Source organism: Melanotaenia boesemani, chromosome 15 (assembly GCF_017639745.1).
Source record: "Melanotaenia boesemani isolate fMelBoe1 chromosome 15, fMelBoe1.pri, whole genome shotgun sequence".
Taxonomy (NCBI): Eukaryota; Metazoa; Chordata; class Actinopteri; order Atheriniformes; family Melanotaeniidae; genus Melanotaenia; species Melanotaenia boesemani.
In genome coordinates, this window is record NC_055696.1 from 14,141,387 (window position 1) to 14,391,134 (window position 249,748).

Here is a 249,748-nt window from a genome sequence, read left to right on the forward strand (position 1 = left end):
ACAGAGGAAAACAAAAAACAGATTTGTATGTGTGATAAACAAGTGTGAGGTAAATACTGTCTTCATTGGAATGGATTTTCTAAACAGAAGGTGTTTGATAGCTGAAGTAAAATCAAAATAATGTTCTTTTTTTTATCAAACAGTGGCTGAAATGTTTTTTTTTTATGTTCTGTGTGTGCAGGTGTTTACAAGATGCAACAGTGGATCACTTTTATCACATTAGCTATGTATAGAACTAATTTATTTCTTATTTATTGGAATAATCTGTCATCTGAAGCTACATGTTTCACTGCAACTTTTGAATAAATGATTACATTTTCCAGAACCTTGAATGTTCACAGAGGTGGATTGAATGGAGACCAGGTTTCTTTGTGTCTGAATTTTTTCTATTTTGTTTTTTAGTGATCGCTGGTTCAGCATGTTAGCAAAAGAACTCAAGTACTTCCCTGACAGGTCTCTGTAATTTTAGACACATGCAATGCTGATTAAAAACTTTTCTCCTCTTTCTCTTCAAATGGATTTGTCTTAACATTCCTAAAAGCTAGGGTCGAGAGAGCTACATCCTTATTTTTAAAAATTAAGTAATCTGATTAATTATATGGGAAGATTCAAGGGACTGAAAATTAATGCAATGGCTTGTGTCAGAGCTTTGCATAACCAAATCAGAAAATAATTTAAAAAGTTTAAAACATTGGCAGCTGTTCCCAGCATGAATGGGCAATAATCCATTTTACAATATACTTCAAAAGAAGCAATATTGCCCTTACAAACCCTTTCTGTGGAATATTCCGTTTTTGTGATAATAACCTTTTAAGACCCGATCCATGAAAAAAATGGTAAGAAAAGTCTCATTTCTTTTAAAACGAGGCCTTTATTTGGCCCTTTAACAAAATGTAACAAAAAAATTAACATTTTCTGAGGGGGATATCTACCATTTATTTCCATGTGATATTTTAAAAATATTCTAATGTGGTTTTCTGCTTCTGGGTATCTATTAGGGAGCAGAAGACAAGTATCAGATTGTGTTCAACAGGATTTTGAGCAACGTTTATACCACAAATTGAAGCAAAATGTCTCAGAAACTGTATGTAACAAATATGTCACGTCGGGCTCTTATGGGTTAATACCTCATGTGGCTGTAACTGTGTATACACATTGATATAATTTATGTCTCAGAGGCTTGTATAAACATTTACAGTACTACTGAAGTGTACCTCAGGCTCTGCAACAATACAATACAATCTATGCTACTCTGCAACATAACTGTGGTACTTGCTATACTATATGGCAAATGATACACTATATTTATTTATCTACTTATTTGATTTTTCCTCTCAAACTTAGAAACTAGCTGGAAATAAATTAATTAACATTTACAAATAGTGAAATTAATCCGTGGTAAACTGATAACAGTAACTATTGCATCTTTATGGCAATCTGATCATTTGATTATTAATGGATTTTTGTCTATGTAAAAAGCATTTTATTGTTGCTGGAAGTTTATGGTAATACATCAGGGGCTACTTTATAATCTAGCAGGGCCCACCTTTTCTAAAGGAATCAATTATTTTGCATACAAATACTCACTTTTTCATATTAACAAAAGAAGTAGACCAGCATAGGTTAATGGGAATAAGATGTTTTTCTAAATTAAATGGAAGTAAATTAAACAGTTAGTAAATGAACGTGCGTGCCACCGCTGACTAGCGCCACTAATGAGCAATTATCTCGCGGGTTTTTAGGGATTTCATCTTGTCTGGAATGACGGAACCTCTGCTGAGAACAGCACCGGCATTAGGACCCAGCGAAGTCGTGGCTGATGAAGAAGCCACCGCCGAGTCAAACTGTAAACTGTAGCGGTCACTGTGACTGTGACTCACTTGGCCGCTCAGATAACCGCGGCGCCCGTGGGGAACACGCTTCACTTCTTAGTTACTTTTTAAATGAAACGACAAAGGGATTACAACTGGAAACAATTAGGAAGATAAAGACGTTTTCAGGTGACATGGACTCCAAACGCCAGAGCGGTAAGTAACAGTCTTTCAACAAGCAGCCTTTTCATATGTTGAGAACTTTATTTCAAAACGTCCGTAGAGAGCAACAGTGAATGTCTAAAAGGGTTAAAGGATATATGATTAAATAGCTTATTATTAACACTGAATATATGTGGTAAAAGGATAATTAAAACAAAAGAATAAAATATGTGTTTATTGAATATAAGTTCACGCTAAAAATATATATATATAAATATATATATATATATATTTATATATATATATATAAATCAACGGACCGTTACGGTAGTGTCCTCTTATTAAACAAACCGAATGCGCCTCGCGCCCTGTTCCACTGTTGGAGTACGCTGGCGTGATGTCATACAGCCACACGCCGATTGGTGCGCTGTATGTGTGTGAATGGAGGAGGAATCCTCAGGTATAGTGATGCAACCTGATGCCAACAGAGAAGTGCCCTGTTGGAAGCTGCGCTGCTGGAGAGGAGGCAGCAGCAGCTGAATGGCTGCTCTGTTTAAAGCCCTTCAGGCCACAAGGCTGCGAACAGGAAGCTGCGTTATATGACACCAGGTGATGATGAAGTCTAATCTGAAAATCTGGTAAATCTGAAGTAAAATCAATGCCCACCTTCAAAGCCAACCCCCATCATGTTGTTTAATTAGTTCATCTGATCAGCGAGCAGTTAGTGAATTAACATGCACAATTTATTAGGTTATACAAAACTGGAATAAATCCATTTATTATTGCAGTTAAATTGCTTAATTAAATTCAGGCTTTATTCACCATTCCAGTATGATTTGCTGAAATTAAGAGGTGTTGAAATTAAGCACCCTTTTTGTTATTTTACTTTATTTTATCTGGTATGAACTTGACACTATTGAAACAAATCCTATTAGGGCAGAATGCATCCCCAATTTCACTAATTTAATTTATATCGTATCAGTCATGTGATTATAGTCAGTGATGGACATCATAAATCTACTTTGTTTCAAATAATTTGCTATGGTTTCTCAGAGCACTTATTATATGTGTCATTAATCACTTCTGTCACGCCACATGATATCTGGCAATGGGCTTACTTGTTTTTACTAAAACTGATTACCCATAAAAGTACGATTTCAGCATTAACCTCTGTTCTGTTATTTTTTTTACATGTCTCAGAATAATAGTGTAAAACTAAACTCCATGCACAATGCTGGGGCCCGGAAACTAGGGCTGGGCAATAAATAGAGATTTTCAAATGTATTGAGACTTTATCAGACGCAATATAGAAGGAGGGAATATCGTTTATATCGAGATAGCTTGTTTTGAGTTAGAAGCATCTTCTCTTTTGCATTTTGCACACCTGTATTTTTATTATGGTCACTGAAAAGTATTTTTAATTTATTTTGTTTTAGATGTATTTAATTTATTATAAAGGTACTTTATTTTTCAGTCAGCTGTTTTAATGCACATGTGCTGCTGATCCTCAATAAAAGTGTTTTTAGCACTGAAGGCTGTAAATTAGAGCTGTCTCTTTGGTTACTTGACATATATATATATATATATATATATATATATATATATATATATATATTGAGATATATATCGTATATAGTGATTCAGGTAAAAAAAATCGAGATATAAGATTTGGTTCCTATCGCCCAGCCCTACCGGAAACATCACAGAAAATTGTGCTTTTCCTGCTGTGGCATGCTAAAATATTACAGTAAGATGAAAGTGACATCCAAAAATACGTACTTAAGCCTATTTATGACAAAATTATGTGTGCAGCTGTAAGTGGAACAAAACAGAATAATTAATTCATGTAAAACAGGAGGAATTTTAATTAAGTCTGGACAAACAAAAAAGATAAAAAAGCAACATTTTCATACAATCTTTAATTTGGGTTTTTAAAAATATATCTTTTCTTATCATACACATTTTTCTGTTCTTTTAGGCCAGGTTGATAAAACAAAATAATGTTAATTGCATTTGAAACACTTTTCACACAACCATATTATTTCTTTCTGTTTAAAAAGTCTTAAAGACCTTGACCTCAAACATGGTTGCCTTACAGTTCCTCTTATGATTTAAATTTCAGTAAAATATTGAGTTGTTTTAGACAGAAACTAAGCCGATGTGATGAGAGCATCCCTTTATTAAAGAAGAAAATCACTGGATCATATTACTTACAGTTGAAAACTGTCAATTGTCTGATTTGGCAGTTTTGTTTGCACAGCTGATAAATCAGAAGAATCATGTTTAATTCCATTTAATTTTATGTATGTGACAGGCTTGAACTACTGATTTCACAATATATGCTCTGGGAAGAGTTTTGCTGGTGACAATTTCATAAATCATGGGATTTCTGTCAGTAATTATATATTCTTTGTGCTTTGAGTGAAGTTATTTCCACTTCACTGCACACACTATTTATCTTTTATTGTTATACCAACATGCCACCTGTCCCATGTGTCAGTGTTTCTGCAAAAATCATTTCATTATTTACATCTGTCTGTTTTTACATTATGTGGATAAATTAGAAATATGCACAGATACAACTGGGTGGATACAGCTTTAGTGAATCAATGACAATAATCAGAAATCACGTGACTTATGAGTGCACTTCAGTCTGGTATCAGAAATCTTCTAAGAACACATAGTTGTCATGTTGGGTTAATAAGTCCCAATTTTCATTGTCCACTGTGTTCTCCGAAATCAGGTTTTCTACCAAATGTTTTCCTCGAGATTTGACTGGCATTGTACATCATAATGTTGTACCTTTTCGTTCTGCAGCTTTCTCTGAAGAATCTTGTCTGGTTGATGGGCCGTCCCTTAATAGTCACATAACAAAAATGGATGGGAAAGTGCAAAAATTTGCATATTGTGTTGCAGATTTTCTGAAAATACATACAAATAAAAACTGTGTTACTTAGAGGAGCATAACCAATGGCTTTTACCTGATAAAATCGAAGTTCTACAAAAGTCTGGGGTTTCATTTAAGCCAAATCAGTGCCACATCATCTGGTCTTGTAGCTCTTCACCATTTATTATCTGCAGAAAATGATAAGATACTAAAAGAATGTGGAAAAGAGAATTCCTCCTCTGTTTTCCCACAGCTGTTCCATTTTACAGATCTTGCCAGATTGGTTGTGGACTTTTTAAAGTGTCTGACTGAAGGCTAACCCCAGGCAAGCAGTGACACCATGTACTGTTGTCATGAAAATATGAATTACGGGATGCTGATTCTCTGAAGCAGACTTTTGTCTCGGCCATAGCTGCCGGGGCAGCCAGGCCTTGAACTTTGACCTCCCTCTGAAGAGGATGGGTGTCTGGAGAAGAGACAGGAGTTAGATGAGGGTAAGAAGTTAAAAGGAAAGGATCTGAGAGTGAGAAACTGGGGGGAAGAAATAAGTGGAGGAGAAGGTATGGGATTCAGAGAGACCACTTGGAGCCTCTGAGAGTTTGGGGGAGGAAGGAGGAGGAGCAAAACAACTGTTTCATGCACTTTTAAGGCTTAAATTTATCTTTACTTGAAGTATATAGCCCCCCTAATTGCATGCCTGAGGCAACTAAATTTATGGAAACAACAAGCAAGTCATTTCATTGCATCAATACTGCACTTCTGCTTGAAGTCTTGACAATCTTCTAACCAGGAGGGATATTTTGGATGGCGAATGCAAGTCAAGGAGGTGCTTATCCTTGGATTTGTGTTAATTTATGGGTTAAACGTGTAATGGATGGGAATAAAAGCCTCAGGTTAGGAGGACAGACATTCTCTTTTCTCTGTCCGCCTGCTGCCCATAAGCACTACTTTGGTGAGATAAACAGCAGTAGCAGTAGTTGTTTTGTTTCGAGCTGCAACCAAACACGCTAAATCAGTCCAAATGATAGTCGCATGGCCCAGGTCTCATGACTGGCCACTGTCAGGAAGTCAGTCAGGAAACACACAAAAATGTATGTAACAGCACACACACAAACCTATTCTCCTTAGTACTCTTGTGACTGTATGGTTGCTTGATTAGTAAGTAAAAGAGACACTCTTGTGTGTGTGTGTGTGTGTGTGTGTACCATTTTGATTAATTTAATGACTGATAAGTAAAAAAAGAATTTGAAGAAGAAACATGTGGCATTTGTGTTTTATGTGTGTGTGTGTGTGTAACAAGGGGGGGTAACAAAGATCCCTCTGTGGGTGAGACCAACCACAAGCTTCCAGAACAGCTGATTCTCAGCCTGTAAAGCCTCCGGTCCCCTAAGAAAAAATGGCCTTGACTACTGAAACAAAAAATAGACCGAATGCTCAGTTTTAAACTCTATCAGCCGACTTGTGGCTCCATTTCCTTTGTGACTGATAACACTTGTTGTTTTAGTGACTGGACACTGATATAACAGACCTGCCACCTCTCAGATTGGAAGCTTTGCATTAAGTTCATATGGATGTTGAGGATAGGGACTAACAAATGAGGATGAGAAAGAGAATGTAAAGAGCAGATGGAAGGAAAGTTTGCAGAGACAGAAGTTGAAAAAAGAAGAAAGTGGGAGGAAAAGACAGAGAAGGTGAGGCGACGCTCACAGCGGGATAACAGAGAGAGTTGAGGTCAGGAAGGAGTGGAGAGAAGCCTATGTCGACAGCTTAGACAGGAAGCTACAGCTGCACACACACACACACACTTACAGACAGCTGCTGGAGCTCTATCCTTTAACCCTGAATGCCCATGGCTCGAGACGACGCAGCTGTGTTGGACCACGCCTCTCCTCTGTGTGTGACTGTGTTAGTTCCTGTTTTGTTTTTGTTGGAGTTTCTGACTCTGACAATACAATTGTTTGCTCTGGTCTTGCCGAGCATTGTGGTCATCTAATTTTGGCCCTTGCAGAGACAATAGTGTATTGTTGGAAAGATGGGGGGTGCGGAAGAGGCTTAAGGGAGAGTGAGAGCCTTTCACTGTATCTTCGTATCCACTTTGTGTGAAAGAAAAAGGGATTATTTTGATTTTAGTTCAGCTTAACACATTTCCACTGTTCTTTCCTTACAAGTGCATATTTTTAAAATTTATTTATTTATTATTTTTTGCTTGCTGCACTTCATGTTTCGGCATTTACATTTTTTTTTACCAGAAATCTGCAAGCCTAGAGCTTTTGTAGTTTGCTTATTGAAGTAATTCTTTCCAAAAGAGCCATAAAAAATAGCCATATTTTCATTATCATGCTTCCAATTCTACAGGACAGGTGGTCTATGGGTCAGCTTTTCACAACATTTGTCGAGAAAATTTATGGTGGAGCCTTGTTGGTTTTCCAGCCTCTTCCCAAAAGTGTTCTTAAAGTTTTTGTTTCGTATTTTGGGTGAAATGGCATTGTAAATTCTACTTTTTCAATATCAAATAATAAAATATTTCCAGACAAAACAGTAACAAGGACATGTTTATGCATGATTTCTGTAACTGTAAATACAACCCTGGTTAAAAAAAGTTGTGCCAAAAGTAAATAACAACAGAATTCAAGGAACTGTAATGACAGATTTTTTTAAATGAAATCTGTCATTACAGTTCCTTGAATTCTGTTGTCCTAATAAAGCATAAAAAAGACATGTTGAGCATTTGAGTATTTCATGAAAAACATCAGCACATGTTGATTTTAATGGCATCTCAAAACAAGCTGGGATAGGGTGTTTACCATTGTGTTACATCCATTCTTCTTTTAACAAAAGTCTGTAAACTTCTGGGAACTGAGGCGACCAGCTGTTGGACTTTTGATGTTGCCCTGATCTTGTCTGATAAAAGATTCTAGCTGCTCAACAGTTGCCATAGATTGGATTATATGTGGCTCTAAAGCCTGTATGTACCTTTTAACATTGATTGTGCCATTTCAAATGTGCCAGTTCCAAAGATCCTGGCACATCATAGAGTACCCCTTTGTCCTAAGAGAAGCAGACTTTTAAGTTTAGCAAGCCAGATGGTTCCTTTCTCCTTTAGTCTACAGGATGCCGTGTCCATAGTTTCCAAAAAGGAATGTCAGTTTTATTTATTTATTTATTTTTCATCACAGAACAGTTTTCCAATTTGCCTTAGTCAATTTTTAATTATATTTTTCCCAGGGAGAACAATGGCATTTCTTGATTGTGTTCATATGTGGCTTTTTCTTTGCATATTGAACTTTAACCTCCATTTTTAAATAGAACAGCGAACTACTTTCACAGACAGTGATTTTTTTTTTAAAGTGTTCCTGAACTCATGCAGTGATTTCCATCACAGAATCCTACCTGTTTTTAATGCAGTGCGGCCTGAAAGCTTGAAGATCACAGACATCTATTATTGATTTTCAGCCATGTCCCTTATGTGCAGATTTTTTTAGTACCACTTACCTTTCCATATGTTGCTGTCATCACATTCATCCATCCATCTATGTTCTATATCCACTTTTTTCACATTTTTATACTTGTCCTGTCCAGCCTGATACCAAAATGATGGTCTGGCTGCTGTGGTGTCCTGAACAAATTTACTTTATGGATATAAGGCTCCTCTTGATACGTGTTTTTTTTTTGTCTTTTACTAAATTTACATGCTGGACCTGACAGAGAGGATAAAAGTAAGGAAAGTAAGCAGAAGAGTAAAGAAGAGTAAAAAGTAGAAAGAGTTGGCAAAGAAACATAAACATAATTAAACATAATTAATCACCATTTGCAACTATGCTTAAAATTTGCCTGTTTTTACTGCATTCTATCAACAGAAAGAGCCGATGCTACAAATACTTAGTGTTAACTGACCTTCCCTTGGGTAAACATCAGATGTCCAATGGTCAGTAAGTGCAGCATGTAATGACTTCTATATATTATTCTAAATCATCTCTACCATGTTCTAGATCATAATTCAGAATTCATATATCATCATCTCACCAACTGTCTCCATGTTTAAAATTTCTGACATAAAACCACCAGATGTGATGACTGAAGTTAAACAGCCAACATTGATGAAGAAACTGGTAAAACTGATGATCTGGATAAAACCACATTTTCCCTTTTATCATTGAATTGTAAGTGTTTGTGCAGCAGCGATAAAAGTCCTACAGCAGCATCACCCAAAGTAAACAACTGTTGATGAAACAGATCATTGGCTGTTTGTTTTACTAGTTTTTTTTTCACTTTTTTATATCACATGTTTGGGGCTTGTCATGCCGCACATGTGTTAATTGAGTTGAAAATATTAAGGAAATTCATTTAATAAATGTGTGTGTGTGTGTGACTGCATGTGTGTGTGTGAATGCATGTGTGTGTGTGTGTGTGTGTGACACCAGCAGCCACCACAGAGCACAATGCAAAGCTCTGGTGGACAATCCAAGAAAGTTGAGTTCTTAGAAAACTTGTCTACAATTTTCTTGTTAGGCAATGACTTTCAAAAGTTGTATTAAAGGCTAGATGATTCAAGTTTTAAAGCTTTGTAAATTTTTTTCAAACTGGTTCCAACATACTTAATTTAATCCCACAGAAGGATGTGAAGAACTTAACAAAGAGCAGTAATTAAGAAACAACACCTAAGATGAGCAGTGGAGGTCAAGTTGAGGTCTGGAGATCAAGAAAACCTTCAGAGAAAATGGCTTGTAGAATTTCTAGAAAAGAAAAAAATGCAAAAGAAAGGCCTTGAAAAAGATGAGTGGGAGTGATGTTGCACTATTCTACTGTGCAAGGACACATGCACATGTACAACCCTCATAAAGAAGTTGATAGAATGAAAAACTGTGAAAATTCGATGTTGTACATTATCCTCAAACAAATGTTCTAGGGGCACCTTAAGTAAAAATAGAACTGTTTGGGCCTAATTAGACAGTTCTGTTAACACAGAATAAATGGTGCAGAATTCATGATCAGAACAGATATTTCCAAATGTTGAAACTAGGTAGATAGATCAAGCACTGACCTTGTGTTGAAAATGCATTAGCATGAGGAGCATTTCACCGGTAAACCAAAAACATTTACTTGAGTTCTAATAAAGTCTGCAATTATCACACTATTTGCGGAAAAACTGAAGACAGATTATTTTTGCTGCAAAATAATGATCCTAAACCCAATTTAAAATCCACAAAAGACTATATCAAGAGGCACAAGCGTCTGATAAGCCTAACAAGGTAAATTTCTGGTAAGCTTAGCAATACTGAAAATTGGTGAGTACAACTCAACTCAAAAAGAGAAGCACTTCTACAGAAAATGTTTATGAAGTGTGATACTAAACAGTAGAAGTGCTGACCATATTATAAGCACAGGTTTAGGTTTAAGAGCATGTCATTATCTGGGAATAAAATTGAAACTCAAAAGTATCATGAAACTCTTTCAGAATCAAAATCTTTTAAATTAATCTCTCCAGTGGTAAAATTAAAAGGTATTTAATCAAAAGCCATATCAGGAAAACATTGCCAGCATGTGGTTTAAGATTTTCCTTACAAACTTCAAGTGAATGAACGAACAAGGTGGTACATGTAATTTAGAAACTGTGTTCTGTCTTGTCTCTAGTCCAGCAAAAGTTCTTCATCTTTACTTTGGCTCCATTTCCTTCAGGGAAGGAAGCTTCCTGCCCTCTCCACCTAACCTTCTTTTCTCCCCGACTCTTCCCTCCTCTTTTCCTCTTTGTCGGCTCTAAGCAAGCAGGATGTGTGAGTGTGTCACGGCATTTGGAACAATGTCAAGGCCAACAAAACACACAAACAGATGCACAAATTCACATACACACAAATTCACACAGGATGTCAGAGTTGAACACAAAAGAGTTCATTTTTAAAGAAAACAAAATATATTCCATCCTGTCCATGAGTAGGGTGATTTGGGGGGCTGTTGAATATCTTATCTGTCAGCTGTTGCAACAGGCTTTCCAAATGGACTTCATGCCCCTTGTCAAGTGCCAGTTCTGCTTGTACTGGCCTGAAGGGCCTCGCATGCATGTGTTAAATTGATATTTGATGCACTTGGTGTAACAGCATAAGAATTTTAGCTATGCTAAGGGGCTGCGATAGGGGTATATTTAATGATGAGCTGAAGGTGACTTATGCCAAAGAGAATGCTTTTGCTGCAATTCTAAATAAATCAATGGTTTTGTGGTTGCTAGTGGTGATGGAGCGCCTTGTGAATGAGCTCAGCTCACTGCTGAAGATGCTGGACCATGAGACGGTCAGTCCTGCTACTGCTGACAAGATGGCCTCCATACGAAACATTCTGGACTCACTGCAACTGTCAGGTATGGATCACTTAACTGAAAGGTGTTTTCTTAATTGTTAAAAGGAAAAGTATTATAGAATCAACAAATTAATTTATCAGTTATTGTGTTGGGCAGTTGCTGTTGGCAGAGATTGCCACCTGTTCTGTTATGAAGGAGACGCTAATTGAACACACTTTTGCATAATATACACAAATAACATCTATTTCTCTACTTAATTATTCCATAAAATGCAAAAAATGTAACTCTTTAAACTGAATGAATAACTGCTCTTCAGCTGACACATTTGCTTTTATAACTGGCATAACATAGCAAAACCATTATGTCAGCAAAAACTCAAAAAGCATTAATTTCAATTCTTCAATTTGCCCACAGATAAAGACTCCTGACTAGCATAGTACTTATAACTTACTTTCCAATAGTATTCATACAGAGCAAAGAATATTCTTGCATTTGTTTCTATAGTGAAATGCATTGGATTCAGAAGCATAAATCTGCTTTTGTAAAGCTGTTTCTAAATTGTAATTTCACTCTGCCTAAATGGGGGTTTACTCACATGATTAGGATTCAAGCAGCAGCTCATTTTGTTTCACACAGAGAGCAGTCAATGTGTCTTTTACCAAGAACAAAACAACCATCAAACATGATATTACAAAGGGAAATATAGTGTTAGACGATTTCACACATACACACCCATAAAAGAAAAAAGAATATAGCTGAGTAATGTGCGTAGGGTCTATTTAATTACAGAATTAAATTTTACAGTATTTTGTTTTTCACATTCTTTAGCAATTGGTTGGCTTTTTTGACACGACTAGAACTGATCAATACATCATTCCAGTAACTGCTGCTTGGAAACAAAATGCAGCATTTGTATCATCAAAGCTTCCTGAGGCCTTTACAGCCAAGCCTTGTTTATCTGGAAGTGTGCAGGAAGCCAGAAAGGATAAAGGGATTGATGTAAGAGGATAATGAAATGCAAAGTTTACAGGGGATAATGAGGCAAGGTCAAAAGGAGGGACACACAAAATGACCTGATTGTTGACAAGAGTAATAATGAGCTCAGGCTGCCCTGAACAAACTCATTGAGAATCTAGAAGGTGTCAGACTTTGACTTTTTATGACTTCACTCATTTTCACTCTTTTAGTGCAAATATTTACAAGTTCCAGCCTGCATTCATTTGTTACCTTACGCAGGTCTCTATAAAGTTAGTCTAAAATGGACATAGCTTAGCACTGATGCTTTTATTGTGACTTCATCACAAGCTTAAATCAATAACCCTAACTCTGATTTTTTTTTTTTTTAAACTCTTAATTTGTGTTTTCTACAGTCAATGGATCAGATGTCTACATGAACAGTTGTCTGTATGGAAACGGCACTAGCTTCGTAGAGTCTCTGTTTGAGGATTTTGGTTAGTAGACCTTCCATATACCAACAAACCAGTCCAGTTTCTAATTATTTCTGCTGATTTTTATATATTTTCAGTCAAAGTACCACAGCCTCTATAAAATAATAAGATAATAATAATGAATAATGAATAATTAATAATAATATTCAACCTATCATCTGTTATTTTACCAGACTGTGACTTGAACATGCTCAGTGCATCTCCAGTAGAGCAGAAAGAGCACAAAGATGAAGAGGAGAAAACTCATCCCAATAAATCTGTAAGTCATTAACTCTGCACCATGTATCCACCACAGTATTTGCCTCTCATGTGCTTTCATCCACAATTCTGGTTTACCCTCATCAGACACCAACTGACACACCTCCTCCCCTGCCAACTACACCTCTTCCTGATGACTACTATGAAGAGGCTGTTCCTCTAGATCCTGGATCCAGTCCACAGTACTTCACAACCAGTATGATCCATCAGTTATGTTCACATATACCCTCACTGATCTGATTAACTATAACCAATCAGCCTTTCTCTCTTTTCTCTCACAAATGTTCCCTTCCTTAGCTTCGAGGAACTCTATTGAGGAGGATGCTTACTATGAAGATGCTGACAATAACTACCCCACCACCAGGATTAATGGTCCTCCTAAAAACTCTTGTGAGCCTGCCCAGTCTTGCTTTGTTTTACAATAGTTACTGAGGCATATGACTCAGAATTTGTCAGGGGAGGATTTGTAAATTAATCCGTTGTGGTATTTTGATGTCCAGACAATGATTCAGATGCTCTGAGTAGCTCCTATGAGTCTTATGAAGAAGAGGAAGAAGAAGCCAAGGGGCGCGACTCATCTCAGAGATGGACGGCTGAGGAAAACCCAGATGGACCAGTCAGAGACTGCCGCGTCTGTGCCTTCCTTTTGAGAAAGAAACGCTTTGGCCAGTGGGCTAAACAGCTAGTAGTTGTCAGAGACAATAAACTCCAGGTGAAACTATGCAACAATTAATGGTGTTAATTTAAATATTCATATAAAAGGAGCCTCATACCCATAAAGTTCCTCTTGGCAAAGCAAATTTGTTCGGCACAACACAGCAGTCAGACTATCATTCTGTTTGCTACAATGCTGGACAGGACAAGTAAAATATATAATATATATATATATATATATATACTACCGTTCAAAAGTTTGGGGTCACTTTGCCATGGGATTCAATAGGGAAGTGACCCCAAACTTTTAAACGGTAGTGTATATATATATATACAGTATATATATATATATATATATATATATATATATATATATATAAATATTTTTTTTTTTTTTTTTTTTTTTCTTCTTTATAGGTGACTGTAGCTTGTAGTTTCCTTCTGCATTTATATCTGAATCTTGCTCTCTTTCTGTTATAGTGTTACAAGAGCATCAAGGAGACCACTCCCCACACAGAACTCCCCCTGAATCTTTGCAATGTCATCTATGTTCCGAAGGAAGGCCGGAAAAAGAGGCACGAGTTGCGCTTCTCATTGCCTGGAGGCGAAGCTCTTGTTCTAGCAGTTCAGAGTAAAGAACAAGCACAGCGATGGCTAAAGGTACATTTATCAGAGGGCTAGCGTTGAGACAGACAAAAGCAGAAGAAGACACAGGAAAATATGGTGAACGGAAAGAACTCAATGTTGCTTCTGGAAGTGAAAGTATTTTATTCCTGGGTCCAGGTGGTTCATGATGTTTGCAGCCAGTGTAACAACACTGAAGGACTGAATGGATCTACTTCTCCCATTATACAGAGGAAGCTGGAACTTGACAAGGTGTGTGTTTGTGTGTGAGTTACAACTTATTTAATGACAGTATATTTTTAGTGTTTTTGCATGTGCTTATCCCAAGATTTGCTCAGTCTTAACTTTTAAAACCCTTTATCTAATTGAGTAATCCCAATTAAGATTTAATTTAGTTTATTAGGGTTAGTTTATTTTCAGTCTGACTCAATGTAAATTAAGCAGAATGTTGTAATTATGTCACTTTTGAGTCTCAGTCTGCATATCACACAACTATTTGTCAAGTTGAGCTAGTTCAATTTTCCAAAACTTTTAATGTGTTTTTATACAGCACACCAGTTACACCCAACATTAGAATAATAGTTTACACTCAGTACACCCAGTAAAATATAGCTCCAGTGATGTTTTGTTGAAATGATTTGCCCATTAAAAATGTTTTTTTTTAAATCATTCATTCATTCATTCATTCATTCATTCATTCATTCATTACCAGATGCTGCAGTCTGACAGACAGGCATCCGACTCAGACAGCATGCCAACAGCAGACAGTCAGTCTACTGCACAAGGACCAGGCCGAGATACCACTGACTCACTAAGTAGGTATAATCTCACAAGCAGTTATTAACATGTAATGACTCAGTGAGATTTAACATTCAGTTTCTTTTTTATGTGTGTGATTTTCCCATATGGTCTAAAATATCATTGCAGGGACACTGGAGGACTTGTCAGTTGCTTCACAAATGTCAACTTCTTTTAAAGTGTTTTGTAAGAGAGACTTCTTAGTCTATGTAGCATATCTCAGAGTGAAACAGATTATGTTAGTGGAGTGTTAAGGTTTATTTATTTAAATTTACTTTTGTAAATTTAGCGAGATGCTGAGTGGGTGGACTCGTAATACATATCTCTCAATATTGTTACATTTGGAAGAGAAGAGGAAGGCTGAAATGAAGGATCTGCACTTAAACCCAGAACATCGATGTTGCCAATTCATGACTTATAGTAGTTTTTTGCCCCAGTCACATTTAAATGATGGAGATACTGCTTTAGAATTATTTCTCAGCATGCAGAGTAGTGTGTTGGGGGATGTGGCTTCATAAATACTGAGAGTTAAATCCAATTTTACTATGATAATTTCTTGTTTGAATGTTCATTTCTTTTTTCTGAAACAGGTTTCTTCATTTTCTGACTTGCCTTATGGGCTAGACTTTTTATAGTAGCGCCACCAGAAGTGAACATCTGGCTACGTTAAAGTGGTTTCCGTTCCACATGTTGAGAGGTTTTCTACTGATATTTATGGAGTCACGTTTTACTTTTAAAAATTACACTCACAGTATACCCTTTGCATTAAATTGTGACAGTAAAGGGTTCTGAAACAAATTCAGAGTGATCACAGCTTCCTTCATTAAAATGCTATATATTTTTTCTGGAATGGTGTGACACGTCTCACACCTGCGAACATGCTGCCTACTCAAGCTATTTGCTGGAATACTTCATTTTTCTAATATTTTCCTCATTTATGTAACTAAAATAAATATTTTCAGTGATACAGTTACAATTAATATAGAACTATGATTTAATTTGTCATTAATTTTTCACTTCAGTTTATTAATAATCATAAATTAAAAACTTTAATTATTAATGCTTAATTTTTTGGTGTTTTTTTTTTTTTTTTTTTTTGGATGGATGTTCACAGTTTAATTTATTTATTATGTTCTTGCTGGTCTTTGTGTTATTTTTACCCAGTTTGGACAAATACAATATTGTATACTTCTTAGTGTCATTATGAAAAGCCCACAATAATCAAAACACATTATTATTGGTTAACATTAATATTATTCTTCACATCCCAGTTCCTTACTTAACTTTGATCTCTAACAAAGACTTATCACTTAGATGGTCCATAAAGGAAATCAAACTTACTGACCTCACTCTCTGAAACTGTCCTCACTCCCATGATTTACCAAAACTACAAGAGTCCACACACATAAATAAACCCCTTTCAAGAGCCTTGTTAAAACACAAACATCTTTCTTGTTATTTAGCTCTACAAAATTAGGAAGGATAAACCCAGGAAATCTATGATGTAAGTTCTAAAATAGTTTAAACAAAGTCATGTTGTGTCAGTGTTCTTACAAGCTGTTTACTGACCAGGCAGTTCTGAGCCTTAACAGACATGAGAGAGAGGAAGAGACAGGAAGCGAGACACAAGCAGATACAACATCCTTCCTGTCCTTTTCCTACAATTGTCCCCCACTGACATCATAGGAAGTTGGGTGAACACAATCCTGCTGCAGCTAGTACACATGGAATTGAATTAGCAAATGCCTTTAATACCTTGGTTGAATATATAAAAGACATCTGTAAAGTTGCACAATATTGTTATTTATCTAGGTAGTTACTGCATATGAATTTTAGCCTTAATTTCATGGAATTTAACACTTTTCAGGTTAAAAGTATTGAGAATGCTGATGTAACACAAAAACAGCGATGAGGCAACATCATGTTAATCTGGAGTATGTTTGGCTTCAGACAGGGGGAAACGCGGTGCGTTTTCTGAGCTGACGGGGTCGATGAGCCGAGCAGCAGGGAAGAAAATCAATAGGATCATCACCTTCTCTAAAAAGAAGCCCCCTTTACCAGGAGAGCCTCCCTCATCTTCCAGCCACCATGATAATCCCCGCAGTGGTGAGGACACTACTGATTGGCTGGCTGATTAATGGTGGATCATTAGTAAAAAATGTTTAGATTGCATGAAGTACTTTTAGTTTTTGCAGTAATTTTTAAGGTTATGTTAACGACTTAATGTAAAGAATATTAATAAACACAGAGACAAGGAGCATTTCCGCACTTAGCTTAACTCTTCTACTCAACAGAAGTTAGAAAGATTTGTCCAGCTCTTTGGCTCAACCAAGTACTGAATAAGCTGTGTGCACTTATGCCCGAGTTGATTTGATGAAATCGTGATGTTGTATTTAAACAAAATAACTTACAAAAAAACTAAAAAAAAATATATATATATATATATGTACTGCCTCTAGTACTACATGACAGCACCTGGGTCCAACTGGACTCAAAGCAGTCTGACAATCACTTAATTATGATGCCCCATCCTGTTTGAATTCTTGCTTGTGTTGTTCTTACTCTCAAATGTAAGTTGCTTTGGATAAAAGCGTCTGCTAAAGGATTGTAGAATAGAATAGAATAGACACGAGTTGTACATTCAGGAAAATATTTTTTATCCTATAGAGCTTAGGTGAACAGGCAGGAAAAATGAGTGTAGCAGACATTTGACAAGGCTGTAATCTCTTCTACATTTTACCTAACCCTCTGTACAGGTTATCTCAGTGTGTGTCTTAGCGGTTCTTGGAAGGACCGTTGGTGTGTGCTGCGAGCTGGAAGTCTGTACCTGCAGAAGGACCCCGGGGACCAACGGCCCCCAATCATTGTGGTGCCTCTCAAGGGGGCAGAAGTGGTCCCAGGCGGCCTCGGGCCTAAACATCCCTTCTCCTTCCGCATCATGCAAGGAGGCAACGAACTTGTGGCTTTAGAGGTGCAATGCTTAGAATAATTATATTTATTTCAATCATTTTTCTCACACTGTCCCTGGACTTTTATGCGTTTTGCTGTTTTTGAAGGAGATTAGCTTTCTTCTATTTTTTTTTTTTTTTTTTTTTCTGTTCAATCATATCTACCAGATGTTTGGCAAGCCCAACACACAAGAGAGACAATATATTTAAAGAGGCATGGCCATTTGGATATATCAAATAATCATTACAGATAGAAAGACTGTAATTGTGAATGTTTGAAATGTGTTAAACATAATCCACTCTTATCATTTCAAGTTAAATGTTGAAATTTATTGGTATAATGGTTGTAAATTAGCTGCCAACTAATTGTATGCTGTCTCTAATTTAAAGGAAATAGTACAGAATAAAACAAGACCTTGAACATCTTTACCTAGCAGAGGTTTATTGCAAGTGAGACTAATTTTTTTCCACATAAGATCTTGATAATGTTCATGGAGATGCCACCCCTTAATCTTTCTGGAAATCAAATTATTGTGTCCGTGTCTTTGTGTCCATCAGACCATCTGCTCTGAAGATCTTGGTCGCTGGCTGGGTGTTTTATTTGCCGAGACTGGCAGTGCCACCCTCCCTGAAGAGTTGCACTACGACTACATCGACGTGGACACTCTCACTGACATACGGCATGCTGCCAGACACTCCTTCTTGTGAGTTACTTCCAACACTTTCCAACCAGAGTTTTTGTTCCACTTTCCCTGCCTTTTGTACAGGGAGACGCTAAGGAATGAAGCAGTGTAAAGTTATAGTTTTAATTCTGACATACACAAACCTCCTTTTTGATACTGTTTTTTCTTTACTTTGGTAGGTGGGCCACATCCTCCAGCAGTGCTTCAGTAGACTTCAGAACTTATGACGAGGTCTATGAAAGTATAGCGGTAAGAAACATCCTTTGACGGACTTTTGAAAGTAAAACATGCAGTCATTAGGAAATCTGAAGCTTTCCAATTCTTAGTCTGCTTTTTTAGCACTGATTGTCCTTCATGATCTTCTCCACACTCTTAAACATTTAGCACAGACTTACAGCATCTGAATAGACTAAAATATTTTTTAACACCTCATCTTTAAAGTATAGCAACTCTTGTTGCTCACTTAACAGTTTTACTAGCAACTATGTTAATCCTTAGTGCTCAGAAGGAAATTTTTTGTAATAGAGAATTAATTTGATTTACACAATAAACATTTAAAACTAAATAATTTATGACCAGTGCAGAAATAAGAACATCCCACCCCCATTTTTTTATATTTTGTATTATTCATTGTCAGCTAAAACACGAAAAACTAATTCAGTAAATTTAGTTAATTTATTCAGTTTTTTTCCATATCTGGTAGGACGAGGAGGTGGAGAGCAAGGCAGGTCAGGTGAGACGTCATGCCTCCTTCTCCAGCAGGGACTCTGAAAAAACAGAACAACAGGCCGCCATTAAGAGACACGCCTCCAGTGAGTCTCCTTCCATTTCATAATTCATTAGACCCGCTTTATAAAAATTGCATGGGAGAAATGTGGCCACAGCTGGCTGACTCCTGCAGATTATGATGTGAAGCTAAATGATTGATTTCCCTTCTTATCATGTAGCAGCACCAACACTGTTGTATGTAAATGCTGCTTTGTTTTCTTGTAGATGTAAATCAGTACAGGCGGTATGGGAAGACGCGCGCAGAGGAAGATGCCAGGCAGTACCTGAGTCAGAAAGAGGATCTGGAAAAGCAAAAGGAGGAGCTCAGAAATACACTGATCTCCCTCCGCATGGAGAAGAAAGAGGTGAAGGAGGAGATGAAGAGTGGCACAGGTCAGAGAGAAATCACTCACACAGCACTGTTTACACTGAATGGGGCCTAATTAGGAGTCTGCGTGCATGCATGTGTATGTGTGTGCAGGTCATGGTGTGGAGAAACGGTTAGCTGAGCTGGAGACACTATGTAAACAGAAAGAGGAGGAGAGGGTGGAACTGGAACTCAGACTGTCAGAAGTAAAAGAAAACCTGAAGAAATCACTGGCTAGAGGAGCGCTGGGTCCTCCTACTGACACAAACATCAGTGTCAAGGTAATATTTTAAAAAATTTGAATTGTGAACTACTAATGAGAAGTTTTATAAATATTTTCAGTTTATTGTGACAGTTCCATAACCAAATCCAATAAATCTAAAAAATTTTCCTTTTTTATTTTTAAATAGATGACACACACTACAAATGTCCATAAACAAAACATTGACAAAACATTTTATAAAATATATTATGGATTTTCACATAATTACTTTAGAAAGCTGTGAGGAAAAAACACATCTTTGTCTCCATGCTTGTTGGTGACCCTCCCTGTAGTCTGCACTGGTTGCCTGGCAACTTCCACAGCTGTGATTTCAGGAAGTTGCTGCTTCTTACTGAAAATAGTCCAAAAAGCTGAAAAAGCATTTAATAAATGGTTGAATTATTTTAAATCTAACATTTTCTTATGGTTTTTGTTTGTGTTTGTACAGGCGCAGAGAAAAAAGGTTGAAAAAGGTAACCATGATATTGTTCCTATCAACTCTGCATCTGAGCTTCGTAAACGACCACCATCTCTCTACGCTTCCTCCAGGGGGAATGTTATGCAAAAGGCAAAGGTAGAGTATTTGTGTCATTACCATATGTTTGGAAAGATACTGGTAAATTGGGATGTTCCTCTTCATTTAGAAAAAACAATATGATCAAATACCTGCTATGTGCTTTGTTTTTACTGTATATCCTCATGGGGACTTTTTGAGGGTTACAGTATTTAGGGCTGGAAACAGAACTGGGTTATTTTGGGGAATGTTCGTGGTTAAGAGAATGTGTTTGGTAGATGAACATTATAAAAATAAAGAAAATAGACAAAGCAAGCCAATGTTAGAGATGAAAGCAAGGGAATACCTTAATGAACAGTTCCATGGATATTTCCTGGAGGCTGGCTAGCAAAAAGCTGCTCCAACAGACTCATTCAGATTGCATCATACTTGGTCATGAAAGTCAATCACTTTGTTCCACATTCCATTTATGTCTGTAGTTATAATCTATTATTATCAGTGTGTGTATTCGGTACTTTTAAAAAGTATTTCATTCTAAACCAGATTGAAATAAAGATATTAATCTGGTTTAAAGTTTCACTTACTAGCTTCACACTTTTGTCCAAACATGGTCACTTATAGCACTTGAAAGAACAATAGGACTGCAGCCAAATGCTGAATTCCAGGCTTCATAAAGGCCGTTTATGGCTATTGCTTAACTGGGCCATTTAGTTTGGTCTGCTGTCTTTGTTACAGCATACAGGCATATCTGTATATGCATTAAATTGCAATATTGCCTCTTTTAGCTTATTTGTATAGTATGTCTTCAGGTTGACATATATTACAAACCAGACAAATTAAGATCTAGTTGATTTCACAGCAAATTAGAGCTGTTGTAAGGGAGCCATTAAAATTAACCTATTTTGTACCTGCTACACACCTTTTGTACTAATAAAAAACATACTATCCTTGTGATTACCCTACTTCTTCCTCTTGTTCTGTGTACCAGCTTCTTGTGTCAGGGTCAAATTTCAGGACAGAAACAGTGGAAAATGCTCCTAAGCTAGTTTAAATCCAAATTAAAAAACACTTGTAAAATAATTTTTACTCCAATCACATTAACTGGTTGTGCTAGTCCAGTTTTGTGGAATGTTCTATTAATGCTCGTTTTGCAAGCTTGTACATGAGTGTATGTGTGTATACATGTAAGGACAGAGATACTGTATTAATGTTTTCTTTATTCTGTTCTGTCTCATGGTTTCCAGGAGTGGGAGTCAAAGAAGGCGACCTAGACTGAACATAAACAGATCGGCAGAAGGATTCTTGGAAAGGAAAAAATGAGCTTTGGCATAAGGATGTGAAAATGAGAATATAAGAAGCATAAACTAGCTGGCACTGAAGAAAAGAAAAAGAGGAGTAAGTTGGACTACATACTCCCATCCTTTTAGATAAAGAAAGAGCACAGAGAACAAAATGCAGCATCAACCACTGTTAATATGACAGACTTGATATACCAGTTCAGTATTACTCTGTTACAGTTTGTTCTGTTATATGTGTGTTTACATTTGCACAGGGCTGCAGAAAGAGAACATGTAAGTACTGCATGGAAATGCATAGCAAAGGGAGAGTGTGATTAGAAACACTGAGTTTGGAGTTACAGGCAACGTCTCCTACAAATGCCCACTGGTTTTATTGCTTTTTTGTTGTTGTTTTATACAAAACTTGGAACTAAAATGAAAAAAGATTAAGTGAAATGTTATTGTTATGACTATAAATTATCATTATTGGTGAGAAACGTATCTCATATCTTGTCCTTTTTCGAAAAAAAAAAGAAACAGTATGACTTGGATATTAAAATAAAGTTTTACTGTTGCAATGTGAAATCACTGGTTTCAACCATTGCAGTATTTCTTTCATATTTGACTTTGCACTTTATCTTGTTGTCTTTTGTGATTTTATAAATGTTTTGGAAATTACCGTTAATGCCCCCTGCAGCCAAATCTTTAAAGATAAATGCCTGTCTATGTTTTATCTTCTCTTTGCAGCAATGTGAACAAAAACACACATGTTGGAGTAAATGATTAATGCGTCAAAAAACAAAAACATTGTGAAATGTGTTTTATTTATTTCTCTGCTTTTCCACGTCTTTCCTGCTTAGAACCTGCAGTTTGAGCACCTAATATAACAGAAAACAAGTTTGAATGCATTGATCTGTTTACAAAAAGGGCCAGTTTACAAAACTGCTATCATTGCAATGCTGAAAAGATAAAGTACTCTCCTTTCTTCAATCATAGTCTCCTCCAAATGCAACAGGTTCAGGAGAGCTACCCAGACACCGCTCTCTCCAGCAACTTTCTCCAGCTCTTCCATGGGAATCCTGAGGCTGGAAGGGATATGTGTATAATCCCTTCAGTGATCTGAATCTGCCCCAAGACATGGTCCAACGCCATTGGTCCAGGCCTGATACAAGTAGAACGTGTCTGGAAAACCTCCAAGGGAAGTAAATCAGGAGGCCTCCTAATCAGATACCCAAATCACCTCAGCTCGCTCCTTTTGATACAGAAGAGCAGTGACTCTACACCAAACTCCCTGCAGAGCTCCTTACCCAGTCTCTGAGGCTGAGCCCGACTACTTTCCAAAGGAGGCTCAGTTCAGCTGCTTGTATCCTTGATTTCATTGTTGTGGTCACATATCTAGGTAAGGGTTGGTGCGGAGATAGACTTAAAGTGCTCTCTTCACCACCATCTTATTACTGCTGACAATGGCCCACTCTGTCCATCTTTCATTCCACCCTACCATCACTTCTGAACAAGATCCTGATTCTACTCTGCTTGATGCAGTAAGTCATTCCAACCCGGAGTGGGAATTAAGAGGGGCTGACTTTCATCCCAACTGCTTTACACTCACCACCACTTGAACATCTTTGCTGAAGAAACAAAGCAGATTCACATTTTCTGCAAAGGGCAGAGATGGAATCCAGATGTCCAAAACCAGACCCTCCTTTACCTGATTGTAATTACTACAGACAGAACTGGTGAGAAAGGGTAGTCTTGGCGAAGTTCAACAAGCACTGTCACCAAGTTAGAGTTTATGATGAGCAAACACAGCTCTTGCTTCAACTGGATTGTCCCATGACCCTTTGCGGGAGATGATGTCCTAGACCTAAATGCAACACTGAATAGACGTTTGAACATACCAATTAAGAAAAGCATGAAAATATGTCTGTAGAACACAAAACTAACCGACTTGACATCAGCCACATGCACATAAAACCAGACAAAAGACTCAATCAACTTCTTTACAAAGAGTTTATTTAGTGCATTTCTAGTTTGTCCACAGCAGGAACCAAAATATGAAGTTAATCTGTGCTCCCATTGGTTCACCAAAGTTATGGTCCAATATCATTGGTCCACTCATGTTCTGGTGCAATACTATTGGTCCAGTATTGTTCTAACACTCACATTGGTTCACTAGTGTTCTGGTATCACACTATTGGCTCACTAGTGTTCTCTTGTGGTCAGGAACACAAAAGGAAAAAGAAAAGAAAGAAAAAGGACCTTCAGCATGCTGCTACTGAGCAGAGGTCCACAAGCTCCCATGCAACAACAAACAAACAAACAAACAGCTAGAGACGACAACAACAAACATAAAGGTAAACAACAGCATTGCTTGTAAGAAGTAAGCATGGAAGCATATACAGTAAACCTTAGATTAACCTGCTAAAGCCCTCAGGAGGTTTGTCTGATATACAACAGATCTTAAAAAGGTAAAATCCCACCCACACCCCCCAGACGCATGCATGCGCAATCTCACACACACACACACACTAACTGCAAGGACAGGATGAACCCAACCTCTCTCTCACACGCACAGGCGCACCTGCATGCAAACAAATGAAAAGTCCTCATAAGCGTACAAGGAATACTTTCATTTTTGAAAATATGACTTAACCCCATGAGCTCTGTGTAAACATAGCGTACGATAGGATAGATAAAGACTTTCTTCCTCCCTTTGTAACTCCCTGTAACTTTCTAGCCTCTTGCCATTTCATAGCAATAACCTAGTTAATACTTGGACTCTTTGGTTCTCTGTAACAGTCTGTTTATCTTACGTTGTGACTGACTGCCTGACTTTTCTCTGCCCTTTCTTCATTCTCTCCCTCCTATGTTCTGTCTGGTTACACTACAGCAGGGAGAGTAGAAGAGGAAAGAGATTCACAGGCCCACTCCCTCCACACACCAGGGCAGCAGAGCCAGACGGATTGATTGTCCTTGATTTATTTACATCACAGTCAGTCACAGTGGGCTTCGTGAAGTGGAAGAACACACCCCCATTCTCCCTTTTTTTCTCCCCAACTCATCCTACCCCTCACAAGCCTGATGTGTGAGCTGTCAGCCTGAGATCTGCGTATGTCTGTGTGTTTGTCTGATGAAGTGTGTGTTTGTGTTCGTGAGAGGGGGTCGAGAGGCTAGGATAAGTCGTTGTTGCTGGGTGTCTTCCCTCCGCCGTTAAGAAGGGCTGAAGCGCTGCGACTTTTGGTCGGTGTGCCGCTGCCTGAACGTGAGAGTTCTGTCAGGTCGTGGAGGGAGGGCTCCCTGTACATGGCCACTACAAAAACACACACAAGAGTCATTAATTCACTAACTGAACTCATGTTTGATATGATAAATAGATTGCTTCTACACAGCACTTTTCAGGTGTCATTGACCACTCCAAGCACTTCACACTTTTCCAAGCCACATTCACATATGTCCAACATTTTTCAGTGAGTTAAGTGCAGCTAATCCTGAGGGTAAATGAGAGATGTTCTCTCACTTAATAGAGCTTTAATATATCCTTTCATACATTTGATTGCAGTTATTTCTCATCTCTTGTCATTAATTGGCATGACCTAGACAATAAACAAAGAAAGCATAATGTAATCAAAGAATGAATTGGCAAACATTCGCCAAGGTGGCACATTAGAAGCAGCATGAACATTTGTTTGGAGTCGTGTTGGGAAAGTAAGTCCAATATCCACTCTCCTCTTTGCTTTGTTTTGCTCTCCACTAACTCCTGAGGGAAATATCTGACTCTTGACCTATCTTAGTGTGTTCGATCCAAGTCGAGTGGGTTTATGGAGCTTTTTTTAGTAGAAACTGTTGCCTGCTGAGTGTAGAAGTGTGAAAGCAAATCAGCCTAGTTGTAAGTCAGACAGCCAAAGCCATAAAGCGAAAAGATGCTAAACTTGGACAAGGCGATAATTCTGATCCATTACTACCAACAGCACTTTCCCATTAAATAGTGATGTTATCTGTTGTTAACACACCAATATTGATTATTTTCCCTCTCTTCCTGCTTTTACCTTTTTTCTTTGAGCAATATAATGTTCAGTGAGAATGATGAGCCACACCCATGCCTGTAATATAATCCTACAAGTTATATTTTCCACAGATTTCCTGACAGTTTTTTTTTACATTTTGATGACCAAAAGTCTATTTTTCTCTCAAATTGCTAGAATCAATACACAAATAAAGACCTTATAATTCATTTTACTGCTTTTACGTTAATGACAAGAAGCCAGAATACGAGTGTATGTAGCTTGTATCTGTACTGACAGCCTGAAATTTACATCATACTCTTAAAAATTCCAGATTTCATGTCGCCTGAGGTCATATCTGTAGCCATGTTTGAAACTGAGAACAAAAGAAGAACAAACAATCCAGTCTAACTTTGCCTTTTAATATTTTTAGGAGGCTGTATAATTTTAGATTTTCTCCTTCCCTGGGTTGTGTTATAAAGCTTTGTGTATGTAAAAGGTCTTCAGGTTCTCTCTCCAGCTCAAGACTGCTCCTAAACTGCCTGAAGCAACTTGCTGGTTTTCGTTTCACAGTTATCTAACTACCTGTAAATACACACAAAGGTATTTTGTGAAGACTCTTCTTTGCATTTGCTCTTACTGTCCACATGAAAATGCAGTTCTTGGGCACTGAAACCAAATATTTAACTAATTCTGACAAGTTTATGTGTGAGCTGGAACTCACAGTTTGTGAGTTGTGATGTCAGATTGTGTGCAACCATCTCTTTGGTTTGAGGTGACAAATATGTTCCTTTTTATTGCATAGCAACAGCAGACTTAGTCAAGATAACACTGATGCTAGTCTTGCTAACAGGCTTTTTTTTTATACATTTGGACAGAAATGTAGTTACAAGTCAGCTATGTTAAGTAACAGTGGTGCCAGAACATGTTAGGGCGAACACTCCTACACAAAACAGGACTCCAATGATACAGAATTGGACGGCAACATTGCTGGTTTTAGACCAGACCTGATAGGACCTGGAACAACTCTAAGAACAAGATGGGTTTTAATGAAGAAAAGCAGGAGAATGTCAGTATATCCAGGACTTTGCTACATTGAAGGGCAGGAAAGACTTATGAGATCATTTGTCAGTTCTGTCAAAAAGCTGCATGCTTGCTGTGTTTTTGCATTTTTATGTGGATGGACATTTTGTTTGGGAAATGATGCTGTGTGGACATGATTCTTTTTTGGGGAGAATGGAGGAGAGATTTTTTTTTTTATACCTGTGTTTGTGTGTATTTTGGGTTAATGGGCAGCTGCCTCTTATTACACCATGTTTAACTGACCAGCTAGCCAATTAGAGAGCTCTGCCAGATTGGAGGCTTTAAAGAGAGAGCTAAAACAATGTTTCAAGGAGAGGACAAGAAGTTCTGTATGCCATAACATAACTTTTATAAGCATTTATACTTATACTAGCATAGCTCTTCAAGTCAGAGAGTGCAGGTCTCCTTTATTAGTCTTACCTTTGAGTGGTTTCGGTATGAAATGTGCAGCAGCCTTGTTCTTCTTGACATGGTTCCCCTTCATGATCCCGCCCTCCTTGTTGAGGCCCAGGTACCAGGCCCGGCCTGAGGCCTGCTGCCGGTACAGCATGGAGGAGTAGGTGACGTAGTAGTTCTCAAACACTGATTCCTTGAACTTACACTCTGGGGTAAAATGTTCCTGAGTGGAAAACATGACAGATATTAGAACAAATTGTTGAAGAAATGAGACGAGGAGGTGATTAAGTAGATATGAAGAGGTGATGTGTTCGCTGCAAGAAGAGTGGAGTCACTGAGGGGATGAGTTTATAATAGCAGATCCATTAAAAAAGTGTTAAATCAATTCTCCATTTCATCTGTCAGCTGGTCTGCCCTTTGAATCATTATCTCGGTCAGGCTGTAGTCTCATAGAACAAACTGCACCAACTTAGGACAGCTGACATTTGCATTTCCTTATTCCTGTGTCTCCATAGCAACTGGCTACTCCCTTGAATACCAACCAGCCCACTGGGAAAGATGTTGCCCAGGCTGCCGGGGGAAACAGAAAGATACAGAAAACTGCTGCACTTTTACTTTTTATCTCTTAATGTTTACCTTTTAGGTGTTTTGGGTGTATTTCTGTGGCATTTGTATTTGTGCTTTTTATGCACCTATGTGATACTGTGTTGGAGGAGCAACTTGGTGGACAATAAAGATCTATTATAAGGGTGCTCTTTCTTTCTGACATCCATTAATCTGGTTTGATTTCTGATTTTGTATGAAAACATAAATAAGTGTACCTTGTGTGTGCTGCATTGTATTTTGTGTGTTTGTATTCTGGTTTTAATATCAGGTCAGAAGATGAAAAGGTGATATTAGTGTTATGAGTAAGGCTAGCACGCTCAGAAAGAACAACAGAGAGCGTCTAAGGCTGGACATGACAGACCAGATATTGTGCTGGTATACGTGTTTGCACAGCCGTAGGGGCAGGTTGTTATTACACTAAGGTGTGTACCATTTTTCTATTTCCTCTTTGTTAGTTTTCATCATTCGGTCTTGTAACTTGTTTATATTGCTGGAAGTGTGTGGTATTTTTGTTGATTTTTCTCATTATTGCTTCTACACCACCTACCATCTAAGCTGAAGAGCTAAAATGAGGTGCTTAAAGCACAGTGCTGCAGCCAACCCTGCCTTCTGGCCTGTTAGATAAAATAAATGCACAGTGCTGTTGCATGTGTGTATCAAGTTGGAAACAACATGAAAAGAAATTTCAGGAGAAATCTTTCTATCAAAAATGACTGGAGGGAGATAAACAAAAGGAGGCTGACGGACCTGAAATCAATCCTGAGAAGCCACAATATCATGGAAACAGATAAGTGAGGCGTGGACACTAGATTATAACACCCTGTGGCAGCTGAATCACAAGGCAACACTGTAGCTAAAGTGTTGAAGTGATAATATAACGATAATGAGTCTGCTCTCACTAGAAGCTTCTGCTTCATGACTCAACCTCAGAAAACCTCTCATCTGGTGACTATGATAATAATGATGGTCATGATGGTGGATTTTCGTGGTGACCTACAGAGGTGTAGAGAAAGCCTTCGTTGTTCATTGCCAGGTAGAGTTTGGTCTGGACACCCTGGATGGCCACCACACGAAGCCCCACAGGGATCAGGTTGAACACAGCTACACACAAAGCCACACAAATATACACACACAGCAAACAAATGGACATTCATACAGAGAACAGAGAACAACACTCATTAATATCAATGACACTGTGACATCTTCATTTTGTCCACAGAAAAGCTATTTAAGAAGTTCAGCCAGACGGTGAGGCTTCTGAACTTTACGGAAAATGTAACTTCCGGCATATCGCATGCAATGAAAAGGGTAAAGATATTCAAAAGACATGCAACACAGCAAGGTTTGTTATATAGCTGGTAGTGCAAGAGCACGGTTCAACAGAAAAACCTCTGAGTTTACATCTATTTCCTCTGTCATGCAAATAAAAAACAAGTATCAGGATTTGTTTATATTTTCATCATTAAAATTTTTTAAAATTCAAAATGTGCTTATCACAATTTCCCAATAAGGAAATCATATCTTTAGATATTTTTCTCTTGATTTATTTAACAGTCCAAAACATCAACAAATTCACATTTTAAATTGCATGAACTTGAGAAAACCTGCTAATCTTAAAGTTTAGAAACAGTAGAGAGTTTTTCTGGTACGTGACTCAAACAGCAATCAAACTGAACATATTTTAAAATAAATGACTCCTCCTTCTATTTTACCTCAACACAACAGGATCTAAGATGCTATGGCTGCTCTTAAATGTTTAACCAATGGGACTTTATTAAAGGACATTTCCAGTCAAGCAGGAAGTGCTAATAAAGTAAGTAAACCTGAATAAAAAATGTTCTACTTGTGGACTTGTTTTCTGTCTTTTAAAGTTTAAACTGTTAACGATAGATAACTATTTTAAATCCATCCAGTTTTCCCATGACAGCTGTATTGATGGTCTGATTTTACCGCTGACAGATTGTCACTAAAAGTAAATACCGTAATTAGCTGCCTACCATGGCCATTTTGCTTTCTGCAATATCTCCATCCACAGAAACTAACCTGCTGACTTAATTACTGGGAAATCCATCATACAAAATTTTTCATCTCATGCTGGTTTATTTACAGGCTCAGTCTGACTTTCTAGAAGCTCAGCAGTTACTACATGCAATGTTCGATGATCCAGTGGACCATTATGAGAATGAATAATCAGTCACTTCAGTTTGATGATCAGCTGCAACTGTTGGAGGAGGAGTTAAGAAAAAAATAAAAAAAAGGGATGTAAAAATGAAGAGAAATGAGGTAGAGCCAGACAGGCACCAGCCTGAAATACCACACAGCTCTGAAACCCCTGAGGAGGTCAATGCTGCTGTGCTGAGGGGGAAACTTGGCTGCAAAGACTTGAACCTGTTGATGTCAGACTTGGAAAATCTCCATACAACCATGAATCTGAGTCATTTTTTAGGCATCAAATCTGCATACTTGATAAGCATTGTTGCGCCAAAGATGATGTTTCATCTCTACAAAATCAATTGGCAGAAAAGACCAAGACTGACAGCACTGGCATTTCAACACGAAAGTCAATAAAACGGCTTTATGTTTAGTTTGTCATCTTATTCTTGGAAAGTTGCCGATGTCAAGCCTTTTATCTTGTTTGCTGCTACTGCACTGTATGATCTACGGAAAGCTGTGCACCTCTACACACCTAAATGAACTGGTGGTGAGTCATCCAGCAAATATTGTGGATGGAAATAATACTGTATTGCAAACGGCAGTGCTGGTGGCTAATTTTCTTTCTCTTTGTCACAAAAATGTGTCAAAATATATTCATTTTAATCTTTCTGTTCTTGGCTGTAGCTCTTTTTTTCTCAATTTTGAACTGCTCCCAAGTTTTCCATTTAAAGTACACAATGCACAGTTATTTATATTTTTCTACAATAGACTATAAGAAGCTTTAATAAAGACAAATCTATTCCTTTGTTTAATTACAGTCATTCAGCCAACCATGTTGTTTTTAATGTCTGTGGTTGTATGGAGACGTGGATTACAGGGATTATCCATCCAAACCCAGTCACGGGTGACTGATTTCATGCGGGTAGGCGTTTACATGATGTACACTGCATGTAATCATTTAATTAAAGAACGCACTGCCCTGTCTTTCTCTTTGTGCACAACAGCTGGTGGCCTGAGAAGTAGGAGAGATTAATGTGAAATGCTGGCAACACCAAATGAGCACAAGAGGGAGAATGATGATCTCAAACTCGACAACAGAGGTAAAATAGCCATATTAACCACACACTGTAGCCTGCATGTGCGAAAAAAAAATCAATTTTTTACACTTTCAACTCTGAATTTTATTATTTCTGCAATTGGAAAATGTAATTGTGTTGTGTTATTTAATCAGTTAATTTAACAAGGATGCATTTTCCACAGATAGACTGCAAAGATGCCACTGGACATTTAGAGAAAACACGTGCTAGCTTATTAATTTAATGTGCACTTTACATGTTGTTGAGTTACTGCCTAAATTAAAATCTCCAGTTCAAACATGTTTCCATTGGGCAAAGTTAATCATTAAATTGGATTTAACCGGTGTCAGATGCTAACCCCAAAGTGACAATAAATAGTAAATTAAATCACCTCTTGGTTGATATTAAACTGTTGTTGTAATTCAATATTCCACTGCAGCGCAAAGTAAACTTACACTATGAGTGTAAGAAAACATGGTGTCAGTTGCTGTTGAACAGTAATGTGTTCATTATCTTTCATATTTCTTAATAAGTTATAAAGATGATACAAAAATGAGTGCAAGTACTACAGCTTGTTGGAATGATGCAGCCAAAACATTGTTCTCTTTTAGTATCTAAACAATGCAAAAGATTCCCAGTTGCATAATAGGTAAGAGTGTCTTACCATAGGTGCTGTCTTCATCCTTGGTTCCATCAATGGTTCCATCAGGCTGCAACTGCAGCTGGAAACCCTGGCGACTGGAAAGCCTGGTCACAATACCCTTTAGCTGGGGCTCTGAGAAGAGAAGGTGGGAGAAGTTACCTGCATTTGTTCCTTTTTACTGTTGTGTGACCACATGTATTAAACTCAGCCTTCTCCAGGAAACTGAGACTGTAAGAGGAGGAAAGCCTGTTTACATTTCCAGTCACTGAGATTTGAGGGTCCAGTGTTAATCCCTGACCACTGAAAACTGTTGCTATCTTAAATAAATAAATAAATCAGATCAAGTCTTTTTGTTGTTACTTGACAGGATGATCAAAGCTCTGCCAAAATCAGCATGCATGTTTACTGAGATCTGGTTCAGGTTTTTGATATGTCTAAATGGTAAGTTATTGCCTTTTTTTTTTAAATAAATCCTCACACTTTACTGCACGCTGCTGGCTCTGAGTCAGAAATGGTAAATTCTCTTCATGTAAGAACATGTGAAGAACAAAATCAAGCTTTAACTAACAGACGAGCTACAGTATCTGGATGACAAATGATGAAGTGGTGGCGAGCCTGCCTCAGTGATGAGGGGAAAATGGTGTTGGATGGTGGTGATAGTGTTGGTGGTGATGGGGATGATGGCTGGCGTAAGGTGCCCTATGGCTTTTTGGGTACCCCCACCCCACTTAAGACTCACATACACACACACTAACACACACTCAGACCTGGTGGTCGCCTTCTCTTCCGTTTCTTCCTCGATCCAAACAATTTAACACGCGAGAATACATTCAGCTTGCTCGGCTTCTCGTTTGCGCCTTTGCTGTTGCTCGGGCTGCTGCTGCCGCGGCAAGCATTCGCCTTCTCTCGTTCCCTCGCCTGCCGCTTCTGGCGGATTAAGGAGCTGGCGATAGCCGCTGCACGGGACATGCTCCCCCGACTGAGTGAAACAAGACAGTGCGTCCCGGTTGGAGGGGGCTGTTGGCGGACAAGGCGGTGTGTGGGGGTGCGGGAAGGGGGTCTACGCCACCCACGACTCAGTTCGCATCACACACCGGCCGCTGCAGACTCGCAGTTTTCCGCGGTTGTAAGAAGCGTCCAAAATTCTCCATCGGTGCGTCCGGGCGCCTCATGGAACTCGTTAAACAAATCCATTAATGTGCCAGTAACTGAGCTTTAACAACGCCGCCTCCTATCCCCCCTCCCCCCCATGGGGGTCTGAGTGGCAAAACCTGTCTGACTCCCCCTCAGGTGATTTTTCCTGGTTGTCCCGCGAGAGCGTAGATGAAAAACAGATGTGCGTAAAGATCCAGTCCGGGTTCAAGTGGCGAATCAACAGCTTATAAGCTGGTGCGAACGACACCAGGTGTTGATGAAGACCACTGCAGCTGCTGCTTTCTCTCCTCCTGCTGCTCTGCACCGCTCTCCCGGTGATGCTCCGCTTCTTGACGCTGTCCGTGACAGAAATGCAGCAGCCGGAATGTTTGTCAATGAAACGGCTCCGAGCTCGATCAGTAGGAAAGGGATCATGATGCAGCCGTACCGTTCATAAAATTACTGCAGCCCTGCCCGCCCAGAGGAAGAGGAGCGAGGAAAGGGGGTGGAAGGGGTGTAGGCTTGTGCGCGTGTGGAGAAGCGGGCGGGCGGGGGACGCAGAGACTGAGACGAGGTTGAGAGGTTTGGGGGCAGCTCCTTCATCATATAGGGCGCCTGTAGCCCTTTATCCCACGTGGCACGATATTTACATGTTTCTCTGAACACTGATAGGTGATGATTAGGGCCAGTGAGGTAGGGTTTTGTGTGTGTGTGTGTGTGTGTGTGTGTGTGTGTGTGTGTGTGTGTGTGTGTGTGTTTTGGGGGGGGGCATATGAGGAGGGTATTATACAGTCAAATAAAAGGAAGAGAGCAGAGAGCAAATAATAAAGGAGGAGGGGTGAGAGAAGAAAATTAGATATCCAGTGTTTATGAGTGAGAGAGGACAGAAGCTTGTAGAAAAAAAACTACTCATGGATTGTCAAGGAGAATGATGAATGAAAGAGAAGAGCATAAACAGAGAAAGAGGTACAGTGTGGAGTCTGTCAGTGGAGAATGAAAGGAGAAATACCATTCATATGGCAGCACAGGGGAAAAATGTGAGAAATGATGAATGAGTAATAATAAGAAAAAAAAACAGAAAGACCTGGGGAGTGTGTATAAGGGAAAAATATTAAAATATAGGAAGGAGAAAAGGAGGGGCTCTCATCTTATGTTGGTGCAGAACTTCAGTGCTGAAAGGCTGCAGCTTACGAGAAGGAAGTGAATAACAGAGAGAGCACTTCAGTCTGAGCGAGGTGTGTCGTTTTCCAGACGTTTCCTTTGCATTAGCACCAGAGCAGAGGCAAGTGTAGAGCAGTAATCAGCCACTTCATGCATGGCTAGAGGCAGCCCCCACAGAAAAGCAGATGCACAGCTGTCAGAGTCAGATAGCTGCGATGGTGCATGACAAACGCAACACAGAAGAAGATGAGGAGGCAGTGGACAAAAAGCCAGCAGAGTCAGAGCGGAGGTTGACCTGCATGAGGCACCTGGCACCTGGTGCCGAACAGCAGGCAGAGCCAGTGCATGCTGCTCTCCAGAGGAAACATGCTGAAGAATCAATGAGTGGAGCACAAAGAGGATGTGGGGAAGAGTAAATGACATAACTGTAAAGGGAGCTAACTCAAGAATCCATAGGATGAACTGGAAGACAGAGAAAGTGATGGACTAATAGAAACTGAGATCAGGACTGGATCAGTGAATATGGAGCCTTTGACTTGTTACTTACTGAGGACACTGAAGTTAGACCTGGACCTCTGTTTAGGTAAGACTCTTATAAATGTCCAGAGAAATCTGGTTTTACAGTGTAACTGTATAGTGCACATTTCCTGAGACAACCCTCACAAGACTGATTATCCTGAAATATGACAAGTAAAGAATTGACAAAGACTGTCTCATTATTTTTATTTTCTGAGACTTGATTTAATTTTGACCCCCCCCCCCCTCCCCACCACACACACACACACACACACACACACACACACACACACACACACACACACACACACACACACACACACACACACACACACACACACACCACCCCCACCCCAAGCAACAGCCATACAAAATACCAGCAGAGAGACATTAGGTATGAGATGACTCTGAAGAACATATTAACACAACCAATCATGCCTTTCAGTTGCCACAATAACAACAAATAAATAAAAAAAATCAATAAGTTAATAAATGGACAAGCAGCAAAAAGATTTTGCACCAAGGTACTAAAAAATCCTATTTTAATTGGTTAACCAAAACCACCTTGTAAAAAGTTTCATAATAATTGATTACTTTCAAATATTTAAATACTCTTTAGAATATATGAACATATTTGCAGTGTTACATGATTTACTGTGTGTAATAAGTGAATAGTTTAACTTTTGATTGGAGCACTGCAGCGCCTCCTGTGGGGGAGTTCACAATTTAACTGCTTTGACAAAAGACGTAGAGTTCATTTGTGAGGAAATTACACCATAATATTTAGAGTTACATATGAAAACCATTTAGAGCAGGTCTGTGATCAGTCTCACTCTGCAGAAACCCAGCAGCATATTGCAAAAATCCTAACAGCACGTTGCAAATAACCACAGTGGCCTTTTGCAAAGAACACTAAAAGTCCCTAAAAGTCACAGAAAAAAAAATCAAGTTTTGCTTGAATTATCTTTAGAATCATTTAGAAGCAAAGTCACTTTCATCAATCTTATCTGAGATAAATACAAGAAACCGCCATGGAGGCCAACATGGCTAAAGGACTGAGTCATTTAAAAAAAAGCGGTGTTAAATTACTTTCTCTGTTGCTAACAAGATGAAGTCAAGATGTCGTTTGCAGTTAAGTTGTATAGACAGTTTACAGTTTTCTGACACATCTGTCCATGAAATTTAGGATCGCAAATCATAAAATGCATTAAAAATTATTAGTGAAGGCTGTAATAAATTCTAAAGCCAATAATACACGATAATTTAAAAGAATGTTTTTGTCTGGGCTTTTAAGGCATTTGATCATCATTGCGGCCAGAAGCGTATGGGTGCGTCTAGTCACGTTTTCAGCACCATGGACAGCGCTTAAAGTTTGCGCTTGTGTTGAAAACACACGTATTTGTCCCAAAACAAAAAGATAAACGAGAATTTAAAAACAAATTCGTTGAATGAAAAGTTATATACTTTAAACGTCCAATATGCATGAATATTTTCATTATTTATTCATAAAACCAAGGAATAATATCAAAACGTTGAGTCCTCCGTTCGCACTTAAAACAAATGGCAATGCTACAAAGTCCTGCTGTAATTCGCACAGCTTCATTTTTTCCCCAAATTTCTAATGAAATAATTAAACCTGGCTGTATTAACACTCTTTCTTCTGGCCTACCTGAGGTCGATCGACGGAGAGGGAAAGTCATGCTGCTGCGCCCGTGGAGCTCCACAGCTTTGTTCTCATGACTTTTCGTACTTCCTGTCCTGTGCTTCTCGACAAAAAGACGCCAAATTACCGAAGTTCAAACCACAGAACTCTCCACGGCTTTGGATCCATTAAGGCCGCACACGTGGTGTTGACGGCGGATCATTACAGAACATTAGAGGCCATTAAGCCCTTGGAACCAGTCATCAATGATTCATCTCGAGGCCCCGCTGATCTGGCACAGTAAGTGAAGGATGGAGCCAGCAGGCCTTTCTCAAATAAAAGGAGCTATCGACAAGACAGTGTCTTTGTTTGTTGAAGTATTTTTGAGCCAAATCAAAGTGAGGCTGGGACTTGATTGGGGTACAAATACACATAAACATATATTTGTGCGCCTGTAAAGACTATCGACAAACCAGTGACCTCTGCAAACACTCAGTGCGCAAACTCACGAAAAACAAAAACATAGTTATGCATTTCGGAGTTTTGTCACCGTTTATGCTTTATTCATTGAACAAGTTTACATTTTTGCGTCTGAAAACTCAGTTTAAAAGTGCAGAAATACGACTATTTCCATCTTGACACAACTATAGTCTTATTTAAATGATATACCTCTGAGTGATAATGTCCAAAACCTTATAATCAATACTATGCTTTCAGTTATAAGAAACTGGAGCTCCCTACATGAATTGAGGCATAAGGCACAGAAAACTGCTGAAAGTGGCATACTGTTTGCCAAAAAACAATATATTTGTATTAAGAGACTCATAAATAACACATCTCCCAACATCTCTCCCAGGTGAATATTTTTCCTTACTTGCTTATCAAAATGAAAAACTACCAAGGCTGTTTAATAATATATTATTGTTTATGTATAATATAATATGTATAATATTTCACCCATAAAAAAATATGAAATACTGAGTCTGAATCGCCAAACCTGGAGATAATGGAAATTTATTACACTGTCAAAGAACTGAAGCATTTAGTAAGACATAAAGCATCACAACTGCATTATAAGTTAAACAAATACAGCGACACCAGTCAAATATCCTTGTCACTGACACAAACACACATGAATGCACACTACTAATGCTTTTGCACTTAGTGTTTTAGTCTACAGGTTCGCCTAATGCTTGCCATCACAGCAATATTGCCCACAATTACACACAGAATACACACAACCACCTTGAATGCATGTTATGAGCCTATTACACAGTGGTCCTGTTACAGCGTTTATGAAGCAGCCTGTTAATCCAGAAAAATCCTGAAGTGCACTTCAAACATGGTAAAATGTCACTTCAGATCCTTTAAAGCAGCATGTATATTCTCAAAATGTTACAGATGGCATTACAGATTGCAGAGTGTCTGTTGTTCAGCTGCGCATAGAAGAAGAAAAAAGTAATACAGGCAGTGAAACACGGAAGTGGCCAGAGAATGAGCTAACTCAGCAACGTTAACGGTATCATCATAAAGAGAAGCATCTCTTCATGATGGTTTTCTATATTCAAGTCAACAATTACAAATTAATTAAATTAAAAATATTTTCAGAGCAGTAATGTTACAAATATGCTGTGATGTCATATAACCAAGATTAACTGTAATCCATTACTGTATAACATAGTTGGAGAGGGTCGGCCATGCTTGCATGGCTTCTTTTCTTTTTTTTTTTTTTTTGTCTTTCTACCAATATTTGTCCAACCAGAACGTATGTGAACAAACATATGATTCCAACTTCAACATCTGCAAACCTTTAACTTGAAATAGTAAACTGTAATGATGCCAGTTTGTACAAATACAGAACTTTAGTCTAACAGGTCAACACACTAGTCCAATAGTCCACCCTGTCTGAAAAAAAAAAAAACTTCTTCTATATCACTTTTCAGAGAAACTGGCATTGTCATAGCTATCGTTTATTCATATGATCAACCACTAGATGGCACCATTGTAACAGAGAATATTATAGAAAAGGAAGGGAAGGTTGTAGGACTTCTTTGAACCCATGAGGGCATGAAGGTCTGGAACAAATTTCATGGCCATCCATCCAATTTATGTCTAACCTCTTTAGGAACAAAATGTTAATGAGTTCCTGTTCTTCCAAAACCTTAATCTTAAATTGAATTGTAATGTAAAGAACAGTACAAGGTGACATACAGCAAAGCCCTGAATGCCTTTTCACCCCTGAGACAGTCTGTACTTTAGATATTTAAATTGAAAAGTTTTACAAACTTCTCAGATTATAGTAATTTAAAGAGTACTGTGTTTGTATGTTCACAGTTGTTGTAATGAATATGTTTGTCACACAATCTGCCCTTACTTTGCCTTTGTAATTACGTAGTTTTGTGATAAAGACTTTATGATGTCTTTACGTCCATCAATCAAACTGGTACTGGCACAGTGTGATTAAAAGAATAAAAACATCTGGATGGACTGTTGTTTATATGCTCTAACTTGAAATTACTTTTTTATTGGTGGTAATGGTCGGGGCTTTGTTCAGTTGTAGTAGGCTGCAGAAGAATGAAAGCTGTAGAAAAGTACAAAGTCAGCCGTATAGGACAGCTAACATTACAGTGTACAGGGATTTGTCAGAGGACCTATTATGTAGATTCACCCTCTCCTATTTATTGGTTTGGTTTTATTACCTTTTCAGTGCATCAATATTAGCTTTGAGTGCTTTTAGAAAAAACAACCGCCACCTAGTGGTTAATGCTAGCAGTCCCTGATACAAAAAGAGAGCTGAGGTTTAAATCACTTTTGACTGTGGGGTGGCAGTGTGCAGACAGATTTCTGTAAAGCACTTGTTGCTTCAAATAATCATACAGAGAAGGGGATATCTCTCGAGTGCACAGGATTACTATTGGCATGCCACTCACTGCATTCCTAATTGCACTAATTGGTGTCAAAAGAGCTTGTGCTTGTGTTGAAGGCATGCATTTCCATGACTACCCAAACTGAAGTTATTGGATTTTTACTACGAATTCTACAAAGTTCATAATTTTTATTTAGTTCAGACTCAGAGGTAATAGAAATATTCCACTAACTTCAAGAGGGGGATGTTCATAGGGCTCCCTTTAGGAGCGTTGTTAACAACACCATCTCCCCTCATTATTAAAGACACTGACATTTTATGTAGCATGGAAGATTTCGATCAAGTATACAGTAAGATGCTTTTTAACCTGCATTAGAAAGTCTCTTATATTCATACCCCCCCCCCTACACACACACACACACACACACACACACACACACACACACACATACACCCATCTCTCTCTCTCTCTCTCTCTCTCTCTCTCTCTCTCTCTCTCTCTCTCACACACACACACACACACACACACACACATTAGCACAGGACTCCACAGATCCACTACATAAATTTACCCCATGGCTCTCGGGTGTAGATATAGGACAGTGTTGTGCAGGAGGATTTATTTAAAAAAAACTGATGCTTGGAGTCATAGTTGCCCTAAACAACAGGCCCAACTAAGGATGCCGCAGATCGTGCGATGCTCTTTGCTCTGTGCAGTATTGTTATGTTGTGTTCTGTGCAGTATTGCCTACTTGGTGATGGGAGTCCAGGGGGTCGGTCTGCGGAGAAGAATTTCCCCTCTGGGACAATAAAGTCTGAAATCTAAAGTCCTACAAAGGTGAAACTGAATTTTATTGGAAATGTTTTAAAATATCTGTTCCAGTTTAACAAGAGATCAGACTATAAAGATAAAGACAAGTCTCACCTTAACTAGGTGCAAAGCTGTCCAGATTGCACTCCATGAAGCAGGTTTTTCTTTTTTTCTACAGGCACATGATGCACACATGCGAGGCTATGAGGCTCAGTGTCTTGCTCAAGGACACTTGGACAGATGGACAGCATGTCCAAGTTGGGGATTGGCAATTGATGTAAAAGTATTTATTTATTAATTCAGAGTCAATGACATCTGACAAAAAATCTACAAACTACTACTTTTTAGAAAACATGCTTTAAGTATGGCTAATTAAGTTTCTTCTTATGAGCCTAAATATTTTCTTTATTTTGCTGTGCGTAAACTTCTAAGACACTATAACAATAATCTGCAATTTAACAGCTGTTGTCTACTTTCATTTCAATGATCAAATGAGTATAGGAAATTTTACTTACCCAGACAAAGAATTATTTTTTCATCATATTAAGAAATAATATGGACAATTCAACTAACTTTTGAATTGTCTTCATTATTGTTTTGTTGTCTGACATGTTTGGTTCTGCACAGCAATACCAATTACTGTGAATTTGGCTGAATTAAGTTTTAAAGCTGAAAACCTCTCAGTGGTTAAATTTAGGTTATGAGAAAAAATTTTTCACATTCTTTTAAAACTTTTCTACTGTATAATGGCACCAATCATTGCAGAAAATAAATTTTAAAATGCCATATTTAGTTTGTAATAAATGTTTTGAAACTGTTGCTTATGCGTTTATTTAAAAAACACACACACAAAAAAGTGGTAAGTCGGTGTCAATAAAACTCCATCCATCCATCCATCCATCCATCCATCCATTCATGGAGCCTTAACTTCTCCTTTAACAACAACAACAACAACAATAATAATGTTAATAATAATAATAATAATAATAATTATTATTATTATTATTATTTATACAAACTCAGATTTTTCTTTATTTCCCTCATTTATTTATTTATGTATTTATTATTCTCGTTATTATTTTAACGCATTTTAATCTCACTTTAATGCAAATCCGACTAATTTGAAATCACTGATAATTATTCATGATGGAGCTCAGCTTGCGGGCAACTCCCTTTTTGTTTCCATGGCAATGGTAGTTTCCCAGTTTCCATTGCGGTGCATCCCGCGCTGGCATTCTTGTTGTTCCAGGGTTTCCCCAATTGGTTTTAGATTTGCATCTGACATTAAATCCTAACATTATTTAATTTTATTTAATTTAAGTGTTTTGCCGATTTCACATAGTCGACACTAGAGGAATTGTTTATATAAATATGCGAGGTTTTAATCTCATTTGCATTTGGCAAAACCCAAAACTGCCCAAATTAGTGTTGGACAGAAGAAGAACATGTAAGAAATTAGAAATTTTCTTTTAAAATAAGTAGGCTAGAGTGAACAAATACAACTTTAAAGAGCGTCTTTTCCCAGTATCAAGAGATCCTATCACCCTCTATCCTCGATCTTAAAGGGACAATGGCCCACGTGCTGACCTAAGCTCCATCACAACGCCTTTTCCTATATTCCCCTTTTCTGTTTCGGTGGGGAAAAAAACAACGTTACTTCATCCTTCCGTATCCACCCCGCTTTATCACTCACCTTTGGCGGCGTGGTCATCTTTGCCTTTTGTTTTCCCGCTCATGGAGCTCTACTGCTTCTGCTTCTTGCTGAATAAAACTTCTGGTGAAAGATCCAGAAAAAATGGATTTACTTTTTCATCTTCTTCTGGGTTGTCCCTCTCCACGCAGCGGTCCAAGTCCCGTCCTTCTCTTTCTCTGTCCCTCTCTGCTTCTGTCCGCACAGCCTCCAATCTGACAGCTTCTAGATGTCACCATGTAACGGCAGGAGCGCTCCCCCCACCAAAACCCGCACGTGCTACTCGCATGCGCGCTCAGAGAAACAAAAGAGGAAAGGTACAAATAGGACAAATGTGCAAGCACAAAGATCCGTTCAACAGCGGACGCAATGTTCAGATACAAGCAATTAAAAGTATAATATAAGCTTTAATTAATGGCCTCAATAAGCACGTTCTTCAATACTTAATAGACCATTTATTCATGTTAAACTAAAGGTGACTCAGTGCCAAAAGCATATTAAAGTGAATGTTTAATGTGGATTAATTAAAATTTGCAAATAAAACTGATGAAATAGTCCAAGTGAGACAGCTTGAACTCTGTATATGTGTTTAATTAAATTTGTCTTTGTTACCAGGCATGAAGCTTTAGAAGAAATACTTGGTGAAAGAAGAAAAAGTGTATCAACATCAGCAGATACATTCTTTTCTTTTTGATGCAGAATCCAGTGCGTTTTAGCTCCACGGACACTGTGCACATTGCTGTCTCCTGTTCAATAAATGTCTGTCCACCTGCAAACTCAGCAGTGCAGTGCTATGCAAATGAATCAGTTCATTGGTCATTTGATCAATTTATTTTCTTTTCCTTTAAAGAGCCAAAATGAAGACATATTTACATTTTATCCCACAATGTGCTTCCTGCATGTCATGTTTGCTTTTGATAAGTATTTCTTAAAGGGAAAAAAAACAATGTTATGCATTGTTTTCACTTTATAGAACAAACACTGCAAAGTTCTCTTCAATGTCCTTGTCCTAGACTTTAAAAATAATGAACCAATAACCATAAGTTCCACATATCATGCAGGAACAACATTTAAGTCACACCACTCTGTTTCTGTGATAAATTTAATGACAATAAAATGTCAAGTAACATTTCTCACCCTGAAGCACCATTTACTTCACACAATCAAGGTTTCAGTTTGTTAGTGAGAAGTTGTTCAGAGTGAAGATGTTGGGTCAGTACTAAATTTAGTTGCTTCTGTTTACCTACATCAAGTGGACATGTTACATGTAAGTATCTGATGTGAGAACATTTCCTGAATGCTTAAATTTACATGACAAGTCCTTCTGAATCCTCTTGTTTAAGTCATCCATTTTCCTTATAAAGTAGTATGTAATAATCCTTTTTCAAATTTTATTTATTTTGTGCTTCAAAGTTTTATTATACAGTACATCATATTTTATAGTGCACCCATAAATCTTAAAACATATGAAGTTTAATTCATGTGAGCAAAAGTAACAAGAGTACAAGTAATTTGTTGCATCAAACAATCTGCAGTCTCACTGAGTTACTGTCAGAACCTAATCTCATCTCATTCGGCTGCAGCATTATGTGCACATACAATCCAATCCAGTTTGGTAAAAAAAAATAAAAAACAACAAAAAAAAACCCATCAGGTTTCAACAGTTGACTAATTGACAACATGTTATATAAATGGATTTAAATAGACAAATTACATTAAATATGAATTTATACTTATTCTGGCATTTCTTAGAATTACAAAGACAGACTACTGTAATTATATTATTATATTATATTGTATATAATATATATATACATTATATTAATATTATTATATTATCTTATTCTCAAATGTAAGTTGCTTTGGATAAAAGCGTCTGCTAAATGACTGTAGAATAGATCGGTGAGCCTTATTGTAGCATGTTCATATTGTTAGTAAGTCTGACATGGTGTCATGGGATGAGTTTCTCTGACTTTTGTATAACGGGATCATGAAATCAAGTCATTGGGGCTCTTTGACTGTTAGCTATGAAATGGGCTAACACAGCAGAGCACAGCTGGTCCTCTGCCAGAGATTCCTCCCATGGATTACAGATCTGGGACCAACTGCTCAATTACAGTATAAGAGAGAGAGAGAGAGAGAGAGAGAGAGAGAAATAAATAATAAAGTGGTACATAGGTCTGTTCCTGTTGCCACTGGCAGAATCCACTCAGATAAAATGTTCACAGAAAGGGAGAATTCATATGTACCTGCTTGGGTTTTCTCTGGATCATCAGGCATGATTTTAATGTTCACTGGTGAATCAAAGTAAAAGTGTGAGTCTGAGAATTGTCTGCCTCTGTAATTGACTAGTGCCCCCCACTGACATCACCAACACTATTTGTCCAGTTGCAGCTACAAGCTGGAGACCGTTTGCTGTTTGTTATTGTTTATTGTTTTATGTTTTTGTATAACTGCAGGTTATAAATAAACTTTCATACCAGAGATAATAAATATACCTTGAACCTGGAACCTTGAACCACCCCACCCCTCAATCCACCACACCCATGACCTTGAGCATGATAAAGCAGACAGAAGTAGAGTTACTGCTTTTGCACATGCATGTAAAACTGTTGAACCTGGGTTTTTTCACGTATGGAAGTCAGTTTTTTCTCTGTTGTTCAGCAGTCATGACATTTTTCTGCTCAGTGGCTTGATGATAATCTGAGTTCAGCTGTGCACCACTATGTGTACTTAAAGGAACAGTAATGGCGGACACTGACCTTATGAGTCATGCACGTACCGATTAAAGGAAAAGGTCTCTGACCTTCATCTCAAGCCTATAGCCAAGGCCTGGAGTCTTCATCACTACCATGTCAATTTATTTACACTAAACTGTGGCACAGGAGGTAGATGAGCAAAGGAAGCAGTACAAGTTCAAAAACAAACTCATTAAATTCCCTGCAAGCATTTTCTCATTTTTCTAATGCATTTTCATCGTTCATAAGTTTCAGCTTGCAAATAAAAGGAAACGAGATAACTGTGGGCTAGTTTTCCAGTTAGTGTTTTTTTTTCTTCTGGTTTAAACCCATTATTTTCCTTCCTATGCTTGTGCATTTGCATCTGAAAGAATGCCAGTAGTCCACTCATCCACCATTGAAAAACAGATATTTTACTGCACAGCAGTAAAAGATCTGGTCCCAGGACAGTAATCAGTGGGAATGGTTTAATCATAATTGCAACCAAATGAGCAGTTTCCAACTTGCAAGGCTGAAGGAGTGATCTATAAGTTGCAATAAAATGAGGGATACAACCCTCCATCCAATTTAAAGTCATCTATAGTCAATAAATCAAGACAAAGCCTCTGTTGCTAAGGAGCTGCTGGCTCAATGGCAGCTGACCTGCAGAGAGAGACAGTGATTTGTCCACAGCCACACCCCATGTAACTCACACTCTAATCCAACAGCCGTCAATACTCATAATCAAACCCTGAGATCAGCTGCGCTTCACTTTAGATTGGAAACAGCAGGACTAGTTGAGGCGTTTACCATTTAATTCCTCCTTGGTGTATCTAAAAGGCTTTAAGCTGATTTCCTCACTTAGATTTAGAGTCACATTTGGCCGCTCCAGTTGTGATACAGTTTAAATCTGCATGCATTAGCGATGCATCTGTTTGTGTGTGTGCACGCTCTTGTATAGTATCTGCTTGTACTAGGTGCGTTACACACACATACCAGAGAAGGAGGAATTTTATCCCATTCTTCTGCACAAAATTACTTTAATTCTATGACGTTGGTGGGTTTCACATAAACTGATCTTTCTTCTTTAACAATTGTTTGGTGAATCAGCCCATGTGTTTGAGCATGTTATCTTGCAGCATGACTCACTGTCTAATCCGACTCAGTTTACTGTGAGATATTCTGAAATCTTTCTATACAATTTGGTGCAGTAATTCAGAATTCGGTTGCTTTTTGACATCTATGATAGGCTTCAGGCCCCAGTAACCCATAATTCTTTTCTTTTTTTATAACTTATATGAATGATGTGATGGTGTGATGGCTTGTGAGGGACTTGCACTTTATTTAAGCTCTATCTATTTCAAAACTTTACCCAGTCATTCTATTTCCTAACCATAACCATGTAATTGATTTACCAGATCTTACCAAGTGACTTTGGTACAAAATAAGTAAATAGATATGTCAATAAATAACAATGAAAAGAAAATTGTGACTTTAAAAGTGAGTGAAACAAAGAAGTATTGTTTCCTGCAGGTCATGAACTTAGTTCTCTAAAGTGGCAGTCAGTGTGTTAGAGCCATCCATATTACGCTGGTTTATGGGTTTAACTGAAAAGCTGGTCGGGCATGTGTCCAAAAAGATTTAAAAAAAGAAAAAAGCTATCTAGGTAAATACAGCAGGTAGACATTCTGCACATGTGATTCAACAAGCAAGCAAAAAAAAAAACTAAAACAGCTACACAAGAAATTAAAATATTGCACATAATTGTTGCTTCTAGATGAATAAAATAGCAACATATGATCTCAGTCAGACTAGATGGACAGATTCTGCAATTATTATTTCATTAAAAATAGCAAATCTCCCTGCTGCCAAAAAAATAAATAAATAAATAAAAAATAGGCCCAAACCATTATACTACCACCATAGTGGTTTACAGATGGGATGAAGATCTTAGATTATGCAGGAATAGATTTTTGTTTTAGTTTCTTTCTTCAACACTTCATCCATAAAACATAAAAGCCTTCTGGCTTCTTCGAGCAGATGGTGTAGAGCTGTTTATTTTAGGAGAGGAGTGGTTTTCTTCTTGCTGCCTTGTCATTACCAGTGATGTTGTTCAGTGTTGACTTAATGATGGAGTCATGAACAATAACAGCAGCCAGTCTGTGAGATGATCCTTTTGTTGGTTATTGGACTGTTCTTTGTTAGTTGACCCATCATGAGGATGTTACAATGATCTTAAATTTCCTTCGTGAATGCGGATTGGTGGAAACTTGATTGTCATCCCAATAATAACCTTCAAATGAAACTGAAATGAAAGTAGCCATAGAGGATCACATGTGTCATTCGCAGCCATGTAATCTTGGATCTTTTTCAACATGTATTTATGTAGAAATAAAGAATATTATTAGGGCTAACAAATTTTTAAGTACCATTGCATCATGATGATGAAGTCATAAGTAGAGCAACAAACCTATGGAGGTGGTTTTCTGTGTGTGTGCTCATGCATGTGTACCCCATTAGAAGCCCTCACATAAGCTGTGTAGCAAAAGCTGCTTATCGGACAAGACTCATCACGACAAACAACATGACTGACAGCTGGTAATTTCAGTGCACACGCACACACCCACACACACAGCAAACTGTCCTGTCTCATCAGCTGTCAATATTTGATGTTACTCAATGTAAATCATGACTGAAAAAACCTCCAGTTTTGAAAAATGTACTGCTTTATGATTCTCTTTCTATTGTATCCATATATTATTTTGTCTTAATACAGTTGTTTTTACCTGTTTTTCAGCTCTTTTTCTTCTTCTCCTCTCTCTCTCTCTCTCTCTCTCTCTCTCTCTCTCTCTCTCTCTCTCTCTCTCTCTCTCACATACACACACACACACACACACACAAACATACACAAACATACACACACACATAGACAAATAAACACACTCCGGGCACACAGGTGAGTAAACAGTGTGTTGCTGTACTTTGGAGTGGTGCATTTGTCATTGCTGGACTGCTCTGGTTTATATGTCAAATCAGACAGACAACTGACAACAACAAAATGACCCGAGTTTGTTTACTGGTTTTCAGTGCTGGTTTATGGCTGGAGATGTTTGGGCTGGGTGCTGAGATCCCAGAGAAAAACATGGGTAAGTAATAGCTGAACAGGTATTGACTGAGGATTGAAGGAGGCCGTCAAAGTTCAGAGCAAAATAGGACGAGTTGTGCAGTTGGGCCATTGATCAATAGGTCTTTTTGCAAAGGGCCTGTTACAGACTTCGAGTCTTAAACTTATATTTACATAAAGATCTGTTTATTCTTAAAAAAGTAACTTTTGAATATTTTATTTATTATTGCTGTTGGTTAACGTAAAAGCACGCAAGTACAAATTATTTAAATTATATTTTCATATTAGTTGGTTATGCTGTGAATCTACTTGTTAAAGATATTCCAAATAGGTTGTTTCTTCAGAAAATGGCTTATATTCCTTCCATCAGAGCATCACAGAACCAAGTGTAGTGTTACAAAAGTTTTACATTCATCCAGGCTTAGAATGATGTATGTATGCTAGGCAAGGCCAAGGAAAATATTGCCTATTTGCATGACAGTTCGAGCTGTGTAGAGCAGAATGATGGATGCACCTCTGAGTAAGGCCATAATCTTCAGATAAAAGTGCCTATCAAGCCAGTTAAACCAGTCAGTGTATTTTAGTCTAAGCTGATACAGCATGGACATCAAGCTGCAAAGTATCTGCCAGGCTCTTTACAAGCGGATTAAATACAAGCGAGGTCAGAGCGAGAGAATAGAATCATGTGTCGGAGTACTCAGAACATTTACAATGGTGACACAACATGATCCCCAGAGCTAACACCAGTCAACAGACCTCCAGGGCTGAAAATTGAAGTCAGTGTTAAAAGCTGCATTTCCTCAAATGGCCACTTAAGGTCATCTCTACAAGAGAGTCAATCTTTCAAGTTATACTGCTCTATTAAGAGGGTGGAAAATGGCCTTTTTTCACCTTATTAAGTCCCTTGTTATGACAAATAACTACTTACATAAATTAATTAATTGCTCATTTTAAATGTACTTACATGCTTTCTGACCTTTTTAGGAGCTGTATTTGTGTCCCAGCAGACAGCACACACGGTGCTGCGTCGCCAGCGCAGGTTCAACACCGGCATTGAAGAAATCGTTAAAAAAGATAACCTGGAGCGAGAATGTATTGAGGAAATCTGCTCAATGGAGGAGGCCAGGGAGGTGTTTGAGAATGATGAAAGAACTGTAGGTTACAGTGCACAAACACATAAATGATAAATTACCCAAAGTTTGTTTAGTAGCAAAACTAGGAATTTTTTTTATCTTTCAGATGGAATTCTGGGTCAGCTACGCTGGTGAGATAAAAGAAAATAAGTTCCTAATTTAGGATATAAAGCGTTTACTCAGTTCTTATCATGGGGATGTGTCCATGCTTGTGTGTAGATGGCGACCAATGTAAACCATCACCCTGCCAAAATGGAGGTGACTGTGAAGACGGGATGAGTTCTTATGTTTGCTGGTGTAAACCAAACTTCAGCGGCAAGAACTGTGAGATAGGTGAGCGTGACACATTGAATATGAGAAAATCTAATAAGAATATTTACTTTAGTCTTGCTGATGCACTTACCGGTGCTAATGTGATAAATATGTTTTCTTGCTTTTTGCAGAACTGACCAAGCAGTGCTCAGTCAACAACGGTAGATGCTCACACATCTGTGTGATGCGTGGACAGCAAGCTGTGTGTCTTTGTGCTGATGGTTATAGACTTGGAGCAGACAAGAAGAGCTGTGAACCAACAGGTAGAAAACAAAAAAAAGCTTTACTGTTTGGTCTAGTTTCCTAATTTTCTGTACAAAGGGAACAGTGCTAAACCCTACATTTACAATCTTAAGCCATTTCAGAGGCAAATCTAATAACTTTCATGAGCATTTCAAACCTTGATACCTTGATCCCTGATTTAGTTGTTGTTTCTGCTGCACGTGAATCCCCTCTCTTAAAGGTACTCACATAAACGGAGGTTTAAAAATAGACTAATATTCTTACCTCAGTCCCAAAGAGATTCACAATCCCTCATAACATTTTTCTTCATATAAGGATCATTATAGTAATTTGGAAGAAATTACTGTCCAGAGAAGCACAAGACCATATCTACTTGTCTGACTCAGCCTGTAAAAGCTTCATCTTAAATTCAGGTTAACTTTCTTAAGTATGATTGAACAGAACAAGGATGATGTGTTTCCCCCCCATCTGTTACCATGGAGACGATATCTTGCCAGTGAATGAATTTATAGCAAGCAAAACCTTATTTGGTATATGTATGAGTATTGATACGTTTATGTGACAGCTGTAGTTGGCACAAATTATAAAAAATATCAAATTAAATCAAATTTTATTTATAAAGTGCTTTTACATAATAAATCACAAGTGCTTCACATAATAAATCACAAGCATTAACACACCTGAGTTTATAAGCATCTGAATAAAAGTGTAAAACACACACCTGAGCCTACTCTCTCTCTCTCACTCACCCCAAAAATCATAAACTTTAATTCTTAGTTTCTGTCTCTTTAACTGATTACAATGGTAAAAATGTAAGTGAAAATAAACATCTGGCTTGATGCTGCTGTGAGAAAATAATATCCACACCATGTGTGGAGAATTAGAGTTCGAAAAGTTAAAAGTTTGGTGAATGTTTTATCTCCACTGGCAGTTTGTTCCACTTGTTTGCAGCATAACAGCTAAATGCTGCTTCTCCATGTTTGGTCTGGACTCTGGTCTGGACTAGTTGACTAGAGTCTTTTGGAAGAGCTCTGCTAGGTTTATATTCTCTGAACATTTCTCAGATAAATTCTGGGCCTAAATGATTTTGGGATTTGTAAGCGATCAGAAGGGTTTTAAAATCTGTCCTACATCTGACTGGAAGTCAGTGTAAAGCTTTCAAAACTGGTGTGATGTGTTCAAATCTCTTAGTCCTGGTTAGAACTCTAGCAGCATCTGAATGAACTGCAGATGTTTACAACAAAGATAAAATAAACCTTACTACAATACGAGCAAATGAAAGCAATAGGTATGCAAGTACACATAAAGGAGTTGTAGGGTGAAACAAAACAATAAAAAAAGTGTAGAGGAACTACTTAATAGGTAGTTTTTAAAATCAATAAATAAGTGCATAATAAGTAAAAAATAATCTAAAAACAATAATAAAATACATAGGAACAAAAACAAAAACAAAATAGAATAAAACAAAAACTATTTTGTTCTAAGTAAAAGAACATAAAGCCTCGGAGGAACGTGTATTTCTTTGGATCAGATGTTCATTGTGGTCTCTTCCTATTCATGCTCTTCTTTTGTGCCATCTTGACTCCTCCAGCCTACCTGTGACTCAGAAATTATTATCATTCCCATCTCTGAAATCCCGGTGAAATCAGATTTAATGTTTAAAATGTTTGTTCTTGATGTTTTGCATTATGTCACATTTTGATGGTATTTTAGAGTTTGTAATTTGTTGGAAAAGGATTAAAAATTTATCCCAAGTACTCTTTCATCCAAGGATGTGTATGTAAAAAAGCATTGTCTTAATTATGACTTCAAGTGAATAGACTAACTTATAACCAACAGGAGGATTTTGACTGTATTTCACATGACGACATGACTCTTTCTTTCATCCTGACCTTGCACCTCCTCTGTGGTGTCAGTTTGTCTCATCATCATTGAAAACCTACATTTGTAGTTTCTTTTCAGTAATATTGATGTTTGAAGTCTACTGTTGTGGTCATTACTTTTTGCTGTATCAGGTTAATTTTTGTAACAATACCCAAGCTGTCAAGGCCTTTACTTCTTCCATTAATGCAAGTTGCAGGCTGGTAGAGATATGCAGGTATTCAGACAAGCTGGACAACAGTGAGCCCTCATTTAGGGAGATTAAAAGTGGCCTCTTAAACAGTACGAAGACAGAGAACTGGATCTGTCAAATTACACCTCTCATCTATCCAGCTAGTATCCATTAAGGTGTCTCAGACTCCTGCTGCAGTTTAGAGCTGTCAGAGGAAGTCCATTATTAATGATTATTGTTGACAATGTGAACATCCTGAGAGCCAAACTGAAAACTAGCCAATAAACATTTGATACTCACACTGCCACTCTATTCTAAGTAGGTGAAGCTAACCTCAAAGTACACTCCCCCTGACCACAAAAATACATATACTTTTATATATATATATGGTTAATATGCTCATTTACAAAATAAAAATAAATAAATAAAATGAAGACTTTTAGCTTAAAAGATGACACCTAAAAGACTAAACTTGATTTTGTTTGTTTTTGTAATCCCCCTCAGTGCAGTTCAGCTGTGGTGTTGTGAGCGGGCCCTCCAGCTTCACCCCAGGGAGGTCCATCTTAACACCAAGATCATCAAACACAGCAAGCTCCTCTTCATCAACACAAAACGTCACCCAGCTGGATGACTACTATGATGACAACATAACACTGTCGTATGATTATTACGATCTTTCCATGAATGTGACGGACCTGCCTGACATCTCTCTGGATTCGGCAGTAGATGCAGATTCAGTGAAACTGGAGTTAGCTCCCTCTGTGAGTCCAACTGAGGCTGAGGCTGAGGCAAGCCCTACCACAGGGAAGAGAAAACTGCTCTCATGGGCTTTCCCTACACTGCCCACCGTCACAGCTGAGAAGAACAGCGACAAGAGGGTTGTGGGAGGAGATGAAGCCCTTGCTGGAGAGATACCGTGGCAGGTAAGGAATGCATGAATGGAGAGACGGGGCATGAATAAAATCAAAATGATCATTGACATTTTTTTATGAGATTAGGGGATTGTGGGGACATCCTCTTATTGCTCACCCACCATCAGTAAAAGTTATGTAATTTAGATAGTTGGGTTTCTTCAGGTCTGTCAACAATGAAGTGTGGATGTGAGCATTCACTTAACAGTGGTACCAGACCCCTCAGGTCATCTGGCTCCAGTTTCTTATCAGTTCCCAGAGTCAGAACCACACATGGAAAAGCTGCATTCAGCTTCTATGCCTCACATATCTGGAACAAACTCCCAGAAAGCCTCAAGTCAGCTGAAACACTCAGTTTATTAAATCCAGGTTAAAGACCCACCTGTTCTCTGCTGCATTTCAATAGTTTCAATTTAGTCATGTTTATATCCAGTGTTCTTTTTTTCTCCTTTCTTCTGTTATACTGTTAAATTATGCTTCTTGTATTCTGTAAAGCACTTTGAATCATCCTGTCATTGAATTGTGCAATACAAATAAACTTGCCTGGCCTTTCCATATCTAGAAACCGTGGATACAGATAACCTTAATGTCACTCACACTAACATTTTATATTTTCAGAAACTGGTCTTATAGTGCACAAGTGTGAGTTTTAAGAACCAGAAATGAGTATTGAAAGGTTAATGGGGTGGCTGAGGTATGACTTAAAAGACCACTGTTTGGTAAACATATTCATTTCTACATAGGATCATTATTGTCACCTAAGATTCTGCATCTTGTCTCTTGTGATATAACTGTTTCTTTTTATTTCATTTATAACTTTCTACTGTCTCTTTAGTTTTTTCTAACAATTGAAACTATAAATACTTGTAAAAAAGTCCCAGTTTTGGGTAAAATACAAGTTTTAAATTTCTGAAATTTGGATTTGGTGATCCTGAAAAACAGGATTCTGGATCAGGGTGATCCAATCCTATTTTACTTTGAACAACCGGGATAAAAGTAAACTAGATTATGTGATCCGCCATCCCTAAAAATAGGATTCCCAAATCCAGATAGTTTTTATCCGGATTAAATTTTTTGAACAACCAGCTCCATGTGATGATGAGGTGGACAAAAGAATCACTGACATTATATGGTGTGTATCTTTGACTGAAATATGTTGACATGACATATTATTTTAAGAAATCACTCTCTTGTAAGTCCCCGATCAACTGCAAACATCCCAAACAGCTTCATGCACAATTGAAGTTGAGGTGATTTGGCTGCTGTTACCTTAGCTTGAATCTGCTTGTGCTTTTGTTTGCAGGTGTTACTGTTGTATCATTCAGCCACTGTTACGAAAGGGCAACCGTTCTGTGGAGGCTCTCTGGTCAGTGAATTATGGGTTGTCACCGCAGCCCATTGTGTGGAGCATGCCAGAATCAATAAAAAAACTTTCTTCACCAGAGTAGGTAGGAAAAAACACTGCAAATGCACATTTCAGCACAAGATCTTTCTCGTACCTAAATATACAAAAAGATTACACTGAAGTGTTGGTGAGATTTAGTACATTTCATATAGCCATAGTGCCTTATAAACAGCTTTGTTGAATGTATGTTTAATTTTAAACAGGTTAACAAGTACATCTTTATCAACGCTTTCAGGTGAACATGATGTGAATGTAGATGAGGGTCCAGAGAGAGACCATGAGGTGGCAGAAAAGCATCTCTACCCCTTATATGCTTTTGAACAGTCACCGTATAACCATGATATTGCACTACTGAAACTATCCAGTCCTGTGGAACTTTCCAACCAGAGGCGTCCCATCTGCCTGGGCCCAAAAGACTTTATACAGAACCTTCTGAGGGAGTCCACAAGCTCCATGGTGAGTGGCTGGGGGAGGCTAAAGTTCCAGGGCCCCCAGGCCTCCAAGCTTCAAAAACTGGCAATCCCCCGTGTGGACCGTACACTGTGTAAACAGAGCAGCCAGGACCACATCACACGTTTTATGTTCTGTGCTGGATACAGCAATGAACAGAGGGATTCATGCCAGGGGGATAGTGGTGGGCCGCATGCAACTAATTACAAAGGCACTTGGTTTCTGACAGGCATCATCAGCTGGGGGGAAGGCTGCGCTATGGAGGGAAAGTATGGCATTTACACTCGGATCTCGCGGTACTACCCATGGATCAGTCAGAAAACAGGGATTGGACTGAGCAACTGATAAATGTGGTGATGACACAACTGCATTCGCAACAGGCGGCAGAATCTGTTGTGTTTGCTGCTGAGTTTGACAGCCGAGGAGGATTTTAATTCTTTAATAAAACATTTATAGTAAAAAAATTAAGAGTGCTGTGTTCAACTTTTATCATAAATTCTCCATAATGATTCTTTCCTTCATCACATCAATGTAGCATCCTTCCTGTTCTGCTTGTTGTGTAATTTCATCAGTTTTGAAAATAATAAGATTTAGTTAATGTTTTATTCAGTCAAATTTTCTTGATATTTCTAGGTCCCACAATTTCACAGCAACAAGGCAGTTACACACAGATTTTCTTTCTTTTGGGATGACCTCCTTTTTGAGAGCACAGCAGCCTTAACGTCCTTTCTGGGACAATTCTACTTGCATGTTTTTTTTAAACATCTGAGATTTTGGCCTGTCTGTCTTCTATAGGATGTTCTCTTTCAGACAGACTTTCTTCTTCTTCTTCTTCATATTATTATTATTATTATTATGGACAAATCTATGTGTGACATGCACAGTTATTATCATTATTGCCCTTGTGAATAAATAACCACTTGGGAAATTTATAAAGTTATATCTACTGGTTTATATTCCAACTATTGGCTTATAAATGAAATCTCACATGTTCTGTTCGTGCATGTGTGGGTTCTCTCCATGTATGCAAACTCCCTCCCACAGTCTAACAAATTGCATATCAGGTTGATTGGTGTTTCTAAATTCTCCCCAGGAGTGAGTATGAGCACGAGTTTTTGTTTGTCTCCAAGTGTTGGTTTTGTTATGAACTGGCAACCTATCCAGTGTGTACCTTTGCTTCTTGTCTGACAGCATCAGGCTCCAGCACCCCACACCTCTGCACTGGAATAAGCGGGTATAGCCAATAGATAGATGGATATGGCATCTCGAATTGCATATATTTTTAAAGGCCATTTTTCTTATATTCTAAGCCACTGTTTTTAACAGCAGGGTTATTCACCTCCAGTCCTCGAGAGCCGCTGACCTTCAGGTTTTAGTTGTTTACCTGTTTCAACACACCGGTTTCAAATCAAGCAGATCTCCTCAACACCTGGTTCTGTGGTTCTGTACAAGCGTGTTAATGAGCCATTGATTTGGGCCAGGTTAGTCGCTCCAGGAAACCAGTTGAAAGCTTCGAGGCAGTGGCCCTCAAGGACTGGGACTGAAGAACCCTGTTCTATTGCAATAGCGTAAAGCAAACGTTGTTCATTTATTGAATTTTTTCCTACCTGAAGCTTTATTAAAGTTTCCATATGTCATTGGAGCCTAATTTATATTAAGACTTTAAAGCCAAAATGTGGAAGTTATGCTTCAGCTGTAATTTGTTCTGATCTTTATGGAGTGAAGAGAAATCTACAAATTCACTCTAATAAAAACATTTACATGTCAAAATGGCTCCATCGATTTCTTAAAAAAGAAACTAATCAAAAACTGAACTGACTAGCTTAAAATAACAGCCCTTGTATTTGTGAGCGGACATTGTTACAACACATGCTTGTGACATTTCATGCTAGTGATGTCACAACTCCCACCACACTCAAAGGGTGCTTTGAGTTGCCATACATTCAGCTGCTTTCTACAACTTATAAATCCTGCATCCAACATTTGATTCTTACAGAGTCACAGGAGACCCTGAAGTGGATGCACTCCATTATATTTTAACAGTGGGCACAACTTTACCTCACACTTTGAGAATCCATGATCCAGACAAGTGACATGGTTAATTGACCCAACATTTTTCAACCAGCATGTGTGAATTAAGTATTCAACGCATCTTGCAGGGTTACACAAGCAAACCATCCACTAACATATGGTCGGTCCAGTTGTTCCCCGGCAGTGCTGAAAAAAACTCAGGTTAGGTCATTTTCAAACTTGTGGGTTTTATGTTTTAGGATGAGCAAATAAAAAGGATGTGATCTAACAGATGCAGCATAGCAAGTGTTTTTGTGTCAGAAGCGAGCTAAGAGGAGCTTAAATCTAGCAAAATAGTGAAAACATCTGTGTGGCGTAAGATTTTATGGAGCTCAGTAACCCTGCTGTGACAAATACCAATCGGAAATAGGGAAATAAATCACATCAGTCCAGCTGAATCAAATCAACCATGTGCTTATATTTTTTAAAATAATCATATACATTATGCATTATAATACAGGCTTGTTTATGGCTGAAAATATCCAAAAAGTGCAAAATGAGCAAAAGCAGCAAACACCAGTTAAGGTACTTTGGAAAAGACAGTGAAGCCTGAATGAACATTTCCATATATATATATATATATATATATATATATATATATATAATTGTAAATTATCTTATCATGTCAGTGGTATAGCCGGTGCTGGAAGAGCCTCATTTTTTAGTTAGCCTAACACTCAGTATCAAGTGACTGTAATGATCCCACTGTGGATGCTAAGTACTGTGAAACTATGAAACTAAGTAGTTATTTAGAGTTAAGGTTCATTTTAATACGTTTAGTCAGACTAAAGTTAATTAGTCTACATATATGCTAAAAACTGCAGGATTCTATTTAAATTTTGTCACTTGATAGCTGAGTATCAAAGCACATTCAAGGCAGTGTTCTTTTTAAGACAACTACTCTGTTAAACATCTAAAATTTACGGTTTCATCATTTACATATTCACAGTTTACTATTGCTGTTTTCAAAAGCTATTAACAACCTAATTACACACAACTGTCCACGACGATAAAAGCACAGCTTGTTTTGGCGATGAAGTGGCAGTGTTTCAATGACACTTTTTTCACATTTAGTTTGAGTCTATTAACAAACTCCATATTGCTATTAATTTGTTGCCTTATTAGCTCAGTTCCTTCACAATTTAAGTGGTATTATTCATGAAGTAATCCACATTGTGACTGTTTAAATTTTTGCATCTTTGTACAGTTTTTACGCAAAGAACATAGTTTACATGTAGGTGTAACACAGGGGTGCAAGCAGAAATAAAGCAGCTATCATGTGCAATTGCTATTAGACCATGCAAAGCCATAAACAAAAACTTGGCTCATCTCCGTGGTAACAGCAATCTTAACTGCTGTGCCAGAGCAAGCCAAGAAATGTTTGATGAACAAGGTGCAGAATCATAAGCAGCAAGTAAAAACCAAAAGCAATAATGCATTATTAGCATAAATAGCAGCAAGAAGTAGCAAGAATACATTCGACATTAAAAAAACATTTAAATAATACAACATAGTACCAAACCAACAGCCTGAGTATTTTTTTTGTCCAGATTCTTTCCTGATTTATGCTGCGCATAAACCACTAAAACAGTAAAGTACTTATACCATGCACTGCACCTTTTTTGTAAGTAAAATCAAGATGTTTCTAACTCTGATATCCATCTTTGTATGTCACAATGCACAAAATCTAAAATATAATTTGGTCGTTGAAGTGGCCCTGAGGGGTTTTGTGTAAACAAATAAAAAGGATTACTCTCCAGAAAGCACTGTTTCCTTGAGTTCAGTTGAATGTAAATGAGTTCCCATTCTCACGGAATATCTGCAAATACATAGCATTATATGCACGCATGACTATAAGCCACAGCGCTTCCTCATTCCTTACTTTTGTTAGAACATGAGCAATATCATCTGTGGAATAGTGTAGAACCATTGGTGGGACTGCATACTTTTACATGGATTTGTATATTTTACATTTGCACCGACACATTTCACATCAGTATGAAGACCCAGTCCTTGAAAAGCTGCTTGGTGGCACAACTAGAAAAAAACATCTAGAAGTTACCTTTAGTAATGTAGTAATCCTGCACCTTTCTCACTGTAACATGTTTTGGCAGCTATTGGAAAAAAGAGATAAAGATCTAAAGAGGGTATGCACTGATCTTTTTACAAGCAACCACCCAGACTATTACCATTTATGTAGCTAAACAATTATTTAATTGCTACTAAGCGGAAACCTTCAAGAACTATCCTGACCCAAAACAATCTTTTTTTTTTCTTTGCTTTCTTTGTATCATGTACTGTAATACGCAGCTGGAAGACAATCAATGTCCACTTTTGTTACTAAGAAGTGAGTAACCATGGCGATTTCTGCATAGATCAGATGCACATCCCCTAACAATGAAGCTGACTGATGAAGCAACAACGAGGCTTCACTGAAAACAGACACCAAATGATAAAAGATATTTTTTGTAACTCACAAGAAGAAGCTGCAGCTGTTTGGCACATGAATGATATGTCAGGAAGGATATAGATGTTTTCTGTTATACTTCATAAGAAAATAGAAATGATACAACTTCTTAAACAAAAAGTCCACTCTGTATGAATGAGAACCATTGTTCAACCCCTTCAGTCCAAATTCTTCACTGCATCACTGCTGGAAAAGACGGATACAAAAAACAAATGTTTGTGCTTTCCACTGTTGCGGTCTTCTGAGGTCCACTCTGTGGTCTACAGCCATCTGAAGGGAAACTCACAGTATGGCTGTGCTTCGGTCTGAGTCTGCTGAGGCAGATGCCCACATCTGTGAGCAAGTCGATGGAATATGAGAGTCTGTGGGCGTGGTGGGGTATTCAGGCAAAGAGTTGGCCAAAAAATCAACAACAAATGAAGAAAAATGTACCCTCATCATGAACACTGCATCATCTTTCCTCTGCTCTGATGGACTCTCAGCAAGTCTCTCCCAGAATCCTGTGCAAGTCCTCAGGTAAAACATGACCTTCTTCACCACGACTGATATTCTTTACCATCCTGTAATCACAAAAAACAGAACAAAACCAGGAAGATTTCTTCTTCAGTCTTTTTTTTTTCATTTTTAATCTTTGTATATGAATTTTAAATTGGAAGAAATAAAGACTTATTGAATAAATAACATATTTACCACATTCCTGATGAATCCTCATAAAGCAGTTGGATGACATCACCACAATTAAAGATGATGTCATCAGTGCTAGCCATGCTGCTCTCTACCATGACTCTGTACCTGCCCGCCACCTGGGGGGGAAAAAATCAATTAAAAGTCATTGCAAAAGTGCATCAGGGATTTAGAACTGTCATGCATGTGTAAAAATCTACTGCACAAATATAAGAACACAGTTTTAGTTGTCCAAGTTTCTTAAAGTCAACCTTTGAAACCTGGGCCAAGTCACATAGTTTTCAAATCATTTCAGTGTTTGTTTTTATCTATAACCTCCCTGGATTATGACCTTATCATGCAATAAATGCTATGTAACTTTTTTAGTATGTTAAATGGTTGAATGTTACAATAGCTGAAAGCACAAGAAAACACTAGATTGTCAAAATAGGTAAAGATTTTGTGACTATTGTATCTGGTTTAATCAAGCACCTACATGTCCTATGATAGTTACAAAATCTCACCAGTGGGGCAGGCTGATCCTCCTCCTCTGAATCTGACAAGGCGGAGAGGTCTGTAGCACCCCAGTCCTCCAGGCCCTCACAGATGGCCACGGAGTGAGCAGGGACGGGCCAACCTGCAGATTACAGACAACTGAGAGAGCTGGAAACTGTCCTGCTGTAATCTTTACTGACATCTTATAAAATTAAAAGTAACAAGAAACATACTTCTGCTAGTAAATTAACTTTAAGCTGTTATTATTAGCTGATGTTCTCGACATTTATAACTCCATTAAAGTCAACTCAGTTATTCTTTAGATGTGGCCAAATACAATTTAAAGACATCTAGACTTCTGCTGAATATCAGGTAATGATAAAAAACTGGAAACGATTGTTGACCAGTGTGTGGGAAACTCACTGCGTCGAGGTGAATGAACCACAGGGTCTGAATGGGCGGAGCTACTGTGGATTGATTCCTCCCCTCTGTACACGTGGGAGTGGCTTGTTGCCGATGAGCTGTGAGGAACAGGGAGACACGCTGAGCAGCCTCCCACCGACGCACCGCCCCACGACACACACATCTCTGATGCACTAAACATTATCACAATAGAAACAAAGATACGAGCACGACAAACAAAAACGAACAACAACAACATCCACTGTGTCACAAACGAGCTCATCCACATTCAGTAGGTTAATACAGCATTCCAGTTAGCTCACTATCACATATATTTCAGCATCTGACTTCATACTGAACACAAATATGGATCATCAGATTGCTGAAATATAAAATACTATTTTATCTAAATAATATTCTTCACAAAAAAACAAGAATTGATTAAGAAGTATTTGCAAATAAATCACTGTGAGGTTTTATTTGCTTTAGATACACTGCCTGGCCAAAAATAAAATTACCACCCAAAAAAAGATCACTCACGTATATTTCATTGGACCACCTTTAACTTTGATTATGGCACACATTCGCTGTGGTATTATTTCAATAGGCTTCTGCAATGTCAAAAGATTTATTTATATCCAGCGTTGCATTCGTTTTTCACACGGAGCTTGTATTGATGATGGGCGAGTGGGACTGCTACGCAAAGTCTTCTCCAGCACATCCCAAACATTCTCAGTGGGTTCGGGTCTGGACTCTGTGGTGGCCAACACATGTGTGCAAATTATGTCTGATGCTCCCTGAGCCACTCTTTCACAAATTGAGCCAGAATCCTGCAATCCTTGGGATATCCCCATGCCATCAGAGAAGAAAAAATCCATTGATGGAATAACTTGCTCATTCAGCATATTTGGGTATCAGCTGACCTCATTCTTTGGACATAATGTTGCTGAACCTAGACCTGACCAACTGCTGCAACCCCAGATCAAAGACTGCCCCCACAGGCGTGTACAGTGGGCACTAGGCATGATGGCTTCATCACCTCATCTGCCTCTCTTCTTACCCTGATGTGCCCATCACTCTGGAACAGGGTAAATCTGGACACATTCGATCACATGGCCTTCTTCCATTGCTCCAGAGTCCAATCTTTATGCTCCCTAGCAAATTGAAGCTTTCTCCTCCAGTTAGCCTCACTGAATAGTGGTTTTCTTATGACTACACAGCGGTTCAGTCCCAAACCCCTTGACGCTGTCTGTGTGGAAGCTCTTACTTTCACTATTAAACACAGCCCTGAGTTCTACTGTTGTTTTTTTTTCCGACATAATTTCTTCCTTGAAGACAATGGTTCTACACTATTCCTTCCAGTTTTTATAATGTGTTGAACAGCTCTTAACACAATTTTAGTAGTTACTGCAATCTCCTTTGATATTTTCTTTGTTTTATGCCAGTGATATGACCTTTCTTAAACAGAAGCCTTTTTCTCCAGTTAGCCTCACTGATTAGTGGTTTTAACATCTTTTCCACGACCACTGGGTGTGTCTTTCCACGTGGTTCTTTAAGAAATGAGAAGGTACGGTTAAAAAACTTGTTGCCAGCTGAACGATAGTCGCCCATGCAGTAATTATCTAATAGGAGGCTCCCACCTATTTGCCTGGTTAAATCCAGGCGGAGACTTTATTTTGGCCAGGTAGAATTTGTTCACTATATAGAAAGAAAATTACTACAATGAAACATTAAAAAACTCATTCAATTTTACCCATCTGCAAAGTAAAGCAGAAACACTTAAATTACTTGCAAATACTATGTGAACAAATCATTGAAAGAGTGAAAATCATCACAGTGTCTCATCATTCGTGTCTTAGTGAGAATCAAAATGTTTTACACCACAAAGTAAGGTTATGGTTATCCTATGTGCAGATACTTCAAAAACTTAACTGTGGGTCTATATAAACACAGAAGGATGGTATTGTTAAATATTCTCCAATGATGAGAAAAAAAACCAACAACCCCTTCATTTATTCTTTACTCTTTTCATCCTTTGTGACTGGTGATTCCCACCTTATTAGTGATCATGTCAGTGTACAGCCTTTTTTTATGTTCTGTGTTGACCCAGCAAGTTTTCATTGACCTGAATATAATTTTTTTCTTCATATTGATTTCAGTGTATGGACTTTCTTATACTTGTGCGGTTTTACCAGTGTCCTACTTCTTCTACTGCTGGGCAGTTTACTCTCTCTTTAAGTTTTTGAAAAATATAATTTTTTAGCTAATCTGTGTTTAACAGTGTCCTGCATTTGGATCTTCCATCCTGCACACAACTGACAATGATTAGTCTTTAATTGGGGAACACTAATTTATGAAAATTGGCCATGAATAAGGCATTCACTGTGACTCCATTCAAGATAGCCACTGCCCATGATCCTTGCAATACAAAAAATCGAAGTATTGCTTACTAACTTGCCTGTAACAGGTTTTGGAGAATTTCAATCCCTTTTATACTGCAACAAGCCATATCAGCTACAGGTACAACATTGTTGGTTTTGATTTCATCATGAAATCTGTTGACAAAAGGATGAATAAATAAAAAAAATAAAATGCAACTAATTTCCTGCATAATGAATGAACAATATGGTTTGTGTTGTGAAGCTCACAAGAGTCAGACATTCACAAACTTCATATCATGCAGGCATGCAACCAGAAGGCTCTGTCACCTACAACAATAACTCTGCAAGCACATACATACAAACACACCCTGCAAAGCAGCGTAACATCCTGGTTAAACAATATTTTTAACTTAAAGCATCAGAGTAAAAAGTGTAAAATATTAGAAATTTCACTGATTTACATAGAAAGTTTTTGTTTTGTTTGTTTGTGTTTTAGTGGAATCAACTAAGGTCCTGTACACACAAATATGGACCCTTTGAAAACTACTGATTTATCTTTGCCTTTTTTGTTTATCTGTGGACTGGAAAACTGGAGGTTTTGGCTTGTGATACCAAACTGTTTGCTATTTAGCTTAATGTCAGATTATGCACTTTTCTGCCTTGTTTACATGGTAATATTGGTCCTAACCAAGATAGCGTTGAAGAAGAAAAGTTTTTAAATATATGTGCTCATGTGTGCATGTACTTCATGTTCACCTATGATCAGTTATATTACTGTTGCACACTATTTAGGCAGCATGAAAAAATTTTTCCAAGTGGTGGCCAGTCCGGTTCAGTGGCAATTTAAAGCATCTAATCAGGTGGGGGGGGATTTAGTGCATGAGTTGACCTGTTCTTACCACACATTGACCAAAAGAGGTCATTAACAGATTCTGAAGCAACATAACACCATGAAAGCCATCATTCACACACTGCGCTAGTGATGGACTTTTAACACAAATCCTGCATAAATAAAATAGTAGAAAAAGAATAACTGCACAGACTCAATTTTTGAAAACAAAAAACAGGTTTTCTTGATCAATTAGAAATTGAAAATATGATTTAGTTTTTTGCTGAATGGATTTCTTTTGCACAGCCAGGCAGAGAAAATCACCTGTCAGAGTGAAGGCTGTCTGAAAGAGGAAGAGAGGGAACCTCATCTAGGACAAGAGGAGACAACATAGAAAAATTTGAGAAAAAAAGGAAATCTACCAGAAAACACGAGCAGTAAAGTAAATGAAATATTAACAATACTAGGAAGTAATTAATAGAACTACAGTTCTGCAGACACCTTAACAACACAAATTTAACTAAAATCAACACTTTCATAAAAAAAAATATGAAAGACATTTTAGCTGAAGCACATGGGATAAAAACCTTGATGTAGTTTCTGCTGATTGGTAAGAATTTTTCGAATCTCTGTCAGCCAGGCAGTTTTGACCTCCACTGTGGGAGCCTGGACAGACAAGCAAACACACCAAGTACAGCACACAGTACAACACTCAAAATCTGGTCAACTTGACAAAAATCAGAAAGCAGAGGATCAAATACCTGAACTATGTACACCACTTCCCTGCCACTGTACCAGATTTCAAATTTCTTCACATCTCCTTTTACAGTTTCTGTGATTCCCACTGCACTCATCTATAGAGAGAGAAGCTGTCTTATTTCAGTGTAACTTGTCATTGAACTAAATCTGCTTTCAGTCCAGACTGCAACAAAAAGTTATCCGCAGTAGTAACAAGTAAGCAAAAAGAAATTATTTACAAATCTGAATCCTTAATGTAAGCTTTACACAGGGAAAATGAACAGATTGTTGTAACTGACTGGACGCAGCTCTACGTGTCTTGTGAGTGTATTTTGACTTGTTACTCTGAGGCAGGATTTGAAGCTGTAGAATGGCGTCCTGTCATGGTTGTCATCATCCCTACGCTTGCAGAAGAGAACGGCATGTTCGTAGAGAAAGAGATGACGCTGCATAGGCTTGAATCTAGCCAGCTCTTTCATTCGAACTGCGGCACGTTTATGGCTGATCCACACGCAGAAGCCCCCCTGCATCACAACACGGCCCAGCTGGCCCAGATCACCCTGAACCAAACACAGTTAGTTAGACTAAATGAGCTGTGCTTACCATTAAACAGAAAAAAAATACCTAAGAATTAATTAAGTACAACAGAAAATACAAAACAGATCTAATTAAAAAAATTCAGCTCATCTTGAATTTGATGGCAGCAACAAAAGATATATATAAAAAAAATGCCAGGGACAGGTTTACCACCGTGTAGCATCACCTCTTCTTTTAACAACAGATGACATCAGGATGGGTGCACATGTTGCTCTAAAATCTGTATATACCATTCAACAGAGATGGTGCTTTTAAACATGTGCAAGTTGCAACTTGTGTGGTGAGTAACATAATAAAATGAAAGAAGTTTTAACCAAATAAACAGAATTAAACATATTAATACTGAGTCTTGTTTTAAACAGATGTTTATGTATAAAAGCTGTACTCAAATAAAAAGCAAAAACACAAAGAACCTGGCATAGTTGGTTTCTGCTGACCACTGAGCAAAGATGAAGCTAACATTGTTAAATCAAATGAAACAAGTATGGCTAATTCATGACTGTTGAAATTATATGAAACAGTGGCTAATGGTGTGAACTCATCCAATTTGTCACAGTCTGACTGGAGTCTTCTCAATTTTTACGCTAAGGAACATATTTTTAAAATTCAGCCACAATCTGTAGGCACAGTTTTTGGGACATTACTGAACCTCTTTCAACCTTTATTTCTGAAGGATTCTGCCTCTCTAAGGTGCTGCTTTCATATACAGTCATGTTATTGCAATTAATCTCAGCAGTTACATGTTCAAGCAGCTGATTTTTAAGACCTTTATAAGATTTCTTTGAGAAATGTTGCTACCATCAAATTGAACTGAATTGAATTGAAATCATCCACTTTAACTTTTTCTGTTATATTGTAAAGAAAATATTAATTCATCCATATTTTCTAAAGATTTTACACAGTGTCTGTTTTTTTCTAACTGAGGTTGTCTTCTGCACAGAAAACTTACATGAACTACGTTAATCAATATTAGCAAGAAGTGCAATGGGAAATAATAAATCCGGTAACCACTGACATGATTGTCCGCTCTAATTCGCTGATTGGATTTGCTGGTACCTGATATCCGGTGATGGCTATCTGATGCATTGAGTCATTGACAGACTTCAGCAGCTCCAGCATACAGTCCAGAGCATCCTGGAGCTCACAGCGGTATCGTTCCTCCACACAGTGCTTCAAAAGCTCCTGAGCAAAAACAGGCACACAGGATGACATGTCAGCAGTTCCTACTTTGTCTAATCTAAGAAACTGAAATCACTACTGGTGCATCTGTCAGTTTGTGTGCAATTCTGCTAATTAAATAAATGTAATCTAGTTTTCAGCTTGTCTGTAGGTCTGTTTAGAACCATCTGCATGTGGATGTTGGCTTTTTGAACTTCCATCTCTTTGTCCACACACTTTAAGCAAAATCAATTACTGTATGTTGATGTGTCCATATTGAGCAAAGTAAAGAATCACAGCCAATCAGAGCTCTGCCAATACAAAAGACAGAAGTCAAGAGAAGCAGGTGAATGATTTCACTGTTCTCTATTTATTTGCGTTGTGGTAACTGCATTTTTGCAGAAATCTCATTGTACAAAACCTTGAGTAGCAGCTGGTACTTGGTGAGACGCTGGATTGGTTTCAGGAGGTAAGAGTCAAGACCCAACTTATGGTCCAGCTTCTTCTGGCATTCCTGCAGAAAGCACAACAAGAAACAGACATGAATGCACAAAGCATTACTTACATATACCAGCCAAGTGTGGATCATGCTATTTATGTGTGATTACCTGAAAAAACTGGGAATCAGAGCATTGTCTCCATAGCAACTCGGAGCGAGGCTTGTTTTGGCAGTAACGCTCATACACCTGAAACTTCTGTTTCTGTTCACACACACATGAACATACATGTATGCTTGCAAAGAGTTATGTAATATCAGATTGAAAAAGGTCCTCTTGTGCTCATCACTTTTTCTCACCCGTTGTAGGAAACAAGCCCCCACCCTCTCTGGTGACTCTAGGCAACCCTGCAGATCTTGGAGGAAGATCCTAAATTAAGAACCCAAGAGGAAAATGAAAGGAAATTGTATTAGTGCAAAGAGACAGGAAAACAAGGACAACTCAGTGACAGCTTGTAAGCTCGGTGTGCATGTGTGTGTGTGCCCAAATGTGAGCGCGACTTGCCTGCTGTGGAACTGGTAAATCTCTGGCATGTTGCCGAACAGAACATCTTTTTGGCTGCGTAGAGCTGAGGGAAGGAGATTAGACATGGATGGGTCCTCCATTTCTGCCCTGTAGCCCTGATAAGCAAAGAGACAAGATGAGGGGAAGGGAGACGAGACAAAGTGAGGCAAGAAATTAAAAATTAGAAAACTAAAACCTTTCTTACAACCTGTTTCCCATTTTGTCTTATATGTTGCTGTATGTTAAAAAAAAGCAAACTCACTAGAAGGACAGAGAGTAGTTCATCCACATAGATCCTCTCTGTGGCTATCAATTCCTTTATAATGTGGCTAGAAATACAGAAAATTACATTTAAATTGGGCCACACATGTAGTGGCAGTTTTATTACTAGGTTATATTCAAGTTTTAGGTCTGACAGGGTGAAAATTGCATACCGTGTGACCTGCTCTGGATTGTCCTCTGCCTCAGAATCTGTTTCAGGGTTGGGGCCGTACAAACAGCTCTGGTTGCCATGGTAATCATGCATCACCTCAATCTGACAACACACACTTGAGTTAAGTTTGCCAGCTTTGATGCATATTTGAAAGCAGACATTCCTTTCCAAAAAATTCCAAAAGGATGTGTGGAAAGCAGAAGCAAATTATACAGAATATTATGATTAAATTAATTCTCAGATTTTCTTATGTCCTAAATGGGCCAGAGGACTATATCAATCTAAAGGTTAAGAACAAAATTTTGTCTACCAGGTAGCCAGTATGAATATCAGGTAGTATATTTATGCACACACCTTTCGTTGGCTGTTGCTCCTCCTTGCGGCTCTTTTGCCAGGAAGCAAGTCAAATGAGAATTTAGAGTTCAGGACATTGAAGTCTACACCTGCAGGGAGTACCACACAGATACATGAATATGGATGGTAACAGATCAAAGAGGAAATAATGGCAAAGAAAAAAAAACACAACATGAATGTAAAAGTGGAGTATACCATGTTTAGGAGAGAAGAGAGGCGACTTGGTACGCAATAAGCTCTGATCAGGTTCGGGCCGCGGAGCCACAAGCTGTATTGGTCGAACCTGTACATCTGCCAGCTTCCTCAGACACTGCTCTCTGTTTCTGATCATAGACTGCATGGAGTTCAGCTTCTCTGTCACCATGGTAATCTGGGACTGCATAGGAACATAGTATTACCTGAGATGAGCTGTAAGTTTTGCGGTAGTCTATATCAACAGCAGTCAGATACCTGCAGCTGTGGGGTCAGTATGGCCTCAAACTCCAGGCTCAGAGTGTCCTGGCTGTTTCTCAGTGTAAATGGAGCCCTCTCCTGGTGATAGCTCAGGTACTGCAGCGCCTCCTGAGCTCCCTCTCTAGTCTGGAACTTGTCCACCATCTGACTTGCCAGCAGATAAGCACCCTCATCGCACCAACGAAGGGCCTGCTCACAAAAAAACACAATACAACTAAACAACCCACCAAAGGATTGTTATCCAGTACATTAGAAGCTCTTGTCTAACCAAACCTGACATTATCATTCTGAGTATGAATATGTACATCGTGAGCACATGTTTATGAGTCAGTGAGCGCTACCTCTTCAAGACGCAGCAGCAGGTCTCGCATCCGAGTGAGCGAGGCCCTCTTAGTGCGTATGGCAATGGTAATGACGTCGCAGTGATGTCGCAGCTCATTGCAGCGCTGGACGATGAGTGCGAGAGCATAGTGGTGATTGGTAGCCAATTGGTGCCCGTGCAGGATTAACACCTGGGCACGAGCCATCTCCTCCTGATTTCCACAGAAAAAAAAACAAAAAACAAAACATGAAGCTGTTGTTCCAGTATGAGTTTGCAAATATTTATTGCACTTTAACTCACACTTGAAGTTAACAAGTGTTAAAGAGATTTGTGTGCATTTGTTTCCTACTTTAGGAAATTATCAAAGACTATTTCTTTTTTTAAATGCAACATTAAGAAAACATGCAAGCATACAACCTGAACATCAGCCCAAAACAGACGTTACATAATACACTCTATGTCTTGCTGTGTGAGATTATAATTTGATTGAAACTGTGTTTCTCCACACATTCAATTAAATTTACTTACATTCATGTAAAACCTGCTTGTTTCTGTATTTAGGTTTAATTTGTGCTAGATTTATGCATACTATTTGTACAACAGATCTGAGGTAAAGATTCAAAAAAGCCAAGGGTCTTTTTCATCTAAATCATTTCATGTGTTGTGAGAGTGATCGAGAAATATTTGCCTTTCTGGACATGTTAATAAAGTAGCACTAAGATTATTTACCAATCTTGTCAGAGATTTGTGATGAGTTTGAAACCATTAGAATTATTCCACAATAGTGATAATAAAAACTTTTTTCTTGTTTTTTTTTAAGAATTTGCAAATGTAACTGGAACAAGTAAACCTGCTACATGCCATCAGTGTGGGGCACTGTAAGATGAAATCTGTTGTGCATGTTATTATGTTTTATTATGGTAATGCATAAAACAGGTAATTTGTATACATTCTCACATATATCATTAATGAGCACTACCAGTTTACAGAGGTCTAAATTCCTACATATTATGAAATCTAGAGGGAAAGTTGCTCTTGAGTGACTATTTTCAGAGTTTTCAGCAATTATAGAAGGTCATACCAGATCCCTAACTTAAATTATTGCTTCACTGCTTGACTGTATATAAAAGATTAAATCAGACTGAAGTCTGAAAGCACAAAAGGAAAGGAAGCCAGTTACATTGACATGCTTTTTTTTTAATGGCCAGCAGGGAGCGACCCCTCTGGTTGTAAAACTAGTGCAAAAGTATAGAAATTCGTACCAAAAATAACCTGCATTCTCAGTTTGTTACCCTAATAAACATTTTCTGATGAGTGTGGTATTTATATTGTATATCATGGTCCCATTTGATTAGAATGGACACTAAGCGCCAGCGCTACCCTTGGTTTTAAAGGGTTAAAAAGCAGCTGTTCTGTGGGTGTACAATGTGTTTTTCATGTCTTAATCCACTTTCATTACATCTGACTTTAAAGTAACACCACATAACTTTGTTATCTCAAAACCCTGTGCTTAATGAACGGTTTTGATGCCACACTAATAGCAATTATGTACATTTCTGGAGCTGCTATTGCCCTGCAGCATCCCAAGGCTGGCACAGCTATTTTTTCCTGCCTGGGACATCATGTTACAGCTGTATTTCACTTTATGGCACCTTGTCAAACACTGGCACATGGAAATAAACATAATGGCCATTTTGTTTGTTTGTTTTATTTTTTTTCATCGTGTAATCATTTAATTAAACCCTAAAAACTAACCGTAAATTCATTGCCCATCTTCACTACACAGCTCACATTGGCCATTTTGAATATGCACCATGGCTGATTCAGCAAAGGAACACAAGAGGGCATTATCACAGGAAGTGAAGAAAAGAAAGAGAGAAAGTAACAGAGAAAAAGACAAGAGTCTTAATAAAAAAAGATTTGACTTTTTTTTCGGCTTCCAAAATCTGCCGCACTTCAGTAATGGGGCTTTTGGTTTTCATACTTTGGAGCCCCTTAATGATGGTTAATTTGACATCTGTCTTGCCTCCTGTGTCTTCTCATAGCTCTTTCCAGTCAGTAAAAGCCAGCTTGGTATTGATGTTTCTCTCACCTCTTTCTGTCACTTTCTCCCTTTCTTTTCTTTGCTTCCTGTGACAATAATAATGATAGTATCCTCTTGAAAACAGCTCTGGTGCATGTTCTATATGGCCAGTGTGTTTTGATGGCCAGATTTGATGGCCGCCAAGGCAGCCACACACACTGAACCTGGTCTAATAACCTTTTTCCTTATTTCAGTTAATTAAATAGATATTTTATTTATCATACTTAGCATTTGTTTAATATTTTCACATTTTCATTAACAGGCTTGGCTGGGGTAGTTAACAGATTGGGTGCGCACATTCAGTTGACTCATTCTTGTCATCTTGTTAATTTGGTTTACTTTCAGTTAATATGTGTTTTCATTGAGTTGCCAGTTCCTGGGGAAGTTGCTGCGTGTGGGAAGCCCAAGAGGAAAAGAGTCCCAGCTGATGTGGATCTCCCTTGGTGAGGCTGCAACTTAACTGGACTCTTCCATTGCACAAGAGAATGGTGGGAGAGAGGTTTAGGTTTTCTATTGTTATATAACACTTTATTTGTTATTCTTTGTGTAGAATTATTATTATTTAGATTTCGGTTTTCCTAATGAGCTATAGTCCAAATTGTTTAATTAAGTTATGTTATGAATTAATTAAGTTTATTGGAGATAGTTAATTTATGTTGCCCTCATGTGTCAAAAGGTTAGACCAGCCATCATAAATCAGTGTTAGTTATGTTTCCAATTATTTTTTAACTTTCTCATAAAATCTCTCCTAGATTTCTCTTTTCTCTCACACCAGTGAAGTTTTTTGATGTGTTTGACCTGTGCATGTTTGTCCAGCGTGTCCAGGTCTTTAAGCAGCAGCTCTGTCTGAACCACTGTGGTTCCTACTGAGGCAATCTCCTTCTCCTGGGCAGAGACTCGCTCCAGCACCTCGTCCATCTACACAGAGACACACAAACACATACAGAAGTGTTAATCGGGAGGCTGGGCTGAAGTGATTTATGGGAAGGCACACACAGACACCAATTATCACACCTGCTGGAAGCTGAGTTCATAGTGCAGCAGCTGGAGGTACTGCTGCAGCTTCAGGTGGTGTTTTTCAAAAAACCCATCAAATGCCTCCTCCATGTCTCTGAGCTGGGCCAGGAGCCTGAAATACACAGGATGCAAATTCTTCCAAATAAATTTAAAATAAGGACTTTCTCTGAAAGAGATTTTAATTATTTTCTTAGCAATCTTTCTTGCACTTGCACTGCACCTCCGAACAGTGTCCATGTCAGCTTGTATTTCCCTCTCTTCCTCCATGTCTTTCTTAGCAGCTTTGACTGTTTCTAAGTTGGATAACAGCAGACGTCCTTCTTTCAGCACACCCCGGATATCATCCTGATAAAGTAATGAATTACATCCCATAAAGTCAGTGCAAATAAAAAAGAATCTGGAGAGATTGAGCGCAGAAGCTGGCAGGCAAATCAGAAATCAGAAAGGAAAAAAAGGAAAGACAGATAAAAAGAAGTAGACAACCTTCATCTGTCGGTATCGGTGGGTGTGGGAGTGCAGCAAGAATTCAATGGCATTAGCTTCATCTGGAAGTTCCGTCTCAGACAGCTCCGATCCAAAGCTCTGCAGCAGCTGGGCGATCTCCTTCACCGTCACTGCAAACGTCTCAATGGACTACAGACACAAAAATATGCATTTTCATCCAAACATACAGGCAACATGTATCAAACCAAAAAAGCCTAGCCAGAGTTATTTATTTAATTTTTGCTTCAGCCTCAGAAGTGCATACCGAGCGGAGGACAAGCCAGTCACTGTGGCAATACTCCACTTTGGCAGTGAAGTCTGATGCCAGGTGGTTTTCATCTATATAGCGCAGCAGGTCACCGACTGAACGCAGCATTACCACCTAGAAAACACAGAGAAACAAATGATTGACAGACACTTGCCAATTTTTGTGCAGTATCTGAAATTTTAACATGTGACAATATGAAATCTTGGTAAGTTCTTGTTCCTGGATTTAGGATTGTAATAAAAATGGAATTTTTCTGTGCTATGTCCTTAAATCTGTGCACTTTTTGTCTTGTCATCAGGTGTATCTGTACTATGATGAGACTGTGGAAGATATAATTCCTTTGTCAGAGTTCTTCTCACATTCAGTCTGTTAAACTGGATCAAATGATGTGATTCTCCATTTCCCTGTGTATTAATAATGCTCTGCAGGAGAATTGTGGGTGTATCCTTGTGTAGACAATTTATGGCTCTCTGACCTCCTTGTGAGGAATAAAACTTATTAATTGCAACTATTATTCAATGCTACAGATCTTTTTATTTAACAGAATTAGCACATGATGTATTGCTGTATGTGTCCTTAACCTGTACTGAACTGGGAAAAAGGGCACTTATAATATATTGGTCCCTTTGAGTGAAATTAGCTCTTAAAGTCATTTAAATAAAAGAAAAAGAAAAAAAGGTGCATTTTCTGATATCTGATGAGTTGTGATGTTCATGATTTATATTTTATGCATTTTTTCCACATTTAATCCTATGGAAATTTTACATCCACATGCATTTGGCAAGTCTGTGCAGTATGTTTAACTGTTTTGGCCAGGATCCTTTTGCAAAACAGTGAGTTTTATAATTATCTTCTCAGTTAGAATACACAGTATGTCAGCAGTAATTTTGCAAATCAGAGATAAAAACAACAAAAATTTCCTTCTTTCCAATAATATTCAGTTTTTAAGCTTCTCTCACCGGCATCTTCAACAGGAAGTCATCCTGGCTAAAGCGAAAGCCCAGATCAGTGCTTGAGGATGGACTGGGGGTGGAGCTTAACAAGCCAGTGGGGCGGAGCACCAAGACCAAATGCAGATTGCCTGGAAACGAGGTCTGAATGAGGATAAGAGAAATCATTTTATAAACCTTTTTTTAGATTACAGCTGTTACCTTGGCCTCTAAATCTTTACAAGTCAAACATTAAAGAGTTGCAATCGCATAAAGCAAGCTGGAATTCATAGTAATGAGCAGTTAGTTAGTTGATTTTGACTAAATAGTCCAAACCTTTTCTTTGAAGCCCTAAATTAAGATTTGGTATTTGCCATTACTTTTAAAAATCCTACAATTAATATATTTAAGTCCAATCAAAGCATTGCATGAACTTAGCATATGTGCACCTGTTGTGAAGCCCAAGAGACTGCAACACTACTAAACAAGCAGCACAATGAAGACTAAGGAGCTCTGAAAACAGACCAGGGACAAAATTATGAAGATGTACATTTCATGGTTGGGGCTATTAAAACATCATAAAATTTCTATCCCACAAAGTAAAATTAAATCCATTATTTGGAAAAGGAAAGAACAGCAAACCTGCCAAGAAAGAGCAGACCCACAAAACTTACTGACAAGGCAAAGACTGCATTGATCAAAGAGGTGACAGGTCAAAGGTAACTCTGAAGAAGCTGCAGATCTCTAGAGGAGAAATTGCAGTTTCACTTCACAAAGATGGACTTTACGGAAGAATGATGAAAAGAAAACGATTGCATAAAGAAATAAACAATGGGAAGTACATTTGAAATTTGTCTGGCTCTACAAAGTGTTTATGGTAAACACCTCTTCATACTTAAGTCTCAAATATCTTATTTGTTTCACAGTAAAAACTAAAAAAATATATAAAAAGAGAGAGAGACAGAGAGAAATGGAAAAAGTACAACTAAAGTGAAAGGCATGTTATGTTGATCATACTACACAAATCTGCCCCCAAATCCCCAAATTGGTAGTTTTCTTAAGTATTTTGTAATTATTCATGCTAATAATATGATGAACTGAGTTTATGTACTGAGTTTGAGGATTACTCTTCCACTTCTTGGCTGCATTATGTCAGAAGAAAACAGACTCAATTGGAATTAGAGGGCTGGATTGTCAGTCAGGACAGTTGACAGCTGAATGCTGTTCTCTGTGCAATCCAGCAAAGCTCAATACAGCATCGGCATCCTTCACTGTCAATCTGGCAAATGTTTTGGCTTCTGTAGCACTTCAGCAGCTCTCACAGTCAGCCCCCTTTTACCCTCACCGCCATTTTTCTCTTTCATTATCAGCTGTCAAACCCCCCACATGCCTTCACACCCTCTTTCTCGTATTACAGGTTGTATATTACAGTTTATGCTCTATAGAAATACAGAGTTGTCATATTGTCTGTCAACAGTAAATTTCCCAATATGTTACAGAGCAGATTCTAAAATGAGTTTTTGGCTCGTCTGCCGACATCTGCTATGGAGTATCATCATTAGTTTAATTTCATTGGAAAAACTGCATCAATGTTAACATTTTATACTTTGATTCATATTTGGTCCATTTTAATTTTCTTCCTATGACACAAGAGATGTGGTTAATAATTGTTAACCTTTCTACATCTGGTCACCTAAGGACCATAATGGTACAAATTAGTTCCAGCTTGTAAAGGTGTAAACAAAACTGTTCATAGTTCATAATCATAGTGATCAGAAATCAGTGTTCGTGACTCTTTTCTGTGTCTGCTTAGCATTATTTCCTGTTTTCCCTGTTTGTCATCCTCACTTCTTGTTTCCTCCTAAATTTCTACAATTCAGACAAACTTAACTCTGCAATATAGTCATATAATATAATCTAAGGGACAATAAAGTTATATTCCTCATTAAAACAGGTGTAGATGTTGCCGACATTATCATCTACATAAACATGTTAAAGCAAAAGTTTGGAGATGTCTTGTTGCTTTTCACACAATATGGGGTTGAAATGTTTGTTACCTCAGAAAGAAACTTTTTGTGATAGTTTTTTAGATCTTATGAGACACTTAATATCTCAGACTAAATCCTCAAAACATACAAATAACGTCCCCCCTTGCTCTAAGCTGACTTCTGAGCAAAGCAATGTACCGATGTCCAATCTCTCCCTGAGTCTTGGTATTTACTCCTATAGCAGCCATGATGGATGCAGCTGGGTAACTATACATTTATTATTAATCTTCATTGCACAGCTTGAGATTTGTGTACATAAAGTATGCACAACCCAAATTCACAAAGCTTCATAAATATAATTCATTCCATATTTACAAACTGCAGTACCAAAGCTGATACAGCCTCGTGCTGTTTTTGCATCTGCAGCTGCAGCCCAAACACACACATTTGTCATTGGCCTGTCCTGGTCCCTTTCAAAGACTCCTAACATTGAGCTGTACTCTGTACCTAACCGGACTCTAAACCGAGAAGCGTGTTTAATATCTAATGCAGTCTAAGAGACCATCGCATCCTCTAGTGTCGCACTACCAAACACTTTTAAGGAAGGCTCGCCTCCTCTCTCTGCTGCAGTATCCTCTCCGCCCCGCTTGAAGCCTCCCACATTCCCCACCTCCCGGCGGAGCTTACCGCAGCCCGGCGCAGACGGGGAAACCCCCACAGCGGGTTGGACTCGGCCATAGCTTCCTGCGTTTCCCTGTTCTGCCCCAATCTACCCGGGCCCGGGACGTTTGCAGCGGGACGAAGCGTCAGGAGCGAGCAGTCGCTGCAATGGCACGGTAACCTCCACTGCAGTGTCCGGGTGGGCCGAGCGGCGCGCTGAATGCGCACCTCAGCAGACGCGCACTTGTGCTCTGAACCGGGATGGTGGGGTGTGTTTCACACACCTGACGTCAAAGCCAAAAAAGAGTTGGTTGCTAGGATCCGTCCTAACCATAAGATGTAATGTCCCCACTGACTTTCCTGCTTTTTCCTGAAATAACAATCAACGTGTTAGAAAAAGAAAGACTTTCTATTAATTTATTTATTTACTTATTTATTTTGAAATGTCAATAAGGTGAAGAGTAATATTGAAACTTTTCTTGTGGATCCGCTAGATGTCGCTTTCAAACCAAATTTTTTTCTAGTCACCTCCTGCTCACGTTGTATATATTTGAACAGTTCAGAGCTCACTTAACATGTGCAAAAGATATACATATATATTCAATACCAGTCAAGATTTTTGGACACACCCTGTCATTAAATCTAATAGGAACACACACACATACACACACACACATATATATATATATATATATATACATACACCGTTGTTTTTCTAAAGTGCTCGGTGTTGCTAACGTTATAAAGAAAGGTCACATTTACAAATGAAATGTTAAAAAGAATAAAACTATAGCAGCTTAAAGTGTAAACATTGCTGTGGCATCATCACATGTGAACGGCATGTCATGTTCAATATCTACAGGAAGGAAATCAGGATATGATATGACATCATAGGACTTCTGGAAAATTATACAAAAATAGTTGTAAATTAATTCAGCTTCTAAATCTGTGGAATCACGTTGATAAGGGCAACCCATGTCTAACACCTGCTTCAGGTGGGAGAAGATATAGAAATTGGGTTCCTTTACGGTAAACCTGCCAGCGAGTAGGTTCACTTCACGGAGTAAGTTACCATGGTAACATACTTGAGGCACCTTACCTCGCTTTCCGGAAAGGAAAACCTGGAGTTTCTACACAACCTGCTGAAAGACGCTCAAGATTTTATTTATTTATTATGCTGTTATTTGGCTTAATTTACAGTATAACATGTCTGCTTTTTTCCTCTCCTTCTGTGTCCTGCTTCCCTGTGGGTGTGCCCATTTCTGATTACTCATTCCTGTCATCTGTAACTGATTCCAGTGTGCTGTTTAAAGCTCCAGGCTCCTCTCTTTTAATTACTAGTTTGTTAGTTGACCAATATGAGCTATCTGGAGCCCACTACTCTCAATTTAACTTCTACCCAGTTGTTCCACTTTCACTGCCACAGCTACTGCCAAACAGGGCGTTGTATCAAAGTTCAATTGCTTACCTGGACCTGTGTTTCCATTCAGGAAGACTCTGCACACCCACTTCTTGTGTTTTGTCACCTGTCACAGATTACCTGTCTAAAAGTCAGCCTCCTGTAAATAAACTGTAATCAACTTGCCCTTTTTTTCCATTCTGTTTGATTCCAGTCTGAGAATTGACCTTAACACACCTTGCTTGTACTGCGTTGGACTTCCTTTGGCCTTCAGAACTGTCTTAAATCTTCATGGCATAGAAGATAAACAAGGGAAGGATCCATTTTTTGGGACCATTCTCTGTCAACCCTAGATATGGTTGTGTTTCTGAAATATTTAAACCAGCCTGTCTGGTACCAAAAGCCATGCCACATTCAAAGTCACTTAAATCCCATTTCTTTTCAGTTTTGATGCTCAGCTCAAACTTCAGCATGTTATATTGAGCATATGTGTAAAAGCACTGAGTTGCTGCCATGTGATTGGCTAATAAGCCTTTCTATTAACAAGCATCTGTCAATAAAAAGGCTCATATTAAAATAAATAAAATAAAATTATTGTATACCTCTGAAATATTTAGCATCTTAGGTCTAAAGTATTGAAACTGGAAATATTAAAGTGCTCACACTTGCAATTACTATTTTAATTTACTAACACCTCTGCAAATGAATGTACATCTTTGTTCTTCTGGCATATGTTCAGTAGAGGAATCACCTTAAGAGGGAATCCTGCTGTCACGTTGGGCGTTTACTTTGCCAAACAGACGTACAGATTCCTAGAAGCAGTCAACAAAGCACTGATTATTTTGGAAGCAATGTGACGTTATTTGAATGAGGTTTAATTTTATCTCATCTAGATCCATGAGGTACGAAATCCTAAAACTGAGAAAGATTATTACATTTAAAATAACTTCTCCCTCTTGATGTTTTACTTTCTCATCACATAAATGAAAACAATAAGACATGACTGATGACACAGCTTGTAAAGTGTCGACTTTACAAGCTTTATTATCCATGTAGTCACGACATGCTATTTTCCAGCCTCTGTTAAGCCGTTGTCAGTACAACACAGCAACCCTTGCCTTGTGGGGTGTCATTATGGCCTTGAAGTCTTGACTTGGGTGAGCTCCAACTTTACTTTTTTGTCATGACACTCCTTTTTTATTAATAATCTTTAACTTTTTACACCATTGTAATACATTTTGATGTGTACTAAAGCCCTTTAAACATTAAGCCTAAAAGCTGTTACTTTATAACATTTTGTCTTCAATCTTTCATCTTGAGCTTATTATAATGAACTTGTTTAAGGATTCACATGATTATAAAAGCTGAAAGAAATGTAACTGTTCCCATCTAACCTTTGGCATGTTACTGAAAAAGTGTTGAATAAGGCAGCTTAGCCTGACGTTCCCATCGATGCTCCGTACCGTAATGTGACTGGGAGCCGATAATCTGCTCAGATCAGACAGATTTAAACAGAGAATTTTTACGCTGCCCTACAGAACACTAATTTTAGATTAAGGGCCCTGTATTTATAACCTTTTACTACTGCAAGGAACAAAAGAAGAAAAGAATATTCAAAGGATTTTTCAGATTTAAACAAATAATGCCCTAAACAAATAATAATAGTAGCAATGCATATCTTCCTCTTAAGCAAATTTGTCTTAAATATGCATTTTTTAATGTTGTTTATTTATTTTGTACCAGATTTTATGTCAACAAAGAACAGTCATCAGAAATTATTCATATATTTACACTTCATTAAAACACAGATGAAGTAAAAAATAGCAGCTAGAGGTTATTAGCAAACACATCTTTTGTGGCAAATTTCAAACATACCTTCTTTAACATCAAAATCATCTCAGAAAAAGAAAAAAACAGTATGAAAAGAGTAAAACTCTATAACCCTGATTTATATCCTCTATTTTTATGAATTGATGTGACTGTTTTTATTTAACTAATGTGATTTATTCCTTGATTTCTGGCAGTACAGCGAAGGATTATCAGCCTACTACAAGCACAGCCATGTGTTGGCCACAGTTTGGCTGTTAATGTGGCTAGGTGACATTTTTAAACCCTTTGTAGTCCAAAAAAAGCTATCCACTGATTGCTTAACTGGATTAAGGAGAGGCCGAGCAGCATTGATGAAGTGGTTAAGTCTGAATGATGGATGGAGGCAGGCTGATATAAAAAGGCAGAACAACTCTTGTAGACCACACAACTCATCTTACCCTGACACACTCTGCAAGGTCCCAGACACCTGAGAAGAGGTAAGATTTCATTTTCATAAATGAATAATAAAAAGAATGGAAGAATAAATACAAAAGTGAAATTTAAATTTTACTTGGAGTCAGAGATGCTTTTATTCCCATTTGTTTCTTTACGTGATTATACAAATGAAGGAATGGATCTCATGCTTCAGAAATTGCATATAAAGATGGCCACAAATGTAGAAAAGCTTTTTATTATTTATAAATAAATTATCAAACATTATTATATTGTAACTAAATTAGCTCAAAGGCCATTAAAATAAATTTACAACGCTAAGTTGCAATTTAAAGTCCAATGTGTATGTCATATATTGTGCATTGTTGTTGATATCCGCAACAATCAGCCAATCGGAGCAACTCAGCTGTAACTCTCCATGGTGCTGAAATGTGCTAACTTACCTGCTACTTTCTTACATGCACCTGCAATGTTTTACCAAACCTCAATGTTTCATATTTCTAGCCCTGTTTTTTAGTGCAAAGACCCCACCTAATCTATATTGATGAAGTTAATAAACATTAGAAAAAGTGCAGGTGGTGTAATGGAACTGGGGTGTAATATATTTTTCCTTATAATGTATCTTAACAGATTAGACAACATCATGTAGCATGAGGTGTAGGAATACCTAAAGAAACCAAATACATGCAATGTATGTTTCTGTGTACAAATACAGGATTCAATGTGTCCCTCAACCTTTTATATTTACCCACAATAAAAACTTAATTACTAATCCTGGAACATTTTAAGCCTAAAACAGCCCAAATTTAGTTTTACAGTCTGCCCCATCATGAGGAAAGCTGTTAGGATCTATAGCCTGACTTAGATAAACCAAAACACCCAGCTTTTAAAAACCTTTCCTTCACATGTATAAGATTAGCTTTCTCTACTTTTCAAGTTGATGCAAAGCATGTTTTAATTAAAGGAAATGTGGCAAGTTCAGGATTATATGCTGTTTTATACAAGCTGAAAACTGAGAAATGAACAAACTCCCCTGAAAACAGAAGAGATGATTTTAAACATTTTCTTAAAGACTTGTGCTTAAAGACAAGTGTTTTTAGTTCTCTTTTCGGCAATCATTTTTTATTCATAGCTATAGAGGGCTACTTGGACTGATTTTAGTCCCTTTGGAAAGTTGTGCCCCTTAAGTTGAGAAATAATAATATAAGCTACAGAGAAGTCCTTATCCATTTCACTGTCTTTGTTTAGGATCCTGGGTTTTCCACTGTTGTTTCATTTTAAAGGGAAAACATTGTGACATAACCACGTCCTCAATGTAAACATTTAATGTTTGTGGTGAGGCATGTGTGATTTGGACGGACACCAGTTAGCCGATAGAGAATTACAGCTTTGGGAATCACCTCTAACACCAATGCTGTAATCTTATCGCAGAGGATTAACCTTCTCTACCCTCAATACAAAATATCAGCCCAGCTGCCAGAGAGCTGACAGAAGGTGTTAAATCCAAGTCTTAAACATGCTTCATTCCAAATACAAAACCCAATGATGACTAAAATTCACAGAATTTTCTTTTCCTCCTACAGACAAATTCTAAACATCTTTAAGAGATGGCAAAGTAAGTACTATTCTTATTTAGTTTTATATTCTGTCTACTAAATGTCATTTTCTTGCAGTTTTCATTTGCTTTATTCAAAGATCACACCTTAACTTCCAAGAAATGTAATTATCTTAACTGCAACTACTGCAAATACTCAATTAACTGTTCATTTAACAGTCCTGTCTTTTTTTTCCTAACATAGTATAGAATTAAAAGACATTAATAATTAACTGGATGGTCACATGATGAATGGATAATTAGTTTTGTATGTGGTGTTTCTTCAAATTGTCATGATTCTTCAACAATATGTGAAATAAAATGAATCAACAAAAAAAATAAAATAAAATTAAAAAACAGCAAAAAGGAGCTCAAATAGACATGGACACATGTAATTTCCTTTAAAGCTGAGTTCTAGGCCAGTTCCTGAAAGCAGCAACCAGTTCAGCTGTCATCAGGGCTTATGCAGCCATGTGTTTTTCAAAATGTGGTTTTTAAAAAATGAACTCTGTTAATGCGATTTCTCTGATCACACGGGTAATCAGCTATTTTGGAACACTGTCACACTATTTGTGACTCCCTAACCTGACACACCCTCTCAATCCGGGCAGGATGAGGTAAAGCTGTTCCACACTTAGCTATTCTTAGCTGGATGAACTGGTGTGAAGACTTCCTCCTCCTTCTGCCACAGGCCAAGAAACCAACTTCACCCCCAAAAGTTAAAACAATATATTTTTTTAGTGTTAATCCTGTGTGTAAGTGTGCAACAGCATGGGCTTTTTTGTAAAAATACAAGTAACATCATCCAACTTCAGTCTGTTCTTTGCTACCAACAAAGATGTAGAAACCAAAGAATGGGTAAAAAGGAAATTGATGAATTTAGGAAACACAATTACTGATGTTAATATTAAAGCATATTTAATTATCGATTTTATATAATAATAATAAAGAAGCTTCTCATTTCCCCTCTCAGGGTTTTCAAGAAGACCAGTGGAAATGGAGGGGTCAGTCATCTTCTCTTCTTCTGATGTTTATTTAAAAACATTTTTTATCATTTTTAAAGTCAGTTCTGAAGATCTAAACTGCTTTTGATCTGACAGCTCACCCTCTATCTGGGGAAGAGAGACTACGTGGACCATGTGTCCTCAGTGGACAGAGTTGGTATGTTTCTTTTTTATTGTGTGTTTATGTGTAGCTGAAAGGTCTGGATTTTAACTATAAATATTAATTTAACAGATGGTGTTGTGAAGGTGGATACAGCAGATTTTGGAGACAGAAAAGGTGATCATAAAATTACCTTTTATTTTCAACGGTCTTAAAATGAAAACAAGCTGAAAATGCAAGCAATGAAATAATGCATGTCATGTTCTATGTTGACAGCTTTCGTGCAGCTGGCATGTGCCTTCCGTTATGGTACTGAAGACCTGGATGTTATGGGCTTGTGCTTCAGGAAGGACATCTGGATCCAGCAGATTCAGATCTACCCTGAGAGCAGCAAGCCCGAACTGAGCGCTATGCATGACACTCTGTTGAAGAAGGCAGGAGACAACTCATACCCATTCTCCTTTGACGTACGTAAAAACTTTGAGATTTCAGCTGCACAGACTGAAATTAAAAATAGTTGCACAAGTTTCCTTTTTCTCACAGAAACAGATAAAACAAACTGAATTTGTACTATTTTTATATGGATATTTAAGTCTTTTATAGACAGGGCAGATTTCTTTTTGTCATTGCAACAAAGCTGAAGAAGCCTCTGACTGAACACCATACTCTCACTGTTCTGTTAAGAGGATAATATAAAATAAAAATATTTACTCTTCATTTTAGCATATGTTTAAGGTACTTCTTACATCTCTTGATGTCATGTTGTTCATACATCTACACCTCAATTTCTCAAAGGGCATTTTCTTAATTCTTAATTAATTAATTTATTTATTTATTTATTTTTGACAGTTTTGGTTACTAATTACTTTTATAGTATATAGTTTTTAAAACGTTTTAACGTAAAACTTTTTTTTTTTACCTTAACATTTTTTCTAAGATTAGACCTGCCATTTAAAACCTTGATTGGCTTCTAATGTTCATTCACCACTGATTGTTCAGTTAAAACCAGAGGGATGTAGTCAGATGGATGGAACAGTACCTTTACTTAATGCTGTATATTTTCCTGCTCATGCTCAGGTACTTTGTTCACAATTGGCTTCTTGGTGTTGTTGTTTTCTTCTCACTTTATTTTTGTTTTGTTGTTGTGTGAAGCTAAAGTAACACGTCACTGTCGCAGACAATTGCATCACATCGGTCCCTGACTCATGTGCAAATGCAAGATGAAAAAGTTCCCCTGGGGGAGGGCAGTTCATAGAACGAAATCCGAGACAGACAGTTCCTAGAACTTCTCTGTTCGAATGCAGCTATTGATACTTTTATTTAAGTAAAAGACCTGGTTAGTTCTTTTACTCCTGTTGGAAATAGGTCATTGTTTCCTTAGAACCTTTAAAATAAGATAAATAATAAAGTAAGCCATTATTTACTTGGACATTTGAACAAAGTCTCTGAAAATGTAGAGTGACCTTTGTCTGAATGGATTAAAAATAATTTCTCTCTTCAGCTATTAACATTTTATGTTTGTTTCTTCAGATTCCAACAAACCTACCATGCTCAGTCTCTCTGCAGCCTGGACCTGATGATAAGGGCAAGGTAAGCCTTCTGGTCCATCTGTCTACACCTTTCACCAACACTAGAAATACACCATAAACTTAGTGTGTAAACAGATATATTTAAAGCACTTTCTTTGCAGGCTTGCGGTGTTGACTTTGAGGTAAAAACTTACCTTGCCAAGGAAAAGAACAACCCTGATGAAAAAATTGAAAAGAAGTAGGTCTACTCTCATTATCTGCCATGATTGTTTTTAGCAGCTTCTCACTTTTTGCTGTTTATATCAGTGATCTCCTTTTTCATTCTCTCCTTTTCTGCCCACAGGGACACTGCTCGCCTTGTCATTCGTAAAATCCAGTATGCCCCCTCTGAGGTGGGCGCCGGGCCCAAGGCTGACATCTGCAAAAGCTTCATGATGTCTGACAAACCTGTCCACCTACAAGCGTCGATGGAGAAAGATGTACTGCAGCAAACATTTGTTATTACATGCATTTTCCAGCCTCATACTTGCCTGTTGGAACGACATATTTTAACTGTACAGTTAACTAATTAAAATGTGCTTCCTTGTTTTCTATAGCTCTATTTTCATGGAGAAGACATCCCAATCAAAATTAGCATAAACAATGAGAGCAATAAGATAGTCAAGAAAATCAAAATCAGTGGTGGGTATCCCTGCTTGTCTTTAACCAGATTCAGTTCCATGAATTTCATAACAAAAATTATTCATCTTTATTTCCTCTTCTCACAGTGGACCAAACCACAGACATTGTCCTCTACTCTGCAGACAAATACACCAAAACTGTTCTCAACCAAGAGTTTGGGTGTGTAGAAAGGAAACTACAAATGCTGGATGCATATATAAAATTTGATTTCTTAACATATGCATTTGTTTGTGTTTTATCCTTCACAGAGAGACAGTGGACTCCAACGGCACCCTTGAAAAAACTCTGACCATCACGCCTCTGCTGAGTGAGAACAAGGAGAAACGAGGACTGGCGCTAGACGGACGGCTGAAAGATGAGGACACTAACTTGGCCTCCACCACTATGTCAGTGCACAAACACAGCAGGCGAACTGCAGCAGGACTTCTGTGTAGTTAGACTGGTGGAAAGCTTTGGACAAAGCCCTTTTTAGAAGGGGCATTCAAGACATTTACTACTTTGCTGTTTTATATTTACAGCAGTTTTTCTTGAATGCTGCTCGTCATCTATGATGTCACATAGTGTTATACATTTTCAAAGATTTTCTCAGGCATTGGTTGCCTTCATTTTAAAGTAAAGTGAGCTTTGACATGTACTGCAGACTGGGTTTTGATTTCAGACCTTCAGCTTCTGTACATGTGGCATCCACTCAACCAGTTGAACTACCTGTTGTTCCTGTGATAAAACACTTTACTAAATTAAACATCCTAATCTCTTAAATCCCTGTAATCCCTCCTCCACAGGCTGCGACAAGGGGTAGAAAAAGAGGTGTTGGGTATTCTGGTTTCCTACAAGATTAAAATTAACCTCATGGTGGCCGGAGGAGGGTAAGTCTTTGTCTTTGAGAACTTCTTAAGTATACTAAAGGATCAAAACAAAATAAAACATGACAAAAACCTTTTTTTTTTTTTTTTTTGTCTTCAGCATGCTGGGTGGTCTCACTGCCAGGTAAGCAGTATCCATTACAGCAATTATACAACCAATTACCAGTGCTTTCCAATTGTTCATCTGAGTTGATTATTTGGTTTGTATTCCTATGCAGTGATGTCTCAGTTGAACTGCCCCTGAACCTTATGCACCCCAAGCCTGAAGGTATGTTTCTTTTAGATAACAAGTCTATTACAACTAACAGTGAGCTCATCTTTTATACTTAGTTTTACTAATGGACTTACCCTCTCATCCTATTATGTTTGTCTTTTTTAAATCCCCCCTCTCTGGGCAGAGTAAAGAATACACATCACTGTAAGTACTACTTCTAGTTTTGTAGCTATCAAAAAGGAAAATCCAAGCCCCCTTTAGCAAAAATGAGGCTAGCAAAGACTAATCTGACCTGCCGGCTTACTTTTTGTGTAGCTACTTATGTAAAGTTTACACACTTTGACGTTTTAAATAGATCTCAGCTTCTTTATACTTTGTTGAAATAATTATTTTATCATGAAGATGACACATACATTCCAAAGGCTGTGGTAAAATGTTTCCATGTGTCTACTTCTTTTCAGAGAGGATGTTACCCTGCAAGTTGAGAAGACACCCACGGAAAGACAAGAGGACAACTGAGAGAAGTGACACAAGATGAAGGAGAAGACTGTTATTGGTGTCATGGAAATAATACATTTTTTAAAAAAGCAGCAGAGTGGAAAATAAGTCTTTGATATACAACAATGATGTCAGATGCAACATCAGTCCCCTCACAATTTATTTTGTTGTTTCTGTTTTTGTAGTTGAATGATTGAGTTTAGATGTAGAGTTTATTTGGATCACAAAGCCAATCGTAATACAAAAATCATGTGGAAACACACCCAAGGTTTTTTCTTTTTTCTCTCTCTCTCTCTCTCTCTTTTTGGTTTGGTTAATTGATAAGCATGGTTTTGTTTAGCTTTGTTTTAGTTTTTTTTCATGGTTTTGTTGTTGTTGTTGTTGTTGTTTATTTTGCCTGTTTTGAGAATATGAGATGCAGAAAGTAAGACATTCAAAGCCCATAAAAGCCATCGTGCTTCTGAATACTGTGTGACACGTCTGTCAGTAAAACGATATTTAATGCACTGTTTGATCAGACTCACCCCATATCCCAATATACAATAAAATTATTTTGAAAACTTATTTATTTTATAATTATTTTTTTATGTGTTGAATGACTGAAGGGATGACCATAGGTCTTTGGTGCCTCACAACTACATGTTATATTGAGTTTATTGCCACTTGGGGGTCGTTTAATAAACATCTGAGGAGAGGACTATTTGTGTTGGTCCTGTTGTTGGCCCTTTAGCGTATCTGAGAAAAGACAAAAGACAAAGTGGACAAAGACCTGGTTTGTGGTGGAGTGAAACTTAGTGTGAAGACAAGCACGACTGTCCAGTGCAGCAGTTCTGAAATGGTTTATCTGCTCTTCTCAGCTCTACCTAACTTTCAACCAATAAGTATTTAACTCAGTAGATAAAGCTTTGCAGCATGTCTGAAATGTATGCATTGACATCCATCTTTGAAAGTAAAATAGCTTGGCACCACTTTGGGTGTGGCTTCTGGTGTCTCTGTCCATGGTGCTGAAATCTTCAACCCTTGTCTTTTTCATATCTTTTTCTATAATACAGGGCATATTGTTTCAAATCAATACTATATTTATTCTAAATCAGGTATCAAACTGTGGCTTCTCCAGAATGACTGTGTTGCAGAAAGAATATGATGTTCACCAGATGTTCCTGTAAATCTTTATCACACACCATTAGTTCAACAAGAACAACCACTTACCAATCATCAATTCCTCAACACAGTAATTAAAGAAATGTGTACAAGTAACATTTTATAGCATAGTGCTGGCTAAAAGTATCAGAGTATTTTTTGGTTGTGTTCATTCAAAGCATCTTTAGATTCCACAGAAGTCTTAAAACACATAAAAAAAATTAGTCCAATTTAAAAAGAAACTAGATTAAAATCTTGCCCTTGCTCATTTATTTTAATTATCATTTATAAATCATTTATAAGTGATTAAATAAGGCTACAACATATGTGAACTTTTGCCATCAGTATCCACTGGGACATTGTGCAGCAATAACTGTAATTAAAACTTTTTAACCCTTTCATGCATAATGTCCAGTACAGTAGTTTATTCATGGGTAGGGATGGTATATTTGCACATTTGCTGCTGCAGTGGACATCAGTGAGTCATCCAATGAACTGCCCCTCACTGTAGAATAAATAAACACTGTATATACACACATGCATTTTAATTATTAAATTTATATAAGCAATACTCACAACTTTTTTCTATAGCTTCTTTCTTTACACACAAAAACATTGTTTTCTCCAATTAAATCAATATTTATTTAAAAAAATAATAAAAAATAAAAATAAAAAAACCTTCTGAAATGAAAATTTGCAAACTTCACACATTCTTCAGACTATGTGTGTGCATGTTTTTAAGAGTAATTCCACCCTGAAATGAGTTTTATTGTGAAAACATGAAACACAAAGTACTGTATGCAGATGTTTTTGCAACCTTAAAATATTGAAGCAAAATACATTTTATGGAGATTATTCTCATCAAGCAGAAACATTTCAGTTCTTTCTGTCAATGATTAATTGTTCTCCTCTGATTTATTGTTAGGATAGGTATGAGAAACACGGTATGTCACCTGCCTGCATGCTTTAGACGATGCATGTGTATGTCTGGGTGTGTGTATTGCTCTTGGTTAACATGTACTAGTGTTTACACCTATGACCTAGCTGTGTTCTGAAAACTATATTTAAAATTATATAGGCTATATGCATCGCTGGCACTGGGAGAATTAATTTGCCAACACAAAGACTTAGTCCTGTCTGGTTTAAGAGAGAAATGTCAATCACAGCGTCCTCCCAGCTTTACCATTATCCAATCTCTCCTTGTATCAGCCTAGTATGAAATACAACTTAATTCTGTTTAGTAAATTAAACATTTTGCTGATTTATTGCCAGCACAGTTTCCTCATTCAAAGACAAATATGGTTTATTTTCCACATTTTAGCCAGAAAATGTATCTCGTTATAACAAGATGTTTCACGTTTTTAAAATAAACTATCACGTTACGTGATATGGTCCCTTCTTTTTTGTTCTTTTTTTTAAATTGTGTGACAGCTCTACGCTTCTGTATACTTTTGATTGAAAACTCTTGACTTTAATTTCATCCTCAAATGAACTGCTTTTTCAAGGGAAGTAGAGATTTTTCTCAAGTTAAATATTTTTATCCAAATTTGCTTGGTTGAGAATATTAATTAATTAATTAATTAATTAATTTATTTATTTATTTATTTATTTATTTATTTATATTTGATTTTTTTCACCTTGTGTAAAACATTGATGTTTTTAACATCAGTAAAGGGTTCACAAACTTTTCAATGACGATTTTAGGTTATTGTTCATACGTCATTTCACTATTTCAGGATATGTATTGGTCACACCCAACGGTTCTTTACACCCGTTTACTTCGGTGTAAATTTGATTTCATATTAATGATAGAAGATGCTTTTCTCCAAGACAAGTAAGGCCTTTTCCGCCGATAGAGGGCAGTCAACTCAGTTATGTTTCCCTTTCACGAAGAAGATGTCCGTTGGACGTCGATGACGTCATCACGCACAACGTGTAGCACTGAAGCAACATGGCTTTGAATGGAGGTTTGTGAACTAAACTGTTGTCAGGGTGTATATTTAAACGTTTCTAATGTTACAAAACATATTTAGCGTTCGTTTAACGGTTGTTCTTGTGTATCGTTGTATTTTTGTCCGATTTTTTTTTGTCGCCACAGTGTATATATCGTTATTTAGACGTTACTTCGGTTGATTTGCTAGCTAGCGTGTCGATAATTCCTTAGAGATCTCCTTGGGTCTCAAAAGTCACTTATCAAAACAACTTAGCTTTGACAAAAGGGGTAAACAAAATAGTTTTTCAAATGCTTCATTAAATTTGACCTATAAAATCGCAATATGTAGATACAGTTAGGTAATAACTACGCACACTTGACAGAAATGTTATGGTTGTTCAAGAAGTATAGCAGACAATAACACTGTGTAATTACGACAAAGTTGCTTAACTCAGCTCGTTGGTACTGACCAACAGATGAAGAAGACTTTGAGTGGGAACCACCAACAGAGGCAGAGATAAAGGTGATCCAAGCTCGCAGGGAGCGACAAGACAAAATCAGCAAGCTGATGGGAGATTATTTGCTGAAGGGATACAAAATGCTGGGAGAGTGCTGCGATGCATGTGGGGTGAGTGACGGTGGACTGTTAAACGATTTGAGTCTAAATTGTACAGAGATGCTGGAGTGGTGTAATGTTTGTTTGTTTGTGTTTCCAGACTATTCTTCTTCAGGACAAACAGCAGAAAAACTACTGTGTTTCATGCCAGGAGCTGGACTCTGATATTGACAAGGACAACCCAGGTACACACAACTCTAATAAATAAACTAGCTTGTCTATTGTCTTATCTCTTGTAGCTTCTGACTTTACATTTTAATGTTTATTCATCTTTTATCAACTTCATCACACTCCGTCTTTTGCTTTTTGTAAATTTTACTAGATAATGTCACTGTCTTGTCTTTGTTCTCAGCTCTGAATGCACAGGCTGCATTGTCTCAAGTGAGAGAAAGGCAGCTAGCAGCCCAATCCCCTGCTCCGTCCCAGGCCTCTGAACTCAATGGAGGTCCATGCAACAGTCAAGCAAGTTCCTCAGTTCCTCAGCCCAGACCAGAGCACTGTGAAGGAGCTGCTGCAGGTGGAAGAGCCGTTGTACCCCCACCTGCTGTCCCTGTTCCTGCAGCCCCTGCCTCCACCTCAGCCCTGGCACCCACTCGTCCCCCTGTTTCTCTACAAAGCTCTACCCTCCGACCCGTGTTGGAAGAAGCTGAGGAAGCTGTTCTCACGAAACTTCGTTGGGCCACTACCCAGTTACAGAGTTCAACCTGTTTAGAGGCAAGCATCCAACTCTGCAGCCTCATTACCAGCTGTGCCAACTCCCTGCGCAGCCTCAAGGACCTCAGCCAGTAACAACAATGGACTGGGTGACATCATGGAGTGCTGGAGACTCTGTTTCTGCTTGTCTCTGTTTTGAAGTATTGACTCTGGTTTAGCTTCGCTCTGGCTGAATCCTTGCATAGATATGAATTTGATAATGGTTCAAAAATGCACTTGAAATAGGATTAAAATGTCAAAAGTGCACATGTCACCCAAGGGTTAATGTAGACATAGAGTTGGCAGAAATATCCTGTAACTAGTTCATTTTTTCCAATTGTAAGTTATATTTACAAACATTTAACATTTGTCAAAGCACATTGTCGATATTCAATTTAAAAATATCTAGCCATTAAAAAGATAATTAAGCAATGTTTTATTAATATATCATACAAAAAAACAATGATGACTTGTATTAAGAGTTTGTTGGGTTTATCCACAACAGCTGTTACGTACACATGAAAATATGCATTTTCTTCTGATTAGGAATGTTATTTATCTCAAAAAAAGATTAGCTTCCAAGCCCCTGAATTACAGCAGCAGCTAAAACTCGATTGTGCACACCTGAATGTTTTGTTTTTCATAAGAAAAGTCTGCTGATTAACAACATATAGAGTTTTGGATTTCAATTAAAGATTTAAGCGTGTTTTTCAGAAATCCCCGCTTAACTTTTTCTACAATCTCGGTTAAATCGTCTGATTTTCTGCTCAGTCTGGCCCTGATTTCTGTTGTCTCTGACCATCAGTTGATACAAAGATAACCTGAGCATTTCAGATAAATGCATGTGATGCATGAAGGTAATAGCTAAATGGCTCATTAGTCCCTGGATGAGATTTAAGAGATACAATTTAATTTCTTTATTCATTGTATCTTTAGCAAATAAACTGCATAATATACAAATAGACAGCACTTCAGATTTGAGAAGCCTGCCTCAGTGTTGATCAGTATAGTTTTCTATTGATGTACCAGAATAAATTAAAACTATTCTGAAGTGCTGTAGCTTGTTTCTTTCCACAAGAGGGCGCCAAATAAATGGAGCTGCATACATGTAATTGGCTCAATTAAATGCATGCGTTCGTAGTTTCTTATGAGGCATCCTGTAGTTTAACAAATAGTCTATTTAAGTGCGGCGTTGTTCAGTTTTTCAGTGTGGGACAGTATGAACCATCATTGGCTGTAGTCTGACCAGCAGCAGCCCCACACAGACTGCGGCGCAGCGTGGCGCGTTCACTTCCGGGCGGGGCAGGGGCTGTCAGTAAACGCCCACTCCTACACAAAGACCAGGATACAAAACAAAGCCCGGAAGCCTGGTATTTACCAAAATTAATTACTTCTGCTGTAACTAAGTCAGAGACTGTTTTTGTTTTTGGTCTGTGCGCGTTCACGACGCCTGTTCACTTTGCCATGAGCAAACGGCACCTCTGGTTGATGTTGTGACCCTGCTGCCCAGAGAGCTCTAATTTTCTGTGTGGCAACTCACACTTTGTCTCCTGCAAAGTGAGAAATACATTGTGCAGACAGAGTCGTCACAATGGATGGGAGTTTACGCAAAGACAATCGGGTCAGCGGTTTCTCCGTAGCGGAGGGGCTACCGCCGCTGCCTAAAAGCTTGAGCGGCATCCTGAACTCCAGCGGTGGGTCGTGGCGGGACATGGAGAAAGTGCACAGCAAAAGAGCACGCATCCAGGCTGAAATCAGCAGCAGAGGTGGGAGAGACATCACAGCTAAACCTGGCGGATTGGACGCCGCTTTGGCCCTGCTAAGGAAAGAGATGGTAAGGTGGATGCTCCCATCTGCTGTGGGACCTAGCGGTGCACATGCCCCATAAAGTCAGGCTGTAACAACTTTTTTTTTTTTTTTTTTTTTTTTACTACTGTCAACTTGTGTGACCTCTTTTGTACAGTGATTTTTAAAGGGGAAAACTTTCCACTCCCTCACCTTAGCACACAATGGGGTAAAATAATAATAATAATAATAATTTCAGCATAAAACAGGACACAAGGGATCTCTGATCGTTTGGTCATCTAGAACATTGGTTTTCAAACTGGGGGTCGGGACCCGTATAGTGGTCACAAGATCATTTTAGGAGAGTCACCAGATAATTTTGAAAAATACATAACCTACATTTATCTAATAAATTTGGTATTTTTACCAGGGCTGTCAAAATAAACCATTAATGAAGAGATAAATCTCTGCAATTAGCACCTTATTATTTTTTTAACACATTAACTCATAAGGAACAAAATTATTATACATGCCACATTAAAAATCGGAATTTGACATCATCATCATTGACTGAAGCTGATTTTAAGCACAGCAGTAAACTGCGAAAAACAACTCTATCCTCCTTATTTATAACAACTCTGACAGTTTTCCACCCGTATATTTAGAAGATACATATTTGATACATTCGTTCATTCTCTGTACCGCTTAGTCCATTACAGGTAAGCTGGAGGATTTAAGGATTTAAATCTTTAAATCTTGGGGGTCATGGCTCAAAAAGTTTGAAAACCACTGATCAAATGTTTTTGGAAACATTTGATTTGAATCAGGTGTGCTGGTACAAGAAAAAAATCTAAAACCTGCAGGACAGTGGCACTCAACAACTGGTGTATTGCACAACAGGTGTATTGCTCATTCCTGAGCTAGACTTTCCTCTTAAGTCTCTAAGTCTTTCCTACTTTATGTTGAGAACCATTTTTCTGAAAATGTTCCACAGTTTTTAGACAGTTTGTTTCAGATTGGTAAACTTCTGCCCATCTTTGTATCTGAGAGGCTCAATTTCTCTTAACTGCTCATTTATGCCTAGTCATGTTACTGTTGCCAATTTACCTAAATAATTGTCAAATGCTCCTTTAGTTGTTTTTTGTTTGTTTTGTTTTGTTAGACCATGCATTGCTCTGAAAAACTCCAAATAAAGAAGGTTTTGTTAGATAAATAATGACTCTAATATGTCATGTATTGTTGATCTGAGGTTTATTTACTTCATTTAAAGTCTCTGAGTTGACAGTGGATGGACTCATATTTTCTAATAACTAAACATCTTCATTCAGTCACTTCTTCTTCATTTGTGATCTCTTTTATGCTACTTTTTTCTCGTTTTTTTTAAGCCCTTACTCATCAATGTACAAGGGAGGAGTCATGGAGGAGAAAACAGTCTAACCAGTTTAACCTTTTTAGTCATTCAATTTTATTTCATGCTTCTGTATTTCAGGTGGGTCTGCGTCAGCTCGATATGTCTCTGCTCTGCCAGCTGTGGTCTCTCCACGAGGCCATCCAAGAATGCAAGGGCGAAGCCACGTTTACTGCTGATAATGGATACTCTGAGGAGGAAGAAGACGAAGAGGAGGATGAACTGGAGGAGAATGGGTCAAAAGTTCTCTCACAGCCTTCTGCCAAAGACTCTTAATATTGACTTACAAAGATATACATATGCACCACATACCACAAACACACTGTGATTTTTTTTAAATCTCTTTTTATACAGTTTTTAATACTATGCATCTCATGTGATAACATGTCCAGTATACTGACCTATACACATGCTTTTCTTTTACTTTTTTAGTGCATCCATCTGACACCTTTTTAAATCCATAATGACTTTGGCATTCCTCTAAATTTCTTTGTAACTTTACAGCCCCACCTATGTGGCCTTCGCCTTCTTTTTACAAGTCCTTGCTAAACTGTACCAGGTGTGAATCTAGCTTTAGACCAGGTGAGTTTCATCTGCGTTCAAGGTTGTAAAAGTCTGTTTTCTCCATCCTGCCATGACTGGAGAGTAATTTAAAGCTCCAGGGTTTACGCTCTACATGGGATGATGGTGTATGGTGAAAATTAGATTGCTTTTTAAATTTATTCTTGCAATTTTTTTTACTGTGTGCAAATAAAATTCCACTAAGTCAGTGGCTTTGTTTTATAAAACCGGTACAAGGCATCATCTGTTGGATGAAATAGCTCAAATTAATAAGTCTTTTGGGAAAAAAAACACAGAAGGCAAGATCAGATATTACTGGTACTCTGTACTGTGTCAAGTATGTGATACAACATGCTGGCTTTTGCTTTTGAAAATGAGCTCTAGGGCAGATTTATAGCAATCAACACTATAATGAATGTGTGGTTTTGACTTTTTTTTTTTGTCTCCTTGCATATCGTTTTCACATCAAAATAACACCATGTTTGTATCTGTAATCTTCATTTTATTATTTTTTAGCCTGTCCACACATTTTCTGCACACTGCAGGTTAGAGGGCATCTTACTTTGAATGAGAGCTTTGTGATTATTTTTTTACATGTCTATGAAACAAAAAAATAAATAAACAAAAATATTTGTGTGACTGGAGAGTCAGAGAAGCATAGAATTTTTTTCCCTCTGCCATCTAGACCCAACAATGCTGGCCAAGTGCAAGCTGGGCATCTAATAGACAAGTGACATTTATGATTAGCAGTTATGTCTACAAAATTCTGCACAGTAAGGAAGGAAAGTTTAAAAAGAGTGAAGGAAATTGTCTATGTTAAAAAAAAACACACACACATAATACTGCCCTGATATCCCTGTGCAACGATTGTCACCATCTGCATCTTGTTTTTTTATATCTCCAAGGTCTCACATGATGCATTGTTTCATTACAAATGACACAACAACAGGTTAAATGCCAGGAAATCACAATCAGTTAAGTAAGAAACCAATGAAGCCTCTTGGATCAGTGGCAAAATGTCTTCAAGCACCCAAAGCTACATTGGTCTGAGACATGGCACTTAAGACGTGGAAGTTACAGTTTGTTTTGATAAATGTCCTCAAATCACTTATGAAACAACGGTATGCATATCTGATTTTTAAATACCAGGACATGATAGATATATAGTAAGATCTAAAATTAAAACCACAATGTAAACTAAACACATGTACAAAATTCCTGTTTTGTGATAAGAAGCAGTCAGCGGGTGGTACTGCCAAACATGACCAATAGGGGACACACTGTCTCCAGCCAAACCAGAGCTCCTTCAGCTCATGCTGGCCTCCTCCTCTTGAGTAATCTAAAAAGCAGCAGCCTGGGGAAAATTGTTTTCTGTGGAGGGATATTTGAGAAGTTAATTTCCCATATCAGGCTCTGATTGAACTGAAAATGCATGTGGGTGTCTGAATTGTTTACATCTAATCCATCACAACAGGGTTTATGTGGTTTTCTATTAGCTCAGTTCAAATATGAATTTTTAACTGGTTGGCTTTCTTTCTTCTCTCTGTCAGCCTTTATAGATGGACAGGAAGCCTGGTTATTGCAGCCCACAGTTAATGAAAACAAGGTCTGTACACTGCAGGGAAAAGCTGGTAAAATAAAGAGATGATACAGTGCAGTGGATGCCAGCAATGACAGCTTGAAAGGACAATAACGTGTTAATAAGGGATATTCTTAAAGACAGAACATACCCTAAAATAAAGAAAAGAAATACATGGAAGAGCACAATACTTAAAACACATGAAATTGTATGAGAAATGAATCATTAGCAGCATAAAATAAACTTTAAATTAGTTGTGGTTTTCAAACAATTGCCGAAAAGGCATCCAGAAAGTAGATTTGGATGCAGGTTAGCTGGCACAGGTGTCCGGCGACCTGTTGTCCTAAGCTAACTGAGAACAAATGACCACAGTGTGATATAAAACAATTCAAATTAAAATGAAGCAACTAAAATCTGACCTTCAATTGCTTAAAGAGGTTTAGAACTGCAACAAAGAGATGCAAAAATGACCACACATCAGAGATGACATGTACAAAAACAGCAAAAAAAGGAGATTTAAAATGACTGACTCAAAATCAAAACAAAAAAAATAAATAAATAACAAAGAAGGGATGCAAAAACCACCAGTAAGTGATGAAATACAATGAAACATCTGCAGTAGAAAAAGTTGGAGACACAAAACAATATCAAATTGTATCTGAATGTTTGGGTGTTTTGTGTCTGCTTCCGTTTGGATCAGTCTTTTGTAGGATTATGGGGTTGCCTTTGCACGTCACTGTCCATCTGTTGTATCATCATGACTTCTGTTGATAGTCTTAGTTAACAGATGAGGAAAGCACAGAGAACATTAGGCTGTCAGGTGGCGTTGCATGTTTGCTCACAGTGGACAAAGCAATAATGCAGCGCTGAATGCTGGACCCACGAGATAATATTAGACCAACTCTGAGTCATGAGGGATTTGTTCACCCCCTGCTGCTACCCCACACTCCTCCATCCCAGCTGCCTCTGTCCATCCATCCATCTCTGTTCCCCCACCTAAAAATACACTCTTGCTCTCACTGAGGAAAATCCCCATGCTTTGACCTAGCTTAAACATACACACTCACACACACTGACAGACTGGAGCTGGTTGGCCCTTCTGCTGAGGAAAATATTCCTCTGCAGTTTACTGGATGAAATGCACTTTTCCTGGGAGTGCTGAATGACGCAGCTTAAACTCAGGAAGTGACTTGAGTCATAACTATGAATGTAGTTCCCAGTCAGTGAAGATTATTAATTTACTTATGTGGGATTTTTAGTGTTGCAGGTTGGGACGAGTTTGAAAAGCTGATCAAGGGAAATAGTCACAGCCAGATAAGGTTGTTCTCCTGATATAGACAGTGAGGATCAAAGTCTACAGGTATGACTTCTACAGTGCATTCACACAGTTTATAAGCAGTGAGATAAATGACTTTTCATAGCCTGGTGCTGCATCACCACAGACACTCTTTGCATATCCTGTCTCACTCTCTCTGCCTGTCTCTCTGTGACTGGCTGCTGTCACTGAAGGAAAAAGGGAGGGTTGACTAACTCAAGAGGAAGCAAATCTATTTTACAACAACCCCGGGGTTGAGTAAGCTCTTCTGTCTCCATGTGGATTACTGCCAGAGAGAGGGAGACAAGCAGTCAATGAGAACTCCTGCAGTTGTTTAGTTGAAACTTTAGCTCCACATCAGGCGTTTACTAATAGCTCGTGTGAATGACAGCGAGCCGAGCGGAATCGGTTCCACTTTGCTACTAACGCTCATGTATATCACGTTTTTCTTTTTAGTAATAGAGCCTACATGTCGAAGTTTCTTTTCAGTGAGTGATTCAAGTGATTGCAAATGAGCGCAAGTCGCAGCTTGTGTTAGGTTCATCATAAGCAGCAGCGGCACAGGAAGAAGAGGGAAACCTTATAAGGAGCAGAATCAGACAGAGCTGGCTTATTGTCTCAATCCAGTCTGTTAAGTTGTATTTTTGCCAGCAGAAGTGATGACTTCGGTGTGGAAAAGACTGCAGCGAGTTGGTAAAAAGGCTTCAAAGTTTCAGTTTGTTGCCTCTTATCAGGAGCTTGTTTTGGAGTGTACCAAGAAATGGTAAGTAAACAAGGTTCTCTGCGCCATTTATAAGTTTATCACTGTTTGAAATGTAAACAACCCCCTGAGGCATTGTTGTTACTATGGTAAAACTTGTGTTTTACCACAGTAACGTGAATGAACGTGACCCCTGTTCTAGTCACGTTCATTCTCATGTAGTGGCTCTTTCCGCTACATAAAGAAAGGTGAGGGCGTCCCTCTTGTAGGCCTGTGCGGTTGAGCGCAGGTTCACCACGCCTCCTATCAATATCTGAGTGATAGAAAATGGTTTATTATGTCCTTTATCTTTAAAAGCAAAAGTCTGAACACACCTCAATCATCTGCGTAGTTAGAACTGCGTATTTGGTTGATTTGTTGGTAAAAAATAAATAAAAAAAATCAATGTGTGTTGTTTTAAGGTGTTTATTCTGTAGTCATTAGACTGATTTAGCTTACTGTTATTTAAACTCAGAGATGCACATAAACAATTTATTCATGAAAGGTTCTTCAGTATCTTTAAACCTTTGTCCTGCTGAGCTTAACACCTTGATAAGAAATACAGATCAGTTTTTGATTGATTTCTCTTGGCACACAAGAATTTGATCAGCAGCAGAAAGCATGAAAAAGGGAACCATTTGTTCAGAAAATGTGACAAACAGAAAACAGATGTTTTAATCTCTGCCACAAGATGTTAAGAAAGGAAGCAGACAAAGCTGAAGTTCATTTTTTGTGTACTTCAGGTGTGCAGTCAAATGTTTCTGACACTAATGTCATATATATATATATATATATATATGACATATATATATGACATATATATATATATATATATATATATATATATATATATATATATATATATATATATATATATATATATATATATTTAATGTATTACACAAGTCACTCTTTCTGTGTATGAGCATTATTTGCATGCATGTGTCTTCTTGCGCTTTTGGTGGAGAAGTTCTCATAATTTAAAACTATGATTTGAGACCAATCATACATCAGCCACACAGACAGCTGAGGTTCCTTTGTAGGATAGTATTTGCAACTGTTGCTCCACTACTACTATATATTTCCTTCAGCAACTGTTATGGACCAAATACAGAGCTAAAAGAGAATGAATACTGGGTTTAAATTTGCCAGTTGAGCCTATAATACAACACAAGTTGACCTATAGTGGTGGTTTGTGCGTGTTCCTTTTTGATAAGTAACTAATCACTAAAAAGGGAAGCTTTCTAATACGTTAAACTGGCCAGAGAGACTAGTTTTAACATTTTAATCTGTCCTCCGAACAGTTTCCAGTGCCAGTGCAATCATTTCCTGCAGGTTTAGGTTTTTATTAAAGATAAACCATTCAGTGAAGTTTTTGAAAACAAAGACACAGATGAGAGCAAAAGATAGGACAGCAGTTAGAAAATGGTCATTGTTGACAGAGACAGTGAAAAGCCACGGGTATAATTAAAGAGTCAGCAACAAGACTATTTCATGCCAAACTGGTAACTCTTATAGAACAAAACCATGCAAGTGGTTTGTGAGTTTGTAGATACACTGTGGAAACAGCTGTAAATGGTTCAATATAGTGTGTGTCAATTCTGTTGTTTACTAAGTCTATCAAACATGCCAAGTACTTATACATTGTACAAGTTAACAGAGTAATAAAAAGCATTGTCTTCTGAAATGTGATGTACAGTAATGACATACTACCAAACTTTATCCGACATTAATGTCTGTGAAACCAGTCGCAGCTCTTTACCACTGCTCAGTGTAACTGTGCCCACATCTTTCATTTTCATGTCATGTCTCTTCGATGCTCATTTCTTCCTCTCTGTTCCCATCTCTCTCTGCCATCACCCCCTCTCTGTGCCAGCCAGACTATTTCTGATGCCACTCCCGACCCACTAACACACATACCACATAAACACATGTTCTCACAAAGCTCTCTCGACTACACTTAAACTCCGATACACTGAAACCCTGAGAGCTCTGAGGTCAAATTAAGCAACTATAAACTCTTATTATATGAACAGTATGAAAGTTATTCCAATCATCATGTGAATGTGTTATAATTATTACAATTAAAATGTGTTTTAAGTTAACAGTAAGGTTTGAAGACTTGGTTTTATTGTATATTATTATATTATATGAGCGATTAAGGGGTTAAGGGGGTTCCTTCTTCCTGTAAAGAGGCACACCTCACACTCAGATCACATGACTCCACGGCTTCCTCTTTCATTTCCTGTACCATAATGAACCTAGAGAATACAATGGAAGCACTTGAACCAATGTTACCAGCACACATGTGCAAAAATACACATATTGTGTCTCGTAAACAGGTGCTTATAAATACAGATACAGAAGTGAAACATCACCATGTGCGCATAGCCGTTCTTAATAACACACACTCTCTTACACTGCCAAGAATGCCTGGTTTTTAGCTCAAAGGCATTATTATTCACTAGTCACAAGACCACATATTTGACCTTTTTTAATCCTTTTTGGATGTCTTCTTTGTTATGTGGTGCTATTTAAAAGCAATCAAAGATTCGAGTTAAGAGTTTTTAGAATTCCTCATGAAGATTCACTTCCATGGGCTTCTTGTGGTTTTGCCCCATTTGGGTGTGAACTGAGTGTGTAAACAGTATGATTGTGATGTAACAACATTAGTCAATGTGTCATTTCTGTTTTGATGTATTTATTTGTTTCTAAAGGCAACCAGACAAGTTAAGGGTGGTGTGGACCAGGAGGAACAGGCGCATGTGTTCCAAGGTAAAGCCACTAAAAACAAGCCACGTGCACACATATGCAGATGTTGAGGTGTGTCCCTCAATCTTAACACCAATTTTAACCTAATTATATCCCTTAAACCAAGTTAGGACCAGTGAAAAAGTTCCTTCAAATCACACACACATTTGCTTGGCTATCTTTGTGAGAACATTCTTTGACATGATGTATTCCCAAGCCCATCATCCACCACTACAGGTGTCTGGTTCCAACCCCAGTTTAAATGTAATCCTGACTGAGACTCTTACAAAAAAAGAAAAATTAACTCTCAAACGCCTTTAAAGGTGAATGGAAAAAATCAGGACTGGACCACAAGTCTTCACATAATTGATGTATAAGACAAGATGGTCCTCACTAAGCAAGCTGGACATCCACAATCATATCTTGTTAATGTTCTGTTTGTTTTGCAGCTCCACAGCTGGCAGCCTGGGATCAAAAACCCTTACAGAGGCATGGTGGTGTGGCCAGTCCCAGAAAACATAGACATCTCTGTTACTCTCTTCAAGGTACCAAACTCTGATTACACCGTTTGGGGTGGACACATACCGACAGGTGGCAAAGGGAAGAAAGAAAACAATGACAGGAGAAGTTAAACGCTGAAATTCAGGCAGGATCTTTTAACGGTTGAATCAACATGATGATTATGTGAAAGTTGCAAGCAGTTTGTAGTTCTATCTATTGTCATTATCAATAATGAGCTACTTTATGTAATTCACTCATAGTTCACGTTTATGTTACTTTGCTTTATTATTTCATTCTGATTAACCAATATCAGTGACATGTGATGCATGATTTAAGTAACGTATAATATCATAGTTCATAGAAGTAGACTTAGCCTAACCATCTGCTTTGATTGTATAAAACATGTGGATAGTGGAGAAAAGTAATGTTACCTCTTTACATATTTGAGCTTTTTAAACCAATGGTATTATAAAAGATGTATCTGATTATGTCTTAAGAAGATTTTACTGCAACTTTAGTAGCATCAGTTGTAGCATGTAGAAATGTCATCTCCGGAAAAACTCAAATATCTTTTCATTTCACTTGGGTCGATCTGTCTGCTCTATGTGTGAGAAGATCCACCTAAAACACAGTAAAAAGAAAAATATTTAGTATGATTTTAAGTGAATAAAATCACCTCACATTTAAAAGGTGCTGCTGAAGCAGGCGGTACATAAAAAGGAAAACCCTAAATATTTAGGGTAGGAGCAGATTTAACATGAAGCAACACTCATCAAACGACAAACAAGATGGTTGAAAACATAGGGAGGAGCTTAAAAAATGGAAATGATTCTAATCAGCTGGTTAACATGTGCAGGGAATCATCTAATTGAAACCTTAAAACAGAAGAGAAACTAAGTGTGATTCAAAGAAAATATCAACTTCCCAATAAAACAGGAAGGAAGGTAGACTAAGATTTAGAATGTGGAAATACAAAATACAAAAATATCAGGAAACCCAAGTACCATGACACAATAAACATCAAGTGTTGTTAAATATGCTGAAAAGCTACTGATACACGTGGCATAAACCATGGAGTAGGAGAGTATTTATGCATGTAATGTCGGTGCATAGAAATTCATTAAATTGCTTATTCAATTAATTTGCTAACAGTTTAAAAGACACAAGTGTTTACAGTTTTACACACATGTAAATAAAGTATTGCATGTAAAAACTGTTTTATAGACATGAGGAGCTCTTGTTATATATGAAATAAATAGCATGTGGAGATGTATTGTGTGAACATTGTGTATTGAGGATGTTTAATTAAACAAGTGGTACGTTCATATCACTCCTTCAGGAGCCAAATGCTGATGAGTTTGAGGACAAAGAATGGACATTTGTTATTGAAGGTGTAAGTAACTGCTTCTTAAGTAATGAACTAACCCAAATTATTGTGTCAATAAAATGGCTAAACCAGACTGATTTTAATCTAATTTAATATAACTGTTTCTATGGATCATACACAGGAGAACAAGGGTCACCGTAAGGTGCTGGCATCTGCTGACATCAACCTGAAGCGCTTTGCCAGCCCCACGCTGACCCAGACTGACCTGACACTGAATCTGAAGCCGCTGTCGGTGAAAGTGGTGGAAGCCACGCTCAAGCTGTCGCTGTCTTGTGTCTTTGTCCGAGAGGGAAAAGCTACGTGAGTAGTTTAAGTTGGTTGAAAAGATATTATTTGTTGTGCCTCTGTGCTGATGTTATAAATGATGATGGTACACTAACATGATATTCATCTTCAAAAATACGTTATGGTGGATGTAATAATTAAGTGGTTGTGAGTTGCTGTGAATTATGAGCCCAGTTTTGAAGTCAACCACTACAGCATACTTAAACAATTACAAACATTTTTTCTTCTTTAAGCTTCATTTGATTATCCTCCGTCAAAAAAATATGTCACCTACAAGAGTATCACTTAGTAATAAAACACTGTTTGCTCCTCAGTGATGAAGACATGCAGAGCCTTGCCAGCTTAATGAGCTACAAGCCGACAGATATCGGCAACCTGGATGACTTCAACGAAAGTGATGAAGAGGAGGAAAAGAAGTCTATGAGTGCCACAGGTCGGTGGATTTATTTCAACATCATCTTTTCTCTCTTTGCTTTTTTTTCCCTGCTTATCTAAATTCCAGCATTGATTCCTGTCTCCTGCTTTGTGCATCTCGTTTTCTGACTGCTTAACAGTTACACACACTCTAACTCGTCCAAACCGCCCTGCTCCTCCTCCGCCTGACAAGCAAAACTCCACCGGAGCCACTCTTCCAGCTTCAGGTAGCCGCATTTCCATTTCGCTTTTCTCTTGCCAGAGAAGAGGAGCACTGTCTGTCTGTTTGTTGCTGGATAACTCGTTTCATATTACAGTATTTCACACACTTGTGTCACTTGCTCTGCTGTCTTTTTCACAGGATTCTTGAAATTCCACATACTTCTAACCTAGACTTTAGACATAACTGAGAATTGTGTGATTATAGAGTCATGCCACAGATGGACTGAAGTGTATCTGAAGGCATGAAAAGTTCCATCTGCAACATGATACACAGAGACGTTTGTGTGTGGAGAGACATGACTAAAAGGAGAGTTATTGTTCTTTTTTTTTTTTTAAGAGTGAAGAAAATTACATCTTTATTAGCTAATTTAGAATAATAAGACTTAAAATTTAATAAAGGAGTATTAAATAACTAAGGATAAAGATTAAAGTGAACCGTGTGCAGAAGTGATGGAATAAGTTTGCATATTATTTACTTGGAAGCAAACAATGTAAGAGTGACTATGAGTTGCACTATATTTTCTTCATTTGAACACAAATCCAGTTTAAAAAGCTTTAGAAAACTCAAACTCACATAACCAAATAAAACAAGCTACTTTTATTCTTCTTATTGCTCCTCATACTAAATCATCAACTGGCTCCAATCTGAAATCAGCATCAAGAGCTGACATGCAGACTAAAGCATTCTCAACTTGTGTTGCTAATTGCAGTTTTGTTTTTTTGCTGCTATGTGGCAAACAAGTCACGATGAGACAAAACAGCACGTAACATGTGAAAGCTAAGGGGCAATGAAGTGGTAGCTCAGCTCATAGGTTGACATCTTACAGCATTTGCTAATGTAGAGTAAAATGATCAGGAGACATGCACTGGAAGCCATATCACGAGTTTTTATTTTTTTATTTATTGTTTTTTTTATTCCATCACAGTTCCATGTTTTGGATAATGGTATCATTCAAACATTCAGGTCATGTAATTAACAAAAGATCCACATGATGATATTACCATTATATGTCATGTGATCAAAACAGTAATCTAATTTTTAATTCACTTCATTGTCATTTCCAGTTCATAAGCTTTTCTTTCTGTCTTCATTATTCCGTCTCTCCATTTATTCGTTCAGCCTGTGGACATGATGCTGTTCCTCCAACTTCAACAGTGCATTCCCGGCCTCCTCTCCCAATAGCTCCTCGCCCCTCACCCCGTCGCTCACGGCATCCCCTCTCCACCGGCCCAGTCCAATCAGAACCTTCCCCCAGTCCCTCCCCTCAGCCCTCACCAAGGTCCAAGCATATAAAACTAACCAACCAAGGTCTTTCAGAGGCTTCTGCTGTGTCTGATCCCCCAAAGTCCCAACTCACCGAACATGTTCCATCAGTCCCCTGTGCTCCACCTTTCTTAGATGTTGCTCCCCATCCTCCAACTTCTAAATGGTCCAACTCTGTCCTAAATTTACCTTTGACCTCAGTAGAGTCTTCTTCATCAACAACCACAGTTCTCTTTAATGCTTCATCCACTTACTATGAAGGCCCTGTCAAATCAAATGCACCCATTTCCCTGTCCTCAACGATCCCCAATCCCCCTTCCATCTCATTATCATCACCTGTCACAGCGGTAACATCATCTTCCGTACTTCCCCAAACATCATCTCTCACTGTATCTACTACTCCGACCCATAAGCCCATCTGTACTGCCTCCCAGCATCTTCCTCTCAAATCTTCCTCTCCCCAAAAACTCATTCTGTCCTCTGAACCTCCATCCGCTCACCCCTCCCCCACATGGACCATCTCTCAGCCTCCTTCACTGCCTAGAATCTTCCAGTCAGGCTCAGCAAAAGGTATCAGGAGGCTGGCTGGCAGACTGTCATGCTGCATGCTTTCTGCTAATTGATTCCTGGTGTGTAATGGTTTGATTTCACTTTGTTTTCCACATTATTTTGTTGCATGCCTGGAACAAAGTTAATAACTGAATGTTCTTTAGAACTAACGTATAAAGTGGTGATGATCAGTGATGATTAACCTCATCAAGGAAGCAGCTTGTTCTTCCTTTTTTATGTATTTAGTCTTTTTTGTGGTTCAAGATCAGTTTAATTTCAGAGATAATTAAATCTGAACTGTGTTGTTTGACTCAACTCTTTAATAGAAAAGGTGATTTCAAGCCCAAAGGAGTATGTTACACTACAAATCAAGCTTAACACAGTCAGGTTTTCTTTTGTTTGCAGGTTCTTTTAAGCTTTAACTTCCTTGTCTAGAACTGCATTTAGTTCTGTCACTGTCCATAGTAATCAGTTCATTCAGTTCAAACCAAATCAAAGTAAATCAGTTTTTCTTTTATTTATATATTTTCCAATCTGTAAGAGCCCATTCTGATTCTCCAATTGAAGACTTGGTTTCTATGGTAACATGATTTACTCTGACTGCAAACCTTCTTTAGTGGCATCACTTATAGTTCAACAGGTGTAATGTGTTCCTTCCTCTGAGAATTTACATGAGATTTAAATTTAACAAAGAGTAGTTGATCTTACCAGTTATCAATATGTTAAATGTTAAAATGGTGTTATATCAATGAATTTGGCGAATGAGAGTCAGAATGTCAATATTTGATCCATGTCTAATTTCCCTGACTTGTGTTTAAAATGGCACTTAAATGACTGATTTTTTTGTAGGTTATTTGATAATTATTTATAAATAAATCAAGCACCGTGAATGTTCATCCAGTCTGGTTTTGCTCTCTGGTTTATCACTGTGAGAAGAATCAGTGAAAGGATGGTAGCCTGCTATCTACAGATTATTTAGCCTGAAACTAAAAATAAATTACACCAGAGCAGATTGTGTGTTCAGCCTAAATTAACATCTATCCAGGTTGAGAGAAAGCCAGCTTCTTGGCTCTGAAGACTTTGACATTTGCCTGACAGTAGCTTGCTGTACCATTATTCTTGCTTTTTTTCAGCAAGCTGGAAAAATGGATAAAGTTTTTCTTTTATAGATTCAAAAGCTCCCCATTAGAGCTTTCTAAAAATGAATAGAAAATGTTGCATTTTGTGTGAAAGGGGAGAAATACAGTTCTGCTGGTGATTTCTGACTTAATCTTTAGGTTTTACTGATTAAGCTAACACAAGGAAAGCCTGGCTGTGTTGAACTTGCTTTGGAGTGCATTGATATCTGAGCAAAACAGGACATTTTACAAATTTTTTGGGGGGGTGTAACTATTTTTATTAAGATGCATGCAAATTGACTTTTCATTATTAATTTCACACCTTGCCTCAAACCTTTTTATTCGTCATCTGTTCCTCAGCCAGTGTTTCATACCAGCGGCACCCCCGAGAGGTTCAGACTGCAGATGATTCTGCTTCAGTCTCTGGTTCGTCTCTTGTCTCTGCTCTGATTAGTCCAAGGATGCCTAATGTTGCTCCTCAAGGGCAACCGTCCTGCTGGTTTCTGATGTTTCCCTGCTCCAACGCACTTGATCTAAATTAAATGGATCTCCTCAACAGCTTTTTGTCAAGTTCTCCCCTAATTTCATGTGTGTTGAAGCAGGAAACATCTAAAACCTGGAGGAATGTGGCCTCTGAGGGCTGCAAGTAGACCTCCCTGGGCTAGACCAAAGCTATGCTTATCCACCTCTGCTACTTACCTCAAGAAACCTTTACCATTTTCTCTCCCCATTTCTTTCTTTCATCCTCCACATCAGGCCGTTCTCACATTTTCAGACCTCAAGTTGTAAAATCAATTGTCCGCCCCACCTCTCCCTCTCCTTTTTCCACTGATGCCCCTCTTCCTGCATCAAAACCATCTTGTCCCAAATCTTCCACATCAAACTCAGAGTCAGGTAACTGCTGTAAAAACAAAAGTGTGTGTGTGTGTGTGTTTATGCTTTTTCTGCCTTTCCTGAGTGCTTACATCCATTTTTTATTTTTGTGTCATTCCTCACTTCATTTCCACCTTTACCATTTGTTTTGATATTCTTCATTTAAGTTCTCCCATTTCCCTCAGAGCCTTGCCTTTCCCATCTTTGCTCTCTATTTTCCTCAGGTTCTCTGGGAGCGTGGCTTAAATCTAACCCTACTTCATCTGGTGGGGGCATTGAGCCAGTCCCTCTGTTGACTAGTCCAGATCTTGATGCTCTCTGTGACCCAGAGACTCCCACCTGCTCTGCTGCTCTCCTTTACCCTGCACCCTCTCAGTCCTCCTCTCTCTCCACCCCTACTTTTTCCTCTCCCTCTCTTACTGTCTCGCATACTTGTGCTCTTCCTGCTCAGATCAGCTCCTCTCAGTCAGGTACACCAGCCCATTTATCAAACTGTGACCCTTGCCCGTGGTATTATCTGTCTAAAATGCCTAATCAGCTTTTTGATCTTGCTGTCATTCTTTATAGGCCCAGTATTTCCCCTTACTCAAGTGGATAAAGAAACAGCTTCAAGCCCTGTGAGCACAGGCAAGGATTCTCCCCACAATGGCCAAACATCCGGCCAGCCAGTCAGACCAGCTCTGGATTCAAAAGTGACCGTTGCAGAAAAGAAAGCTGGATCAAGAAATATCAGGTGGGTTTGTGAATTGATTTAGATTGTTATTCTTGGGTGTTGTGCACAAAAGATCCAAATATATTTGTTATTTTGTAAGTCCGATTGTTAAGTGCTATTGAGAGGCTAAATACTTCGCTAATGTTTCTACATCAAATCTAAAATACTCCCAATGAGTTGCTATGTTAACCATAAAGATGAACAACTGGAAAACTGCTTGTTGTTCTCAGTCTTGTTTCAATATCTGCTCACAAGCTGCTCTACTTTGAGACATTTTTCATCGGTTGACTGAATCTAGGAAATTACTGCACGTGTGTGACAGTACCAAGCATAACAAGTCAGCTTTATATTGTTGTAACTTGCTGGACATTTTCTGTGGATTTGCAACAGAATTCTACTGTTTTTCACAGTAACTTTAACTCAAAGTCAGAGTTAAAAATTGCCTGCATGGAATTTAGCATTGTGGTGGGTTAGCCGCTAACATTATATTAACATAGACAGTTAATTAGTTGTTCTATGTTTATTACATTATGTTTAATGACTTATATTTGATTCATGTCATGATAAATTAGCAAAGTTCTCACACCAGAACAGCAGTAAATTGCTGGGTTTGTTATGTTCTCATGTTCAAGGTCAAGGTCAAGTTTATTTATATAGGCTGACATATTATGTTAGCAGCAATCTCCAAAATGAATAAGCGTGCTTCCCCTGATGAATCATGGAATCAGAAACTGACCTTCTGGTCTGACCTCACTTGTGCTTAACTTGACGCTTTGGACTAATACACTGTGATGCAGTGATGATGATCAACGATCTATTATGGAATCGTTCACTTTGAAAGTTTAATAATTGTCAATACACAAAATAGTGTTTTAGTATTTTCCCCTTAAATTGTATTAATTTGAGTGAATTAAGTATAAGAAGTGAAAAATGTGAAATTAGATTTAGTCAAACAAAACTAAGCAGTAATACTGCTGTTTATAAAAGTGCAGCACTATGCAGGGATGTCTGCTGCCTGTGTTTCCTGCTTTTTTACAAGCAAATATAGTGTGGTAACATAATAAGATTAAATTTATAACAGTTAATGCCTGTTGTGGAATTTTTAGTTATCAAAGATCACACACTAGGTGAGAATCGAACATAGTATTATTTATTAAGAGCTGATCAGCAATGAGAGTCCCACAGTCAAAGGAGTTTGTCTGCGTGAGTCTGGGCAGATACAAGTGAGCTTGGTTAATATACCAGGCATGAGCTGATAACATCACAGTAGGAGGTCATTGTTGTAATTTCCTCGACATAGCTGTCAACAAATGTTAAGGTGTCAAAAAGGGGGAAGGGTGCAAAAGGAAGCTAACTAAAGTCTTAACATTTGTTGAGTGAAAGGGGGAAGGTGTGAGAAGGAGTTCTTATCTAAATACACAGACATACAAAGTGTAACCTACAAACTATAAGGGTATATGAATAAATTTTCCATTACAATCCACCCCTTTGATTAAAATGCAACATATTAATCACACATAAAGAGAAAATTTACTCAAAGAACTTCAAACCACCATATGGAGAAATACAAGAACCACTAGTAAGCCAGTCCCAGAGATCAGTAAGGGCATCATGGATCACAGACAAGTTAACAGATGTATCAGGGACAAAGGTACAACATTGATCTCCAATCAGAGTACAAGTGTCACCTTGTGTAGCTAATAAAAATCAAGAGCCATCTTGTTTTATAGAGACATTATTCTCAAAGCCTAAACTTCTTTTTGCAGCAAACTAAAGCCAGAATCTACTAGAGGTTAAATTTTTCAAAGAGATTGATAGATCTTCCACAGTCCATGCTAGTTCCCCAACCCCCCACCAGGGCAAAGCCATCATAAATCCTTTCATCTGTGGAGAGAAGATACCGCGTTTAACGGATGGGGGTGATAAAAAGGGGTCAGGAAAAGGCCGTAATGTTTAAACACAACAACTCCTAAGTCTCACTCTGTAGAAAGAGAACAGTCAGGGAATAATCACAAGAATTTAAGGTGAACGAGTCAGAGCGTTTGGGGCAAGGTGAGGATATACATGAGACAGGAATAATACGCTGACAAACTAGAGTGTCTTAAAGAGAATAGTGCATCTGTCCCGTTTTGCTAAAAAACAGTTCTGGATAAAGCACATGTGGAGTTTGTATTGCTGGAAATTCAGTGTTGTCATGATGCTGAAGAGTGTGGTCGTCTCGGTGGTGCTTCCTCAAGGAGGGTGCTTCTGTCCCCTGCAGTCATCTGGCGGGTTGGGACGAAGCTAGGGCGCGTTGTGTTGGGCGAGGCCCGGTTGGATCCAGGCATCAGAGGAGGAAGGCGACAAGGATGAAGAGGATGACGCACGACCATCCCATCACGGCAGCCTGGGTGTACTTCATGTTGTCCCGTGGAGAATGGACTATCTCGCACGGGGCTGACCTCAGGGATTATTCTGCCCTGTGGTTGAGAGGTCAGCTGGAGCTCGGGTTGGTGTACCTTGGAACCTCCTACAGTGGGATGTGTGAATCCACGTGGACCTTTCAGCGACCTTCACTGCTGTATGAGTGACCAACAGGACCTGGAATGGACCCAGCCATCTTTCAAAACGCCAGTGCTTTCTTCTCGTCTCCCGGACCAAGATCCAGTCTCCCGGAACCAAGGAGTGGAGCAGATCTGATGCTGGCGTGGCAGGCCTTCCTTACCCACACTGTGCACCTGTGAAAGAACTTTCTGTTCAAAAGGAATCAGAGATGTTATTGAGAATACCACCTCCCTTTTGTCACATGGTCCACCCCATGTGACAACCTGGCAAACCAAGGGAAGAATGATAAGAAAGGCAGGGTTGTCCATCAGTAGCGCGCACAATACCTGCAGAACCAGGGGTGCATGGTGGAATAGTCAATTTACCAAAAAACTGATATACTTTCCATCTTTGTTAATATGTGACAGTATCCCAGGTAAGAGTAAAATCGTACACAAAACATTAAAATTCTTGTATCCTTGAATCCTGGAGTTGCTTGTTCTGGCTTCCTCCTGTGAAACAATCCTCATCAGTACAAACACATGTGTACAAGTTTAATTTTTTCCACCTGTAAAAGTTCTATCTCAAAATGTCATAAGGGTCAAAGCCATTTTTGATTTCAAAATGCACATACACATATTTTACAAAAAGAGATGTAGAGTAGACGTCTCCTCCTGTAAACAGATTATCAGACCTGCTTTTCAATGACAATAAATGTGTGTAACTGTTAATGGCAGCAGAATTAACAGCGTTATAAAACAGCAATCATTCTTCTGTGGAAACAATCCTGGATAAGAACCTGCTGGAAGAAAAGTTCATTCAATATCAGTCCATCAGTGGTTTGTCGTCAGGTCAGAGTCAGAAAACTTTGTCAAAGTCACGTCAGTTGTTCTGCGCAGAAAGGCCAAATCAGAGCAGGTCAATTTTCCTGCATTCATGAGGATCCTTAAAGTTCATTTTGAAATTGTTTGGAAAACATTAATTGTTTTGGAGATTTTTATTATTAATGCTTTCAACTCCAAGATGATATGGACCTAAACCCAATTGGAATTTCTTTGAATAATGTGTCCATCATCAGCCAAATTTGCTCGAGCAGCGCTTTCCTCTTTTAGTCTTTTACAAATCCCTTTTTCATTATTATTATTTGTATAAGAGAATCAGTTTAAAATATCCATGGATATCAGACCAATATGAAATAGGTTTTATTTTCTTCTGGTATCTCTGGTCATCTTATAGTGCATTTTCCTGTTTTAATGCAGAGCTAACAATGACCTAAAAGTAATTTTATCTGCCTCAACATTTGTTGTTTAAGTTTTTAAGGTTTTCTTTGTTTTACTTAAAGTAATTTGCATACAGTTACATCTGATGACAGTTAATAGAGGAGCTCCTTAACGTAATTTAATTCGTACATCAGCATTTTCTTTAGGTCTTAGGAAATTCCCTCTAAGCAATTTATTTATTGATTCATCTGTTTTCAGACAGATTTCAGATTTTTAGTTTGCTTGACTGAAAAATAAATCTATTATGTTTTCAGTTTGTATCTTTAAAACTGTTTCAGATTCAATCCTTGTTTAATATAGATTATAGATACCATACCAAGAGTACTAAAACCCTAACCTAAGCCATTTGTGAAAGACAAAATAAAATAATTAGGACCCAGAGACACATGAACGGTTTTGGTGCAATTCACGCACACACTTAAGGTTTTCAGGAAATCAGGGGACTTGCAGTTTGCATCATCACACAGAACCAAGCAGGGAAACTGCCGTTCGGTATTTACATAAATGCACATAAGGATCAGTATGTTGGCATTTCCACCTCTGGCAGGAAGGTTTTACTCACTCTCACTACTTCAGCTGTAGTAATGAGAGAGATACCATCTTATCTGATCTTGGGTCAACGGTTAGACGGTAATCTGGAGAAAATATAACTTCATGTGTCAGTGAGTAACAATTAGAATGCATCTGAAGGGATAAAATAAACAAAACATTATTTTCATCCCGTTTTACTCATTTTCTTCTCTATAAATGAGCCGATCAGTGTTGGATAACTGAGGAAAGGTTGTTGACACCAGCTTGCTAAGCATGTTTTGTTCTTTCTAAATCATGAAAACAAACAAGACAGGGTTAGTAGCTCATCATTTCATGTTATGTGATGTCAGTAGCAAGCAAGTACTTCGTTGCAGTGAGCGTGCGTGTATTTGTGTATGTAAAGGTGTCTCTAGTTCCAGCTGTGAACTAGTCTTTTGTGTGTGAAATGTCTAGACGTGAAGCTTCTTCTGTTTACTCTTTAACACTTTCTTTCCATAAACGATGTAGATCTGCTTAACTTCAATAAAGATTTTGAATTAAATCATTAATTATTTGTGGTAAGAAATCAGAACAATCTCACCATCATTGTTTTAACTGGTCACATGACTGCTTCCATCCCCGAGTCAGCTCTGCCGTGGATCAGTCAGACGGCAAACCGCCTTTTGATTTTTATGGCCAATGATCCTTTTCACCACGTGGATGTTCTCTCTCTGGTCAGTAGAACCGGATGGTTTTTCAACCTCGGGCCTTCAGCACCCACCTCTCGGTTCGCCCCTCAAAGTCCAGCGGCCACGCCACCTCGGCGCTGGACTACAGAGCTCACAGTCAGTTTCTTGTCCCAGTTCAGTCTTCTTGTCCTCTGAACAAAACGCATGATCAGGAGCGTTGTGGAGGATGGTGTCCTACCATCCAAAAACAGATGTTTACCCGTCCATCAAACATCTGGTTTCAGTCTCTTTGAAACTAGGATATTGTTGGATATCAGATGTCTTTGTTTCTTCTCTTGAATCTTGTAGAACATCGGGTGGTGTTGGTAGATATGGGCATCCGTATCAGTTCGTAGGACATGGTGGTGATAGAAATTTTATATATATATATATATACATATATATATAATCAGTGGGTCTCTGCTAACTTTTATCCCGGCGGAAGAACTGAGTCGGGTCAGGTATGCAGCCTGTGAGCTTCAGGAGAGGGTGTCTCCGACGGAGACGGAGGAAGGAGGAAAAGAAGAAAAAGAAAATAGGGTCAATATTTATCCTACAAAGATTATGCATGTGTCTGAGGAAAGTTGCAAGTGTTTTCTCTCAGAGATTTGACAAAGCTAAAAAATAAATCTTCAGTGTGTGTATCTAATTTCCTTTAAGGTAAAAATTGTTTATGTTTGACAAGTTTTAAAGAACACACAAATTAAGTAGAAAGAACACAATAATTTAAAGCATTGTGATGAAGGTGTCCATAAGAAAGGACTGAAAGTCTTATAAAAATATTTTATAAATGCAAATACAAGTCAGCTGAGACTCAAAAAACTATGGTTTTTCAAACAACCAGCTTTTACAACCCGAAGGTGTCCTTGTATGTATTAAGTATTCTGGAGCAGAGTAAAACATTTCCTCAGCCTGATCAGATCATTTTTTCATTATCTGGATCTTTTTCAGATGTAATTTTAGCATCTCCTTCTAATTTAGTTTTTACTGTAAAAAGTACCCATTTTATTTCTTCATGAGATTTTCTCAATCCTACTTAAACTGTTAGACAGAGCTTCATTATTACCTGCAGCGTGTCCTCTCTGTCTGCTGCTTCGGAATGTGAGGGAAATATCCAACCACACACTTTAACACTTTAACTCTTTCGTTATCTTCTTATTATTTGGTATCATTATTTTTCCCTTTTATGCTTCAGCAATACACTTATTTTATGTAATATATTTATTTCTTCTTTAGTTATTTTATAAGGTGCACCTATTTGACATACTTATATATATCCTTAAATATTTTGTTTGGCCCTTTTATTTATTTATTTATTTATTTATTTTTTTCTTTGTTACATATTGGGGGTCCCATTTACTCTCCTTCCCCGTTACAGCTGTGTTTCCCATTTCAGTTAGGACGTCTCCTGCTGGATTTTCTCTCTGTTTTCGGGTTGTCCAAACCCAGGCACAAAAATTACTAAAACGCCTCTTATTACCACTGAAGTTTTCACTCCAGTGCCGGACTAACTCTACCCTACCGCAGTAGAATAGTGACCTACCTTGCCTCACAAGATAGTGGGACCCTGCGAAAAGGAGCAGTAAATGGGAGTCCGATATGAAAACTTCTCACCGTGTGTGATTCTGGATGCTGTTCCACATGCAGACTTCGTTCTGGATATCAGTGGTGCCTGAACGGAGTCCCTCCACCGTCCCCTGTCGGTTAAGGCTGACCCAGGGGCTGAAGTATCCTTCAGGATGCGCAATCACGGGTTCTGGTCCTCCGGTCAGTCACTCAAGATATCCTGCCGACAACGCCAAATTGTTGTGGAATTTTTAGTTATCAAAGATCACACACTAGGTGAGAATCGAACATAGTATTATTTATTAAGAGCTGATCAGCAATGAGAGTCCCACAGTCAAAGGAGTTTGTCTGCGTGAGTCTGGGCAGATACAAGTGAGCTTGGTTAATATACCAGGCATGAGCTGATAACATCACAGTAGGAGGTCATTGTTGTAATTTCCTCGACATAGCTGTCAACAAATGTTAAGGTGTCAAAAAGGGGGAAGGGTGCAAAAGGAAGCTAACTAAAGTCTTAACATTTGTTGAGTGAAAGGGGGAAGGTGTGAGAAGGAGTTCTTATCTAAATACACAGACATACAAAGTGTAACCTACAAACTATAAGGGTATATGAATAAATTTTCCATTACATGCCTTAGCAGCACTTCTAAAAACCAAATGGCCCCAAGCTAACCCACCTGAGTGGGTCAGCTTGCTGATGTCTTAGTGTGTAACAGTTTGTGTATTAAGGATTCTGAGAATTGTTCATTTGCAGCTTCTCAGCACCTCACAGTTGCTTTGTGCTTGCTGTTTGAACTTCCTGGATACTAGCATGTGCTAATAGTGTTGTGCACCCCACCTCCTGTTGCACAAACCGCCCAGCATTTATGTTATCATCAGCTCTATTGGTCGCCCATATGCTCAGCCTTTTGAAATCTCACCTGCTCATCTGTCAAGCCTCACTACCAATATTTCTGTCCCTAGTCCCGCCGTGTCCCGCTCAGAGCTGATCGTAGCTCCGCCCCCACCTTGGCCTTTCTCCTGCTGTGAGCTTTCCACCCCTGAGCAGTCCTCCACCACTGTGGTGGCAGCTTTTATCACCCCTAAGCAGCCAAAAGTTGAGGGGCAAACTGATTTGACAAAGCCCACTAATAACACTATTATAAGCCCTAGTAAGAGTGAAAAGGTGCCCCTGGCAAAGCCTGAACCTGACTTTGATGACTTCATTAATGAATCACTAAACCAGAGACAAGAATCAGGGGGCTTGTTTTTGGAAGAGGATGACTCTAAGCGAGATACTATCAAAAGGTGTCCTCCAGGGTGAGTATTTATTTTAAGTCAAACAGTTAAGGTCCAAAAAAATAATAATAATAATGTTTCAGGCTCTGAATTGATTGTGCTACAACACAGAGAGACACAGACTTAAGGCACGTTGTTTATCTGTTCTGCAGTCTTGAACAGAAAACCAATGAAAAGGCACATGGAGAAAAACCTTCACTGACAAAGCAGTTAGAGGGAACTGCAATTTGGAAGGAGCAGGAGAAACAAAAGGAGACAGAAATTCAAAAGAAACAAGAAGAGGAGAGGGGGAGGACAGGTGAAGAGCAAAAAGAGATGCTTCTGAAGCAGGAGGAGAAGAAAAAACAGGAGGAAGAAAGGAAGAGACTGCTGGAAGAGGAGAAGAGGAGACTCTTACAGGAGGAGGAAGAGCTCAAGAAGGAGAAAGAAAGAAGGAAGCATGAAGAAGAAAGACTTCTCAAAGAGAAGAGGGATAAACAGGAAAGACTGAAAGAGGAGGAGGAAAGGAGGAAGAGAGAGGAGGAGGACAGGAGGAAGAAAGAGCAAGAGAGGAAATGTCTGGAGCTCGAGGTGGAAAAGGAAAAACTCAAGAGGGAAGAGGAGAAAAGACTAGAAAGAGAAAGATTTATGCTGAAGATGAAAGAGGAGGAGAAAAGGATAGAGGAGAGGAGAACACTTGAGGAGCAAAGAAAGAGGAGGGAGGATGAGAAAAAGAGGCTCCTGGAGGAAGAAGCGAGGAAGAAGAAGGAGGAAATGCTCTTGAAAGAGGCAAAAGCGAAGGAGCAACAGAAAATGGAGGAGGAAGAAGAGAGAATAAAGAGGGCAGAGGAGGAAAGACAAAAGCATGAGGCAGAGAAAGAGAAGAAGAGGAGAGATGAAGAGGAGAGAAGGAAAGAAGAGGAAGGAAAAAAACTGGCAGAGGAGGAGAAAAAGAGGAAAGAAGATGAGGAGATGAGAATAATCAAAGAAGCAGAAGAGAGAAGGAAGAGGGAGTTGGAAGAAAAGGAGAGACTACTCAAAGAAGAAAGAGAGAAAGAGGGACTCTTAAAGGAGCAAAGTGAAAAGAACAGGATGCAAAAGGAGGAAGAAGAGAGAAAGAAGAGAGAAGAAGAAAATAGGAAACAATTACAAGAGGAACAGATGAGGCTTGAGGCAGAGATAAAGAAAAAGAGGGAGGCAGAGGAGAATAGGTTGAAAGAGGAGAAAGAGAAAGCAGCAAGAAAACTGAAAGAAGAAGAAGATGGGAAAAAGAAAGAGGAGGAGGAAAAGAAACTTCTGCAAGAGAAGGAGATGGAAAAAATAAAAAACAGGGAAGAGAAGAAAAGAGGAGCCAGAGAGGAGCAGGATCGAGCTGCTCCAGTCTGCAGTGTGGAGGTCAATAAGTCAGATGAGGACAAGCAGAAGATGAGGACTGCTGCTCCTCTCTGTTTCACACACTCCCACACACCTCTTAAAGACATAACGCAGACGCTACTTCCTGCTCCACACTGCCCTCCGCTGGTCAAAACTAGCACTACAGCCCAGCAGCTGGTCTTACAAACTCCCAAATCTGATGAACGGTGAGTTGCAGTAATGAAGTAATAATTCTTTGTTGGTGTTTGTCTGTGTTTGAAATGGCTTTCACAAACAAGAAAAAATCAATCGACCAAAAAATGCGTATTCACTAAATGGCACAAAGATGAGCTGAATCTCAGTTTATCTCCTGTGATTATTTTGTAATTGTCTGCCACTAAAAGCTTCACAGTGTTTAGAAGTTTTGGAAGACAAATCTGTAATGTTCAACCTCATTTCCAAAAAAGACATTAGAATGCTGTGTAAAATGTAAAAAGAAATTTCTCATAATTTAGCCCATTTTTTCCCACACAAAAGGGCAATATATAATGTGCTTACTGTAGAGTATATAGTTTTTAAAATACTTTTATTGCCTCTGTGCTGTTTTTGAGTAAATATGGTTTTCAATTAAAATGGAAATTCTGCATTTTGTCCTCATTATACTCATTGTTTTGGACTTTTCTTGGAAATGGGGTTGTTTTGATGCCAGTATTACAAATCTCTCCTTTTTTTCAGCTCCTGATTGCTTATCTTCAAGCTACACTCTAATTTCCTCTATTGTGTGGATCTGAAAATGAAATTAACAGATAGCTTAATACTTAATTATTTAATATAGGAGTGTTGTATTTTTCTTTTTTCGTTCTGTTGAACTCTTGGTCATTTTTTGCATCTCTTTGTCCTTATTCTTCCTCCTTACTCCAGTATGGCGCAACCCCCTCCCGTAAAGGAAAGTGAACTGTCAAACATTGAAAAGAAAATATCTGTATCATCTGGCATCAGTTCAGATCCCACTGTTCAGCTCTCCATTCAGAATAAACCTTTGACATTAGAGGTCTTGACATTGGTCCCACCTCCACAGAGGCTGACTGATGCAGAGACTCCTCTGTGGAAAATGCTTGAAGGGAGAAGTGAGAAAGATACACCAGAAAAAGTCTCTGCTAAGGAGGGTATAAAACCTTTGTGCAGAGGGTAAGAAGGGATAAGGGGACATAATTCTGCTCGTTTCCCTGCTTTGTCCTCCTGTCTGTGTTTCTGTTTGTCTGTCTTGCTATGCATTTGGCTAGTAAATTATTTATGTAATAGAAAATTTACATTTTTATTCATGTGTCTTTCTCTCTTTTGTAGCTCACCCAGAGAAGATGCCACTGAGGTGGACACCACTGTGAGGCAGCAACACCAACCAACAACAGCAAAAAGTTCAGAAACGCAACACACAGTCCAGTCCACTACCCAGCCTGGCCCACCACTGGTTCAAGAGGAGCCCAAAGCCCCAGAGAAACCCACTGTGCAACCAAGGTCCTCTCTCAAACCATCCACTAAACCACCTGGGGAACGGACAGCTCTCATACTGGAGCCATTGCTCCCCACAAAACCAGAACTAGGACTGCGGCAGGAACAACATTTCCAGCCACCAGACAAACCACAACCAGAGGGAGTGAAGAAGGAGAAACCAGCTGATGTTGTGGTTGGCAGTCAGGAGATTTTGATCAACAATGAAAAGCTGGTGTGCACGGCAGAGAAACAGCTATGGGCAACTGTGGAGGAGACCACAGCTGAGACGGGAACGGAACAAGGAATGGAAAGTAGTAAAACCACTGAAGAGAAGGTGGAGAAGCAGAAAGAGGAGGAGAGTGTTATAGGGGGGTGAGTCAGTGATGGTTCCTTGCAGTCTCAGTAGCATGTTGTGCAAATGCAAGCCTGCACACGCACTAACATTCTTCCACTGTGCTGCAGCCGAATCAGTACAACTTAGTTGTTACAATTAACCTGAAGCTTTTCTCTTCATGTTAACCTCCATTTGTGCCAGTAGTCATTTAATGAAAGTGATTCAATTTAGAGCTTCTCGGTAAAATGTGTGTCTCTGTATGTGTGTTTTCTGTGTGTGTGTGTGTGTTTTTGTGTGGTAGTGCCCAGACAGAGGCAGATGTATGTGTTGCAGAGCAACAGAAGGAAGCACCTGCTGGCTTCATGTCAGCAGTAGTTGGGGTGTTTTATAGAGGGTGAGTCTATCTGCCTGCCGGTGTGGTCAAATTAGTATTTTTAGGCGTGTGATGCAGAATGCAAAAGGACGTTTTTGTAGATTATGATAGCGGAGGTGCTTGAAAGTTTAACCCTGATGTCTAAATTTCAACATAAACATGACCTCAAACATCATCACTCTACAAAATAATTCAAGAGAGCCCATTTAAACAGATGTCTCCCTATATATTCGTAATTTCTGTATAATTTTAATGAGATGTTACATATCTGAAACTGGCTGTGTGCAATTTGCTTTCAGTCCTCATCGCAGCAATAGGTGAAATTTTTTTTAATTTCCGGTAACTTTTGATAGAACCTGTAGTCCAGTTCTTCATAAACAGCTTCATCTTCTTGGATGTGTGTATTGTATTACTTGCTTCAGATCCTTCCACACATTTCTGTTGGATTAAGGTCCAAATTTTAATATAAACCTTCAAAAACATTAGTTTTAGTTTTATTTAACCATTCTGTAGTACAAAATATGTGTGTGCTTGTAGTTGCTTCAAGCAGTAGTTTTCTTCTAGTGGGCTGTCTTTTAATTCTTTTCCTGATAGTACGTTAATGTTAACCGATCTGAGGGAAGCTTCTAGTTTCTCAGAAGTTACACTGCCTTCCATTGGGACCTCTTTAAATGACAACTAAATAACTTTACATTGACTGAGAGCACCTGGCTATGTTCATCTTCACATTAACTGCTTATCCTGTTGGTTCACAGATATGTAACATTGGATTTTTTTAGTTCAGTTATATATAGTATTTTTATCTCATTAGTTGAATTTGTTTCAGTTTGTCTTTATTCAGGGCTTGTGCGAACTTATTTGAAGTCATACTTCTGCAGAAATATAGAAAACTAGATGTGTTGCTTTTAATCCAGATAGAAAATAACCAATTTTGGTGCTAACAGTTATTGTGGCTTTTTTCCTCATATGGTTAAAATCCACTCAGCAACTATCCTCAAAGATGTGTTGCTCATCAGCGGCAGTTGTGCAAAATTTGTTTGCATATCTTTCAACAGTATGACAGCAGTTAGTGTTTTAGCTGCTCCTAATATTACCAAAAGTGATATAGATGCCATTCTGTTTGCACCACTTCAGAAACAATATAAGACAGTGATCTGTATAACAAGATATCCATGTCCTCTAAATGCTTTTTGTATAACTCTTTGGACAAGCACCAAAACAAAGTCTGTAAAGGAAATGTTCAATCAAGCATGCTATCTGGCTCTCTGTCACAGGGTTCAGCTATGGTCATAATGCAGGTCACTGTAGGGTGAGTTCTGTCTCACAGTTTTCCTGTCCCTCCTGTTTGCCCTTTAGCTACGAGACAGTGGCCTCCTTACTGCACACAACTGGATCAAATGATGCAGGTCATCCACAGCTGTCTGCAAACCAACCGTGTCTGCTTATGAATAATGAAGACCAGCCATGTTTACATGAAGTAGATACAGAGATCCTGTGTTCCTTTGAGCCAGATAAGGAGCCATTAAGTGCCATTGGTGTTGACATTTTACCCCCTAAAGCTTTCACTGACTCAGCAGAATGTCAGTCGATTATTGAAGATAAGGTTTCCAAGAATGAATTAGCTCAGAAACCAGACAAGACATGTGGGCTGAGTCTGGTGGCAAGTCTGCGGCTAGCAGCCAGTGAGCAGGAGAAGGAGAAAGAACAGAAGATGGAAAAACAAAGGATGGAAAGCCTTGTGAAGGCAAAGAGTGAGGAGAGGGAGCCAAAGAGAGAAGAGACAGAGAAGAAAGATGAAGTAAGGCTTGATAGGAAGGAAGCTAAAAAGAGAGAGAAAGAAAGGCTGGACAGGGGAAAGGCTGAAAAGAGAGAGAAAGAAAGGATGGAGAAGAAAGAAGCTGAAAAGAGAGAGAAAGAAAGGCCGGAGAAGGAAATGGCTGAAAAGAGAGAGAAAGAAAGGATAGAGAAGAACGAAGCTGAAAAGAGAGAGAAAGAAAGGCTGGAAAAGGAAGAAGCTGAAAAGAGAGAGAAAGAAAGGCTGGAGAAGGAAGAAGCTGAAAAGAGAGAGAAAGAAAGGCTGGAGAGGGAAGAAGCTAAAAAGAGGGAAAAAGAAAGGATAGAGAAGGAAGAAGCTAAAAAGAGAGAGAAAGAAAGGCTGGAGAGGGAAGAAGCTAAAAAGACAGAAAAAGAAAGGATAGAGAAGGAAGAAGCTAAAAAGAGAGAGAAAGAAAGGCTGGAGAAGGAAGAAGCTGAAAAGAGAGAGAAAGAAAGGCTGGAGAAGGAAGAAACTGAAAAGAGAGAGAAAGAAAGGCTGGAGAAGGAAATGGCTGAAAAGAGAGAGAAAGAAAGGATAGAGAGGGAAAAAGCTAAAAAGAGGGAAAAAGAAAGGCTGAAGAGAGAAGAAGCTGAAAAGAGAGAGAAAGAAAAGATGGAGAGGGAAGAAGCTAAAAAGAGAGAAAAAGAAAGGATAGAGAAGGAAGAAGCTGAAAAGAGAGAGAAAGAGAGGATGGAAAAGGAAGAAGCTGAAAAGAGAGAGAAAGAAAGGATGGAGAAGGAAGAAGCTGAAAAGAGAGAGAAAGAGAGGCTGGAGAAGGAAGAAGCTGAAAAGAGAGAGAAAGAGAGGATGGAAAAGGAAGAAGCTGAAAAGAGAGAGAAAGAAAGGATGGAGAAGGAAGAAACTGAAAAGAGAGAGAAAGAGAGGCTGGAGAAGGAAGAAGCTGAAAAGAGAGAGAAAGAAAGGCTGGAGAAGGAAGAAGCTGAAAAGAGAGAGAAAGAAAGGATGGAGAAGGAAGAAGCTGAAAAGAGAGAGAAAGAAAGGATGGAGAAGGAAGAAGCTGAAAAGAGAGAGAAAGAAAGGACAGAGAAGGAAGAAGCTAAAAAGAGAGAGAAAGAAAGGATGGAAAAGGAAGAAGCTGAAAAGAGAGAGAAAGAAAGGATGGAAAAGGAAGAAGCTGAAAAGAGAGAGAAAGAAAGGCTGGAGAAGGAAGAAGCTGAAAAGAAAGAGAAAGAAAGGATGGAAAAGGAAGAAGCTGAAAAGAGAGAAAAAGAGAGGCTGGAAAAGGAAGAAGCTGAAAAGAGAGAGAAAGAAAGGCTAGAGAAGAAAGAAGCAGAAAAGAGAGAGAAAGAGAGGATGGAAAAGGAAGAAGCTGAAAAGAGAGAGAAAGAAAGGATGGAAAAGGAAGAAGCTGAAAAGAGAGAGAAAGAAAGGATAGAGAGGGAAGAAGCTAAAAAGAGGGAAAAAGAAAAGATAGAGAAGGAAGAAGCTAAAAAGAGAGAGAAAGAAAGGCTGGAGAAGGAAGAAGCTGAAAAGAGAGAGAAAGAAAAGATAGAGAGGGAAGAAGCTAAAAAGAGGGAAAAAGAAAGGCTGGAGAAGGAAGAAGCTGAAAAGAGAGAGAAAGAAAGGATGGAGAAGGAAATGGCTGAAAAGAGAGAGAAAGAAAAGATAGAGAGGGAAGAAGCTAAAAAGAGGGAAAAAGAAAGGATAGAGAAGGAAGAAGCTGAAAAGAGAGAGAAAGAAAGGCTGGAAAAGGAAGAAACTGAAAAGAGAGAGAAAGAAAGGCTGGAGAAGGAAGAAGCTGAAAAGAGAGAGAAAGAGAGGATGGAAAAGGAAGAAGCTGAAAAGAGAGAGAAAGAAAAGATAGAGAGGGAAGAAGCTAAAAAGAGGGAAAAAGAAAGGCTGGAGAAGGAAGAAGCTGAAAAGAGAGAGAAAGAAAGGATGGAGAAGGAAATGGCTGAAAAGAGAGAGAAAGAAAGGATAGAGAGGGAAGAAGCTAAAAAGAGGGAAAAAGAAAGGCTGGAGAAGGAAGAAGCTGAAAAGAGAGAGAAAGAAAGGATAGAGAAGGAAGAAGCTAAAAAGAGAGAGAAAGAAAGGCTGGAAAAAGAAGAAACTGAAAAGAGAGAGAAAGAAAGGCTGGAGAGGGAAGAAGCTAAAAAGAGGGAAAAAGAAAGGCTGGAGAAGGAAGAAGCTGAAAAGAGAGAGAAAGAAAGGATAGAGAAGGAAGAAGCTAAAAAGAGAGAGAAAGAAAGGCTGGAAAAAGAAGAAACTGAAAAGAGAGAGAAAGAAAGGCTGGAGAGGGAAGAAGCTGAAAAGAGAGAGAAAGAAAGGCTGGAAAAGGAAGAAGCTGAAAAGAGAGAGAAAGAAAAGATAGAGAGGGAAGAAGCTAAAAAGAGGGAAAAAGAAAGGCTGGAGAAGGAAGAAGCTGAAAAGAGAGAGAAAGAAAGGATGGAGAAGGAAATGGCTGAAAAGAGAGAGAAAGAAAGGATAGAGAGGGAAGAAGCTAAAAAGAGGGAAAAAGAAAGGCTGGAGAAGGAAGAAGCTGAAAAGAGAGAGAAAGAAAGGATAGAGAAGGAAGAAGCTAAAAAGAGAGAGAAAGAAAGGCTGGAAAAAGAAGAAACTGAAAAGAGAGAGAAAGAAAGGCTGGAGAGGGAAGAAGCTAAAAAGCGAGAGAAAGAAAGGCTGGAAAAAGAAGAAACTGAAAAGAGAGAGAAAGAAAGGATAGAGAGGGAAGAAGCTAAAAAGAGGGAAAAAGAAAGGCTGGAGAAGGAAGAAGCTAAAAAGCGAGAGAAAGAAAGGCTGGAAAAAGAAGAAACTGAAAAGAGAGAGAAAGAAAGGATAGAGAGGGAAGAAGCTAAAAAGAGGGGAAAAGAAAGGCTGGAGAAGGAAGAAGCTGAAAAGAGAGAGAAAGAAAGGATAGAGAAGGAAGAAGCTAAAAAGAGAGAGAAAGAAAGGCTGGAAAAAGAAGAAACTGAAAAGAGAGAGAAAGAAAGGCTGGAGAGGGAAGAAGCTAAAAAGAGAGAGAAAGAAAGGCTGGAAAAAGAAGAAACTGAAAAGAGAGAGAAAGAAAGGCTGGAGAAGGAAGAAGCTGAAAAGAGAGAGAAAGAGAGGATGGAAAAGGAAGAAGCTGAAAAGAGAGAGAAAGAAAAGATAGAGAGGGAAGAAGCTAAAAAGAGGGAAAAAGAAAGGCTGGAGAAGGAAGAAGCTGAAAAGAGAGAGAAAGAAAGGATGGAGAAGGAAATGGCTGAAAAGAGAGAGAAAGAAAGGATAGAGAGGGAAGAAGCTAAAAAGAGGGAAAAAGAAAGGCTGGAGAAGGAAGAAGCTGAAAAGAGAGAGAAAGAAAGGATAGAGAAGGAAGAAGCTAAAAAGAGAGAGAAAGAAAGGCTGGAAAAAGAAGAAACTGAAAAGAGAGAGAAAGAAAGGCTGGAGAGGGAAGAAGCTAAAAAGAGAGAGAAAGAAAGGCTGGAAAAAGAAGAAACTGAAAAGAGAGAGAAAGAAAGGCTGGAGAGGGAAGAAGCTGAAAAGAGAGAGAAAGAGAGGATGGAAAAGGAAGAAGCTGAAAAGAGAGAGAAAGAAAAGATAGAGAGGGAAGAAGCTAAAAAGAGGGAAAAAGAAAGGCTGGAGAAGGAAGAAGCTGAAAAGAGAGAGAAAGAAAGGATGGAGAAGGAAATGGCTGAAAAGAGAGAGAAAGAAAGGATAGAGAGGGAAGAAGCTAAAAAGAGGGAAAAAGAAAGGCTGGAGAAGGAAGAAGCTGAAAAGAGAGAGAAAGAAAGGATAGAGAAGGAAGAAGCTAAAAAGAGAGAGAAAGAAAGGCTGGAAAAAGAAGAAACTGAAAAGAGAGAGAAAGAAAGGCTGGAGAGGGAAGAAGCTGAAAAGAGAGAGAAAGAGAGGATGGAAAAGGAAGAAGCTGAAAAGAGAGAGAAAGAAAAGATAGAGAGGGAAGAAGCTAAAAAGAGGGAAAAAGAAAGGCTGGAGAAGGAAGAAGCTGAAAAGAGAGAGAAAGAAAGGATGGAGAAGGAAATGGCTGAAAAGAGAGAGAAAGAAAGGATAGAGAGGGAAGAAGCTAAAAAGAGGGAAAAAGAAAGGCTGGAGAAGGAAGAAGCTGAAAAGAGAGAGAAAGAAAGGATAGAGAAGGAAGAAGCTAAAAAGAGAGAGAAAGAAAGGCTGGAAAAAGAAGAAACTGAAAAGAGAGAGAAAGAAAGGCTGGAGAGGGAAGAAGCTAAAAAGCGAGAGAAAGAAAGGCTGGAAAAAGAAGAAACTGAAAAGAGAGAGAAAGAAAGGATAGAGAGGGAAGAAGCTAAAAAGAGGGAAAAAGAAAGGCTGGAGAAGGAAGAAGCTAAAAAGCGAGAGAAAGAAAGGCTGGAAAAAGAAGAAACTGAAAAGAGAGAGAAAGAAAGGATAGAGAGGGAAGAAGCTAAAAAGAGGGGAAAAGAAAGGCTGGAGAAGGAAGAAGCTGAAAAGAGAGAGAAAGAAAGGATAGAGAAGGAAGAAGCTGAAAAGAGAGAGAAAGAAAGGCTGGAAAAAGAAGAAACTGAAAAGAGAGAGAAAGAAAGGCTGGAGAGGGAAGAAGCTAAAAAGAGAGAGAAAGAAAGGCTGGAAAAAGAAGAAACTGAAAAGAGAGAGAAAGAAAGGCTGGAGAAGGAAGAAGCTGAAAAGAGAGAGAAAGAAAAGATAGAGAGGGAAGAAGCTAAAAAGAGGGAAAAAGAGAGGATGGAGAGGGAGGAAAAGACAGAGGGAGAAAAGCTGCAAAGGGCAGAGGAACGAAAGACACTGAAAACAGAGAGGGGAAAGCAGAAGAACAAGCAACTAGACGAGAGAGAAAAGGCACAGACAGAAATCAAGAAACAGAGCGAGAAGTGTGAAAAAGACAAGAATGAGGAAAAGCAAGAAAATAAGGAGATAAGAACAGTGGCAAATAAAAACAAGAAGAGAGACGATAACATGAGAGAAGAAACCCCACAGTGGATGAGGGAGAAATTTTCAGGCCTTTCATCAGTGTTCAACAACCAGAACGCTAATAGCAGCCAATCAAGCGTCGGGCCGCCACTGAGGGAGGCAGAATTGGATGATATTGCATATGATGTCAGGCAGCAGGGTAATTATGAAGAATGCAAATCTGATCCCAAACCAGCAATCACACCTAAAGCTGAAGCCAGTTTGGTTTCAAATAGACCAGCTGATTCTCTCGCTGCAGTCAAAGCGATTAACAGCAAATCCAAGGACTCTGTTGGTGCTGTTAAGAAAACACTGGACACTTCCAGTCTGGGATTGGTTAAAAAGACTGCATCCAGTCTTAAACATGATGCCATCCCAGTGTGGCTGAGAGAAGACAAGGAGGAGGAAGTAGAGTATGAGACAGGACATGAAGACCTTGGCTCCATCTGGCTGGCTGAGCTGTACATGGAGGGGGAACCAGGGTGAGTAAGGAGCGTCGGGGGGTGAGGGTAATTAAAACAGGCAGAGGGATGAGTGGCCCAGCATGTATGTCTCCACTTTAACTCGCTCCACCTCTGAGGAATATAATGGCTACTAAACGTTGGGGCTTGGCCTGTCCCTGCAAATACTCACAACAGAGTTGTGTTTCAGCATGTGAGTCATCTACCAAAGAACATCACCGCCATTTTGTTTATGAAGGAAACTGAAAGTGCCTCTTTACTTTGGATATGACTAATGCAAGAAGTTTTTAAACTGTTTTGAAAAGAGGCATAAGCCAAGTAAGTTATTTATTGTAATTGAATTAATAGTAATTGAATTAATAGCTAATTCAGCAGCATGTTATTGTTTGTTTTAAAAAAAGTGTAGCAGTGCTGCTAGCCTGGAAAATGTGTTATCATACTGCAGAGGATACATCTGTATCTATTGCGGTTTTGTCCATGATTATCATGGTCTACATGAATATAGCAAATGTGCATTTGCTCAGTTATCGGTGTAGATCAGCATGGTAGTTGGCATGGTTGAATGGATCATTTGCCTTCAGATGCTCCAATTCAGTTGACTGTTATGAAAACTGTTGAAGTTACAGCAAGACCTTTGGTCGACTAACACTCTGGGAGTTAAGGGGAAATTCTTCTACAAGCATATGTGAAACTAAGTATGGAAAAGCTTTTTGAGCCATGCATTGCCTTTAGATCAACACAACTTGTTTGCTTGAGTTTCTTCCAAGCGTTGGCTGCTTGAGATGAATTGCCGTATGTTGGCAAAGCAGAACGGAGTATGACATGGATACCAGTTGGATCTGTGGCTGGTTCCTTTTGAAATGTGCATGTCAGCCTGTACATTCAGTTCTGAATTTTCCTTTTCTGTCTTCAGCCCAGGCCACCCAACTCCTGCTGTAGCCCAGAAGCCCTCTTCACCCTCTTTCACGGAACAAACTAGTTATCATAGCTCTGAAACTCATCCCAGTCTGGAGGTGGCAACCAGTGAAGAAGGGGAATTCATTCAGTCTTCTGTGGTGCCTTGGCCCCTAACTCCAAGCACAAACACTGCAAGCATAAACTGTGACACTAAAGATATAAAGACACAAACTGCCGCAAACATCAGTAAAAATCTGATCAAATCACCTGAGAGTCTTGTATTGAGGTCTGAGAATAACACAAAATCTTCCAGTTTAAACAAGGACACAAGCACTTCAAAGAGTGGTAGTCAACAGTTGAACAATGTTCATAGCCATCTTTCTAAAGACCAACAGCTCCAAGAAGAAGAAGTGTTCTTATTGGCTAAAATTCACCAGATGTCAGGTGACACATCCCCTGTCTCCGGCCCTCGTGGTATGAAACGACTCATTCCTGCCCCTGGTGATGTTGACTGTGATGCTACAGACTCTAAACACCAGTCATATATGCCCACTGACCTGACTGATCACAGTCAGCGCTCAGTTATGTCCAGTTTTGTTGCCCTGCAGCAAATATCACTAACTGAGTTAGAGGAGCCACATGGAGAGGAGGAAGTGTAAGTAAACAGATGTTGTACATCTGTGCTGCTTCCTAAAATGTTTGGCTATCTGAGATGTAGAGCCGTAGACTCAATATTAAATATTTGTGTCAGATTTTTGCTTCTCAGCCAACAAAAGAACATGTTTGATACAATAATCATAGCCTGCTTAACAAATTTATGAGGTCTGAAAATCTTGGTTGTTTACCTGCTGGGCTGGTAATCTTCATTGCAGTGACATTGTTGGGTACGTTGGATTCAGAGGCTGTCCTAAAGAGATTCCAATCATAAACTCAAAGCCAAGGTTTCTTTGGCTTCCAGTGCTTTGAATTTCAAGCATTCTGTTTTTATTAGTTTTATGGCAGCACAAGTGATGATTAGAGATTTATCATGTCTTGAAAGTTGAAGCAAAACAGTCAAAACATCTGGTTTGAATTGTAAAATCCCAGAAGAATTAAAGAAAACATGAGACAGTAACAATATAACCCCAAGGACTGTTTGTTTAGTCTACCAATCCCCATCTTGGCTCAGAAAACACTGTGTTCAAATACTATCTCATGTGCACAGACATAACTTTACTTATTTAATGTTTTGGCTGCTTGAGGCTTGATTTCCATTTGCTCCCTGAAAGAAACTTGTCAATGCGAGTATGTTGCTACATGAGTACATATGGGGTGCTGTGTGGTTCAAAAGCTTTGCAGATTTAACTGATTGTGTTATGTTTTGTATGCTCTCTAACACCAGCTTGCTCATTCTACTGATCATGGCATGATTGCCCGCACTCGCTCAGATCTGCTAATAGCAGGTGGATGCTCCTTATAACTTCCTCCACTCTCGCTGTTCTCCCTGTGCATCATCCGTCTTTTGTTTTATCTTGTCATAGAGTAAAACACCAGCCTACTGACCTCCTTGATGGTGTAAAGAAGAAACAATTATCTCAGGCAAAAGACACCACCAGCACAGACAGTATTGATTCTGCCCATCACTGTGAGATTAAAACTTCTCGGCTCCCTACGTTACCGGAGGAAGAAATTCCTGACTCTAAGACCCCTGATCCTGTGCCAGTGGTCAGAGAGGAGGCTGATGGGAAGGATGACTCAGCTGAGGTAAATATATACAATATGGACACTTTGATGAACCCTGATATACATATATACAACCCAAACTGAGCTGCCTCACTCTCTTCCCTCATCTTCCTCTCCGCCCCCTCCAGGACCTGGTGAACTCCAGTCAGTCTCTGCTCCAGTGGTGTCAAAGCATCACTAATGGGTACCAGGGGGTGAAGGTCACAAACTTCAGCACGTCCTGGAGAAACGGCCTAGCTTTCTGTGCCATCCTGCATCATTTCCATCCTGAAAAGATGTACGCCATCTGTTACTTTGTTACTGGTTCTGTATTTTGGATGGATTGCATTTTCATTTTTAATTTTGCACATTGCAGCTCAGTGTGTTTGTCATTAATATGGCCTTAAATGTTTTTTTGTTTCTGCCCAATTAGAGATTTTGACCAGTTGTACCCTCATGACATCAAACTCAACAACAAGAAGGTGAGAATGATGCACATTGTCTAAGAATGACATGTTCTACTGAGCCAGTTTAATATAGGAGCTCTTGTTTTATTGTCTCTGACATAATTCATTCATTTCCATTTGCACATTAAAGACAGCCAGAAAAGAAATGATGAAAATCTTATTAATGAAAATCTCTTTGGCTTCAGGCATTTGATGGCTTTGAGGCGCTGGGGATCTCTCGTCTGTTGGAGCCATCCGACATGGTTCTGCTGTCCGTCCCTGATAGGCTCATAGTCATGACTTACCTCAGCCAGATCCGCTCACACTTCACCAACCAGGAGCTGAGCGTGCTGCAGATAGAGCACAACAGCAGTCAGTCCAGTTATGGCCTCGCTCTCTCCAGTCCCCCTCCCACCGACGTTGATGCTGCTGCTTTCTGCATGGCAAGACTGAACGAAGGTGTGAGTCTGGAGGAAGGAGGCAGCAGCACGCTGGTTGTCCCACCACCGAGAAGTAAACGGGTGGTTAAAGGTATAAAACTAATTTCATTCTACACATTTCATCACTTCTGCAGTTTGCAATTTTACACATTACTTTTTAATTTATTCAAAATAATTATCCTTACAGTTATCCCATCTGTCCTCAAAGATTATGGCTAATTTACTTGACTTTATAAGTATGACCTTTGAGTTAGTTCATCACAACAGTCTTACAGAAAGAACTGAATAAGGCAAGATTATTCAAAGATGTGATTTTTGCTGTTTGTCTTTGCTTATAAGATTATGTAAAAATTAACGGATTAGACTGGTTCCAAAGACTTTAAGGAAGGATAGAACCTAAACAAAGAAAGAAGACATTTAACTTTAGTGAAGGTCACTTTCTTGACAATTGCTAAATATAGCATTGGTTTTGTTGGACGATGTGTTTACAGATGTGTTCAGCCCTGCTGCTCTACACAAGATACTGTGGGGAAAAAATGTGCAGGAACAGATAAACAAATCATTAAAAAGATAAATAATAAATTTATTCTTCATTCTAGTAGGTTTATAAGTTTGAAATTTGGAATTGTTTGAAATTATCCACATGTAAAGTTATAGACTGGATGGAATTGTGCAGCTGTAAACATGGCATTTATCAACAAGTAGTGGAAATTAGTAATTAAACTAGAAATGAATATGTCTCTCGATATTAGAACTATGAAACATATCGTTCAAATTTTTAATCTTCCTCAGTGAATCTGAAGACATTTTCAGTGTCAGACTGTAGCATGAGTTTTTTTGTTCTTTCAAAAAGCTGAAAGATTGTGTAAATTTAAGTATGTTTTCTCTTTTCATCTGTGCAGTTTTCATTGTGTGAGCATCGCTGGCATGAAATGGTTGATATTTATTTGGATTAAAAGGACATGTATGTGATGTGTTTCTGTGCACCAGTTAGACATATTTCTTTCAATGTATTGCTTTTCAGTTTTATAGATTTAATGAGTAGAGTGACATATTTAAACAAGGTTTTCACAGAGGCTTTAAAATGTGATCTTTATTTAGCTGATGAGCCAATAACCCCGGTGCCACCCCCGAGGTCGATTGCTAAAGCAGCTAAATCTGGTCCACCTCAGGTGACTCTTTTTTTGCCTTCCTTCATTATTGGTAAAATGTTAAAAATGTGTGTGATGTCAGTATGCAGAATTTGGTTAATTAATCTAAATGAATTTGAGTTTTCCAGGAGTTACTTGAAGCTTATGTTTCTTTCTTCTACAGGATGGAGATAAAAAGACAAACCCTACAACAGAAAACACAAATAATACTGGTAGGTAACTGAATACTGAGCCTTTCTGACATGAGTAATCATAATATTTCTATGCTCTCTCATCTTTATTATTTGCCTTTCTTGTTTTTTTTTTTTCATGCTTTCATCTGTCCGGTGTGTGTCTCTATTTGCAGAGTTGCAAAGTGCAGCTGAGAACCAGCCTCCCAAAAGAGAGGAGGAAACGATGGTCAGTTTTGTGTTCTTCACTTTTCCACTTCATTTCTACATTTCTTTGACTCTCACATCATTGTAATTATCTCTAGATGGCAGAAAATCACATTTGGATCACAAAGATTTCACAGCTTGTATTTCTCCAAGCTTTTTTGACCTCTTTTTAATCCTTTGACCATCTTTTCCCTGTTTCCTTTTCCCTCACTTCTCTCCATCTCCTTCATTTTGCTCTACTCTCTGTTTTCTTCTCTTTGCGGCCACTGTGTTTGTATATGTTCACGTGTGACTGCGTGTGCTTGCATCGATATGCATGTGTGATGCGGCTTGTGGTCAGTGTTTGCAGGACACCAGCCAGTATGTGTTAAGTGAGCTGGCAGCACTGGAGACGGAGCAGAAGCACATCGACAGCAGAGCCGCTGTGGTGGAGAGACGACTGCGAAGCCTCATGGAAACCGGTAAGCAGACCACACACACACACACATACACAGATATGAGGAAATTGGTGGTACTGATTTAAATAAGTGACTCTAAATGTATGCATTTGCTTTTTTGGTTTTACCTTAAAAATTCTAAATTAAAAATGTATACTTGGAACAGTTTGTGTGATCAGTGTCATGATATTTTTGTTGTTCTGCATGAAGGTTTTCATACATTCCAAGTAACTAATAACATCCTCTTGAAAATCTTTTTTTTAAAAGTGCTGCATTCATTTTAAAACAAAGTTTAAAAATTTTAGAACATTGTTTAATTTAAAATTAGCTAATGCATTTGCAAAGTTCAGCACAATCCAAAACTGTTTGTATATGCATAAGGCAATCTAACTGACTCAAGTTTTAGGCCTTCCAGGAGTTAAAGGTCTCCATTTGTCCCTGTATTTTACACGCTTGGAAACATTGGGGCATAATCTGTTGTTTATTTATCCATCTGTGCAGGAAGTGACCGTGATGAAGAGGAAAGGCTGATACAGGAGTGGTTCACTTTGGTGAACAAGAAAAATGCTTTGATACGCAGACAGGACCACCTGGAACTACTGTAAGTTTACTGGAAATTCTCACATAATGTTTACACTCCATTAGTTTTTTAACTTCCTTTCTTACTGATTTGTCTACAGACAGGAGGAGCAGGATCTGGAGAGGAGATTTGAGCTTCTGACCAGAGAACTACGAGTCATGATGGCCATAGAAGGTCAGGATTCAAAAGATATTTGATTAGCTGCATCCATTTATAGATCAATGTTTTCTTTAACCAATTTAGCTAGCTGAATTGGCATCAGGTCTGTTGGTTTGGGAGCTCAAAACAATCCATGTTTTCACTCATTTAGTCTAGTTTTTTTCACCTCTGCTTCTTCCAATTTTCTTCAACCAAAAAGCCTAATAATATAAACCCCATTCCCTCAGCAAAGGTCTCACTAGCCATATCTTCTGTTGAAACATAAACTTGACAAGCAAACACCCACAGATAATTATAAAGTAACACGGATTTGAATTTTTCAGTTTTACTTGTTAAAAAAACAACTGCCTCCTTCTCTACAGGAGTTATGTCTTCTTTTGTAGGTGTAGATTGTACATCTTAGCAGAAAACTTGGATGGGGACTTTGCTGTGTGTTCCATAGCTTTTTTTTTTTTACCCCTAAATGTCAACATGAGGAGACAAAGCAGGGGGACTTTTCATTGCTGCTGGTTCTTGACATCCATTTGTTATGTGAGGCTTGTGCTGAACATACACTTAAAGTCTCACAGATAGTCCCAGTTTATTTACTTAGATTCAGCAAATTAAAGTTTCCTCAACTCTGTTTATCCCTCAGAATAATAGTTTTAACATGGGAACATACAATCAGACTAATGGTGAGATTGTACAACATTAACCACAGAATATGCATACGCTAAGGATTTTCCAACTAGTGTGGGAAAATTGTCATTAAGATTTAATACACAGTGTTTTCAGACAGTCACTGACAGAACATTTACTGTGATTTGTTTGAGACTTGAGGCCTTTTGGGGTTGGCAGAACTCATTCAAGTGAGAAAATAATGGCAGTCTGCCAAGCAACCGCACATATTTTTGTTGCAGTTTGGCCCAAACTAGTCACTAAGCAGGAAGTATGCAAAATAGTGACATAAAAAAAAGCAAAGCTGGAATGTTGTACAAATTTGGTGTTTCAGAGACAGCTACTTCTGTTTGAGAGAATGGCTGAAATGATTATATTCTGTTTTTAGCATTTTCTCTATGCTTTTATCACTGTGTATGTTCTCTGATGTCCTGTCTGTCCTTTTAATGACGCTGCTCCTGATGCCTTTTAAATTGCCCCTCGGTGATAAATAAAGTGTTGAACTGAACTGGTGTGAACATGCAAAAAAAAGTTTTATTGCACACTGAAGGAAAGTGAATGTCTTCAATGCAATTCTAGACTAATATACACCAGGTTAAAACTGATAAAATAATGAAGAAAAGCCTGTTGATTGTTTTGCAGACTGGCAGAAATCGTCCACTCAGCAGAAGAGGGAGCAGCTGCTTCTCCAAGAATTGGTGTCATTAGTCAACCAACGGGACGAGATCATCAGAGACATTGATGCCAAAGAGAGGAGGTCAGTTTCTTGCAAAGCCTGCTACGTGAGAATCATTAAAAAGCAAAGTTTCAGATTGAATTTAAAAAAATAATTACAGTTAAATCATCTTATTTTACTCCTCGTTTTTTAAAGAATACATTTATTAGATGCAGAAGGATTAGATGCCATGAGTTATAAAATGCAGTCTGTGGTTACGCTTGTGTTTGCAGTGCAATGGAGGAGGATGAGCGCCTGGAGCGAGGTCTGGAAATGAGAAGAAGAAAACACAGCAACAAAGACAAATGTGTGTTACAGTGAGATGGACGAGCACAAACAGCATTTGTTAAGGCGTCCTCAAGGTCACAAAATAGTGGTTTCTGTAAGCGAAAAGAAAAAGAAAAAAGGGTATCTCAGGATTATGGGCCTTGACATTTTCTGTTGTTTAAAAGTGCCTTGATTTTTCCCAGGTCTCTAAAAATGCAAAGTGTATTCTTTCACAGTAGCACATCTAAGTTTCTTTTTCTGTGTGCCTTAATATTTCATCTATTTTTATTTATTTAAATGATGTGTTATAATGTTATACATGTTTTGCACATGTTGTTTTGCGTGGGTTTTTGTGTGTTTACTTCAATTCAATGTTTAAGCACTGGCCAGTCCTCTTTATTCAGGGGGATACTGAGGATGGGTCTTCCTCATCATGACAAGAGATTTTTAGAACTGAGGCCAAATGCTTGCCTTGCTTTAATGAGGAATAGCTTACGGTTGCTAGTGCACATAAAGAAACTTGTTCTGTGCGAGTGATGTTGATTTTGCATGTCAGTTTCCCTCCTGAAAAGGATTCTTTTAACATGTCGAGACATTTCAAAAATTCGCATAGTATGTGATAAACTGAGCTGGACTCAAACCTTAAAACAATGTTAGAGTGGGATACATGGTTTCAAATTCAAGATTCAAATTCTTACTCAGTAATATCCAAGGTGAATTTCAGCCTAAGTAATTTGAACAGGGTAACTTATATCAATTACAGTCTGTGTGGACCGGATATACACCTGAAGTAATTTTTTTCCTTCCTATCCGAATATTTGACTATGTGCATGCTTTTCGAGGTGTGCTGATAAAGTGGTACCCATCTAAAACTCTGTAGGCTTCCAAACGTGGGTGTCTGTATTTATGAGACGATGTTGGTGAACAGTGTTGATGATTTATTATTAAAAAATAGGCTCCTTTTATTTATCAAATGTGAGTGAGTTATGTGAGTTATGTTTGTGCTAGTAAGGTGCACTATGCACTTTGAATCAAATGTTATGCAAACCGATAGAATGTCCCTTCACTGGTTTATATATACAGTACCAGTCAAAGGTTTGGACACACTTTTCCATTAAATCAAATGGGTAAGTGTGTCCAGACTTTTGACTAGTAATGTCAATGTGTCAAATATGTCACACAATGAGGGTGCCATTTGTGTGTTTGAGCCTACTGATAAATTTCAATTAAAAGTTTAGATATTTTTCACTTAATGTTAATCCATATAATTCACATTGCTTATATTGTAAATCAGAGTGCCGCTTACCCAGATTAAAACAACAGAACAGTTCAGATAAATCACATAATAGGTCACATAAAATATGTGGCATATTTTTCAGAAGTGGATTTAACCATAGTGAAACCAACTTTTTTTTTTTTTTTTTTTTTTTTTGAGGTCACATTTTTTTGGTCATTTGGTCATTTTGGATAGAACTGACCACATACTGTATGAATAATACAGGGAAGACTAATAATTGAAACCTGGCATGACAAAAATACAAAATATCTGTTAATAAATAATAATTTTAAAACTTAACTCCACCACTCTGACCAGAAGGAGTAAATCTAGTCTACCTGATAACTGTAAATATTATAGTTTAAGAGAAAAAAATGATGTGCTGCAAGAAAGTTAAAGGTACAGTGTGTAAGAATTATTGAAATCTAGTGTTAAAAGACAGGTATAGAAATTACTTTAAATGCCAAGCACAGTTGTTAATGGACGGTTATTGTCAGTGGCCAAAATTCTTCCTGTGAGTGTATCCAGCTGCCTCAGGTGCAGCTACGACTGCACTACAGGTAACTACTTCAAATTTTTGTACATGTATGCTGTCTTCTTCTGTGTGCCTTTTAAGGTGTTACTTATCTAATGCTCCTCTAGCACAATTTTAAATGCTGCACCTTTAAACATCACATGATATTTTAACCTAGTCAACTGCTAAATTATTTAGCTTTATTTCCTTTGATCCTACAAAAAGTTCAATAAGCCAAAATTTTAGTTTGTTTGCTGCCATGCTGACTTTTTAAAAATAATCTTACTTGACACTAATATGCTACTCATGGCAAAATAGTGAAATTAAGCAAGCATGAATAAAATATGATGTCTAAACAAACTGAGCAATAAGCAAAGGTTCTTTTAAAGAGGATTAAACATTTAAATTCATTTAGAGTAAAACTGAGAAAGGATATTGCAATGCCGGTGTTGTATCCAAGCCAAGCCAGCAAAGAAAACCTTTATAATGGTTTAAGAGTTTTAAATTTAAATGCAGATTTTAGGCTTTGTGAAGATGATTGCTCGATAAATCACGGCCTAGATTCAATTCCCTGTCAGGGAACTTGTACCTTTTACATGTTGATAGTCTCTCACTGTGAGAAGGTATTTCTACACAGAAAAATATATAAATTTTTATTTATCATATTCTGTAATAAACTAATATCTATTCATCCATCCATCTATTATTTGTGTGTGTTTCTGTGTGTGCGCAAATGGGTGTGTGAGCATTAAAGTTAATCAGCTTGACTCTCCAGCACAGATTTTCACCTCATTGGGATCTACTAATCTGAACTGACAGAGAAGACCAAGCTAATCTAAAGCATGTCGAAGCTGTGCCGCTGTTAGTCGTCACCTGGGAACCTCTGAAAGTTCTTCAGACTGCGGACTCTCCACTCTGTCATGCTGCAGCCACAGCACGACCTTTCAAGGCAGGAGGAGCACACCCACACACGGTGTTGGGTGAGTGTACTGAGTTGCCTCCTGCTGGCATGTCTCTATGTTGGCAGTTTATATGTGTGGAGGAGCAACTTACCGAGGTACAAAACTCACCACAAGTCATTTGGTACCGCTGTTCATCCGGTATCTAAAGGTGAGCTTTGTGTGTGTGTGTGTGTGTGTGTGTGTGTGTGTGTGTCTCTGAAGGGACCATCCCAGTGTAATAAAGCGTCGCTGTGCCAGTGTCCTGCTGGTTTCTGCATTATCACCTGCAGTTGTAAAGACATGGATGCACTGGGATAATGTTATAGTGAGTACACATTAGTTAATATTTTGTATCTGCCTTTGTTCATTCATTCATTCATTCATTCATTCATTCATTCATTCATTCATTCATTTATTCATTCATTCATTCATTCAATTAGGTTTTTGGGCGTTTAGAAAATAATAAATGATTAAAGAAAAAAAATGGGTACAAACCAATCAGATTTTATTCAAATTGGGATCATTGCAGCTATCTTGTAATATAGCGTAGATCTAACAAACAGTCAATTCAGACATTTCAATCTATCTATTATAAAATGTAATTAACAAGTGTATCTGTGGGACACATTTGCTATTAATTTTGGGTAAATTTAAGTCATGGCTGACAGAACCACTGCATCAAGCATTCCCCTTTCCCTCCAACTGAAACCCGTTTTTCCTCTTAAGAATTTATTAGTTACAAAACTTTTTCACAGAAGGAATTTAGCAAAGCCTGGAGCATTATACAGAAAAAAGAAGAACAAAAAAATAATGATTTGATTGTCAATCTGTGATAAGTTACTGCGTGGACCAAAAGCTCTTTGGAAAAAGCTCTGCAACATTACTGGCAAACCACAAATTATGTACAATGCTTTTGTCAGCAGTTATTACTTAGTGTTTCCACGGAAACATGTCTTAGTTCAAACATGCATCAGTATGTTTCAGTAAGATCTCAATACCTGCTTTGTGCATGCTGTATTATAAGTTTAAACAGAAACATTTAGTTGTAATGTCTTTTGATTTACACAGTGCTTTTAATGTTTCAGAATGATCTTCAGCTGGATTTGTCTGTTGAACATTACAGAGCACAGCTATTACAAAGTATTGTATTAGTGTTCACCAGTCTAGTAAAATAACAGACAACAGAGCTTGAACAATAAACAACATCTCTTTGTAATGCAGTACATTTAAAAAGAACTTCTAAAAAAATCCTCTTACATTAAAACATCTCAAAGACAACTTTGAGAAAATAAGGTATAACCCTATATGTGATTCATTGATGGACTGTGAAATAGGATTTCATTAGATTTAGCCCTGCAGGCAGCACCAAAGGAATTTTTCAGTAGCAGCATCACAAGAACATTAGAGCAAGAGGCATTAAATGTGAAATAGCATAGCTGCACCATCTACATTATCATCCAACCTTGTGGCAGAGAACTCTATTAAACTTTAAACATCACTTCCATGTGGAGGTCAAGCTGAAATGGATTTGGTGTCTTTTGCTGGAACAGTTCACAGTGGACGCCATGTTCACTACCACAATGTTCCAAAAAAATTATGAGGTCATTCCTTGAATTAACTTTAATGGCTGTATGTTTATTTAAGTGCATCCTGTGCCTCCAGGTTGATGTGTCTGTGTGGGAGCTGATGGGAGTTCGTCTGGAAGGTTTGATTCCTGCAGCCATACTACCATTACTACTGACCATGGTAAGGCAGGGAGGCGACAGCTCCATAGCAAGTTTAAAGAAAAAAAAATGCTTTTGAAGACTTTAACATTTCTTTCTTTTGCATTTCCAAATTAGTTGCATATGTTTTAAACTATTAAAGTATAATCTGAATGTTACACATTTAAAACCTTACAATGAGCTGCAATTACAAACAGAACTAAGATATGATCAAAAAAATGTTCTTTATGCTCAGATATAAAAAGAACTGCTACCAAAAGAGTTTTTGAATAACTTTTGAAATACTACTCTAAAGGTCCTGTTTGTCTCAGAGAATGTTTTATTTATATTGCACTGAGACAATTTAGATATTTCAGAGATTTCATTTCCATTCCTACAATGATATGGCGTGACTACTACAACCATTAAGTTTCTGCATTTTGTAGTTATATCCCATGGGCCTGTTTAAATCACACGGTGAAAACCGTGCCTCCAGATCGTCATCTTTAATCTTTTTTTATTTATTAGCTCTGCATGTCATAAACATCTGATTTTGTTCTACGCATCAGGTTTTTTATCTTGGGCCCCTGGTTCACTCTGCTATGGACAACCCTGATGGCTTCACCAGGGAGCTACAGTCTGCTCTGGGTATGTTTGTCTAAAAACATTCAAACGTTACGCTAGCAGAGTTTGGAGATTTTTGCATGTGTGTTACCACTGCACTGAAAGTCATCATGAAGTCCTTCACTTTCCCAGATGTTCAGTCATGGAGGATGTGTGTGCAAGATGCAGTGTGGCTCAGGAACCAGGTGGTGGCACCAGTTACAGAGGAACTTGTGTTCAGAGGGGCCATGCTGCCTATGCTGGTGCCCTGCACAGGACCAACAGCTGCTGTCTTCACAGCACCGCTGTTCTTTGGTGTTGGTATGGCATCAAGATTTTCATGCAGTACAACAAACAGTTCACTTTATTTAAATACATTACAATAAACAGGAGGGTCACAATGACATTGTATTGTTCAGGAAAACTATTTAATATAGACATTGACGTGCTTAATTTTGAGTTTTGTGTTAGTTAATAATTAGGATGGCTATTTTTTTTTTTTTTACTGTTATTTCAGCTCATTTCCATCATATTAGAGAACAGCGGCACCTTGACAAGGACAGGATGGGTGTCATCCTCCTGGTGGCTGGTTAGTTTGCTAAAACAAATTTCCTTATATAAACCACAAACATGATTTATGCAAAAACATGTTAAATAAACTGTAAAGAACTTTCTACTTTTTAGACAACGTTTAAATTAACCTTAACAGTTTCACTGATGATTCATTGTGCACTAATGTTACAGGGATGCAGTTCTTGTACACAACTGTATTTGGTGTCTTTACCGCCTTCATATTCCTGAGAACTGGTGAGAAATGTTGCGAGGCGCACATTAACCTGCTGACCCACAAACTTAGAGTCCACGCCTTCCAACATCTGTGATCTGTGTCTCTGAAGGTCACGTTGTGGGTCCAGTTTTGTGCCATTCTTTCTGTAATAGTCAGGGCCTGCCTGACATCAGTTCTGCCCTGCAGCACCCTCAACATTCAGCCCTGCTCTTCTCATATCTGATGGGTTTCCTGCTGTTCCTGGTGCTGCTCTTCCCACTGACAGACCCCTTCTTCTATGGAGCCATCCCAGTCTGCATCCTGGCTCCCTCTCCAGCATCTGTATGTTAAATCAAATGTTATTAAACACACTCAACCTCTTGAAATGTGTGTTTTTTTTCACTCTGGATTTGATTTCTTCTATAGTTTTCAATTAAAAAACAGTAAAAGAATGAGTGTGTGGGTAAGCATCAAAGGATGGAAAAGTCTAGCCCTTCAGACATTTCCTGCATGGTTGAAAATATTACCTACTGTATTGAAACCCAACACTAGTACAACCTTCCCTGGCTACCAGGGAGAATGAGAAATGTGTGTTTAACTGAGAAAAACAGATGAACTAGATGAAAGAGTGAGAAGTGAAGGCAGTGGTAGAGGCTGCAGTAGAGGAAGACACATAAGCAGATGGACAGAAACATAGACACTGCTGCCAACAAATACACTAAAAGGAACCAAGGCAGAGAGACACAACAATGTGAAATCGTGTTTTTAAATCAAACAAGGCCAGAATGGTTGGATTAAAATGGAAAAGAGTGAAAAAAGTGAGGAATAGTGATTGCACCCAGAAGCAACAAACGCAATGCCAACAAACTGAGAAAGAGGAGAAGAGAGCAAAAGAGAAGTAAAAATAAGGGAGAATCAAAATGAAAAGGTAGAGGGGGAGGATGGGGGAAAGGTTAGTGTCTCCCTAGGGAAATTGAATATGTGGAGTAACAGAGCTGAGGAAAAGGAGAAGAGGTCATTCAGGGTACACTGAAACGACTGAGAGGTGAAAGGTTGTGTTGAACTATTAAGATTTATGGGTTAGGCTGAGAAAACTGCAACCTAAAATAAGTAAAAGAAAGTCATTTTACATGTAGTGTGCTCTTCCTGTCCCCTAACTTTCCATAACTTTAGATTATTTTATGTCTGGCTTCAACATTTGTTCAGTTAGGCAGTTTGTGAACTTTGAGCCTACAAAAACAATGTCTGGCTGAGTTCTTTGGCAAGTAAAGGGACACAAGAGCAAAACTTTGATTACTCCTTGACAACATGTGGTCTTATCATTGCACAAGTTTCAATGAAGACATGAAAACAGTGAGCAGCCATTTATAATCCAACCTGTATTTGCTTCATGTGAACTTTCACAGCATTATATAGTTACATGAAGCTGGAAAAATTTCTAAATATTTGGGTTATCAGATAAAGGTGTTATCAAATGAAGGAAATTCGTGGCTGTTACTCTACCTAGAAATTAGGATCACACTAGGAGTGAAATAGTGAGAGATTTAAAAGGAGTCCAGCAGTATAAAATACCTACAGATATCTTTTCAATCATCTAAAATGTATGTTTACATGTCCGCTATTTAACACAGTTGCTGAGGAAAGAAGTGGGAGTTGATGGAAGAATACTATTAAAGAAACTACTGCTCACAGAGAAAAAGAAAAACACACAACTCAAGTTTACAGAAGACAACCACAATGCCTCACAATGATTTTAAGACAGATGTTGCCGACAAATTATATAAAAAGTTTTAACTTTTTTGCAGAAATATAAATTGTTTGGAGGAAACAATCAAAGCAAAAATAAAAAAAAGCAACTGATTAATTCAAAATAACAAGCTTTTCTAAAATTTACAAAAAAAAAAAAAAAACAGTCATTACAATTGTGCCAGATATATGTTATATATTCTGCTCTTTACATACCATTTATTATTTCTGTCTATTTTATGATGAATTGTCATGTTTTAGCTTTATTTTCACATGTATGTATATTATTTTTGTTGTGCTGCAGCTTTGTGTTGTGACAAAAGGGACCAAGGATGAAAATTAGCTGCATTTTACATGTCTAATGTATAGTAATGTGCTCAAAAATGAATAAATAAAATAAATACAGAAATAAAGCATATCTTACCCTTAAAATCTTCACAAAAATATCATCATCACATCTTTAAACTCAAGTTTAACAAGGTGATTATTTGTTTGTTTGTTTTTTTTGTGAAACTACAGGTATTTGACATGAAGAAACAATAACCAGCGGGTAATTAATGTTTCCCCTTTTGAACTGTTTCACCCACATGAAAAAAAGATTATTAGTTTCCTGTGAGCGCCCCCACTCTGTGCATTGGATTTAGGGCTTGGGTTATATTTTAGCAGTGTGCAGCAGAGATTACTGGTAAGAGGTTGGTTACAGGTAACATCAGTCAAAGCTTCTCATGAGATGAGTGATTGAGGTCAAATTTTGAATCAGATTTAGAGAAAGGGAAGTAAATAAATTGGAAAAAAAGATCTTAAGCACAAGTAAAGAAGAAATCAGTTGCACTGAGCTACTAAATTGGGACTTATTAAATAAGTAGAAATTGTGCTTTTAGGGCATTTTTGTTCACTTCCTGCTTGTCTGTCTGTTTGGTGCTGAGAACATCTTCCTCACGATGTAGCTAAAACTGACATTGCATGTTTCATATACAAGTGGTTCAACTTATCTGCATGTTTGGAAAGCTTTGTGTGGTTAAACGGAGCTGCAAGCATCCAGCAACAGATATTCACCAACGCTCTCAATACCAACCAAACTGTGGTGTCCAATTAGAATTTATCTTCTTCTCAGTGCAGCAAAATGTTTTAAAGAAAAGTTAGTTTTAAAGGGATTAAGGAGGATTTTCTTATCTTCTGTCTTCGTTTATTTAAACAGAGACTGCTTATTTTTCATTAAGCTCCCTCTCTGCTTCACCTTTCATACATTTCATCTCATTCATGCTTGTCTTTCCAGTACAACAAAGTCTTCAGCTGCTGGCTACTCAGGGATCTGGAAGACATTGCTGCACTGGATCAAGTTTGACAGCTGTTATTTTTTTATTTTTTTATTTTTTGCCAGCAGCAACTGTATTACCTATTTACCTCCTCTGTGATTTTCCTTAGAATTGCACTGAAATAAAATATAACAACCTCTGACTCTGTGACCACCTTCTGAGACGGTGTGGTGGCCTCTGCCTCCCAGCTGGGAGGGTGAAAGGAAGATGGAATAGCAAAGAGGAAAATAAGAAGCTGTTATTAGACTTTGCTCCATGCAGAAGATTTTAGCAATGTGTTTTGGGAGTAATTCGCATTCTTTTATTTATGCTGAGTCAGGCAGTTCATGGGTCCTTTTTGTTTCCAGAGTTTTGTTTTTTTGAGAGGCATAAAGCCTTAGCTCATTTATGTGGGATGTGGATATCAAGTACAAAATGTGAAATTCAAATGAAACAAGACAGAGAGAATAGAGGGAAATGGTTTGAAAATAGGTCAGACACAACACCGCCTTTCACATCAGACAACAGTTGGACTGTTTGTTGCTCTGTCAGTCCTTTGTGTCCTGTCCCTTTCTTGTGGAGTCGTCATTCTTTCTTCTCACTGTTAATGCTTTTACCATTACAGACACACACACACACAAAAGGTTCCCCCTCTGGAGAAGTGTATCATGAAAGGCACTACAAAGAGGTGTAAGATGTCTGTGCACGTCTTATGGCTGTGTCCATGGAAAAGCTGAGCCTGTCGTCTGGTAAAGGAATAATCAGGCAGGAATGATCCTGTCCCAGTTTTCTGTCCTCTGTCCTTCAGTCTTGCTGCAGTTTTAAACTCAGTATTTCTATTTATCTTTGATGAGGTCACACACGTGTGATTCTTGATGTGCAGCTACAGACCCTTTCTGCTGATATCACATACACATCACTGCTACTTATCTTTTATTTCAGAGCAGCAATTCATTTAAAGAAGTTAGTAACTTTTCAAAAACATGTAGTTCATGATTCAGAAACCTTCATTTGTTCTACTGGAGTTCCCAATTCCAGAGCTTCCTTATTTTAATAAATTCTACCTTGCAATTAACTGCAGATTAAAAAAAAAAAACTATTATAGCTGATAAACTGAGCAAGCTTCACCTGTAGAGCTTTAAGTCCTCTGGATTTAACAACTGGACACTGACCCCAGTCGACTCAAATGTTTGTGGTAAAGATTTGTTGACAGTCAGGGTGTGGAAGGAGGGCATTCGTGTCTGCTATGAAAGATGAAGAAGAAGAAGTGGATAAAAGTATAGCCTTTTTTTCCCCTCAGAAATCACCAGGAATGCATACAGTCCATTATTGAACCACAAGGCTGCTGCTAATTGCTTCAGTGTGTCCTGGTGTGTGTGTGTGTGTACGTGTATGTACGTATGTGCGTGCATGACTTGAGACACCAGTGGTTGGGAAAAATGAACAAGCGACGTGTCCTGCTGTATTTAATATGGCAGAAGTACTTCAGTAAGTGCAACAGTGCAAATCCATGCTCCTCTGACCCAAGACCACGAGGAAATAACAGTGCAGTTACCTTGACATCAAATTTTCTACAATCATCAAAATGTCACAGATGTTTGAATGAATGACCTTCCTCGCCGTTTGTTCTGTTGTGGTTAGGTTTTATTACAGCCAGGCAATCACATATACTCCATGTTAGCGATCACCTTGATTTACAGTTGTGTTTAGTTTTATTTTTTTATTTTCAATCTGTTAGAAATGAGCAGCTCCACTTCATGTCAATATCCAAGTCATTCCATGAAAGAGCTTGTTGACTTTCTCTTGAGGCAAATACCTCATATTACCTCATATTACCTCATATTAGTTCCTAATAATGACCAGCTAAATCAACGCATGTCCCATCATTATATGCTTACGCACTTGCTTTGGATTTTTCCTTCAGTGCCATCGTGAGGTTCACATTTGTGACTTTAAGTAAACGCAACTATTAGATCGGAATGCAATTTAGGGTAGACATTCATGTTCTCCCCTTAAATTTAGCTCTCGGTCATTTTGGTTATTATCAGATGTTTAGATAGTCATCATCTGATTTTAATTTGTCTTCATTACCAAGTACAAAACTGCATAGTACTAAACTAATAGTACTGCATTCATCCTCAGCTGCAAAGAAATATTCACATGAAGATGCAATCATAATGCCTGTTCAGTTTTATCAGAGTGAGCATGGCTGCAGACTCCTATCCTCATAAAATACAAACCACGAGCATGGACGGATGATGTGATGACAGCCTCCTGTGCACAGACCTATAAAAGTTTTTACAGTTAACAAAATAGTTGCATTCAGTGTAGATGCGGTTTGTGTTTCTTTGTGGCTTTTTACTTCCCTTTTTGGTCATTTTATGGCTCGTGTGTCTTTCTTTGTGGTGACTTCATCGTGTTCTTTTGTTTTTTGAGGTCATTTTTTTCCTCTTTGTAGTTCACTGCTTCTGCTGTCCCTTTGTGTCTCTGCAGCCATTTTTTAGATTTAGTGGCTATGACTGTTGTTGTGATTATATCATTGTGTTATTTGTGGCTGTTTTTAATTCCTTGTAGTGACTTTTTCCCTCTCATTGCAGCCTCCAAAAAATGTGGTCATTTTTGTTCTTCAGGGTTCATTTGTCACTTAACGCATTGAGCTCTTTGCTTATTTTTTTTAGGCCTCTGTTCAAAAATTGCATTCCCATAATGAAATTAATATATCTCTGCGACCACAAGCTCCATTTGAATACTTATGGAGTTATATTAAAGGGAACACTTGTTAGATGTGTTAAGATGTGTGTTACAAATGAAGAATAAATTAGCATGGCACAAAGCACAAATGAAAAAGGTTTCAATTGCACCTAATAAAAAAACAAAAACAATATGAACATGAATATTTATTTGGAATGCTGCAGCTTTAGCTCTAAACCCTTTTTTAAATCATAGTAGAATATTATCTCTAAAAAGTGTAGCAGAACAAAACTAGAGGTTTTAGTCATTTCATGCAAGGTCTTCAATAAGGCCATTTTGGTACAGTGTAGAATCGTCTGTTCTCTCTGTTGGTTTGTGTGTGTGTGTGTGTGTGCATAATTTTGACATTTTTAAGTAATTTTATTTTATACCTGTTTTGCTACTGTTTTGCTTTTCTAGTTTGTGGTTATTTTGTCTTTCCTTGTAGTTTAATGCTTGCCTGTTGTGTGGATTTTTTTTTTACAGTTGGTGTCAGTTATATATATATATATATATATATATATATATTACTACAATGCCATTTTAAGTCTAAAAAGACAGTAGTGTTCTGGGTTGTTAACAACAGCTCTGTAAAGGTAAAACAGGGAGCTTTAATGAACAGTTCAGCTGTGCAGAAGCTTGAAAGTGAGAAAGTGTAAGAACCAGATGATATGTGGAAAGTAGGTAGAAGTCAAGGAAGGAGAAAGAGGGCTCTGACCAAGGAAGCAAAAGATATAAAATCAAGACTTCTGTATGTTCCATCAGAGGTCTTTGGTTGGGAGATCGAGAGACTTGGATACACTGTATGTAGATTAATGTGTACTAAGGGAATTGGGAGTGCAGGACTATGGAAAGGCGAGGTTTTGTCTGTTCTATCAATTATATTCTTGGAATGTGCCTCTGGGGGTGTGGCTGTCTGAGCAGGAGGAGGGGCCAAACAGGCTGAATGATAGAATAAACAGACAAATAGTGGGAGTTTGGGGGTAAAAACTGGTCCTCTGGGACAGAGAATGGTGGCCTGAATAACTGAAGCAAGATGAAGATAAGGAAAAAGGGGAGGGCTAGAGGATGCAAGATGACAGAGGGGGTGGGGGGCAGAGAAAGCTTAGGATAAGTGGAGGTCCAGGAAAAGTTGAGGAGAATGAGAGATGTGGAGGTAGGGAATGAGGCCAAAAGGCTCTTTGGGTTCTCCAGGATCCTGAGGTTTTATTTTTGTTCTTCCTCTAGTTTCAGTGGCTGTTACATAACTGGAAAAGATTGCTGAATAATAAGACTGTATATATTCTGTCTGCCAAAACCAACACACCACAGCAGGACGACTCATCTGCTATGCACAGAGAGAACAGAGGCTTGGAAAGAGATTGCATGTGGTTAATAACTGCTTCTTCTGCACATACTGCATCACTTTTCCATCTCATCATTCTTTGTTAAGAGGCTGCAGTGGCTGAAATGGTGCTGTCATCTATTAATTTGCTTTAAACAGCAGTTCCATTCCAGACCTTGAGGATTACAATGATATAAAGCTGCCCAAATTATGTTGTGGCTGAGTTATACTTTCCACTCAGAAACATAATGAGCATTTTGCAGGATTTTCTTTTGTTCATCCATTTAATTTCTTTTTAAGACATTAGTACACAGTTTCTTCCACAAGAAAGCTTTAAATCTGGAACTTTCCCTTCAGGACTGAAATATTCACATCACAGCTTTTGGTTTCATTTAATATTCTTTGGCTTTGCTCACCACACAGACACAGGGGAAAAATAAAACAGATCTTATTTTTTTTGGAAAATACAAACCCAGCCTTTGACTTTAACACCAGGCAGCCATTGATGGTAGACAGATCCTGTGACAGCAGTGGGGGTACCCCACCAGTCAATCCTGCTCCCCAGCCATGAAGAGGTCAAGCTGATGCACATCTGGCATTTCCTGTTTCCTCTACTCCAGATGCCCCCAAGTTATCGTCACACACATACAGACTGAGGAACTCTGAGACATCTGTGCCCTTATGAAGTTATTTTATAATAGCATGACAAAGAAGTCACACTCACAGTATACACAACCCAACAGGTATTCCTGCTCCATACTCAAATGTTTCCATTGGACAGTAAAAACTTCCAGCTGTTATGAACTTGGTAGAATAAAAGGGAAAAAATGAGAGGGGGTGTGAAAGCATGTGAGGAGTGAAGGTAAAGAGAGAGAGTTGAAGTCAGAGGGGGGTTAAGAGAAAGACAAAAAAAGTAGCAGAAATAATGTGGATAAAAGGAGAATGATAGTGAAAGGAGAAAAGGAAGTAGAAGAAGAAATACTTTACGCTTCTGTGAATGCTTCAGCTTAAATGTTGTGTCTTTATGAATGCATGCGTGTTTAAATAGGGGACAGAATGATGCCGTATGGTTTTCATAACCCTCTCAAGGTTTTTAGTTCTACTGCCACCCCCCAACACCCCACCAGTCATCCCCTCCAGGTCCCACTTATCCACTCATACACTTTACCAGCCCCCTCTTCCAAAAACGCACAGTTCTTTTTCCTCTACGTAGCCTTCCCCCTTCCTGCCCTCCCCCAACTTTCTCTCTTTCTGAGGTTCCATTAGAAACACAACTCTACAGAGGCAAGAAAGCCCCGGCAGGATCAGACAGAGTACCGGGTTTCTGTCACTGAGATTTATTGAAATTATACATGGACTCTAACTTTTTGGGACTTGTCTGAAGGGCAGATTGCCCTACTCAACCCTTCTGAATCTCACTGTACTCTAAATTGGACTCTACTGGACTTTAATTGAACTTCCTGGAGGGATTTTTTTATATTTCCCCTGAAAATTGCTTCAAAGTGTCAGCTGTACTGACAGTTTGAATGGAGGCTGATCTGCTCTGCACTGAGAGTTTGCTTATCTAAAAGCTTGAGATATTCAAGGGGAATCATAGTAAACAGATATCTTTCTTTTTGGACTTATCTGACACAAACTCCTTGAATTGAAAAGTCATTCAGACCAAATTATTTATTTTGAAACTCAAAAGTATAGATAAAAGTAAATTAAATGAAGTGACTCATTACGTCCAGGTTAGTCTGAAAATAGACTGTTTTCTCCATTGTTAGGATATTTATTTTTCCAGTAAGTCAGGGATATTTTTTTAATGTTGGCTTAGTATGCAAAAGTTCATCTTGCAAAGCTGCAACAACATGAACGTCTTGTGCATCCTGTGGCTACTGACTCTCTGTGTGGCCCCTGGAAGCCGAGGCCAGAGGCTGAAGGAGACAGAGGGGGAGCAGCCACTAGTTCAGCTGGCAGAGAGAGATGCGCTTTGCCACCAAGACGGATGCTATGCTGTCTTCCTCCAAAAAAGAAGCTTCAGGGAGGCTGGGCGGAGCTGCAGAGAGCTAGGTGGAACCTTAGCAACAATGCATACCCATGAAGCAGCGGGTGTGGTCCATGAGCTGCTGTCAGCGATTGAGGCACAAGGCTCCAGGTTGAGACTTCGCCTCTGGATTGGGCTGCACAGACCCCCACGACAATGTTCATCTAACCGGCCTCTCAGAGGATTCGTCTGGGTTACAGGCAAAGTCTTATCATTTTGGCTTTTGACCTTTCATTTCTCTGTGCTTACCACCATCACTTTATGTCAATTATTTTTCTTCTTCTTCTTCTTTTTTTTCTCTCTTTGGTGTTTAGTAAGTGTGCTTATATAAAATTAGCCCAAACTAGAGAAACACAATACATAATAAATGCCAAAGGGTGTAATTACAACTTAACTTAATAAAAAAAATCAAGTTTATAGACAAGTTGAAATGTCTATAGGATGCCTTCATGAGTTGCAAGACATTATCAGAAGCAAAATCAGCCATCAGTGGTATAGTTGAGGATTTACACTTTGAATCTGGAGAGCACCATCAACAATCTCAGAAAGGCAAGGTTAGACAGTTCCCACCCTCTATGTAGAAGATTGGATGGTCTAATCCTGCAGGGTGGAAGCTTTACAGATGATTTGGATGAGCTTCGAGGATCTGATTAACTTAGAACTGGTAACCTGATCAGGGTGTTCCCTGAAAGCAGCTGGGATAGGCTCCAGTCCCCCCCATGACCCAGAAATGGATTAATCAGGTTTAGAAAATGGATGAACAGATAAAATGAGAATCTAGTAAGTTAGGAGGAAAAGATAGCACAAGCTGGTTGGAGAAACGTATTGGTGTCTTTTCCTCTTATGGTGAAGATGTCGGATCTGACAAGCTCTGCTTACAACAGTTGTGCAGTGAAGTCAGATTCTGTAAACTTTCAGCTGTTGAGCTGTTCAGCTATGTCAGAATAGGATTTAGTTCATCTGGAGACATTGCACTCTTATGCCAACAAAAAACCAAAAAAAAAATTTCAAATGCTACTGAAAAATTAATACATTAATTGCTGATGCTTCCACTTGGATGTAACCTTATGTAATCTAGATTTTTTTATTCTCTGCATGTATGGAAGAATTAATCTGGCCTTGCATCAAAGTGTGGAAACAGGGTGGGAATCGTTATCTGGCTGCTGGCTGGTGGTCATGTGGATGGAGCCAAAGTATCCTCATAGACCTCCATTCACTGAATGAGGCAAAATATGTCATCAAACCAAAGCCATTTTAAGAGTATGAGGTTTGTTTTATTCTCCAGACATCTCTAAATTTTGAGGAACATAGCTATTTTTTAGGGGATGTAAAACTGAAGGAGTGGGACTTTAAAGTTCAGTGGACACAAAATCAATAAGAAAAATACGGGTTTTTGCTGACTGGAGATTTGCAAGTCACCATAATCCATCAGCCAGAAAACTACACACTAAGAGTCTTCCTAACTTAATTGTTTAAGCAGATCAATGACTAAACAGGTCATTTTCATATTTTTTGAAGAAAAATGTAAATTGAAACAACACCCTTCTGAAGTATCACTTTTTATTATGATATTATGATATTAAACCATTGTATGGCTCAGCAACCTCAACACATCTGTCTACCTCTGGTACCTTAAACAGCCTGCACAGCTTTGTGCTGCCTGGATGGTTATTGCATTAGCTCCTTTACTTTTAGAGACAGCACTGGTGCAACCAGAGAAGTTCACTCCTTTTTGACCTCATTGCCACCCTTCAGTCTGATTTAGTCATTACACAAACCCACTAAAAACCAGATGTGTCTGCCATTGTCTACTATTAGAGCAGGCCAGCTCACTTCTGATTTTTTTCTGTCATAATTTAAAGATCATTAAAAGAAAAGAAAAAAAAACACACTCCTCTCTTTTGTATCCTTGCACCAAGCCACTCAGACCATTTTGGTTTTAGTTACTCAGGGTGACAATATGAGACATTGGGATTGAGAATAGATTATTTGTGCAGGTCACAGCATTGAAAAAGTCAGATTTTAAGAACTCACTGGGTAAATCATTTTTGCAACGATGGCTAAGTAGGTTCATTCAGGAAACATTCATGCTGAGCATTCATTTCAGTTTGTGCAAAAAGTGCAATAATGGGGCACTAAAGCATGTACATTTAGGCTTGCCAAGTCTGAAAAACTATCCCTAAAGCAGACATACATTTATAGACTCAAGATATATGGTAAAAATGGATTTTGTTCTCTTATATTTAAAAAAGTTAAAACAGAACAGAAACAAGCTTCTTGAACAAATTGCTACTTAATGCTTCTTTAAAGGTTGCTTAGAGGCAAACTTCCCCCTATTTTTGTTGGGAGTAATGACCCTACCCCCACCAATGGAAATGACAGGGGGACAAAAGGATACTGTTGCTACAAGAATAACTGGCATTTAAAAAATGTGTCCGCTATTAACATTATAGACTTTGGCGACTCTTAGTGGCAGTTTAAAAAATGCATTGCTGCCAACAGAAGGGTCCTGGTATGGCAGCTCTTCATAACTCAAACAAATGAGTGGGCTAAATGCAGATTCTTTGTTTTTGTTTTAAAAAAAATGCAGTCAAAGTAATATGCAAAATGATAAAGCCACAAATGAAAACAAATGGAAAGTGGAAGTTAATTTGTGTTTTACTGAACTGGTCCTTGTCTTTATCTTCCAACAGGAGACCAAGACGGCCAGTTCACAAACTGGCTTCGTGAAGAGTCCCCTGGGACATGTGCAGCCCCTCGCTGTGTGGCCATGATTGCCCACATGGCTGAGAGTGGACGAGAGAGCAGAGATAACTTTAAGTGGCTTGATGGCTCCTGTGTCCTACCTTTGGATGGATATGTGTGCCAGTACAACTACAAAGGGATGTGTTCACCGCTGGAGGATGAGGGAAGAGGTTCAGCTGTTTACACTACCCCATTTAATCTTGTCAGCACCCGGCTGACCCATGTGCCCTATGGGTCTGTAGCTGTTCTACCATGCCCTGTGGACAGCTTAAACCCAAATGCTCCTAATGAACAGATGGTGCTTTGCATGGAGAGCGATGATGAGACAGTGGGCTGGTCTAGAGATACCCCGCTCTGCTCATCAGGTTCAGCACCAAAGAGCCAGGACTGGTGTAGGGGAGACCATGGATGTGAGCAGTACTGCCAGACCACAGACACAGATTACTACTGTTACTGCTCTGAAGGCTTCGTGATAGATAAGGATGGCTACACCTGCAAGATTGACCCCTTAAGCCAAACCGACCAGCCTGAGCTGTTCTCTGACTCCGACAACACCACTGACCACCCCCAAATCAAGGAGGTCTGTGTGGAAATGGGGTGTGAGTATAACTGCATGGAAACAGCTCGAGGCATCCGCTGCACATGTCCCCCGGGCTACCAAATGGGTCCAGATGGCCGCAGGTGTTCTGATGTCGACGAATGTCAACAGCAACCATGCCCACAACTCTGTGTCAACATCCCAGGCACTTTTCTCTGCACCTGCTACCAGGGATATCAGACAGATAATGAGGGCGAGTGCATGGATATCGATGAGTGCCTCGATGAAGGCAGCTGTGAAGGCCCTTGTGAGAACACAGTGGGTTCCTTTGCATGCTTGTGTAGCCCTGGCTATGAGCTGGGCAGTGGAGGAGAGTGTGTAGACATGGATGAGTGTGTGGGGGAATCGCACTGCCAACAGCAGTGTCTCAACTTCATCGGAGGGTACCAGTGTTTCTGTGACAGCGGCTTTGACCTGCAGCCAGATGGACTCACATGCCAGCCTTCAAATGATGATGGAGAATATTCCACTCTGACCCCTGACCCCAGTGACTCTGCTGAGCATGATATTCCCTTTTCTAACTCATTCACCCCTGATCCCAACTTTGAAGTTGATAGCAACTTTGAAGACAAGTGGGGGACAGAAGCCACTGAGGTCATTTCCCCTGATGTGGCTCATAGGTCAGATAATGACCTAAACCAATGGGATGACCTGTCACCGAGGCAATACCAGACAGCCCCATCCCCAACACAAAAAGGCAGCACAGACAATGAAATTGATAATGATGCTAAGATGGGAAATAGAGAACCTGGTGATGGTGTGGTAGCTGATACTGCAAATATATCACCAGGTGGGGCTGGGGAGGCAAAGATGGGTAGCGCAGTGAACACCAACGGCACAGCAGAAAATGTAGCTGGATCTGATGAAGGCAAACGAAAGCACGACAAGAGCTGGTTGCTTGTAGCCCTGCTGGTGCCTCTTTGTGTGTTCCTTGTAGTGATGCTGGCTCTGGGGATTGTATACTGCACCAGCTGTGCTGTGGACAAGAGCCTCAGCTTTTCAGACTGCTATCGCTGGGTACTTCCTACAACGCCTCCTGAGAGGAGAGAGGGCAAAAATCAAGCATGAACCCAAATTCAAACACACTCAGAGATGTGTTTAGATGTTTGTTAACACTCTTCTGGTGCCGAAAGACTGGTCATTAAAACTGCAATTTGGATAGTACCGCTGACTTGCTCTAATCATTTCTGTTGCAGAGCCTTTGTAAATAGCTCACTCATCAAGTTTTTTGCTGTTCTTGTTGTTTGTTTTTTTTATTCAATAAAACCATGGAAAAGATGAAAAATGTGTGTTTGTTTCAAAAAAGAAACAAAATGAAAGAAAAAAAAACACCCACTAAAAGGATAAGAAATGTTTGGAAAGTATGTGTAATAATATTTTTGGTTTCAGTAACTAAACCAAATCCACTTTCAGTTTAACAAGCAAAATCTTGTGAAATATGACATGGAAAAGAAAAGCTCATGTCCGATGAAAGATTTAATATCTGTGTTGGAAAGACCAATAATAGCAAAAGATGATAGGACAGACCTATATCCGTTAGCAGAGGAATAGCCTTTAAATTCAGTCCAGTCATCACATTAATGCAATAACTTCCTGCTTTCTGTGGATGTTGGAGAGTTCATCATTGAGTTTTCTTCCTTCTAGTAAAAATATTCCTTCTGTTTCGCTGTCTGGGGGCTATAATATCTTCTTCACCATTTTAGCCCAAAAGATTACCAAAAAGCAGGAGTCCCGGCCTTCCCAGCAGGGATGGGTTTTGCTATGGGCAAGGTGGGCGACAGCTCAGGGCGCGATCTATTTGGGGGCGCACGAGCGCCCTCAAAAAAAAAAAAAAAAAAAAAAAAGGCAGTTTTCTAGACTGATACCGCTCATTTCCACGTCAAGTTACTATCGTGTCAACTTGCTGTTGAGAGTCATGTATACCAGTTGTGTGTGTGTCAGAAGAAAAGCCAGGGGGTCGACGGGCGGGGAATCAACTCGCAACTGCAGAGGTTGAGAGCAGGTTGAGTCTCACTCTCAGAGGAAAAGCAAGGAGGGGCCTGATCCCAGGCCACACACAACACAAACTGCTGCTTCCAAATAAATTGTATTTCATTCATAAAATTAACACATATGGATAATTAAATTTATTGGGTTACGTGAAAATGTTAAAAAAAGAAAGAAAGAAAGAAAAGAAAGAAAACAGGAATCTGCCTGCATTAACGTGAATTTGTTCACATCACGTGACGTCAATCTTGACTCTGGGTTTTTGACGGACGGAAAAGGTGATGATCTTACATCGAGTCAAGGGTGTATCACGGACAGAAGACCAAATAAACCATCAGGTGCCCAGAAAGAGAAGGAAAAGAAGAAGAGAAACGCTCAAAAGATAAAGGTGTGCAGGTTTCTATGAGTGTCGTTAATTGTGCATGTAATGAAACAGTAGCCTACACTATTTATCCTCTTGCTAATATGTTGCTACTTAGCCACAGAAGACGACTGTATTTGGTTTTTAGCTTTACTTAAGCAACTATTAAAATTTGAGGCATGAAGTCATGCAGTTAATTTCACCAATAGGCTAGTTTGTGTTTGCAACACAACAAGTGCAAGTTCACATGGACCTATTAGTCTGTTAAGTTGGTAAACAATAGTACGTCCTGACTGTGGAATGTTTAATGCTACACGTGGGTCTATGCTAACTTAAATAACTTATATAGCATTCATGTCAATATACACTGACATGACATTTTGTAAGCTTTATGTGATATAATTTTTTTGAATAATTTGTATTGTGTTGTGCTTAGTTAATAGGATGTTAACAAATGATAATAATTTGTGCATTATTATGTTTTATTTTAATTGGGTAACTAATGCATGTTAAGTGTGATCTAACTTACATATTGTGTCTTGTAAATTCAGGGGCACTTCTGAAATATTTTGGAGCAGCTCCCACTGGCCAAAATGAAGAGCCACCTCCCTCTGCAGCCACATCTTTGCAGGACTTGTCAGGTGTGTGTGTGTGTGTGTGTGTGTGTGTGTGTGCCAGGTGTAAACAGGGTGAAAGACCCAGGTGCAAAAATCTGCTACAGTCTGAGCACTGAATTCAGATTATGTTAATTATTATTACTATTTTTTATTTATTTTATTTTATTCATTTGTATTTGTGTGATGAAGGATTTGTGCAATTTACACTGGTGTTTACAAACTATTTCATTTTTCTATCTTATTGTTTTATCTATTCTTGTTACCTTTCGTATTTAATAATAAATAAATAATAATCATTTTCAGTCGGTCGGTGGGGGATGGGTCGGGGTGTTGATGGAGTTGGTTAGTTGTCGTTGGTCGGGTGTGGGGGGGCGCTGCTGGGTGGTTCACCCTGGGCTCAAAACTAGCCAGGACCGCCTCTGCTTCTCAGGGTGTGTAGAGCACTCCACAATGATCTGGGACCATATCCAGAAGCCTGGAGCAGAACTCCCTAAAAGGGGCCCCAATACCAGCACCTCTTGCTCAAGCAGCATGTTGTGTGTCTCAACAAACAAGTGAGAGCATGCTTATCAAAATGAAGAAATGATATCTGTCTGACAGAAGAAAAACAAGCCTACAGATAATACAGAAACAAATTTAGCTCCAAGCATCTATTCTGAGAATGATGACTAGCCTACCTGGGTGTTACCAATGAAGTCTTTATAAAAGGGAACAGTATAAGGAAACAAATACAGAAATTAAATTAATAGTGTTTATTGACATATAAAATTAGGCCTTCCCCTTTTATTTTATCCAAATATCGCTTCAGATAGAATCACAGACAGCCTGAATGCACTACACAGGTTTCACATCAACCATAATACATTCACAGGCAAACCACTGCACATCAATAACACTGCAGATGAATTCACCCTTAAAAGAATGGGGTGCAACCACTACTGAATACGACCCAGAGGATACATAACATTTAGGGGAGTGACCCCCCCCCCCCCCAAAACAGACAAGATATAAAAACTAAAAGTTTAAGGCCAGTAGTCTGCTGTAAAATTGAAATTAAAAGAAAACAATTAGGACCCGGAGCTTACTAACCACAATAAAATAAACCTACAAAAAAAAAACTCTAAAAACACAGCAGGTTGCGATGCATGAAAACTGTAACAAAACACAAAATTACTAGAACCAAAACAGCATTGCAATTTTATATCTAAAACATTAAAAGAACAAACATGCAGCGACAAATTACCACCCATTTATTTACAAGGCCCAATGCCTCTCAGACCCAACCCTGCCATACAAAATACATTAAAAATGCAAACAAACACATTAAAGCCATATTTACTGATGCAGAAGAAGGACAATGTCCGTCCATCTGCGTATCCGTCTTCTGCATAAAGGGGCCTTAACTGTTGGAGAGAGCACGTTTTTCAGTGTCACCTGTGGGATTTATGGCTCTTTGAAGGGAGCCAGATCTTGACGGCCATTCAAAAGGGTTTTTCTTTATTTAATTTTTTTAGAATCAAATCAAGGGTAACTCATTTTTTATCAAGAAAATAATAACTACTAACAATTACAAGCTAACATTTGGACCTAAAAATCTTCCAAACGAAGCGGATGATCCTCTCCGTTTCTATTAGCACCGTGGATAGCAGCATTGTTTGTCTGTTGTGTGCAATGAGCGTCCACACAACTACCTGATGTGCTTCTTTTTGTGTTTAAAGAGCTCTCCGTCGCCGTTTCCGATTAAGCAAGCTGCATACAGCAGTTTTTTTTTAAAGTAACAATTTTCACCGCGCTACGTGCATTACTATAAATGCCCTTGCACGTGACGTGTGAAGTCGCGGTGCACGTGCGAAAATAAGCCCCAGTGTAATTCGAGCCCTGACTCAGAGTATTTGTTTCCGAATACTTTATGCCCATAGATGTCCATTCATGTAAATGTAGCGAGTTGGACATCAGACTCCTATGATGGCACACATGTAAAGTGGATCATACATGTGTACCAAGAACAGCTGACAAATGAACGGCTCACAGCTGCGACTCCTTTGGTGTCGTTCATTGAGTGGTTCAAAAGAATCGATTCGTTCATGGACGCCATATCTTTATTGTCAACGCGTGGTTGTGTCGACCAAAGGAAACATGCGGTGTCGTCGAATTCTGCAGCTTTACACCTCAATTTGGAAAACGTTATCGACGAGGATGGGATTCGAACCCACGCGTGCAGAGCACAATGGATTAGCAGTCCATCGCCTTAACCACTCGGCCACCTCGTCAAAGTTGCTAGCAAGGTGAATCAGCTGATCCACATACCAGACCACACAGACTTTACGGTTTGTTTTGTGTGCCTGTTTTTCTGTTGTTAGAGTCTTGTAGCATGTGGTAGACGATTCTCGTGATGTTTTTCATGTTAGGTCCTGTCAGAAAATTAAAAATGACTAAATGAGTGTGTGAACTAATCCCACCATGCCACTTCATGAATGGTTCAAGTTTGTGTCAATCACAAAACACATCCCGTGATTGGCTGAGAGGCGGTTCTAGTTCTGAATGAATGCAGGAAGTGAGCAGCGTGAGACTGCAATTTGACGTTCGCCTGGGACGTTAAGGAATTTGAGGTAAAGGATAGTCGAGTTTACTTTAAGATTTATTCCTCGGAATTGGGTTGCAAAAAAAAGCAGAACATCCATATAAATAGCTTGCATTATATTTTAAACATACGATCTTGTTTACAGAAGTTGTGGCAGTGAGTGTTGCAAACACACTTGCAAACACTCTGTAGCCATTAGCATGAGCGCTAAAAGCTAACCTTAACGTTAAGTTAACCTTTTGTTTAAACATGCACTGTTAGTTTGGTCAGGCTGATTGTAGACCGGTTATTTTAAGAGAGTTACTAAGATATTTTACAACACAGATAGTAATTTGTCTATATGCCCTAGCAGAAACCGGAACAAAATCCGAGTTTATTTATTCAAATGAATGAGTTCCTGTTGGATCTGTGCCACGGTTCGATGGTTCAAGGCACTTATGTCGAGTGACTAACCTAGATTTATTAAATCTCAGTTAATGTGTGAGGTCAATTAAATCTCTGTTAACTTTAGGTATCATTTTCAAAAAGAGGAAGAATATCAATAACAATGCAATGGGTTAGCAGAATTTGCACATTAAACGAAATTATAGGCATTTAATGTGAATAGGTTTAGAACAAATGCCACATAATAAATTTAATGAATAGCTTTACACGTGTAAACTCCTTCTTTCTTTTCTTTTTTCTTTGAATGAATCAAGTTTTAGCGATATTAAATTTGTTTGCGCTTGTGACAGTCAATGTCATTTTTATTGTTGAAGCAAGCATTTATAACAAAATTAAATCCAAAATAGTGCACAGCTTGAATACAAATGCACTCATAACAGCACAGTAAAAATAATTGTATAATCTGTCATCTACCCTACATATGAGGCAGTAATCATACTGTTAAATCTCATATTGTATGAACCACGGTGATAAACTTAACAGTATATTAACATATTATGTTATAGAACTGCTTGTAATAAGAATTGTATAATAGCTTACATTTATATTAAATAATCATACATGTAAGTCGTTGGCATTTGTGTTGTTTGAGTTAAAGATTCTTTCACTTAGAAAGAAAGTGAAAGAGTTTTCACTGGCATGCCTAAAGCAGACAGATGTGCGAAGACTTCCTGGAGCCCTCAGTTGAGGCAGCCAACTGTCTTTTCCTGACTCTTCTCTTTTCCATCATCTACCCTTTTTGCTTCTGTCTCCCACTACCTGACCTTCCCTCAGTACCTTAGTGTTAAATCTCAGAGTCGAGATGGTGGATTCTCAGTACTACCTCCCAAATGACATTGGTATCTCTGCACTTGACTGCGGCGAGGCCTTTCGTCTGCTATCACCTCAGGAGAAGATGTATGCCCACTACCTGTCACGTGCCTCTTGGTATGTTACTAACCTCAGATATTTTAAGAGAAAGCACTGTTGTCAAAAATGTTTAAGCTGATTTATGGATTGAAATAATAATAATTTTAGACAGTTGAAGAGTTGTAGCTTAGAGATTAAGAAAGCATGATCATCATCTTTCGTAGGTATGGAGGTCTGGCAGTGCTGCTGCAGACATCCCCAGAGTCTGCAAGCATCTTTGTCCTGCTGCAGAGAATGTTCAGGAAGCAGACTCCAGCCCAGCTGGAACAGGCTGCTACAGCAGTAGGACTCAGCTCTGAGGAGTACCAGGTACACGATCTGAATATCTTTGATGGTTTGTCATGACTGCAGACAAAGATTTTATTGTGCCATTTTTCTTCTGTGTGTAATTTTCAGGCCTTCTTGGTGTATGCAGCAGGTCTGTATGCCAACATGGGCAACTACAAATCCTTTGGAGACACCAAATTCATTCCAAATCTACCAAAGGTAAAATACCCTGAAATACTGTGTGTGACTGCTGCTCTTCTGCTTTGTAATTCGTTTTACATCATGAAATTACTTCTCAGATGTTATACAATCATACCAACTTGATGAAAATTCAAACAGTCTTCATCATTCTTGTGTTTATCCAGGACAAGCTGGAAGCTCTGGTGAGGGCCGGCCAGGCGTTTCAAGAGCAGCCTACAGAGATGGAAACTCTGTGGAACAGCTGCTCACATCTCATCTACTCTCTGGAAGATAGACAGAAACAGCTGGGGCTGGGCAGCAAGGTGAGATCTTATATCATTTAACAAAAGCTTAGGCCATGTTCTATCAAAACTATTTTCTTGGGTGATTATTCTTCAGCGCTGGGTAGACTGGATAGTTTTCGCCACTGTTAGTGTATGCCTAATTTTGTGCACTTTTTATTAGTTTTGAAAAGTTACCCGACTTATAGGAAGCCACTGTAGTCGACTTTGAAAATGTGACACATTGGAAAATGATAAATGGCTTGTAAAAGTTTGTTTTTCTTTTCTTCAGGGAATTACAACTTATTTCTCAGGAAACTGCTGTCTGGAGGATGCTGAGCTGGCTCAGAGGTTCCTTGACTCAAAAGTAAACACATTTAGACTTAAAGCAATCATTTTGTTTTTCTAATCGTAACCTTGCACCTGTGACAATTTTCTTTTCATGCTTCTGTCTGACACGTCGGTCTCTTGTCAAATTTATATTATCTGTTCAGTATTTTGCATCTCAAGATAAAAGGATGGACCCTTTTTATTCTTACTGAGATCATGTTTTTTTTTCTTTCTAGAAACTTTCTGCCTACAACACACGTCTCTTCAAGAGGGAAAATGGAGGGAAAGCCTGCTATGAGGTGCGATTGGCTTCAGCTGTGCAGAAAGGTCAGAACAAAAGTGAAGTCACACTAATGATAAATGGGGCATCCAAAATGTAACATGTCACAAATCATGAGTCAAGCAGACTCTCATGTTCTAACCGGTCATATTACCCGTTTATTATTACTGGGAAATTGATCAGGACTGTTTTGTTTATGTAACGTAATGACGTTGGCAATGAATAAATGAATAAAACACCCTTTTTGCTTCAGACTGCGCAGTAGATGGGGAGTGTGAGTCCTGCTGTGGCAGCTTCAGCTTTGAAGACAAAGAGTTCATTGTGAAGAGGGGAGACTATAGTCCTCTCATGGAGAAAGTCTGCTATCATCTCCAACAAGCACAGGTGAGACAACAAAGAAAACAGCAGGACATAAAGCTGCGGTCTGTATTCTTTGAGCCTGACAGCTATATAAATTTTACAATATCACAGTTAAACATAAAAAGCTATGACTGAGAGTTTTTAGATTTAATATAATTAGCTATTAAAAGATATGTACTAAATGACAAACATGCCTCTTAGAATCTACATTTGGAGGAACCCATTATGTTTAGGAGAAGAAAATGTGTTACTAAACTCAAAGGAATTCTCCTAACTATTATTTGACAGGGTTATGCTGCTAATGAGAACCAGAGGAAGATGCTTGAAGAGTACAGACGCAGTTTCAGCCTTGGTTCGGTTGAAGCCCACAAAGAGGGCTCACGGTACTGGATCAAAGACAAGGGACCAATTGTTGAGAGGTGAAACAACCACTGAACATGTTTACTGTCCATTTTATTCTTATAGCGATAAGGAGAGTCTTGATTTATGACCCAATATAAAATATGTAAGATAATGAACACAATTAAAGCACAAAACAATGTAATCATTAAAGTTAGATTTAGTAGTTTTCTTTCTTTGTAGATTATGTTTAAAATGCTGTATTTTTTTTAATGTTCTCTTTCTTATAAAGTTTGTTCAGGCCTTTGCTTTTAGCACTGAGTGCTATTCTTCTCATTAACCTCTGAAACCTTTCTCACTCCTCACTCTCACTCCTTTCTCACTCCGCTCTTTCCCCCTCGTTACTCTTTTTCTCCTTCTTTTTCTCCTCTGTCTCGCCTTTTCCAGTTATATTGGTTTCATAGAGAGCTACAGAGACCCATTTGGCTCCAGAGGAGAGTTTGAAGGTAATTGACAAACTGATCAAGAACAGTGATGCTGTTTATTGGGATTCAAGCTGTGATCCCGCGGGCCTCTTAAGTTTTTATTGCACTGAGTTGAGGAGTTGGCTGTGCTGCACAGAACTGTTACTTAAGCAGTCATTTGGAGTCTTTAACTGTTTTAGATGAGTTTGGATTTTTGATGCCAGCACCATTTTTACAAAAATGTTGGGATACTAGGCAAAATATAAATTACTATTCAAGCCCTATCGAATATATTAGCTTAACGTCAGTAGTATACTGCCAGCTAATGAGAAGTGGCCCCATGTGGCTTGCTGTCAGCACATAGTTAAAAGCAAGTGTCTCTGGTGGTATGGGGGTGTAATAGTGGCACAGTTAACCTTCACATCTAAGCAATATACATGATGTAAATTGGGGGCACCATATACTGCCATCCAGATTAGATCCTTTTCATGGAAAGTCTAGTTTATTATGCTACAATAATTATGACCCTTCATTCTGTGTGTAGTGAAACAGCATTGCTCCTTTTGTGAACAAGTTTTAGTGGCTTATGTCTGCATTTCAAATGTGTCAGGTTTGGGAAATTATTAAAGGGAAATAAGATTAAATAAATGTGAAGTGGTGCAATATTGCTAAAGCAGTAGCCTACTATATTTCAAAGGACATTAGCCTTATCCCAACTGCAGAGCAAGACGGATATATAGATGTGCTTAAACCAATTGACCCAAGACAGCAGTTACTGAGTCGAAATTACTGCAAACGCTTACGGATGGAAGAGGCAGCCTCACTGCCTGTTTGGTGAAGGTGTCCTCACTGTATTTTGTTATATTGAGATATGATTTGTGGTCCATAGCACCCAGCTCCAACTGATCTTAAAGGGACAGTCACTGTAAAAATGTGATGCTGTTTTATTCCATTTAAGAACCTGATCATTTGCTATTCATTTAGAATAAAAGCCTACACATACATACATAAACACATACATTGCTTATTGTAATTTGTATAAAGTTAACTCAAAGTGCTATAATAACTTGCCATGCCCGGGGCTGTGGTGTCATATCCAGGCTTTGTTGCGGTTGTGAACAAGGCGATGAGCGAGCGTTTTACCAAGCTGGTGAGTTCAGCAGAAGTGTTGCTTCCTGAGCTGCCTTGGCCCCGGGAGTTTGAGAAAGACACGTTCCTTAAACCAGACTTCACCTCCCTGGATGTCCTCACCTTCGCTGGGAGTGGAATACCAGCTGGCATCAACATCCCCAACTGTGCGTACGCTGATATCCAGACTCAAAGAAACACAAGTATGCACAGTTCAGCATTACGACTAATATTGCTTTTGGTTTATTTCCTTTTTAGATGATGACATCAGACAGTCAGAAGGCTTTAAAAATGTGTCGCTAGGCAACGTGCTGGCTGTAGCCTATGCTACACAGAAAGAAAAACTCACCTTCCTCCAAGAAGAAGACAAGGTAGTGTATGCAGCCTACACAGAAGCTGTTGTTTCCTTTTAGATTTATTTTAACTTACTTCCTGTGTGGAACTGTGTGCCTTTTATGTTTCATGTGTTTTTGTTTTTTCCTGTAGGATTTGTTTATCAAATGGAAGGGTCCATCCTTCGAGGTGCAGGTTGGACTTCATGAGCTGTTGGGCCATGGTAGTGGCAAGCTGTTTGTCCAGGTCAGTCAAATGAACTGTGTACAATCTCATCAGCCAAGTTACTTCTTGTGATTTGTTAATAAAAAAAAATCAAACTGTTGATGTTAAAGATATTTAAACCTTTTGTTTCCTTGTTAATTGTTGAATTCACCCCTTTCTCAGGACGACATGGGCAAGTTTAACTTTGATCAGAGTAAGGTGGTCAACCCAGAGACCGGGGAAGTGGTGAGTTTGTGTCTGTGTGCATCATGGTGTCTAATCTTAAAAATAAAGTGGTGAAAAAGAAACAATGTGATTAAAGGTGTGACTTTTATCGCTCAGGTGTCCAGTTGGTATCGGGGCAGTGAGACGTGGGACAGTAAATTCTCCACCATTGCTTCTTCTTATGAGGAATGCCGAGCTGAATGTGTTGGACTCTATCTGTGTCTAAACAAGCAAGTGCTCAGGTATGCCCTGATTTAGTTTTGGTGTAACCGTACCTTACATTTACCTTACATGAGACCTAACAAACAACTCTTTAAAGCATGTCAAGTACTGAAGCAGAAAATAAATACAAGAGCTTGAAGAAATATTAGGTAATTAATTTTGTTTAAAAGCCTGAGGCAGCTGTTGTCACAGGGCAATTTTTCTTATTCTGTCAAAATTATATTGATGATAATTAATCCCTGTCATGTAATTCAGGCCCTGAAAGAGGATTAGTGGGAACTTCCACAAATGTGGCTGATGGCCTTGAAAGAGGCCGACATGCTGACTGATTTGTATGCCTGTTTCTGTTCCAGTATTTTTGGCCATGAAGGACAGGATGCAGAGGATGTGGTGTACATTAACTGGCTGAGCATGGTCAGAGCAGGCCTGTTGGGCCTGGAGTTCTACACGCCTGAGAGCAAGAGCTGGAGACAGGTAATCTATCTATCTTTATATATAGAGAGAGAGAGAGACCTGTATTTCTTTTTATTTTATTTTTTTTTAATACTCGTCGCTTTGTGATAAACACATCAGTTGCAGAGAACCTGAGGTATACATTGTGTTTGTAATAGTGTTTATATAAAAAGTTCACACAGACTATTAAACATGTTTTACCTGCTATTTAACATGATTAGTAGGACGTTTCTGCTCTGTTTTCTATTAAGTCTGACTCAGTGTTTATATTAGTGACAGGAGACATATACAGCTTGCCACATATTTCTGTTCGCCTCAGGCTCACATGCAGGCTCGTTTCGTGATTCTGCGTGTTCTGCTGGAGGCTGGGGAGGGGCTGGTGGGCCTGGAGGAAGTAACCGGGCAGGACGGCAAGCCTGACGCACGAATCGTACTGGACCGGAGCAAGATCCACACTGTGGGGAAGAACGCCATCCACAGGTTCCTCTGTAAACTGCAGGTATATTCACACCTCCCAAACGGCTTAAACACTTATAATGAAAATACAAAATGTCCCAATGGAGAATTTAGCCTCTTCATTTTACTTATCTCTAGATTGCTAGAGAGTAGTGGGGTGCCATGTTTCAGTGCTTGAGAAGTATCTGGTGGGGTAAGGGCCTTGTTCAGAGGCCCACAGTGCTCAAACAAAACTTGTAAAATAATTACTTTTCAGGTTGGGCAAGGATATAGGGATAAATTGCTGCAACTGTCACTACAACCCTTATTTTAATCTCATAAAAAAGATAAGAGAAAATAAAAGCCCATCTTTATTTTGATGTTTTTTTTTTTTTTTAGTTGAAACAGGTCCATGTTTATCATTTGCGTGGCATTCCCTCTTCTTCAACACCAATCTTTTTCTTAACATCTGTAAACTGAGGAGAGCAGTTGCTGGACTTTTAGGAGAGGAATGTTGTCCCATTCTTGTCTGATATGGGATTATAGCTGCTCTGCAGTCCTGGGTCTTTGTTACATTTTGCATTTCATTAATTTGCCAGATGTTTCTAGTTGGTAAAAGGTCTGTAGACAAGACAATCCAGCATCCAGACTCTTCTGCTAAAAAGGCATGTTGTAGTAGTTTTTTTGTTTTTATAAATTTAGTTATTTTTTATTTAAAAAAAGTTTGATATTGTAAGATATCAAGTTCTCAGTATTTAATGTTTTCTATATTTCATTGCCCATGAGCTATTTGGTTATGTGTGCAAATCATTGCCTTCTCTTTATTTAGTTTTTGTGTACAGCATCCTCTCTCTTTTTGAACTGAGGTTGTACTTCAGGGGTTGAAATACCATGTGTGTGTATAAGTTTGTACATAAAATCGCAGTGGTGCATCTTATTTTGGACTACGTGCAGCTGTGCAAATAAGGAAACAGCTGCTAACTTGCAGTGTTGCCAGCTTAGTGACTCCATCGCTGTACTTGGCGAGTATTCAGACCCCTCTAGCGACTCATTGTTTTCATTTTTATATTTTGTTAAGGGACTAATGGCAAATCTTGAAACTTTTCTGGCAGTTCCTCACAGCTGCAGCAGATGTTACTTCTGCACCCAGACTGAAAATGAAACGTGTACATGTGAAGCTACTGCCGGCTGATCCGCCCTGGCTCACACTCAGATATTAATGCCTGTTAATACAGGCTGTAGATAAAAACCTTTAAATAGATAGATGTGACAAAAACTTGTTCCCAGCGTACTGCACTCTTTTCACAGAATTACTATGATTAAATCTTTTTATTTTAAAGATATTAGCTTTAAAGGCTAAACATGTCATCGCCTTCTTACCGATCTAATGTCACTTTATCTTCTGCTGATATGTCATAACAGAACTTTTAAGCGAAAATGTCCAATTGTATATTAACTGAATATTTACAGAAGTTTGGGGTTTATTTTTCTCTTGAGACATCACTTCCACCGTCACATTATAGAAGATCTGAGATTGTAATCCTGCTTTTTGTCTTTTCCAGCACCTGATGCCTGAAATTCACCATCTGTTCCCTCTGTGTTAGGAAGGAAAGCAGCTTAACGCAGCTTTGATAATTATCCTGCTGACAAGTTACATTTTAACTAATAAATCCTAAAATTTTCATCCTTTTTCTGTCATATATTTTTGACTTCATTAAATTTAATGTTTAAGTTGAGATTTACAGGAAATATTTTAACTGCTATTATGTAAAGAGAAGACTGCCGTTAAAAAGCAGCTTTTAAAAAAAATGTTTAACAAATAGCTGCTTTGTAACCAAAAGTTATTGCACATTTGTTCATGTGGAGATACTTTAAAAGCCTGGAATACATCAGTTTTGAATCATTGAATTTTGTACAATCTGATTAATCGTGATCAACCCAGGACTTAATTAGAATCTTTCGTTTCTAGCTATCCTGAGCCAGCAGCATGTAATGGCATGAATATGATGGTTGATCATCTCTGTGTGTAATATTCCTTTTTATTTCACCACCTCTATACCAAACATGTGGTAACTTGATTCCTCCCATTCGCAGGTCTTTAAGTCTACAGCTGATGTGGAAGGAGGCAGGGCTCTTTATGAAGGCTACTCCACCGTTAGCGACAGCGGAGCTCACAACTTCTTGCGTCTACGAGAGACGGTGCTGCTGAGAAAGGAGGCTCGCAAGATGTTTGTTCAGGCCAACACCAGAGTGACTGGTATGTAGTTTATCTTTGCTGACACAGACGTGAGTTGGATCAGTGGTCATTTCTGTGGTTTACCAGAAGCATCAAAATGAGACAGAGAAAACAGAAATATTACATCCAGTGTTGAAGATGCACACCACAGAAAACCTGGACATTGACAGTTTTCTTGAATTAGAGTTAAATATTCAGTTTGTCTGACTTGGTGTATTTTACAGGGGAGAACATAGAGCTGGTGGAATATGAAAGCAGCGCTGCAGGTTTGATTCGCTCCTTCGTCGAGCGCTTTCAAGACGACGCAGACCAGCTGGAGGACAACCTCTTGGATCTGAGCAAAAGAGACTCATCCTGCTGGTGTTGATGATGAATGTTCTGCTCCTTCAAAAATACCAACTGCTAAGTTCAGTCCTTTTTTCTTTTCCTTTTGTACGTAATAAACCGTAATAAATAAAATCTCAGTTCAAACTTTAAAGATAAAGCCATAAAACTGCCAGCTGCTTTTTGTTTTTTCAGCAAAATAATTTGAATCTTCAGGTATGCTGGTTCAGAGTCAGGTCCATCTCTGAAAACTGATTCAAACACAAATAAATGAGCTGATTAATACCATTATCTCTGTTTAAGCTAGACGAAGGAACCATATTTTCTAATTATAAACAGTAGTCAAGCCCAATGCATCTTGACAATGAATAATAATTCCTGGGTATAAATAGGAAAATTACACAAATCTTCACTAGACTGTTAGTACTGTGACATGATCTATTTGTTCTCAAGATGATGTACCTGGATTTATTTCTACTGTTAATTTTGCTGCTTAAAATTAAAAGTGAAATGCTTGTGCTGCCTATGTATTGATGATTTCACAGACTGTCATATGACTGCACTGGCTGTAAGTAAATCTTTACACATTTTTTTTCTGTTTTTTAATGGCAGATTTGGTATAAAGAAGTAATGGAGTACTTCTATTGCAGTGTAAACTCTCAGTAAGAAATGTGCTGGTTAAGCAACACCAATAAAACGTTTCATAAGATCTTACTGGTTTTTTCTTTTACTTGAATCCATGCGTGTTTGTCATTTGGTAGCCTCTCAAAGCTCAAAATTTGTAATTAACAAATGCATTGCATTATTTATTTTAAACTTGAATGCAAAGAAATTTAACTATAGTTTAATTTAGAAGAATGGACAAGTTAAAATCAGTTTTAAGTTTATTATCCCAATAAATGCCCCATTTCAAATTAAATTCATTTACAGTTAAAGGGTTGTACCATGAGCCTGTTTAAGGGGTAAATGAGGTGTCTCTGCTGCTTTAAGGTTAATGGCAGAGCTGCAGTTTTCCATTTCTTCTTGGAATGCAGCATTCATCTGTAAATCTTCATCATTTTCTTCTTTCATTTTTCTGTGCAAATTCTTTACCTCACCATCATCATCTTCATCCATGCTTGCTCGCTCTTCTAGTTTTTCCTGAAGTCCTGAAGAAGTAGCATGTGTACATCCTGCCTCTTCTGTTAGTGGAGAGGAGGGGGGAAAGGGTAGAGGGGAAGGAGATGGAGAAATACTGGGTGAGTTGCGTGGTGACAAGAATAAGGGAAGATTGGGGGATACAGATGGGGACTGATAAGGTGAGAGGGAGGGAGAAGCAGTGGGAGAGTTGTGAGGCAACAGGGATGGATGTGCTTTGGGCAAGAATAAGGGAAGATTGGGGGATACAGATGGGGACTGATAAGGTGAGAGGGAGGGAGAAGCAGTGGGAGAGTTGTGAGGCAACAGGGATGGATGTGCTTTGGGGAAAAGAGGGGGTGCCATGGGAAAAGTAGAGGGTGATTGGTAAGGAGAAAGCAAGGGATCATGGGAGAGGTTGATCATTGCAGAAGGCTTCATGTAGTCATTTTGAAGATGCTCCATTATTTCAGGTAACTCATTAGCTGCTTGTTCTTCAACTCCAGCTTTACTTTGGCTGATTTCAGTCTCTACTTGGCCCTGTTTTTGCAACTCTGGGTGGAAATGAGGACCTAATGAAGGCTGCACTTGGCCCTCACTCGGAGTGTCCTGCATCTGTTTCAGGGACTGAAGCTTGGTATCGTCTGCAGTTTGATGGGCTTGAGCTCCCTGAAATGGACCTTTAGTTGGTTGATCACCTCCCTGTCTCCCTTTCTGGGCTTTACATCTGCCTTTGGTTTTTGGCATAATAGGTGGAGGAGGCGGTGGAGCGAGTGGAGGTGACAGCAGAGTTGAGGTCTCAGTGGAAACCCGAATCTTGAGGCTGTGTTTGAACATTCGGCGTCTTGACAAGGTGTTCTGTGACTGCAAGAAAAGGGGGTTGATGAAACAGAGAGCACCTAAGCCTGAGCCACAATCTAGCTCTTTGGGGCTGCGTGTCGTTATTGGACAAAACTCATGGAACAAAGTTGGATTTAGGAAAGTGTCTGGTTTCAGTGCTTTGTTGATCTGTTTATTCGAATCAGGATGGGGCGCAGAATCAGCCTGAGCAGCAGAGTCTGTCTGTGGAGCAGCACCTGGTTTCTTTTCCTCATCTGTCCTTGGCTTTGGGGTCCCCCGTGGCCCACGGACATTTAGTTGGGAACTCCAGAATTCTATAAAGCAAAAAAGGTGATGATTGTTTAATTTCTTACTTTACTAGAATCAAAAGTTTCTGTGGGGACATTAGAATAAAAACCACTTCAAGTTTCCTTAAACCTATTGTTATCTAATTAATCAGTGGATCAAAGAAAAACAGACCTGAACACAATGTCCAAACAGATGGGAGGTAAATTTGCATTCATAGAATGTAAGTTACTGGTATATATGCAGTAAATTCCTTCCTTAAAGCCTGTTATATCTGAAGTTTAAGTAACAAAATCTGCTGCCAGGAAATGAGTAATTCACCAACCTATTCCCATATGTGAGATGGACTCGAGCTCCTTGTGCGATGTTGCCTTTGCGATGGCCTCAGGAAGCTCCAGGGGGAAAGGTAACACATCTCTGACAGAAATATACATCTTGTGAGGAATGTACCAACATATAAATAGAGCTAGACACCAGTTGAGGTAAATAAAGTTAAAAATTTGTTAACATAGTTGAACGTGAACAAATATGAAGAATCTAAACTGAAAACGTGGAGGACTTTTGTTTTACCTGCTGACACAGTAAAAAGAAATTAATCTTGGGAGATCTGGGAAGCTGATGGCTGATGTCTCCAGATTCAAAGCTGGTTTAAAAACAAGGAAATTTTAAAAGGAAATTAACAGTGTGAGCAAACTTCCTCTTAGGTTATGATCATCTGAGTGTTTTAACCCTTCAAACCATTACACATTAAAATGCATCTGCTTAGATCTGAAAGTCAAATGTTATCACCTGAATATACTATGCTTTACAATGATGGAACAGTCATAATAAGTGTAGTTCCATTTATTTTCTAAAAGGGTTTCCTGCATGCTACATGGTACAGAATTAAAACATTTTCAGGACAACTTAAATGACATTTGCAATGACACCAGGAAAATTGTCCTTTTGTTAAATGGGTGTTAATGGTATGTAATGTGTTTATTTAGTTAAATCTGTTGAAATAAAGAAAAGCATAACAAGGAATGTATTTTTAATAATTAGCTAAATTATTACAATCAGATAGCCCACATTGTTTTTTTTATCATCTCTGAACTAGGGGCTGTGTGGCCTCTGGTTGGAAAGCCACTTAACTGACCACAAGGGCATACAAAATTAGAAAATAATCTTACAGAGATGCAAATTAACCCCAAAGGAGATCCAAACTACCCCAAAGACAAACAAATTGCAACACACACACAAAACGTTTATATAAATTTACACAAAATAAGAATCCAAACTACCACAAAGAGATGCAAAATTATAACAAAGAGAAACTGCTTAATGATAAAGACATTACCACAAAATGACAAATAATGTTTATAAAGACAAGAAAAAAAACCAACAGAATGGTTTAAAGACCTGCATAATTACTACAGATGTTTATTACTTTTAGTATTTTATACCTTCATTCAGTTTAGAGTCAAAAATTAGGGAGTCATGTTTGTGCGGAATGAGGGAGCTGCTTTGTATGTGTGTTTACATGTGTGTTCGTGCAACTGTGTGCAAGTTTTTAATGAGTGTTTTTTTTATTGTTACATAATTCTATTGTGTGTAAAGGCTTGTTTTATTTTTAATATGCATTAACTAAAAATTGCTTGAATTTTTTTAATCATTTAAAGCACTTTGTGTTTCCTTCAGCATGAAAAATGTTTTATAAATAAAGTTTGATTTGATTTGATTTGATTATAAAAACGTACCAAACAAATATATATATATATATATGAGTGTTCAGGGTAATGCTCTTACTGGACTGTTCCTTCCTGATGCCAAATTGCTGAACAAAGGATGGTACAGTGTCATCTGCCACACGGACACAAAGAACATTCCTTTGGGATGTGCGGGACTTTCTCACCAGAAATGTCTGCAGAACAACATGGTTCATCATTAAGTGTAAGTGTGAGACTGTACATCATTTTCTATAAAAGTACAAAAGGTTAAACTCTTTATGAGGATGTGAATCATATGCACTTAATGAATAAAAAGTGTATTGTGTTTAAGGCTCAGACCCCTGGAGGTTCCCTCTGCAGAATGTGCAGTGCAGTGGCAGGGTTGATTGATAGCTGAAGCCAGACAGGAACTGTAAGCAAAAGACGGTCCAGTATGCTGATACTTCTTAAGGAGCCCTGTCCCCTTTGATGCCCCTGAAACTTGCGATCTAAGGGCTGGGTGGGTTCTGGGAAGTCATACAGAGGTTCCTCTTGCTGTGCCATTTAAACATAGCCTACATACAGAAAAAAATAATCACATGGTTATTACTTGCACCTCAAATCACCATGCAGTCATATAATAATACAAGGGTTTATAATTGTGCCTATGGTTCACAAGCAGGAGGATAAGTAAGACTGCTGCACATACAAAGACACACACCTGTGTAATAAATCTACTTGGATTTGAACAGCAAGCCCAGACTTGGTTAAGTGGAGCAGCTCAGACAGGGCTTAAATGAAATAGCAACCTTTAAGAGGTAAATTTTTTAATTTACTGACGCACCGACGCATAAGGTTAGATCTTTCAATAAAGGCAAAAGTCACAAATATATATATATATATATATATATATATTATTCTTAAATGACCACATATGCTGTATCTGACAACAGCTTAAATGTCAGCGTGTACATAGATCCGCAGCATGCATTCCTTTTTGTAAAACTTGAACATTTCCTTCTCAGAACATTTTGTAATTCTTCCTGCTCAAAAAGTACACAGCTGACATTCTATCCGCATGCTCTACGTGTTTCTCATTTGGTCTTTACCTGGTTCTGTGTTTAGTACCTTTTCACCCCGATTCTTATTTCTTTTTCTTTTCCTTTTTTAATCCCCTCGGATCCACATGGGACGCTCCGTGCTCTTCCTCCAACTTACAACTACAAAAATCAACTTCTCTTCCACCTCGGCCTGTCATGACGTGCGCTTACAGATCTACAATGTACTGGACTCCTCCTCCTCCTATACCACCTGGAAACAAACGTCATGGTAAATGTCAGGTGCCAAACTCACGTGTCTGTAGCAGTAGGGGTAATATACAACAACAGTAAAAAAAAAAAAAAAAAAAAAAAAAAAAAAAAATACAAAAACAGTTCATGTGTTTTAACAACCAAACTATATCTGCGCAGGATAAATGTTATACGTTAGGACCACCATGTAAGACTTTTTTTTTATTATGAACCCGTGGAGCTGTGACCAGATTCAGCACCTTTGGTGAAACAGCGCCCCCTAGGCTACAGCAGCACCGCAGGAAACCGGAGCCGGATGTGAGGTTTGAAATACATCAGCCCAGGACCGCGTTGGGTAAGCCGTCGGTGTTCTGTGTTGGCATAACTAAAGCTTCCCTAACTTAATATATACGATTAAATCCTACTAGGATTTCTTAATATATTTCATGATAGCTATTATCACTGAAACGGATTCAGTTTAAGGAAATGTTTGCAGCCACACTGATTAAACCGCTTCGTTAGCCGCGGCTAGCTAAGCTAACGCTACGTCGTTAATGTTACCGTTGAACAAAATGGCCAGGAGTTTTTAAGCTAACTCTAGGTCGTGTGAGTGTGTTTAAATCTAGTCGTACACAATATATTATATAAACATTATATTAGCCTTTTGTTTATCGTTCATAAATTTTACTGGGTCACAAACAGCTTTTAACTTTAATTAATCATTTTCACGCCGAAAGCTAATGGTTGTGTTAGCTTAGTTGGTAATACATAAGGACGCCTAACGGCTATACAGAAACGACATTTATAAATTAACACTTTAATTCGTCATTTTCGTTTGAAAAAAGGGAAACAAGATAACTAATGAGATTTTGCCATGAGTAGACATTTCTGTACAGACTTGATAACAGCTTGTTGACGATTCAACCAAACTGGGCTAAATGTTAGTTATACCCTGTTATTTATTTATTTATTTTTCTTTCTTTCAGATGCCTGGTTGATACAGAGATGAGCGGGGAAAATATAAAGTTGTTTGTTGGGAATCTTCCTATTGATGCAACTCAGGAAGAACTGAATAAGCTCTTTGCTCCATATGGAGAGATCAACACCTGCTCCTTGCTCAGACAGTATGCCTTCGTTACCCTGAAGGGAGAGGGGGCGGCAGACAGGTATGCAACTGTCCATTAGCATGATTTTCATGTATGGAGTTATACAGTGGTGCTGAAGCTAGTTTTTCCATGTATTTTAATCAGTGTCAAATCTTGCAAACCAAGAAATTTAACATGACATTAAGGTAACATGACTGTCTTGCATAGGTATTTTTTTTAAATGTCTTCAGAAGCAGCCATTACTTAAGCTCCTCCTAGGTACTATTTTAAGATCCAGTCAGGTTAATGAAATTCTATTTTCTTAAATCAGTCCCAAACAGTCGATCACAATGAAAATTATAATCTTTTTTCTTACTCCCACAGGGCCATACGGCATCTTGATGGCAAAGAGTACAGAGGCAGACCACTGGTGGTTGAGGAGTCGCGTGCACGCCCACCCAATTCCACTAAAGTGTTTGTCGGGAACCTTAGTGCAACATGTTCAGCAGATGATTTGCATGGGCTGTTCTCAACCTTTGGAAGAGTTTTAGACTGTGATAAAGTAAAAGGTAATGCACAAAACCTTTCAAACAAATAAATTCTACTTTGTGTGTGTGTGAATGAATGGGTATTCTTGGATGAAACACGCACGTGTATAGACTTGTAGGTTGTTATCAAATTAGTGTGTTTTTTTTTAGGAGCGTAGGTGCATCTAATCAGGAAGTTCTCTATAACACTAAAGTCATTTTGGACAAAAAAAAAGTCTGCTAAATGAGATGGAAATCATTAAATAATGATGCTTTATTTTGAATCCCATTTCTACAGCGCTTATCAATTTCTTATCTACTCTGCAGCCCGCTTATGCTCAAATGTTGGCTATGCGTTTGTACATATGGAGAGGAAGGAGGAGGCCATGGCAGCAATTGATGCACTCAATGGGACCATGTTCAAGGGTCGTCAGTTGGCTGTAGAGCTGTCCAAAGCCCAACCTTTGATCAACCAGCTTGTAACAGGAGGGAATTCAGCTACCCCTGGAGGTGCAGTAACAGTCGCTAAGATTGAAGAAACCCTTTTTTTTTTCTTTTACTTTAACTTTAACTTTGTTTTATTGTCAATAGAAAAAATGTGTACAATGTTTAACAGTGTATAATAAAATGCAACCACTTATACCAATGTTCTCTTCTACCCTGTATTGAAGGTGACAGAGAGGGTCTTCTTCCCCGACCACCTCCATCATTGGAGCATCATCAGAGTCAGGCAGCTGTACTAGCTGCAGCTGCAGCAGCAGCTGCTGGACTACCCATACAAGTAAGTTGAATTTCCACTAGAGTTGGGTCTGATCCAATGTCAGGCTCCGATATTGATGTGATTCATGGATGGGATATTGGGCTGAATTCCTCTATCCACCTGACTTTTGTGGTCCTGTGTTTACAAATTGTAAGTGCAGGTTTAAGCCAAACAAAATGTTGATAATCATTACAACTTGTGTGTGTAAACTATGAACCGCTAGTTATCTCCTTCTCGGCTGTTCTCTTGTTGCGTTAAAAAAACGCAACAAGAGGCAGTACTAGCGACAGAAAAGCCAATCAGCTGATCACGGACAGCAGTCATGATTCATAACAGGAGAGGGAAGTGGAGAGGAGGAGGCTGCCGCAGACACAGAGATGACCAGAACAGCGACGTTTGTGCAAAACTACTAAAGTTATTCTTTTAAAAAATGCGTGAAAAGGAAAAATTAGTTTTAAAACACCCTCATCTCTTACGGGCTTGACGCCCTCAAATCCGTGCATAGAGCCAGTCATCTTTGTCTATCTTGCCTGTAGACACCTCCATGTCTCGCCGTCGTATATGATGGATTGTGTGCATGCAATAAATGCGTTAAAAATTTTACTGCAGTTAATTACATAAATTAGTTACCACCATTAACATCAATGTTTTTTTTGACCGCCTATGTACTTGAAATTTGTGTATGGCCAAGGTTTCCAGGTTTAAAAATAGTCAATCAAGAAGGGAAGCGAAAATAGTGCGCAGCAGACATTGAGGTGTTCCAGCAGAGTGGCGGACTTGCAGCAGATGTGAAAACTGAAAGGGATTGGCCTACAGAAAAGTTGCTCATTCATCATCATGTCTCTGTCAATTTACATTTTTGGAAATGTCCGCTACCTAAAATGCTGTATCCTATGTGACAACGCAACTCACATGAAGAAAGTGACATGGCAGTCTTCAGCTTGGGTTGTTTTGCTTATACTCCACAGCTTATTGTGCATGATGGTCTTATTCCACAGTGCACAGTTAGCGATGCTTTCCCTAATGTATGTAAACCTGTGGAGCATTTTAAATATTTGCCGCAAGCGCAGTCCTGTTTGTAGAATCTTCAAACTGAACTAAAAATTGTTGCTAATCGGCTACATTAAAATGTTCCAGCCACATTTCACAGTAGTCCTCTTAGAAATGAATCCTCTGTGTTGAAACTGCAGACTACAATCTGTCTGCATCACTGTCAGACTATCTAGTGCTCCCTGATTACTCAGATACATCCTGGTTCTCTTTATAAATTTTTTTAATATTAAAAAAGCATTTGTTACTGGAAAATTATAACTATATTTTATTAAGATTATGAAGCAGTTACAGATATTGTCTTCTGTTTACGTTGGTTATTTAGGTTTTTTTAAAACATTTAAAATGAGATTAATGTACATCAGTTGCTCTGTCACTAACCAGCGATGTGTGGTTTAAAATCCACAGCCAGTTAAACCTTAAACAATAACAACAGCAATAATGTTCATGTAAACTGATTTGGTCTTAGAAAATATGGGTATCTGTGTTTTTATGTGCAATGAACAATTGACCCAGTAATTTCATATTTAACATGAAACTTTGTCGGTAGCAGGGCAGGGTTGTGCACGTAGCAGCGTCTGTGCCTTTGAATGGCAAATGTGATAATGTCTCAGCACATCAATAAGCTGTTGATTAAGTGTAGTAAGGAGACTGGTTCTCCCTTGCAGTTTAAAAAAAAGTCCTAGAGAAAACCCTGGTGTTACATTAACATACCGGACACATATTCAGCCAGTTTCGTGTACTATTGTCCAGTTGAATAACTTGTTCTTGGTCTTAGATTTTGTAAAACAAATTTCTAAATGCGACTTATGCTCCAGTGTGACTTATATTTATGTGTTTTTTTTTTGTGTTTTTCCCCTCTTCATAATGCATTTTATGACTGATGCGACTTATAGTCCAGAAAATATGGTTGTTTAACACGTATTTAGACTCTGTTTTAGTGAGATCTTTTGTGAGTTCATCCCAGATCATGTTTAGTATGATTAATTTTTTTCTTTTTATGTCACCTTTCCTTGAAGGTTCAGCAAAGTGTTCATAACTCATTTTACAATACAACATCGTTTGACCCCACCTACGCTGCTCTCAAAGGCATCACCAGTGCTAAAGGTGCAGATGGGGTCATATATGGTGCTCTTGCAAATCAAGTTTATGGAACTGTTGCTGACCAAGTTTACCAAGAATTGACCAATCACAATCCAAGCACTGAAGAGGTAGAGCCACAGCCTGTGCCAGATCCAACAGCAGTCTTTGAAGCAGCGAGGGCTAAGTTTTTTCAGGAAGGACAGAAGGTCTGTTAACACTGGCATGACAATAGTTTTTCTATGCATCTGTCTCTGTGTGTATATATTTTGGATGTATGCATTTAATTACTTGCATATTTTGAATTCAAGGTTCTGGCAGAGCAGCAGGCAGGGAGAAAGGCGGCAACATCATCGGAAAATGAACGGGACCGCAGCCCCATAAGAGGAAATCGAGCACCCCTCCTCCCTGACCCTGTCCCAGGTTCCTTTGCTCAGATACGACCCAAACGACGTGCCCTGCTGCCAACACCACCTGGAGCTCCAGAGGAATCCACGGCTGCTACTACAGCTCCTGAAGGGTCAGATCCTGTTGCTAGGTACACATAACATATTGTAGCATAGGACTGAGCTAGAGGATAAACTAGTTAATTTGACTTAACTCATTATACAATGACAAAACCAATATTAAATACACAGCTAAGTTGGTGTTAACTACATTTTTGAAAAACAAGAGAAAATAACCCAAACATTAGATGAACACTAAACATTATAAAATCAAACAAAAGTTAAAATGCATAAACCTAACCACTGTTTTATGTCAGACAAGAGTTTCAGGCTTATTTTGGTATTTATACTTTTATATCTTTCTTATATTTATACTCGCTCCCCTTGTTTTTTTTTTTTTGCTTCATTAGGTCGTACACAGAGTACTACCAGCAAATGCATCAATACCAACAGTATCAACAGTACCAGCAGCAGTACCAGTACCTCCAGTATGCCTACACCAATCCTCCACCACCACCTCCTCCTCCACCGGCCTCCACGCAGGCACAAGCCTCAACCACCGCTCCCGCACCCCCTGGGACATACACAGCACCCCCAACTTATGCTGCATCGGAAGCCTATGCTCCCCCAGGAACATATGACGCTTCTGGAAGTTATGACACCTCATCAGGAAACTACGACTCTTCATCTGGGAATTACGATGCATCTTCGGGAACCTACGACACCTCAGCAGCCTATGATACATCTGGAGGCTACGGGGCATCTGGAGCATATGATTCATCTGAAGCATACGCAGCAGCAGGAAACTACTCCACATCCACACCGTATGAGCAGACACCCGCACACGGGCAACCCACGCCCCAGCGTCATGATTACCCTTACCACACGCCAGAGCCCCCTTATCGATAGTCCCACAGCCCACACACTCCTTACACACTGCTGATGTGTGTGTGTGCACGAATGTGTATTTGGGTAAGGGACAGTTTTAAGAGGAAAATCAGAGAGGATGCAAGGTCATAATTCAAATATGCTTTAAAATCTAAGGCATTGGCCCATACCGCCATCTTGACTAAATAGTTTGCTAGTTATCTGAGACTTTGCTTGTAAGCAGAGTCTTTGGAAAAGTGGAGATAATTGCAGCAGATACAGTTGGAATTTTGTCCACATTTATGTTCTTTGTTAGACATCGTAGAGGTACTGCTCGTTCCATGTCGAATGTTGAAGCTTTAATGTTGCCTGGGGCAAAGTTAAGAGTCAGAGGCCAAGACTGAATCTCCCTAGAAAACCTCTGTAGTTTGGTGCTGGGTCAAGGCCTTTTATATACTCTACTTATCTTTTTTCAAATTGAAATGTACATTCAGTTTATTTAGACTTTAAATAATTTCAGGAAAGGCACACGATTAGAAATATGGCTATGAAAACAGCATATTCAAGCAGTTAACTTTTTTATATGGATGATCTGACTAATTAGACTAAGTTGCCTTTGAGGTATTTTGTAAAAGAAACAATCTCCGTCGTCATCCCTTTTTTTAACGCACAGCAATCATTTAGGATGTAGGCTGGTGTTAACTCTTCATTATTACAACAAATGTTTCTTGAATTTTGTTGAGACGAATTATTGTATGAAACATGGTGGGTTAAATGGCAGAAACGTCTCTGATTAATTCTGTTTTGGTCAGCAACACCAGTAACAACTGTACCCTCTAATAAGATTCTAAAACTGGCTCACAACTTTTCTGTAACTTGGGGGGAAAAATATCTGAGTAATTTATTGAGGGGCTATTGTAGTTATGAGTACCAGATAAGTATGCCTGTCCAAGGCCTTTTTAGAGTATGTAACAAGCCTTTAGAAAAATCCAGTACAGTACAGAGGCCTTGAAGTAGCAACCTGTCCATCTGAGTGCTGATTGATACATGCAGTACATGTGCTCGAAAGGAGAGAAACTGAACTGAAAAATAGGTTTGAGTGTTAAATCAAAGTGATTTTGTTTTTTACTGAAGAAGCGCCAGAAGGCACGTCTGACCAGGTAGCCTTATATACATATATGATTTTGTGCTCCTAGAATGGGGCATAAAATTAGTTGGGAGCTTAACTCTGGGGCTGAAGGTATAGTTTGTCACTCAGATTGTGAGGCAGTCCACATTACCCTGTAGCATATAATAAACGGCGTTTGGCCCACTAGCTTAAAAATTTCTTAATTCGACTTGTTTTCGGGATGAAAGAATGACTCATAGTAATGGTGTCCAGTTAAGTGGAAGGGTGTTTCCCTGCCTTTTTCTGTTGTGACTGTGTGTGTGTGTGTGTGTGTGATTAAGCATGTTGGCGGTTTAATCAATATGAGGGGAAGTAGTGTGAAAATCCAGAGCCCTTGTTTTCAGATTAAATTAAGTACCTGATTGGCTCTTCCCTTGAAGTGATTTTCTTATAATTTACTTTGCTTGTTTGTTGCTTAGCCTAGACTGTATCTGAAGGTCGGGCAAGACTAGGGTTGTTTATACGTCTAAAACATCAAAACAGACTGTTTAGGTCATTTTAAAGTCCAGTATTCTGTTGAATTGTTTCTAAAAACATTCTTTGAGAAAAACAAGTTGAATGCATCTATGTACCATTTATAATTTTAGGGCATCCCCAGTTGTTTGATAAGAGATATCTTTCGGTTGGTTTTGTACATATGTGAATTTTTATGAACAAGGAGTAAACTCGGCAAAAGACATGACCCGTAATAATTAAGCATTATCAATACTTAGATTTTCAATTTGTTTATCTCAATTTCTAAGTTCTTCTGTTTCTTTTTCTCCTTTGGGTAGTCTGTTGTCTTTTGAAACCTTGAGATCATTTCATACTAGGCAACCTTTCACTTTGGTACTTCTGTAAATATCTCAACCCTTATTTGAATCGGAGAAAGCAACGAGAGATGTCAGCCACCATTTAGTAAGAATATTGACTGTTAGAAGATGAAGTGATTGTATTTCTTAAACAGACTTGATGAAGTTGGACAGCTGAATTGTTCCAAACTTTGAAAAAGAGGCAGCCTCATTTGTATGCATAAAAAGAATTTGAATGGTTTTGGGCCATTGTGGTAGATGTATCAACTGAATCTGCCATTAAAAGTTAAATTCGACATCAATTATGATTTGAAATTAAGAAGAAGTTGTAGAAAGCAGTACAGAAGAAAATTCTTCCTGAGTGTAGGGGTGTGGTTCTGATGGTGAATATCATAGGGTTATTGACTGGGTGGGTATGCAGTGACGTTCTTGGTAGTGCAGGTGATATGAGTCGTTTTCGATTTCATAAAGGCCACTGATTCTTCTCAAGCAGCAGTAAGAAGGACTGATGACCTTTCTGTTTCTCTCATATGATCTCACCAAGGCACACCTCATTTTGACACATGCTTAGCGTTATTGGCTTTTTCAGTATTCATATTACAGTGAGACAACCATTCAACTCTAACATCTAGATGTGTTCTATCTTGGTTCATTTTTACTCATGCAAGGCAAACCACATGTGCAAATGATGCTAATGCATACCTGGTTTCACCTAAATCTTTAGACCTACAATAGTTGCTCTGATTGTACACATTACTCATCTTGTTTCTTATCGGGCATCTGATAGTGCTGTGTTAGGGTTCAGTGACACATAGCGACTCAACATTTCCACATTATTCCACCTTCTCCATTTGAACTGTTAGTTGCATGCCTTGTTGTTGCTGCTGCTCCAGCCACCTTCTTCCTCTTGCTGATTATTGCAGCTAGAGTGGGAGGGAGCCAAACTGAGCCCTTGCCCTGGACGTACGCCACACGCAGCTGTAGAGTGGGATGGGGAAAACAGCAGCGTTAGGCCTGAAACTGCTGTGGACGATGGGGTGTCCCCCCACTAAGGTAAACACTCAGACCACACACTCCTGCCCCTCCCCGAAACACGCGTACACACAAGCATACAAATGCAGTACAGAACCACCGTTGTCGGTACTTATTTCTCCTTACCTGTTTTCAGGGATTCTCATTTGTTAGGCTTTCAGATTTCTGGAAATCTATCTCCTGAATGGGAGATTACCTTTTTCTTGCTTTTGATGACCCTGCTTATTTTCCTGTATTTTTCTCCAAGCATAATCTGCTCATACATTCCTGCTCCCAACCTCACAAGTCGCATACAGTCTTTTTGAAGACGTCAATACCACCTTTAGTCTAAATCTGAAGGCTTTCTGCAGACATGTTAATGCAGCCTGTCACTGAAGAGTGCCAGGCAAACACATCCAGAACCGGATTTGGGACAATTAGGTAGGATGCGTTGTTTTAGATTTTGTTAATGCAACCCTGCAGCCACTTTGGGGTTAAGTGCCTTGCGGAAGAGCACATTGGTAAGCCCTCCATTTTACAGTTGAAAAACCTGGCACTGGATCGGTTGCTGGTTCAACGCTTGACTCCCCTTCTCCCAGAAAACGATTTTTGATGCCACATTCAACTTGTATGAATGACAATGAACACAAAAATTACCATGTTGTTTTAAATTACTTTTTGTCCTTTGTTCTTTGAACTGTTTAATTATCAATAAAGGAATTTGAACTGAACTCCACCTTCTCTGTGTGAATATTTAAACAAATATATGCTTTATAACTTGAGATAGAAATACTGTGACAATTACCAGTAAATTCTCAGTGTTCAGAGTCAGATGACGGTTTTATTCCATTTTTTTGCAAAAACATCAATCTATGCCTTTTAAAATAAAAATCAATAATTTGATAACAATTCAAACCTGATGATAATTCAATCGCTTTAATATACAAAAAAGGAAAGAAGAAATTGAAGGAATGGGACTTAACTCCCTGCTGAAGAGTTTTTCATGGACACTGCTGAGTTTCATGCCCTCAACAACAATGAACAGTTTACGGATAGACACTAGAGTATTGAATGAGTGTAGCAAATGCAGTATACACTAATATACTAATGGTGTGCTGAGGTAATAGGATGAGTTGTCCTATGTATGTAAATGGGCAAAGTATAAAACTGCGACATCATGCGCCATTCACTGGCTTAATGACCATGAAAATGCAGCAGTCTATACTCCGGTAACGCAAGCTGGTTTCCAGCAGCCAGTCCAGTCTCTAAAGTAGCTTCAGTGGTTTGTCTTGTCCAGAATTTTCTTTTGTTTAAAGGCTCATGTTGAATAGCTACACAGATTGTTTCCACAGTTACTATTAAAATTGGAAGCAAAACCACCATTTTTAGAGCTGTGCAGTCATTTCAAATGATCTCTTATTTCCTAAAACAGCCTTACCTTTCAAAGCATTTTTTTCTGTATTTCTCACAGTGGTCAATGGGAAACTGGAAATAGCCAGGCAAATTGAAGGGGAAAGTATATCTATGCTATGCTATTGCTACAAAAAAGTGCCGATAGATGGAAGTGCTAAAACCTGTTTTTTTTTTGTTGTTTGTTTTTTATATATATATATCTGCACTTGTGTAATTGGCTTAAAAACAATTGATCCTTTTTAAAAGGCAAAAAAGAAAAACTTGTAACAGTTTTTCTGACTAATAAAAAACTAAAGAGGAATCTTCTAGTGAATCAAAGCCTGGTTTTAGGAAACTAGTCTGCGCTTCGGAGGATGAAAACCAGTTATTGATAGTCGATGGCATAAGACAGGACAAGACTGAGCAAACACATTAAAACACCACACAGTGTGGACCAGACCAAACACATATTACAGTACTTTGAATCACAACCTCCCATGATGCTGCTGGCTTAATATGAAAAAGGAGCGAGCATTCAAACACGTATTGAAAATAACAACGCTTTAATAAAGAGCGATTTTTTTTGTTTTGTTTTGTTTTTTTTTGTTGTTTTTTTTTTTACAAGACTGCAATGTTTAGCTAGCTAGGTGATAACCGGCATTGACATCCATGGTGTTTTACAGAGATGCAGTTATGGTAACTGGGTTTGAAGTTTGATGGGTTACTTGCAAGTTGCGTTTCTCCATGCAAGGCAGCCTTCAAACAGTTACAGACCCTACGTTGTAAAACAGCTGATTATGAATGTCAATGAATGTTCATGTCAAGAGGTAAGTAAAAAAAAAAATCTCATGGAGAAATTTCCTTAACATTTTTCCAAACACACCGGTAAGAGAGAGTTCACACAATGGTCATGCTTTTACCGGGCACACGAGCCAATAAAAAGACGACACTTAATCATGCAAAAGAGACAGTTTCTTTGTCTGTTGAAAATAATAAAACAAAAAAAATATCTTTGTAGTTCTGATATCATCCATCCTTCGTGACCTTGAATAAGAAGAAGCTGCGCTTTGATGATGACTTTGGTGCAAAAAAATGTTCCTGTTTTGAAGAGGACAGACCCTGTCCTGTCCACTTCCTTGATGAAGACACTCTTGGTATAGACCAGTTGTGATAGTTTACCACTGACCCACCCCGGCCCTCCCAACCCCACCCACTTCCTCCTTGTGATGGACACAAACATCAACCCTGCCCACCCACCCATCCCTGGATGATGACACCTTCTAATTACAACCATTCAAACACAGATACAGCAATAAAATTTCCCACGTACAGTAAGTCATCCAATGGGGCTTCAATCACTTTACAGAGAGCACGTCTAAAAACACATGAACAGCATTACCTATATACAGAGGGGACACGGTAACAGTCAGAGGTTGGCCCAGGATGGATTGAGCTCTATAGTGGAACTGAAGTGCCGAGTGATGAAAGCATTCAGCTGACAGAGAAAGACAAACCACTGGAACAAGGAATAATGGAGAAGAGTTAAACAAAAGTTGACCTCTTAGTTAGATGTTCATTGAAAGGTGACACCTCGGAGAATATCTGCCTGCTCGGTGATGATTTCTAACACAAGCGTCTCTCTGCTGGTAGAGTTGTAGCTGCAGGGAGTCTGTTGTTTGGGTAGCCATCAGTTGCAGTTCAGTCATGAATCACAACAACACACCAACATAAAGTTGCAATTTTTAGATGCTTTTTGTTAGAAATCACCAGCTTGCGCACCTTCATTCTTCAGGAGAGGTTCGGCTCAGATGCACTTTTGACTCCAAGCCTTGTTTTTTTTTTTTTAGCAGATGAGTAATCCTTAAGCCACCTTAAATTGATGTGTTGTACAGACTCGGACACAGTCACAAAAACACTATGCTAAGTTAGTACACGCTACCAACTCACTTAGAGACTTTCAATCTCTAACCGAGTAACATGACCCTGTTTATCTCTATGTGAAGGCATGTGCACACAAACACATACAGTACATGTACATAGAACAGACACAATCAATAGAAAACGACTTCATCCCCAATCAATTATTGCCCCTTTCAACTGTACATCCCAGCAATGATTTTTAGGTTTTTGTGCAGCAGAGCATTGTCCCCTCTTCGAAGGTTTGTGCTATATATATGTGTGTGTATATATTTATATATATATCATTGGACTGTGGGTCTGATTTGACCTTGGATCTGTTGGAAAATTAACATTTAATGCCTCATTAAAGCCTCCTAGTCTCTGGCTGTCTGAATTAATCTGTACTCTGTCACCACAGGCATTGCTCAGGTCAAGATCGAAAGACATTACCCTTAGTCACTTTTCGATGGTTCTGGCATTCACCAGACTTCTCTCAATGACCTATAGCTGTCCTGTCCTTAAATGCTAAGTTTAGATGTATGTTTCCGTTTCTATAATAAGAGTGTTTAAAAGTCCTCTAGTTTTTGGATTGACATGTACTATAGTGATTACACTAATCTTGTTTTTCTGAGATTAAGTTAACTTGACAGGAGGCTTATTTTGGATAGGACAAATGCCCAGGACAGGAAGGAAATCATACTGTTTCTGATTGGTTAGACAGAGAATCACTTTCCATATATCTACCCACCTCTCTTATGTGCCTCTCAGTGCATTGTTCACTATTAGAGCAGTACAGGTATAACAGAATGTTATAAACAACCAAATAAGTAAAAAGCATTTTCTACATTAATGTCCCAATAAGGACATCCAAAAAGTACAACACTACAGCAGAAAAAAAGCCTCTAAACAGGCTACAGATGTGTGAAAAAGACAGTTATGAGATTGCACAATATTGCACAGCTGTAGAGAAGGAAACAAACAAAAAAAAAACTAAAAGAAAGAAAAAACAGTGTACAGCACATCCCCAATTAGCAAAGTTGGTGTGAGAGGTTTGTTTACATCCAAATGTGACAACTAGGTCTGGATCAGTGCTTTCATCAGTTAGTTCCAGTGCAGTAACACATTGGCACCTGGCAACACAGTAATGACATCAGGTACCGAAAGAGACAGTTCACACTCTAGACAGCTACACCCATCTACAATCACACAAGCATGCCCACAAATCATTGTTTTACGCATTTAAGAACAAATGGAGTTCATTAAGAGAAATCAATGTTGATGCAGCACGCTAAAATGTAGAAAAAGGGGCACGCACGCATTCAAATTATTAACTTAAAAAATCAGGTCATGGATGACACGCAGCCAGGAACCAATCTGAACAAGTGCTAAAGTCACCTACACAGAAACACACCCTTGGCAAAGTTCACATTGAGTAAAGTGCCAGCAAACGATCCAATCAGAGAAAGAGACGTGTGTCCTCCAAGTTTGACTCAGTGGTGGAGTGGAGAGAGACATGGATAAGCTTTTATCAAGAAATTATGTAGGAGTCTGAAAATGGCAAAATTGCTTCAAAACTTCCATTTAGCTGTCAGTCGTCGTATTGTCAGCAGTAGGTCATAATTGCCATCTGAAGTGGCAAATTAAACATAGGATGAGTGAGGCGGATGCGGAGCCTCTGGTGCCCCAGCACTGTACTCACAGGTTCAAACACAGCGAGATCAGTAGCCGCATGAAGAGAGAAGAAGAGATTAGAGGAATATGTGACATTAAACTGACATCAGCATTTCATCTTTTATCCATCCTCTGGTCCTCTCGCCTCCCTCTCCCTCTCTGCCCTCTTCTTTCTTCCTCCTGCACTGAATTTGGTTCTGGATTTGTGTACGCCGTCAACGGTTTCTCTCCATTTCTTTCACTTGCCTCTTTCCTCTCAGCTTTGCTGCCATGGCTACATCATCACCCCTACATGAAGTGCATCTGCAGAAGACAGGTTTGGGGTGGGGCAGGGGGGATCAAGAGTTATTAAGTACAACAAAACACCTCATCATGTGTTCAGGCATCTATTGACAAGCGCATTACATGCTGCAGTACCAGGAAATTGCTTCTTCTAAGGGGCTAAACTGTTCAGAAAGCAGTTTATAATTGTTATAATTGTGTTCTTAATAATGTGTCAAAATGTATTTGTTTTTCCCTAAAACTTCGGTAGCCTTAGCAGCCTGTTATTACTCCCTTTAAAGTGCCCTTTTCCACACTTCAAGGCCAATGTTTAAAATATATGATAATGTGATACATTGTGCATCTTAATTACTCCAGTCCTTTTGCATGAATCAGAGCTTCAGTATTGTCTTCATACATCAGCCAAAAATTCATTCTTTCCTCTTATGCTTGTATCAGTTGTGCATGCATTCTATAATTTAATTTTGTGATGAAATAATACAAATAACTCTTAGTAAAATCCCACTTTTACCCAGTCTTATTAAATAGGGTAATTATCTTTTTATCAGAGTAGTGTTCAATAACCCTCAAATAATATTTTTTTTTACTTAATTAATCCTGATTGGGCAATTAGGCTCTGCATTTGATGTATCTGTACTGTATATGAGCTAGAGAGCAGTGGGATGACATGTTTCAATGCCCAGGGAGCAATTTTAAGGGGTCTTGAGCCTGAGTTCTTAATTTTAAACATTTTAAACAACTAAACCCCAAAAGACAGTGGCCCTGGAGGACTGGAGTTTGACATTCCTCTTTTGGGGGCTATAACAGGGTAGGAATTCTGGTCCTCGACAGCTGTTACATATGTTCACCTATTTCAACACAACTGATTCAAAATATTGAGTCACTGAGCTTAACTGTTGGATCCATTTAATTTGAATCAGGTGTGTTGGAGAGGGAAACATCTAAAACCTGCCTACCCTTGGCGACTATAAGGAGGTTAGAAGATCAGAAATATTAAAATCTTTCTTTGGTCAAGAGTTTAATAGTCTGTGTCTGTGTTGAAACAAACTCAGACCTGCTTTACTTGGGCTATAAGAGAAATCCTAAGGTAGGCTACTATATTAAGTAAATCCATTAGATATGTAAATAAAGCTTTACATCATATCGAGAAATTAAATAATGGCAATAAATATGCACTTAAGTAATGCATGGCCACAAGTTAATTATCTTGTTTGCATTAGATTCCCATGGCCATTAATTTAAAATATGTGGCCAAGTTTTTTTTTTTTTTTTTTTTTTTTTTTTCTATCATTGTTACCAGATTGGCTCCATCAAGGGGTGATAAAGGACTGACTATTCACTGATGTTTTTGGCTGGGCTGGCTTTTTCATCACACTACCTATGTGTATGCCAAACTAAACCGAACAAAAGCTTGTATACAGCAGTCAGACTAACATGCAGCAGTATATCTATGTGTGTTTTTTTTATCACCTGTGTTCCCGGGATAGGTCCAAACGGATTGGTGGGTCTCAGGACAGGCTGGTTGTACATGACAGGCTGTGGGGGCATCATGGGAACGCCCCCCATCTGATGACTCATCTGAGGAGGGAGCTTATCACAGCAGAGGTGAGTGCAGGTGCAGAGTAAGGACAGGAAGAGATAGGTGGCCAACAAGACAGCATGGATGGTTACAATCTAGTATTTAGTTTATGATTAAAAGAATTATGTATGTAGAAATGACACTAAAATGGAAATTGTTCTTTACCATTCCATACACAGGCACTTGGGGTGTCGTCATAGGAAAAGCCACTGGTGCTGGAGCCTGTAGAGAAAAAGGTGCAATCTAATTTTGACCATAGTAAATCACAAATAAAGTCCTAATGTTGTCAGCCATCTCAAAGACACACCTCTAACAAAGACAAACATGTTTTTACTTTCTAAAACATTTGCTTTAGTTTTTCTCTTGCTGGATACCTAATCCTGTGCAAAAATAACAAGATGTGAAGACTTGTGGTAGCAGGCTGGCAGCTGGTGATGATCACAAGCAATAAAACTACAACTGTGAGGCAGTTCACACAGTAGAAAAATAATCACGCTATCCTTTGAAAATTCATGAAGCATCAACAATGAAACTTACATATCCAGTATAGATCATCCCATTCTGCAGAGTAAGAGAGAAAAGAAGAAAAATGTAAAAGAAAAAAAAGGAATTCAGTTCTTTATGCATAAATGAAAGCTAAACTAATTCTCTTTCTACAGAATGGTCAAAAAGGATAAACCAAAGCTCCGGTCATTCATCAAGGTAGAATCCCTTCTATTCTTTCTCTATTCATGTCATGCCTCCAGCTTTCCGTATCATTTACTGACAAAATGAGCAGTTTGAGTTGAGAGGCTATTCAGTTCAAAATTAAGATGAAACCAGATTGAGTGGAAGAGACATGTAGATAATCAGAGTGGAGCGCAAAGGGCATGGACAGGAATAAAGGAATGATGGTGTCCACGATGACTGTAAGACTCTATCAAGAATTCATTATGGTGAAGGCTGTACAAGGTGTACACATGAACATGGACTGATAGTTCAGTGTGTATCATTAATTAAAATACAGTATAAGGACTTGCTACCAGGCCTGCCAATGCAACTACATGAAATGTATACATTTCCCATAACATTACAGTTAAATCCCTTATTTTACCATCTGAGGGACTGGCATCGGTGCAGGTGTCATGGGATGGGTGGTGTGAGTCCAGTTGGTACTGGTGCACATGGTCTTTGACTGCCACCCACTTCCTGCTGTGGGTTTCTTTTCTACCAGCTGACTCCACTGGAACTCTGGCCTAATGCACACAAACACACACAAGATGTACAGACAATGCTAAAAAGTACATGTAATGCAAAACAATGCATCTTATTAGAGCTTAGACAGTGACAGAATCAGATAATTGTGGTTCTGTCTATGATGGCACACAAATCCACTCACTTTTTAGCTGGCGTTCCCCCAAACTGCAGGTCTGCAAGAAGACATACAAATCAAAATAACATTAGTGGGAAATAAACAACATAGTAGAAATGGGAAAATGGAAATAATGACCAATCATTAGGAGAGAAAGGCTACTCACTGCCAACCAGGTTTGCTAATGAAGAGTCCAAATCACTGGGCAGCATTTTCCCCGAATGCAATGGGACTCCTGGGCTGTGAATCTGAGTAGGTGGGGATGGCTTTAGCAAGTCACCTTATGTACAAAGGTAACCATAGTAACATGGAGAGAGAAGAGGGTAATGAGTCAAGAGTACGAGGCAACTGGCCATCACAGTCACAGCATGTTCAGCTCTTAGTGTGTGCTTGTTTGTGAATGAGTGGGAATGTATTTGCATCATTTGTGTTGTATGTTTGCATATGTATGTGCACGTGTGTGTGTGTATATGCAGTCCTACCTCCCCAGGCATTGTTATTATTGGGCACAGTGTGTGTGGTCTGGATGGGGGTGAAGTTAGGCTGGAGGGTGAACAGCTCACTGGTGAAATTTGGCACACTGCAGGAACGAAAATGGCAGTTTATTTCTCATTTCATTTTTAAAATCTAATTTGCACTGGCAGCAAGGTTAAAGGCTGGTTGTTAAATAAAAAAGGTACAAAGATAAAACTAAACTAATCAAGGCTTTATTTAGTGTTTGCATAGTTTGATCTATGATTTATATCTGAATTTGGACTCACTGGTTGTTAATGGGGACGATGGGTGAGTTGGAGAAAAGATCTGTGACCCCTCCACTACTGTTGGCACTGCCCACTGACTGGGTGCTGGGTGAAACATTGGGCGTCTGAATGTCGATCACCTTATGACCGTCCTCCTGCATGAAAAAGCCCAAACTGAATGCAATTTATTTTATTTTATTTACATCATGTATTTCTAGTTTTAACAATCTTGAAAACATATAAATTCTCATTGTTCCTTGAAAAAAAGCTGGACTGTCATGGATCTTTTATTTGAAGAAAGGCTCTGCTAAGGAGTGCAGTGTTTAGACTTTCAGTTCATTTCTATTCTCTGTGCAGCTCTTTACACTCCAGGCCAGCAGCCAGAGGCAGACAGCATATTTCTCAGCTCTACAGAATTAATGTACAAGTCTATTTAACTTTAACAACTGAATGGAGCACAAAGAGACTTGACATATGGTTTCCAGTGTTTTCTAACAAAAAGCATATGAGAAACAAAAAGCTATGCACACAGTCGCATTTTGATTTAATCAACCAATAATGTTGGTCTGTGATATTACCGACCTGAATCTGTCAACAATAAGTGAATGTATTGTATAGTTTTAAAAGGTTTACTGCGAATGCCTTGCCTTGTGTTGCTGAAGTCTGTTGTCTTCTGTCTTGTCATCCATACGGCTAAGAGAGATCCCCGTGCTGGACAGAGACGACACTGCACTGGACAAGGTGCTGGATCTAAAGGTGAGACACAAACACGTGATTCTGCACATTCTTGAAAATTCAGAGGCATAAAAAAAAATCAGGATTTATAATCTGAAATCCAGAACTGTCAGTCCCAAATTTTGCAGTAATCCATTCAGCAAAAGCCGAGATATTTTAAAATGGTCGAGCAATCAGTTTCCCCAAAATCAGAGCTGCTACCACAGCTGAAAAGTTTTCAGCCAGTCATAGCTACGGTGATAGAATTTAATCAGAAGTAAGAAGTTAATTTCATTCATCTGGCTGGTTTTTATTTTATTATTATTATTATTATTTTTAGATAACTGGCATCTGCTGCTGATTGTTTACAAGGCCAGTAAACAGCTAATGAGCTTTACTGCCCATCAGCCATTAAAAGCTGCACACAGCTAATAGAAGACATGCTTTCACTTGGGGCTTGTCAATCACAGCTGTTTATTTAAAATGAGCTGGGATTGATGCAAAAATACACAATTATTCCATTGAGATATGAGCATCTGGGGTATTTTAGTATCAGCATTTTTTATGCTGTTTGGGAATCAGAAAATAATTGAATGGTTTAAGAATAATTTGCATTTGTGTATTTGTCTGATATGATGCCAGGGTGCTGCTGCTCTTATGTTTTGCTGCATTTTGACCAAAATAACCTTTTTTCCATGAACCAGGGTCTTTCCCCAAAAAAACAAATCTGATAGAGAAGCACTGTTGTATTTGGGAGGAGGCTTGTAGCTGAGTATTCCCAGTGTTTTGTTTCTACCTGTGTGTCTCATGAAGGTAACCATAATATTAATAAATTGTAGAACTTGTTAAGTTTATGTGGCACCCTATCTTCAATCAGCTGAGAACACTGATTACAACCTAAGTTGTGATAATGAAGCAAGTTTCAGAAAGAAGGAGGAGAGATTTCTCCAGTTCTAGACAAGAAAGCAATTAAATCACAGTTATAAAACAATCGTATGGCTTCATAGTGGTTATGTGAAGTGTGTTATTTAACATAACAGATATAACATTAACATACATAATAACAGAAGCAAAAGCAGTAGTAGCTGTAATAGTTTTGATGTAACAGATACAAACTATGTCTTTGCCAACTGATCGTACCTGCTGGCAGTGGACAGGTCCTTGAGCTTCCTGCCCTCTAGAGAAGCTAAATGCTGCTCCAGAGCCTCCAGGAGAGAGCTGGGAGCCTGAGTGGGGTGAGGGGGGTACATGAAGTTAAACAGAAACCGTTATCCAACATTCATGTAGACAAAGTGGGGAGCATAGTTCACTTTCACCGCATCTCTTCACTTCCAGTTCATGTTGCATTCACACAAACAGCAGCCGCAAAATTAAGACATCACCCTCAGATTTGCTATCTAGTCTACTGCAGCTCTATTGTTCTGATATTGCATTTGGTTTAATCAGGTTTGGTTGACCAGCATGCACACATTAGCCTTGGCTCATGCAAGCAAGTCCGCAGCAGGACTGACAGACCAGGACGGAGCAGAGCATCGTCGCTGCAGGGCTCCAGAGTAGAAACACAACAAACGTCTGTGAGCCGTCTAATGAGCCCATGCAGAGGCCATCAGTCTACAGACACTCTCAGAAGCTTGCACACACTTACACACACATACACGTTAAAAAAAAATCACCATCCAAAAGAGTTAACTTGTGGATTCCAATTTAAATGAGAAGTCAGACTAATGTGTTACTAATTTGATTTTGTCTGGATATTTCAAAGCAATCAAATGTTCTAAGGCAGAGATCACCAACTCTGGACCTCTTGAGTCAGTGTCCTGCAGGTTTTTGATGTTTCTGGCTGCAACACACCTGACTCAAATATTGATTCATTAAGTACCTTGTGCAGAACTTGACAACAAGCTGCTGGAGAGCCATTTCATTTGAACCAGGTGTGCTGCAGCAGGGAAACATCAAAAACGTGCAGGACACTAGCCCAAGAGGTACGGAGCTGATGATCCTTGATCCAAGGTGAGGTATCCTACTGGAAGCCAAGTAAGTTAACTCTGTTAAATGTAAACATCTGGTGAAAAACCAGGCATACACATTGAGCAGCTGGCTATTATTTGGAAACAAAAAGAATGGATGGTTTCATTTGGACCACATGTGATACCTTGGTTTTCATCCAGAGCTTTACATTTCAGCATCAGAAAAGACAATGCAAACACAACAAGCAAAGAAAAGATTTCTCATATACTTATTTTAAGGGGGAAAGAGAGTAAAATGCGAATTCTGGATATCCTTCTTCAGAGAAATCTAGAATATGCTAAAAGTGTAAAAGTAAAACAGACACATATCTACAACTGAGTAAAGGCATGGGTCACTTTGTAGTTGAATAAGGGCATATAAGGTCTTCATAAGCACTACAAACAAAACATCAGTTTTTTAAAAGTATACCCTTTTCAGTCTGTTGCTTGATTTAATTATGTTGTCAACACCCAATTATGCATCCACTGAAAAGGATAATCTGTTTTATAGACCATAGGCTGATATGCAGTACTTATGATGACATTATGTGCACCTATCCAAGTCATATTTGCAGAAACCTATTTAAAAAAAAAAACCATTCGCTGCTCTCCCCACAGCTAATGCAAAGGGACATAAACCTTTAAAAGAATTACCTGAACACTGCTTATATGGGCAAAAACCTACATCATAAGATTGTGCTGACTTGTTTGTTTGATAAGCCACTGAGTAAAAAGACAGGCCTTGATATTTACATTAGAGAAAATGCCAGAAAAACAACTAGAAAAATTCAGTTAGATGCTAGGCCCCAGTCATAGACATTTAAAATTAATCTGCTAAAAAATAAAAAATGCTATTTATTTATTTATTTTTTTTTTTTACCCAGCTGCTTAAATTCTACTTTCTTACCTTTGAATAAAATTTGTTCTGCAATGATTCAGATAAGAAAAACATGGAATTGATCAAATGAAGCTTAGTAATTGAGTGAAGAAAAGGCTATTTGCATGGTCTTTGTTTATTCTCTCCTCTATTCTAGACTCTGTTCAAACAGAGAAGGAGACAAAGCAAAGAGAGAGTGAAGAAGAGAGAAGACGAGGCAGCTGCAGTGTGGGCAGGTCTGTAGGGTGAGTAGGGAACGGGAGCGTTTAGAATGAAGCATTATGGGACTGACTTGGCGGATTTATAAACTGGTTGACTGACTGGTTGATTGACTGATTGAGATGAGATGTAGACTGACCTGTGTGAGATCGGGGCTGTCGCCCTGATCTATCCCAACTCGCTGTGTCACAAAAAAGGAAGGAGGGATAGGGGAGGGAGGAGGAAGGCAAAATGAAAATAAACCAAATGTAGTAGTAAAAAAAAAGAATAAAAACAAAAAAACAGACCACGTAGTAAGAAAAAAGGGGGAGGAGGGGCATGTGACGGAGTAGGAGGAGGAGGAGGAGGGAGAAAGAAGAATCAAACCCAAGCATTCATTACTTCATGCAGTGGCTGGAAAGGAAAACAAATAAAAGACAACAAAGGGGGAGGGGAGGAGAGCACATGCACACACATACAAACAGCTATATATACAGAGTATATGCACGCACACTAATAAATACACACACACACACACACACTGAAATCTTAAGACTGGTTGGAAATGAATGCTGAGCACATCGACTGATTGAACAGGCAGGGCAGAGAGGGCGGACAACAGGTCACGTGACTGCGAGGAAGAAAACATCCAAAAGGAAGACACTCAACTAATGTTGACTTTGAACAGAAGGAGAAGGGAGGAACACAGATGACACACAAAACAGACAAACACATTTTGTTAGACAGGTAAAATGAAAATGGGTCCTTAAAGTCAACGTTAGTCTTCTTTTTTGTCATTTTTTTTTCTTTGGATCAAGCGGCTGCGCCCCAAACCTTCTTCCAAATGGGAACGAAACCAAGCAGTGAGAAAGCCTTTGAAGATGACGCATGGGAAAGTGCTACGCAGTCTACAGAGGATCAAACTATTTATATTCACTGTTAAGCCTTGCAAGAACTCCAACTGTTCACTGGATAACAACCATTATACACATAAGAATATAGTTCTTAAGAAGAGGAAAGAAATTAAAGAGGGAGGGAGAAGGGACAGAGATAGTGATAGAAAAAAAGAGCTTGCTGGGGCATGCAGTGCAGGCATGTGAACAGGCAGCACGCGAGGGGTCCCTCAACTGGAAGCTGTACATGAGTGTTTCTCTGATAGGCTGAGACTTGGCCAATAATGACTGTCTTGGAGTAACCCCCCTCCCCTCCCCAAGTCAGGGCAAGAGGGGTGAAGGGGCAGAAACACGAGAATATCTAGATGCAAAAAGAGATTTGGAAGATTAAATAGAAGAAGCCACTGGACACTGATCTGCAGTCAGTTTTGGTTGAGAACATTGACCGTAAATCAGAAGCCCAGAGTGACAGAAGTCTGGAGCAAATCTCAACAGGTTGAAGTGGAAGTTTTGTTTAGGTTCAGCTCTTTAGAGTCACAGAAGAAAAGAGAGGAGTATGTGTAAATGTGTATAAGGAGGCTGCTGAGATTTACTCCAGGTGGATGCTGCCATCCTTCCCACAGGGATTTAACTCTGTGTTTCCTCCTGGAAGACGGAGAAGGACAAACAGATGTTACCTCTGCCACTTTGAGAAACTCAGACAGTTTGGTCATCCTGTTGAGGAAGGTCTTGTAGATCTCCAAAGCTTCTTTGCACTGGTTTTTCTTCATGTCAAAGTATTTCTCTGTGAAGTGGAAGAATCAGCAAAGGGGCCATTACTATATATGAATAGAGATAGTTCAGCTATTACCTTAAATCCAATGTGAGATATATTAATCCACGCAGACTCATACATTTGTATAAAATATGCTAACTTAAAATTGTGCATCAGAAACAAAGTTTAATCAATCAAGGAACAATTGTTTTTCATCATGAGTCTGATACTGATTTGGCATGTTATACCTGCAACGTTATTCATGCAGGTTTAAAAATTCTCTAAATCATTATAGCCAGATTAGGTAATCATTCAGCAGAAATATTAGACAGTCTTATGATCTGTTCAGGGCCTCTCACGCCTCGCTGCCTTAATAAGTAATAGGAGAAAATAAGGTAATCATTACAGTCTTTAATTGGACTTGAAGAGACAGTAGAAGAAAAAAAATTCCATAAAGAATGATTAAGTGGAGTTTAAGTGTAATCCCAGTATTGTGATTTACCCAACATGTTGATGACGCCCTCGTTGTAAGCAGCAAACAATCGTATGGAGTCTTTAAACAGCAACATGAAAGCTGTGTTGATCACCCCGTTGGTCAGCTCGTTGGAGTTTGGCTGTGGAACAGAAGGCAGGATTGAGGCTGGATTGAGACGCGGCAGTGGGTGCCACAGGCTCTTACATGAGGGGTTTAGCTTGTTTACCTGGAAATCCAGCAGTGCATCCAGCTGGTTCTGAATGATGGGCAGAGTCTTGATCAGCTTCTCTGTGTTCATAGTGCGCATCACACCATCAGCCCTAAAACACACAGGAATACATGCACACATGCTGCACATTCACAGAACTTACCAGGTGTGTATACTGTTGAAAAGGTAGACAGACATGTACATAACTATATAACATGCATGTCATCAGTTAATGTGTGTATGAGTGTTACCCTCTCTTCATCTTGGTGAAGTCCATTGCTGCTAGCCTGTAGGACATGGCTTTCTCATTAAGGTAGCGGCTGTAGCGTCTGATGAAGGTTGACATGTTATATCCTGGAGGGCAGAGAGGGGGCGCTGCAGTTAAACGCTGATCACCTTGGCTTATTTCCAAATCATGTTAACATGCCATTCCACTTTTATTTATGGTGACCACTTCTATGTTTCTGGTGCGTCAAACCAGCCCTTGCACTTTATTTCTTTAAATTTCATGCTTTTTTTTTTTTTATGTTTAATATGTAAATACATACTAAGTACTGTTTCAATTTACAGCATCATTCAGCTTCTTGCAGCAAACAAAGAGAACATTTTTTCAGTAGCTTTTCCAATCTTGGACTTTGTTTGAAATAGGCTCTGAATAGTGGCTTATTGATGGTGAGACACAGCTGCGGAGAGTCCGACAGAAAGTCATTTTGTTAGACGTACAGCACTGCTGAGTCCACAAACAGCCAAATGGCATTAAATTACCTTGTAATGCAGCCTTATCTAGAAAGTTGTTGAGGTTGAAGAGCGTGTTTCTGGAGGCAAGGTACTGCATCAATCTCTGATGGGGAAAAAACAGAGGACAAAGTTAGTGATTTATCTCCTCCTGCTGAATGACCTGGCAGTGTCAAGTCATGTCCACAGGAAAGGAATGACGGTGGATTTAATCATGAGGCTTTGTTTAGTAAACTTGGGTTAAACTCCAGTATGAGACCACCATGGGCTTTTTTTGACTTGGAAACACTGGGATGACAAATAGCTGTTGTTTATAAAGAGTGGTAATGTTTTACTATGGGCTACACTTAGCTTACGCTTGGACTAATTTAACGCAGGAAAAGATTTAATTTAAGTGCTGTTGGTAAAATTACCCTCCAAAGCTTATTGCATACAGGGCAAAAACTAAACGTCCATTAGCATCTTTCTGAATGGTCTTTTTATGTCAAATGACCTGTATGCTACTATAAAAAATTATGAAGGCAAAGACCTGACTTGCAACTTTTGTTTGATCTTACAAAGCATGAATACAAATTCTAGAAATGACATTTAAAACAGCCTTTCTTTAAGCTTTTAACTCAATGCCCCCTTTTTTAAAAAGATTACATCAGCAAAGAAGTATGGCTGCCTGCTTATTAGTCTATAAGCCAAACTGGTTTGTGGTCAGGTAAAATCAGTATAAGAAAATGAGCAAGGCTCAAGATTCGGCCAGTTTAACCATCCTGACAAATTTTCAAAACATCATGTCACTGCTGGAGCCGCTAAAAGCTTTGCTGTTGGTGTGCTTTAAGAGGGTCATCATCCCCGCAGTAATCTCTGCCGCAGCCTTTCTTTGCAGTCTGAGCTGCTCATCATTGAACATGTTTGATGTTTGGCTTGTTGACCTTGTTGGGTGTGCAGCGGAGCGAGGTGATTTGTCATGCCTGGCCATTGAAATGTCAGTAGGATACTTCATCAGCCCGTGTTGGACATGTGGGAGATACGTCTTCAAAGAATCGCACCACCAAAGACTTGGAGAGAAAGTGCTACAACCTGGTGAGTAGTATGTAAGACTTTATTAAAAAAAAAATCTTTTATATTTTTTGGGCAGATCAACAAGTTTCATCACTGGCAAATATCCACATCAGTGTCTCTCTGTTGTGCTTGTGTGCAAATAGCTTTAACTTGGACAGGAAAAGTGTTTAATGTTTTTTTTTCCTTTGAATAATTAAACTCATCCATTTATTCATGCAAAAATTTGATTTTATGAAACCCTAATGTGCTTGCTGTGCTTTTAATTTTATTTAAGATCAACCAAGATTTCAAGAGTGTTGGCAGCAGTATTGATGAATGAAGCCATTAAATAACTTATTCAACATTTCATTTGGATTCAGATTAGTTTCTCTACTTTTTAGATTTTCAGTTAGAAAAAAACACCCCCTGGGAACACCCCACCACCACCACCACCACCAAAAAAAAAGAAAACTCCTTTCTTTGGTGCAATGAAATACTTTTTGGATCTTATAAAAACAAACGTCTTATGTCAGGATGACAAACTACTTTCTTGTCATTATGACAGTTTCACACATAATCCGTCTTTGCTCACCTCATTGCCATACATCATGAGGTGGTGTGTGGTGATGAGCGCTTTGAAAACCACAATCCAGCTGTTGCTAGCTGTGCGCTCCAGCAGTGTGTCTGCCAGGTGGGGGATGTTGACGTTCAGCTCATTGGTACACTGGATCAGGTCTGCAGGACATAGAGAAAACCAGCATAAAACAATGCAGAGAAAGACTGTCAAAGGAAGGCATAAATACTACAGACAGGTGTGAGGCCAAGAGGTTCAGTTAGCTAGTTTGAGCAGTCTTTATAACCCCCATCTGTACACTTAGTGTAAGTTATTGTGAGTAAAAGCAGGAGCCACACAGTAAAATTGTAGTTGTAGAGTTTACCAGTTGAGTTATTCTGAATCGATGGAATGAGCAAACAACCACGATGACTGAAGTCATATTGACTGCTGCATTCATTTTGACTGACTCAATAACTTCACATAAATCTATTAAATTATTCTTTTAATAATAAACTGTATTAGAGTTATCAGAACCAGAGCTACTGCATCATAAACCTTGAAATGTTCATGTGTCATCTCAAAAGATTGAAACAAATAAGATCAATTCAGTTCTTGCACAATCAACTTAGCAGACACATATTTAAACTAATGATGAATAATGGAGCTTTTTTTCCTGAAGAATCATTGTCAGCTAACTTGAAAAAAAAAAAAAACATTTACCCATGTGGGCTCTAAAATCACCTCTTAAAGCAAATGTAGGCTACATCTCAAAAAATTAATAGCTCGGTTTTGTGCTGAGTGTCAAATTCAGTAGTTTGATAAACACCAAGCTGAGTGTGCAAATGTGTGTTCTGGCAACTTAACACAGGAAAAGCATCTTTTTAAAACCAGGAAAATGGCTGTCTTACATTTACTGCAAAAACAGTTATATCCAGATAATAGGTGGTTAAAAATTCTGCATTAAATATACAGCTGGGGCAGACTGGAGGAACAGTGCCCCCAATTCTTTATGAATTCTAGCTGTTACTCAAAATGAAAGGTATGGGTGGCATCTGTTAAATCTCAAAGATTTACTGAGTCCTTGTAAAACGGCACAACCCTCTTATATGCCTCATTTTACTTTATACAGTATTTTATGCTGCAAAATGTTAATGTGATTACAAAACGTTTCATTACTGTAAGGGAAAGGTTGCTTAAATCTTCAGGGAGAAAAACAGTTTTATAAACTCATCTCTGTGCATTCTTACAGTAAAATAATTCATATTAATTAACTGTAGTGTGCCTTTACTGTATAAATGTATCTCATATGTGCTGTATAAATATCTGCTCAGTGACATTTATCAGCTAGTTTAAGATCTTTTGCTGGATAAATTACTCAAACTACATGCATGGATTAACATAACGTTCACAAAAATGTCAAAATTAATACAAGTGAAACTGTAACCCAGCCAGTGAGGATCTTAGCTTGACAAAAGAGATGGGCTGATAGAAGGAATGAATTTCATACATGGCAAGAACAGATAAAAATATAACTAAATCCTACAAATATCTGTCCTTTTAAAATTTTTAAATCAAGATTTGAAATTTACAAGACCTGAGAGAAGTGTACATCACCAACTACAGCAGAGTACAATCATACTGATGCAAGACACTGAATAAAAAAATAATTGAAACCAGTCAAGGAATCAGACTTTTAGGTGGAGAGAAATGAGTAAGAAAACTTTAGTTTAAGAGCAAACCCTCAGTCTGTTTGTTCCTCAAAATGATAGTTCATCCAGGCTTATATGAAAGCTGAGCTGTGTCCTCAGCACGCACTAACCTGCTGGATACCAAAGAACCCCAGTTGGTACAAGCTTACATGTTTGTTTCATGCTGAAGGCACCGGCAGCTCACTTCAGCTCAGTGCTGTTGAGCTTCACTATTTTACCTTGTGTTGAGTATATGAACCTCAGCAGGGATAACACAGTTGATACGTATAAGAATATTGATCATAGTTTGTTGACGATTTCAGCTTTACCTGCAATGAAAACTGAACTTAGGCTGTTACTCACAATGCTGCACTAATAACATGGCATTTGTCCCATGTTCTAAATATTAGTCTAATTATTAGATGTGTCTAATATCTGGAAGTGGAAAGTTAAATATAACTGGAAAACAAACATGCTATCAGCAGGTACAAGAAAAGTAACACAAATGTCTATTCTAAATCCCACAAATATGTGTTAAAGAACCCAACTCTGGAGCAGAGATTTTTCCTTAGTATAATGTCTCTCTCACCCAATATACTTGAAATTTTTATTTAGTATCCATGCCTTGTAATTGCATGTCTCATAAGTCCTTACAATTACTGCCCAAACATCTGACTGAACACTGCAGAAGTTTTTGACACCTGGCATTACGACTTGAATTTCCAGTTAATGAGTTTTATGGGCTGATTATGGTGACATCTGTACTTTTGTATTCATTTATCTTAGATCTATAGCACAGAGCTGTTTTAAGCAAAAAAACTTGTGGATAGCTGCTTGAAAAAAAAGAAAAATACCCATCCCACTCAGGTGTTGATGGGGACCAAACAGAGTACAAGAAGGAGAGTGAATCACCAGGTATTCAACTAAATCATTTGTGTATAATTGCCAAAAAGTTCAACCAGATAACCTATAAGTGCTAGTAATGTAAACTGTTTGCTGAGTAACTCCAAACGACTCACATCTGCTTGAATAAAGTTATATCTTAATGATAGAGCTTCTCCAGTCAAACATGTCCATACCATGTCACGTCTCTGGCAATAATACATTAGCTAGAATTTAACCATCAACATGTGACAGTGGAGACAGCCAGAAGAATATGATGGAGTATTGATTATATGGCAGCCAACTGGAACTGCTGATAACCTGTGGTCTGCATTTGAAAGAATAGAAATCAATAACTTGATTAGAAATTTGATTTATGACATTAGTGTCAGGCAGTGTGGTTTTATCAAGTTGAATTCAAGACTAGTTTAATGCTAGTTAGGAAGAAATAGAATACCAGTGTCTTAAAGTGTGTGTGACTGGAGGGATTTATGCCCATAAATAGACTTTTTGTAAAAAGCTATAAAAACTTTATTCACTCTGATTTATGACCTTGGCTTTAAGATTAAACTTAAAATATCAAGGCCATGAAATCTTTCTACAAGATAAGGTCATTAAAATCACACATATGTGGGAGTTAGTGGTTTCCATTGAAATACTTTAATGTGCTGTCAGACTGCCTGTGAGGCAAAGCTATGTTATCGGTAGCATTTTCATCTGTCTGTCGTCTCTTTTAGCTTTCTCCATGTTGTCTTTTACTTAATGTGACAGAGAGGCTGAAAGTGTGGCACAAAACAAACAAAAAAAAAAGCCAAGCGATGACTCTCAGCACTTTTTCTTGCTTTTGAAAAATATTGAAAACATGTCACTCCTACTGCCATGACACACAGCCAAGGACGTCATATACTGAGTAATGCTACTGACTGTGTGTTGAGGACAAAAGGTCATTCTTGGCCTGATTGCTCTTTTAATGTTCCTTTTCTCTGTCTGCCTTGCTATTTGTAGTAAATAATCAACAACTGCCATCAGTGTCACCAATAATGTGGGTTAGCTTCCTGTGAATGGCTTCAGTGAGCAGCTTTGCATTTGATTCGTTATGCATTGCAAGTAGAGAAATGGCACAGAGATCCATCTTTATCCTGGGCCTGCCTGATGGATAAAAAACAGATCTATATTATTAGGCTAGTTAGAATTGTTTCCCAGGTGAGAGTTGTTATTTTTCTGATCTAAACAGATAAAAAGTACTGGATTTGTTCCTGATTTAACTTTATATCCCACTGGCATCTAAGGTCAAGACTTCTTGTTCTGAACACTGCTCATTGTTTTAGTATTAACTCATTTGAAATACTAATCAAACGCTGAATTGTTGCAGATGATAAACCAGTGGCTTAGATATGAATGTAATCATATGCATCCCATTTCTACTGCTGCCCACATGTTGTTTACCTGCTCCTCAAAATCTTGTATAAATGTGATTGCTCAAAACTGCTTGGACTAGAAACAGAAAGTTTGAATCATCTTTTCTCTTGTCTAATTCTGCATATTTCTGTCTTTTTATAGAGATTAATGGGTATCAGGTATTTTGAGTGAAGCTTGCTTTCTTCTGAAACTGAGAACCTGAGTTTGTTTCTCCTTAGCTCTACTTTGCTTCATATTCATTTAGTTTTATTTTCTGGTGTCATTCCTGCTGCAAGATTAGACGCACTAACCTCCTGATTGCAAGAACGCAACCAACACTGCACCATACACTCTGGATAGAGAAGATAGATCCTCTAACTGGAAAACATTTTGAAAGCCATATCTACATCTAAACCAGCTGCATCTACTGTATATGTTTCAAGTAGGAAACACATAAAAATGCAGCTCAATTCAAGAACCAGGTGTGCAGTTTCTTTACACAGTTACATATTCCATTCAAAAACAGAACAACCACCAGTTCATAATGAAAGGCATACCCATGTACCCGCTTTGACCAGAATAAGGCGAGCCATTCTCTTAGAAACGTCTTTATCCTTGAGAGCAGTTGTATAAAATCCATTAGACTGCTTGAAATGTGTCATGTAAAAGCTTTTGTCCTATTTTCAGAACATTTGCTTTCAGCTTTAAGTGACATTTACATGTTTGTTAGATAGCCTACTTCCTCTCATGGCCGGCGCTGAAGGTGGGCAGCCCCCTATCATTTATTATCTGCACGACTGCAGTGTTCTGAATAATTCCCCAATAATTCTACAAAATACTTGATGCACTTTATCAGATTATTTTTAGCACTTAAAGCAATACTTTATTTGAAGTCACCTATTGACTTTAATTTCTTTAATCGAGTGTACCACATAAATATTTCAACTTCTATTTGTGGCACCCAAATGGTAAAACAGCAGCCTTGCTAAGAGACACAGTAGTAATTGGCCACCATTAGTTGTGTCCCTTAGTAATAACCTTTTAGTGCTTGTTACCATCAGGATAAGTTTAATGTCAAAAAGAGCTGAAGTAAAGTAATTATGGTCCCATAAATCCATAGCCTCTGTACTTTTCAGACTACTCAATTTTACTTGTTTGTGATTATTATTATTTTAAATACCAAAGCAATGCAGCCTTAGTTAGATGCGTTAAGTTGGTGGCATATCTAGTGAAGAAGCTCACAATTCCCAATGTCCCCTCTGCCGTGGACATGACTGAGTAATCTAGTGCCAAACTTGCCGGATGACTGGCTGAGTATGCAGCTGGATGACTGACTCCCAGGCTGTTTGGCTACTTGCCTTGTGGTGTCTCTCAGACTGATTTATCCACATTTCCTCCGGATTAGTCCATCTCGCTCTTTTGCGCGTGTGTCGGACTGTCTGTCTGTTTGGACTGACTGCCTGTGAGTCTGTCTGGCAGCACCGTTGATTGGCCCTGCTTTTTTATCGATCGTGTCAAGTGATTACAGAAAAGCAGAGAAGCCACCTAACCTAACAACAACCCAATAATCGCTGGTAAAAGCCGCACGTGCGGAGCGGGTACAGACTGTACACACAGGTAATGATCAGAATGGGGAGATAAAGAAGCAGCAGTGCGCTTTGATGGTTCACTGTAAGAGCAGATGTACAGTAAAAAAACATGCACGGTAGACTATAACTGTGGTCCTCCTGCACCTCAGGACTGACAGCAGGACACTCGTTAATGATAATGCTTCAGAGGACGTGACTGTGAACTTGAATGTGAGCTTGTGGAAATGAGGTGATGCTGCACAGTAGCGCACATTCTGTACTCAAGAGTCTCCAGAGGTTGTAGTGCTGTGCTGATAGTGGCGTTAATAATGGATAGGCCTACACTATAAAGCGGTTGGTTGCAATATGATTAGCTTTGTACCACAGTGGCCTATTTCCCCTGAATGACATGCCCAGATAGTGCATGCCTGTCGCCCTGTATTAAAATTCACAGCCCCCACTGATGCTCGCATACATTGTTGCGTGTACACTTTGCTGCGTAAATCGCATCCTAAATGTGAGGGAATGTGATTGTGACCAATTAAGATCGGTTGCTAACATAAACCCGGCCGGATGAGAGAGGTAGGGAGCATAGCAGATGTTTATACAAGCTGTCCTTTGTGAGGAGAAAAGCATGCAGGCTATTTATTACACTAAGCAGTGATGGTATGCTTAACCTACAGTCAAGGTGTTTCTTCTTGGGTCCGCTGACTTCATGCGTCGTGGCCTTGCAGACGGCTTTGCTGATGGCAGACCCGGTCATGCTGTGCTGCGCGGCGGCGATCCGGTCCGTCAAAGACTGTCCCGACATGTTACGGAAGAGGTGGTGGTGGACGGGAAGGCAGGTGGTGTGATGTCCGGGTGGGGGGAACCGGGGAGGACGATCAAAATGTCTTTAACGTCAGGAATGAGGGTAGTGCCCTCTTCGACAGTCAGCCGGAGGAGGAGGAGGAGGATGAGGAGGACAGCAGCAGCATACACCGACGTGGATCCGGTGGGAGAATTCATGCGGCGGCCAAAAAAAGAGAGAAAATACAGAGGACCGTCACATCCAGAGAAACATTTAAAATTCAGTCGAAGGCAACAGGATGGCCCGGCGGTAGAAATTATTTAAAAAGATTAGCTTAAAAATCAGTGAATAGCCCTGATCAGAGCGGCCTACATTACAAGCTGGTTAGAACATTAATGTACAGTGCGCTATAATGTATCCCTGAAATAGATGCTGCCAAGGGTGAGGAGCCGGTGGCGGGGTGCGTCCGTAGCTATACGAGGGCTGAATCCGAAATAACGATGTCAATAATCTAAAAAGGATAAATCTGCGCTGCATTCCCTATAACCGAAGACTCATTTAATAAAAATAAGAAATGAAAAACGATGTGAAACGGCATTGTCCTTTCCACCTTCTCTTCACCCGGTTTCTCCTCTGAATCTATGCAGAGACCGCAAACACCTCTCTGATCCACACAGCACCCCACGCTGGCTGCATCTAACCTCAGCCGCTTTGATTGTTATTATTATTATTACTATTATTATTATTATTTTATTTTATTCCCAGTCCATTTTTTAACCTTCTCACAAAAGAGTGTTTTCTTTTCAGTTTGCTGAGATGTCAATTTCTTTTTATTTTTTTCTTTCTCGCTTTTTTTCGCTCTTTTTTTTTTTTTTTTTTTTTTTTTTTCCAATTTAGCCAGTCAAACTTGTGTGTAAAATGGCAGCATATGAATCAGGTGACTAAGAAAGGAGGGCGATTGGACCACTTTTCTGGTCCGGGGAGGGCATCTTAAAGCAGAAGGCTGCCCCAGGTTTTCAAGGCAAAGGAGGCATCAGCTGATTCGTCACCTTGGTAAATATGGACGAGTCAAACGTATGATGTACAAACTCTCCTTGATTATCTGTTATCCAATGAAAGGTAGACACATAGTGAGGAAAATCCATGACATGAACAACACAAAGGTGTTTGATGCTTTGTGCACTGCCTTACCAATTCTTCCCATCTTCTGTATGTTGTAGTCTATTTTACATGATTTACAGTAATAATCTCATCCCATCCCTTTGGTTAGCTATATCATAATAGGTTAACATTGTATACTCATTGGCCACTTTATTAGGTGCATCTGTTCAGTTGCTTGTTAACACAAATAGATAAATTAGCCAGTCACATGGCAGCAACTCAGTGCATTGAGCATGTAGACATGGTCAAGATGACTCTGAAGTTCAAAATGAGCATCACAATTAAGAAGAGTGGGGATTTATTTTGCTTGTTGCTGTCAGACAGGCTGGTCAGAGTATTTCATAAACTGCTGATCTACTAGGATTTCCACACAAAACCATCTTTAGGGTTTACAAAGAATGGTCCAAAAAAGAGAAAATATCCAGTGAGCAGCAGTTATCTGGGTGAAAATGGAAAATGCCAGAGGAGAATGGGCTGACTAGTTTGAGATGATAAAAGGCAACAGTAGCTCAAATATCTCCTGGTTACAAGCAACATTACCGTCATTGAGCGGTTGCTTTTATCCAAAGTAACTTATAGCTGAGAGTAGGCAGTAGCATTAAGGGCCTTACTCAAGGGCCCGACCAAAAGGTGTTAATATTCACCCCATTGTAATATGTCCCTTGTTGGATTCAAACGCTCATCTCCTGCATGGGAGACAGATACCCTTCCAACTGAGCTATCCAACAGCTTCTTCATAGTTCACTATTAAGACCACATTAGGTGCGTTCTTGTGAGATCAGAGCAGGAAACTGAAGCTACAGTTCATACAGGCTTATGAAATTTTGACAGTAGAAGATTTGAAAAAAACATTGCCTGGTCTGATGAGTCTGAATTTAAGCTGCGACATTCACATGGATCCATCGTGTCTTCTATCAACAGTACAGGCTGGTGGTGGTGTGATGGTGTGGGGAATATTTCCTTAAAACACTTTGGGCCCTTACAAGCTCACTTTGGGTCCATACTGAAAAGGTGGACCTGGTAAAGTGGCTGGTGAGCAGATACACTTTCTCTGTTGTAGCATCTTAAAGGGGTTTATAAGGCTCATCTGGCAGCAAAAAAATAATTTATAAGACAGGGATTGCCTGAGTTGTCATGTTTTTCAAGGAATGTTAGCGTAAACCTCAAAAAATATTTACACATATTCTTCCAGGTGGAAGTTCTGCACTGGCTCTGATAATGGTGTTTCTGTGGCTATTTTGTATTTGGCTTTGTAGATACATACAGGCAAAGTCATTCACAGGAAATCTGCTCCTATTGTAGAATGTACTGCTCTCTATCACGGCTGTTAATTATTTTTAGAAGTCTGCTGATTATTTTCCAAGTCCTTTGTCCCTTGTCCCTACTTTCTTTTTTACGTTTAAATTTGTATTGAGTTTTCAAGTAGAAACATTTCATGCCTTTTTAGTGTCTTCTGTGGAAGAGAATTGATGTGAACTCTCTGCAGGACCATTTGGATGTTCAAAGAGATAGATACTGTTCATTATCAGAGTAGGGGGCCACTGAGAGGAGTGTATATAAATACACTGAACCTGGTTGATTTGCACATGCTTTACTGGGAAAATGATGATTGTGTCACATGATGAAAAAAGATGGCATGTTAACCAGGAGTTACAGCAATATATACATATGCATAAACCAGGGATTAGTACATAAGGTGGTAACCTTGGTGTTGATCACAAGTCCAACTTAGACACTAAAGCTTTTTACCAGAACTTGGTCTGCATAGGCTTTATTTTTCCTTATAAAGCATATAACATGTAATAAACAATTTCAAGATTATTCGACTAAGAAACCATAAACTTTGTCTTTTATCTTTCATTCCTCTCAAATCGACCTTGCTGCTGTCTGAAAACTCAAGTTCTAAATAAACTGACAACAAAAGTCAAATTATATTTGGCCTCTTTATTACTGATGAGTCTCATTGAACAAACCAGATACATGATGCCTGTGTAAACTTGTAATTTTATGGATATAACTGTAGAACACAGAGACTGTGGCAAAGCTCCACTTGCAGAAAAAGTGTTTAATAAGCTGGAAGAAGTTTTTTTTGCATCTAAAGACACATGAATTGTGTATTTGGCACATTTTGTTATGATAATGTTCCACTGTTGGTGCTGAATTGTGAGAAAAGCCTGATGTTCAGACTTTGTTCTGTGTGAAGTGAATCCATGTTTAACCCACATAAATGTTTTTTTTTTTAAATGAGAAGCACCGGGGCTTCATCTTAAGTGGTGTGAGATTAGTATGAGCAGCATGAGAGCATGGCAGAGCCTGAAAGCAGTTGTGAGTTGGCAACTCTGCAGCATGATTCTTTTTTTTTTTTTTTTCCCCCAGGAATTTTATTTAGCCTAATTTTTCCCCAAGCCTCTAGGGCCCTTTAAATCGCTTGGCCCCAGGGGTTGAGCCCCAGTAAGCTTGTGCATTAAAACAGCAGTCCCTGCCAGTGCAAAGTTTAAAGTTAGTACACACACACACAGTTTGATATAGGATTGTTTCATCTCTACAAGGTTATTCTTATGAATTATCTATGGCATGTTCATAAATTACTAGTTATTTTTAGTCTTTTTCAGGTCTAATTGTCTTCTGGCCCATACAAGAATCCTAACAGGACTTTGATCCAAACATAAAAGGTTACAAACACACAAAAAGATTGTGTGGTTGTTGCATGTAGTTGGGTCACAAACAATGCTGCGACAAATGTGCTTCTCTCTTGGTTCAAGCTATTACACATCAAAGGGAGTGAAATCTAAAGCAGAAGTTAATTTGAAAACATGGAATTTCAAATAACACTTCTGATGCAGACTCAGCTAAAGTGGCCGCCTTGTCAGCTCGGTGCTACAATTTTAACTGGCATTGTACTGAGAGGTTAAAACGATGTCTGACCATGTCTGGTCTGAATGAACGTCTGCAGTGAAATATCCATGTTTTAAAGAACTTTACATTAGGATGGAGATGCCAGTTATTTAAGACTGAAACTATATTCATATTAGTATTGTACAGGATGTCCTAGTGTAAAATCATTAAAGGCAAAGGAAACACATTGTTGTTGCTTATAGCTTAAGAAATTCTCTGTCCAGTGATCCCATTTGATCATCTAACTTTATTTTTTTTTTTGTAGACATGCTCAACACATTCATGTTTCTTTGTTAATACAAAATATCCTTATGGACTTTGCATGAATTTAATGAAATGAAAGAATAAAAAAATACATTATTTATCCTAAAGGGAAATATTGATGTTGTAGTGTTTTTTTTTATACATATACAATAATAATTATTTAAAATATAATGTCTTGTTCCAAAGGGTGATGGCTGCTGATAGGAATGATCTCCTATATCTTTCTGTCTTGTATTGTACATGAAGAAATTTCTCACCGAACACACTGTTGTTTCCTTGCTGTGTTGTAGAGGATGTGAAGAATTGTGCATAATTTTCTGCAGCCTGTGCCACATTCTTCTCTGGACAATCAGCTCCAGCAGCTGCAGAGTTATCCCCAGCACAGAACCAGCCTCCATGATCAGTTTGTTCAGTCTCTTTAAGTCTCTGATGCTGCTACCCTACAAATGTCTGCAAAACTGATGCACTTTGCACAACAGACTTATAAAAGATATGCAACAAGGTCCACCAGTTCAGGATAAAGTGAAAGAACATATTTTACATGTAAATGGGCCAGTTATTAATAAACAGGATGTACTTTTTAGATGTAAAAAAAGAGATTCCTTTTATAATGTACTGTAATAGGCCAGAGGAGGAGGTACAGCAGGAGTGTTATTACAACCCCAATTTTTAAAACAAGTTGTGTACAAAATGTAGATAAAGATAGAATGCAATGATTTGTAAATCTCATAAACCTATATTTTATTCCCAATAGAACCCAATTAACATATCAGATGTTGAAACTGACCTTTTAGCATTTCATGGAAAATATTAGCTCATTAAATTTGATGTCAGGAACACATCTTTAAAAAGTTGGAACAAGTTGCTGTTTACCATTGTGTAGCATCCCCTCTTCTTTTAGCAAGAGGGGGTCCTCACTTCCAAGATGTCCACAGAGAAGATGTCTGTAGATATCTATGAAGTGAGGAGACCAGTTGCTGAAGTTTAAAGAGAGGAATGTTGTCTCGTTACAATTTAATCTCACAAAGCCAACAAAGTATTTAATGCAAGCAAAGAAGCATGTTGTACATGTTAAATACTGTACTATATGTACCATTGTTATTCTTGTTTCTTGTTTTTAATTAACAGAATTTTGGATTTACAGAGCAGAATTCCTCTATAAAAAAAAGGATGATATAAAAACAGCTGGTACGTGTAACACATCAGTGTGGTTTTCTAACAAAACAAAAATAGGAGAAAAACAACACAAACTTAAATTTCTTAATATTATATTTTTTTCTCACCTCCAACCCAGGAAAAAAATTTAAAACCTTCAGGATGAAACCTTGTCTGGTGCCTGTGGTCTAACAGTTTTTCTTTTTAGGAGTCACCATTTCACACATGAGGAGCAGCTAAAGGGATTCTTTGTGGTGCTTGTGAATCCAGACAGGATGAGGGAGCCGGGCTCTCGTTCGGTCGTTGGGCTCTCTTCGTTGAGCAGGATGTGGTGCACCAAGCAGCGTGCCGCCTCCTCGATGTTTGCGTTTTCCTGAGAGGGAAGAAAGAGAATATACCTATGAGGAAATGAACTTAACAGCCACAAAACTGATGTTACTCAATATATGGAAACATCAGTCTTACTTTTATATCAACACAACTACAGAACGGAATTGCCTTGGTTTTATGAAAACACATTTTTACCCAGAAGATTAATCTTTAGGTTGTAACAGGTTTAAGAAGAAACGTGGGGTTTTACATGGAGAAGTCTTAAAATTATTGAACAGATTGCTCACATAGTCTCTCACACACTGATCAACCCTTCCTTTACTTCTACTTCTCAAAGACTGTGGGATGCTTTTTTTTTTTATATATTTGCAGTCATATCACTGTTGCCGGGTAACCTGATTAATTAGGAGATGCTCCACAGTCTCCTGCTGAGACCAAAGCTTATGTAAAAGTTTTTAAATGATATAATGTGAAACTTCACCCAGATTTATTGGGATTTCCTTTTACTCTAGCTACAAATCTTCTCCAAGAGTCATTCAATTTAGCTTGGTAGCTTTTGCATTATCTTGTCGACAGATAAATTAACAACTAAATACAAATACAGAGCAGCCTTCTCTCTTTACGACAATCCAAAATAATCCAATATACAATGCATCAAATTCTGTATGTCACTTGTTTAATTTCCCTTTTCTAATAAAGCTAATAAAATGTTTATTTATCATGTTGAAAAACCTAATGGCTGCAGAAGGAAAGAAGAGTTATTAATCCAGAAAACTGGCTCAGCAGTTTCAAAAACAATATCCAACATAAGCTACAGTTTAGAAGGCTTGGTGCTTAAGGTAGTGATTCATTTCTTAAGGTTTACAACTTACTTTTCCATTAGTTGTACATCAGAAATCACAGGTTTTAAATGTCAAACAAAGCCCTCATTTCTGTCAGAATGGAAATGATCAAAACCTCCTGCCTTGATTTACCTCATTAGTTTTTCACAGGTCACACTGTTTGTTAAAACCCTCAGTTTTTGTCCTCGTCTGTCTGACCTGTCTGCTGAGTCTTCTTGCTCTCTAACTAAACCCCCGCCTGTCTTTCACTCTGTGTAACTCATTAGTTGGCTCTGAATCTGCAGGAGAAAAACAGAAAGCCTAATTCACACCACACTGCAGGCATTCCTCCAACATCCTCTAAGTTGTAGTGTTTGGATCTAAACATTTGTTTTTATAACTGGATTTTGTTGCAATAAACATTCATGTCTATACAGCAGCTGACCACAATCTGTAAATCATGTTTAAACCTTTAAATATTTGCATTGAGCCTGTTTCTTTTACAAAATATGACTGCATTTTTGCATGGTAATCACCATTACATGATATATAGATAACGTTTCCAGTACCCCTGATGTAACATCGACACACTTGGAAAGCTGTCACATCTTTTTTTATCTTCGCTCTTACCTTTGCAGAAGTCTCAAACCAGCCCACAAAGCCATTCTCCTTGCAGAAGGAGTCAAGTTTGGGCAGCTGGGAAGCCATCTGGTCTGCTTTGTTGGCTAAGAGCACTGTAGGAACTGGTCTCCCATGGTTCAGAGTCACCTTAGGACAAACCGTAGGTTACATGATGACTGCAGAAACTATACTAACATAATTATATTTTAGAACATATCTAAACAATATAACAATTAATGTAAATGACCTGTCTTTAATTTCATGTTAAATAGACTCATTAAAATGAAGATAAGAATTTAGAGTCTGGTGTATAATTTATATAATAACTCATTATTGAAACTGTCACTTCATTAAACAAACTGATAAAGTTTGTTTAATGTTTAAACCTTAATGTTCCACTATTCCACCACATAACTACAGTAGCCCAGAAGGAACAAACCAAGTATCAGCTTTAGAGTTGGAATTTGACATTTATTACAACATTTGTAGCTTTTCCTTACACATTCAGAAAAGCGAGGTCAGAAGAGGGGGGTGCAGTTTCAAATTTATGCCACTAGATGTCAGTGCATCCCACAGACTGGACCTTTAATCTCAGCACTATATTTCCTTATTAACTCCAAAGGATAGCTGCACACAACTGTTGTGCTGTAGTTCTCAGACTACTTTCAAGGGCACTTGGAGTACATGTTCTGCACATGCACAACATTTTGAAGGTGCTCAGCCTCTTGCATATTCTCCCAAGCTTGCAAACTTGGAAAGTATACCAGTCACCTACATATCTTTTTAGCTAGCCTCATTAACCCTGGGCCTTTTACTCCACAGTAGAGCAAAGTGGAGCTTTGGAGAGATCAGCGAGGGCACAGACTAAATGTCATGAGCCTCTTGTTTGAAATGACTTGGACTTGTAGCTTTTGTAGCCCAGTGATATGCAAAATTACTATAGATAGACACAATTTACAAAAGACACAAAACAACCACAAAGAGATACAAAATGATTGTAATGAGACACAAAATATATGTGCATTGTTTGCAGTTGTTTTGATAACTACTGTTTTTCTCTGTGACTAAGGGGTAGCGGTCTCAAAATTCGTGTGTGTCAAGCAAACACAGAACTAATGCAAGGAAATTTGAGTAGATTTCTGTACAGACACGAGTAAATTATGTTTTTTATGGTGTGTGGCTGTGACCTGCCATGTGCAGGTATGTTTTTAATGCTGACACATTTGAAAGAAAAACCCTCAGTGTGTGCCACCTTAGAGTCCAGGTCATCTTTCCACTTAAGCACAGCATCGAACGTGGAGGCCCTTGTCACATCAAATACCACCAACGCGCCAACTGCCTCCCTGTAGTACACGCGAGTCATGTTGCCATACCGCTCCTGCCCTGGGACACAAGGATAGCCATCAGACAAACATACATATAATACAATGACCCTATTCAAGTCCATGAAATTAAATAAACCCACATCATTGTTTATTAGTGACAAATGAGTGTGTATGGGACTTTATTCAGTAGTAGCTGCCATCATGTGACTGATATTACTCTGCATGGGATCAGTTGAGTCACAGCCAGGCACAAGATCTACATTCCACATCCAGGCATCAAATGGAGGGAAAGACTCAGGCATGCAGTGGACAACAACACACTCAGAGGGAGAAACCTTGCTGTTTCTTTCAGTGACTAGGTTTTTTTTTATAGAACTGCAGTCTAGGGTGATTCAAAGTCCTTCTCTGAAATCATTTTACAGATCTTACCCCCATGGGCAGCCTAGTTGTTGCAGTCTTTTTATGTGAAACAAAAGGTTTTTGTCTCCATGTGACCCACTGCACTCACCCAGTCACCTGATGTGCACCAGAAGCTCATATCTGATTAATAAAAGTTTGACAGACCTGCTATATCCCACATCTGCAGCCGGACCACTGTGTCATTGTCCCACTGCAACACCTTCAGGGCAAAGTCCACCCCGATGGTGGCCCTGTAGTGCTGGGAGAAGATTTGATGGACGTACCGCTTGATAATAGACGTCTTACCGACTCCTAAGTCCCCGATTACCAAAACTTTGAACAGAAACTCCTGCTGCATGGTTGCAGCTGTGCAGGAGTACAAAACTATATACGCAAAAAATTATAGAAAATTTTTTAAAAGGGATGCTGCTGCACAGGTATACCTGCAAAATTGTAAACTAGCTAAAGTTAAGACATAAAATAGGTGCTGTTACAGCCAGAGGGTCATTTTCTTCCGTCTAATTAATAACGAAATTAATATATAAATTATAACACTCCTGTATCCAGAAAACAAAAAGGCCACAATCACTCGTAATCACTGAAACAGGTCCTTCGGGGAAGTTGGACTCCATTATCAATTCGCTGCTGTGAGACCCCGTGAGTGATAGCTGTTGCTGCGTTCAAAACTCCTCGTAAATATTAGCTTCAGTTAACTCTGCTGAAATTAGTTGCTCACCGACTCAGGTGTTCAGGTGTTTCTCAAAAGTTAAATTTTTTAATTTACTAGTAAATGTATTGAAAATATGTAGGGGGCATAACTTTAGAAAAGGGAAACACACAGTCCTTATATGATATATTTTCTGATTAGTCTGTCAGGGGCATTTTACCTTGTGTAAATAATTATTGTAGACTGAGGTTATTTGACCTACTTCAAGTACTGGGCATGTTTTAGAAGCTGATCACGTGTATGTGTAGCTGTCAAGAGAAAATACTGCATTTAGTTGCGTGTTAGAGTAAAAAGCACATACATAGGAGAATTGTCTTAATTTCAGATACCCACGTGCAAGTGAATGCAGCATGTAAAGCCTCTATGCGTTCTATTCAGTGTTATACACCAACACAACCAAGTTTATGATCATAATGCAGCATTCATACAACATAATCTCACCAAATGCCCACACGAATAATAACACTTATTTAATTTGATAAAGAGGATGTAAAAAGCATAGTACCACCTGAAGTGATGAATGCGCAGAGTTAATTTGCCGAGAATGCTGGCGAAACAATGATCAAATTTGGCTCATTGCACGTTTAGTTTTATTTATATCCACACACACATCAGAACATATAGTGCTGACTGTCATCTTAATAAATATGAATAAATTAATAATAAAAAATGGATATAAAACTGAGAATTATTAGAGAAAGAAAAATCAACTTGAGGAAGCAGAATCTGATGTAACTATCACGTGGGTTGATTTAGCAAGTTTTCTTTTCCTGAAGTGTTTGAAAGCAGCAGCCCGCAGGCTTGTGGCTGCGCTGCTACGCGTGCAGTTACGGTACTGGTGCTGATGAGGGCGAGGAAGAGGTGTGTTTGTGTGTGTGTGTGATGCTGTTGAACCCTTCTGCCATTTCAGCGGATCATCACGGAAATATCAACACTGCAGGAGCTCGGATCATTTGCTCACTCATCAGGGACATTTTTGCCATTTTAAACCGGGCCTGTGGTGGACAGTATAGGCCCGGTGAACGTGCTGCTTGTTAGGGCGTTATTTATGTAAGCTGCACCAACACCGCCACTGCTAGTCTAGAGGGTCATTCTCAGAACACACAATGATCAATATGGGGCCTGTTTTTTACAGCTTTTGAGCTCTGAACTTAAGGTAGGTCACCATTTAGAGGTTTTTATTCAGTTCTTGCCCTGAATGTTCACTATTAATGAATTCTCTTTAGGCTGAGATAGCTTGGCTTTAGGATAAAACAAATAACCTATGATTTATTATACTGTAGGTGTCACTGGAGGCCTAGAAAACTGATTAACATCAATATTCAGCATCTATCTCTTTCTTAAATTTATATTTGGCTTGCATCAATGCCTCATTGTGCGTATTTGCTTTTTTTTCAACCACTCTACAATCCACATGGGGGCTGATTACACTACTGTTTATTGAGCTGGAGGGGAGTGGCCTGCTCCTCCCTCCTCCTCAAATTAGATCACCCAACTGTGAATGGCATTGGCACAGTCTTGATGATCTGAGCCAGTTATTCTTTTGTCATAATCCAGAAATCACAGTCTGCAAATTAAATCATATTAAATTATGGGTCTATTAAAGCATATTTGCTATTTTTGTTTGTTTTAGTGTCTGAATTTGAATTTCTTACAGTACTTATTCTTAACATGACAACGTGATTGAGACGTGGTTTTCTGCTCTAACGTGTGGAAGTGCCTCATATTTCTTTCCTACATGTATCACATCAGATTCATGTTGTTAGTGAAGAATTTATATTTACTTAAAGAAATAAAGGTAATTATTGATGATTTGCTTCATTACTTTCTTTGTGATCATTTGCTCAGGATCTTGATTTTCTCTGTGACAGATTAAATTTAATCAGACATGGAGACGATATGGCTTTACCAGTTTCGCCTTATTGTCATCGGAGATTCCACAGTGGGCAAGTCATGTCTGATCCGGAGGTTCACAGAGGGCCGCTTCGCCCAGGTGTCAGACCCAACCGTGGGGGTGGACTTCTTCTCCCGCCTGGTGGAGATTGAGCCAGGAAAAAGAATCAAACTCCAGATCTGGGACACTGCAGGACAGGAAAGGTTCAGGTAGAGAAAAAGTTGTCTATATAACAGTATAATGAACTATAAACAGAGCTTTCAGTCTCTATTCATCTTTTATCTGTACACATCTTCCATCCCACCAGAGGGGACTTAAGGATCATGTTTAAGTCATGACGTGTTATTTAATTTGCCACAAATGTATAAACACACAGTCCATCCGTGAACATTAAAGGACCAAAGCTTCCCCTGAAGGAAAGAAGAAGTTTTGATTAATACTATTCTAAAATCATTATTGTAAATTCTTTTGGCCATGACAATTATGTAGGTTGAAATATAAATTAGTGAGAAAAACTCTAGACATAAGAACATCTATTATTGTGCCACTTTAAATTCTCAAACTACTATCTGTCAGTTAACAAAAAGAAAAAAGAAGAAACATTACATTTTTTGTTTGTTATGGCCACAGATGTTGTTCACCAGTTATTTACAGCAGCAACTCCACATCCATCTGTCCATCCAGGTCGATCACCAGAGCGTACTACCGTAACTCGGTGGGCGGCCTCTTGCTCTTTGACATCACAAACCGTCGTTCCTTCCAGAACGTCCACAACTGGCTGGAAGAAGCGCGGAGCCACGTCCAGCCGCACAGCATCGTCTTCCTGCTTGTCGGCCACAAGTGTGACCTGGAGGCCCAGCGTCAGGTGACCCAGCACGAGGCAGAGAAACTTGCAGGGGCCTATGGGATGCGCTACGTGGAGACTTCGGCACGAGACGCTATCAACGTGGAGAAGGTTTAAGGGCATTATCTTACTGTTTCCTCACACACATGATCAACTGTGACTATTTTCTTGTGTCACTGCCTTTATTCCAAACACACATACATCTTGATCAAGAGGAAAATTGAATCTGAAACTATTAATTGATGTTTTTTTCCCCACTTTAGGCATTTGTGGACCTGACAAAGGACATCTTTGAGCTTGTGAGGAGTGGGGACATCAAAATCCAGGATGGTTGGGAAGGCGTCAAGAGTGGATTTGTTCCCAACACTGTCCATTCCTCCGAGGAGGTCGCCAAGGGCAGCCGGCAGTGCCTCTGCTGATTTACCTGGCTGCAGAACGTTGGCTGACAGGTGGTATAACGGAAGTGGACCTAAGTTCTCTCTCGCTGTGGCTGCTCTCAGGCCAGCTTTTGGGACTTCTTAATGTTTCAGATACACACCTTAACTATATAACATTCAGGCACCTGTATGGCTCTGTCCAAATTCCCATCAGAATAGAAACACGAATCACCCCAACCCTTCACTTCTCTGTCCGCATGTGTGTGTGTCTTTGTAGCTGTTATCAACACTTAAGCTTTATGCCACATTTGGCCTTTCCTGGTGTTTATAGTGATGCTCCAGTGGCCTGTTATGTTGTAGCCACAGATCAACAATATGAGTTTAATGTATTTCTCATGTGTCAACATGAATTGAACTTAAATCTGAAATTTTGCTGCCAAGACGGAGCCACGCCACCTCTACATTATACTCTAAATACACAGCAGCCTTGTGTGGAGATGATGCGGAAAGAAACAGCATCGTCACTGACTGATTGTACAGTTGCTCTACAAATCTGACTGGCTTGAAACATAAGGGGAAAATAGTGAACTTGAGCTCCAACAGAGCCAATGTTTGAGGCGCTGTCGTGTGTCTGACTGCTGAAGAATGAGTTTGCACTGAGAAAATGTGCAGTGGGACATTTACTGTCTACCAGAAGGGAAAACTTCTGTAGCTGCTCACTGTCTGCCTTTATGACTTGATCATAGCAAGGATTTTTATCAGTATGGTAAGTACTTAATTCATGTTTACTACTCTGTTTGTTTACTGGTGAGACCACCAGGTGTGACACAAGGTCAGAGCCCTTTGTGTGGACCCTCAAAGCGTTTTATGTGAGTGGTGAAATATGAAGCACAGTTTTTTTATTGTTTTGTTTTGTTTTTTTTTTTTAAATTGTGATAAAATTCACAACTAATTTGAAAACCATTTGACGAATTTTGACTCCATTTCACACTAATTTCCAAATATTTAAAACCACATAATCAGTTGATTAGTATAGAAGATAATCTGTAGTTTGATTCATCCTGACATCCTCACAGCCAGACATAAAATAAACCACAGTGAAACTGAATGAAATAAAAGTGAAAACTTGAGTGAAAAAAATAATGAAATTGAAAATATTTTTAATTAATCTGAACTGAATCCATCTAATTGAGCTGAATCCATAAAAAAAATTATAAAAATTTAATTAAATTAACTAAAATTTATGAAATTTGAATAACAGGGAACTGCATTGATAAAATTGTATTGAATCCATAAAAAAATATAAAATGGGGAATTAAATTGAACTGAAATTTTCATTTGAAAAAGTTGAATAACATTGAATTGAATCAATAAAAGAATTAATTCAACTGAGCTGAAAGATAAAAAAAAAATATATAAAAAAGAGCATGTATCCATTAGGATGAACTACAATATTGTATGAAATAAACAATTAAATCATCCGTCATTTGATGTTATAAGTGGTCACTGCATCGAGCTTTTGTTGTGGGTGTCTGTTGCAGTGAAGCTGAAGAAGTCTCTGTCTGAACACACTGTCCACTAATCATTATGTCTTGCAGAGGGTAAGCAGTAAGGTCCATTTTTGTTTAGCAACTCATGCAACATTCTTTTCTGCTGCCTCTTGAGAACATTTTTTCAGTTGATTCACCTGGTTATAAATAAAGGTTACTTCTGCATTCTTCTCAGTTCTAGTGGCTTATAAAATACCTTATTAACACTTCAACAAATCTTTAAAAAAAGAAGTTGAATTATCATATGGTCAAATTGTTTAAAATGCTTAAATGATCCAATTAATTGTAAACTTTTGCAAAATCATTGACATTTTTATTTCAAAACGTTGATGTCAGGTATCTATTTGGTTTCATGTTTATAATTTCATTCATATATTTTATCAGTTCACAGCAGTTACAAGTTTGATGCTCCTGACCTTTCACCTTGAATTAACTCTGGGGTGCCCAAGTCCGGGCCTCAAGACCTACTCTCCTGAAACTTTTAGATGCATCCCTTCTCCAACAACTCTGAACCAAATAAATCAGACATTTGTTTCAAGTGTGTTGGAGAAGGGATGCATCTAAAAGTTGCAGGATAGTAGCTTTCAAGAACTGGACTTGGGCACGACTGAATTAGCTCATCTGGTGGAGTCACATTTGGCCTGCCATCTCATCAGCTGACAGTCATGTTGCTACAGCAACAGCATCAAATAAACCATCCAGAGGCTTTTTGCCTGTCCCCATTTTATTAGCATGCATTCAGGTGACAGTGAGCGTTTCTCTTCTTAGTATTTATTTATTTAAGTTTGAAAGACTTGAATTTTTCTAAAGTTAATAAATGAATAAATAAATAAACATGTTACCAAGACTGATCAAGAAGAAGAAGAAATCTTTTTATTTATTCGTCAGTACATATCTCACGAAACACTGAAATTTGTCCTCTGCTTTTAACCCATGACTATTTATACTAGGAGCAGTGGGCGTCCAGGGAGCAGTTGGCAGGGTTCACGGTGGTTCACCTCTGTTGCCAGCCTGGGGACCAGACCCCAGGTTCTCCAGACCCATGCCTGCCTCTGTCACCACCAGATTCCCCTAGAAATAACTGTCTGGGAGGCAAAATATTTAATACTATGACTTGTAAGGATACAAAATTCAACCTCTTTCCTACATTTTGTCCAGCAGGTGGCCTGTGTAAACTTGAGCTGTATAGGTGATTTCAGCTACTTTGTATGCAGTGTGTTTTCCACAGGCAGTACCATCAGTGAGTTGGCAAATTCAGAATTACTTTGTCTTCTGTGTCTTTGCTCTAGCTGATGAGCAGCTCTATCACTATAATGAACCCAAATGAAGTCATAATAATTTAATTCTGAAATCATTCCAAATGTATTTTTTGACATTGACATTTTACACTCTTCACTCATGTCAGTATTTATCTTCAAATCTGTTCATTCAGCACATTGAAACGCTTTGGGGCTTCACACATTTGGAAACTGATAGAAAACTGAGCCTGTTATAAAATATTGCACGACAAGTCACAGTCTCTTCTCACACTTATGCCTACAATTTAATCATAGACTCTGTCGAATCCATAATTACATCCAATGCATGCCTCAGAGCCAACCAGAAGTTTCCAAAGAAAGAAATGACTTTTTATTTTTGATAGAATGTAAGTTATCCTGTTGTCCAGCACATGGAACCAGCTGAGAAACAGCAGAATGAATTAAGTAATACATCAGGCACTGATTCCAGAAATGTGTGTCGCACACCAACAAAAAGGGATTATTTGAATCAATTAACACAGATTTAATTTAATATTAATCGCATTAATCATGAATTATTGACCAAATAGTTTCCCTTCAACAACAGAAGACTGTTGGATGAGACTATTTATTTCAGCTGTGTAGAGGAAGCGTTGTTGAGTGCCTTGTAGAGGAAATAAATTTAAGCACATGCAGTCAAACTGGATTTTCAATGCTACAACTCTGTGTTCATCCTGTGAATGACTTCTAAACTGTAAGGTGGCGGGAAACGCATCAGTATCACATTACATAATGTGTAAATAATGTATTTGAAACCAAACCCTGACAAAGTTGACTGTTTGTTGTTGTTGTGACTCTGGGATTGCAGCACAAATGTTATCAATAATGAATTACTGGAAACATTAATAAAGATTTTGCGTGTGGAAAAAAGTGAAGGCATGCTGCTCTTTATCAGAGGCTATATTGAGTTAGCTGTAGCCTTCTGTTAACAGGTTTACATAATGCTGTGTACAACAACTAGAGGGCAGTGTGTGGAGAAAAGAGAGGAAAATATTTCTGTTTAAGACAGACATGAAGTTTTAAATCATTTTTGGTTATTTAAATTGATTAAAAACAAATGGGTCACATGGCAGAATGTCCACCTCTGCATTTATCACACACTTCATATCAGTAAATTTCGGTCTCCTTTATATTTATTTATACAGAAACTGGTAAATGATGGCTCATCAGATGCAGACACTGGCAAATTTTCCTTCAGTTAGTAGTTTACAGCCCCTATGCCTTCATCTATTATTTCTATCTACCAGTAAAAGGTGTGCTGGTACCTTTATTGTTGTTAACAATGTCCTCATGGGCAGAATAGTCCTAAATCTGGTAAGGCTTTAATTCGTAGTTGTAGAAATTAAGTTTTTGGAACACTCCTGCCAAACTGCTGTTTGAGCTTATTTGAGTGAAGTTAATAATTGACTTTTTTGGGGAAAAAAATCACAAGCGATCACACACAATTGTAATCATGAATCAGTTTTTATTAAAAAACAAAAAAGAAAATACAGCTCATTTTATACATGACAGCAATATTTACAGGTTATAAAACAAAAGGAGATTGTTGCTGTTAATAGGATCATATTGAGAGAAAGGATATGATGGGACCGATTAAAAAGGCACGAGGGCTGAGTGTGACGGGCTCCGTGAGTCAGTTTCATTACATAACCTCCTCTGGATGGTCTCGGCGACTAAGAAAATGCTATCCTGATTTGGATAAAGCAAGTGTGAAACATGAATGAATGAAGAATGTGTGGATGTTAGGCTCAGTGTGAAGGTCTAGAAGCAGACTGGACCCTTTTCTCCACCAGCCCGAGTGCCTTTCAATTTTCAGGTAAACAAATGGTTGTTCAGGCACCAGTTTGTATTTAACATTAAACTATTATCTCTCTTCTCAGTCTCTTTGGGAAAAATGTACAAAAAGCATCTTCATTCTTCTTCCACAGGTGCAATTTATCTAAAACTTTAACTGGGATTTTTATTATTTGGATTTTAGCAGCATTGATGCCTGTGGGTGTAATTTACAAAAAAAAATCTCATATTTTAAAGAAATATTTGTATAATTTACAGCATTATACAAATAAAAATTCTGTTAACAAATGCTGTACACTCTACAGTAAAGCACTCTATCACAAAAAAGATATTAACAATAAGTTATAACATTGACTCCAAACATGGGTAAGAATATGTTTTAAAATAATTTAAAGACCAAGTTTTAGTGGTCGAAGATATTTTTGGAAAACAGTTTCCAAAACACAATTCAATTTGGTAGGAAAGGATCACATATGTGATCCACAAATGTGACAATGCATCAAAGAGAAGAAACATTAATAAATCACCCTAAAAACTATACAACTGACAGAAAAACACATAAAAGCACATTGATCAAAACAGATATGAAAAGGCAAAACAAAAATAAACAGCTATCCCAAACAATTCTATAAACATTGAAATATTAACAGTCCTAAACTAGATAAAAAGTATATAAAGTAGTAAAAATATAATACAAGTTGGTAGGAACTTAACAGACAAAGCTGCCAAGAACAAGTTTCAATTGAAACTAAAAGGAAAAAAAACCGTTGTGAAAAAAAAAAGTTCTTCACAAGGAATGAAGAAGAAGGTCATAAAAAGATGATTAGAAGCAGACTGACAGGTAAACACATGCCACGATTCATTGTAGTTCAGCTGACGTTTTACATGCTCCTAATCATGTCATGACCTGATATGAACAATGAGCTTTTCAGGCGCATTTACACGTACAGCCATGTAAAGAATGTCAGGCAAAAAAGGTATGTTAATGCAATCAGGAGTTGCTAAATTAATTAAAAATCAATTCTAAAAGTGTGTTTTACAAGCGAAGATGGAAGGTGTATATACTTAAATACATAGCTTTAATTTATGGTTTAAATTAAAGGCCACAAAATATCTGTAAATGCCATAAAAACTACTAGAACACAGATTTAAAAAAAACATGTTAAGTCATTTAATACTATTTTAACATGTGGTTTACTGATTTAATGTTGTTCTCTGGATGTTTTGGGGTGGGAAGGGTGGTCAGGATGATAGTGTTTTTTATTTTTAAAAAAATCATCAACTTGGTAATGTCTTTACTTCAGACTGGATACGACATCCAAACTGACCGGGCGATACACATCCAGAAGTGATTGGTTTTCACATCCTTCATTTTCTTTCTGGACTCTTATTAAAATAGTTTGAGGTTTTACTCAATGATCTGCGTTTTTTTTACAGTAATGACCTTAATGGCTCAAGGTTTTGATTATTTACCTCTTAGAGGGCTCAACATACAGCCACAATACACTACCAACACATAGCTAAAGTGTAACATTGCTCAAGTTTACAGCTTCACATAACGGAAAACTCATCATCAACAAGAGTACTGCAGTACTCTGAGTTAGTTAGGTCCATTCAAAGCACGTGTTACAGGCAGGTAAATGTTTGCTGTAGGCTAAGGCTAAGAAGAAACTGTTTAAAAACAGACACATGAACCAGAAGGTGGCTCTGTTACAGTGTCTAGCCATCAAGTTAATCAGCCTCCAAATTAGAGGTAAGACGTGTGTGGCGTTTTCTTGCCTCTCCTTCCTTTAGACCCAGGGCAGCGCTCCAAGTCACCTACACTGCAGACTGACAAAAAATGAGTGTAGGTGCTCTGCAGCGCCCCTCAGGTCTGTGTCAGTCTGTATCAGGGGCTGCTGGCTGCTTCCACGTCACTTTCGTCAGGAGCTCCCTTGTAAATCGGGCTTTTGTTCTGCAGCGACGACTCATATTTGCGTGAGGACGACCTTTGGCCGGCCTCACTGCTGTTCCTAATACCATAGAAGAAGTAGATGGCAAAACCTGAAAAGGAAGGAGGAAAAACTTTTTAAAATACAATCAGGTATTATATATTAAAAAGTTACACTAGCATAGAAATCTTAAGAGAATTAGTGACTTCAAACGCACCAATGACCATCCAGACGGCGAAGCGGCACCATGTACCCAAGTCCAGCTGCATCATGAGGTAGATGTTAACGAAAACACTGAACAGGGGCAGCCAGGGCAGCAGAGGGACCTTGAGAAGACATACAATTTAAAAACTAATCAGAAAAGACACAACAAAAGTGGACATCTCACTTGTCTCGTCTCTAAAACAAACAAAAGTCAGGTTTAACTCCCACCTTGAAAGTGAGGGCCTCTTTGCTCTCCGGCTGCCTCCAGATGATGATGATGCAGACGCAGCAAAGCAGAGCTAAAATGATACAAGGGACCACGACGCTTGCATTTGCGTTGAGCACCGCTGGCAGACTGTTAGCCAGGATAACGCACAGTACAGTGATGAGAACAGCTGCAGGCAGAGAGTGAGAAATCAGCGTCAGCTTAACACTAAACAACTAGAGCAGCTGATTTTTAGCCGTCTCCAGCTCAAACTTACAAATAATAGCAGTGGTAGCGTAGACAATGGTCCCAGAGGTCTGCGTTGGAGTATTTCTGCTTGGGAAAAAAAGCAGCTTGGCAGTGAAGGTCTCTTGGAGGGGCCTGTCATCCATCTCCATTGACTCGTCTCCGCTGTCTCCTCCGCTTACGGCCACCTTCTCTCCCTCTACCAGCTCCACCAGCTTCTCCGTCTGACTGGACGAATTCAGAGTGCCTGGCTGATACCTGTGGACAGAGGGAAGATGGGTTATTTCCTCTGCAAGACACACCTCATATCCAATTTAATACTAAGAATTAAAAAGCCATTGGAGAACCTGATTCTCCAAAGGCTTGTAAAGAATCTAAACCTTGTACTGTAGCTCCAGATAGATGATAGAACTATCCCTTTCAACTGGTTGTAAAAATACTTGCCAATGGAATTAGTACATCAGCTGCTATAGAGTATTTGACAAATGATTACAGCTTCAGACTGGAGAATGAACAAGTAGAGAATAAAAAGCAGCTTACCTGAGAATTAGCACACAGATGGCTACTAAAGAGTATGCCAGCAGAGTTCCTATAGACATGAGGTCAACCAGAGCTGCCAGGTCGAACAGGAAGGCCATCAGAGCTGTGGAGAGGGGGTGGAGTGTAACCATATTTTAGAAAAGTCAGACAGGAAACTTCAAAGTTTAGAGAAATATGGATATAAGGGGAAAAAAAAAAAAGGACAATAAAAACAGAGATGCTTTTGTTGTCTGTTACAGAAAGCGTTATTGATTGTAAACTGGCAGCCTGACAGCCAGCCGCATGGAGCTGAAGCAGGAAACTGAGCTATGACCATTGCAAAGTATCATCAACAATCTTTAACAGCAGTGGAGTGACGCAGCAAAGAAAGGCTGTTTGTTCGAAGCTATGAGGAAATGACTACAGAGACTGACTGCTCAAGATAAACACAGCAGAGAGCCCTTTTACCTGCAACGATGCCTGAAACAATGGTAGCCAGGATGGGAGTCTTGGTTCGAGTGTTCATCCTGGACAGAGCGCGAAACAGCAGCCCATCTTCCGCCATGGCATAAATAACACGAGGCATTGGGAACATGGAGCCTAAGAGGCTAAGAGTAGATCAGAAGTCAAGATTATGTTTTCATATTAATGTCTTTACATTAAATTTATGGTAATGTGGCTGTAAGGTGACAATCTGCTCTTCCCCTTTCTCACCTGGTGGACAGAGCACAGAGAGAACCGACGGCAACGATGTATCTGGCGGGAGCCCAGCCGACGTAGCTGAAGGCCTCAGGCAGAGGACTCTGAGTGTTCAGCTGGTAATACGGCATCATCAGGGTCAGAGCGGCACTTACACCAAAGTAGGCAAAAAAGCAGATGAGCAGGGAGGCCACGATGCCGATGGGTATGGACCGCATGGGGTTCTTTGCTTCTTCACCTGAGAAACAAGGAGGATGAAACAAGATCATAATCTGCTCCACCTGAATGACCCTAGAAGGTCCTGACACAGCAGGTGGCACCACTCGTATTTTACTCAAAGTTGCATAACAATACTGCCTCAGGCCAGCGTTACTCAGAAAAGACGTCTTACATAATATTGGGAAGAAGTTCAATTAAATCCATATTTATTCATAAACAAAAAGCCTTCATGTAAACCTGCAACCCAGAAATATAAACTCATCACCTGTAAGAGCCACAATGAGCCACTCAGACTTACTTTTTAAACTTTAGTCTAAATACCCTGGTTATATCTGTATATTAGTGGCCTTGTTTATCATGAAAATATCAAAAACCACTCACTGGTTGTTGCGATGCAGTCAAAGCCCACAAAAGCATAGAAGCAGGTGGCTGCACCAGACAGAATTCCAGCCAGGCCAAATGGAGCAAAACCACCCTCACCAAATTCTTTACTGAGCAGCAAAACAGAAAAAAAATATACAGTTTAACACTCAAACACTGATAAAAAAAAATTTAACTGTCAGTTCATTTGCTGACTGGGGCTGTCATCAGATACTCACTGTAAAGCCGTGCTGTTGTTTGTGTTATTTTTGTAGCTGAAGTAGTCTTCTTCTGTGAGGTTCCAGTTGGCTGCGTCCCCCTTAACGAAGCCAGAGATGATAACAAAGCCCAGGACCACCAGATTGATGCCAGTGAAGATCTTGTTCACCAGCGCAGATTCGCTCACGCCAAAGGCCAGAAGCCCTGAGAGCACAAAGTGCAGGAAGAGAGGACACAAAATTCACGTTGAGCAACAAAAAACAAAACGTCCTGCTATGTGGGTGGACACACTCAGGCTTCAACACTTTCAACAAACCATCAGTCAGCAACACCAATCCTACATTTACTTCATTCTGACACTGCTACTGGCATGGCACATTAGGTGCAAGATCAGTGTGACAACTGTTCTGTTATGCAGCAATCATGACTAGTAGGACAGGAAGTTTCAACTAGTCATTATAAACTATAGCTTTGTGAAATCTAGCAGATGTTATGTCCTCAGAGTGTTTTAACCACATTTCAAACAGCAACACCTTTTAGCATTTCACAAAGAAATAAAGATGAGTAATGCCACTAAGAGTAATGCCAGAATGGGTACGGAAAAACTCACCGGTGAGCAGCAGTACCAGGATCAGCGCAAACAGGTCGGGATACTCGGCCAGCACTCCACCTGGCACCTTCATTGCCATGGAGGCTTTAAAAAAGCCGGATATCTTTTGTTCAACCAAATTGTCAAAGGTTGAGCTCCAAGCCCTGGCAACGCTGGCCGTACCTGAAATAGAAAAAATACAAAAGGTTAGTTTAAGTTTGTGAGATTTGCTACCATCTTATTTGCATTTTAGCTCCAACTGAAGCTCACCTATGACATAAGAGAGGATGAGATTCCACCCCGTGATGAAGGCCCAGATTTCTCCAACTGTCACGTAGCTGTAAAGGTACGCAGAGCCCGTCTTGGGGACACGGGCACCAAATTCTGCATAGCAGAGGCCAGCCAGCATGGAGGACAGAGCAGCGATGAGGAAGCAGAGGACGATCGCTGGCCCAGCCTTCTCTCGGGCGACCTCGCCAGCGAGGACGTAGACCCCGGCGCCCAGTGTGGAGCCCACTCCCAAAGCAATGAGGTCCAGGGTGGACAAGCAGCGGGCGAACTGGGTTTCTTCCCCAGAACAGTCTAATGCCCTGCGACGCAGCAGGATTTTGCCGAATTTGGACAGCTTACTGGCCATATTTGCTGTGACTGTGTGTGGGCGCAGAACCAAGCTATGTGTTTTAAATACTTCTAGTGTGGGTGTGTGTGATTGACACAGTTCAGACAGAACACCTGCGACACACTTTGGACTGTGAGTGCAGAAGCGATTTGGACAGATGGGGTAAACAATCCAAGTACTTGATTATTACTGCTCCTCTGATGTACGTGTGTTCACTTAGGCAACAGTTGCTTGAGCACACAGAACAGGAAGTGGCAGGTGCGTGGTCACAGTATTTTGCAGCAGCAGCAGATTAGAACCTGTGAGGAAACAGAAGAAAAAAACAAGAACTCAAAACAGGGCCCCATTCAGAAGCTGCCAAAGCTTACATTTCTCAGAGCTCTGTATCTGGAACTCATTTAGTGGGATTACAATATCCTTTCTTTCCAACGGATAAATCTGTCCAGGAAAAAGTGTTTTTACCAAAGTATTGAAAACAGAAAATACAGAAATGCTACAAGACTATGTAAATTGTTATGTTTCTTTTTAAACAGGGCTACACAGTTAAGATACAATGTCTTTGTGGGGTCTCAGTACATTTCAAGGAGCGCTGTAGAAACGGCTGCTCCGTCAGTCTGCCTGTTCCTGTCTTGGATGGGTTGTACTGAAAAAAATGAATTTCCCTGCAAGGGATTAATAAAGTATTTCTGATTCTGATCTGATTCTGATACTGTTACGTCAGTAATGTGCTCACTTTACTGAAATTCGCTTTTCCCGTAAACTGCAGAGTCAGTCAGTCAGTCAGAAGATATAAATGGGATAAGGAAGAACAGTCATTTCGCTACATGAGAACCCGTTTTTTTACCAGTTATGCAACTTCCTGGAATTCATAGCTCCACCTTTGTCAGCTTAGAAACACATGAGACACAGTGGGGCATGCAGAGATCTTGTAAAGACAAAAGTAAATGCTGCGCTATCCTGCTAGGTTAACACCAATCTTTATTTTCCCTCGACAAATAAACCCGCCATAGTACATGCCTATATCAAAATAAAAGAACACCTAGCACAATTCCTCACCACTCCCTTACTGCGGGACGAGGCACCACTGGGTGCCATGTTATTTCAGCAGATGGAGAGAAGCCTGGGAAACCCAAAGGGGTGTAAGGAGACGATGGCTGAACCCAAGCTAATATCAACAATAGAGGGGAGGACAGCGTGAACCAGCACTGCGATAAGGCGAACCTACTACACTGGGAAAAGGCTGATAAAATTCACCTCATGTCAAAAAAAGGGACTCATGTCTGTATAGAATTACAGGGAAAGTTTAGGTGGGGGAAAAAAGGCCTCTGCAAGCATCAAGTTAACTGAAAAGCATTATCAATTGAGCTAGAGGATAACAAACAGTCTCAAGGACAACAGCAATACTTTTTACGTCAGTAGTAACAGCTTGTCCAATTCCTGAAAGGTAAATTGATCATGATTACAGCCGTTTCTAGATACACATGAACAGTTCATGACAGGCCAAGGACACTTGGGAGAACACATCTGGCCAGAACAGATACGATGGCCAAACTCCCAGATGAATCAACATTCCACACCAACACATTTGTCCTGAACACACCTACATAAACGTACTAACATGAATATGAGTCATGTTCCTTTTAATGTGCACAACGAAATGCAAACACACCTCAAAAATAAATAAATAATCTACTACGATGGCACGCTTTAATGACATTTTACACACTTTTTTGAGATTCAAATGTCCTGCTTGGAGCCACTGAAGAGTTAAAGAATTTGTAGATGTAAAAATGGAAACTTAACATTTAAGTGTGGTAACCTGAGACGTGCCCTTCAAGCTGTAAGTCAAGGACAGACGAAGCGGTCTGTCCAGTGAATTTACACTATGCTTAATAAATATGAAACAATGTGCATGATCTAACAACTCCAGCTCAAACTTAGATCTAAGTAAACTAACTAAATAACTGATAACACTGCAACAAGCAGCAGCAAGATAATTGAAAAAGAAACACTAAAACCAAAGCTTTGGGCATCAAGAAGTGCATGTGTGAATGAGTGAGTGTGAATGTCAGGAAGCAACAATCCAACATTTGTCCAAGTTGACATGGATCAGTGCATTCTGTTATCTGACTACATACTTCCCCCCCCCCCCCCCTCAGAATTACTGAGATGGTGGGAGAATCACTTAGCAAGAGCAAAACTGGGATGAACGTGCACCAGCTCATTGTGATCTACAGCAAGGCTTTAGATAGCACAAGTAAACCAAGCCAAAAACATTTTTTTTAACATCAGGAGTGCTGCAAGTTGATTTTATCTCCAAACACTACAGTATTCAAGAACCATGTACATATTAATCGAATGGACTGTGACAATTGTTAAGTTACTAGTTTATATAATGCAACTCTGTTTCCCTGAAAGTACTGAAAATATATAAGAATTAACAGTTTAGATAATGAAAGACTAAACTCTTCTTTTTGAGAAAACAAGGACATTGATGATAGAGATAAGAGCGACAATCAGGTGGATTTGGCAAGACAGAAAGGTGATGAAATAAAAATACTAAATCTCGCTGTATTTAATACTTTATTATACTAAGAGTGGGTAAAAAAAACACACAGAACTTTTGGATTTGGAGTGTTTGAGGAGATTAACGTGGTGACATCTGATTCCTTTCCTTTTCAAGCCTGTCGGTCACTTCATCGGTCAGTCAGCAAAGAGTACAGGTGAAACCTTAACCCACCAGCACAGATCAGGATGGCAGTGTGGCAAAGTGTAGAAATTTGAGTCTGGTTAATCCAACTTTGATCAAAGGTTTGGAAAAATGCTTTTCTTTTTTTTTTTATTTAAGAGTTTATTTCTGTCCTTACATTATTTGTTTTTTGTTTGTTTTGTTTGCATGTGTCCAGTTAGACCAATTAAAACACAGTCAGGCTAAACACACATAGAATACGAAGTTCAGCACAAGTCATAAAAAGATGTCTCAGACAGTCTTTTAACCGTCAAGTACAACTAACAGCTAAATGCTGATGAAGCATTGTTGTTGGGCTACTCACAAAGCTGAACTCTATTTCTAAAGTTCACAGCTTTAAAAATATAAGTTTCACAAGTCCACGCCTAAGTTTCAGTTCAACAACTTAAAAAAAAGAAGAAGTTTTAGCTGCAGATTTTGCTATAGTCTAATTTTAGACTTTAATTTTTTAAAACACACGCGATGCAACTGCTCACAATGTTTCAGTACAATGACAATATTCTATTAATACCACAAGAACAACATATTTTAAATATCAAAGCATGTCTTGTCTTACTATTTCAAAAGAGAATATCCGGCCTTGTACAGTTAAGTGTTGAGGGAAATAAAGACAAACACTGTCAAACAATGAAATTGAAACAACACAGAGAAGCAGACCACCACCACAATAAACACTCAGCCCTCTGAAGACTGATGGGAAACTGGTACATGGTGGAAGTGCTTCCACTCCCTACTTGGTGTGACATTCCAGTAGCTTTTTCCATTTAAACACCAGGAAGGGAGATCCGAGTGTTGTCGGTGTTGTGTTAATAAACATTTAGTACCGAACTGTGCCTAGCGTGCTGTGATCTCCTCAGGGGTTCACTCAACACCACGCAGACATTTACAGAGCATATAGGTGCTCAAGGGCCACTATGCAAAAAAAGAGGATGAGGAGGAATAAAAAAAAGACTTCAGTTCCATCAAGGTTCACACTTTAAAGTTACAAATGTGCAGTGGTCTGCGGGCAGTGTGGTGGTCTCGGGGAGCCCCCTTACCCGCCAACGCCGCCTCCATCACGTCACCTATTTGTTCATCTTTTCCTTGTGTTTTCACGAGGGTTCTCGCTTGTGCAAGTTAGGCCAGTCTATGCCAGGTTGCTCTGAGGTGTGGTTCAGGAAACTGCTGTGTGCAAATCCCCTGAGCACACACCCCACACATACTCTAATGAAAAGACTGGTGTGAGGCCTGACACCATTTCATGTTCCACTTGTTAAAAATGGCTTAACCAGATTTTCACTGGGCAAGAAATATTCAATTTGAACAGGTGATTTCTGTTTTCTTGTCTTATTTTTTACAACTGCTTATTCAGATTATTATTATATATTTTTTAATGAGACTAAATGAAAGGCTTTTTATCCTGGAGGACTGTAATCAACACTTTGGGCCAACAGGATTCCGGTTATAGCAGGCTTCAGGGATAATGGTCCTGTTACTTGACTTAGCATTACTGCAACTGCTGCCATGTACTGTAAGAGGATTATTTTGGAGAGGTAGCAAACCTGCTAACCTCATTACAACTTGTTGCTGTGCCTTCTTTCACATCACATGGGTTTGTTTTCACAACAACTTTCTTGCCGTATGGAAGTAGACTACTAACATGACTTTGTGTCAAATTCAGAAATTGAAAAAGTGCATTACAGTGGAGTAACTGCAAATGACAAAAAAAAAAGAGTAGCTTTTACAATTTTTCCTTGTAGATATTGCAGTTTTAAGTTTGCATGTACCTGAAGGATAATGGGATATCCTCCCACTAGCTACACAGGTTGTTTTGTGTAAAGGGTCACAGGGGGCCGGAGCCTGCAAGAGACAGGGTATACCCAGCCCATCACAGTACTGACACACCGAGACAGACAGCAAAGCAGACTCACAACTACAGCCAATTAACACTCATTGATCAACTTGAAGAGCAAATCTCTGGACTGTGGGAGGACACAGCCCACACAGGTCTCAGCTGAGCTGCAAGAGTAAAACCAGAAACCTCATAATGGAAATATGTCATGTTGGCCCTGAATTAGTATGTAAATACAAGTGTATAAATGCAACTAGTGCCAAAATAAGTTTTAATTATTTCTGTTGTCAAAGAAACACACCACAGTCTTATATAAAGACTTCATGAGTATTTATCAAGTTATCCATGGACAGACCAACCACCAAGACTGAACCCGAACAACCTTATAAGTCACCTGGCAGGACACTACAACTGCTGCCAAAAACTACTCTGCCTGAGAAATGGAATGTGGCAAAGGGAGAAGCTGTTCAGATTCCCATGACCAGCGCCAACAATTAATGAGTCAAATTAATAGTCTCACATGACAGACCTGCTATAAATCTCAACTCAAAGAAGATGCTTTTATTTTTGTTTGTTGTCAGTTTTTATATTCTTGAGATGCCCACACAAATAAATAGTGCTCAAATAATCCCAAAAAAAGTACAACGTTGTCAGCTTCTTTTACATAGTTTTTGTATTGGATTTATTTATTTTACTTTAAGAGGTCGCCAGCTGTGAAAGCATATCGCATAAGATTTTTTTTTATTGTGTTAAAATAGGTTCTAATGTAAATACAATGAGGGAAAGCGTGGCATTTTCCATTTCTGTCCTGAGCATTCTTGATAAGTAACGTGGCATTTATGTGGCACGCAGGTTGATGCCACGTTGTTTAATGCCCAGTTTATTTATTTATTTATTCCACACTCCACCTGACCTTCACGCCAATCGTACCATGCAATGTTGCACACTAACTCCTCTTTTATTAAATAATTTGACAAAATAGTGACTTATCTAGTGACTTTCAGCCGGCTGATGCAACGCAAACATGGTAACACCGCGAACGCCTGCAGTCTGCCAGTTAACCGGAAGGATGGCTCACTATGATGGCACTCGACATTATCACGGGTCTAGATTACTAAAAAGGTACAATTAATCAACAGTTCAACTATGTTCACTTACGAACACGGTCAATCATACTGGGCGATGTTAATCTGTCCATCTTAGAGAAAGTCCATCAGTCAACGACTGAAACACCAGCTAGCTACATGGCTCCCGTGTGCTCGGCTCTCGCGTGTTGCTAAATGTTGCCTTCCTGTATTGAGTACAAGTAGTAAATAACTACTATATAAACATATATGACGTAGCCAAATAAAGTTTAGACAGCCGTGGTTTTTTTTAACATATACCATAAAGTGCATTCTGGGAAAAAAAATCTGCGGTATTTGAGAATAATTCTGTGGCTTTCTTAAAGAAAAAAAATCCCCGCTGTCGGGGGGTCTTTGAAAGCAACATTACGAGCGTCCCACGCCTTGTGAGAGGCACTAGTAGCACGATGTGCTAACCGGCTAAGACCAAAACAATGAATGAAAACAGCAAAGGTTATAAGTTCAGAACGACGTTTAAAAAATTAGGAGACCATTTAAACGTTTTTTCCACAATGGTCACCCCTTATCGAGTTGCAAGTTTCTGTTCTGTTGTCGGTTTTCCATTACCTGGTGCACTTACTACATCAGCTGATTCCCCGCTCAAATGACAAATTAAATCGCTTCACGAAACATTTGCTACCTTTAGTAAAATTATTTCTCTTCTACAACGCCTGACACATAACTCTTATTTTCACCCCTAAACAAAAAGGAATATTGGAGAGTGAGGAACGTTATGTTCTTTTCGAACAGTCCGCCAATACAACTGACAACGCACGAGGAGGATTGCATCAGTCGGCTTCTACGTTAGTAGTCATTACGACTGGAAAATTATTATAACATCAAATACATTTAAACAAATCTAACAAAATGATCGACAAAATGAGAACGTTGTTACCTTTAATATCTTCTGGTTGATAGCTGTGAAAAGACAAAGACGGAAAGATAGCAGTAGTCTCTCTGTAGATGCTGATGAAATATCCCGCCCGGTGGAGAGTGCGGTTTATATGACGAGTGGGATGTGTACAAACAAACTGACGCATTAGGGAGGCGGAGAATCCACTCATGAATGGAAGTCTAGACCCAGGCACACAAGTCTCCGCTTCTAATACGACTGACCAGCAATAATCAATTTGCAGGTGATCATAAACGAGGAGCAGTAATATATAAAAAATGCCAGACTATTATAGATTTGAATGACAGTAGAACAGTAGATATGCCTCTGTGAGCGCGTGGTTGCTTGTAGTAGATTTCCATATACGGAAACTGTTGCTAACTCCTCCCCTACAACGCCTAAACCAGAGTTAACTATAAGTAAAATCCCCAACTATATCCTCCGCTGCTTTGTTCTACAGATAAAAAAAACAAACAAAAAAAAAAAAAGAGCGTAAAATTAAAGAATTCCTTTCATGTGTTTATGCACTCAGTGACCCGAGCATACGGTGGGGTCAGTGGCGTTATTAGACGGTGTGATTTCATCATCCAAAAACCCGTATATCTGTAGGCGTATGTTACGGTGTCTCATCTTTCTTAAAAAAAAAATGTATTGCAAATTGCATAAAGTATTGCATAATGCTGTCTGATGCAACATTCATTTCAAATGTCGTCATAATTAAATAAACGAAATATTTCTAAAATGGGCATATTACATTTTGTTCATTCAGAACATTTACAGCATGAGGAGAAAAACAGCTAAGCTGGGACAGGATGTCTTTTAGTATCCTTTGGGTTCTGCAGACACCTTACCTCCCAGATATCCCTGACACTGCAGAGGCTTGGCATTTTGTCTTGTTTCTATTTTGGAAACTTTACTATAAGGGTAGGCATATTTACTTGTATAGTACATTTAATGAAGAAAACAATATATATATATATATAAGAAATAAAAGTTACAGTGTGAGGATTTAACAGTTGCTTTGTAAAAGAGCAGCTGTTTTCATCTTAAACAGCTACTCTCAGTAGACCTGCAGATGTTTGAGTACCAGAGCACGTATGCAAAATTTCTCAACTCCAATTTCTCCAACTTCAAGTGTAAAAATAATAATATAACTTGGCCCCATATGCTCCAGTCATGTTTCTCATAAGTTTCTGTATCCCTATCTTTCACTTCAGCTCAATCCTCTGTCAGTTCATTTATCTTATTCTGCATGAATGCTGCTACAGCTTTTTTCAGTCACACCAAAGACTTTCAGTGTTGAAGAAAGTCGACTAGTTGCATTCCAGAAATGTTATCCATGTCTTGAACTAAATCGTTGGGATGACTGTTTAGTGATTATCAAACTTCACGCATCGATTACATCATATTCCTCTTAAAAATGGCCATGTATTTTCAAAGAATTCAAGATGCCAGTCACATGGCCAAGTTCACCAGGATGGACTTTCCCTCCCTCCATGCTTGACTCTTGGGATAGTGTCTTTTCATCTTACAAACTTTGACTAAGGACATTGCAGAAAGGCATTGCTAGTGTTTGACAGCAGTGATATGTAAGAATTTGCAAGAAAAAAGGGACTTGGTTCTCTATAATGCGCAGGGCTCTTTCCTCATTTTTATCCAGCCATGGCTTAGTTTTACTTCCACTCCTTTCACACATGTGTCTATTTTAAATAGTAGTAGAACCACATCTGTTTAAGGTAGAATTGGAAAACAAATACATAAATAAGGGCTGTCTGAGAATCTGTGTGAGTGAATGCACAAGCCAAACAATCACAACAAACCCTGCTTTTCCTTTCTATTTATGTTAACAGGATTTTTATTTCTGTTAATATTTCTATAATCATACATTTGACTTAGGAAAAGGCAACTTTAAATACATTTTGTGAATTGCATTTCCTCTCCAGCTACCAGTCCCTGTGCCATAGTACAATCAGATCCATTCGTCTCACCTTTTGTTCATGCTCATTCACACTGCTTTGGGTTGCTCTTTCAATTTACTTCCACTTTATCAAACTAACCCAACTGGGTGTCTCAGCAAATACAACAGGCATCATGGCTACACACTGGGCTCTGTAGTTAAAATGGCTAACAAAACAGCACCTAATCTCTGCATTGGCCCTCTGTACCCATTCTGTCTGCCTACTTTCTCTACTCAGGACAAGGCCAACACATCAAAGCTAACTAGTTTTATAGGTCACAGTCCTCACACATGAAAAACGTCACGGTTGGCGTATGCATCCCAGGGTTCCCGCACATTCTTTCATATCTTTATTCTCTCTTTTGTATTTGAAAAATAGCATTGCAATTTTATTTTTAAAGACAAAAGAAAAATTGTGATTTGAGAACGTACCATTGGACTTACATGGACCTTTGCGTGGTTCAGGGGGCCACGGATTGTATAAACCTACTGTTCATAATTTAGTTTCCTATTCAAGTGGAAACCAGTTGTGTCTAATTACAGTCATGGAGACTTTGGATCACCTGCAGTTCAAGGCCTACATCACAAGATCACTATTCTGGGACAAGTTTAATCCACCTGTGGCAAGAATTTCCCCTGTTAATCCCTGCACTTCCTGAAGTCCAACGACAGCAATAGAAAGATTAGAAGATTTGAATAAAGTGAAACTTCTTATTCTCATCTATGATCTTTTTTTTTCAGTTAATCTGTTTTTGTGATTTATTTTTCTTTTTAAGTTTCCCATGGTAATGTGTATCACTGATTAAGCTACACATATGTGAATGGGAAGCGTAGAAAATGAAAAAAGGCCAGAGAACAGGAAGTGATACAATTTCTCTTTAAACTGAAACCAGAAGTTTGACATTTTTTCCTCCCTTCATTGTAAATGTATATAATTAATTCCTTTTTTGGTAATCAAAAAAGGATCCGCTACAAGATGGCTTTTTAGATCATTGTGAAGTGATAGACATAGCTCACATTTACTGAAAAGCAGAATATATATATATATATATTGCATGAAAGATGTTTTTGCTACTGTAAATAAAAAATTCAGTTTTATTCACCAGTAATTTCAGGTCTAAAAAAACTGGATAAAAAGCTTTTACTTGGTTTTTTCATAAAAGGCACCTTTATCAGAGGTTCAAGGGAAAAAGCTGTTAAAAGTATATTAAAAGTATTGGGGTACAATATGTTCAAATGACTCAGATTTAAATACGTAAATGACCTGAATGTATTGTCACTACTGTACTTCATTACAGACTACTAAATTTGTGCAGGTTTGCCTACATTTATAAAATTAAAAAAAACAAAAAAAAAAAACCACATCCACTTCAACACCTATCGACACACCAGTGACTTTTTATTTTTTTAAGTAGCTAAAGGGTTCAAAATTAAAATCTTTCAACCACTTTGTTCTATTTCCATTTCATTGGTAAATTAGGTCATCTGTAGCCGTCCAGCTCCCCCGTCTCCCCCTCTGATCCTCTCACTGACTCTCAGTCATAAACTGAAATGTGAGTTTAGTGATTTTTTTATTTCATTCCTCTATTTTAAAACTGAAAAGAGACAAGACACAGCAGGCAGCAGGAAATTTAATTGGTGGACAGAATTTACAAGGAAGTTCCTCGTCACCCAAAGTGGAACTGCAGTGATGACAGCATGTAGTAATACACTTTACAATGATATTGATAAAGAATTTAAGAGCTGAAAATAAGCAAAAAAAAAAAAAAAAGAAAAAAAAAGAAAGCCTAATTTCTTTTTTCCTGAACCAACCAGATGCTGATTATGCCTTTAAACAATGAGATATTGTTCATATAATGAACCTCTTGTCACAGTGCTTAGATATGGTTATTTGCCTAACTTAACATTCCTGCTTGCTGATAACACACAGCCAAAATGTAGGAATGATTTTAGAGTAACTAAGACAGCAGAGTCCAAACAAGTAATCCTTTATAATAGCATGAGGACAACATAAAACTTGGGAGAATCTTCTGACTGGAATGAAGGGGTCGCTTTCTTCTCAAGCTGCTACATGTGGCTTGACTTTGGGAAGTTATCATTAAAAATCAAGTCTTTGCTGGCAAAAGAAAACTGCAACAAAAGCAGGTAATTACACCCTTAAAATGATCAAATTTATATAAAAAAAAAGCATAATACTCATTGTTAAAAAAGGGAAAAAAAAGATAAAATGGCTAAAAATATGTTTAGAGTTTTGCCTTTTTAACTGATGACTGAATCAAAATAATGTACGTACAGTATGTGGAATGACTGAATGAAGACACATCAACTAATTTATACTTTGTCCTGGTGCAGTAGTTGTTTTATTCTACACCGCTGATACTTTTCACTTCTGACATTCCCATCAGTTTTTATAATGATGTGTAGAATAAATGTACACTGGGCAGGTGCAGCAGTCTGTAGTCTTTGCAATAAGACAGAGAGAGAGAAAAAACAAGACATGTGAAATAAACTCCAGCATATTCAGGCAACAAGTGGATTCAGCCAGAGATCTCTGAACTAGTCTTTTCAGACAAAGTCTAATGATGAACACTGACTAAATTAATTACAGGAGAAATGACCACATAATGAGCAAATGTCAATGGGTCCATACAGTACAACAGCTTCCCGTCTCTCCCCACAATTTCTAACAGCTCAACCTTCTGCACTTTTTTCTACACGTGCCTGAGCTGTTGAGTTTACGAAGTTGCATCAATGCTGACTTTTAAAATCATCTGCATCGGCTGTATTCTGACTTGAAAGAGCCACACTTCTTATGCAAGTGTCCTACATTAACCCTGGACATACAGTACATGCTGATGTGCAAGCATTGCCCAAGATAAATGTTTTCTTTAACTTGAGGGTATTTCTGCTGCAATCTTCCAAGGATGAAATGTAATAGATTCTTACTCAATCAGACAGCAGGTAAGAAAACTTCATGGTAGATCAAGCACAAGCTTCATGTTACATATTACAGTGTGCAGATTTAATGACATACCTGAATATATATTTCCTGAGCTGAGGGGTTTCTGTGCTGCACACTTAACCATTAAGCATCATGACATGATCCATTTAAAGCAGTGGGAGAAATACATTTTAGTTGCTGTTGTATGTATGGACATTACATTAAATGTATTTCATTCATTAGACAGAAACTGTGTCTAATGAAATGCAGAAAATGGTGTAAGATTTAGCCAAGGGACTCAGATGCAAGGTGTTAACTTGAACATAAATATGCAGGTTATACAGTATTGACATCATGGTAAAATTGGTAGTCTTGTTTTTCAGACGCAGAGATTTTTGTACAAGATATCTATGTCTGAAAAAACAAAAGGACTCCAGTTCTGAATCAACAGACTGGGCAACACGATGATCAAAACATGTAAAAAGAAATTAATCAGCGTGGTAACAAAGGGGCGTGCAAGTGCGCCATGCAGCCAATGATTAGTGCAGCTGATAATGACAATTTATTGGTATTAGTTTGAAGAGGAATGTAAAAAAAAAAAAGCTTGTTACAGGTGATGTGCAATATTTCCCCCCTATTAAACAATAGTTCACATAACTTCATATACTAGTTGTGGTTTGTCTATTTGCTGGTGTGATACACTTCTGCAAGCCAGATAAGCTTAAAAATAATACAAAATTGACTGGCAGAATGTTCTTCCCTTTGCAACATGATTACTCCAACTTTTTTGGAAAGGGAGATTATTAGTGACTAAATAGAGGCATATTTAGTTATTTTCTGTGAGAATTCATATGTGGTATTAACATTGTTTTATGTAAGTATTTGTGAACTATCGCCTTTGGTCTTCACAGTGCCCATGCAACTACCTTAAACTTCCAGAAAGCTTTTAAAAGACAGGGGAAAAAAAAGCAAACTTACTTCATTCATACCTAAAAAAAAAAAACAAACAAAAAAACAAAGAGAACAAAACATCAGAATTTTCATTTACAGTTTTCATGCAAATATTAGTGCCAACACACACATGTAGAGATTGTTCTACTTTATTCACATTATATTACAATCATGAATATATGACACTCATAGAGGGACATTCTAGCTCAATAATATATTTTTCTCATTCCTGAAAATTGCAATAAAGAGTCAAATTCATGATACAATGACAACTACTGAGGGATGCTTTCCTTATTGTACTGTTATAAAACAAATGCACATGGGGAAAGAAATCACAGAGTTGTCTGAAACGTTGTCAACATTTCATTATGTATAGCAGAAAAACACAGTCTAACTCCCAGATAAAGTGTATATCACTTTGTAATCATATAGAGTGAAAGAAAGAGGCCAATAAAGCAAAGAGAGAGCGAGAGAGACAGACTGAGAAAAGACGTGAGAAAAGACAAAGGCAAGAGTCAGTCTGTGTTAGACCCCCCCCAGTTTAACCACCACCTGCCCACCTCCCCCAGTAACCCTAGTGGCGTACTTTTCCAGGAATGTAGTTACGGTCAATGGTTTCCTCTTGCAGAAACATGTGAAGACAGCGCTCATTCTGGGCCAAGGGGTGACCTGCAATTCTACAGACGCATACGCACACACAAACACACATTTTAAACTCATCTCGTGGAAGGAAGGTGAAATTTAACTGTGGGTTAGTGAGATGTGGGGTGATTTTGCCCCCCGCCCCCCCCCAATTTACACTAAATCACCTGCAGGGCTAGCCACGTTTCCAACAACATTTTTGGCTTAACAAATCTGCAGCCAACACAACAGCTTTTAAACATGCCTCACCAGATTTAACCAGAGCTTAGTGACAGAATAATGTAAATGAGTCTTGTATTTAGTCTTGCAGGTCATTTGTTGGCCTGCAGACATAATTCCAAGTTAATGGTTTACATGGCAATGCAATTTAAGCATATATTACACCTTCTTTTCCCTTTATTTTATTTCAGGTGACTGACCTGTTGATGAACTGCTCCAGGCCCGATCGCCGCTCCTCAATGAAAGACTCCTCAAAAAGCCCCTCATCTCCACGGAATGGCAGCTGTCTTTTCAGGGCTTTGCCCGGCAGAGGTGGTACTACAATCTGAACATAACAGGTCAGGGTACAAAAAAGAAAACATAAGAAAACATGCTATAAAGTCTAAGCAACAGATAAGTCTACAAGTAAATTTGGGCTCATGTGACAAAGCCTAATCTGAATGAATGAAAAGGTTAATTGGAAGGCACCTCAAAAGCTTTTTCTCTATTAACACAGAATGCAAACTTAAAGCATAGCCATAATCCTTTTATTACCTCTTTTTAATTTGTCCGCTTCACACGCTAGCTCCTTTACTTCTTGAACAATTAGCCTGAAACTAGACATTACTGTTCACTCACCTTACTGTCTCTTTCCAGCTCATTCTTTAACCACTCAAAGTCACTGTATCTTCTCCTCACACAAGAATCCTTCAGTTTGAAAATGGGAAGATTTGTCTGCAGAGAACAGAAAAAAAAAAGAAAAACTGTGACAATCTGACCTTCTGAACAATTGACAACTCAGGTCAAATATGAGCGTTCAGATAAAACCAGCAATTTGGTTTGTTTGTGATCATCTACATTTGTATCTAGTGCTGCCTTACCATTTTCTTCATTAATCCTTGTAGATGCAGTAATTACATATTCATGACAGATTCTGGTTTTAACTGGTATTGATACACTAATGAGTTGATACAGACGAAATCTGCTGTAATTACAGGATTGGGATGTTGGAAAACAATGATTTTCAGTGAATTCTGTATTATGTTTACTAAACTGTCATGGCTTTGTTTTGATTTATGCCATTAAACAGGGTTATGGCAAGGTAATGAACCCTGTCACAGTTTGTTGAATTAAATGATGAAAGCAGTGGAAACAGAAAAGTGTTCGCACTGGTATGGGGAAACTCAAACAGTCACCACAAAATGATTGGAAAGAAACGCTTAGTAAGTCGATATTACGCAATGACCGCGTCTATTCTGTGTCAGCAGCTTACGGAAAATACTGTCCTAAAAATGTGCTGCGTTTGTTATTTTCTCATAACCACACTTCTACGATCTACAAGTGTCAAAGGAAGTTAAACTTATTACTCTTTTTACTTGGCCTGCATGGTTTATCAGTACACTAATAACAATAATAACAACACCATTTAAATGGGTATATGTTCAATTCATTACCATACAACCACTAATTTGATTTCTTTTTTATTTCTTTATTATTTTTTGTGTTTAGATAAAGGGCGTTTTCAAAACTACAAATCAAAATGTTAACACCCTTAACACTGGAAAAATTCTAGTAATGCCTGAATGATTTAAGTACTTGCACTAAACGTCAATAGACGATCTGTATTTTGCTCAAATAGCTAACTAGTGTCCACCCATGCTAACGGCTAACATCGGTCTTGGCTGTACCCCCCTCGTTTTTCTTATCAAATGCATTTCACTGAATTTAGTACAAGCTTACTAAACACAAACGTTCGTTAAATACCACTTAACTAAAACAAAATCTCACTCCAGTGGAATGGCTTGACTTTTAAAATCTGCTTCCATCATTCACATTCACCAAACTTCTAAAAAGCCTGTTGTGGTAACAACAAGCTACGTTTGACGAAACCCTTAACCAGGCCGCTGCCAATCCCCGACTCTTGAGTTTTATTAGCACGCCATCTTGAGTCGCTTCAGGCGCCTATGGTCAACGTCAAAGCCCGTTCCCTCTCATCTACTGAGTGTAGCGGCTAAATATGCTAACTAGCTAGCAAAAATAGCTTAGCAAATAAAGCTAACATGGTGTTTTGATTGAAGGTTTGACACCTACCCTCATGCGAACCTCATAAGTTGTGTAACGGTTTCGTCCAACTCCAACGATCTGTGGATCGTAAACGTCTATTTCCAGAAAATTGCTCGGGGGGCCGTAAGCATCCGTTAGGTCTTGAGGCTTGGAATTCAACCGGCGAGTGTCGGCTACCACAGGATCTGACATTTTGTCGGGCTGTAGTTTTTGGATGACCAACGGAGAAATAACGCCAAGCCAACTAGATACACAGTGAAATCTTAAATCTCATCTGAAGGCATCAATTGACCGCGAAAGCTGATCGGTTCAGCTGGAGAAGAAGCTCTGTTTTTGCGGGGGCCAGCCGCCCTGCGCCCTACCCTGCTAGAATCTGGAAAATGCTTTGACTCAGTTCCGTATTGTGCGGGACAGTCTGCACTCCCCCTAACGGACACCGAGATAACTGGACGGGACAGTTTGGACTTAGACGTGAAAGTTGTATTTAAATGCAAGATCTCGAGGAACGGACTTGGACATCCCTGAGCAAGATGAAAGGGCCTGTCTGGCTGGATTTTGTGCCAAAAAATACGGTCACCTTCCAAAAAAAACGGCCTAATTAATTTTTTTACTTTTTTTTTTTTTTTTTTTTTTTGCCTAAACCATCTTTTTGTGATGCTGGCACCTCCGATAATGTCACCAGCATCACAAAAAGATGGTTTAGGCAAAAAATAATTTTTGTAAAAAAATGACTTAGGCCATTATTTTAGGAAGGTGCCGATATCCAAGAAGAGACAAGCGAAATTATATGCAAAATGGCCTATTATTTTGCAGACTATCAGAATAAAACAAAGTAAGGCAAGGCAGTTTATTTGTATAGCACATTTCATGTACAGGACAATTCAAAGTGCTTTACATAAAACAAAGGCACTGCAGATATTTAGAAATAGTAAAAATAGTAAAAAAAAAAACACACATAATCATAATAAAATAATAATAATAATAAAATAATTAAAATGATTAAAAGCAAGATAAGTTTAAAAAAAAAGTTAACATGCAGATTTCATGCATAGGTGCATGAGAAAAGAAATGTTTTTAACCTGGATTTAAAAATGTCTACATTTGGTGAAAGTTAAATCTCCACTGGCAGTTTGTTCCACTTGTTTGCAGCAAAACAGCTGAATGCTGCTTCTCCATGTTTAGTCTGGACTCTGGTTTGGACTAGTTGGACTAGTCATAGAAGGTGTAAAAAAAAGAAGACATGCAATAAGACCACACAGAGCAAACTACAACAGGAAATTATATTAAAAAATTAATAAATAAAAAAATAAAACTGGGCCACATTTTATCACCTGTTTCAGCCACAGCACACCAATCACCTGGACTCCCAGCCCCTCTTACCAGCCCGGCACTGTTGATGAACAGCTGGTGGCCTCCATGCTACTAAGATAAACCCACACAAGGCTTCTGACCCTGACAGGCTGAGAGGCAGAGTACTCTGACTGCTCCGCTCAGCTGATGGAGTCCTCACCAAGCTATTCCAGCACCTTCTGGACTCTGGCTTGGTCCCTATCCACACTTTTTTCTGACCTATAGGTCCACCCCACATTGATTTTATGGATTGGTAGCTTTTTAAGGGACAGGCCTCAACAGGTTCTTTTAATGGTTTTAAATCTAGAACATCACTTTTAAACACAAGAACGCTCCAGGGCTGCATTTTGTCTCCAGCTATCTTCTCTGCCTACACCACCTGTAACAGAGGAGGAACATGGCTTTTTAAGTATGCAGATGACATGGCCCTGGTGGTCCACCTAACCGATGCCCAGGCTCGTTTGAGTATTAGCAGGCAGTCAGCAGTCTGATCCAAACTTTTCTGACATGTATCTGGAGCTCAGTATTGCCAAGACCAAGGAGCTGTGCTGTGGGGGCAGAGGCAACTCTCCATCATCTCTGTTGACACCCACTAGCATCCACGGCCAACAGGTGGTGCAGTTACAGGTTTTAAATATCTTGGAACTGAAAGTGACACCTGCCTGTCCTTCGTCACGCTGACACAGTCTACAAAACAAAACAAAACAAAACAAAACACCCCAGCAGCGTCTCCACCTGCTCAGGAAACTCAGGGCTTTCTGTGTCAGCAAAGACATTTTAACTTTTTGTACAAATCACTGATTGAGTCTGTACTCCTCTTCAGTGCTTCCTCCTGGTTCAGCCACCTCACCATCAAACACAAAACAAAACTCAACCATGTCAGTAAAACAATCAACTCACCCCAAACACCTCTGTCTGAACTGTACAGCCCCTCTGTGACTAGGAAAGCCACCATAATCATAGAGAAGCCCTCCCACCCACCTGGCCTGTTTGATGGCCACGTCTGGCCCATGTATTTAAAACATAAGAACTTCAGTTGCTATCTTCAAGCAGACTTTACCAAGTCCAACTGGTCTGAAAAAACGTCTACAAAAAATCTTTCATTCCCCCATAACTATTCTGAATAATATCAAATAGGCATAAGTCATCTGTTGCTCTTTTCCTTTCTCTTAGTAAATGTGAACGCTTTGTTTGTTTTAAATGTTTTAAACATGGACCCTCAAGGCAAAGAAGAATTTCTGTCACCACCACCAGAGAAAAAATTCTACCCAATGTATCTAAAAACTCAAAAAAGAATTTTAAAATGACCCAAAATGGCTCATAACATGAACATGATGGGAAATAAAAAAAGAAAAAAAACAATAAAATAAATAAAATAGACAAAAAAAAAACTAAAAAAAAAACAAAAAAACAAAAAACAAAACACTATCTCACAAAATTATGCAAATCATCTTGAGTGATATAAAAGATTAATATAGAATCATGCTGCTGGGGGCACATTGTTTCATATAACATCTGTTATTGTAAATCCATCTATTGTCAATGAAACTGAACTTTGTTGTTGAAAATAGACAAATTTATTAAAAAAAAAAAATTGAGGGGGTAGTACAGCCTGGTTTACACAACTGGATAAAGAATGGTAGTTATAGATTAAAGATACAAACCCTAAGGGCACAAGTTCATAAACTTCATAAAGATCAAAAACTGTCAATGAGAGGAAGAAATAGAAAAATAAGACCTGAACATAGAACATGAGAAATACATGTGTCAGTAATTGTTGTTACATATACATATATCACAACACTTCACTACAAATAGATCCTCCTGGTTTTATTTATGCAAATAAAAATTATTTAGAAATGCTGTTTGGGTTAATTAAAAGCCAATATCTTATTTTACACTGATATTATAATTGATCCTTGGATGCTATTGATGTGGTGTTCTGAGAAACTTTAAATCTATAGTTAAATATGAGAAAATTGGTCCAATCTTTTCTCATAATCTTAAAAGACAAAATGATTATGTTTGGGAGTGACAAGAAGTAACAAAAAAATGAATAGCCTAGGTAAACCAATTGGTATGAGCACATAATTTTGTTTGAGTCTTTTCCTTCTGTAAGATGTGTTTTGTTTCTTCAGTCACTGGAAATTCTGTCTTTTAATTAATCCAAGTATTTGTGAGTTTTAAACCTTTTTAACAAGAAGCCTTATTTAAATGGTTAAACACTACATGAAACTATTACACACTAATAATTATATAAACCACAACTGCAATGATCCTTTTGAAGATGCTCTGGTTAGAAACAAGAACACAGTCCAGTGTGTTTACCATCAGGGCCCAGCCACTGTGGGCTACACGATTTTTTCTATGAAAACAAAAGTACTTTTCTCATAAATCTCCAACTTGAGGTAAATCCCCTTCACCTGTCACAACTTCTGCATTACAAGCAAAGGCTGTCATTTCTCTGTCAATGACAGCCCAGACTTATTCTTCTCCACCAGAAATCTGACAAGTCTCCATCGTTTCTATCAACAAGATGCTGTGCATGCTACAGTTAGAGAAACTGAGACCGTCTGGGCTCAAGTAAGTCATAAAACAACCAAGCAACCAGTGCTTTTCTTGTCAGTTTTAAGTATACATTCATATTTTATATACAAGATGACATACTCCTTTGCCAACACATAGATCTTGTTTTTTAGTTTTCACATTTTTACTGATTGTATATCGATGTAATAATCTCTTTTTTTTCCCCACTCCAGTAATGGTCATTTATGATTTTTTTTCTTTTGATTTAGTTTCTGTTGTCCATTTTCTTAAAGTAGTTTCCCAAACTTTTTGTAGGTAAGTGAAGGGGATAACCTTTATGCATGTAATTGATAAATAAGGTTAATCTATTTTCTATACACATTTAATCTGATGCCAAATTGCCCAAACCTAACCCAGCTGTTATCAGTCAAACAGTGGTGTTCATCTTAAATAGGTCACTGGTTCATGAGACAAAAGACCACTCACGCTTACACTTATTCTTACTGGAGTTAAGCCAGTTACTCCAGTTTGAATATGTATCAGCAGAGTCTGACTTTCACAGGGTATTTCTGTAGTATGACCTAAAAAGCATATTTGCTTGGGACAAGATTCATTGTGTTTTATCTTAACAACAAAGCTGTGTTTTACATCGGTAAAAGGCTTTAAAATGTTTTTCTCTGCACGCTTAACACCTAACATCAATCTCAACACTATATATTCATATTTTTACAACTCAAAATCTCATCTTAAAAGTAAAATACTGAAATGAAGATGAAGATCCAAACTCTAACTTTATAAATCAGACATTATAAATGCTTGAAAAAGACAACATTTTGGTTTTTAAACAGATTTTTTGTTAAAATCTGTCAGATGCATGAATGAATGAAAGAGATGGTGCCATTTTAAAATATAAATACATTTTTTTTTATATGAGGTGAAATCAGCAGAACACTAATGAAAAGGTAAAGGTTCTTCAAAGTGGATAATACATTCCTTAAATACTTTTAAAAACATTTTTTATTGACCTTAGTGCTAGATGTCTGTTCAAATAATGTGGTCCAGATTTAATACATGCTAAAATAATTGAAAATGATCAATAATTTATTCCCAACTACATTTTAAATGTATTTTTTAATCTGGACATGCTTAACTTTTTAATTCACATGACTTCTTTAAATGTTTCAGATATTGGGTTTTCTCTGAACTACAACTCTTAGCTAATTAAACCACAGATCATTAATTTATTTTCCTATCCTTGCAGCCAAGCAGGAGATGATTCAGTAAAAGAATTGCTTTGTTTTAACAAACCAAACTTTGGCTGATTTTCCTTTTAGCCTGAGATCTACTGCATCTCCTCAGATGAGGTTGAGGAGGAGATGAAGGGGGCAGATGGGTCCTCTGTGTCATTCACAGCGATGGTGATGGAGCAGTTGGTCTGGTCAGTGATGGCAGAAAGGTTGGAGCTGTCAGAGCTCTCACTGTCGGACCGCGACATGTAGGTGTACTCGCGCACAGAGCAGGCTCGCTCATCATAATTAGCTTTGAAACCATCTGTAAGGCCTTTGGAGAACTGAAACCAATCCTTAAAAATAAAGAAAAAGTAAAAAATATAATCAGTTCTATCACCTCATCAGATTGCATTTTGCTAAATGTTCATTAAATACTTCATACTGGACTGTTATGATTCCAGTGTGATACTTTTATTTTGTATCAGCTCACATAAAAAAACATTTTTTTTTAAGATTACAGTTTTCATGTTTTAAGCCAGTGGTGTAGCGTGATTCCTCCCCATGAGTCTGTAACACTGCATCACATTTTATACTGTAGCGTCCAAACATTATGAGCTGATGTCTTAGTGATCTTTTGATCTCTATTTGTGAGCCATCATAAGGTTAACATTTGCAATTTTGAGAAAAAAAACATAATCAAAGGGAAACACTAGCCTAAAATGTGTTGTGTTAAACAGCACATTGAGAGATATTAGCATGCTTTTACACCAATCTAATACTTGGAATGAGAAACTCAATACACTTGTTTAGCATCAGCACATGAAACTTGTCACCATAGGCCCGTTAGCTTGCTTATATTAATATCCGGATTAAAGCAGAATCATGATTGTTTCTGTAACTTGACTGATTGTCTATAAGCTGACAAATAAATACAGAGATTTCTGTAAGAAGGCTCTGGATGCTACTAACCTCAATGTCATGAGAGATCAAGGACGGCTTTGGAACCACAGGGATGAGGACAATTCTGTATGGGAGAAAGAGACATT

At 38.6% G+C, this 249,748-nt stretch overlaps 19 protein-coding genes and 1 non-coding gene across 39 annotated transcripts in view; 11 read left to right on the forward strand and 9 right to left on the reverse strand.

Annotated features, from left to right (window-relative positions):
• The first annotated feature begins 1,893 nt into the window (after nucleotides 1–1,893).
• LOC121654902 (actin filament-associated protein 1-like 1) lies at nucleotides 1,894–23,143 on the forward strand. The gene is made up of 19 exons (XM_042009259.1): nucleotides 1,894–2,027; nucleotides 11,081–11,209; nucleotides 12,520–12,600; nucleotides 12,771–12,856; nucleotides 12,943–13,051; nucleotides 13,153–13,245; nucleotides 13,356–13,567; nucleotides 13,990–14,169; nucleotides 14,293–14,385; nucleotides 14,846–14,948; nucleotides 16,882–17,037; nucleotides 17,688–17,902; nucleotides 18,438–18,583; nucleotides 18,742–18,811; nucleotides 19,266–19,374; nucleotides 19,556–19,723; nucleotides 19,812–19,978; nucleotides 20,408–20,533; nucleotides 21,718–23,143. Exons 1-19 carry the CDS (start codon nucleotides 2,006–2,008, stop codon nucleotides 21,742–21,744), a joined length of 2,292 nt encoding a protein of 763 aa, XP_041865193.1. The 5' UTR covers nucleotides 1,894–2,005; the 3' UTR covers nucleotides 21,745–23,143.
• Nucleotides 23,144–23,746: 603 nt separating this feature from the next.
• fgf13b (fibroblast growth factor 13b) lies at nucleotides 23,747–41,765 on the reverse strand. Of its 2 annotated transcripts, none has more exons than XM_042009237.1 (5): nucleotides 41,533–41,765; nucleotides 31,731–31,841; nucleotides 28,834–28,937; nucleotides 27,255–27,453; nucleotides 23,747–25,060 (listed from the first exon to the last, which is right to left on the reverse strand). In XM_042009237.1, exons 1-5 carry the CDS (start codon nucleotides 41,573–41,575, stop codon nucleotides 24,921–24,923), a joined length of 597 nt encoding a protein of 198 aa, XP_041865171.1. In that variant the 5' UTR covers nucleotides 41,576–41,765; the 3' UTR covers nucleotides 23,747–24,920. The 2 variants fall into 2 exon arrangements, with proteins under 2 accessions (XP_041865171.1, XP_041865170.1); XM_042009236.1 differs by lacking the exon at nucleotides 41,533–41,765 and adding an exon at nucleotides 32,477–33,393.
• Nucleotides 41,766–47,218: 5,453 nt separating this feature from the next.
• f9b (coagulation factor IXb) lies at nucleotides 47,219–54,314 on the forward strand. Its single transcript, XM_042007938.1, has 8 exons — nucleotides 47,219–47,392; nucleotides 48,355–48,524; nucleotides 48,610–48,634; nucleotides 48,723–48,836; nucleotides 48,947–49,078; nucleotides 51,616–52,034; nucleotides 53,326–53,470; nucleotides 53,663–54,314. The coding sequence occupies exons 1-8, from the start codon at nucleotides 47,305–47,307 to the stop codon at nucleotides 54,220–54,222; spliced, it is 1,653 nt and encodes a 550-aa protein (XP_041863872.1). The 5' UTR covers nucleotides 47,219–47,304; the 3' UTR covers nucleotides 54,223–54,314.
• A 2,248-nt stretch (nucleotides 54,315–56,562) lies between these two features.
• On the reverse strand, nucleotides 56,563–75,916 carry LOC121654071 (proto-oncogene DBL). Of its 3 annotated transcripts, none has more exons than XM_042007936.1 (26): nucleotides 75,696–75,916; nucleotides 73,051–73,185; nucleotides 72,089–72,205; nucleotides 71,824–71,973; nucleotides 71,561–71,685; nucleotides 71,338–71,452; nucleotides 71,122–71,241; nucleotides 68,260–68,451; nucleotides 67,916–68,107; nucleotides 67,661–67,841; nucleotides 67,466–67,554; nucleotides 67,113–67,213; nucleotides 66,941–67,007; nucleotides 66,679–66,794; nucleotides 66,474–66,543; nucleotides 66,286–66,378; nucleotides 66,099–66,191; nucleotides 65,576–65,701; nucleotides 64,267–64,482; nucleotides 63,946–64,038; nucleotides 63,772–63,850; nucleotides 63,509–63,554; nucleotides 59,996–60,093; nucleotides 59,602–59,714; nucleotides 59,105–59,217; nucleotides 56,563–58,974 (listed from the first exon to the last, which is right to left on the reverse strand). In XM_042007936.1, the coding sequence occupies exons 1-26, from the start codon at nucleotides 75,744–75,746 to the stop codon at nucleotides 58,893–58,895; spliced, it is 2,973 nt and encodes a 990-aa protein (XP_041863870.1). In that variant the 5' UTR covers nucleotides 75,747–75,916; the 3' UTR covers nucleotides 56,563–58,892. The 3 variants fall into 3 exon arrangements, with proteins under 3 accessions (XP_041863870.1, XP_041863869.1, XP_041863871.1); XM_042007935.1 differs by having other exon boundaries at nucleotides 59,996–60,168; XM_042007937.1 differs by lacking the exons at nucleotides 56,563–58,974; nucleotides 59,105–59,217; nucleotides 59,602–59,714; nucleotides 59,996–60,093 and having other exon boundaries at nucleotides 63,528–63,554; nucleotides 63,759–63,850.
• Nucleotides 75,917–79,291: 3,375 nt separating this feature from the next.
• arr3a (arrestin 3a, retinal (X-arrestin)) lies at nucleotides 79,292–85,866 on the forward strand. Its single transcript, XM_042008511.1, has 17 exons — nucleotides 79,292–79,373; nucleotides 80,913–80,944; nucleotides 81,897–81,927; nucleotides 82,024–82,084; nucleotides 82,160–82,204; nucleotides 82,304–82,494; nucleotides 83,558–83,617; nucleotides 83,718–83,794; nucleotides 83,900–84,035; nucleotides 84,153–84,237; nucleotides 84,324–84,396; nucleotides 84,486–84,623; nucleotides 85,020–85,103; nucleotides 85,201–85,224; nucleotides 85,319–85,368; nucleotides 85,499–85,518; nucleotides 85,776–85,866. The coding sequence occupies exons 2-16, from the start codon at nucleotides 80,937–80,939 to the stop codon at nucleotides 85,501–85,503; spliced, it is 1,068 nt and encodes a 355-aa protein (XP_041864445.1). The 5' UTR covers nucleotides 79,292–79,373; nucleotides 80,913–80,936; the 3' UTR covers nucleotides 85,504–85,518; nucleotides 85,776–85,866.
• Nucleotides 85,867–88,834: 2,968 nt separating this feature from the next.
• znrd2 (zinc ribbon domain containing 2) lies at nucleotides 88,835–91,245 on the forward strand. Of its 2 annotated transcripts, none has more exons than XM_042009042.1 (4): nucleotides 88,835–88,919; nucleotides 89,362–89,513; nucleotides 89,602–89,686; nucleotides 89,854–91,245. In XM_042009042.1, the coding sequence occupies exons 1-4, from the start codon at nucleotides 88,904–88,906 to the stop codon at nucleotides 90,288–90,290; spliced, it is 690 nt and encodes a 229-aa protein (XP_041864976.1). In that variant the 5' UTR covers nucleotides 88,835–88,903; the 3' UTR covers nucleotides 90,291–91,245. The 2 variants fall into 2 exon arrangements, with proteins under 2 accessions (XP_041864976.1, XP_041864977.1); XM_042009043.1 differs by lacking the exon at nucleotides 88,835–88,919 and adding an exon at nucleotides 89,154–89,173.
• Nucleotides 91,246–91,337: 92 nt separating this feature from the next.
• fam89b (family with sequence similarity 89 member B) lies at nucleotides 91,338–94,587 on the forward strand. The gene is made up of 2 exons (XM_042009044.1): nucleotides 91,338–92,028; nucleotides 93,469–94,587. The coding sequence occupies exons 1-2, from the start codon at nucleotides 91,786–91,788 to the stop codon at nucleotides 93,661–93,663; spliced, it is 438 nt and encodes a 145-aa protein (XP_041864978.1). The 5' UTR covers nucleotides 91,338–91,785; the 3' UTR covers nucleotides 93,664–94,587.
• A 2,467-nt stretch (nucleotides 94,588–97,054) lies between these two features.
• On the forward strand, nucleotides 97,055–136,551 carry ehbp1l1b (EH domain binding protein 1-like 1b). 5 transcript variants are annotated; one of them, XM_042008168.1, is made up of 23 exons: nucleotides 97,055–97,605; nucleotides 100,299–100,356; nucleotides 100,782–100,877; nucleotides 102,173–102,226; nucleotides 102,342–102,520; nucleotides 102,820–102,938; nucleotides 103,060–103,146; nucleotides 106,433–106,498; nucleotides 107,170–107,415; nucleotides 107,513–107,678; nucleotides 118,216–118,734; nucleotides 128,657–128,879; nucleotides 128,987–129,135; nucleotides 129,271–129,319; nucleotides 129,490–129,814; nucleotides 130,825–130,895; nucleotides 131,038–131,086; nucleotides 131,221–131,273; nucleotides 131,592–131,712; nucleotides 132,190–132,289; nucleotides 132,369–132,442; nucleotides 133,727–133,841; nucleotides 134,033–136,551. In XM_042008168.1, the coding sequence occupies exons 1-23, from the start codon at nucleotides 97,502–97,504 to the stop codon at nucleotides 134,118–134,120; spliced, it is 3,111 nt and encodes a 1,036-aa protein (XP_041864102.1). In that variant the 5' UTR covers nucleotides 97,055–97,501; the 3' UTR covers nucleotides 134,121–136,551. The 5 variants fall into 5 exon arrangements, with proteins under 5 accessions (XP_041864102.1, XP_041864106.1, XP_041864103.1 ...); XM_042008172.1 differs by lacking the exon at nucleotides 118,216–118,734; XM_042008169.1 differs by lacking the exons at nucleotides 106,433–106,498; nucleotides 107,170–107,415 and having other exon boundaries at nucleotides 97,056–97,605.
• Nucleotides 136,552–136,776: 225 nt separating this feature from the next.
• On the forward strand, nucleotides 136,777–140,220 carry LOC121654618 (CAAX prenyl protease 2-like). The gene is made up of 8 exons (XM_042008833.1): nucleotides 136,777–136,913; nucleotides 137,020–137,122; nucleotides 138,460–138,543; nucleotides 139,070–139,148; nucleotides 139,257–139,424; nucleotides 139,621–139,692; nucleotides 139,848–139,910; nucleotides 140,000–140,220. Exons 1-8 carry the CDS (start codon nucleotides 136,777–136,779, stop codon nucleotides 140,218–140,220), a joined length of 927 nt encoding a protein of 308 aa, XP_041864767.1.
• Nucleotides 140,221–141,004: 784 nt separating this feature from the next.
• Nucleotides 141,005–153,615, forward strand: LOC121654189 (endosialin-like). 2 transcript variants are annotated; one of them, XM_042008203.1, is made up of 3 exons: nucleotides 141,005–141,017; nucleotides 149,014–149,193; nucleotides 151,687–153,615. In XM_042008203.1, exons 2-3 carry the CDS (start codon nucleotides 149,037–149,039, stop codon nucleotides 153,402–153,404), a joined length of 1,875 nt encoding a protein of 624 aa, XP_041864137.1. In that variant the 5' UTR covers nucleotides 141,005–141,017; nucleotides 149,014–149,036; the 3' UTR covers nucleotides 153,405–153,615. The 2 variants fall into 2 exon arrangements, with proteins under 2 accessions (XP_041864137.1, XP_041864136.1); XM_042008202.1 differs by lacking the exon at nucleotides 141,005–141,017 and having other exon boundaries at nucleotides 148,254–149,193.
• A 3,858-nt stretch (nucleotides 153,616–157,473) lies between these two features.
• On the forward strand, nucleotides 157,474–168,004 carry dpp3 (dipeptidyl-peptidase 3). Of its 2 annotated transcripts, none has more exons than XM_042008200.1 (19): nucleotides 157,474–157,585; nucleotides 159,100–159,252; nucleotides 159,399–159,543; nucleotides 159,631–159,720; nucleotides 159,867–160,004; nucleotides 160,255–160,329; nucleotides 160,529–160,619; nucleotides 160,826–160,956; nucleotides 161,221–161,351; nucleotides 161,719–161,777; nucleotides 162,836–163,030; nucleotides 163,122–163,234; nucleotides 163,350–163,442; nucleotides 163,584–163,646; nucleotides 163,743–163,867; nucleotides 164,201–164,321; nucleotides 164,620–164,799; nucleotides 166,830–166,992; nucleotides 167,196–168,004. In XM_042008200.1, exons 1-19 carry the CDS (start codon nucleotides 157,497–157,499, stop codon nucleotides 167,336–167,338), a joined length of 2,298 nt encoding a protein of 765 aa, XP_041864134.1. In that variant the 5' UTR covers nucleotides 157,474–157,496; the 3' UTR covers nucleotides 167,339–168,004. The 2 variants fall into 2 exon arrangements, with proteins under 2 accessions (XP_041864134.1, XP_041864135.1); XM_042008201.1 differs by lacking the exon at nucleotides 157,474–157,585 and adding an exon at nucleotides 157,816–157,909.
• Nucleotides 157,489–157,570, reverse strand: trnas-gcu. Its single transcript has one exon. It is a non-coding gene; the product is annotated as a tRNA-Ser (tRNA).
• Nucleotides 168,005–168,052: 48 nt separating the features above from the next.
• LOC121654190 (ras and Rab interactor 3-like) lies at nucleotides 168,053–172,497 on the reverse strand. Of its 3 annotated transcripts, XM_042008207.1 has the most exons (7): nucleotides 172,331–172,497; nucleotides 171,582–171,796; nucleotides 171,322–171,436; nucleotides 170,107–170,179; nucleotides 169,862–169,953; nucleotides 168,750–169,565; nucleotides 168,053–168,644 (listed from the first exon to the last, which is right to left on the reverse strand). In XM_042008207.1, exons 2-7 carry the CDS (start codon nucleotides 171,783–171,785, stop codon nucleotides 168,226–168,228), a joined length of 1,719 nt encoding a protein of 572 aa, XP_041864141.1. In that variant the 5' UTR covers nucleotides 171,786–171,796; nucleotides 172,331–172,497; the 3' UTR covers nucleotides 168,053–168,225. The 3 variants fall into 3 exon arrangements, with proteins under 3 accessions (XP_041864141.1, XP_041864140.1, XP_041864139.1); XM_042008206.1 differs by having other exon boundaries at nucleotides 168,056–169,565; nucleotides 172,350–172,497; XM_042008205.1 differs by having other exon boundaries at nucleotides 168,057–169,565.
• Nucleotides 172,498–172,776: 279 nt separating this feature from the next.
• On the forward strand, nucleotides 172,777–182,026 carry rbm14a (RNA binding motif protein 14a). 3 transcript variants are annotated; one of them, XM_042008238.1, is made up of 9 exons: nucleotides 172,777–172,865; nucleotides 173,497–173,676; nucleotides 173,980–174,164; nucleotides 174,450–174,632; nucleotides 174,794–174,903; nucleotides 176,952–177,221; nucleotides 177,324–177,550; nucleotides 177,869–178,282; nucleotides 181,208–182,026. In XM_042008238.1, the coding sequence occupies exons 2-9, from the start codon at nucleotides 173,516–173,518 to the stop codon at nucleotides 181,209–181,211; spliced, it is 1,554 nt and encodes a 517-aa protein (XP_041864172.1). In that variant the 5' UTR covers nucleotides 172,777–172,865; nucleotides 173,497–173,515; the 3' UTR covers nucleotides 181,212–182,026. The 3 variants fall into 3 exon arrangements, with proteins under 3 accessions (XP_041864172.1, XP_041864170.1, XP_041864171.1); XM_042008236.1 differs by having other exon boundaries at nucleotides 177,869–182,026; XM_042008237.1 differs by having other exon boundaries at nucleotides 177,324–177,532; nucleotides 177,869–182,026.
• Nucleotides 182,027–183,233: 1,207 nt separating this feature from the next.
• Nucleotides 183,234–205,683, reverse strand: LOC121654705 (phosphatidylinositol-binding clathrin assembly protein-like). Of its 2 annotated transcripts, XM_042008940.1 has the most exons (19): nucleotides 204,875–205,683; nucleotides 198,694–198,836; nucleotides 197,100–197,175; nucleotides 196,586–196,688; nucleotides 196,353–196,446; nucleotides 196,154–196,265; nucleotides 195,575–195,681; nucleotides 194,165–194,206; nucleotides 192,064–192,149; nucleotides 190,857–190,959; nucleotides 190,231–190,364; nucleotides 189,952–190,049; nucleotides 189,636–189,749; nucleotides 189,497–189,527; nucleotides 189,212–189,353; nucleotides 188,656–188,679; nucleotides 188,284–188,340; nucleotides 188,010–188,129; nucleotides 183,234–186,560 (listed from the first exon to the last, which is right to left on the reverse strand). In XM_042008940.1, exons 1-19 carry the CDS (start codon nucleotides 205,002–205,004, stop codon nucleotides 186,546–186,548), a joined length of 1,731 nt encoding a protein of 576 aa, XP_041864874.1. In that variant the 5' UTR covers nucleotides 205,005–205,683; the 3' UTR covers nucleotides 183,234–186,545. The 2 variants fall into 2 exon arrangements, with proteins under 2 accessions (XP_041864874.1, XP_041864875.1); XM_042008941.1 differs by lacking the exon at nucleotides 194,165–194,206.
• A 4,906-nt stretch (nucleotides 205,684–210,589) lies between these two features.
• rab38c (RAB38c, member of RAS oncogene family) lies at nucleotides 210,590–214,598 on the reverse strand. The gene is made up of 4 exons (XM_042008049.1): nucleotides 214,120–214,598; nucleotides 213,483–213,613; nucleotides 212,240–212,377; nucleotides 210,590–210,831 (listed from the first exon to the last, which is right to left on the reverse strand). The coding sequence occupies exons 1-4, from the start codon at nucleotides 214,310–214,312 to the stop codon at nucleotides 210,670–210,672; spliced, it is 624 nt and encodes a 207-aa protein (XP_041863983.1). The 5' UTR covers nucleotides 214,313–214,598; the 3' UTR covers nucleotides 210,590–210,669.
• Nucleotides 212,307–219,532, forward strand: LOC121654119 (ras-related protein Rab-39B-like). Of its 2 annotated transcripts, none has more exons than XM_042008047.1 (4): nucleotides 212,307–212,390; nucleotides 216,553–216,784; nucleotides 217,260–217,530; nucleotides 217,683–219,532. In XM_042008047.1, the coding sequence occupies exons 2-4, from the start codon at nucleotides 216,570–216,572 to the stop codon at nucleotides 217,836–217,838; spliced, it is 642 nt and encodes a 213-aa protein (XP_041863981.1). In that variant the 5' UTR covers nucleotides 212,307–212,390; nucleotides 216,553–216,569; the 3' UTR covers nucleotides 217,839–219,532. The 2 variants fall into 2 exon arrangements, with proteins under 2 accessions (XP_041863981.1, XP_041863980.1); XM_042008046.1 differs by lacking the exon at nucleotides 212,307–212,390 and adding an exon at nucleotides 215,542–215,837.
• Nucleotides 219,533–222,089: 2,557 nt separating this feature from the next.
• On the reverse strand, nucleotides 222,090–234,970 carry slc7a3a (solute carrier family 7 member 3a). 2 transcript variants are annotated; one of them, XM_042008044.1, is made up of 12 exons: nucleotides 234,848–234,970; nucleotides 227,900–228,547; nucleotides 227,651–227,812; nucleotides 227,061–227,244; nucleotides 226,843–226,952; nucleotides 226,258–226,480; nucleotides 226,012–226,151; nucleotides 225,565–225,667; nucleotides 225,056–225,282; nucleotides 224,802–224,968; nucleotides 224,587–224,695; nucleotides 222,090–224,481 (listed from the first exon to the last, which is right to left on the reverse strand). In XM_042008044.1, exons 2-12 carry the CDS (start codon nucleotides 228,264–228,266, stop codon nucleotides 224,327–224,329), a joined length of 1,947 nt encoding a protein of 648 aa, XP_041863978.1. In that variant the 5' UTR covers nucleotides 228,267–228,547; nucleotides 234,848–234,970; the 3' UTR covers nucleotides 222,090–224,326. The 2 variants fall into 2 exon arrangements, with proteins under 2 accessions (XP_041863978.1, XP_041863979.1); XM_042008045.1 differs by lacking the exon at nucleotides 234,848–234,970 and adding an exon at nucleotides 233,987–234,100.
• Nucleotides 234,971–238,416: 3,446 nt separating this feature from the next.
• Nucleotides 238,417–244,006, reverse strand: snx12 (sorting nexin 12). 2 transcript variants are annotated; one of them, XM_042008546.1, is made up of 6 exons: nucleotides 243,625–244,004; nucleotides 242,173–242,268; nucleotides 241,755–241,879; nucleotides 241,280–241,370; nucleotides 240,721–240,731; nucleotides 238,417–239,262 (listed from the first exon to the last, which is right to left on the reverse strand). In XM_042008546.1, the coding sequence occupies exons 1-5, from the start codon at nucleotides 243,787–243,789 to the stop codon at nucleotides 240,726–240,728; spliced, it is 483 nt and encodes a 160-aa protein (XP_041864480.1). In that variant the 5' UTR covers nucleotides 243,790–244,004; the 3' UTR covers nucleotides 238,417–239,262; nucleotides 240,721–240,725. The 2 variants fall into 2 exon arrangements, with proteins under 2 accessions (XP_041864480.1, XP_041864479.1); XM_042008545.1 differs by lacking the exons at nucleotides 238,417–239,262; nucleotides 240,721–240,731 and having other exon boundaries at nucleotides 241,268–241,370; nucleotides 243,625–244,006.
• Nucleotides 244,007–246,505: 2,499 nt separating this feature from the next.
• LOC121654873 (cytokine receptor common subunit gamma-like) overlaps nucleotides 246,506–249,748 on the reverse strand; it is a 10,181-nt gene continuing 6,938 nt past the window's right edge. For both annotated transcript variants that reach the window (XM_042009217.1, XM_042009216.1), the window contains 2 exons: nucleotides 249,672–249,726; nucleotides 246,506–249,055 (listed from right to left, as the gene is read on the reverse strand). In XM_042009217.1, the coding sequence (XP_041865151.1) occupies nucleotides 248,816–249,055; nucleotides 249,672–249,726 (295 nt within the window). In that variant the 3' untranslated portion in view covers nucleotides 246,506–248,815. The remainder of the gene's footprint in view (nucleotides 249,056–249,671; nucleotides 249,727–249,748) is intronic.

Coding starts and splice junctions, on each gene's coding strand:
- slc7a3a (XM_042008044.1), bottom strand. CDS start 228,266: ATGGCCAGTAAGCTGTCCAAATTCGGCAAAATCCTGCTGCGTCGCAGG. Junction 226,953..227,060: donor AACAACAGCACGGCTTTACA/GTGAGTATCTGA, acceptor TTTGCTGCTCAG/TAAAGAATTTGGTGAGGGTG. Junction 224,969..225,055: donor CGCTACCACTGCTATTATTT/GTAAGTTTGAGC, acceptor CTCTGCCTGCAG/CTGTTCTCATCACTGTACTG.
- snx12 (XM_042008545.1), bottom strand. CDS start 243,789: ATGTCAGATCCTGTGGTAGCCGACACTCGCCGGTTGAATTCCAAGCCT. Junction 242,269..243,624: donor CTTATGAGGTTCGCATGAGG/GTAGGTGTCAAA, acceptor TGTTCTCTGCAG/ACAAATCTTCCCATTTTCAA. Junction 241,371..241,754: donor CTGGAGCAGTTCATCAACAG/GTCAGTCACCTG, acceptor ATGCGTCTGTAG/AATTGCAGGTCACCCCTTGG.
- rbm14a (XM_042008236.1), top strand. CDS start 173,516: ATGAGCGGGGAAAATATAAAGTTGTTTGTTGGGAATCTTCCTATTGAT. Junction 173,677..173,979: donor GGAGAGGGGGCGGCAGACAG/GTATGCAACTGT, acceptor TTACTCCCACAG/GGCCATACGGCATCTTGATG. Junction 177,551..177,868: donor GGGTCAGATCCTGTTGCTAG/GTACACATAACA, acceptor TTGCTTCATTAG/GTCGTACACAGAGTACTACC.
- LOC121654902 (XM_042009259.1), top strand. CDS start 2,006: ATGGACTCCAAACGCCAGAGCG. Junction 14,386..14,845: donor GGAAGCTGGAACTTGACAAG/GTGTGTGTTTGT, acceptor ATTCATTACCAG/ATGCTGCAGTCTGACAGACA. Junction 18,812..19,265: donor AGGTCTATGAAAGTATAGCG/GTAAGAAACATC, acceptor CATATCTGGTAG/GACGAGGAGGTGGAGAGCAA.
- ehbp1l1b (XM_042008168.1), top strand. CDS start 97,502: ATGACTTCGGTGTGGAAAAGACTGCAGCGAGTTGGTAAAAAGGCTTCA. Junction 102,227..102,341: donor GGACATTTGTTATTGAAGGT/GTAAGTAACTGC, acceptor GATCATACACAG/GAGAACAAGGGTCACCGTAA. Junction 132,443..133,726: donor AGTCATGATGGCCATAGAAG/GTCAGGATTCAA, acceptor ATTGTTTTGCAG/ACTGGCAGAAATCGTCCACT.
- LOC121654190 (XM_042008206.1), bottom strand. CDS start 171,785: ATGGCACAGCAAGAGGAACCTCTGTATGACTTCCCAGAACCCACCCAG. Junction 169,954..170,106: donor TCTTTTTACTGTGTCAGCAG/GTAAAACAAAAG, acceptor TATTTCTGTCAG/AGATGTGTTACCTTTCCCCC. Junction 169,566..169,861: donor CATCTCACATATGGGAATAG/GTTGGTGAATTA, acceptor TTTGCTTTATAG/AATTCTGGAGTTCCCAACTA.
- f9b (XM_042007938.1), top strand. CDS start 47,305: ATGACCCGAGTTTGTTTACTGGTTTTCAGTGCTGGTTTATGGCTGGAG. Junction 52,035..53,325: donor CTGGAGAGATACCGTGGCAG/GTAAGGAATGCA, acceptor TTTTGTTTGCAG/GTGTTACTGTTGTATCATTC. Junction 53,471..53,662: donor AACTTTCTTCACCAGAGTAG/GTAGGAAAAAAC, acceptor CAACGCTTTCAG/GTGAACATGATGTGAATGTA.
- LOC121654119 (XM_042008047.1), top strand. CDS start 216,570: ATGGAGACGATATGGCTTTACCAGTTTCGCCTTATTGTCATCGGAGAT. Junction 216,785..217,259: donor GCAGGACAGGAAAGGTTCAG/GTAGAGAAAAAG, acceptor CTGTCCATCCAG/GTCGATCACCAGAGCGTACT. Junction 217,531..217,682: donor ACGCTATCAACGTGGAGAAG/GTTTAAGGGCAT, acceptor TCCCCACTTTAG/GCATTTGTGGACCTGACAAA.
- znrd2 (XM_042009042.1), top strand. Junction 89,514..89,601: donor AGTGCTGCGATGCATGTGGG/GTGAGTGACGGT, acceptor TTGTGTTTCCAG/ACTATTCTTCTTCAGGACAA. Junction 89,687..89,853: donor TATTGACAAGGACAACCCAG/GTACACACAACT, acceptor CTTTGTTCTCAG/CTCTGAATGCACAGGCTGCA.
- rab38c (XM_042008049.1), bottom strand. CDS start 214,312: ATGCAGCAGGAGTTTCTGTTCAAAGTTTTGGTAATCGGGGACTTAGGA. Junction 213,614..214,119: donor GCAGATGTGGGATATAGCAG/GTCTGTCAAACT, acceptor CTTGTGTCCCAG/GGCAGGAGCGGTATGGCAAC. Junction 210,832..212,239: donor GGTTTGAGACTTCTGCAAAG/GTAAGAGCGAAG, acceptor CTTCCCTCTCAG/GAAAACGCAAACATCGAGGA.
- LOC121654618 (XM_042008833.1), top strand. CDS start 136,777: ATGCTGCAGCCACAGCACGACCTTTCAAGGCAGGAGGAGCACACCCAC. Junction 137,123..138,459: donor TGCACTGGGATAATGTTATA/GTGAGTACACAT, acceptor CTGTGCCTCCAG/GTTGATGTGTCTGTGTGGGA. Junction 139,149..139,256: donor GGAGCTACAGTCTGCTCTGG/GTATGTTTGTCT, acceptor TCACTTTCCCAG/ATGTTCAGTCATGGAGGATG.
- fam89b (XM_042009044.1), top strand. CDS start 91,786: ATGGATGGGAGTTTACGCAAAGACAATCGGGTCAGCGGTTTCTCCGTA. Junction 92,029..93,468: donor CCCTGCTAAGGAAAGAGATG/GTAAGGTGGATG, acceptor TCTGTATTTCAG/GTGGGTCTGCGTCAGCTCGA.
- arr3a (XM_042008511.1), top strand. Junction 84,397..84,485: donor GTTCTCAACCAAGAGTTTGG/GTGTGTAGAAAG, acceptor TATCCTTCACAG/AGAGACAGTGGACTCCAACG. Junction 84,624..85,019: donor AACTTGGCCTCCACCACTAT/GTCAGTGCACAA, acceptor CCTCCTCCACAG/GCTGCGACAAGGGGTAGAAA.
- LOC121654705 (XM_042008940.1), bottom strand. CDS start 205,004: ATGTCGGGACAGTCTTTGACGGACCGGATCGCCGCCGCGCAGCACAGC. Junction 196,266..196,352: donor ATGCACTGCTGGATTTCCAG/GTAAACAAGCTA, acceptor TCTGTTCCACAG/CCAAACTCCAACGAGCTGAC. Junction 189,750..189,951: donor TAATAACAATGCCTGGGGAG/GTAGGACTGCAT, acceptor TTTGTACATAAG/GTGACTTGCTAAAGCCATCC.
- LOC121654071 (XM_042007935.1), bottom strand. CDS start 75,746: ATGGCCGAGTCCAACCCGCTGTGGGGGTTTCCCCGTCTGCGCCGGGCT. Junction 71,453..71,560: donor GACATGGACACTGTTCGGAG/GTGCAGTGCAAG, acceptor TGTGTATTTCAG/GCTCCTGGCCCAGCTCAGAG. Junction 63,851..63,945: donor AAGTGGTGTACATAGTTCAG/GTATTTGATCCT, acceptor TTGTCTGTCCAG/GCTCCCACAGTGGAGGTCAA.
- dpp3 (XM_042008200.1), top strand. CDS start 157,497: ATGGGATTCGAACCCACGCGTGCAGAGCACAATGGATTAGCAGTCCAT. Junction 160,005..160,254: donor AGCTGGGGCTGGGCAGCAAG/GTGAGATCTTAT, acceptor TCTTTTCTTCAG/GGAATTACAACTTATTTCTC. Junction 164,800..166,829: donor GGTTCCTCTGTAAACTGCAG/GTATATTCACAC, acceptor TCCCATTCGCAG/GTCTTTAAGTCTACAGCTGA.
- LOC121654189 (XM_042008202.1), top strand. CDS start 148,785: ATGCAAAAGTTCATCTTGCAAAGCTGCAACAACATGAACGTCTTGTGC. Junction 149,194..151,686: donor AGGATTCGTCTGGGTTACAG/GCAAAGTCTTAT, acceptor ATCTTCCAACAG/GAGACCAAGACGGCCAGTTC.
- fgf13b (XM_042009236.1), bottom strand. CDS start 32,678: ATGTCCCGTGCAGCGGCTATCGCCAGCTCCTTAATCCGCCAGAAGCGG. Junction 31,842..32,476: donor GAAGAGAAGGCGACCACCAG/GTCTGAGTGTGT, acceptor TTCTCTTCTCAG/AGCCCCAGCTAAAGGGTATT. Junction 25,061..27,254: donor CATACCGAAACCACTCAAAG/GTAAGACTAATA, acceptor GTGTTTTTGTAG/TGGCCATGTACAGGGAGCCC.